The 269153-nt window shown below is 50.6% G+C and overlaps 26 protein-coding genes, 1 long non-coding RNA gene and 2 other non-coding genes across 41 annotated transcripts; 16 read left to right on the plus strand and 13 right to left on the minus strand.

Moving 5' to 3' along the window:
* Nucleotides 1-11730: 11730 nt before the first annotated feature.
* On the minus strand, nucleotides 11731-13836 carry DAND5 (DAN domain BMP antagonist family member 5). Its single transcript, XM_090289729.1, has 2 exons — nucleotides 13513-13836; nucleotides 11731-11976 (listed from the first exon to the last, which is right to left on the minus strand). Exons 1-2 carry the CDS (start codon nucleotides 13834-13836, stop codon nucleotides 11731-11733), a joined length of 570 nt encoding a protein of 189 aa, XP_090145855.1.
* Nucleotides 13837-27586: 13750 nt separating this feature from the next.
* Nucleotides 27587-29625, plus strand: GADD45GIP1 (GADD45G interacting protein 1). Its single transcript, XM_090289754.1, has 2 exons — nucleotides 27587-27963; nucleotides 29261-29625. The coding sequence occupies exons 1-2, from the start codon at nucleotides 27614-27616 to the stop codon at nucleotides 29577-29579; spliced, it is 669 nt and encodes a 222-aa protein (XP_090145880.1). The 5' UTR covers nucleotides 27587-27613; the 3' UTR covers nucleotides 29580-29625.
* A 467-nt stretch (nucleotides 29626-30092) lies between these two features.
* On the minus strand, nucleotides 30093-36134 carry RAD23A (RAD23 nucleotide excision repair protein A). Its single transcript, XM_090289753.1, has 9 exons — nucleotides 35947-36134; nucleotides 34014-34175; nucleotides 33664-33845; nucleotides 33468-33523; nucleotides 33207-33334; nucleotides 32876-32955; nucleotides 32645-32774; nucleotides 30914-31078; nucleotides 30093-30834 (listed from the first exon to the last, which is right to left on the minus strand). Exons 1-9 carry the CDS (start codon nucleotides 36016-36018, stop codon nucleotides 30721-30723), a joined length of 1089 nt encoding a protein of 362 aa, XP_090145879.1. The 5' UTR covers nucleotides 36019-36134; the 3' UTR covers nucleotides 30093-30720.
* A 1742-nt stretch (nucleotides 36135-37876) lies between these two features.
* On the minus strand, nucleotides 37877-41705 carry CALR (calreticulin). Its single transcript, XM_090289755.1, has 9 exons — nucleotides 41534-41705; nucleotides 41053-41154; nucleotides 40666-40869; nucleotides 39991-40085; nucleotides 39691-39900; nucleotides 39495-39608; nucleotides 39263-39406; nucleotides 38581-38673; nucleotides 37877-38491 (listed from the first exon to the last, which is right to left on the minus strand). Exons 1-9 carry the CDS (start codon nucleotides 41622-41624, stop codon nucleotides 38288-38290), a joined length of 1257 nt encoding a protein of 418 aa, XP_090145881.1. The 5' UTR covers nucleotides 41625-41705; the 3' UTR covers nucleotides 37877-38287.
* A 2648-nt stretch (nucleotides 41706-44353) lies between these two features.
* On the plus strand, nucleotides 44354-52561 carry FARSA (phenylalanyl-tRNA synthetase subunit alpha). Its single transcript, XM_090289756.1, has 13 exons — nucleotides 44354-44556; nucleotides 46697-46834; nucleotides 46929-47027; nucleotides 47114-47232; nucleotides 48505-48597; nucleotides 48684-48812; nucleotides 48888-49003; nucleotides 50574-50658; nucleotides 50749-50848; nucleotides 50942-51110; nucleotides 51191-51268; nucleotides 51412-51526; nucleotides 52164-52561. Exons 1-13 carry the CDS (start codon nucleotides 44410-44412, stop codon nucleotides 52300-52302), a joined length of 1527 nt encoding a protein of 508 aa, XP_090145882.1. The 5' UTR covers nucleotides 44354-44409; the 3' UTR covers nucleotides 52303-52561.
* A 2891-nt stretch (nucleotides 52562-55452) lies between these two features.
* On the plus strand, nucleotides 55453-66789 carry SYCE2 (synaptonemal complex central element protein 2). 2 transcript variants are annotated; one of them, XM_090289759.1, is made up of 6 exons: nucleotides 55453-55549; nucleotides 55961-56053; nucleotides 56144-56259; nucleotides 63217-63427; nucleotides 65220-65408; nucleotides 66501-66789. In XM_090289759.1, exons 1-6 carry the CDS (start codon nucleotides 55535-55537, stop codon nucleotides 66546-66548), a joined length of 672 nt encoding a protein of 223 aa, XP_090145885.1. In that variant the 5' UTR covers nucleotides 55453-55534; the 3' UTR covers nucleotides 66549-66789. The 2 variants fall into 2 exon arrangements, with proteins under 2 accessions (XP_090145885.1, XP_090145886.1); XM_090289760.1 differs by lacking the exon at nucleotides 55961-56053.
* On the minus strand, nucleotides 65878-72313 carry GCDH (glutaryl-CoA dehydrogenase). Of its 2 annotated transcripts, XM_090289757.1 has the most exons (11): nucleotides 72100-72312; nucleotides 71975-72010; nucleotides 71569-71712; nucleotides 71364-71426; nucleotides 70910-71080; nucleotides 70112-70241; nucleotides 69815-70031; nucleotides 69243-69346; nucleotides 68819-68944; nucleotides 68341-68501; nucleotides 65878-66416 (listed from the first exon to the last, which is right to left on the minus strand). In XM_090289757.1, exons 1-11 carry the CDS (start codon nucleotides 72188-72190, stop codon nucleotides 66343-66345), a joined length of 1317 nt encoding a protein of 438 aa, XP_090145883.1. In that variant the 5' UTR covers nucleotides 72191-72312; the 3' UTR covers nucleotides 65878-66342. The 2 variants fall into 2 exon arrangements, with proteins under 2 accessions (XP_090145883.1, XP_090145884.1); XM_090289758.1 differs by lacking the exon at nucleotides 71569-71712 and having other exon boundaries at nucleotides 72100-72313.
* A 4613-nt stretch (nucleotides 72314-76926) lies between these two features.
* KLF1 (KLF transcription factor 1) lies at nucleotides 76927-80904 on the plus strand. Its single transcript, XM_090289763.1, has 3 exons — nucleotides 76927-77108; nucleotides 77708-78524; nucleotides 80221-80904. The coding sequence occupies exons 1-3, from the start codon at nucleotides 77022-77024 to the stop codon at nucleotides 80394-80396; spliced, it is 1080 nt and encodes a 359-aa protein (XP_090145889.1). The 5' UTR covers nucleotides 76927-77021; the 3' UTR covers nucleotides 80397-80904.
* Nucleotides 80905-81540: 636 nt separating this feature from the next.
* On the plus strand, nucleotides 81541-84284 carry DNASE2 (deoxyribonuclease 2, lysosomal). Of its 2 annotated transcripts, none has more exons than XM_090289762.1 (7): nucleotides 81541-81923; nucleotides 82043-82141; nucleotides 82251-82428; nucleotides 82525-82603; nucleotides 82881-83036; nucleotides 83127-83324; nucleotides 83727-84284. In XM_090289762.1, the coding sequence occupies exons 2-7, from the start codon at nucleotides 82047-82049 to the stop codon at nucleotides 84122-84124; spliced, it is 1104 nt and encodes a 367-aa protein (XP_090145888.1). In that variant the 5' UTR covers nucleotides 81541-81923; nucleotides 82043-82046; the 3' UTR covers nucleotides 84125-84284. The 2 variants fall into 2 exon arrangements, with proteins under 2 accessions (XP_090145888.1, XP_090145887.1); XM_090289761.1 differs by having other exon boundaries at nucleotides 81541-81907.
* Nucleotides 84285-84512: 228 nt separating this feature from the next.
* MAST1 (microtubule associated serine/threonine kinase 1) lies at nucleotides 84513-110181 on the minus strand. Of its 2 annotated transcripts, none has more exons than XM_090289765.1 (26): nucleotides 110004-110181; nucleotides 108281-108369; nucleotides 107759-107834; nucleotides 105304-105382; nucleotides 102838-102998; nucleotides 102648-102723; nucleotides 102256-102465; nucleotides 98555-98656; nucleotides 98342-98474; nucleotides 98195-98262; nucleotides 94144-94229; nucleotides 93846-94054; nucleotides 91499-91637; nucleotides 91252-91384; nucleotides 90946-91111; nucleotides 90742-90843; nucleotides 90467-90589; nucleotides 89836-89945; nucleotides 88960-89138; nucleotides 88635-88882; nucleotides 88090-88296; nucleotides 87647-87876; nucleotides 87225-87347; nucleotides 86969-87105; nucleotides 85925-86112; nucleotides 84513-85830 (listed from the first exon to the last, which is right to left on the minus strand). In XM_090289765.1, exons 1-26 carry the CDS (start codon nucleotides 110084-110086, stop codon nucleotides 84596-84598), a joined length of 4692 nt encoding a protein of 1563 aa, XP_090145891.1. In that variant the 5' UTR covers nucleotides 110087-110181; the 3' UTR covers nucleotides 84513-84595. The 2 variants fall into 2 exon arrangements, with proteins under 2 accessions (XP_090145891.1, XP_090145890.1); XM_090289764.1 differs by having other exon boundaries at nucleotides 88635-88885.
* A 3452-nt stretch (nucleotides 110182-113633) lies between these two features.
* RTBDN (retbindin) lies at nucleotides 113634-120362 on the plus strand. The gene is made up of 6 exons (XM_090289766.1): nucleotides 113634-113687; nucleotides 117985-118159; nucleotides 118670-118736; nucleotides 118872-118982; nucleotides 119411-119507; nucleotides 119917-120362. Exons 2-6 carry the CDS (start codon nucleotides 117991-117993, stop codon nucleotides 120142-120144), a joined length of 672 nt encoding a protein of 223 aa, XP_090145892.1. The 5' UTR covers nucleotides 113634-113687; nucleotides 117985-117990; the 3' UTR covers nucleotides 120145-120362.
* A 2302-nt stretch (nucleotides 120363-122664) lies between these two features.
* On the minus strand, nucleotides 122665-126770 carry RNASEH2A (ribonuclease H2 subunit A). The gene is made up of 8 exons (XM_090289767.1): nucleotides 126644-126770; nucleotides 126395-126466; nucleotides 126138-126264; nucleotides 125958-126045; nucleotides 124284-124421; nucleotides 124090-124177; nucleotides 122980-123103; nucleotides 122665-122865 (listed from the first exon to the last, which is right to left on the minus strand). Exons 1-8 carry the CDS (start codon nucleotides 126768-126770, stop codon nucleotides 122730-122732), a joined length of 900 nt encoding a protein of 299 aa, XP_090145893.1. The 3' UTR covers nucleotides 122665-122729.
* On the minus strand, nucleotides 126402-129286 carry THSD8 (thrombospondin type 1 domain containing 8). Of its 4 annotated transcripts, none has more exons than XM_090289772.1 (3): nucleotides 128456-129283; nucleotides 127206-127411; nucleotides 126402-126466 (listed from the first exon to the last, which is right to left on the minus strand). In XM_090289772.1, the coding sequence occupies exons 1-2, from the start codon at nucleotides 128604-128606 to the stop codon at nucleotides 127212-127214; spliced, it is 351 nt and encodes a 116-aa protein (XP_090145898.1). In that variant the 5' UTR covers nucleotides 128607-129283; the 3' UTR covers nucleotides 126402-126466; nucleotides 127206-127211. The 4 variants fall into 4 exon arrangements, with proteins under 4 accessions (XP_090145898.1, XP_090145897.1, XP_090145899.1 ...); XM_090289771.1 differs by lacking the exon at nucleotides 126402-126466 and adding an exon at nucleotides 126737-126802 and having other exon boundaries at nucleotides 128456-129281; XM_090289773.1 differs by lacking the exon at nucleotides 126402-126466 and adding an exon at nucleotides 126741-126802 and having other exon boundaries at nucleotides 127166-127411; nucleotides 128456-129286.
* PRDX2 (peroxiredoxin 2) lies at nucleotides 128845-132772 on the plus strand. Of its 3 annotated transcripts, none has more exons than XM_090289769.1 (6): nucleotides 128845-128931; nucleotides 129421-129532; nucleotides 129615-129768; nucleotides 130357-130479; nucleotides 130646-130776; nucleotides 132468-132772. In XM_090289769.1, exons 2-6 carry the CDS (start codon nucleotides 129430-129432, stop codon nucleotides 132494-132496), a joined length of 540 nt encoding a protein of 179 aa, XP_090145895.1. In that variant the 5' UTR covers nucleotides 128845-128931; nucleotides 129421-129429; the 3' UTR covers nucleotides 132497-132772. The 3 variants fall into 3 exon arrangements, with proteins under 3 accessions (XP_090145895.1, XP_090145894.1, XP_090145896.1); XM_090289768.1 differs by lacking the exon at nucleotides 132468-132772 and adding an exon at nucleotides 131319-131928; XM_090289770.1 differs by lacking the exons at nucleotides 129615-129768; nucleotides 132468-132772 and adding an exon at nucleotides 131319-131928 and having other exon boundaries at nucleotides 129421-129569.
* A 1084-nt stretch (nucleotides 132773-133856) lies between these two features.
* Nucleotides 133857-135726, minus strand: JUNB (JunB proto-oncogene, AP-1 transcription factor subunit). The gene has a single exon (XM_090289777.1). The coding sequence runs from the start codon at nucleotides 135417-135419 to the stop codon at nucleotides 134376-134378; it is 1044 nt and encodes a 347-aa protein (XP_090145903.1). The 5' UTR covers nucleotides 135420-135726; the 3' UTR covers nucleotides 133857-134375.
* Nucleotides 135727-146069: 10343 nt separating this feature from the next.
* Nucleotides 146070-148640, minus strand: LOC149999982 (uncharacterized). Its single transcript, XR_016513601.1, has 2 exons — nucleotides 146606-148640; nucleotides 146070-146308 (listed from the first exon to the last, which is right to left on the minus strand). It is a non-coding gene; the product is annotated as an uncharacterized LOC149999982 (long non-coding RNA).
* On the plus strand, nucleotides 146729-157749 carry HOOK2 (hook microtubule tethering protein 2). The gene is given in 23 exon segments (XM_090289778.1): nucleotides 146729-146893; nucleotides 147422-147507; nucleotides 147577-147649; nucleotides 148534-148584; nucleotides 148681-148813; nucleotides 148897-148964; nucleotides 149297-149359; nucleotides 149645-149725; nucleotides 149834-149994; nucleotides 150082-150222; nucleotides 151211-151412; nucleotides 151745-151855; nucleotides 151954-152041; nucleotides 152400-152469; nucleotides 153170-153307; nucleotides 153402-153489; nucleotides 153582-153587; nucleotides 153687-153721; nucleotides 155911-156022; nucleotides 156025-156177; nucleotides 156368-156478; nucleotides 156547-156618; nucleotides 156699-157749. Coding segments are annotated over 23 exon segments (2238 nt in total). The 5' UTR covers nucleotides 146729-146848; the 3' UTR covers nucleotides 156849-157749.
* A 1347-nt stretch (nucleotides 157750-159096) lies between these two features.
* On the minus strand, nucleotides 159097-165854 carry BEST2 (bestrophin 2). The gene is made up of 9 exons (XM_090288853.1): nucleotides 165643-165854; nucleotides 165416-165510; nucleotides 164372-164605; nucleotides 164098-164252; nucleotides 163155-163232; nucleotides 162838-162990; nucleotides 162675-162755; nucleotides 160353-160507; nucleotides 159097-159900 (listed from the first exon to the last, which is right to left on the minus strand). Exons 1-9 carry the CDS (start codon nucleotides 165792-165794, stop codon nucleotides 159477-159479), a joined length of 1527 nt encoding a protein of 508 aa, XP_090144979.1. The 5' UTR covers nucleotides 165795-165854; the 3' UTR covers nucleotides 159097-159476.
* Nucleotides 165855-169490: 3636 nt separating this feature from the next.
* GET3 (guided entry of tail-anchored proteins factor 3, ATPase) lies at nucleotides 169491-175827 on the minus strand. The gene is made up of 7 exons (XM_090289781.1): nucleotides 175645-175827; nucleotides 174687-174834; nucleotides 171645-171793; nucleotides 171414-171564; nucleotides 170533-170640; nucleotides 170254-170451; nucleotides 169491-169833 (listed from the first exon to the last, which is right to left on the minus strand). Exons 1-7 carry the CDS (start codon nucleotides 175803-175805, stop codon nucleotides 169702-169704), a joined length of 1047 nt encoding a protein of 348 aa, XP_090145907.1. The 5' UTR covers nucleotides 175806-175827; the 3' UTR covers nucleotides 169491-169701.
* Nucleotides 175828-177187: 1360 nt separating this feature from the next.
* On the plus strand, nucleotides 177188-180481 carry TRIR (telomerase RNA component interacting RNase). 2 transcript variants are annotated; one of them, XM_090289783.1, is made up of 3 exons: nucleotides 177198-177598; nucleotides 179686-179763; nucleotides 180046-180481. In XM_090289783.1, the coding sequence occupies exons 1-3, from the start codon at nucleotides 177260-177262 to the stop codon at nucleotides 180151-180153; spliced, it is 525 nt and encodes a 174-aa protein (XP_090145909.1). In that variant the 5' UTR covers nucleotides 177198-177259; the 3' UTR covers nucleotides 180154-180481. The 2 variants fall into 2 exon arrangements, with proteins under 2 accessions (XP_090145910.1, XP_090145909.1); XM_090289784.1 differs by lacking the exon at nucleotides 180046-180481 and having other exon boundaries at nucleotides 177188-177575; nucleotides 179686-179762.
* Nucleotides 180482-185084: 4603 nt separating this feature from the next.
* On the plus strand, nucleotides 185085-203359 carry TNPO2 (transportin 2). Its single transcript, XM_090289787.1, has 25 exons — nucleotides 185085-185145; nucleotides 186442-186553; nucleotides 187240-187315; nucleotides 187399-187548; nucleotides 191107-191213; nucleotides 191306-191439; nucleotides 191520-191601; nucleotides 191676-191798; nucleotides 191905-192023; nucleotides 192875-192935; nucleotides 193033-193198; nucleotides 193399-193551; nucleotides 196959-197184; nucleotides 197385-197556; nucleotides 198019-198105; nucleotides 198184-198291; nucleotides 198378-198536; nucleotides 199044-199131; nucleotides 199317-199415; nucleotides 199983-200078; nucleotides 200398-200473; nucleotides 200751-200850; nucleotides 200929-201003; nucleotides 201119-201220; nucleotides 201324-203359. The coding sequence occupies exons 2-25, from the start codon at nucleotides 186455-186457 to the stop codon at nucleotides 201405-201407; spliced, it is 2742 nt and encodes a 913-aa protein (XP_090145913.1). The 5' UTR covers nucleotides 185085-185145; nucleotides 186442-186454; the 3' UTR covers nucleotides 201408-203359.
* On the plus strand, nucleotides 197240-197307 carry LOC149999988 (small nucleolar RNA SNORD41). The gene has a single exon (XR_016513846.1). It is a non-coding gene; the product is annotated as a small nucleolar RNA SNORD41 (small nucleolar RNA).
* Nucleotides 199173-199247, plus strand: LOC149999989 (small nucleolar RNA ZL2). The gene has a single exon (XR_016513866.1). It is a non-coding gene; the product is annotated as a small nucleolar RNA ZL2 (small nucleolar RNA).
* Nucleotides 203360-205391: 2032 nt separating the features above from the next.
* Nucleotides 205392-210797, plus strand: FBXW9 (F-box and WD repeat domain containing 9). 2 transcript variants are annotated; one of them, XM_090289786.1, is made up of 10 exons: nucleotides 205397-205895; nucleotides 207084-207223; nucleotides 207302-207430; nucleotides 208461-208573; nucleotides 208662-208753; nucleotides 209627-209775; nucleotides 209857-209970; nucleotides 210099-210188; nucleotides 210273-210338; nucleotides 210421-210797. In XM_090289786.1, the coding sequence occupies exons 1-10, from the start codon at nucleotides 205487-205489 to the stop codon at nucleotides 210493-210495; spliced, it is 1377 nt and encodes a 458-aa protein (XP_090145912.1). In that variant the 5' UTR covers nucleotides 205397-205486; the 3' UTR covers nucleotides 210496-210797. The 2 variants fall into 2 exon arrangements, with proteins under 2 accessions (XP_090145911.1, XP_090145912.1); XM_090289785.1 differs by having other exon boundaries at nucleotides 205392-205895; nucleotides 210273-210489.
* A 572-nt stretch (nucleotides 210798-211369) lies between these two features.
* GNG14 (G protein subunit gamma 14) lies at nucleotides 211370-212286 on the minus strand. The gene is made up of 3 exons (XM_090289789.1): nucleotides 211866-212286; nucleotides 211623-211715; nucleotides 211370-211542 (listed from the first exon to the last, which is right to left on the minus strand). Exons 1-3 carry the CDS (start codon nucleotides 211995-211997, stop codon nucleotides 211417-211419), a joined length of 351 nt encoding a protein of 116 aa, XP_090145915.1. The 5' UTR covers nucleotides 211998-212286; the 3' UTR covers nucleotides 211370-211416.
* Nucleotides 212287-214064: 1778 nt separating this feature from the next.
* Nucleotides 214065-218422, plus strand: DHPS (deoxyhypusine synthase). The gene is made up of 9 exons (XM_090289788.1): nucleotides 214065-214425; nucleotides 215366-215530; nucleotides 215767-215888; nucleotides 215966-216062; nucleotides 216153-216239; nucleotides 216770-216875; nucleotides 216952-217055; nucleotides 218004-218129; nucleotides 218213-218422. The coding sequence occupies exons 1-9, from the start codon at nucleotides 214219-214221 to the stop codon at nucleotides 218306-218308; spliced, it is 1110 nt and encodes a 369-aa protein (XP_090145914.1). The 5' UTR covers nucleotides 214065-214218; the 3' UTR covers nucleotides 218309-218422.
* On the minus strand, nucleotides 218310-222940 carry WDR83 (WD repeat domain 83). The gene is made up of 9 exons (XM_090289790.1): nucleotides 222786-222940; nucleotides 222582-222702; nucleotides 222395-222500; nucleotides 221932-221980; nucleotides 221724-221850; nucleotides 220062-220129; nucleotides 219858-219966; nucleotides 219660-219774; nucleotides 218310-218610 (listed from the first exon to the last, which is right to left on the minus strand). The coding sequence occupies exons 1-9, from the start codon at nucleotides 222886-222888 to the stop codon at nucleotides 218461-218463; spliced, it is 948 nt and encodes a 315-aa protein (XP_090145916.1). The 5' UTR covers nucleotides 222889-222940; the 3' UTR covers nucleotides 218310-218460.
* A 286-nt stretch (nucleotides 222941-223226) lies between these two features.
* Nucleotides 223227-224597, plus strand: WDR83OS (WD repeat domain 83 opposite strand). The gene is made up of 4 exons (XM_090289791.1): nucleotides 223227-223318; nucleotides 223434-223539; nucleotides 224024-224121; nucleotides 224214-224597. Exons 1-4 carry the CDS (start codon nucleotides 223269-223271, stop codon nucleotides 224278-224280), a joined length of 321 nt encoding a protein of 106 aa, XP_090145917.1. The 5' UTR covers nucleotides 223227-223268; the 3' UTR covers nucleotides 224281-224597.
* A 6387-nt stretch (nucleotides 224598-230984) lies between these two features.
* On the plus strand, nucleotides 230985-248127 carry MAN2B1 (mannosidase alpha class 2B member 1). Of its 2 annotated transcripts, none has more exons than XM_090289793.1 (24): nucleotides 230985-231168; nucleotides 231884-231986; nucleotides 232161-232334; nucleotides 232704-232897; nucleotides 233725-233857; nucleotides 234132-234277; nucleotides 237974-238090; nucleotides 240298-240383; nucleotides 240461-240581; nucleotides 240651-240729; nucleotides 240932-241041; nucleotides 241345-241452; nucleotides 241681-241797; nucleotides 242430-242675; nucleotides 243417-243514; nucleotides 243597-243714; nucleotides 245138-245256; nucleotides 245347-245448; nucleotides 245644-245731; nucleotides 245914-245994; nucleotides 246403-246630; nucleotides 247087-247242; nucleotides 247346-247448; nucleotides 247925-248127. In XM_090289793.1, exons 1-24 carry the CDS (start codon nucleotides 231037-231039, stop codon nucleotides 248032-248034), a joined length of 3069 nt encoding a protein of 1022 aa, XP_090145919.1. In that variant the 5' UTR covers nucleotides 230985-231036; the 3' UTR covers nucleotides 248035-248127. The 2 variants fall into 2 exon arrangements, with proteins under 2 accessions (XP_090145919.1, XP_090145920.1); XM_090289794.1 differs by having other exon boundaries at nucleotides 240301-240383.
* Nucleotides 248128-269153: the final 21026 nt, after the last annotated feature.

Here is a 269153-nt window from a genome sequence, read left to right on the forward strand (position 1 = left end):
CGGGGAGGGGCGGGCGGGCGGGGAGCAGCGGCCGGCGCGCACACACACGCACACACAAGCGCACACACATTCGTGGGGGCCGCACACCGTCACGGCCACCCCGACACGTGCTGGCTCGCGTTCCAACGCAGACACGCTGACATACAGCAGGTCTCGGACCCCACCACACATATCACGTACAAAACGCATTACCACATGTTCCACTCCACGTTCAGACAACAAAGCACATGCAGACACCTATGAACACATAGCATGGACACATGCCCAGGTACACAATCCACACACGCACTGGCACACACACACACCAAGATTAGGAAACCAACCCATGACCCACACACTGACATGCACACAGGCCCCCATCACATGATGATACTGGCACACACTCATTACAAGAAACCATGTTTAGACACCCAGATGTAGACAGATACACGCCAACATGGGCCTCACACACACACACACACACACTAAGACGTACACACACCAAGGCCTGTTGACATGTACAGATTCAAGCTGACACACTGATACAGGCATGATTACACAACCACACCTTGACATGCTCCAGCCACTCAACTCCTATACATGGACATACATAGCACAAACACAAAGCCACACCAAAATATCTTGGTAGTTGTGACAATACAGAGGACACACCCAGGCATACAGAATGACACCGATAAAAAGGAGATGCACTAATGCACCATCACACAAACACGCCATCAGAAACCTGGACATACATGCCAAACAACACCAGGAATGCATTGACCCTAATACAAAGAGAAGAGATACAAAGTGTCACTGACACAAAGTGACATTCACAACAACACACACACAATACATACCCGATGCCCAGATGTACCCTGGGCCTCCGGCATGCTGACCAATAGTCTTGATACCCAGTCAACTGGCAATGCCCCTCAAAGAATCACTCAGCCAGGCACACAGGTGCCACACACATGCGTCCAGACCCCTCCCACACACACAGCACACACACTCGTACTTGGCTTAGATCATGGACATACAGAGATCTAGCAGGGGCTACAAAGCCCAGTCCGCAAGGACAGAAAAAGGCATGGAGGCCTCAAGTACATGTACACACACACCCTGGTGAGGCTTCAGTCCCTCATGCAGGCCCCTACCCCCGATTTCCAGAGCAGAAAGGACCTGGAGGAGAGATAGTGCTGAGGGCCCTGGCGTGGGGGCATGAGGAGCCCTTGGGTGACCCCTGTGGTGGGTGGGAAGGTGGTGCCGAAGCCCCCAGGCAGCTCCTGCTGAGACAAAGCTCCCTCCTGCTGCCAGGTGCAACCAGCAACTTCTTGCCCTCCTGGGCCAAGAAGCTGTGGCAATACTCAGCTATGCATTGTCTGTCAGAGGGGTGTTGGTGCCCAGGTGTGTGTGGGTGTGTGTGTGCAGGGCTGGCTGTGTGGGGGCACAAGGGTGTGTGTGTGTGTAAAAGTGTCTCTCAAGGAAAGTGCTCCTGATCACATGAGTTCAGTGAGGCAGGGTGGCTGTAGTTGTGTCCTCAGGTGTCTGGGTGGGTCTAGTTGTCCCCTGGGGGAAAAGAGACGCTGGTCAGTGGAAATCCATGAGTCCCTTTGTGTGGACCAGTGTTGTATAGTGGTGATGTGGGTCTGGCTGTATGCCTGGGAGGTGTCTGTGAGTCAGAGAGGGTGAGCATCTGTCAGGCCCTGTGCCAAGCATTGGGGACATGGTGGAGACCAAGACAAAAGACTTGTCCCTGGGAGGCTGACATTCTAGTGGGAGTCAAGTGTATCCAGGGTCTGGGTTTGACAGCAAGTACTAGTGATGGGGGCACCATGGTGCCCTGATGTGTGCATCAGCTCTGAGGGTCTTTCTGTCAGAAAGTTTCAGTGTATGTGACAAACCTGTGTATGTGTGGCAGGATGTGGGTCTCTGTGTCCTGAAGTGTATGTGGCCAAGTGGGCAAGTAAGTGTGTGAGGATCCCAGTGTGTCTGTCTGCGTTTAGGGATTGTGTGGCAGAAAATGTCCACAGATCATTAGAGGTTTCTCCCTGTGGAGTGATCCTGTGGGTTGGGGCAGTGATGAAGAGCTGTGTGTGCATAAGTGCGTTTGTGTGTCAGGGAGGGGGCTCTGTGTCATGTCAGGGATGTCAGTCTGTGTCCAACAGGCTGTGTCGTGTATGTGACTAGGGCTGTGTGTGCACGCGTGTGTCAGGAAGGGGGGAGGTCCCTGTGTGCTTGTGGGTGTGTCTGGGTACTAGGTCTCCGTCATTCCGTGTTTGGGGGGCTCTTTCCCAGGATCCCACATTCTGACCCAACCTCCCCCTCTTCACCGCTCATGCAAGGCCTTGGCGGAGGGAATTGATACGTCCTTAAAAATTCAAGGGCTTCTCGTAAACAGAAACTTTTAACACCGTTTAAAGTTTCAGGGCTGCCGCCGCTGCAGCCTACAGCCGTAGCAGGAGGAGGGCAAGGGGGAGGGGGCACAGGGGAAAGGTTGGAGGAGAGCTGCAAGGGGAAAGGGCGGGGCTTCATGGGGGACAGGGGAGGGGTGCAGGGAGGAGACTGGAGACTGTGAGGGGCTGCGGAAAGGGGACAAGAAAGTGGTTTGGGGATTAAAGGGAGATGGGAACCTGGATGTCTCAGGAAAGGGGCCGTTGGGGGATGTGTTGGAGGATGGAGTGCAGGGGGAAGGGAGCAGGAAAAGGCAGGGGATGGGTGTAAAAGGGTCTGGGGCGCTTTGAGAAGGCCCAAGAGAGGCTGGAATGTCTTGGGGAAGGTGCTGGGGATATGTGAGCCCAGAAGAGTGTTGGAGAGCCAGGGGAGCTTAGATGGCTAAGGGAAGAGGCAGAGGATGGGTCTGGGATGGTGATGGGGTCTGTGTGAAGGGGACACGGGAGCAGTGTGGGCCTGGAGGGGGCTTGAGGGGGAACAATGGGAGAAGTCTGGGGAGTGGGAAGAATTAGTGGAGGGGTTTGGGGTGTTTGGAACTATAATGTAGCTGGGAGCTTGGGGAAACGTCAAACCAGACGGACCCTCCTTGGCCCTCCGCAAACAGCCATGGACAGGGTACATGGCTCCAAAGCCCCCCCATCTTGGACCCCTTCTCACCCCACCTGCTTGCCTGTCCTCCCAGCCCCATCCACCAGCCATGACAGACCCTGGGGCTGTGGTCTGCCCACTCTGTCACCCTCCCAGTCCTGCATCTGACCCCAGACCTAGGCTCTGCTTGAACCCACATCCCATTCTCACTCATATACACACTCACACCACACTTCCACACACACACACCCAGTCCTTCCTTCCTTTCTTCACATACACACACACACCACAATATTCAACCCTCTATTCATAGACACACAGGACACCCACCCTTTCATGCAGCACACACACACAACATCCACACATACACACTCACAGGACACCCATCTTTCCATTTGAACAGGCACACACACAACACCCATTCTTCCATTCAGACACACACCACAGCATTCATCCCTCCAGTTGTATGGACACACACACAGGACACCCATCCTTCCATTCACACACACAGATGTACACATACAACACCCATTCTTCCAATCGGATACATAGATACATACAATATCCATTCTTCCATTTAGACACACACACAAACACACAACATCAAATACACATAAGACACCCATTTTTTCTCATATACACACACACACATCCATATACATACACAGAACACCCATTCTTCATTCATTCACAACAACCATCCTTTCTTTCACACAGCTTCACACCACATTACTCTCTCTATATGCACACACATTCTTACTCACACACATCCATCCATATTCACACAAACAAAACACTTGCCCATGTTCAAAAGCACATATCTACACTCAGAAGTGCCTCCATACACTAAGAGCCCTGCCATACCCACAACACACCCTTTCACACACATCTGCTCTGCTCCTCCCTCCACAGCTGCTCTTGGGGAGAATTTTTACTGGGAGACAGAGGGGCTTCTCTGGAGGATACCCATGCCCCCCCTCCCAGAGCCCAGGTCTTGGGGCACATGTGGCCCTTGAGAAATCATGGGAGAGGGGGGCACTGCCAGGGGCTGGGCACAGCTGGGATACCACAGCTGGAATCCCCCACAGTCCTTCATGTAGGGATGTCCACCTGGCTGTGGCTGGCAGCAGATGTGTTCTTTCAATACAGGTGTGGGAGGGTGGAAGGGGGGGGGAGTGAGAACCAGGCCTATGGTACTACCGGGCTAGGATGCTGGGAAGGGGCAGCGACTAAAATATCTGGGCTATGGCAGCCATGTCTTGGGCCACTGAAGGTGAGGGTCAGGCAATGCTCGGCCCCGGGTCAGCTGGGCAGGCCTCTCAGGAGAGGTGGCAAACATCTGGCACACAACATAAGTGAAGAGCCAGGCTGTGGATACTGCTAGGGAAGGGGTGGTGATGGGGAGACAGGTGCTCTAGGGCCCTCCTGGTAAGACTGGGGATCCCTGCTCCCTAAGAAGACCTAGTGCCTCCCCTGACTAGACCATCAGGTATGGTCTGTGCCCTGGGTCTGGGGTCCTAGCCTTGCTCTCACTGCCCCAGCCCTGGGCTGGGAACCCACAGTGGGATCTGAGTCTGAGGAGATACAATCTCCACTCCCAAGGCACACATAGTCAGGCACCCCAGACCACATCACACACACACAAAATCACAAAGACACACAGGTGTACTCAGACACACATAGATTTTCCTCATCCTCTGGGGGGGTCATATAAAATGCCATAATCACACACGGACACAGGATCACCCAAAGATGCTGTCACACGCCCTTCCAGAATAGCACACAGGCATACACAGCTGTACAGACCTTCCCAGAGCCACCCACAGAGTGATACCAATAGCATGCTGGTCACACGCTAAGACTCTCACCATCAGATAGACCCCTATAGAGACTCAGATATACACTGACTCACAAGGACACACCCAGATACACCCAGACACAGTTATATGGACTCCCAGAATAAAACACTGAGACCAGTTACACAGATACACACAAGGCCACACACAGTCACATAGGGACACGAAATCTCATATAGGGCAGACCCACTGGGTCACACTCACAGATGCTTTCAAAATTATACATACGTGTGGCACATGTAAAGTCACACAAAGTTATACAGATGATACACATACACATGGACACGCAAATCACTCATGGTCACAGTCACACACAGTTAATCACATGACACCCAAAGACACATGTAAGCATCCCCAAATCACAAATGGGGACACACAGGCTAGATGGCAGCTACACACAGGGTCCCATAGGCACAGCCTAGCCAGGACGGAAGACAGGAGGGCAGCAAGGCTTCTGGTGGCTGGCACTCATCTTGAGGCAAAGGGAAGAAGTTGGGGAAATGTTTCATTTGCAGCAGGCAGGAGACCCACCCCACCCGCTCTGGAAACCTGGCCCTAGTTCCTGAATGGTGCCTCTGTACGCTGCCACTGCCCAGCCATTCCAGGGAGTGAATATTGGGGGGTGAGCCAGCTGCACCATGTCCCTGGCCAAGCCTCAGGGGCCACCCAGCCACATGCCAGGGCTCAGGATAGAGTCCCCCACCCCATCCCCACTACATCTGGAGGCCAATCCTCAAACCCAAGCTGCATAGAGAAGATGGAGGGGCAAGGCCATGTCCCTGCTATTGGATCTCCAGGTCTCTCTGTCTAAGGCATAAGTGCATCTTTAAGATGGGCAGCTGCCAATCCCGTGCCATAAGGCCTCTCACTCCTGCATGAAAGTAGGACAGCATGGCTGTACAGGACAACATGGCTGAGAATGAGATAGTGTGGTTGTGTGTGATAATGTAGCCGGACTCCCTGTACAGCCTGGGGGTGGTGCTGGGGCAGTTATAGACCCACGGCTCAGTCAGCACACATACTCACTGGTCACATAGTGTCATTGTCATGCTATTACACAGTCCTGCACACAGCCGCCCAGCCTTATTTTCAGTCACACTGTAACACACAACCACATTGTCATACATGCTATTACACACAGCCATGCTGTCACATCTTCAACCAGTAACATTGTCACATCCTCAGCCACGCTGTCACACAGAAAAATACTGTTATACCCTTAACGATTCTGGTCATACACACCTTCAGCCACACAGTCTCACGTCTTCACCATTAACCTAACATGCTGACTCTCACACTATATCAGTATCACACTGATCAGCAGAGGCACACGGACAGAGTGTGCTAGCCATGTTACCATACAGAGCTACTGTGCCACTCAGTCACAAGGAGAGGAAGCCAATCTGATCACTTTATCCCCATGGTGTGGCACACAGCTGTCCCTAGATCAATGTTTGAACCAAACCAGTCAATCCAATAACAGAACACATCCTCACTGTCATGGTGTCACAGAGCAGAGAGCCAGCAGGTAAGGGCACTACAGAACTGCACAAAGATACTCTGATGACACATGCTCAGGGCATCGCTGCTCCATGTGACAGGCACACATCTCACACTGCCACACAATGCCCATAATCCCTGGACAGAGCTACAAAGAAACAATGGGTGACAGCCACACCACCATTCCAAGTACATCCTGTCATACAACAGGCGCTATCCCCAGTGCCTGTCACAACATTGAGACAGCCCCTTAGCTGTCCCAACAGGCAGCCAGGCATGCTAACATGGCCCCCACGATAGTCACTAGGACACCCCTAGCCCCCAGTTATAGAGACAGGGACAGGTCCACACCATGCTGACACCCCCTCCCTGCTGCAGTTGGTACATGGAGGTGGGTGTTGGGGAAGCAGCTAATGGATGTGCAGCTGTCAGCAGTGGGTGCCAGCCCCCACCTCATAAATATTCATCAGATGGGGCTCTCCTGAACCTGTGGGGAGTTGGAGGTCCCAGGCAGCTGGGCACCCCCTTCTGTGCCAGGAGGCCCTCAAGTAGGGGGGCTCAGCCAGACACCAGCAGCCCTCGGAACCTACTCCCAGTCCCACACATAAGCATACCTGAGTTTGTAAAAACAGACCCCACACACACACAAACAACAGTTAAAAACTCACAGCTACACACATACACCAAGCATGCAAACACAAGCACACAGTCAAATGAACTCACAATCACAAACACATAATCACACCCAAACCACCAACACCAACAATCTCTCTCTTTGTCTCTCTGACACCCACCCCCTCAGCCATGCAAACATGGACACACAGTCACACGAACTCACAAGCACACAATTACACACACACTCCAGGCATGCAAACACAAACACGGGAGCATACAAACATCAGGGCACATGAACACAAACACATACACCATCATACCCAAACTACACAGGCATCTTTACACATAGACATGAAAATATACACAGGCATATTTCCAAACACAATTTATTGATCTGAGAGAGAGAGAAAAACATCTACTCCTTGTTCCACCCATTCATGCATTCATTGGTTGACTCCCGCATGTGCCCTGACCCTTACGTGGGATCGGACCCACAATGCTGGCATATTTGGACGATGCTTTAACCAACTGAGCAACCCGACCAGAGCTAGAACCAACTACTTCTCATAAAACACATGGATGCAAACACTGACCCACAAATTCAAACACCGTCCTACTGACTCTCAAATGTACTCACACACAAACACCCTAAAGAGCACTTTCACTCACCATCACACACACACACACAGTACAATCTCATTCTGTCCACCCTTGACGGTCTACAGAAGGGGAAACAGGCGATGAGTGGCTGAAGGCCACATGAAGGAGGACGCCCCTTCTGACTCAGGTCATAGGCTGCGGCCGGGCGCCCCCTGCCGGCCTGGTCCCTCCAAGAGCGCGCGGAAAGCGGCGCGCGGCGCGGGCACGCGCCTGACGTAACCATGGCATCCTCTTGGCACGCGCGGCCCGGGCGGGGAGGGCGGGACGGGAGCGTTGCCATGGCGTCGGAGGGCTGCGTGAATGGGGCATTGTTCGCCGCGGTGCCCGGGCTGCGCTGTCCCGGACCCACCCTGACCCACCCGGCCAGCAGAGACTCGGGGAGACAGAGATAGGGAGAGACAAGAGATGAGGAGAGACAGAGTTGTAGATGGTGAAAGAGAAACAGTTAAAATCCGAGAGGGAGAGACAGAGACGGGGATTGAGATGGAAAGTGAAGGGCTGGCGTGGGAGACAGGGCAGGATCAGCCAGCCAACAACCACGAAGCCTACTGTGCCTTGCGCTGTGCCTGGCAATGGGACTAGGCAGAGGACTAGAGCCCCAGACAAAGTCAGAGATAGGAGGAGACCAAGCCATGCAGAGATTTAGCAGGACGGAGGGTCAGAGATACCAGGAAGGGAATGGAACGAGTACACCAAGTGTCTCTGGTCCCACCTACCCCAATCCTTCCTCCACTGCCCTTTGGACAACATGCTTCCCCAAGTCTGACACTCTTGGAAGGCACACCTCTGTCCTACACATCTTCACATATCCACTGACAAAACATGGTCAACACAGGGTCCTAGTCTTGGGGACACTGCCCCAGACACTCCAAGACACCCTCATGGACCTAGTGACACCTACAGATACACCAACAGACACCCAGTGACACAGTCATGTTCAGTTAGACACACCCATATGAGAGGGACTTCTACCTTATACCAGAGTGACACAGTTATAGATACGGCCCCATAGATGCACTATCACATGAGGACCCTGTCAGACACGTGGTCCCAGTCACACATGGCCACACACCACGTGGGTTCATACTCCACAGAACACTGCCATATGTGGCCACCCCAGACACACGGTGCATCCTCACACCTGCACATTCATTGGCACCGTCCCATTACACACACGCTCTTTCCACCCTGCATTTGACCCAATGACTTGATGCCCTGGCCCAGATTGAGGTATCTGTGGGGATTCTGGGTCCAGTTCTACATGTTTGACAGACATCAGTCACCAGCCCAGATGGGAAGGGGAGGGGAGAGAGGTGAAGCACCGCCTCCCTCCTCCTCTAAGGGCTTGGTCAAACCAGGCCGGGGTAGTTCCCAACTCCACCATGTCTGGGTCAGCTGGGCCCAAATCTGGACCAAGGGTGTCCTCTGGTGGCCATATCTGCTTTCTGCACCCATCAGGTGGGGGAATAGCAGGCAGCTCAGTGGCCCAACCTGAATAGAAGGACAGAGAGGACAGGCACAGACTCAGCACCCAGACCCCCAGATATTGGAAGCCAGGGTCCGGAAGCCAGAACCCAAAGCCAGAATTCAGACCCTGGAATCCAGATCCCAGAATCCAGAATCCGAGTCTAGATTCCCAGATACCAAGATCTATAATCCAGATCTAAGAACTGGGGATCCAGGATCTAAAATCCATGTCCAAGTGCCCAGAATCTGGAATCCAAAAGTATAGATCCTTAGAATCAAGGACCCAGAATTCAGATCCAATAACTCAGAACCCAGGGCCTTCCTCAGAGCCAGCCACTTGCCTTCTCTGAGACCCCAGATTAGGACAGCAGGGGTTGGTGAGGGCAGGAACAGGCCAAAGGGGCAGGAGAGACTCAGCAGTGACCACACAGAGCCTCTCCTAGCTGCTGCCCTTGCATGTTTACACACATACATGCACATGCACACTTCAACAGAATCTTACATACAGACCCACGTGCCTAAATATATAACCTGTGACCATCAGATGCACAACACCACACACTCTCACAGGCACACACACAACACACACATCACACATGCACCCTGACACACACTATCACCCAAAAACACCTGGACCTACTCCTCTCCCAGCACATAGACACACACTCATCTGTACGCACATGATCTCAGAGCTGCCTCCACCCAGCCATCCCACCAAACTCGAACACATAGCCACCACACCCAGAGACACACAAAAACCCAGAATCCCAACCCTGCATCCAGACATGCTCACAGAATTGTGCAGGCTGGCATGCATGTACACACACACACACACTCCTCTAGGCAGGGAGAAGCCCCATGACTTGGCAGCCACACAGCCCCTGGGAAAAGGACCCCCGGGGCAGGGCTTACCACACACCCCCATGCCCACCCCAGCCCTCCCTATCCTGGCTGGCTGGCGGGCTTTAATACAGATGCCAAACTCATAATTGTAACTGAGGGTGACAGGGTCACCTTGAGCCCCAGATGCTCGTGTGGTGACAGATGGCGTTGGCAAACCTGATTAGCAGCCCCTGTGCCAGCGCCTGTGGCACCTGCATCCCTGCCCCTCCCCTGCTCCCTCAGCACTCATTACCCACCCATTAATGGGCCTGGGGAGTGGGAGTGGGGGTCGGTTGGCACTGCCCGGGGGGGGCAGGGACACACAGGGCCTCCTGGCACCAAGGTTCCCAGCTGGCTCCCCGGCTGGCAGGAGGTGGGCACAGCTGAAAGGGGGTGGAAACAGGCACCTCATATGCCTGCCAGAGAGAGGGGTGCCCATGGTGCCAAAGCTGAGCTACCCACTCGGACGCTGCCTGAGGTTTGACACAGAACCCTAAAGGGAGGAGGGAGAGCACACACTTGCCCCATGGGCCACTCATGACCTCCCACCATTCAATCCCTGGCCCTTGGAGCAGGGCCTTGGGAGCTGCCTGCCTGTCCTGTTCCCACCCCTCTGTGCTGGCCTGTAGGGTCAGAGGTCATGGGCTTCCACACCCCGCTGGCCCATCTGTTTCCTCATGGCCTCTCCTCCTGCTCCCCTCACCTGGGGCTTTCCTTCCTGAGGCAGGAAGAGGGCCGAGGGGGGCCTTGGCCACCCCCTACCCTGCGCTCCGGGGAGCATTTGGAGGCAACCCTGACAGCACCACATGTCCCTGTGTCTGTGCCAGACGGGCCCATCTGCTAGGGCCCTGGTTCCAGACGCCCAAAGCCAGGCAGCCCTGGTCCGCTGCAGACCCTGCTCCCAACTGAAGAGGGAGCACCCCCCACACCCTCACCTTGCCCACATTCCACAGGGCCACCCACTCCCAGGGAACTCCAATTAGAAGAACAAACACACACACACACACACAGTACACACAATTGGGCTCAGTCAACCTTTATGGCTCCTGTAGAATGCTACACTGGGCATGGGCTAGGTGGAGACTTGGGGGGCAGCTGGAGTACGTGGGTCCTGCATCTGACTTTAGGAACCCAGGTTTCCCCCAGCAGCTTTGTCTGCCTTCCTGTCTTGGTTTCTTGGAGTCCCTAGGACAGGGTCGTCACTGTGTCTAGTGGTCTACGTGGGGCCATCTGTTTTCCCTGCAGTTGGGAGTGTGTCTTTGACTCATTCTGTGAGAGGAGTTCCAACCTGGTGGTTCAAAAGGGGTGCCACACTGCCTTGGGTTCAAAGGCTGGCTTTGCCACGTATAGCTGTGTGACCCTGAGCTAGTGGCTTTGCCTCTTGGGGCCTCAAGTTTCCTTTCCTGTAAAATGGAGTGACACATCTATGTCATTGGGCAGCTCTGAGGATGATACATGTAAGTACATGTCAAACACTAAGAGTTGGGCCTGACCAATATTGGACGCTTAATAAGTGTGTACTATGTCTATGAGTGGTCCACCTCTAGGGCTGGACCTATGTCTGGTGTCTCTGGGAGCAGGGGGAGGACTCGGAAGGCCCATGTGGCTTTCCCTGTGTCCTTGATCTCTTTGACCCAGAGTACATAATCCAGGTCGGTGTCATTCTCAGCATGACTCCCCACATCTCTCCAAGGTGCGTGTATCTGTATGTCGGTCTGTGATGCTCAGCTCATGCCTTCGGTCTGCAGTGACATCTCTCAACCAGCACTGTGGATGTCTTCACCCGTCGACGAGAGAGTGGGCTGCCCACCCAACACCACAGGAACACGGGTGTCCAGCGCCTTCGAGCAGGCACACAGCTGTTGCAGAGGACAAGTGGGTCAGGGTCCATACCAGGGACGTAGAGTGAGGAGCAGTGGCCAAAGCAGAGGTGATTACGGATGTGCATGGTCATGCATCCTGGCTGGGAGAACACCTGGGGCCAGAGGCAGAGACAGGCTAAGGACAGTGGAGTCTGAGGCCAGAGTAATGAGGATAATTGCCCATTCGCTTCCACCCCCCCTTGAAAAGCATGGATTCCTGGGCTCAAATCCCAACTGCCATCTGCTGGCTGTGTGACTTGGAGTAAGTTACTCAACCTCTCTTGGCCTCGGTTTCCTCACCTGTGAAATTATCAAAGTTCGACAGAGCAGGGGGATGCTCTAGGCCTTTCAATAGAGAGGATTAATACAGAGAAGGGCTGAGAAACAGCAGGAAGGGGTGGCATTACAGGAGCCTGGGGGATTATACAGAAAGCCTTCAGCCTATTACCTGGCTGTGTGCTCAATAGATGTTATTTCCTCCTATGATACCCTCCAGCTAAGTGGACCTATCAACTTACCTTCTGATCCTGGTCCTTCTCTGTTAAAACTGCACACTCCCACCTCTGCCCCTCTCCCCCCGCCCCCCACCCTCCCCTTCACTCTGCCCCAGTCACCTAAGCCTCTTGCTCTGTACAAAGAAATCAGCAGTTAAGGCAGACCTTGGTACACCTGACTTCAAAGCATGGGCCATAAACAACACAGGACATGAATTCCTGTAGTCTTTATGGAGCACCAGCTGAATGCAGCTGTGAGTGCTGCCCATACCACTCTCATTCAAGCTGCCTAAAGTGCTTAGGAGGCATTCGACTATCAACTACCACTCATCATTCAACAGACATTGAGCTCCTGCTGTGTGCCTGCCTCTGCTCTAGGGCCTGGGGATGTGGATACAGAGGGAATAAGGCATAAAAATTCCCGCCCTGGTGCAATAGACATTCTACTGAGGAAGAAAGATGAAAAATGCAATTACAGAATCAATTTCACTTTTTAGGTGATAATGTGTACTACAGTGAGAAATAAAGCATAAAAGAGGGGCAATAGGGTGAGAGGTACTGCATTTTTAAACCACATTTGAGTAAAACCCTGAAGGAGGTGAAAGAAGGAGCCATAGAATGTCAGGGAGGGGCGGAGGCACTAGAGGCAAAGAAACAGCCAGTGGCATATCATGTTGGTGTGTTTGGGGGAAAGTAAGGAGGCAGGTGTGGCAGGAGGAAAGTGGGTAAAGAGGAGATGGGAGGAGGTGAAAGCAGGGAGGGGACAGGTAGATGGGCAGGGCCTTGTGGGCTGCAGAAAGAACGGAGGCTTTTCTCTGGGTGAGGTGGGAGCCATCGGCGGTTCTGAAAAAAGGAAGGACATGACCTGACAGGAGCTCACAGGTGCCCTCTGCCACTAAATGGAAAAATAGACTTGGGGGACAGAGTGCTGTTAGCAGAAGCTGGGAGATCAGAATGGGGGCAAATGCTTTAGCTGCGGTGGGAGAAACTTAATGCCCATTTTATAAGGGAGGAAACTGAGGGTCAGAGACCATTAGGTAAAGAATGCAGGGCTAGGTAAAGAATGCAAGGCTTGATTCCAAACCTGGCACCACAGCCTGTGCTCTCTGCTAACACCAAGACCCAGCCCTCTCCTTCCCCAGCCCACATCCTCACCTGAGTGAAGGGCACAGCCTTGCACATCTCCTGGGCCACTTCCTGTGGGTTCAGTGGGAGAGACATGGTGGCGGCCACCTGCTGCTCACGCTGCAGCCCACCTGTCCCCACATGCCCAGTTTTCTGCAGGTCCAAGAAGGCCTTCCAGCTGCTAAGGGCAGAGGATGGCACCGAGACCACAGTCTCTTGGCCCAGACTTTGGGTCTGATTGGAGGCAGCCCGGAGCTGTGGTGGGGGACCCTGGGGTCCAGGCCTCCCCAAGCCTATGTGTAGCCAGGCTCCACTGAGCACGCTCAGGAGAGTGGTCAGCTGGCTGAGGAGCATCTGTCTGTCTGGGACTGGGCTCAGGGTCTTGGGCAGTTGACCCTGCTGTCTGGTGAGTGCAGTCTGTGACCCCCAGACCCACTTTTAATGGCCTACCCCCAACCTGGGTAGCCTGGGAGAGGCCTCTGCAAACTCCAGAATAAACCCAGACCTGCTGGGTTCCCACCCCTCCCCACAACCTGGCAGGGGATCTGGAAGCTGGGGCTGCTAGTGTGTGGGCTGGGAGACCAGGAAAAGCAAGTCTAGAGACAGGGGCTTGGGAGATAATGCCAAAGCCCCCGAGGGCTCTGTACTAGGTTTGGGGGCCCCATTCATTCATTTAGCAAAATCAGGCTTTGCAGTTAAGCTAGTCAGGTTTCAATCCCACCATTGCAACTTCCTGGCTGTGCAACCTTGGTCCATTCCCTTAACCACTCTGGACCTCAGCTTCCTCTTTTGGAACATGGAGATAATAACAGTCCCTACCTGGTAGGGTTGTTCTGAGGACTCAAAGACATAATTTATGTAAGGAGTTTAAAGTAGAGGCTGGTATACAGTAGCACCATGAGTAAGCTATGATTAATGTTATTGCTGTTGGTTTTCCTTTAGCACTTGTTAGAGGGCAAGTATAATTCTGAGCCCTGAGGATACAAGTGGACAAAAACAGAAAATGAGTATTCTCTGTCTTACGCTGTAGTGCCAAAAACAGACAAGATAAATGAGATGATTTCAGAGTTTTAAATGTTAAGAAGATATTTTTAAAAAACCCACCAACACACCTCTGTGCCTTTGAGGTGTGTTGGTGGCGTGGTGGTGGTGGAGGGGTTTCAGCCCTCTGGGTGGTCAAGGAAGGCCTCCCTCCCTGAGGAGGTAACATTTTGGCAAAGCCCTGAGAGTGTCTCAGGCAAAGCAAACAACATCGTGGGGAGTGGGAGGTTGGAGGTCTTGAAGCACATAGAGATGGGAGTCCCAGGGTTTGGGGCCCCGAGAGCACCAGGGGGCCCCGGACGGGCTCTGGCACCTCTGTGGCTCACATCTCGCACCCAGGTGAGGCACTGCAGGCCGTGGAGCCGTGGGAAGCGGAAGGGCAGGTCCTTCCCGCGCCCCACAAGCTGCGCAGGCAATGGGGCGCGCTCGCCCTCTGGCGGCAGCTCTTGGGACTTCGCGCCCGGCTCCGGGATTTGCATCCCTGATGCCGCATCTGGAGGTGCAGGAGCGCCTCTCATTAGTTCCGCTACATCCGAGCTCCTGAGCGTCACCCCACCTGTCCTATCGCTGTTCTCTAGACCCAGCTAACGGCAGCTGGGGCCCCAAACTTTGGAGCATCCTTGACCCCTCACTTTCTCTGACCTCACCCGCTCCCCAATCTGGAGTGACAGCAAGTTCAGTCCGCTTCAAAATCTACCCAGAAAAAAAAAATCTACCCAGAATCCGCCCACTTCCCACTCCCACTTTGGTCCCCCACCTGGACACAGCCTGGCCCCTATTATCTCCCACCTGAACCACTGTAGTCCCTCCGCCCTGTTCCCCAGCTCCCACCCCAAAAATCTGTTCCCCTAACAGCAGCCAGAGGGTGCCCTGAGCCCCGGCACATCCATGTTCTGTTCAGAACCCTCCAGGGCTCCCAACTCACCAGGAGTAACAACCAAAGTCCTCACTGCAGCCCACCAGGGCTCGCAATGTCTGCACATCTTCCCACCTTCGTGTCTCCCATCTCTCTCTCTCCCCTTCAAACCTCACGGGCCCCCTTGCTGTTTCCCCAGCTCACCAGGAATAAACCCCATAATACTGCACGGCTGTGCAGGGCTGAACACACTTTTAGAGATTCAACATGGAAAGGTGCCCAAGAAAAATGAAGTTAAAATTTTTTCAGGACATGCCTTGGCTGGTGTGGCTCAGTGGACTGAGTGTTGGCCTGCGAACCTCAAAGGTTCCAGATAGATTCCCAGGCAGGGCACATGTTTGGGGTGCAGGCCAGGTCTCGGATTGGGGATACGTGAGAAGCAACCAATTGATGTTTCTCTCGCACATCAATGTTTCTCTCCCTCTCTTTCTCCCTCCTTTCCCCTCTCTCTAAAAATAAACAAATACATGAAATCTTTTTTAAAAAATTTCAGAACAAGGTGTCTATTATATCTTTACCTTTTGGGGGAGCGGATAAGAATTTACAGCCACAGTTTACTTGATTTGACTATTGAAAAAAGCAGCGGCATTTTCCTGTTGGAGAGGGACATGAAAATGGATGGGTGTGAGGGGGGAAGCTTCACTTTAGAGTTTAAAAATTGTTTTTTATCATGCAAAAAGAAACAAAATGGGGGGAGCACAAGTGAAAGGACTGTATACCTTTTTTCTGCCCCTTGCCCTTTAAGTGAACTATTTTGGGCATTCAAAAAAGTGTAGATAAAAATATAACAAAACGCACTGTACTCATTACCCCAACTAAGAAATAAAAAATCACAGATTTGAGAAAAACTCACTCTGTACTTGTCTCTAATCCCTGAATTTGCCAATTATAATCCCCATGACTGCATCCATTCACAAAAGATACATAAAATTGTTTTGTGTATTTTAAATTTAATATGCATCATATAATGTATAGATTATTTTAACTTTCACCTGTACTCCATGTTCTGTCTCTTTCACCGCTGCAGAGTATTCCACTGCACAAACATACTCTAAATTTATTTCTCCATTATCCAAATTTTAACTATCACATTCCTGCAAAGAACACTTTGAAACACGACTCTTTTCCACCTGGATTTTTACACTTACTCCGTATCAGTGGTTCCCATTCCTGGCTGCACATTAGAGTCACCTCTAAGTGGGGAATTGCTTCCCAGACCCTGCTCCAGATCAATGATGCTGGAATCTCTAGGGATGGGCCAAACGCACCAGTGTTTTATAAAAGTCCCCCAGGTCCTGACTAGTGTGGCTCAGTAGGTTTGGCACCTCACACAAGACAAAAGGTCACCAATTCAATTCTGGTCAGGGCACATGCCTAGGTCTTGGGTCGTGTCGCCAATCCCAGTCCCGTTCCCAGCATGAGCAAAAGGCAACCAATCAGGCCCTGGCTGGGTAGCTCAGTTGGTTGGAACATTGTCCCCAATGCACCAAGGTTGCAGGTTCAATCCCTGGTTGGGGCACATATAAGAATTAACCAATGAAGGCAGAAGTGAACAACTAACAGATGTCTCTCTCTCTCTCTCTCTCTCTGAAATCAATAAGTAAAATTTTTTTAAAAAGGCAACCAATCGGTTTCTCTCTTGTATCCATATTTCTTTCTCTCTCCCTTCCTTCCTTCCCCTCTAATAAAAAAAAAAAAATTAAAGTACCTTAGTGCTGCTTTTAACCCCTGGGCTATATTCTTACATACAACAGAAGGTCTCAAACTTGAGCCTGCATGTCACCTGGAGGGCTCCCACATAGGGCCCCACCCACAGAGATTCTGATTCTGTGATGGAGCCTGAGAACCTGCATTTCTAACAAGTTCCCAGGTGTTGTTGATGCTGCTGGCCTGGATGCCACACTTTTGAGAACCATGACATAGAGAGTGCCTTTATTATTTTTCAACATCTGCATAGTATTCCATCCCATGAATATTCAGTCATTTCTTTAATAAGTCCTCTATTCTTGGATATTTAGGTTATTTCCTATTTTTGGTTACAAGAAAAACAATTCCCTACAATAGAATATCATTCATCTATAAAAATCAATGAAGTACTACATTAATTTGCTAGGGCTGCCATAATAAAGTAACTGAGGGGCTTTAACAACAGACTAAAGACTGGGGAGGGGGCTTTTATAAACAGAAATTTATTGTTTCACGGCTCTGGAGGCGAGAAGTCCAAGATCAAAGTGTCAGCAAAGTTGGTTTCTTCTGAAGCCTCTATCCTTGGCTTATATGTGGCCACATATATATTTTTTTAATTTATTGATTTGAGAGAGAAAGAAACATCAATTTGTTGTTCCATTTACTTATGAATTCATCGGTCGCTTCTTGTATGTGCCCTGACTGGGCATTGAACCTACAACCTTGGTGCATCAAGATGATGCTCTAACAAACTGAGCTACCCAGCCAGTGCCTAGATGGCCATCTTTTCCCTGTGTCTTTACACATGGTGTTTCTTCTGTGTCCAAATTTCCTCTTTATTATAAGGATACTAGTCATACTGGATTGGGGCTTACTCTAATGACCTAATTTTAATTCAATTACTCCTTTAAAGACCCTATTTCAAAATATGGTCATATTCCGAGGTGAGCACTGAGGGTTAGCACTTTAGCACATAAATTTTGAGGAGACACAACTCAGTCCATAACAAGTACTGATACATTTAGTTACCATATGGATGAACCTCAAAAACATACTAAGTAAAATAATCTAGACATAAACAGGCACATATTGTATGACTCTATTTATATGAAATGTACAAAATAGGCAAATCCATAGAGATGGAAAGTAGATTAGTGGCTGTCAGGGACTAAAGGGAGTGGGGAGTTGATGTGACTGCTAACGTGTATGGAGTTTCCTTTTGGGGTGATGAAAATGTTCCACAATTAGATGGAAGTGGTGGTTGTACAACAGTGTGAATGTGCTAAATGCCACTAAATTTTTCACTTTAAAATGATTTTTATGTGTGTGAATTTTACTTCAGTTAAGGTCTGTCCATAGAAGCCCCTCTCCCATGATCATTAGGTAGTTGCTGTGTGTCCAGCCCTGGCCAGCAGCTGAAACTCATCCCAGGCTGATTTGACACCAGAGTGCCTTCTCTTAATCTCTAGGCTGGTGTTTCTCAGCATGGTTCCCAAATTTCCTGATCTGGGAGAAAACTACAACTCAGAAGTACCACACCTGACTGTCCACCAGCCCCATTTCAAGACTTTCTTCCTCTTTCACCTCCATTATAATTACTTGTGTATCTCACCCAAAGACTGTAAGCCGTTTGAGGTCAGGGACAATCTCTACCTCATCTCTTGCATCTTCCAAGATCCAAAAAGCACAGGAGGTGACCAGCCAGTTAAATCTGAATGAAAAAGAAGAAGCCTGCCTTGACTGGATATCTCAGTTGGTTAGAGCTTCGTCCAGATACACCAAGATTTCAGGTTCCACCCCTGGTAAGGGTAAATACAAGAAGCAACCAGTGAATGCATAAATAAGTGAAACAGCAAATTGATCTTTCTCCTTTCTCTTTATCAAAAATATCAATAATTAAAAAAAAAACACCCCATCATGTAAAGATCCTAGGAGAAAGTTCTAGGCATGGAAATAGCAAAGGTAATCAACGAGAAGCCCCCGCAGGTCAGGGACCTCATGGCAACATGGCCCCTTCTATTTCCTAACGGATCTTCCTGTTTCTACATGTAGACCCATTCAGTGTCTTTTCTGCTCAGCAACCAGAGGAGAATCATAAATCATATCCATCACTCCTCTGCTCAAAGCCCTCCCACGGTTCCCCATTGCCCTCTGGATAAAACTAGAACCCCTCTTCATGTCCTATCATGCCTGCATGGCTGGCCCCTGCCTGACACTCTTCACCTCTCCTCCTCCCTCAATTTGCTTCATTCACTGGACCTCAACCACAGACCTCAACCACATCTGTCCTTCAGCAAACCCTGGGGAAAGACTTAGATTTATTGAGCACTCCAGGAAAACTTTCCCATGGGCACATGGGGACACAGACAGGGAGGCTCACTGCAGCATCATTTCTGCAATCAAAACAAAAAAATTGAAAACAAAAGTCTATCAAATAATTTATTCACACCATGGACAATATCAAGCAGAGATTTTTTTGTCAAACTTCTTTTTTAACCACTGAGCACAGTAAGAAATATATTTTATTTACAGGTCTTGACAAAAGTGACCTTGACAATCCTTTGATGACAAGGTCTCTGACCCCTTCCCTTGAACCTACACAACCTTTGTGATTGGCCTGACCAATAGAATACAACAGAAATGATATCATGTGACTTCCAAGACTCAGTCATAAAAATGCCTGCACTTCAGCCTTGTTTACTGGGGACCCAGCTGCCATTTTGTAAGGAAACTCAAACTGGCCCATTTGAAGAGACCACTGTATAGATATTCCAGCTGATTAGCCCAGCTGAGGCTCCAGCCAGCATCAATCGTCGGCAGCCGTCCGTCTCGAGAGACGATGGTGTAGCTTCTTAAGAGTCTATCTGCACCGCCGAGAATGGCTGTGCAGTCCGACTCGGGAGTGACACGGTATCTGTCTCCTCCCGTGTTGAATCGACATCTTGTGATGACGCTGGAGTGTCCTCTCCAGTGAAGCTGAAGCTACAGAGCCTGGGCAGGGTGATATGGAGGGTCTGCTGTTGCCCATGCAGCAGACCCCCCCTCTCTTCGCAGCTGAAGGGTCCAAGGGAAAGACGGAGTCAATACAGCTTGGCTTCAGGTGCGCCGCAGGAGTTGCCGGTGTTGACTGCAACGTCAAACCGCCTTAGGGACTCCGGCTCCGGATTTTCTGTCGGGGTTTACTCCCTTAGCCTTTCCCCTGAAGAGGTATGCCGCAAGGCAGCGGAGGTTTTTTGGAGTCAGAGGTTTCCTTCTCTGATGTGCCCTGACTGGAAGATCGAACCAGTGACACTTAGCTCGCAGGCCGACGCTCAATCCACTGAGCCAAACCAGCCGGGGTGAACTTTTAATATATTAGCTCAATATGTCCAGGTTACTATTAGAGATGATAAGGCCGTATTTGAGTTTCTAAGCAAGGCTCAGAGTTCCATGAGTGGCCTCACAACCTAAGCCAAGCCCTTGACCCCTAATGGACATAAGACCCTCCTGTTCCTTTGTGGCCTGGCCGGGACTGCCCTAACGCTCTGTACTTACTTGCATCACTTGGAAACTCAATCAGAAGTTCCCTGTGCAAGCCTGTGCCCTCTCATTCATCAGGAACAGCTCGGGGGAAACAATACAGGTTGCTCCAAGCTGAAAAAAAAAAAACCCTTCTGTTTAAATGTAGTGAAACATTAGAGGTCAGGTCCCTGCTGTCCAGGGGAGGTTCGTTTCGCTGAGCCAGCATCAATCACAGACGTGAATGAAGATGTCTTCTGGTGTTTCTGGAGGACAGGTGTCAAGTCACTCAACTTTGAATCCTTCCCAGTTAGGACTGCAGACAGCATGGAGCAGAGATACAAGCTATCTCTGCTGTACCTTGCCTACATTCCTGACCCACACAAGCCATGAACATAAAAATGGTTGTTCAGGGAAGGTTTGTTAGCATATAATTGCAACTGGAATACTAGTATATACATAAAGGTATATATGACAGAAATAAGTTTTACCAAAGAGTACCTACCCTTACTACATGTGATACAATCTGATATTTTTATTCTATTTTTTCCCATTAAATAACCACTGTACACCTATGTTCATAGCAGTATTATTCACAATTGCCAAAAGGTGAAAGCAGCTCAAATGTCCATCAATGAATGAATGGATAAACATAATGTAGTAAATATATGATGTAATATTATTCATCCTTAAAAGGGAAGGACATTTTGCCCTGGCTGGTGTGGCTCAGTGGACTGAGTGCCAGCCTTCGGACCAAAGGTCACTGGTTTGATTCCCAGTCAGGGCACATGCCTGGGTTGTGGGCCAGGTCCCCAGCTGGGGGCGTGTGAGAGTCAACCAATGGATGCTTCTCTTGCACAGCAATGTTTCTCTCCCTCTCTTTCTCCCTCCCCAACTCTCTAAAAATAAATAAAATATATAAAATAAAAAATAAATAAAAATAAAAAGGAAGGACATTTTGACACATGCTACAATGTGGATGAACTTGGGTACATCATGTGAAGTGAAATAAGCCAGTCACAGATGAACAAATACTGTAAGATGCCACTTACATGAAGTCTGTAGAGGAGTCAAATTCACAGAGACAGGAAGTAGAATGGTAGGTGCCAGGGGCTGGGGAGAGGGGAGAACAGGGAGCTAGTGTTTTAACATGGACAGAGTTTCTGTTTTGTAAGATGACAAAGTTCTGGAGATGGATGGTGGTGGTGATTACACAATGATGTGAATGTGCTTAATGCCACTGAATAGTATGCTTCAAAATGGTTACCATAGTAACTTTTGTGCATATTTTTTCACAATTAAAAAAGTAATAATATTTAGCCAGTCAAGATGGAGTATAGGTGGACACACTTCACCTCCTCATGCAACCATAGAAAGAATTACAACCAGATTTCAAACTAGTAACACCCAGATCCATCAGAAAATTGAGCTATATGGAAGTCCAACAACCAAGAATTTTAAAAAGACACATTCATCCAGATGGGTAGGAGGGGAAGACTTGAAGAGATGGGTAGAGAGGTGGCATGGCACAGAAAGGCAGTGGTGGCAGCATCAGGTGGGAGGCGGAATAAACGGGAGGGATACCTTCGAAGCCAGTGATCCTAGCCCAAGGCCAAATCACACAAACCAGAGTTCCAGCACCAGGAAGATAGAGGCCCATTACCTCTGGCTGTAAAAACCAGTGGGAGACCAGGCCGATGTGGCCCAGTGGATTGAGCTCCAGTCTGCGAACCAAAACCAGTGGGGGTTGGGGTAGCAGAAGAAACTGCCGAATTTTTGCCACTTAAAGGGCCTGCACAGTCTTAGAACATATGCAGATACTGAGATTCACCACTGGGTCAGATGCAGCTGAAAGGGTGCCGGTCACACACAGGAAAGGGGTGAAGTAACTGGAAATGGGATGAGCACCAGGCAAACCACCAGAAGCCAGGTGGCGGCATTGTCTCCTCTCTGAGTCCTTCCCACACTGACACAAAGCGGTGAAGTGGGTTGCCCTGCCTTGACAATTACCTAAGGCTCCGCCCCACACAATTTACAGGTGCCTTTTCTACATAGGCCACACTACTAAGACAGAGAATAAAAGCAGCTCTACCTAATACACAGAAGTAAACACAGGGAGGCTGCTAAATTGAGGAGACAAAGAAATATGGCCCAAATGAAAGAACAGAACAAAATCCCGGAAAAAGAACTAAGCAAAACAGAGATAATCACCCTACCATCAGATGCAGAGTTCAAAACACTGGTTATCAGGATGCTCAGAGAACTCCTTGAGTATGGCAAAAAAAATAAAGGAAGAAATGGAGGTTACACTAAGTGAAATAAAGGAAACCACAGGAAACCAACAGAGAAGGGAAGGAAGCTGGGATTCAAACCAACAATTTTGGAACATAAGGAAGAGATAAATATTAAACCTGAACAAAAAGAAAAAACAAGAATTCAAAAAAACAAGGATAGGCTTAGGAACCCCTGGATAGATCCAAACATGCAACACCTGAATCATAGGGATGCCAGAAGGAGGAGAGGAAGAACAAGAAATTGAAAATTTACTTGAAGAAATAATGAAAGAAAACTTCCTTAACTTGGCAAAGGAAATAGACATATAAGTCCAGGAAGCACAGAGTGTTCCAAACAAGTTGGACCCAAAGAGGAACACATAAAGACACATCATAATTAAAATGCTAAAGGTTAAAGATAAAGAGAGAATCTTAAAAGCAGCAAGAGAAAAGCACAGAGTTACCTACAAAGGAGTTCCCAAAAGGCTACTAGCAGATTTCTCAAAAGAAACTTTACAGGCAAGAAATATTCCAAGTGATGAAAAGCAAGGACCTACGACCTAGATTGCTCTATCTGGCAAACCTGTCATTTAGAATGGAAAGGCAGATAAAGTGCTTCCCAGATAAGGTAAAGTTAAAGGAGTTCATCACCACCATGCCATTATTACAGGAAATGTTAAAGGAACTTACTTAAGAAAAAGATCAAAACCATGAACATTAAAAAGGCAACAAGTTTACACTTATCAACAACCAAATCTAAAAACTAAACAAACAAACAAAAATCCTAAACAAACAACTAGAACAGGAACAGAATCATAGATATTGAGATTATTTGAAAGGTTATCAGGTGGGAAGGGGAAGGGGGAGAAATGGGGAAATGGTGCAGGGATTAAGAAGCATAATTGGTAGGAACAAAACAGACAGGGGCAAGTTAAGAATAGTATAGGAAATGGAGAAGCCAAAGAATTTACATGCAAGACCCATGGACATGGACTAAGTGGAGGGCGGGGGTGGACTGCTAGAGGGAAGGGGGATACTGGGTGGAGGAGGGAAAAGGGGGGAAAAATTGGGACAACTATAATACCATAATCAATAAAATATACTTTAAAATAAATCATTTTAAATAAAATCTTTTTCTATGAATCATTCCCCCTTATTGTACACCTGGAAATAAATAAGTGCTCGTTGTAACTTACCTCATCGATTTCCTGAATCAATAATGGGCCCCAGGATTCATAATGTGAAAAATACAGCTATACAACACGTATAATAAATCTACAGGGATCCACATGGAAACATCTGGAAAGTATAAGATTAAGGGAGAAAAGTTGCAAACTAGTGCCTTCAGGATACCATTTATGTACACTGTTTAAAAATATATATTGTACATTGTTTCCACAGACTCCAGATAAGTAGTGAATGCATAAAGGCTGGTCCTGGAAGAATGAACTAATTTCAAAATAATTGTTAGTCTTTAGAAGGGTGGGGAAGGAAAGGGGCGGTATTTATAGATGGAGGTATTGTTACAGAAAGAGGGGAGTCCAAAAATCCCCAGAGTTTGCGGCTGGGGGATGGGGAGAAGGAAGCAGCCTCATGCCTGAGGCTGGTGGCTAGTGTCTTTCTTATGCAAAATGGCTTTAATGCATCCAAAGCCTCAGGTGGATGGGAGGGGACTTGGACCAGGGGATGGTATGGAGAAAGCACACAGATCCTGCGTGAGGTTCTGTGAATGGTCAGAACTGTTTGCAACGCCCACTGCGTCAGAGGACGCAGTCAGGGATATATAAACAGCTGTGGACATTTTAGCTCTCTCTCTCGCTCTCTTGCTCTCTCGCTCTCTCGCTCTCGCCCCCTCCATGCAGCTTGGCGAAGGGGCCTTCTCCATGCGGAATAAAGAAGTTAAGTTCTCCATGTGGCTTGGAGAAGGGGTCTCCAGGCTGCTTCTAAGAGGCTCTGACTCTCATGTGCTCTCTCCATGTGGCTTGGAGAAAGGGTCTCCAGGCTGCTTTAAGAGGCTCTCACCATGCGGTTTTGAGGAGAGGAGATCCACGCAGTTTGCAGGAAGAAGGCAGTTTACAAGGAGGCTGAGAATCCAGGCGGTTCTGCATTGAGAGCTGGAGGGCACCACAGCACAGAAAGGACCTCCCCAATCAGAACTGAGTGATTGGCAGCTGCTGGTAAAGCTGAACTGTGTTTGGAAAGTAGGGAAACGGTTTCTCTAACTTTTCTAAAACTAGCCTGGTTTGGTAGGGGGGAGGCAAGAATATGTGTTTCAGGGTGTTTTAAAGAACATAAGACTTAACAACAGAAATCCACAAATAACTAAATCTATGTAACTGTTAAATAAACAATTCTTTTTCTTTTCACTAAACTCTGGTATTGAGAGTTACAATTTTGGCGGCGGGCAATCGGGCCCCTAACTAAAGAGCCGGTGAGTTTGTTTTCAATTGGAGCAGCCCAGGGGTTCTGTAACAGTATCACGTCATTGGAGGCTTTCATGGTAGGGGAAAACTTCTACAAAAAGGAATTTTTTTTAAAAGATCTGAAGCAATAGAGCCAAATTGTTGATACAAGGTGGGGCAAAGTAGGTTTACAGTTGTGAGTACATGAAAGAGTTTATTCTTGTATTATTATTTATTAATTATAGTGTTATTTTCCATAAGCGCAACTGTAAACTTGCTTTTTACCCACCTGGTATCAACACTGTATTTCTTAAACCCGAGTGACAACTTATGACTGTACACTTCTGTTCTTGTGAAATAATTTATTAATACTGTAAATAATGTATAAAGCAACTCTCTAGGATACATAAAGAAACTAAAACAAGTTGAAGGGTGCTCAGACAGGACAGGGGAGGATGGGAGGCAAGTGGGAGTAAGACTTCACTGTAATCCCTTATGTTGCTTGTATTTTCAATTTGAAATACCCACAACCCACACATATAATTTATTACAGTTTAAAGAATAATTATAATTCAGGCATCACTGGAGCCCAGATCAAGAAATAAAATGGAGCCCTGACTCGTATGGCTCAGTGGGTTGGGAATCGTCCAGCAAAATGAAAGGTTCCAGTTGATCCCGGGTCAGGGCACATTCACATATTGATGTTTCTCTCCTTCTCTTTCTCCTTCCCTTCCCTTGACTAAAAATAAAGAAATAAAATATTTTTTAAAGAAATAATATGGAATAAAGTTCATATAGAGAAAAGCAAACAGAAGGGGTTGCCTAACTCAATGACCTGCTTCAAAGTGACCCCCCTCCATGTGACCACCACGTAGAAAGCCCCTCATCCACACCAAAGACTCAGAATGAAAAGGAATCCTTTGGTCCTGCCTCCTTTGTTGCAGATGATGCCTATGAGATTCATCCACATCGCTGTGAGCAGTTGTAATTTCTGCTCTTGAGTTCCTGTGTGGTATTCTGTCAGCTGAAACATCAAAATTTAGGTATCCCTTCTACTGCAGAAGAACACGGGTGAAAAGACACTGAATATCCAAAGGACAGAATCCAGTTTGGGATTAATATTTATGACATATACAGTACTGCTGTGACCTACAAATATTCTTGTCCAGGGTTCCCAGTTCACTGAGCGAACTGCAATTCCTCCTTCCTTTCTTTTCTGTATTTCTTTTTTTTTTTTCTTTCTCTCTCTTTTGATAATAAAAAATATCTAATATTTACCATTTTAGTCATACAGTTTAGTGACATTAAGCACACTCGTTCACGATGTTTTGCTACCATCACCACCATCCATCTCCAGAATTCTGTCATCTCCCCAAACTCTGTACCCATTAACCACAAACTCCCCATGCCCTTCCCCCAATCCCTGGCACCCACCATGAATTTGACTCCTCTAGGGACCTCCTATGAATGGAATCATAAAACATATGTCCTTCTGTGACTGGCTCATTTCATTCAGTATAATGTCTTCCAGGATCATCCATATTGTAGCATGAGTAAGAATTTCCTTCCTTTTTAAGCCTGAAATCCTTTTTTAAAAATAGTGTTTAGGCACGTTGACTGGGGGAGGGCCAGGGCACTGACGGGGCGGTCCCCTGCAGAAACCCAGAGGGGCCCACCCACAGGGACCCAAACACCCAAGGTGACAGCGGCACTAAAAAAAAAAAAAAAAAAAAAAAAAAAAAGTGTTTAATTTCTGCACCATGATCAGGCATTTTAAACATTTTAAAATATAAGATATTAAAACAATATCAATATCTTAAATAATACTTATTACATACGTTTAATGTTTTAAATAGATATATATTAAAATAAACGCCTAGGTAAGGTTTTAAATAAGTACTTAGAAGTTTTAATTATAATATTAAAAATCAAATTAAAAAACATAAATATTTAATTTTATGAACAATATTTAAATGTTTAAAATAAAATTTAAATTATGTAGACTGACTAAAGTAGAAATGTTCAAGTTTTAAATACTCAAGTGATTAAAATAAAATTTAAATATTATAATTTAATATTAAAATAAAATGCTGTTTTAAATATACAAAATTTAAATTTTAATATATTTTAATAACTGCTAAAGTAAAATTTTAACTTAGATTTGAAGATGTATAAAAAATTTTACACCCTTCTTCCCCCTGCCCTGAACTGAGGTAGCTGAGACACACAGCGCGCCACCCCGCCGCCTTGGGACCTCGCACGCAGGCAGCACAGTGGCCAGCTCGGCCGGCCCTCGAGGACCCCGCACAGTCAAAATGGCGGCGCCCGTGCGGCAGGTACATAGCCTCCTGGGGCTCGCGACAACCCTGGGCCCAGGCTTCCGTGGCTACCGGGCGCCGCCGCCTCCACGCCGCTCTCCAGGGCCCTGGTGGCCGGACCCGGATGACCCGCTGACTCCGCGCTGGCAGCTGGGGCCGCGCTACGCGGCCAAGCAGTTCGCGCGGCACGGCGCAGCCTCCGGGGTGGCCGCTGGTTCGCTGTGGCCGTCGCAGGAACAACTCCGCGAGCTGGAGGCAGAGGAGAGTGAATGGTACCCGAGCCTAGCGGCCATGCAGGAGTCAGTGCGGGTGCAGCAGCTGGCCGAAGAGCAGAAGCGTAAGGCCAGGTGCGTGCGTGCGTGCGGTCTGGCAGGCAGTGGGCTGCAGGTCGCGTTCTGCGCGGCCCGATGGCTGAATTGTACCCCAGCGGGTGCTTATCGCAGGGTTTGCATACTGTAGATTTATGCGCACGCTCACATAGCTGCAAAACAGACTTCATCATCAGCAAATCTTTACCGAGCGCCTACAGTGTGCAAGGCTTTGTCCCAGGTGCGGGGAACACGGTAAAACATTTCAGCTGGCGACAGAGAACCATCAGGAAGATAAAATTTGAGGAAGATTGCGGACGGAGAGCGGCTTTGATTTGGGTTCTTAAACTTTATGTTTAAGTAGACACCAGAATGACCAGACACAGCCATGGGAATATCTTAGGGAGAAGTGTTCTAGGTAGGGGGAACAGCTAGGTAGTGGCCCTGAGGTATGAACGTGCTTTAAGTAACAGCCAGGCCATCAGTGAGACTGGGCTTATAGAGCGGAAGTGGTATCAAGGGAAGAGGACGGACTCAGAAGCAGGACTAAAGGATTAGACTTGACCCGAAGTATGTAGGCAAGGCCAGAAGCATCAGGATGGTGCCACTTCCTGGAGGGAAGGGCCAGCCAAAGCAGACTAGTTGGGGAAGCAGTCCAGTTGTGTTTCTGGTGTTTAATTGTTCTTGTCCTTACAACAGCTCTGAGGAAGAGGGGATCACTCTCACTTTAGAGATAGGAAAACTGAGGCCTGGGAAGGTGGAGTCACCTCTTCAGTCCTCCAGGCAGTAAACTGAAGATGGGATGTGAACCCGTCTCCTGTCACTGCCCTACCCCACCTGGATAACCCCATCATGAGGCTAATTCTTCCAGCTTCACGTTTCTAACTCCTAAAATGGGGCTGTAACTGGCACCTACAAATTCATAGGATTGGATGGAAAGGTCTAATCCATTTGTTGTCTTCACTCCTGTGCTTAGAGCTGGGCCTGGCATACAGTAGGTGGTCAGTGATGTACAAGGGAGTGGCCTGGCATGGTGTGCGTAGATGGCTCAGTAGACAGCTCAGTGAAATATTAATTTGGGGGTCTGCTCTTTGGGGTTATTAGGACTCGGCCCTCTCATGCTGTAGGTCATACATTAGTTCATCTCTCCTTTTCTTCACTTATTCAGGACTTTTCCTGACAGTTAATGGCCAAGATAAGTCTTCCCAGTTTTTCATCTCCATGGAGGAGCTAGGAAGCAAGATGTGGGCAAAAGCTTGACAGTGGAATGTGGATAGATGGGTGCTGTTCTGGCTGGGTGTAACTGCCCTCACCATCTATCCTCCTTCCCCTGCAGGGAACAGCTTATTGCAGAGCGCATGGCCAAGATGCCACAGATGATTGAGAACTGGCGGCGGCAGCAGCAGGAGCGCAGGGAGAAGGAGAAGGCAGACAAGAAACGACGTGCCCAGCTGCAGGCGGAGGCCCAGGAGCGCCTGGGCTACCACGTGGACCCAAGGAGTGCCCGCTTTCAGGAGCTGCTGCAGGACCTGGAGAAGCAGCAGCGCAAGCGCCTCAAGCAGGAAAAGCAAAGACAGAAGAAGGAGGCGCGAGCTGCTGCAATGGCTGCCACTGCAGCCCAGGACCCAGCAGCCTCCGAGGAACCCAGCTCCTGAGCTTTTCTTTCTCAATAAAACCTGCTGCCCAACAGCTCCACCCCCAGAGAGCTCTTCATCCTCTTTCAATGTACTCTTCCCGAACACCTGGGGCCAGGGAATCCCTCACCCTTCCCTGGCACTGCTCACTGGGGGGCTCTAGGCCATGCTTCAGAGGAGAATGGGGATGCAATGGGGAAATAATGGAGGAACAGATGGCAGAGGAGAACACTTCTGTTTATCAACATTAATCTCTATTAATTATCAGGGGCAGGGGGAGTGAAGCCAAAAAACAGACTGGTGATGATGGTGGGGGGCAGGAAGAAGCAGCTCTTCCAAGACCAACCTGGGACCAGGGCCCACTGTGGGGGAATGAGACAGCTTCTGGGGAGGAAGATATATTGGGAGCCCCTATCGGCAAAAGCTGACAGACTTCTCTGCCTCTTTCTGGCATTCCCACAGAGCCTGTGCCCAACTAGCTCCCAAAGCCAAATGAGCTGGAGTGGGAAGCCCCAGCAGGCACAGACCACAGGATGGGCTTTTAAAACTTTATTCACTTCAAAACCTTTATCAGAGACATGGTTCTGTACTAGGCTGGGGGGTAGCCTCAACCTCCAGAGCAGCTGATGTTACCCCCTTTCCCAGACAGGAGAAGCCTGGCCGCAGCCTCCACAGTGAAAGGATGCAGGCTGGAGGCCAAGGCCAAACTGCAGAGGGGACTTTGGGCCTCTGCACTCACCCCAGAAGGGAAGATTTGGGCCAGTCCAACAGATCAAAAGTCTGGGGCTTCAGCTTCCCCTTACTCTCGAAGGGTGGGGAGGTCTTAGGGGCTCTTTGGGGATGGGGAAGCAAGCAGCCCTCTCCGTCTGGCTGCAGGGATCTGGGACAGAGGCCAAGAGGGGCCCATCTGTCGCTTCCAGTCCTGCCAGCTCTTTGGAGCAGGCTGGGCTAGGGCAGGGGATAGGGTACAGCTGTCTGGCCCAGGTCTTCTGAGGCCAAGATGGGAATGGGAGTCACTTCAGAAGGGTGGGAAGGTGGGGTGTTTTAAGGTTTTTGACTTTCCACTTCTTAAATAAACATCAATATATATATATTTTTTTCTTTTATAAAACTTTTGGATTTAGGATAGGGTTGGGGCAGTAGGCAGCCTGGCCTCCTGGTATCACTCGTCATCAAAGTTCTGACTCAGGAGGAAGTTGGCAGCCAAGTTCTCGTTTTTTTCACAGGCGAAGTAGGCCTGGATCACCAGGCTCTCTGGGAAGCCCAAGGCTTTCAACTGTGGGAAGATGGGCAGGTATGAGCAGGGGATGGGGCCTACCCACCAGTAGGATCACCCCCTTAGCCAGGCCTCTTACCCTCTCTATAGCTTCCTTCTCCTGCGGCGTCACCTGGATGTAGTTCATCTGTGGGGCCTCCTCACCTATGGCACCCCCCTCACCCTCAACATCAGAGATGTCCGCCAGCTCCCCAGAGGGCTCATTCAGCATCTGGATGAACTGCTCCTGGTGCCGGCTGATTTGCTGTGGGAGACAGAGGGCAAGGGATGGTGACCCACAGCCCTTGGCCAACCTCCCCATGTGCCTATTGCAGCCCTTGCCTTTTCATTCATTCAATAAACATGTAGAAAGTGCCTACTCTAGCCAAATAGCAACACAGTGGTGAACAGACCCCGTCCTGGTGAAACTGATGTTCCAGGATAGGGAGACAGGCTATATACAAGCAAATAAATGGACAATAATTTAAAATGTAAATACTGGGCTTGGTATACAGTAGAGCAGACACTGGGCTAGGAAAAATGTTAGGCCAGGAGGGAAGGTAGTTTCCTCCAGGTAGAGCAAACAGCAGTTGCAAAGGTCAGGGGATGGGGATGCACTTGGCAAATGCCAGAAACAAGATCCATGTGGCAAAACCAAGGAAATAAGAAACAAAATGAGATCAGAGGAAAGCAGGAACCAGACCTGCTTTCTTCTTGTGCCTTCTAGTGTGATGGAACACCACAATGGTGATGGGTAAATCTGGGTACCTTTCCGAACATTAATTCATCTGGATATTGCCTATCTGGGGGTTCTAATACAGCTCTTTATGTACATCTGACAATTTCCACATCAATGAAGTGCTTTTTCAGGACTCTGGCTCCTGGTGGAGAATGGACTGTTTAAGGGCTGTGCAAAAACAGAGGCCTGGCTACCAGGCAACCAAGTGGGAGATAAGGTATCAGCCATAGAAGGATGCAGGGTTGGACTGATTGAGATGTTCTGAAAGTAGAGCAGACATGACAGGTGATAAGACAACCCCAGCAGGCTGCAAGGCCTCAGGGCTCAAGCAACCCCAGGCTGGTCCTTGTGGGGACAGAGAGGGATGGGAGGAAGGTCTGTTCTGAAACCTTAAGACATCTGGAAAACACTTTCGTGGGGGCACCAAGTCAGCCACAGAAGGTCTGGGCTGGTTACATTGATTTGGGTCACCATAGACTGAATGCCCCAGGATGATTCATGGGAAGGACTGAGTGCAGATAAAGAACAGGTGTGCAGGCTGGGCTCTACGGCATCTGGAGGAGGTGAGCAGGAGCCTGCATAAGACAGAAGTGGGGGAAGCAGCAGATGACCAATTCTGAACCAGAGAGGCAGGCCCTCATGGAAGACCCAGAGCCAACTAGGGCACAGCAGTCCTGGGTGCTGCAATGCAACCCTATTGACATGACACATATGAAGCACCAGCTGTACGTGGAGCAGAGACAGTCAGAGCCACAAGACACTGAAGGCAGAGCACAGGACCCAGAAGCTGGAGGCAGACACACACACACTCCACCAGCTGCTGGGCTGTTCCAAGCTCCGCTATCTTCTTCCATGAGGGCAATGATGACGGCACCCACACCCTCACAAAGTGATTGGGAGGATTACATGAAACAGTGTAGGTCACCAATTCTATGGGAGTAGCAGGAAACTGTTGTTAGTCCAGCTTTCCAAGTACAGAGAATGCCTACGAAGGGCGCTGGTCCAGGCTCGCTCTTTCCAGCTGTGGTTCCCATAGGGAAGGGGAGGGGCGTGTTGGCTGCACTGGCTCCTGCAGGGCCCCCAGAGCCGCACCTGCAGAAGCTGCGGGTTCTCCTGGCCCAGCTGCTGAAGCAGGGCAGGCAGCAGCGCTGGGTTCTGCTGAATCACCTGCCGCATATTCTGGAACTGGGGCTGGTCCCGCAGGAACTCCAGGGGGTTCTCTCCCACTGGCAGGAGGAAGGCATGTGGTTAGACCCTAGGATGGGCTCCCAGAAGCATGTCTTGACAGCAGACACCCCACATGCACACCTCCCAACTCACTCACCTGCTTCTGTGGCCGGCTGCTCAGATACCTGGCTCTCCTGGACAGAACCGTGATCTGGCTCGGGACTCCCAGGAATTCCCTGTCAGGGGTCCTATTTAGTTCTAATGCACAGACCACCCGCTGCCTCCCTCCTGTGTGCTCAGCCCTGGCAGGAAACAGGTGAGGCCCACCCCTCCGCTCATGTCCAGCCTTCTACTGAAAGCCTTTTCTGGCTGGAACCACGACCCAAACACTTTTGGGGTCAGGTTTTGCCTCCCTGACCACCCATCAGGGCACTGAAGCCCATGCATTCCCTGGAAACCTCCCCTGAAGGCAGCACCCCCACCTCACCGTGAGTAGATACTCCACGGCTCGGTGGGGGTTGTTGTAGCTGGCTCTCAGGGCTGCCACAACCCGTTCCCGCTCATAGCCCATGGACATGATCTCCGTCAGCATCGTCTCATATTCAGAGCCAGTCACTGTGGAGGGAGCAGCAAGATCTGGGTCACCAGGGAGAGGGATAGGCAGCTCCCAGACCCTTCCAAACCCACACATGGCTCAGCTCACTGCTGGGACACCCAGTCACTTCTGCCCCAGGGACTGCTCACCCACCTAGCGTGGAGGCTGCATCTTCCTCTCTCCCGCTGCTACCTGAAGAAGGAACAGAGCTGCAAATTCAAGAGAGAGAAATCGGACCCTGGCTTCTGGCAGCTTGCCCCACCTCCTGGGTATACAGGACCACATATGTGGATGCTAGAATGTGCTGGGAGGACAGGGCCCAAACTGGGGCTGCTGCTCCCTGTCTTACCCTGACACAGACTCCGGGGATGTTGTGGGGACTGATTCCTCCGATGGGCTCTTGTCCTCTCTGACGGTAGGTGGGGGATGGGACATGCCTGACGCAGGGGCCGGTGGGGAGGATGTGGAGGACTCAGGGGCAGCAGTGGAAGAGGCCTCTGGGGCTACTGAGGTGCCTGGGCTGTTTTTGGCCTGTCACACCCAGAAAAAGGGAGCAGGCATCAGTATCCCTATCAAGCCCCAACATCCAGCCACCTCCTGGCCCCTCCCTATTCATGGCTAATCTCTCATGGGCACACAGGCTATTACGAGCTCCCAAGCTAATCCACGTAATCCTCACAACGAGCACACTTCACCTACCTTGGTCACCATGACAACCACAAAGTTCTTCTCATCTATGCGATAGTCCCTGATGGGAACATCATCGCTCAGTATCTTGCCAGCATAGATGAGTTTCTGTCCAGCCACAGGGAAGGCGTCACGACCCTTTTCAGCTTCTATTTTTTCCTTTAGAACCTTCACCTGGAGGGAGTAGTAGAAATAGTCATTGCAAACCCCAAGATTCTCTCTCCCCTTCTAGTTTAACGGGAAGAGGCTGAAGACCCTTGCGACAGAGAAGTTAAGCTTCAATAGTCAAGCATGGAGATTTGAATTCATTTGGTCACCCCAACATTCAACAGAGTATTTTGTGCCAGGTACTGAGGACATAGCAGAGAACAAAACACAAATCCTTGTTCTCATGGAGATGACACTCATGTGGGGAGAAGAAAAAACAAGTTATGTATTTCAGATGGTATAAGTATGATGAAAAATAAAACATAACCTAGGGGAGATAGAAGTGTTCCTCATTCCACACTGCAGACAATGGTCAGTTTTCACTGAGAGTACCTAAGGTAGTAAGGCTATCATAAATATACATGTACCACCGTTTTTAAAAAATTTTTTTACAGAGAAAGGGAGGAAGAGAGGGAGAGGAACATCAATGTGAGAGAGAAACATTGATCAGTCACCTCTCATAGGTGCCCAACCAGGGACTGAACCTGAAACCAAGGCATGTGCCCTGACCGGGAATCACACCGTTGACCTTCGGGTTTGGGGAACGGTGCCCAGCCAAGCCGCACTGGCCAGGGCTGGACCACATTTTTAGAGTCTCAAAGTAACTATATGAAATAGATGCCATTAGCTTCACTTCATATTTAAGAAAACGAAGGCACAGACAGGTTAAGTAACTTCCCCAAACAGTTGGGCAGTTCACAAAAATCTGTGTGTTTCCGCCCTGTTGGTGTGGCTCAGTAGATTGAGTGCTGGCCTGTGAACCCTAAGATCACCAGTTATATTCCTGGTTAGGACACTTGCCTGGGTTGCAGGCCAGGGCCACAGCTGGGGGCATTCAAGAGGCAATTGATTAATGTATGCAATGTTCCTCTCCCTTTCTCTTTCCCTTCCCCTCTCTCTAAAAAATAAAATGTTTTTTAAAAAAATCTACAAAAAGGAGATGTCAATATCTCCTTCATGGGGTAGTATGCAAAAAGTGACATACACATAATTACACTCCATGTTTGTTAGGTCCTAAATTCTCTTTTCAGCTAATAAAAAGCAGGATAATGCTTAAACCGTGGAATCTGAATAAGGCAGGACTGAATTCGAATCCTAGCTCTACCATTACTCGCTGACGTGACTGTGGCAAGGTTCTTTAACCCTAGGTTTCCACATCTGTAAAGTGAGTAGTCAAAGAGTCCCCAAATGACTAGCCTGCTTTGCATATTTAGTAAAGTAATAACAGTAAAGCCGCATTAACTAGCAAATAACAAACGGCCAACAAACATAGACAACTGAAATTCAGACCGTTTATTATCATTTATCACAGTCGTTGTCGTCGGCATCTCCTGGCCACTACTCCCAGATTCGGCCACCAACGTTCCCGAGGAGACGCCTGCGAAGCCGAGAACTCAGAGCCCACGTCCCAGAGAGCTCAGCCCAGCCGGACATCCGTGCCTGGCTCCCGTGCCCCGCGAAAACGCTGATATTAGAGCCAGGACCTGGCAGGCGCCCGGGGGGTGGGGCTGTCCGGAGACAGGCCCATGAACGCCGACCGAGCCGCCAAGGGTCTATGCCGCAGACGATTGTGGGGTGAGGGAGAGAATAGTCCAGAACAGTCAGGCAGGTTGGAAAGGGTGAGCCGGACTAGTGCCGCGCCATCCTCCCTGCCCCTCCCGCCGGGACCTTTGCCTCCCTGCCCCCACCCCACCCCCGGAACCCGTCATTCCGCCCCGGGCTCCATCCTGGCTCGCACCGTCTCGTCAGGCTCCATGCGGATCTTAAAGGTCTGCTGCTGCAGCGTTTTGAGCGTGATGGTGACGGCCATGGCAGGGCCCGAGCAATGAGGCGGCCCCGGAATCCTGACACAACATGCAATTCACGCCGCCGCCATCTTAGCGCCCAGCCGCGCCGCCGCTAGCCGACCGCTTCCGGGGCAGGCGCTGCGCGCGCCGAATATGAAAACACGTGATCTACAGGCGTGCTCTCCCCGCCCCCACAGGCTTCATGGGCACGCACAGGCATGCGCACACTAAACTCTGCTCCGCAGAAGGGGAGGGCGCTTCTCATTCAGGGCGCACACCCGTCACGTGGCTTTCTGCGAATGACGCCATGCCCTTAGCACTGACGTCATAAGGCCACAAAATGGCTCCTAAGTCCCTTCTTTTATCCATATGAGTTTGATATTGAACAAAAATTTTCGTGTACTTTTTATAGATACTTATATTTTTCCAGAGTCTTTATCTTTTTTACACATTGCAATTGAGTTTTATTCTGGTCAGGCCAACCTGACAGAAACCCCATCAGGCCCTGAAAATGAAACTTAGGACTGTTAAGGACACTTGAAAAGTCACCAACAATTATAGAAATAAATTCAAAAAAGATGCATTTGGCCACCTCTGTGCTGCTACTTCCCCAACCACTTTACTCATCCCACTATCCCCAGTCTGACCCCAGTAGTATTTAAGGAAGATGTTATTTTCCAAGTCCACCCTACATCAAATACAGAAGTCTCTCCATAAATTTGCCCTGGGTATATGGTGGGACTCAGCCACAGGACACAGAAGGGAAGCTTGGGGGAGGCTCATCCAAAGAACAAATACTTGAGGGATTGGCTGGCCAAAGCTGAAGGTTTTTAGGCAGACTGGATGGAAGTGAGTCTGGGCTTATCTCCCAGCTATCAGGTGAAGATGCCCCCATCCTGGACTGTCCTTTACCTTCCTATGAATCTACTCATTTCACAGATCCCATCCAAGCATTCACCCTAGCCTGGAACTAGGCAGTCACTCAACACCTTACTCATGTCCAGCTATGACCAATGTAACCAAGTCCTGCTGCTTCTCCCTTCACTATACGCTCTAAGCCTAGAAGTTTCCACCAGAACAGGCTGGACCCTTTTGAGGGCTTACCTTTCTTCTGCAACAAGGTCAGCTGCTTACCACTACTGGTCTTTAAAGGCAGTCTTGCAGACCCCAAACAGAGCCAGTCTAGGCCAGCCTCAGAAGCCCCCTCTCTTCTGCACCAATTCAATCCCTGTACCTTCTTGGGATCACCTCTTTCCCTTAAAAGTTTAAATCCCAACTTGGCCACTGAATACCTTCTCTGAACCTTGATTATAAGAGAAATAGATTTTACCGCTGTCCAATTACTCTATGTAGTGTTACTCCATAATAGACTGAGAGGTACATAGTTATATAAAAGATAGTATCAGAAAGTGCCCAAGGTGTAGGTTTAAATCCCTGCCACCTCTTCCTATATTCTGGACCTATCTCCTCATCAAACTGGACTGGTACTAGAACTGAAACTCATCAGTTCAGTGCAGGGACTCAGTGAGTTAATATTGGATTATCTGTAATGCTACTTAGTTCCTCGTCTCCCAGCGCTTTGTGGGGGTAAACAAAGGTCCCTGCAATCTTATGGGACATTCAGTTAGTGTTTTTAGTGGCTGAAAATTTAAGTCTTACTGGAGTCACCCCCTAAAAAAACAAAAACAAAAAACAAAAAAACCTTTGGTTTCCTGATGTCCATTTTCCCCCGGAAGGAGACAGAGGAAGAAGACACAAAACTTAATTTAATAGAAATTTTGTTGTAGTTCTTACATTCTCAGTGTGAGCTGAGCTGGAACCCACTGCCCCACCCAGAAGTGGCCCAGTCCTGCAGGCAGCGGAGAAAGGGAAGGGGTAGGGGTAGAGCTCAGGCCCTAGGAGCCCCATTCTTCCTCAGTGCTGGAGACGCCATCCTCTTTTCCTGCCCCACCTCTGGGCTCCAGGAAGGAGAACAGATGGAATCTTGGGCCTGGGGCTTCTCTTCCACACCCCTCATACCCCCAAGTTGGAGGGGGAATTAAGGGATCTGGGGAAAGGGGACAGAGGAAGGCAAAGATGCCAAGAAAGATGAGGGCCGAAGGATAATCAGACAAAACACCAATGAAAAAAAAAGGGGGGGGGGGGGGCAATACCAAAATCCACCCCAAACTGGAACCCGCCTGGAAAAAAAGGAAAGTTTCTCCAGTCTCATAGAGACATTATTTGGCGCAACTGGCTCTGTGGTGGGAGCGCTTAGGCCTCAGTCCAGCCCTGGAAGCAGTGGCATGGCCCCTACAGCTCATCCTTGGCCTGGCCAGGGGCAGCATCTTCCTCCTCCTCCTCCTCCTTATCGTCCTCTTCATCTTCATCTTCATCTTTATCTTCCTCATCATCGTCCTTGTCTGCCTCCTCCTCCTCCTTGCGCTTCTTGTCCTCCTCCTCCTCCTTCAGCCTCTGCTCCTCATCCTGCTTGTCCTTCATTTGCTTTTCTGCTGCCTGCACAGACCACACATTCAGGGCCTCGCCCCCACCTACCAGCCCTGCCTGCCCTCTCACCCCAGGCCAGGAGTGGACCCTAGTCCCACCTTTGTGACACCCCAAGTCTCGTTGCCGAACTGTTCAGCATATGCTTCATTGTTGGTGATGAGGAAGTTGTCAAAGATGGTGCCAGACTTGACCTGGGGGTAGAGATGTATGGACGGTCAGAGGGGACAACCCATGGCCCCAGCCTTGGGTTACATAACCATTACACAATACAACAGTCTAATATTATAATTAAAAAAACAGGCTGACTGGGTAAATATCAGCTCTGCCATTTCCCACCTATATGACCTTGGATTTGACTTCTCTGCACCTCAGTTTCTTCATCTGTATGAGGTCTCACCCCCTTGTGCAAATATTTTTCCAGTATCTACTATGTACAAATTCTAGACACAGAAGGTAAATCAGTGAACAAAATAGACAAAAATCGGTCCCTATGAAGCTAGTTTTCTAATGGGGCTATCTAACTACCTTCTAGGTCATTGGGGACATTAATGAGTTGGATTAGACAAATGTTCTTGATGGAGAGCCTAGCTCAAAGTGTATAGAACCTCAGAGGGGGTGCTGTGAGAACTCCATAAAGGTAGACCATGAAATTCTTCAGAAAAACCACTATTTTAGGCTCACAACTGCCTAGGATTGACTCCTACCCCTGTCCCTTTCCTCATGGGTGACCCTGAGCATTTAAGGTCCCCTAGGGATCCTCCTGTTTCCTTCACATCACACCTGCCAGAGGTCTAGGCCCAGCACGGCAAAGTTTTCGTAGGCATAGATATTGCTATCAGGAGAGTACTCGGGGTTGTCGATCTCTGGGTGGATCCAAGTGCCCTTGTAATCTGGGTTGTCAATCTGCCGGGGCTTCCACTCGCCCTACAGAAAGAGGAGGGAACTGGAAGTCAGTGGAAGTCAGCATGCTCCCCTCCTGTGCAGCCCACTCTGTTTGTGGCCCCAAGACCACCTTGTATTCTGGGTTCTGAATCACCGGCGGTTCCCACTCTCCATCCATCTCTTCATCCCAGTCCTCAGGCTTCTTAGCATCGGGGTCAGGGATGTGCTCAGGCTTGTCCCAGTCCTGAGAGTACACAAAGAGGTAAGATTTGGCTAAGCTGTCCACCAGCCCCTCTGTGGTGGGGAGACCCTGTCTGAACACCAACCTCAGGTTTGGAGTCTGTGGGGTCATCAATCTTGGCCCGCTCGTCCCAGTCTTCTGGCTTCGAAGCATCAGGATCTTTTATCTTCTTGGGTGGCAGGAAGTCCCAATCATCCTCCAGGGAGCCTGACTCCACCTGGCTATTGTCAATTTTCACCTCATAGGTGTTATCAGGCCGCACAATCAGTGTGTACAGGTGTGTAAATTCATCATCCTGAAGAAGACAGAAGGTAAATAGCCCCACCCACTAGAATGGCCTCTGAGCCTGCCCCAGACAGCCAATTGTCACCAACCCCAGGCACACCTTGCAACGGATGTCCTTGTTGATCAGCACGTTTTTGCCCTTGTAGTTGAAGATGACATGAACCTTCTTGGTGCCAGGGCCACAGATATCAGGGCCTAAGGTGAGAAGCAGGTTCAGTTAAGGGCCAGAGTCTGCCCACCACTGCCAGGCCACCACCCACCACTATTTACAAAGGGAAGACTTCATTCTTTTAAAAAAAAATTGAATGGGGGTGACACTGGTTAATAAAATTATGTAGATTTCAGGTGTACAATTCTATTAAAAATCACCTATATATTGTATTGTGCTCACCACCTCCAAAAAATTTGATTCTTAAAATCAGGACCATTAAGACTCAAGACAGGATTCAGACTTTGACTATCTATAAGGGGCAATGTGCGGAGAATTGGGGGGGGGAAAATGCATGCTCTAGAAGTCAGTATCCTCACTTATAAAATTGGAAAGTACTCACCTAAGATCACACAAATTAACGGCCTTAGACCAACAGTAACAATGCAACTACTGCTGCTGTGACTATCCCATCAGGTTCCCTTCAAAGGAAAGCCTGACAATGTGTTTCCCAGGCTCTTAAGACCACGTTTTTTTTATGGGCTATAAGGAACCCACAGATGGGTCTCAGTCTCCCTCTAACTAATCAGAGGTCAGCACCAGAGCTTGGGCGGGGGAGGTGCTCACCAAACATAATGTTGTATTCAGAGTCTCCGTGCATGTCAGTCTGGTCCAAACCTTCCGGAAATAGCTTCACATAGCCGCCCCCACAGTCGATGTTCTGCTCGTGTTTCACAGTAAACTGCACCACCAATGTCTGGTCCTTGTTGCTGAAAGGCTCAAATCTGGCAGACAGGGCGTAAAAGCGGGCATCCTGGCTCGTCTGCAGCCCTAGCAGAGGATAGTAGTGAGGTCACAGCTGGCCCCAATCCCCGGGAACCGTAAGATTCAAAGATATAAACAACCATTCTCCTTCCTCTGCTTGCCCTGCTCCTGGGGATGCCCAGCTGTCAGTGACTAGGGCTTCTTTCAGGAAGTCCTCCCGGATCTGAGCACTCAGCCTCAGGTTCCTACCTTTATCTTTCTCTAGGTCGCCATAGAACTTTCCGGCATTGAGGACGAATTTGCCAAAATCCGACTTGTGTTTGGATTCGACCCAGCGGTTGGTCCACCCATCTACGGGATCAGAGGAGCAGGTCAGCGCGATTGTGCTAATTCCTCCCCCACCCAGCACTTCCGCCGCAGCTCAAACGCATCTTCCAGGAGTCACAAACTGCTGTTAGCAAGGAAGGAAATCCCTGAGTGCCCCTACCCCACCTCCAGTTTGACACCTCCGGTGGCTTAAGAGATCCTCCGAAGAACCCTAACTCCCGCTGCGGGAGGCTGCTGCGCCCTCAGTACTCCCCAAGGATGCGGAAAGCAGGATCGCCTGCGGCTCTCGTCCCTGGGGCCCCCGTGTTGGCCCTCTGAGCAGTAATTACAGGCGACAACGGAGATCTGAGCTGGGGGGCCGGTCGCGCTGTCGGGGCACCCTCGAGGCGGGGCCAGGCGTTACCTCCGTCCAGAAACTGCTCCTTGAAATGGACGACGGGTTCGGCGGCAGCCAGGCCGAGAAGGCCGAGCAGCAGCGGCACGGGTAGCAGCATGGCGGGCCAAGGGGGCGGCGGCGCGCGGACCCTGCAAGTCACTTCTCTAACAGCGGCTCTGCAGTAGGGACGGATACGGCTGCTGGCCGTGAGTATTTATACACGACCGCCCCTCAAACCAACCTGGCCCTCCCTCTTGGCCCGCCCTCCATGCCTTTCATTGGTCAGTAACCACAGCTCTGACTTTCTATTGGGCTCTCATTAGTTCAGCATGTTAGGCTGCACCTCGGAACGCTGGGTTCCCAGATGGCCGATTTCTATTGGCCTCACCACTAGCCAATGAGGGTCGACCACGCGTTGTGGGAGACGCCCCCCAGAGGAGTAGGGGCCTGGAGCCCCTCAGGTCAGGTCATGTGACCAGATACCGGCCCAACCCCTACCTCGCCTGCGCGAGTAGCTTGGGATCTGGAAATTTTAAAGCACTCGCGCGAGCGCAGGTGTCACCTTGCAGGGCTAGGACCCTGCTCCAGGCTCCCTTCCTCCGATCGACTCTGCGGGGAGACGTAGGCAAGGTTTTCTACCCTGCATTTGGGGAACTTTCACTATGACGCGCTGTCTCTGTCTCTGTTCCTCTCTCCCACCCCTTCCCCCACAGGATGAGGCAGAGAGCACTTAGGGGCTTGGGCTCTGTGGCTTCACTTCACACTTCACCATGCTGTGAAAGTCATGCAGGCCAGCAGAGAGAGTGGTGGCTGTCTCCAACATGGGTCTCCTAGTGCCTGGTACCCTGGCAGACTGCTGCTGTGTGACCTGGGGCAAGTCACTTAGCTTTTCTAAAGTCACAGGAGCTTCTGAAAGGCTAGGAGGAGCGACCCTGGGTAGCTGCTGCCCGGAAGAAATGCTTTCGAAGCTTTTAAATATATCCTGGGACAGAGGGAAGGAAGCCCAGAAGGCTCGAAGATACGACTAAGGCTATAACTCCTAGGGCAGGGTTAGGGTAGTCCCCTAGTCGCAGCCTGCCTCCCCTTTTACCCGCCCGCCCCCCCATCCCTTCCACCCCTGCCAGTAAATGAAAGGGGTCGCTCTTTGTGGTCTCCCACAAACGGCCTGGCTTTTGCAATTAAACGGCTAAAGCTGAGAGGGCAGGGGGTTCTGTTGGGGAGGAAAGAAAGAGACAGATGGTAAAGAAGATAAGATCTAAGGAAGAGAAGCAAATCCCCTGAGTAGTCTTCTGAAGCCAGAACCTCGTAAGTAACAGTGTGGGGCAGTCTTCAGGAAGGAGGCAGGAGAGCTAGGGGGTTTCCCAAACTCTGAACAAAGAAGCCCTGGACCTAGGAACTTGGGAGTGGATTACGGAAGGAGAGGAGCTGGGGAATCCTGGCATAAGGGTGAGGAGAGGGTGCTTTCCCACTAGTGGTGGGTACTCAAGGGAAAAATGAGGGGTTTTGGAGAAATTGGGATTCTGCTCCCTCCCTCATGCAGTATCCAGTATGGCCCAAACTGCCGCCCCGCCTGCCTTAGGAGAAGCCCTAAGTCTGGGGTGATCACTCCAGGCCTGCCACTGACCCTCCCGTCTTCCCTCCCTTCCACCAGGTGTCATGGACATGGGTTTGGTGCTTCCTACCTGAGGGTAGACATTGTGCTTGTCTTGTTTACTTCATCATCCCCCAGTGACTCCTGCAGCACCTGACACAGAACAAGCTTAAAACCTATTTGATCTATGATAGAAGGAAGGAAATTAAATATTTTAAAAATGGTGAAAGTGCTTTGAAGGAAAGAAGGGACTCGGAGGAATGCATTCTGATTTTTTTAAATCAGGACTTCACTGTGGGGTCAGGATTGGGGGATATTAGTAATCCCATTTTCTAAGTTCAAATAACAATTGTGATGGCTAAATGAGTGAAGGCATACTGCTTAGAATAGTGCCTGACATACAATCCACACTCAATTTAGTATTAACATATACAGCATACATATGTGAGCACTGTTTCACAATTCTCACAATAACCTGGGCTCGTATTATCTCCATACAAGTGAGCAAACTAAAGCACAGAAAGAATAAGAGATTTGACTGACTTAAATGGTAGATCTGGGATTAGAATGTACTTGTGCTAATAGTGTCCACTGGCCACATGTAACTATTGACCATTTGAAATGTGGCTGGCACAAACGGAATTGTAATATAAGTGTAAAATACACATCAGTCCTGGCTGGTGTGGCTCAGTGGATTGAGTGCTGGCCTGCGAACCGAAAGGGCACAGGTTAGATTCACAGTTAGGCACCTGGGTTACCGGCCAAGTCCCCAGTAAGGGGGCGTGGGAGAGGCAACTGATGAATGTCTGGCACATCGATGTTTCTCTCCCTTTCTCCCACCCTTCCTCTCTCTAAAAATAAATAAAAATTTTAAAATAAATAAATAGAAGTAGTTGACATCAGCAGAATGATTAGCTCTATATAGCAAGAGAATCCCAGAAGGGTTAAGAGCTCTAAGGCCCAGAGAAAAGGAGGAAGTCCAAGGTCGCAGCCAGCTGCAGGTGGGGTTGGATGAAACTTAAAACAACGTTGTGATTCTGTTCTTAAAGTCAATTAGTTTGACCTGTCTAGTCAAGCATACGCCACAAGTCCAGCTAAGACGGAGGTAACCACTGACCGACTCTCTTCCAAGCTTTGAGGTTCAATTGACACACTCAAGATGGCGAGGCCCTGAGCCCTACTACAGGATCAGCCACATTTAAGATGGTAGCGCACGCTTCAGCCTCGTTCCGGTTCCGGTGATTCTGGAGCCTGTTCCGGTTCCGGTGGTTCTGGCTCCTGACCCTGACACGCTGAGCGCGGGGCGATAACCATGGCGGACGGTCCGGTGGCGGAAGTGTTGCTGAAGCGGTTGGAGGCGGCCGATGGCGGCCTGGACAGCGCAGAGCTGGCAGCCGAGCTGGGCGTAGAGCACCAGGCTGTGGTGGGCGCGGTGAAGAGTCTGCAGGCGCTGGGCGAGGTGAGCCGGGTCTGACATGCCAGGCCTCTTCGCTTTAGCACATGCAGTTCCCTTGCCAGGAACGCCTTGCCTCCAGGCCAGACTCCTTCAGGCTTGGTTAGGAGTAACTTTAAGTGTTCAGTCCGGGTCGCGCAGGCAGGGAGTCTGAAATGAGTGAGCGTCTGGGCACACCGACGTTCCTCATGCAGGAGACATCTATTGAGGGCATGCTCAACGTTGGGGCGGGGGATAACTATGGTGGACAAGGAAGACGCAGTGGCAAGCCCTTACGGAGACTGCAGTCTAATGGGGGAAATACTCAACGTGACTAGAATGGTAGAGGAAGCACAGAGAACATAGAGGTAATAGCTGACCCAGCCTTGGGGATAGGGAGAGAATCCCAGATGAAGTGGCAGCTAAGTCGGGTCTCAGCACTGAGGAGGAAGGCCATGGCACAGGGGGGCAGGTGGTGAGTGAGACCACACAGCCAGAATTTGCAAGGCCTTGCAGGTCCCTCACAGGGTAGTGAGGAGCCATGATAGGAGCTGGAGCTAGTCAGATGTGTGTGCTGCCTACATCACTCTTGGGAAGGACTGGCAGGGGCAAGATCCAAGATGAGGCCAGAGGCTCTCACATCTTCAAACTAGAGGTCATGGTGTCTGGCTGTAGGGAGGCAACTGGAATGGAGAGGTGATTTAGGAGAGGGAATGAAATGAGATTCATGGCAAGGAAAGGGGAGCATGAATGCAGCCCAGCCTTCTGACTTGGGTAAGTGAAAGGTGATGGAGCCACAAGAGGAGAATGCTGAAGGGTCTGTGGGCCACCCAGGAGGCTGGATTCATGAAGAGAGGATACAAAACATATCTGGGCTGTTCCTTCATCATACTTATGTTGTGTGCCCCACTCTGGTCTCAGCTTGATTTATCGTTTAATCCTTGCCATAACCATAGGTTGATAGTAGTGTTATTATCCCCATCTTGCAGATGTGACCACTCCTAACTACTGGTCAGTAGCTTGATCAGTGTCAGTCAAACCTGGATTTGAAATTAGGCGCTCAGGCTGAAGAGCCCGTTTGTTAGTTTGGAGAAGAGATTAAAGTTTTTTTTGTTTTTTGGGGGGAGGGGGTCCTATCTTTTTTTTTTTTTTTTTTTTTTAAGATTTTATTTACTCAGTTCAGAGAGAGGGAACGGGAGGGAGAAAGAAAGGGAGAGAAACATTGATTGGGTGCCGAGGGACCTGAGCCACAACACAGGCATGCGCTGCAACTGGGATCAAACCTGCCACCTTCTGCTTTGGAGGTTGGTGCTCAATCCACTGAGCCACCAGCCAGGGCTGGGATTGAAGTTTTGATGTGTGGGGTGATAGTGTCCTGACTGATGTGAAATTGGCATTTGTGTAGGTTGCAAAGGGTTAAATAGTGGAGATTTAATGTGGTTCAGTCTAACAACAATCTTAATAATAGTAATAGTTAGAATTTAAGCAGCATTTACCATACACTAAGCATCCTTATTCTCTCTACATATTAGTTCAGTTGCTCCTCAGAACAGCTCTTTAAGGTTGAACCTACCGCACACCCTGCTCTCATGGATAGGAAAACTTGTTCATGGAGGTTGAGCACTTTTCCTGAGGTCACAGAGCATGTGAGGAACAGAGCGGGAAATTAGAATGAAGTGGGACCTAGGACATGTGGGCCCCACCTAGCCTTGCCCCTGCCTGTGTGACGTGAACCCCATCCTCATTGTGGAGCCTCAAGTTCCTCTGTATAATGTGGACCTCTGGGACCTTTCTTTGACTCTTTAGGCACTGAGATGCAAACATATAAACATGGAGACAAGTCAGTTCATCTGAGACCTTAAAAGTCTTTCCCCAGTTAAAAAAAAAGAATCTTTCCTAGGTTCAAAAATGATAGAATTTCTCTTCTGACAGGAAAAACCCCTAATGCTTTATTTAACCCTGGAGGTATGGATCATATATATTGTAATCCCCACATTGCAGAAGGGAAACTGAGGCTCAGCAAGAGGAGATCACTTGGCTGGCAAGAGATGCAGTTGAGATGTGAAGTCAGCATTATGGGCTGTGCTTTGACCTTGACTCCAGTGCTGTGGCAAGGGGGTGCCCAGCCCTGGACCTCATCCCTGCCTCTGCCTTTTTTCCCCTACAGATCATCGAGGCTGAGCTAGGCTCCACCAAGCACTGGGAGCTTACTGCTGAGGGCGAGGAGATTGGCCGGGAGGGCAGCCATGAGGCCCGAGTGTTTCATAGTGTGCCCCCAGAGGGCCTGGCCCAGAGTGAGCTCATGGTAGGGCCCCAGGTGTGGGCAGGGGCAGAGCCTAGGAGGGTGATAGGGTGAAGGTGGCCCTTGGGCCCCCCTCACTACAGCCTTGCTCCCCCAGCGACTGCCCAGTGGCAAGGTGGGCTTCAGCAAGGCCATGTCCAACAAATGGATCCGTGTGGACAAGAGTGCTGCTGACGGGCCCCGGGTGTTCCGAGTGGTAAGTCTATGAGTGGGCAGGTAGACGTCTGGTCCTCACAGTGACTTAGGACCATCATCTTGTCATCCATTCCACCATCGGGGCAGGTGGACAGCGTGGAGGATGAGGTGCAGCGGCGGCTCCAGCTGGTCCAGAGCGGGCAGGCCGAAAAGCTGAGTGAAAAGGAAAAGAGTGAGCTCAAAAAGAGGAAGCTGCTGACTGAAATGTAAGTGCCTGCCACCCCTAGGCTCAGACCTATGTCACCTGTGTGGCCCTAGGTTAGGAGAAGGGAAGGGAGAGTTGTTCTGGCCACACTTGGCCATGGTTCTGTCAGCCTCTCTTCACACTATGGTTGTCAAGCACATAAGCCAGGCTCATGCCACCTCAGGGCCTTGGCACATGCTGTACCTTCTATCAAGAATGATCTTCCTGCTGATCTTGAAGGCCAGTTCCAGCATCCAACCGCTGTTCATATGTCACAGGGGCTACCTTTTCTCCCTGCAAGACCACAAGAGCTGCTCACTCCTGGTCTCTTTTTCTCTGTTTATGTCTTTCGCAGTCCTAAGCACTGTCTGAAATTGATTGAATGCTGGGACCTCGACAGCTGGGCTCTGTACTCTCACAGGGCTGAGTCCCCATTCAGCAGATAATGAATGGAGGTGGGCTGTCCAATCCACGTCCCAGCTCTGCGACTTACTAGCTCTGTGACGTTGGCGAAATCACCTAATTTTTCTAGGACTTAAGTATTTTTATCTGTAAAATGGCCCCTTTTTACAAGATTGTGAACAGAACTGGAATAGGATGACTTTATCTACCTTTTACCTATTATAATCATTCCCCGCTGTATGCTTTCTTTTTTAGATTTTATTTATTTATTTATTTTTTAGAGAGAGGAAGAGAAACATAAATTGGTTGCCTCTGCACACCCCCAACCAAGGACCTGGCTCACAACCCAGGCATGTGCTCTGACCAGAGATCAAACCTGCAACTTTTCAGTTTGTGGAACGATGCCTAACCCACTGAGCTACAGCATTCAGGGCCCAGCTGCATGCTTAGTGCCTTGAATGGGCTCTGGCACACAGTAGGTTCCCCATAAGTGTTTGTTGAATGAACAAGTGAATGAACTCAGGATGTAGGTGGGGGTCACATAATAGGATTTCAGGTGGTAGTAAATGTCTAGAAGGAAATAAAGCAGCCCTGGCCGGTGTGGCTCAGTTGGAGCGTCGTCCCATACACCGAAAGGTCACAGGTTTGATTCCCAGTCAGGGTACATACTTACGTTGCGGGTTCAGTCCCCAGTCAGTGCATGTATGGGAGGCAACCGACCAATGTTTTTTTCTCTCTCTTTTTTCCTCTCTCTCTAAAATCAAATAAAAATTAAAAAGAAAAAAGAAAGAGCAACTTGGTGGGTGGCATTGGGGTCAGTATCATATGGAAGATCAAGTGAAGCCTCTTAGAAGAGTTGAAAGTGATGTCCCCTTCCCTCCTCTGGCCTCAGGACCCTGAAGACCTACTGGGTGAGCAAAGGCAGTGCCTTCAGCACCCGTATCTCCAGACAGGAGGCAGATCTGAGCCCAGAGATGATCTCCAGGTAGGGGTGGCCACAGGGTCAAGGGTCAGTGGTAGGGGGGTGGGCACTCCCCATCAGGCCTATGTATCCTACATCCCCATCCACAGTGGCTCCTGGCGGAACCGGCCCTTCAAGCCCTACAATTTCTCAGCCCATGGCATCATCCCTGATAGCGGCCACCTGCACCCCCTGCTGAAAGTCCGCACCCAGTTCCGGCAGATCTTTCTGGAGATGGGGTGAGCATAGGGACAAGGGTGGGGCCGGGCCGGCCCTGGGTGCAGGCACGGCAGTCAGGCCACATCTCCTGCCAGGTTCACTGAAATGCCAACCGACAACTTCATTGAAAGCTCCTTCTGGAATTTTGATGCACTTTTCCAGCCCCAGCAGCACCCAGCACGAGACCAGCATGACACTTTCTTCTTGAGAGGTGGGTAAGCCCAATGTGCCATCAGAGGTGCTGGGCCTGGGTAGAGCCTTTTGGGATGTCATACCCTTTTACAGAAAAAAACTCCATCTTCCTCAGCATGGCCAGTAAGGCCTGTGTGAGCTGGTTATGTCAACCTCCGTGATTTCCTTCCACCTGCCCTGTGACTACCTCAGGGAATTTATCTGTGCTGTGCCTTGTGCTGAGAACTGCTGAGAACTTTTTATTCCTGCGTCTTCATGGTGGGCTCTGGCATCAAACGTTCATGTGTCACCTTAGAGAAGCCATCCTGACCTGCCTTTGTCCCCCTACATTCTAATTCCCTCACCCTTAATTTTCACCCTTGGTTCCCGTTCATTTCTTTTTTTAACAGTTCTTAGTACTGTCTGAAATTGAATGACTTTCCACAATAGTGGTTGTCTCTCCCACCAGGAAGAGGTCAGGTGAGATCATTAGATCCCCATTACCTGGCTGGGAGCAACAGTTTCATTGCCACTGTTACTGTCACAGCACCCCAAACTTACTAAGCACTCCCTATGCGGTAGTTGCCTTTCTAATCTTCCCGCCAACTATAGAAAGTAGTAATATTACCCCTTTTTACTAATGAGGAAACTAGGGTACTGAAAGGGAACTATACTTGCTCAGGATCATAAAGCTTATAAGTGGTGAGCTTTTCTGGTACACCAAAATTGTGTCTCTAGAAGAGGATCTTAAGAATTTACATATCCTGCCCTGGCTGGTGTGGCTCAGTGGATTGAGCGCCACCAGCAAACCAAAGGGTCACTGGTTCGATTCCCAATCAGGGCTCATGCCTGGGTTTTGGGCCAGGTCCCCAGCTGGGGGTGTGCGAGAGGCAACCAGTCTATATTTCTCTCACACATTGATGTTTCTCTCCCTCTCTTTCTCCCTTCCTTTCCTTCTCTCTAAAAATAAGTAAATAAAATACTTAAGAAAAAAATTTTATTAAAAAAAAGAATTTATACATCCCCACAACAAATGGTTGTTGAGCTCTTCCTGTGTATCAAGGTCTCTTCAACACCTGGGTCACAGCCATGAATGAGAAGTCCTTACCCTGGTGAGACCTGCATCCTGGTAGGGGAGACATGATAAATCCTGAATAAGCCGTAATTGCAGTAATGCAAGGTGGCAGTAAATGCAGTCAGGGAAACTGGCATGGGAGAGGAGCTGTCAATTTTTTAGAAGTTTTCCTTAAGCAAAGGAAGTTCCAGGCAGAGGGAATGGCCAGTGCAAAGACCCTGAGCCTGGAACGTGCCTGGTGTGCTCACAGATCAGCTGGGAGGTTCTGTGACTGGAGGAAGTGATGAGTTAGGAATGGGAGGGACATGAGCAGGGAGTTGACTGAGTGTCACAGAAAAGACTGGCTTTTTCTCCCGGTAAGATGGGAGCTATGGAAGGTTCTGGGCAGGCAGGCAAGTGACTGACTCAGGTGTTCCCACACGCCCTTTGCTACAATGACAGGTGAGGGTGGGAGCTGCACCTGTCACTGTCCTGTGTGCAGTGGCTGTTTAAGAAATCCTCCTTGACTGACCGGATGATGCTCTGTCCTTCCCAGATCCAGCTGAGGCCCTGCAGCTCCCAATGGACTACGTCCATCGGGTCAAGCGGACCCACTCCCAGGGTGGCTACGGCTCACAGGGGTGAGGCAGGACCAGGACTTCAGGGTGTTGTGGGGAAGGAAGTTGGGAACCTGAGAACATCAGCATGGACTTCCGGATTTCCTCCTGAAGGTACAAGTACAGTTGGAAGCTGGATGAGGCCCGCAAAAACCTGCTGCGCACACACACCACGGCAGCCAGTGCCCGTGCCCTCTACCGCCTGGCCCAGAAGGTGCGGCTGGGCCTGGGCAGTGCAGGGACAGGGAGGGGACTTCATACTTACTTTCTGACCCATGCCTTGGCCTGGCCTGCCTGTCACCCCCAGAAACCCTTTACGCCAGCCAAGTATTTCTCCATTGACCGCGTGTTCCGGAATGAGACCCTGGATGCCACACACCTGGCCGAGTTCCACCAGATCGAGGGGGTTGTGGCTGACTATGGCCTCACCCTGGGCCACCTCATGGGTGTCCTTCGGGAGTTTTTCACCAAGCTGGGTAAGCAGACAGGCTGTGGCAGGTGGTGGTGGTGAGGCCACAGGAGGATGTCTGGGTCAACAGCCTTGTCTTCCACACAGGTATTACCCATTTGCGCTTCAAGCCTGCCTATAACCCCTACACTGAGCCCAGCATGGAGGTGTTCAGCTACCACCCAGGTCAGGGTGGGACCTGGTACTGTGGTGGGGGTTGTCTCAGGCTGCCTCCTTCTTAGCCTGGATCCCCTCACTGCCAAGCCCACACCCTGCCTTCTGACTTCACTGTCAGGCCCAACATCACCCACATCCTTCTGCCCCCACAGGCTTGAAGAAGTGGGTGGAGGTCGGGAACTCTGGACTCTTCCGTCCTGAAATGCTGCTGCCCATGGGGCTTCCTGAGAATGTGTCAGTCATTGCCTGGGGTCTCTCCCTGGAGCGGTGAGTGCCCCAAGCCACTTAACGCGTGTTTGAGTGCTTTGCTTGGGAGACTTGCCAGGTGTGAGGACCTGCAGACCTTCGGCACCATCCATCCATTCACGGACAAACTTTAGGAGCACCTGTTGTGTGCTGTGTTCTCTACTATGAATAAGTAGTATACACCTTTGCCTCTTTTGGGGTCCTAGTAGAGTAAGAAGAAGGATAAGTAAATTCAATAAATAATGCCTGGAGCATGCCTGGGCTCAGTAACTGCTCTAGAGAAAGCACAGCAGGAAGGGCTAAGGAGAGGAGGTTGTCCAAGAAAGCCTCACAAAGGAGGTGGCATCTGAGTAAAGACAAGATTGGTGGTGGATGAGCTGGGAGGTTATCTGGGGAGGGGTGTTCCGGGCAGAGGGAATTGCCATTGCAAAGGCCCTGAGACTGGATTGTGCCTGCTGTATTTGGAAGCCTGTATGGTGGCAGGGGGGGTAGTGAGGAGATAAGAGAGGGAGGTGATAGGGCAGGTTGTGCAGGGCCTTAGGGGCCATGGGGAGGACTTGGACTTCTGCTCTGAGGAAGGTGGGAGCTCTCAGAGAGGCTCTGATCAGAGGAGAACAGGACCTGACCTAGTATTAAAGCTTTTTCTCTCTCCTTTAAGCCCAACGATGATCAAATACAGCATCAACAATATCCGTGAGCTGGTAGGTCACAAGGTGAACCTGCAAATGGTGTACGACAGCCCCCTATGCCGCCTGGATGCTGAACGAGGGTCCCTGCAGACACAGGGGGCCACATGACATGGGCTGCTCTGAACAGGCCACCTGCCCTGAGCCCCTGCTTCCCAGCCCCTTTGCATTCCTCGTACAGGACCCCCTTGTATTTATGAGGCCTCTGTGAGGCTCTCTCCCTGCTCCTGGTAATCTCCTCTTCCCCACGTGCCCCAGGATCAGGAGCAGGGAAGCAGGTAGTCCATTTGTTCTGATATCCACCTATGAGGGTGGGCCCTGGGGAGCCCTGCAGGTGGCTGTTGGCTAATAAAATTGGCAGTTGTCCTCATCTGGTGCCTTTCCTTAGGGGTGGTGGGGTTCTCTCTGGTCTTCTCAGCTCAGTGCTTCTTGATGGGAGAGAAACCTGGGTATTAGTGTGAGGGGTGTTGGATTGGGGGTCATGGATCTTTAAAGCCTCCTGGTCAGCTTCAGCCAGTAGCCCCCAGAAAAAAGATGAGCTCTCTAGCATTTACTCATCACCTACTGGTGCCAGGCCTCTTCTAGGCGAATGAAACAAGACTCCCTGTCCCTTGGGAGGGCAAGCAAACTAAGCTTTTTAAAGCTGCCCCCCCCCCCCCCCTTTAAAGACAGTTTTAGACCAGTTTTAGGTTCACAGTAAAATTGAGTGGGAGGTACAGAGATTTCCCACATAATCCCTGCCCCCACACCTGCACAGCTTCCCTCATCAACATCCCCACTAGAACGATGCTTTTGTTATAACTGATGAACCTGTATTAACACATCACATGAACAACTGTTCACTATGTTGTATCTTCTGTGGGTTTGGGCAACTGGATGATCATATGTGTCTGTCATGATATCACACAGTATTTTCACTATCTTGAAAGTCGCCTGTGCCCCACCTGTTCATCCCTCTAGCCTCCCAAAAACTGCTTAAAAAAAAAAAAATCTCTTAAGGATTTCAAATGAGCCCAGAATAGAGAAAGATACAGCTTTGTGAGCCCATTGTTCCCATTGTAGTATTTAGGATCTCACACTTCATCTTACATGGAAATAGTTTTAAAGCAAATCCCGACTGCCATGTCACTCACCCCACATCTTTGCGGGTGGTGCACTTTTGAAAACATGGACAGTTTTCCTGGGTAATCATGAGGCCAGTGGCACACCTAGCAAAGCTGACAAGTCAACTGAGGCCATGAGAATCACTGGTCCCAGGGCCCTGTGGGTACCAATCTCCTGAGAGCTCCTCAGTCAAATCTTTTTTCTATTTTGTATTGAGTAATTCAGTCATACAGAAAAATACTGATTCATACAATAAATGCATGCTTCCTAAGTGTCAGCACTGTTCATGAGCTGAAGCCTTGGCAGTGGGCAAAGTAGACTCAGGTCCCTGCCCTTGGGAGCTGACATGAGGGGAGGGTGCTCTGGAGACATGATAAATAAATCCAGAAGTTGAGGGAGAGGTAAAGGCCTTACTAAAAAATAGCTGAGGGTGAAGAACATGTATAATAAAAATCATAATTTAATCACAACCAAGAATCGCCCCACCGCACCCTTGCCTCATTCAAATCTGAACATTGTTTTGGATCTATATGACCAATGAATGTGAAGACCCTGTGGGCTTGTCCTAGTTCCTTTCATCCCGACCCTGCTGAGGTTATTGCTCCCTCCTGAAACTGGGTGTTTATCATTCTCATATGATTAAACACTTCTACAACTTGTACATATTACCTTCCAAGATATGGTTTCATTTTTGCATGTTTTTAAAAGTTATCATGCACCATAAAAATTGTGCATCTTGTGTGTTGTTTTTGTTTGGGTTCTGTGTGCTTTTGTTTGTATGCATGCTTAACAGTAAGCCTTTGAGATTTTTCTTGGTACATAATCCTCCAATTTTCAAATCTGATGATGGTGGAAAATGTATTTTGTTTAACTTTTGGCTTTACCACAAAATACTAATGTTTGCTACTGTTTATTAAACTCTTGGTATGTCCCAGAGGTGTTTTTCCCTGAAACCCTTAAAATAGCTGGATATTTTATTTATTTTTTAATTTTTGAAAAATTAATTTTAGAGAGGGGGGAGAGAGAGAAGTATCAATTTGTTGTTCCACTTATGTATTAATTGGTTGCTTCTTGTGTGTACCATGACCTGGAATCAAACCCACAACCCTGGGGTATTAGGATGACCCTCTGATCAACTTAGCTACCTGGCCAGGGCCTAATAGCTATGTGTTTTAGATTTTATTACCTTGGGAGTAGATGAAAATGGGTTTTGAGAATGAGTGGCAGTTTTATGGTTATTATTGTGGGTAAGAGATAGAACCCAGATTCAAATCCATGTTTTCCAGAATGTGGGTGTCAAGATGTGCCCCAGGTGTGTGACCTAGGACAGAGCCTCCCACAAGGGCTGAGCAATGTGAATGGATTCCCACTGCTTCCTCCACATGGACACTGACAGGTGTCCCAGAGAAAGCCCCACCTTTTCCCCAGTCAATTAGAACAAAAACCCAACCTTTTACCTTGCCCCCTAACCCCAAATCCTGCCCAACCACATCCTTCAGTAATCTTTCTGCCCAATAGGCCTTGTGGCTGCTCTTCAATTTCACTGAAGTTGCTTCCACCTCAGGGCTTTTGCACACACCTATTCAAATCTTTTGCCCATTTTTTTCAAAATTTGGGTTTGTTTTATTATTGAGTTGCAAGGCTTCTTTGTAGATGCTAGTACAAATTCTTAAATTTATATTTTGCAAATATTTTCTCCTAGTCTGTGGCTTCTTGTGTGCCAGCAATAACATTGTTACTATTAAGGCGTTATTGTTATTACTATTATCAGAGAACATGGTTCCAACTCTGTAAGGGGCAGACCCACCATGCTTTCAAGGAGCTTCTTTCTAGTTCTGAAGTGAACAGGTAGCTGATTCAAAGAGATAAACTGTATAAACTTTTTCCCTGGAGGCGGTATGTCAAAATCAGTGAACAAGGGTCAGAATTTTTTATTGAAAAGATTTCTTTGGATAGAGCAGATGAACTGAAACTAATGAACGCAGGGTCCATTAGATTTCAGCTACCCACGTTGGGCCCCGGAACACACACACACACACACCCCTCCCCCCACGCCCGCTCTGGACGTCCCGCTGCGGGAGCAGGCTCTAAGAAGGACCCAACCACCGTTAACAGTGGGCCCCTCCCTGCTGCGCGCGCACTTTCCCAGAGAGAAACCCGGCCAGGAGCGCGCCGCAGCAGGTCCGGCGGGGCCCGCGCCTGCGCAGAAGGCTTGGACGAGAAGGCGGGAAAAGACAAGATGGAGCGACAGGCAGTACGTGGCGCTTGTTTCCTTCGCGCGGGCGGAGGGCGGACAGTCAGGGAACGGCAGCGATCTCGGCCTTCCGCTGCGGACCCGAGCCCGGCCACTTGCCTTCTGCCATTGGGGTCACCTTCGTCTGGCTGGGCCTCGGTTTCCTGACTGACTGACTGGGCCCTGGCTGATGGACTGTGACTGACGCGCTGCCAGCGGGGCCAGAAAGACGGACTGCCAGGACTGGCGCGTGGCAGAAGCAGTTTAGAGAGAATTTCAGACACCTATGCGCCACACTCGTTTCTTTCCTTCTTTTCCTCCTCCCCCTTGTCCTTCCTCGAAGAACTTGACCCAACCAGTTAGGAGCCCAGACATCCCGGAGCCCCTGCCTTCACCCCGGCCCCTCCAGGTTTCCCCGCCTTTGTCCTCCAGGCACAACGTTCCCCCACCTCACACCCCCGACCTCATGGTGTGCACCCCAGCTCCGCCCGTCTCTTCTGCGGGTCCCCAGCATGTTGCAAACAGGTGCCCAGGGCCAAAGGAGTGGGAGGAGGGGCTGACCACTACTTAACACCCTCCCTCCTTCAGCCTCTCAACTGCTGACTGTGCTCTCAGGTGGACATACCCCACGCAAAGTGCAAGGACCAGGAGCCACAACAATTGGGGGACAACAAGGAGCCGCAGCAGGGCGAGGAGAGCCACGAAGAGGAAGCTGGCCAGGGGCCAGCTAGGTGAGGAAGCCCTTGACCCAATGGGTCCAAACAGTCCCCTTACCCCAAGACACAGTGTCTGCTCTTGGTGCATTTGTTCCATGTACTAGTTGAGAATCTCTCATGTGCTTGGCATGGACTGACACTCTAGAGGAGGAGACAGATTGTAAACCCAGCAATATATAGTAGTCAGTGGGTGCTAAGTGCTATGGGGGAAAAATAGGGAGAGAGTGACAGGTAGCCTATTTAGATCAGAAGAAGGTCAGGGAAGGCTTCATGGAGGAGGTGACAAGTGAACCATGCAGGTAGGGAGAACTATGTTTCAGGCAGAGAAATAAAACAACTGTGGCCCTGGCTGGTGTGGCTCTGTGGATTGAGTGCCTGCCTGCAAACCAAAGGGATACTGGTTCAATTCCCACTCAGGGCACATGCCTGGGTTGCGGGCCAGGTCCCCAGTTGGGGACGCATGAGAGGCAACCACACATTGGTGTTTCTCTCCCACTCTCCCTCCCTTCCCCTCTCTTTAAAAATAAATAAATATTTTTTTAAAAAAAGAAAAAACAGCTGCAAGGGCCTGAAAGGATGAGATAGAGGGAGATAGTAAGAGATACAGTCAGACAGGTAATGGAACTTTGGATGTTAATTACCCATGAAAAGTTTTGGAATAGAGGCATGGCGTGAAGTTACAAGTGGAGTGGAAACTAACTAATAAAGTTATGTTGGAACACATGTGGATGCCTCTGCAGAGTTGAGGTGTTCACCTGGTACTAAAGGGTACTACAGAGCTGAAAGATTTACTATCTAGACTTGCACAGAAGTTCACAGACCTCTGGACTAAAGTATTAAAAGGCTCTCTCTGGCTGCCATGTAGAGAAAGATTATTAGGGCAGGTATGGAAGCTCGGAAACCAGTAAGGAGGCAAATGGAATCATCTCGGTGTAAGATGACTCTTGACTTGGGCCATGGTGGATCTATGGAGGTGATGAAAAGAGGTCAGATTCTAGATGTATTAAGAAGCTAGAAAGCCCAGGCTGGGTAGCTCAGTTGGTTAGAGCATCATCCTGATATGCCAAGGTTGCAGGTTTGATACCCAGTCAAGGCACATGCCAGAACTAACCAATGAATGCATAAATAAGTGGAACAACAAGCCGATGTCTCTCCTCTCTCTTTCAAAAAAAAAAAAAAATTAATACTCAACCGGTGAGTTTATAAATAAGTGGAACAGTAAATCTCTCTCTCTTGCCCTGGTTGGTATGGCTCAGTGGATTGAGTCTTTGAACCAAACAGTCGCCGGTTCAATTCCCAGTCATGGCACATGCCTCGGTTGCAGGGCAGGTCCCTGGTTAGGGACGCATGAGAGGCAACCACACATTGATGTTTCTGTCCTTCTCTTCCCCGCTTTCTAAAATAAATAAAATTTTTTTAAAAAAGTTTTTAAAAATTTCTCTCTTCCTCTCTCTCTAAAGTCAATTTAAAAAATAAAATAAAAATCAATTAAAAAAGCTAGAAGTGAAAGAAAATGCTAGTGAATTAGATGTTGGAGTAAAAGAAAGAGTAACGTCAAGGATGACAAAAATATGGTTTTGTTTTGCACATTTATTAATTCATTTATTAATTCACCAAGTGTTTATTGAAGGTTAGCTTTGGCTAGACCAGACTGGAGATACAGCAGTGAACAAATCGGAATCCCTGCTCTCTTGGACCCGACTTTCTTTCACTTAGTAATATGTATGTCCTTAACATTCCTCCATGTCTTTTCATTTCTTTTAAAGAAATTTCTTAAAATTGATTTGAGCGAGAGAGAGAAACATCTATTGGTTGCTTCTTGATGTGCCCTGACTGAGGATCGAACCTGCAATCTTGGTGTATCAGGATGACATTCTTACCCATTGAGCTACCCTGCCAGGGCTCATTTCTTTTTAGCACTGAGTAGTATTCTATTGTGTAGATATACCACAGTTTATTTATCCGTTTACCTATTGATGGACATCTTGGTTGCTTCCAAGTTTTGACAGTTATGAATAAAGCTATAAACATTCATGTGGACCTAAGTTTTCAACTCTTTTGGGTAAATACCAAGAAGCATGATTGCTAGATCATATGGTAAGAGTATGTTTGTTTTGTAAAACACTGCCAAACTGTCTTCTAAAGTGGCATTTTATATTCCCAACATCAATGAATGAGAGTTCCTATTGCTCCATATTCTCACCAGCAGTTGTTGTCAGTGTTTTGGATTTTCACCATTGTAACTGGGTGTGTAGTGGTATCTCATTGTGTTGATTTGTAGTTTCTGGATGAAGTATGAAGCTGAACATCTTTTCATATTTTTTTGCCATCTGCTTATCTTTTTTAGTGGAGTGTCTGTTCAGTTCTCTTGCCCATTTCTTAATGGGGTTGGTTTCTAACTTGAGTTTTAATAGTTCTTTGTATATTTTATTTATTTTATCCTCACCTGAGTACATGCTTATTGATTTTAGAGAGAGGAGAAGGGAGGGAGAAAGAGAGGGAGAGAAACATTGATTGGTTGCCTTCTGAATGTGCCCTGACCAGGGGACTGAACCTGCAACCCAGCATGTTTCCCTGCCTGGAAATTGAATCTGCAAACTGAAACTGACAACACCCAACCAACTGAGCCACACTGGCCAGGGCTCTTCCCATATTTCATATACTAGTCCTTTATAAGATCTATGTTTTACAAAGATTTGCTCCCATTCTATGGCTTGTCTTTTCATTCTCTTAACAGTGTCCTTTGTAGGCAGGAATGATTAATTTTAATGAAATACAGTTAATCAATTTTTTTTGTGTGTGTTGTAACTAAGAAATCATCATCAAACCCAAGGTCACCTAGATTTTCTTCTGTTATCTTCTAGGAGTCTTACAGTTTTGTGTTTTACATTTAGATCTGTGATTCAATTTAAGGTTTGTGTCTAGCTTCAGTTTTTTGCATGAGGATGTCCAGTTGTTCCAGCACCATTTATTGGGAAAACTTTTCTTTATCCATTGAATTTTATTTGTTTCTTTGCAAAAATCAAGTTACTATATATGTGTTAGTCTATCTCTGAGTTCTCTATTCTGTTCCATTGATTTATAGTCTATTCGTTCACAAGTACCACACCAGCTGGATCATTGTAGCTTTACAGTAAATCTTGAAGTTGTGTAGCATCACTTCTCTGACTTTGTTCTTCAGTATTGTGTTGGTTGTACTGAGTCTGTTGGCAAGCTGACTTTCTAAAAGAAATGATAAAAAAAAAAAAAAAAGAATGTGATTTCAGCTGGTGGTAAGAGTTGTGAAGAAACAAAGCAGAGTAAAGAGTGACTGAAGTGATAGGGAGTCAAGAATAGTTAGAGAAGACCTATAAGGAGGTCACATGAGAAGGAGCCAGCCAGGAAACATCTGGGGGCCCAAACATGCTGGCACAGTATGAAGTCCCTGAGGTAGAAATGAGCTGGGTTGCTCCTAAAACAATGAGGAGGCCAGCGTGTCAGGCTGAATAACATTCAATATTGTGGATCTACCACCTTGTATTGGGTCTGCTGCATGGGCAACAGCAGACCCTCCATATTACCCTGCCCAGGCTCTGTAGCTTCAGTTTCACTGGAGAGGACACTCCAGCGTCATCGCAAGATGTCGATTCAACACGGGAGGAGACAGATACCGTGTCACTCCCGAGTCGGACTGCACAGCCATTCTCGGTGGTGCAGATAGACTCTTAAGAAGCTACACCATCGTCTCTCGAGACGGACGGCTGCCGACGACGACGACGACCACCTTGTATTTATTCATTCATCAGTTGATGGACTTTTGGGTGGTTTTCACTTTTTGGCTCTTGTGAGTAATGCTATTGTGAACGTCCGTGTCCACGTTTTGGTGTGGACGTGTTTTTTATTTCTCTTGGGTAGATATCTAGGAGGGGAACTTCCGGGGCAAAGAAGAGATATCTCAGGTTCCTGTTATAAAAAGACCCTGGCTGCTTTGTGGAGAATGAGTGGATGTGATGAGATCAGGTGGGAGGCTTCTGTGGGAGTGGCATCTAGCAAGGCCGAGGGAGAGAAGCTCTGGGGGCAGGGTCTTTTGTGAGGCGTGAGGAAGGGGATAAGCCCAGGATGTTTCCCAGCTGTATGCTCAGAAAACAGTGAGAAGGCTGGCAAGTCAGGTGTTGTGACTGGCAGAGGGATACCAGGATGGTGGTATTTTGAGGTATGCTGGAGCTGGTTCCTACCAGCTCACAAGATCCAGTTCTACACATCTCTTCCCAGCCTGGCATTTAGCAACTTCATATTGGTAGCTTGAAATTGGCTATAGTGGGAGTTTTTGTACCATGGAAATTGTCAAACACTACAAATCAGGGCTTTATTCTCCCCTCCACCCACCCAGAGAGCCAGTTGCTAAATGCTTACCAGCACACCACTGGCTCCCCAGTTTCTGGCTTGGGCTGTTTTCCAGTAGGTGGTGGTCTCACAGGCAGAGACAAAAACATGTTTTGCCCTTGTTGAGTTTGCGGTGACCAGGGAAATGCACATGAATGTGTCCAGATACAGTTGGACTTTCTGACCCACAACTCAGGAGGGCCGGGGCTGGAGATGGCGCCATGGGACTCACTGTTTCAGTGGCAGCTATGGGGTGCATGAGCTCATCACCCAGGGAAACAGTGAGAGGAGGCCAGGCTCAGGACAGGACCCTGAGGACCCCAGGACTAAAGCCAGCTTCCCCTTACCTCCCAGATTCCTGGTTGGAAAGCAGGCTACAGGGTGGGATGGCTTCCAGGTGTGTGCTGTCACATGGAGACCAGAAAAAAGGAAATGACTGGAGACATTTGTTTGATAACATCTTCCTGCAAATAACATGTTTAGACCTGATCTAAGTGGTGAAGAGACACAGATAATTGGAAATCATTGTGAGACTTCAAGGGGTTCCACAAAAGCTTTGGGCCGAAAAATAGATGGATTAGAACCAGTGCAAGAGTCATTTAATAGATCCCGCTGCAGAAACCCAGGAACAAGATTAAAATGTGAACACATTTCAGGAGACAAAAGCAGGGGGTGAGGAATGGGCTCAGCAGCTTCTATTTAGAACTTCCCTCTTCCTGGCTGTACTTCAGCAAAACCTCATTTTGCATAAGTGCCAGAGATTCTGTTGTGTTCCTCCCTGAATATTTGATTAGATCACCTCCCCTCCTGGGACTGCTGCCTGTGGTGGTCATAAGTGGCTGGCAGATTGTTTACTTGTATGTATCTGTTAAAGACTATGGAGGTACCGCCCCACCAGGGGGCCTCTGGCTCACATGCCTGCCAATCAAGCTTTAGTTGGAGCTAACAGATGGTCTCTTCTCTTTAGACCCATTTCATCTGCTGTTCCATTGCCCCCTACCAGACTGGGCCCTCCTCGAGAACTCTGTTGTAATCCTCCCAGGCGAATTAGGGACTCCTTAGAAGGACAGACCATAATAGATGAGCATGGAGATGTGTTCACAGCCCCTACTTCGATACCCCACCACCATACCTGCTGTGTTGGGCCCACTTCCATTCCCTGGCCTCTGTCCAAGGTTCGGCAACAGAAGCAGACCCAGGAAGGGGAAAGCCAGTGGAGAGGACACCGTGCATTTTGTTTATTAAAGTTAATTGGTGAATACAGGCCCAGGAAAGACTCTGATTCATTAGCATTCTGATTAATATGCAGCTGCTGAGTATTAAGAAAAATGAAATGGAAAGGAGTAAATCCCCAAAGGAGAGGTTGAAAAAAGTATTTTTGCAGACATCTGATGCAGACTTTTGTCCCACAATGAAATTTGAATGAGCCAAATTCAAGTGATTTTTCACCATTTGCACAGCGCCATGAAGAATGGTCCCAGACTCATCACTGGAGCGACTTTGAACCATTAGCAGTTCAAGCAGGTTGTGAGCAATTACATAAAAGAAGCACCTGATGTTATCCCTGATTTTATTTCAGGATTCTTACATTGCTGAGTCAACAAGTAATTGTGAGTACAAAGAGGCTTTCCAACAGGAATGTTATACCAGCCTCTGCTCAGTAGTTCATTCATTTAGGTATTCAGCAATCCCCGCCCCCCAGCCTGCACAGCACCCTGGAGAGAACCTTTCTGAACAAACTGGGTGTGTTGGGATCCATAAGTGAAGGTGCTGTGCGGGTGAACTAGCAGAAGCTCTGAATGTTGCCTAGTAAAACTGGCAGAAAGGGAAAGTCATTTCAGGCAAAGGCTGATGGATTTGGTGAAACTGTAGAAAGTTCCAAATTGCTGTAGTGGAGGGTGGAAAGAGAGGCCTAGGGCCTTGGAAGGCCTTGGGTTCTGTGCTGGGGAATTTAGACTTGATCCTGTGGCTTGGGGGAAGGCTTTTGTAGGCTGTGGGACATCAGGTTGTAGTTATATATTTTTTCTTTTTAAGATTTTATTTTTCCAATCAATGTTTTTCTCTCACATTGATGCTTCTTTCTCTCTCTCCTTTTTTCTAATATCAATAAATATATCCTTGGGTGAGGATTTTTTAAAAACTTTTAATAAAATTAACTCTTGACTGGCTGCCTCATCCGGTGGGAGCAGTCAAGCAGGTACACTAGACCCAAGGCAGACTACAGGCTGCGGACATCTCCCAAAAGGTTTAGAAAGGGATGCAGCAAGTTGTTGACAGGAAGATTAATCTAAGAAAGCATCTATACTATTTATAGAATTATTGATGCTCATTTAAAAGCAGCAAGTTTATGTCATAAAATTACTATGTACTTCAGTCAGGCGTATTCCCTTGTTCTGGAAACTTGGGTGGATTTTATGTGTGCCTTTGAGTCTGTTTTCTTAGTTATAAAATAGGGATGCTGTCTCTTTTGGGGCAGGTGTGTGCATGAAATAACCAAGTGTCACCCACAGGAGACACACAACACTGGTTCTCCTCCCACAATCAAGCTAATTCAGATCAGCCACACTGAGGAGAGTTTGGTGCTGATCTTATTTTCCTGTACTTTTTCAGAAGTCAGGTTTCTAGCCCCTCTATTGCTACCTCCAGTGCCAATCGCCAGCTGATGATGCTGGAAGGGAAGTCAGGACCCTACTTTTCCTCTCTGGAATCAAGCATCGAGATCCTGAAGAAGAGGGCCCAGGAGCTGATCGAAAATATTAATGAGAGCAGGCAGAAGGACCATGCACTCATGACCAACTTCAGGGACAGCCTCAAGATCAAGGTGACAGATTTCCCCATACACACTGCAAAGCCTCAGAGGTTGGGGTGGGGAAAGTCCTTCTGTTAAAGTTGAAAGGGGTAGGGAATGAACCACTGCTGAGCACCTGTTATGTCCCCAGTATGGGGCCAGACAATTTGCATACAGTACCTCATTTCACCTTTCCAACAATGCTGCAAAGAATAGGTCCATTTTATAGATGGGAAAGGTGAGGCTTAGAGATAATTTGCCCTGGCTGGGCAGCTCAGATGGTTAGAGCACCATCCCAGTAGGCCAAGGTTGCAGGTTCGAGCTCCAGTCAGGGCACATAAGAGCACCAATGACTACATAAATAAGTGGAACAAGAAATCAATGTTTCTCTCTCTCCCTAAAAACCAATTAAAAAATAATAATTTGCCTGAATGAGAGAGCCAGAATAAGGGACCAACATCCATCTCCACCCACAGTCCAGCCTCCTTATTACACACAAGGACTAAAGGCTATGGGAATAGGGGGTTTAAGCATGGTCTATGTTAACACAGCCATTTGTCCTCTAGAAGTCAATTGGTTTGTAGTGGGAGATTAGGGGTTCCTTGACATGACTGGGGCTTATGTCAAACAAAGCCTGATGTTATGTTCATGTCTGGTGTTAATGACTGTTCCTGATGCTCCCTCAGAATGCACAAAGGATCCCATGAATGGGACATCTCTTGATAGTAGGCTGACTTCTCCCACCTGTTTTCCCCCTCCCATCGCTATGAGTACACAAAGCATAGAAAATTGTATAAAGCCCTAGCTGGTGTGGCTTCATGGACTGTGCATTGGCCTGCAAACCAAAGGGTCACCAGTTCGATTCCCAATCAGGGCACATGCCTGGGTTGCAGACCCGGTCCTCAGTTGGGGAAGCGCAAGGGGCAACTATGCATTGGTGTTGCTCTCTCCCTCTTTCTCCCTCCCTTCCCAGCTCTCAGAAAATAAATAAGTAAAATCTTAAAAAATTTAAAAAAAAAAAAGAAAATTGACTAAAGTATAACACAGCATAAAAAAATATAAAAACAGCCATGGCTGCTATGGCTCAGTGGATTGAGCATTGGCCTGTGAACCAAGTGTCGCTGGTTCAATTCCCAGTCAGGGCACATGACTAGGTTGCACGTCAGGTCCCCAGTTGGGGGTGGGAGTGAGAGGCAACCACATCGTGATGTTTCTCTCCCTCTCTTTCTCCTTTTCCCTCTAAAAATAAATAAATAAACAAACAAATTAACTAATTAAAAAAAATTATATATATATATATATATATATATATAAACATTCCTATGATCCACCACCCAGAGGCTACTTTGTTGCATGTTTTCTTCTAGTCTCTGTTATGTACTTCCTGACCTGGTGGAGCATATAATGCATACATAATTTTTCAATTTCACTTTTAAATTTTTTTTAGGTTTTATTTATTTTTAGAAGGAGGGCAATGGAGGGACAGAGAGACAGAGGGAGAGAAACATTGATGTGTGAGAGAAACATGGATAGGTTGCCTCTCGCACGGCCCCCATCTGGGGACCCAGTCCACAACCCAGGCATGTGCCCTGACTGGGAATCAAACCAGTGACCTTTCTGTTCACAGGCTGGCGCTCAATCCACTGAGCCATACCATTCAGGGCATAAACATTTTTTTTAAATGTAGGCACTTTCACTCCCAGCCACTGGGGTTGTTTTTACCATTTTTATATGATAAACTGCAGAAATCTTAGGGAGCCACTTAAAACACATCTTGTGATGCCTCTAGTTTGATTTTTCAAGAACATGTCTTATTGTTTAAAAGGTTGCAGACCTGACGGAGAAACTAGAGGAGAGGATGTATCAGCTTTATAATCACCACAACAAGATCATTCAGGAAAAGCTCCAAGAATTCACCCAGAAAATGGCGAAGATCAGCCATTTGGAAACAGAGCTCAAACAAGTGTGCCACACTGTGGAGACCGTGTACAAAGACCTGTGTGTCCAGCCAGAGGTATGACTAAACCCACACAGGGGACATTGCCTGGGGAGAGTTGTAGCGGCTAAGATAAAAGTAAATGTCAACAGAAACCAAGGGTGTTAGTGCCCCACAGGGGCCACTATCACTGGAAAGCCCTGGGTGCTCCTGCCATCTTGCTTGTGGCTCCATGCTCCCCTGTAACATGGTGTATTGGAGCTGAGAATCCAGCCCATTGTTATTTCCCACTGCTATGTGACCAGCTCTGGGGTGACAGAAAGTACAAAGTCCCCTCTGCCAACAGCCCTGGGCAATGCCTAACCAGGTTTACTTTTTACAGCAGAGCCAAAGACGTAGACATGGGCTAGATCACTGGGGGGGCAGGGTGTGGGGAAGGAGTCCCTACCACATCTGAGCACCTCGCAGCCCCTATAGGTGTTCATTTTCCCTATGACTGAAAGGGCTACCCTGGTGGTTATAAATAAATGTGGCCCAACACTCAAGGTCAAACATGCAGACTCTTTTATTATTCACTCTCTCCTCATTCTGCCCCAACGTTCAGCATAAGGCACTTATCCCCGAGATGGGAGGGTCAGAGGGCACACAGGGAACTCAAGGGGTGGGCTCGGGGGCTTGGTCAGATACCAGGCCAGGTCTCACAGAAGTTGCTTCTGTGGTTCTCTCTTTCCTCTCCCTGCTCCACGCCAAGAGAAGCTTCTGTTCCAAGGTAAGTGGAGTCCGTTCCCATTCATGGTTAAAAGTAGATTGAGAAACTTGGTACAGAGTCCGATATTCTTTTTAAGGAGCACATATGAGTGACTTCAAAAGGGAAATTTTGAAAATTAAAAATCAGTATCTCACCTCCCACCATAAAAATTGGCTCCACCTGCCACCTCCCCTGAGTAAGCTCGGAGCAGTGCAGCTCCCTGGGAAGGGTTCAGGACCATCCAGGCTCCTGGGGAAAGTGTGATCACTTGCTGGCTGTGAAGGCCTGGATCCCTGTAATTGCCCTTCCAAGGATCAGAGCGTGAATGTCGTGAGTACCTGGACAAAATAAATACAAAGTCAGTTTGGAGTCTTAACAGCTCACAACTTCCCTTTAAAGTCAATCTTCATGTCTCTCCCCAGGCTACTACTTTGGAAGAAGAACAAACCCATAAAGATGGTGAATGCTGACAGCTTTCTGAGTCACCACTTAGTAACAGCCACCAAGAGAAGGCTCAGAAGCCACCATTCTGGCCACATTGAAAAAATTGTTTTTCACAGTTCTATGATGCATCTTGGCAAAAACAAACACGTGCCAGACCCAAAGACAGCAAGTCCAGCTACCATCATGGGTCCAGCTTTGGTGTCCCCAACATGTGACAAATTTACCTCACCCCAGCCCTGCACAGTTCATTAAATGTTTGATTTTCAACCCAGCCATGCTTCTTTCCCACAGGGGTAGAGTGCTCTGATGTGCTCTGGAAACACATCAGGCCCCTTCTCATCCACAGGAGGAATAGGAAAGCAAACATCAGTTAATGGCTTGCCCAGCTGAGCTACCCTGTCCTGAAGCTGCCACCTACACCCCATGCCTTTGAGTCAGGGTAACACTTGACATGCCTCAGCACTCACTTGCTCTTCCTCAGCTTCCAGGGGCAGGAAGCAGAGATTACCACCTCCCTTATGTGGAGCAAAATAATTGTTTGCTTTTATGTATTTATTTATTTATATTTTATTGATTATGCTATTACAGTTGTCCTGGTTTTCCCCCCTCTGCTCCCCTCCTCCCTCAGGCAATTCCCCCACCATTGTCCATGTCTGTGGGTCATGTGTATAAGTTCTTTGGCTACTCCATTTCCTATACTGTACTTTACATCCCCCTGGCTGTTCCGTAACTATGTATTTGTACTTCTTAATCTTCTCACCTCTTCACCCATTCCCCCACACCCCCTCCCATCTGGCCACCATCAACACATTCTCCATATCCATGATTCTGCCTATTCTTGTTTGCTTTATTTGGGTTTTGATTCAACTATTGACAGATATAGATTTTTGCCATTTTATTGTTCCTAGTTTTGATCTTCTTTTTCTTAAACAAGTCCCTTTAACATTTCATATAGTAATGGTTTGGTGATGATGAACTCCTTTAGTTTTTCTTATCTGGGAAGCTCTTTATCTGCCCTTCAATTCTAAATGATAGCTCTGCCAGGGAGAGCAATCTTGGCTGTAGGTCCCTGCTTTTCATGACTTTTAGTTGTAATTTTGATGTGGTTGTGCAATGTCTGCCTATGCAACCATCTTGACAGAAAGTTCTCAACTGTTTACTTTCTAAAGTGCACACCTGACCCCTTCCTCTCCTGCATGAAACCATCTGAAGGCCCCCTCCTCTTACCCTCAAGGTCCTTCTCACACCTGTAGGACCCTCCACCCCTCCCCTCTTGCAGTTTCTGGAATGTCCCATCCAGAAGAGCACACAAGCTATTTTACCGTCTTTGCCTAGGGAGCTCCTAGACCGCCAAGGACTCAGTCCTACTTTTTCCACATCTACTTTCCCATGAGGCAGTTGGTTCTGGGCCCCATTTGTGTCACAACCAGTTGCCAGCTGCACACACCAAAGTCTGTAAATGTTTTTTTCTTGTTTTCTCTTAACAACATGTAGTGGCCTGTGTGTACTCTTCTTTGCATTAGCAGCTCACTGGGCATCATGCCCCGCTCTGGGGCTGCCTGAGGAAGCCAGCAGTGAGCTTGGGAACACCCCTCCTCCAAGCATCATGAAGGAAAGGCCAGAAAGCACCTCACCTCCTAGGTCCCAGTGTGAGCCACTCCAGATGATACAGGGTGGGACCTGCCTCAGGTCATGCTGTCAGTGGTGACAGCTGGGAGTAGGATTCAGGTCTGCTGTCCCACCCTCCTCCCTGCCCCTCTTCTCCAGACAGTGAGACCACTATATGCATCCCCATTCCCTAAAGGATCCAGCCCTCACCTTCATAGGTGTTCACGGACTCCAGGTTCATGGCATGTCTGATCACGTGATACTCATCGGAAATACCATTTCCTCCCAGCACGTCTCGGGCCTGGCGGGCGATGTCCAGGGCCTTCCCACAGTTATTCCTCTTCAGCAAGGAGACCATTTCTGGGGTAGCCCTGATGCAGCACAGACATGGTTACAAAGAACTGACCCTGCTCCAAGCACCCCTACACCCTAGGCTAATGAGCCAGGGGGAGGATTTCCCATGTTACAGTCAAAGCAGCAGACACCAAGCTCCCAATGAAGGACAAACAGGGTGGGTCCCAACTCATCAAGGCCAAGAGAGAGAAAAGAGACTGGGACTCCAAGGGACACCAGGCAGGAAGGACCTTTCTCTTCAGGGCCAGCAACTACCATGCCCAGGAGAAGCACAAGCACAGGGTCCTTCTGCCACAGCTGTTCCCCTCTGCCTCCCCCTTCAAGTGGCCCCTACTTGTCTTGATCCTTCAGGCGGCCAAGCTGCAGGCAGGCATGAAGGCCCAGCGTGATCTCAGTAAGCATGTCCGCCAGCTTCTTCTGAATCAGCTGGTTCCTGGCCAGTGGGACACCAAACTGCATCCTAGCCAGGTATGGTCAGGGTAAGTTAAAGCCGGTGGGGGGAGGGGAAACAATCCGCAGTCCTGGCCCAGGGCCCCACTGACCCAGGAAGCCTTTCTAAGCTGCCTCAACCCCTGCAGAGCTTGCCCTGGTCCTATCATTGACTCAGCCCATCACTGCTCAGAAGGACTTCCTTGGCCATTTCACAGAGCAGGAAGCTTAGGTCTGGTGGGTGGGAGCTGGGGAGTCACTGGTGGGTTAAATAATGGAACCTGAGCCCCACCATGCCCCCAGGAGCTCTCAAAGCAGCCCCCACTCACCTGTCCAGAGTGTACTGCCGGGCTGTGTGAAAACAGAACTCAGCAGCTCCAAGCACTCCCCAGGCAATGCCATACCGGGCATTGTTTAGGCAGCCAAAGGGACCCTGTAGGATTGAGAGGAGGCCCTTAATCCCGATCAGAAGGAACTCAGAGGATCTGTGCAGAACCAGCTCCGAAGTAGGGGGATACCTCCTCAGACATCCAGACAAAGAGTCAGTGTAAAAGAGGGGATTCAGGAAGGCCATTTAAATCACACAGCCTTGGCACCAAAGCTCATGCAAGGCTCAGTGCCTGCTCACTCTTGGTTTGCATACAGTTCTACCCAGCCCAGGATCTGGATTGGCTGCTCAGACCTAAGGACTGACATAAGGAGATAGGAAGGTGTACATGCACCAAGGGATTAAGCTGGTTCAGGCTCATATGTATCCTGAGCAGAGATATGAGTAAGATAGTCACTGAAAGAGACAATGTACAGGGACCTTGTCCGTCTGGTCCCAGCTGGGACCAGTCTGCCCAAGAAAGGTGAATCAGCATATGACCCAACACCAGTTCCCAAGGTGGCTTCTGCTCACCGCCAGACCGGAGGCATTGGGCAGCACGTTCTCCTCCGGTACCTCCACACCATCCATGACAATCATGCCAGTGGCTGAGGCCCGCAGGGAGAACTTGCCCTCAATCTTGGGAGCCGAGAGGCCACGCATTCCCTTCTCCAGCAGGAAGCCCCGAATGCAGTTATCTTCACACCGAGCCCACACTACAAACAGGTCGGCTGCAGGCGAGTTGGTGATCCTAGGAGTGAGACAGGCAGTGAGTGTGTGCCCACTGCCCCTCTGACCTGCCCACCCACCTGAGGGAACCAGGCCTCTCACCAAGTCTTGGTCCCATTGAGAGTGTAGCTCCTGCTGGATGGGTTATGGCAGGCTCTCGTCTCCATACTGCCAGGGTCACTCCCATGGTTAGGCTCTGTGAGCCCGAAGCAGCCTAGGAGCTCCCCTTTGGCTGTAGGCATGAGACAGGGTCATGAGTCTACCTGTCCCTCATTTATACCCTCAACTGAAAAGTGTCACCCTCTCCACTGAGCCAGGCTAAGGCAGATCTGGCTCTTCCCTCATGGCATTTGTAGGTAGTGAAAGGACAGCACCCTCCAGCCCCCACCAACCGTAGTCACAATGCCATGACGGGGAAGGGGCCCCACAGGAGTCAGGAAGGAGTCATCTAAACTGTCTATAAGAGCAGTGAGAGCTAAACAAAAGGAGGTGTAGGGAAGAGTAGTCGTGGCAGTGGGTACTGGATGTACAAAGGCCCAGTGCTACATTCAGAGAATTCCAAGTAGCTGAGTCTGACTAGGTAGAGCAGTCAAGAGCGTGACCATAGATGAGGTTGGAAGGTCACCAGAGGCCAGGAAGTTAAGGCTTTAAACTTTGCGCTGGGATGGAGGAGACAGAAAGCAAATCAAGAGGGGAATAGGGAGGTGATGGTGGTGAGAAAGGGCCAGAGAGTCAAGAGAGACCTAGGAGGGATAAAGCCCAGGCTCTGACGGGGGGTCCAGGTGGCCATTGGTGCTATCCTTGAATTGAGGGCAGAAGGGAGGTTCAGGGGACAGCCCCATCCCTGAGTTCCAGACCACTGTGACTATCTTCCACCAGGCTCCACCGGTAGCTGCTCACCTAGCCGGGGCAGGTACTTCTGCTGCTGCTCCTTGCTGCCATATGCATAGATGGGGTGCATGACGAGGGAAGACTGGACACTCATTGCTGACCTGTAGCCACTGTCCACCCGCTCTAGCTCCCGGGCCAGGAGCCCATAAGCCACAGATGAGACTCCAGCACAGCCATACCCTGGTGGGGGGTGAAGGTGGAGAAGGGGAGATGCGGCAATGGGGATCAAAGCCTGCCAGAGGACCAGTGACCCCTGAGGCCCAAGAGACAGAGATACATAGGGGTACCTAAGGAGGGGACACCAAGCTGGCCCTAGCTAAAGGGTTTATTCATTTCATTCCTATAGTTGGACAGAGGAGTAACAGCCTCTCTTTACAGACTGGGAAACCCAGGCTCAGGGAAATGAAGGGGCTTTACAGCACAAAGCTGGGGCTGCAGAATGTGGAGATAAATTTGTCCCTACCTTTGATGGTGGGACCCAAAACACCAAGCTCCCCCATCTCTGAGATGATCTCCCGGTGAAAAACTGCAAAAGGGCAGATGCTCAAGTTTAGGCCCAGTCCTAGCCCACTGGAGCCCCCACCCCAGGCACAGAGGTCCAGAGGCCTGGTTAGAGCAGGCAGAGGTGGTGTGTATGCTGAAGGGTGCCCAGTAGGCAGCCTGGGCACCTTCGTTGCGATTGGCCAGCAGGATGCGGGGCATGAGGCGCTCCTGGCAGTAGGTGCGAAAAGTGTCCCTGATGAGGATCTCATCGGCTGTCAGCTGTTCCTCCAGCACCAGTGGATCCCTCCAGTCAAACTCTGGACGCAAGGCTGGGACACGGAGAAGGGGCTCAACTCAGCCCGCCCCACCCTCCTCTCCCAGAATCCTCCACCCACATCTGGCTCGAGGTTGAATATGGGTTGCAAACAGGACTGGCAAAGGGGCCCTTCCCCGGAAAACTCACTGCTGACTCGGCGCATCCGGCCCTGCCTCCCTGCCCCGGCAGCCCTCGGACTCTGGGACAGAGCCCACCCAGGGCCGACAGACAGTAGGACAAAGGTGTCAGACGCACGCGCGACGAGGGGTCCTTACATTTGGCCGGTCGGTTCTGTGTCTTCCCGCCCTTCTCTGCAAACACAGGACAAAAAAATCACCCCGGAAAAGTCCCCGAGTCTCCAGTTCCACCCTCCCCACCCTGCCCCCGACCCAGCACTGACCGGTGAGCGCCGCCGCCGAGCCCCAGGTGCGCAGGAAGAGCCGGAGGGACGCGCGACTCAGCAGCTGCAAGGAGACGCCTCTCAGGGCCATGTGGGCGGGCGAGCGCAGCAACCACGGCCGACCTGGAGGAGCGGGGACGTCAGAGCAGAGCGGCTCCTACCTGCGGCCCCGGCCCCTCGCCCCTCTCTCCAGTTCCTACTAGGTGCCTCCCGGCTTCCCTCACAGGCCACAGTGCAAATGACAAAGGCTGTTGACCTCGGGCGGGGGTGGGAGGGGCGGAGGCCAAATGGGGCTTTTCATTGGTTCCTCTTGGGCCCGGCTCCTTCACGAGTCTGTATTTTAAAAGGGCGATGGATGGCTTGTCGGAGGAAGCGGGAGGACCTAGGCGGAGAAATGTTAGCCCCTTAAAGGAGCAGAAAAGGGGGAATGGAGGAGGGAGCAGGAGAGGAAGGGTGGGAGGGAATCTGTATTCCTGCTCTGATTGGCCCTAGTAGGGGGCTCGGCCCACTCTTGGTTGGTCAGTTGCAGGAGGCATGTGCGAAGAGATTCTGGAGTTAAACGAGAAAACTGAGCAGGAGAAAAACAAGTCCAACCTGGAGGTCTCCTCTAATGGGGTGCTGTGTATGTGAGGAGGAGGAGGTGGGCTCTGGTGGGCCCTCTCAGCCCAACCTATTTGCTAATATGTCCCAAGAAGCATGTGTAGCTGCGTGTGACTGAATGTGAATTGGTGTGATTCCTGATGCTATGTGATTCTGTGTGTCATTGTACCTGAGTGACTATGTATCTTGTATGTGGGCGGGACTGACTATGCCTGTGACGTTTGGGACTGTTAACTGTGGCTGGTTGTGTAACTGTGACTGTTGTGTCTGTAATTGTGACTGAATGTTTTTGTAGTTTCTTGTCTGTGTAATTGTAAGCTTGTATAATGGTATTTTGTGTGATTATGTGTCTGTGTGGTACTGTGTGTATGACTGTTTTGGTGGTTTTCTCTCCAGGTGTGGCTGTTATCTTTGTGATAATATGACTAAATATATGTATTTATGTCTGTGATTGTGTGTATATGTGTCAGTGTCTTTTGCTCTGTGTGCAGTAGTGTATAATTATGTGCCTGACTGTGACATATGCCTGAGAGAGTGGCTTACTTAGCTAGGTCACTTTTAAGAGCATCTGTGGCACTGGGCAGTGTGGTTCACTCGGAGCATCATCCCATAGACCAGAAGGTCACGGGTTCAATTCGCCATCACGGCACATACCTAGGTTGTGGGTTCAATCCCCAGTTGGGGCACACATGAGAAAGCAATCAATCAGTGTTTCTCACATCATTCTCTCTTTCTCTCTCTCTCTCTCTCTCTCCCATCCTCTCCCTCTCCAAGCAATGAGAAAGTGTACTCAGATTAGTGTTAAAAAAAGAAAGAAAAGAAAAGAACATTTGTGTAGTTTGCATTTATCTGGGTGCATCACGCTTGACTGTATCTGAAAGACAAATGACCTACCCATTGCCGTTTGGGAAAATTAAGGCTCAGAAAGCAAAACAGATCTGGTCACAGTGGGCCAGCTACAGAGAAGGGGCCAGGACTGGGATCCAGGCATCTCAATTCCCAGGCCACACCATTGCTCACCTAGGAACACTTCTTTCTACATAGACACTCTGGGTAGTATAGTGTGTGTAGCATGCTTTGCCTCACACACTGTGACTGAGTGTGATGGGAGTACCTGTGGGATTGTGTCTGAAAGTGATCATAGGCCTCAAGTCCCCAGGTGCCTAGGGTCTGGGTGTCCCTGGACTCTCCCACTTTCTGGGTCCTTATTGTCCTTAATATCCAAATAAAATGGTTTACATCTTCTTCCTCACACAGCAGGCAATCCATCACCACCCTGAAATATTTGCGATTCTGCACAACTCTTATTCTTCTGGACACCTCCCTCTTCCTGGAGCCAGTGACCCCTCTCCTTCTACTCCTTCATTTCTTCCAAAGCTCCCTGCCCTGGAGCTGTTGTGGGTGCTGGAGTTCTCTATGCCCAGGGAGAAACCCAAATATAGGCTCAGGCCTTACTGTCCTTGAAAGTCCATTATTCCTACTGGCCACATCATCCCAGAGGCCTTATCTCCCAGCCAAATGCCTCTTTCTCTCTGGATCCTTGCACTCTTGCCTCATCTTTCAGAGCCAAACATGCCTGTTCAGTGCCTTGTCCTCAACCAAGGAGATCTTTCCCTAAAAGAGACTCTGCTTTCCTCTCCAGAAAACCACTTTAATTCCAGCCATTTAGTTTTATTGAAGTAAAATTCACATAACCTAAAATGAGCCATTTAAAATATACAATTCCCCTGGCTGGTGTGGCTCAGTGGATTGGGTGACAGCCTGTGGTCCATAGGGTCGTTTGTTTGATTCCCAGTCAAGGCACATGCCTGGGTTGCAGGCCAGGTTCCCAGTTGGGGGCATGCGAGAGGCAACCACACATTAATATTTCTCTCCCTTTCTTTCTCTCTCCCTTCTCCTCTAAAGATAAATATATAAAGTATTTTTAAAAAATAAAGTGTACAATTTAGTAGCATTTAGTACATTCACAGTGTTGTGCTATCACCACCTTTATCTAGTCCAGAATATTTCCATCACCCCAAAGGGAATCCTCGTACCCATTAGCAGTCACTTCCCATTCCCTCCTCCCCCTAACCCCTGGCAACTACTAATCTGTCTCTAGATTTTCCTATTCTGGATATTTCATGTAAATAGAATCATATAATATGTAACTTTTTGCTTTTTTGTGATTGGCTTTTTTCACTTGTTTTTGAAGTTCATCCACATTGTAACATGTATTATAACTTCATCCCTTTTATGGCTGAATAATATTTTCATTGTATGAATTGACCACATTTTGCTTATCCACTCATCTGATAATGGACATTTGGGTTGTTTCCACCTTTTGGCAATTGTGAATAATGCTGCTGTAAACATTGATGCACAAGTATTTGTCTGAGTCCCTGTTTTCAGTTCTTGAGTATATACCTAGGAGTGGAATTGCTGGGCCATATGGTCTAAGTTTAACTTTTTGAAGAATTGTCAAGCTGTTTTCTACAGTAGCTGCATCATTTTATATTCTGACCAGCAGTGTACTAGAGTTCCAATTTCTCCACATCCTTGCGAACAATTGTTATAGTCTTTTTTTTTTTCTTTTGTCATCATCTTAGTTGGTGTGAAGAAATGGCTTTTACATTAGTTTTTGGCTCCACCCCTCATGTAGTACATAATTTTGTGTTTTTTTTTTTAATGATGCATTTCTGGCACACCAGTTCTCATTTGTGTCTGTGATGTGTCTATGTCTGGGCAAGGTCGTGTGTCTATCCCTAGCAGGGTGTTTAATTTTCCATGTTCGTGTGATAGTCTGTCTGCATGTGGATGAGTGCGCCTCCTATGGTTGGCCATTGGTATCTATGCATTTGTGTAACAGGTGGCATGACTACAAATTGTTGTCAAATTTATATGGTATTGTGTGTGATTGTGTCTGTATCTGATGTTAGCTGTGTGTATAACTACTTCACTGTGTATCTGTGAATGGTTGTATACGGTTGGGTTTTATGCCTTTGTGACTGAGGCTGCATCTGTGTTTGACAAAACTGTATAACTATATCTTTATAATTTTGTAACAACATGTCTAGGAATCCTCATGTGTCTGTTTATACTTGTAGCTGGATCATGTCAGTATAATTGTATGATTGTGTGTGACTGGTAAAGTGTGTGATTGTGTCAGCACCTGTGTGATTATAAATTCTATGTCTAAAGGATTGTGTGACTATAACATTGTGTAATCAACAGTATATGGCTGTGTCTTCCTGCCTGCACAATTTATGTGATGCGCAGACACAATTATATGTGCAGGGACTGCATGATCAGTGTGGCTGAGGTGAACAGGAATTTGCGTCATTGTGTGTTCGTGAACTATATGTCTGTGATGTGTCCCTGGTGCCCCCACCCTGGACTCTCAGGACACCACAATGGAGGTCCCTGGTGCAGCACCTTGGATCCTGCCCCCACGTGGGGTGGAAATCAGGCAGCAACAATGTCCAGGGCAAGGGGTCTCCTGCAGATGCTTCCTGTAGTTCGATTCAATGGTTCTATTCCATTCAGGTGAGGGGCTAACTTCTCCCCAGACCCAGCTGCAGTGGCTACCAGCCTCAACCTCCACATAGATCCACTCTCTGTAGTGCCCCCTGAGGGGTCCGTGGTAGACAGTGGAGGCTGATTAGCAGGGGTCCCTCCTGCCATTGGGGTCAGACCCTGGGAGTTCATAACCCAGGCAATTTCAAACCAAGCTAAAATGAAGCTCCAGCTTCTAACCCTGCCACTCACCAGAGACAGAGCTTTAGCTGTTCTGGGCCCCCACCTGATAGCAGCCTCCAACATCTGGGGTGTCTGATAATGCTTGGCCTGGCAGGGAGCTTATGCCAAGTCCCGCCATCAGCATGGTTGTTTCTGTTTTTGGGGGGGGGAGAGGGAGGGCTACAGGGCCCCCGTTGAGGGAGAGGGGGATCTGGAAGCCCCTTCCCAGAGTCCCCATTCTGCCTGTCATCCCTGTTCCAGGTAGGTAACTTAGAGGAGTTCCCCAAATCTCTCTTTGGGAAGCCAGTGCCTCACTTTACCCAATGCCTGAACCCCCAAGCCACTGAGCCCCCAGCCCCTGAACAACTGACTGGTCTTTGGATACAGGGTCAGTCTTTAAACCTCTGTCCCAAACAGGCCAAGGCAAGGTTTGTTGCCCAGAAATGGTGACACCCCCCTCCCCGCCTTGCCTGACCCTTATCAGGGGCTGTAGCCAATCAGCTGGAGACAGAGAGGAGCCCTCCAAGGGGCCATCAGAGCCTCAGAGCCCACGAGGCTACAGAGCGAGAGGAGGCCTGAGGCCCTTGGGTGGGCACCAGCCAACCATGGCTGCAGCTGACACCACCTTGCCGTCCATCAGTACGCTGACTGCCCTAGGCCCCTTTCCAGACACACCAGAAGACATCCTCAAGGTGAGGCCAGGCAGGGTCTAGGTGGCTGGGGCTGCAGTAACAGAGCTTAGGGATCAGGTCTGGATCTAGCCCAGGAATCCAAAGACCTGGCCAGGCCTGGGGGTCCTCAGCCCAGGCCAGAGGTCTGAACTTGGTCTAATGGCCTATTTCTGTCTTGGAAAACTGAAGCTGGTAGCTGAACACTGTGGGGGGTCTAGGCTCAGTGAGACAACCCCACATATCAGGGGGAAAAAACAAAGGTTTCTAGGAGACACCCAAGAATTAATCTTTGGAAGTAATCTTGTTGGGGAATTGGGAAGGAGTATAAGATTCTGGGGGGACACTGAGGTAAGGATGCCCCCTACTCCCCCCGCCTTCCATTCTTGGTTTTGCCATCCCTTCCCCCATGCTTGAGTTTGGCTCCAGATAATGTAAGTCTTATCTCCTGTTGCCAGCCAGACCCTATCGACCTCTGTCCCTGAAGCTGGGGGGTGGGGTGGGGGGCAGTGTGAGGAACTGGGACAGACATCACAGACAAGCAAAAAGACCCCTTTCCGGAGCCTCTGGGCAGGGTCCCCTGGTGACCATTGAAGCCTCACGCTACCGGCTCTCTCCCGCAGTGGTGGCGCTTTGAGGAGGTTCAGGACTTGGGCCCGGGTCCCCCGGACTCCATCCGGCCTCTCCTCCACGTGAGGCCAAAGTTGGAGGACGCGCGTGGGGAGGAAAAAGACGACGATAGGGACGCGGCCACTGCCTGGGACCTGGATCTCTTCTTCACCAACCTGCCGGGCCCAGAGCCTGGCGGCGTGCTTCAGACCTGCGCTCTGGCGCCGGGCGAAGGTCCCGGGACGCAATTCCCACAGCAGCCCGAGACCCTGGGCGTGCATGCGGGAGGCCCGGGGCTGGTGGCTGGGCTCTTGGGTCCAGAGGAGCATCCGGTCTGGGCGCGCCCGGCCCCGCGAGCCCCAAACCCTGACTCCTTCGTGAGTCCAGCCCTGGTCTCTGCCTCTGAGCCCAAGGCGCTGCCGCTGCAGCCGGTGTACCCAGGGCCGGGTGTAAGCTCCTCCGGCAGCTACTTTCCGCGGACTGGGCTTTCAGTGCCTGCGGCGCCAGGCGCCCCCTATGGGCTGCTGTCCGGGTACCCAGCGCTGTACCCGGCCCAGCAGTACCAAGGTCACTTCCAGCTCTTCCGCGGGATCCCAGCGCCGGCATCCAGCTCCGCCGCGCCCCCCACCTTCCTGAATTGTCTGGGACCCGGAACGGCAGGTGCGGGACTCGGCGTAACCGTAGGAGGGACCACGGAGACCGCGCCATCCAAGCGCAGCCGGCGCTCGTGGGCACGCAAGAGACAGGCGGCGCACACGTGCACACACCCGGGCTGCGGCAAGAGCTACACCAAGAGCTCGCACCTGAAGGCGCATCTACGGACGCACACGGGTGAGGCAGAGGGGCTCTGGCTTGGGCTCAGAGGCGGAACCTCGGGAGCAGAGAGATCGGACCGCGAGCGCGAAACGAGAGCAAGGGGAGGGGCTAGAAGAGAAGGCCCGGCCCAGGGAGCCGGACCCTTAATGGTAGAGGGGTGGGGCTAAAGCAGAATGTCAGGGCAAGGGGCGGGACAGAGGCAGTTAGGAGAGGACCTGGAAACTCAGAGGCAGGGCTAGGGGACAGGTAGCAATATGGGAGGCGGGTAGGGGCAGAGAGAGGACCTGGAAAATCTGAGGAATGTTTTCAGGGAACGGACGGGTAAGACCTGGGCCCGGACTGAGTAGCAGAAAGCCTGGCAAGTGGCGTAGGGGGCGGGGCTAGAGGAGGGGCTGCTGGGAGGGGCCAAGCTAGGCAAGCTAGGGTCGCGGCCAAAAACACAGGATTCAGGTTTGCGGCGAGCAGGGAGCGGAGTTAGGGGCTCAGGGACCGGAGCCAGGAGTATATAGAGTAGGTTGTTTGCATGGAGGCGGAGCCAGGCTTTAGTGGCCGCACCTGGAGCTCAGGAGGGGCGATACGGGCCCAGAATCAGTTTCATGCGCTCACATGGCAGAGTCGGTTCCAGGAGGGTAAGGAAAAATAGCTTGAAAACAGAGAAGAGTGGGCACAGGAGAAGCCGGGTCTAAAGGAGCAGAAGACGGAGGCGGGGCCCTGGAATAGAGCTGGGAAGGAGGAAGAGTGAGGCCTATGATTTAGGGCAGCGATTTTCAAGCTTTTTCATCTCATCGCACACATAAACTAATTACTAAAATTCTAAGGCACACCAAAAAATATTATATATTTTTGCGGACCTGACAAAAATATGTGTAATTTGGATTGACTTACATGATAATAATAATAACAATAACCTACCGTTTTTGCTCCAAAGTGACTTCTACAAAAAATCAGGTGCCCATATTTGTATATAAGGGTTTCTGGTACCAAGAATTAACCAGTCAGACACAACCTTCTTATTCGACCAATAGGATGCAACTCCATTCAAGAGAGGCTATTCACACCGGACTGTTATTGTGTTAGCTGTTGTCATTTTTTTAAAATTTGACAATCTAAGGGAAAAGAAGTCAGTACTCCTGACTAAAAGTCAGGTATTGCATGTTTTAAGAATTCTTGTGGCACACGGGTTGAAAATGGCTGCTTTATGGATCCAAATGAGGGTGGGGCCAGGTGTAGCAGGGGGAGAGCATAATTATAGTAGACAGGCCCTGTAACACCAGCTGAATTTCGGGGCTGTAAGGGTCAAGGCGAGGGGCAGGGTTGGGCAGCAGCTGGAGGGTCTCCTGGAATAAGGAAGGAGCTGGATCATAGGGGACAGGGCCAAAGCACTAGAGTCAGACGGTTTTAGGACGCAGGGGCATGGTACCAGGGCACAGGAAGTGGGCCAGTGGTGTAGGGGATGTGACTTGGGCCCAGCAAATGAAAACACGCGTGGCGCCCAATGCAGGCAGAGAACCAGAAGGCTCAGGGTCGCAGAGGGCGGGACCCGGCTACACTCTCCGGAGAGTGAGTGCCTCCTTAAGTTTCGCACTTTAGGCTCCTCACTTGCCTCACCCTAGTACCATCCAGGCTGAGCAAAGGAATGCAGCCAGATACAGTGGTGGCCCGTGGGCGGGGCGGGGCGGACAATAGCACTCACAGTTTCCTCGCTTCCCAGGGGAGAAGCCATACGCTTGCACGTGGGACGGCTGCGGCTGGCGGTTTGCCCGCTCCGACGAATTGACCCGCCACTACCGGAAACATACCGGACAGCGCCCCTTCCGCTGCCAGCTCTGTCCTCGCGCTTTTTCGCGCTCAGATCACCTGGCCTTGCACATGAAGCGTCACCTTTGAGCCTCCGCCCCTGGCATTTGGACCTCCTCGGGGACTGGGGATGAAACAAGAAGGTCCACAGAGGGTGGTTTTCTCCTCGGATGGGCCCTCGCCCGGACAGTGGCCCCACAGATCTCCCGAAAGATCAAGGGCTGGACCATAGACAGACCCGAGGGAGCCTCTGACGGAAGCTCCCACATGTGCCCAGCCACAGGGAGCCACACAAAGACTTCCTAGGGTCATGCAGACCCAGAAAGACAGACCTCCGAATAAATGGGCTCAGATGGACACTCAGACACTTCGGACAAACAGACCCTTAGGAAGTTGGACCCTCAGATAAGCTCACAGGCTGCCCTGGACAGCGGGAGGGGTTATGTGGTGAGGCTTGTAAGAGACCCTGGGTCCAGAAGGGGGTCTTCACCCCACAACGTCTGAAGCTCCGCTTAGTGGTTGGCATCTGCTGTGAATGGTTATGGGTCCTGTAACAATAACAATGCCAGTCCTAGATAAAGCTTCGGCTGTGGCATGACTTTTGTGAATTTTGGGTGCTGAGAGATGGGAGAAAGCTGTAACCCCAGAGGTGATTTGGACAGGGGGTACACCCACACACTCATTTCCTAAACCTTGATGACGACGCCCCACCCCCCGGTACTGCAGGCCTTGCTGCCCATCCTCCCCTACCCCAAAATCAGACTACATCCTCCTTGCCTTCTACTTTGAATCCCAGGGACATTCACAGATATCGTCTCCCTCTATTTAAGAGCCCTCAGCCCGGCCCCAGAACCACAGCACCCTTGGCTCTGTCATGATCCAAAGTGACCCCTTGGCTAACTCAGGGGCAGCAGGAAAACATGCAGAATATGAAGGGAGCACAAACACCCGTTAAGAGAGCAAAAATCCCAAGAGCTGGACCTCGGGCTGGAAAGCCGGAAAGGAAAAATCCAAATATGCGTCTCACCCAGAAGCCAAGCGAGGAAAAAATCCGGCAGGAGAGTGGATTGGGATTAGCCAGAGTCAGAAGAGTCAGAGGCGGAGCCTAGCGGAGGGACCTGAGCAGTGATTGGGGAGGAGTCGGAGGCGGGACAAGAGAAACCAACTTGCCATAAAAAGGAGTGGTCTGGGCCAAGTCGGAGGGTGGAGCTTATCAAGGGTCGAATCCACTGGAAATAGGAAGTGACCGTAGGCTGGCTGGGTGGAGGCGGTACCTACGGGGAGCGACTGCCTAAAAGGAAACCCCCTCCCGGAGGACCTGGGATTGTCTTTTATTTATCTTTTTAAAAATGTTATTTGTTTACTTTTAGGGAGAGGGTAAGAGAGGGAGAAAGAGGGAGAGAAACAGCAATGTGCAAGAAATTCATGGATCTGTGGCCTCTCGCATACCCCTAATTGGGGACCTGGCCCGCAACCTAGGCCTGTGCCCTGATCGGGACTTGATTCAGCAACCCCTAGTTCGCAGGCCAGCGCTCGATCCACTGAGCCACACCAGCTAGGGCCGGGATTGTCTTTTCAAATCTCTGCTTCTTACTTCTGAGGTGAAGTTTTCTAACGGTGGGGTCCCGCCCCAGGTTCCCAGGGAGGTTTGGGGAAATGAAAGTTACCAAGGGCCGGGTCTGGCCCAACTCGTGATCCAGCGCCCTGAGGTCCCAACACAAATTTCTCTACTCCAGCCCCATGGCCACTCTGAGCCCGCTGCTCCTGGCCTCACTTCTATGGGTTCCTGCAGGGACCCTGACCTGCTACGGTGACTCCGGGCAGCCTGTAGACTGGTGAGTGCGCAGGTGCCGCATCCCCGGGAGCCAGACTGGCGATTGCTGCGCTCCTAGGGGAAGCTTTCACTTCCCCTTCCTCCATTTCTGTCCATTCCTGAACCTCCAGGTTCGTCGTCTACAAGCTGCCAGCCCGCTGGAGCCCGGGGGCTGGGGCTCAAACGGGGCTGCAGTACAAGTACCTGGATGAGGGCTCCGGGGGCTGGCGCAACGGCGCAGGGTCCATCGACAGCTTGGAGGGAGCCGTAGGCCGCACCTTGCAGCCACTTTACAGGAACACCAGCCAGGTGAATGGTCTAGGTGCCGGCAGAACCTGGGGTGGGACTCCAGAGAGGACCTGGCTCCCAGGAAGAACTTCATGTCACCCTATCCATCCTCCCCAGATCGCCTATCTACTTTACAATGACCAGCCGCCTAATGACTACCAGACTCAGAACTCTTCTAGCAGGGGGCACACGAAGGGTGAGTCCAGGATTGGAAGCTGAGGAAGCCGGTTTTCTTGTGCATTTTCCCAAGCTGACTCCTGACCTGCAGGGGCTGGAAGGGAGTTCCTCATCTTTTGTAAATGTTATCCTTCCTCTGGACTGTGACAATGGTGGGCTGCAGAAAGAGTTCAGCAGTTGTCCAGACACTGCCCATACCCCCTCCAGGCTCCTTGCAAACTGAAGATGTTCCTGGGTTGCACATGTGTTTGTTGGGGACGCCTTGAGCAGTTCCCTGATCCAGTCTCTTGGTTCAGGTGTGCTACTTCTAGATGAAGAAGGAGGCTTCTGGCTGGTCCACAGCGTTCCCGGGTTTCCTATACGTGCTGCATACAGATGGCCTCCCCAGGCCAAAAAATATGGGCAGACCCTGCTCTGTGTGTCTTTTCCCTTCGACCAATTCTCAAAGATTGGTGAGTAGGGACAAGGAGGCAGGGTGATTCCCTGAATCTCAGGCCAGAATGTGGAACAGTCTTTCATTTTCTCCTTCCCTTACCCTCTAGGCAGACAGCTGAACTACACCTACCCCCAGGTGTATGACTACAAGCTGGAAGGGGTCTTCCTCAAGAAATTACCTGACCTGAAGGAAGTGATCAGGGGCCACCATGTTCTCCATGGACCCTGGAACAGCAGAGTAACACTCACATCAAAGGCAGGGGCCACCTTCCAGAGCTTTGCCAAATTTGGAAAGTTTGGAGATGGTGAGCCCTGAGGTTGTGGGTTGAAGAACTTTTTCTCTGCAGAGGTGGTGTCAGGTGTGTCCATCACTGAGGGCATGTCAGGGATAGGAACTTGAACTCTTTGAGAGTCATAAACACATGAGAGGTAAACAGACAACCAACAGACCTGGTTTTAACTACTGGTTTCTGGTTGTGTGGTGTATGATTTAACTGGACTTTCTGTTTACCCACCTGAGAGAAATGGATGTACTAATATCTACTGTAAAGGGTTGTTGTGAATGAAGTGATGCATATAAAGCTTAGTAAAGGCTGTTAATGTTGGTATTCCTCAGGAAATTGAGCTCAGAGAGGGGTAGTACCCTAGGGATTCCCTAGCAGTGATCCTGACTCTAACCCTGTCTATGCTCTTTCTATCCTCTGCAGACCTGTACTCTGGCTGGTTGGCAGAAGCCCTTGACAGCAATCTGCAGGTCCAGTTCTGGCAACGCTCTAGCGGCATTCTGCCCTCCAACTGCTCTGGGGCCCAGCAAGTGTTTGACGTGACCCAGATAGCCTTCCCTGGGCCAACTGGGCCTACCTTCAATACCACAGAAGACCACTCCAAGTGGTGTGTAGCCCCAGAAGGGCCCTGGGCCTGTGTGGGTGATATGAATCGAAACTGTGGAGAGACACACCGAGGTGGGGGCACAGTGTGTACCCAGCTGCCTGCCCTCTGGAAGGCCTTCCAGCCTCTGGTGAAGGCCTGGGAGCCCTGTGGGGAGGAGAACAAGCAGTACCTATCTCCAGGAAGCCCCGCAGAGAATATAAGAGCTAAGGTTTAGAAGCCAATTTGGACTTCAGTTTAAATCCATTTAGTCCCTTCCTAATTGTGTGACCTTAATCATATGCCTTAACCTGTGACTCAGTCTACTTATCTGCAAAATAGGAACCACAAAACCTGACTCAGGATTTGTGAGGAATAAAAGGAAACTGGTAGATGGAGCTGTTAACTTTTTCTTCAGGAAGGCACTGGGACTCAGAACAGCATTGCAGCTTCCTGAGGGTCTGGGGGCAGCTGCCTTATAGGTGGGACCACAAGGAAAGGTCTATATAAGACTCATCTCTCCTCTCTATGGTAACTGGGACTGGAGATCCGCCCCTCAACAAGCAGAGAGGCAAGGAGGTTGAAACCTTGCCTTGCCAGCAGAGGAGGAGCAAGCCCTAGAAAGCTCAAGAAGCACAGACACACTTTATTTATATGTGTACATATGTATACAGGCGGCTGTACAGTGCAGGGCCAGTGGCCCTCTCGGCTATGGGCCAGGGGGTGTGGGGCAGGGCGCCCTTTTGGTCAGGCCTGCTGAGGGCACAGCTTTAGCAGGGTAACTGGAACTCAGCCCCACTTCAGGCTTGGTGGCCAGGATAAGGGGAGCAGATGAGGCTGGGGGCCCTGTGCTGTTTGATGCACTTTTCGTAGGAGCTAGAGAAGGGGTCTGGAGATCCGGGGAAAGCTTGGGAGAGGTGGGCTTGGACAGAGGCCCACTCAGCATGGGCCGCTCAACCACCTCTAGCACCCAGCGTTCCGGGTCTCGGGCTGCCTCTGGTGAGGGAGGCACTATGGGTATGGATCCCTGCAACCCTTTAGAGTCCAAGACTGAAGGCTGAGGCACCTTGGCCTTGGCCCCAGGCCGCTCAGGCTCTATGACAATGGGTACCGAGGGTGTGCCCACCTCACCCGAGCTGCTGCGCCGGCCTGTCTCGTGTTCTTGTACTGGGCTCAGTGTGGCCTTGGCTACGGTCCTGGCCGCTCCACCCATGCCATCCTCGGTCTGCACACTCTGGTGCCGTGTGCCGCTGGAGTCCCGCTCCAGGGTCCGGCCCCCTGGAGTCGTAGCACGAGGCTGGGTGCAGCCCTCCGCACCACCAGGGAACTCCTCTTTACTGGGGGGGGCACCCTCAGGAAGCAGTGGGTCCACGCCCAGGCTGAGGGGCGATTCCTGGCGGCCCAGACGGCGGACAGCGACCTGCCGGGTCACACCAGGCCCCTCGACAGGGAGCGTCTCACCATCAGACTCAGCCAGGCTATGCAAGGCCAGTTCACCATGGAAGTCCTTACGGAAATCAGGGTGGCCCACCTCAAGGCTGTGTTTGCGCAGCGCGCCCTTCTTGTCAGCGCCAAGTGAGGCTCCCAGCTTCTCTGCCGACTGCACACGTTTGAGGAGCGGGGAGCGCGGGGGCTCCGCACTCTTGGGACGCGGGCGCACCACCGGTGGCGATGAGTGCAGCTTGGCTGGGAAGCTCTGGGTCGTGTGCGAGCTGCCCACCGTGTGGCCAGGCAGCGGTGGCGGAGATGCCTGAGTGGGAGATGGCGTGTGTGCTAGTGGTGACAGAGGGATGTTGCCGGCCGACTTGCAGCGTGCAGAGCGGTACTGGCGGTGCAGCTTCGGTGACAGGCCGTGTAGCGTGCTGGGCCGGATGTGGTGCGACGCAGATGATGCCGGTGAGTTGGGCGTGCTCGAGGCTGGTGAGCTACTTTGGGATGAGGCACCTGCAGGTGGGCAAGAGAGGGTATTGCACCTGGCAGGAACCATTAGGGGACCTGTCCTCGCCTCCACCGAGTGCTTCACAGGCACAGAGCTTACCTAGGTAGGCGGAGTCGGGTGTGGAGCGGTAGCTGTGGGTGGGTGAGCGTGCTGGCAGTCCGTGAGTGGGTGAGCCTGGGAGGCTGTCGCTGGACGACAGCGAGCGGTTCAGCGATGACAACGAGCGACTTGTATGCAGCAAATTAGACTGCTTTGTGATCTTGCGGAAGAGGGAGCTGCGCTTCTTGCTGGGGGACAAGGAGAGCCATCTACCTGAGACAAGATTCCTGAACTCCCGGCCCCTCCCACTTCAGCCCCTGGGACCGCCCATTCCCTTAGCCCCGCCCTTTCCCTCTATAGCTACAACCCACCAATCAAAACCAAAAGAACTTCCCACATCTGTCCTCTTGGCTCCTCCCACCTCAGTCCCCACCCATTCCTTGCTGGCCACTCCCATTCTAAGCTAGAGACACCCATCAAAGCAGAACCAACCTTTTCTGGCCCCGCCCACCTCTCTAACCCCTCCCCCTCCATCTACAACCCACCTATCAGGGCAGGAGGGAACAATTTCACCTGATGTATTTCAGTCTGGCTCCTCTCACTTAAATCCCCACTCACAATTTGGCCAGGCCAAACCCACTGATCAAAACAGAACACTCTCCTGGCCCCACCTACCTCTCCTAGCTTCTCCTACCTCCTAAAGAAAATAGATTATTTCAATTTGCCCAGTCTTGCCTGGCTTGCTCATTACAGATAGAAATCCCTTCTCCTAGCGCTTCCCAGTGGTCTAAACACATCCAACAGGGCAAGACCACCTCCAGAACTGTGCCCTCTCTAATCCATATCTCCTGGCCCTGCCCTCCTGCCCCAAACACTCCCACATGTTTTTCTTCCAGCCCAGGAGGCTGGCACAGCTTCCTTTCTTGGTTCCTTCCACTTTCCCAGCTCCTCTTTCTTTGTCCTCCTGTTTTTGCTCTTTACTCGGTGGCCCCCACACTCCCTTCTCCTGTTCTCACCTGTGGCCCTCCAGTCTTAGCCCTTCCACTGTTCAAGAACTGGAGTATTGCTGCCACCACCTCACCCTCCGCATTTGGCCCCACTCACCTCTCCTGGCCCTCCTTAGCTGAGGGTCTCCGGTTCCTCCGAGCCATTTTGGCCTTGTAGCTGCTGCGCCTTGCAGGGCCAATGCGAATGGAGGTATTTTCAAAGGGTGTTGTGGTCACTGCCACCTTGTTGCCACTCTGGGGGAAGAAGGGAGGCAAATCTCTGTTGGAGGCTGCTCAGGAAGCTCCAGCTCCCAGGGCCTCCCTCCCCCCTCCCCTTCCTTCTCTCCCCAGTGTGCTCCCTCCCTTGCACTCACCTTAAGGATCAGCTCTACGACCTCGGGATGCACCATACCATGCACTGGCTCCCCGTTCACGTGAGTGATGAGGTCCCCAGCACAAAGCCCTGCCTCCTGGGCTGGGCCCCCCTCCTCCACGTGCTGGGGACAGGGCACCACACAGGGAAGGGTTAACAGGATCAGTAACAAGAAAGCTCCCTAAGCTTGTGTGCCACTGCATGCACTGTAACCTTCATGAAACAGTAATTATTCTTCCCAGTTTACAGTTAAAGGAACTGAAGCTCAGAGGGGGAAGGGACACTGCAGGTCACAGGAGTTTCATCTAGGCTGCCTGGATCCAGAGATTGAGCTGTCTCTCACCCATGGGGGTCAAGGAGGAGGGGCTTCTCTTCACCCACCCACCCCCAGCTTGGAACTCAGATCCACTCATGAGTGCTCACCCAGACAATGTGATGGACACTGTAGACATCCGAGTCACCCATGTAGACACGAATGGCTCGTAGTGTGAAGCCATACTTCTTGCCAGAGCGTTGGATGGTAATAGGGGAGCGGAGCCCGCTGACAGCCGGTGAGTAGTCCCGGCTGGGTGAGGAGTCTCTTGAGGATGGGTTGGAGGAGAGAGATCGTGGGGACATGGGGCTGGCCAGGGGTGAGCTTCCATGGGGGTCCACTGCAGACACAGAACCATGGTCAGAGGTCAGGGCCAGCAGTCACAGCTCAGCCTGTTATCTGCTCCTCCCTCCTTCCTAGTCCAAGTCCCAGGTCTCTCATTAGTCCACCCCAATGCCAATCACTGTGGACAGGAAAAATGCAGTGTCTTCATTGGCCTGTCTTGGCGCAAATGAGGACAGCTCCTCCCCTGTCAGGTAGGGCCCTGCATCACCTGCAGGAATCATGACAGACAAGGCAGTGGCCGAGGCTGACTTGATGACTTTGCCCCCGGTTCGAGAAGGCCGCTTCTCTGCCGCAGGATCCCCTGACAGCTGCTGATGCCGAGCCCGGCGCAGAACCAGGTCATTGGTGGCCCTTGGGCCTGATGGGTCCCCATCCTTCGAAGGTGGGCAGAGGTCGCCTGGGCATTGTCGGTCAGCTGCAACAGAACAGGTGAGTTAGGAGTCAGTCCAAAGTCACAGACTTCTTGCATGTGTTCACTCTGCCTGGAATGCTTTTCCCATCTTTCACCCCAGTTGGAATGTGAGTTTCCTGAGAGCAAGTAACATGCATCTGGCATAGCTCCTGATACAGTGCTCAAATACATCTGTTCACTGGCCAAGCATGGAATGCAGGATGTTCCTCATGTTGATGAGAGCCCAGATTGAAGTGTGTAGAACACATGAGATAGTGCATAAACAGTACAGTACCAGTCTCATTGAATGCTCAATATATGGCCACGGGGAACTAGGAAAGGAGGCATGAGAGGGCACTCACTGGCTTCGGGGTCGGCAGCGCTGGCAGTACCATCTCCTTGAGCTGCCTCTTTGGGGACCCGTGCATCCAGTGAGCCTGGAGGATCAGAGCTGGGCCGGGGAGGCCTGCGCAGTCGAGCCTCATCCTCATCCTCTTGGGGGGCGCTGAAGCGGCTGGGCTCCAGAAGCGCAGAGAAGCGGCGGCGTGCACCCAATGGCGGACTGGCTTCCCCCTCCAGGAAGCTGGCCTCTGAGGCTGAGAAGCGCTTGCTGCTGAAAGGGGGCGTGGTCAGAGGCGACACACCCGTTCATCCCCGCTCCCCAAATATAGCCCTGTCCCTGCTCACATCTCTGGGGAGCCCCCTCTCCAGCTCTTCTCGCGTAGGGTCAGGCTACCCAGGCCCTCCCGCTTGCCGGCCACCTTCTCCTCTAGACCCTTGGCACTCGGCTCCCGCTTGGTGCCCCCCGCTGCTGCCACAGGGGTCTTGGACTCATGCTGCGACAGCTGCTCCATACTGCTATAAACCTGAAAGGAAGGGTACATGGTGGTGGGAGGCAAGTCCGGCCCCCATGTTTCGCATTCACTCCAGAAAAAATCGGCTTCCGGCTACTGAACACGCTCCGCCCACCCAAGGCTGGGCCCCGCCCAACTCTGAATTGTCCTCTAACCACCTAAAATTCTTCAGCTCAGACCCTACCCCATACAATTAGGTCCTGCCCTATTCTAGACCTTGCCCATATCTTGAATTTGTCCTTTCCTGCCCCAACTTCCCAGGTTCCACCAATCACGTGTACCCCAAGCAGGGCCCTGCGCCCCACTACGTGCTACTCCTCAAAACCAGGCCTTCTGCACGCTTGCTCCGCACCGGCTGCTCATCCTCTCCACCCCAAGGTGTTGACCCCGCCTCATAGATTTAGCTCCGCCCCACTGTGGATCCTCATTACAACTGTCCAGATTCTTGTTGGATTCCACCCAATGCCACAGGCCCTCCCATACATCCGCAGGCCCTATCACTCCCAGAATCTTGCCTCTTCAGTACCTTCCCCAGCCTGAGACCTTGGGCCTGGGACCCTGATTCCCTTAGCCTCTTCAGCCTCATCCCACTCAGGTTCCCTTCCATTCCCCTCTGGGAGACAAAGATCCTCCCTGGCTCAGGCCCCGCCTCCCGACCGTGCCCCACCCTCCTGGGTCTGGCCCCACTCCTAGCCCAGCCTTGGCTCACTTTGCTGAAGCGCGGGGAGCAAGAGGAAAACTGGCGGATCTCCACAGGCTCCTCCTCCGTCGTGTCATCTTCATCATAAGAGTTCACGTGGTGATACCTATCTGAGCGGGCTGGGGATGGGGGATGGGCCGTGACCAAGGACAAGGGTCTACTCCTCAGATCACACCCTTACAGGAGCCAGGTCCTTGTTCAAGCCAGGGCTGCAGGCTCTGCCATGCCCGGGTCCCAATCTAGGATCTGACTCAGGCTCTGCCGCCAGGCTGGCTTCCTGCCCAACTCTCAGAAGCTCCACTTAGCCCCGCTTCTGGAGGCCACACCTCCAGACCCCACCTGTGGCACTCTCCACCTGGCTCCACCTTGAGCCAGTGCATACCCCTGCCTCAGTTCTGGGTCCTAGCACCCTAGCACCCTAACCCAAGCCCAACTCCAGAACTTACCGCTGTCCAGGCCTCACTGCTACCCCAACCTCCTTTCCTACCAACTTCTCAGACTGAGTCCCACCCCTATGCCAGGCCACCCTCCCTCCATCCCTCTCCTCCGTCTGGGGTCCTGTCTCCTAGCCAGCTGGGCTCCAGCCCAGGCCTTGCCCAAGGGCCCCTCTCACCAGAATCCACCCCTTTTCCCAGCTCACTGTCAAAGTAGCTGGTGTCATCCTCGGACTCCAGGTGGGGAATAAACTCTGCCTTCTGCCTCAGCAGCCCTGTCCAGTCCAGGTCTCGAAAGAAACTGTGTTGCTTTACCTCAAAGGCACCCCCTGGGGGGGAAGGGGTGGATAGGGACCAGGAAGGAATTTCAGCGACAGCTGATGGCCAGCTCAGGAGCCCAGCCACCCACCCCTCTCTTCCGTCCCAGGGCCACAGAACTTGGGACCCAGCCCTCACCTTCTCTATACAGCAGACCCCTTACCTGCCCCAAGTCGGACCAAGGGGTTGGTCTGCAGGAGGCTGGATATCAGAAGCTGGGCATCTGTGGGCAGGGCTTCGTCTCCTTCGGGCCACAGGATGTCATCTGCAGAGCAAGGTGAGAGTGGAGGTCACTTTTGGAGTCCAGAAGGCCCTGGGTCGACCCATGTCCCCATGCCCCCCAGCTGCCCACCGAGGAGGCACGCACCACTGATGACCTGTCCAAATAGCTCTTCAGGTGTATCTCCGAAGAAGGGCACACAGCCCACCAGGAACTCATAGAGTATGATGCCCATGGCCCACCAGTCCACCGGCTTGCCATAACCTTGGCGCAGGATGACCTCAGGCGCGATGTACTCTGGCGTCCCACACACCTGGGGGCAGGCAGTCAGTCTGCACCCTGGCCACAGGAAGGGCCTCAAGCGGGGAGCTGCACCCCCCCACACACACACCCTGGGCCCGCAGTCCTTCTGGATACCTCCCCCCATGGTGAGCCCCAAACCCACACACACACCTGTTTGTCCAAGAACTCCCGGGCATCCTTCTCGATGTGGCCTTCATACAGGTTAGTGGTGAGGCTCATGAGTCCCATTTTCGAGAGGCCAAAATCCGTGAGCTTGATGTGGCCCATGGAGGTGATTAGGAGGCTGCAAACACAAGCACAGGTCTCAGAGGCAAGGCCTGTCCACTTCCTTCCTGGCCCTTCCAGGTCAGTGTGTCCGAGGGGCGTGGAGGATGTGATAGGAAAGGTCAAGACTCACTTGTCAGGCTTGAGGTCCCGGTGCACAATGCCATAGTTGTGCAAGTACTCAAGCGCCAGCACCGTCTCAGCAAAGTACATACGGGCCATCTCCACAGGTAGCGCCCCGATGTTCTTCAGCAGAGTGGCACAGTCGCCCCCTGTGCGTGAAGGAGTAGGCTCATGTAAAGGAGGAGGCACCCCTGCCCCACAGTTGAACACTCAACATGCACTATAGCACCAAGCCCTCGCCTTACATTTCCCGTATTTTACAGCTAAGAAAAACTGAGGCACAGAGAGGGGCACCCCTCTCCCCAGGTCATACAGGGAGTACCCACTACATGGCTCCTCTCATCCTCTTAACCATCTTCCAAAGTCAGTTTGATCTGAAACTCAGAGGTTGGGTCATGCAGGGAGTTGGTGGGGGAGATGAGGTTTGGTGGGTACCAAAGACTGCCTGCTTATCAAATGACTGAAAATACTGCCCTTGATCTCCTGGAGCCTGAATCTTGAGAGTCTGGGGCCTTAAAATGTATATTTATGGCTCCCACCAGGTTTAGTGTGATCATTAGTCTCCCCCAATACGCATTCCTCCTTTATCTTATAAGAATCAGATTTGCTTCCAAATGCAGCAGCTAACCCAAGTTGCTCAGCCCTACAACTTGTCACTTTTTTTCACATAGCTAAACTAGCAGGATGTAAGCTGGGATCTGCTGGATGGCAAAGTCGTGCTATATCAAGGCCTAAGTATAATTTTGATTCATTCACACTGGATGGCTACTGTTGTTTTGCCTATTGTCAGTTTTTAATTTGACAATTTAAGGAAAAATAGGTCAGCATCCCTGACTAGTCAACTATTATTGCATGTTTTAAAAATTCTTGGCCTGGCTGGTGTTGCTCAGTGGATTGAGTGCCAGTCTATGAACCAAAGGGTCTCCAGTTTAATTCTTGGTCAGGGCACATGCCTGGGTTGCAGGCCAAGTCCCCAGTTGGGGATGCATGAGAGGCAACCATATGTTGATTTCTCTTCCTCCCTTCCCCTCTAAAAATAAATAAATAAAATCTTTAAAAAAAATTCTTGTGGCATACCAGTTGAAAACTGCTGCCTCAAAATCCAGGTGCCTTCTCACCTAAGAGACTTGGTGCTTGGGGTTCCCTCTTCTAGGTATAGTGCAAGCCTCAGAAAGGCCCCCTGCCCATCTACGTTCCTATGGTCTTCTTGAGCCTTAAGGTCCTCATTATTGTCCTCACTATATGAAACAACCTGATCACGTTTGTCTTATTTTGCTTGTTTATTGTCTGTCTACACAGAATATAACCTCCATGAGGGAGACATGTGTCTGTCCAGCCCCTACTGTGCAACCAGTGCCTAGCACAGCATGTAGCATAAGGGAGGCAATGGGGATATATCTGTTGAATGAATCGATGGTTGACTAACGCTTAGGGGTAGCATAGTTGTAGCCCCATGAGATCATGTGTAGAACCTAATAACCATAGTATGCTTGTGTTTGAGCAATTATATATTAATATTTGGATGAATATAAGCATGGATGGATGGATATATAGATGGAAAATATATACATTGGTGGTTGGCTGGCTGGACAGATGGATGGTAAATAGATAAACTGATGGATGAATTGTGGATGAATAGATAGAGATAGCTAGATGAGATGGCTGCTAGAACGGAGGTTTAGATGAATTAATAAAAATTAAATGAATGGATGGGTGGATAATGGATTAATAAATAGATACAGGTGTGGGTAGATGGATGAATGGTGAATAGGTAGGCGAATAAAAATGAATGAATGAATGAATGGCTAGATGTATAAAGAAATGGATAAATGAAAAATAGATGTGCAATGCAGAGTGAACTCTAATATAAACTATGGACTTCAGTTAATAATGTATCAATATTGGTTCATAAATTATAACAAATGTACTACACTAATGCAAGGTGTAAATGGTAGGGGAGACTGGGGGAAGAGAGTAGGTATGTGGGAACTCAATGTAATTTTCAATTAATTTTTCTGTAAACCTAAAACTGCTCTAAAAAATAAAGTCTATTAATTTTTAATAATAGATGTATAATGGATAAATAGATGGATGGAAAAACAGATGGATTAGCAAATGAATAAGATGGAAGAATGGATGGATGGATGGATAATTGGATGGATGTATCTATATTGGATGAAATGAAAACAGATAGATAAATCAATAGGTGGCTGGATAGAAATGAATAGATGAAATGGATGATCAATGACTGGATGGATAAATAGGTGGATGGTCGATATGGTGACTGGGGCTCAGGCAGGCCACCCTGATCAGCATGCATCCCTTCATCTTCTCTGCAGCCCTGCAGGCAGCCACACCTTCCACGTACTCCATGACCATGCAGAGGTGGCGCCGAGTCTCAAAGGAGCAGAACATGCTGACCACAAAGGGGTTCTCGGCGAAGGTAAGGATGTCGCGCTCTACAAAGGCCTGCTGGATCTGATTGCGCAGGATCAGGTTCTGCTTGTTGATCTTTTTCATTGCGAAGCGCTGCCTTGTGTCCCGGTGTCGCACCAGGTAGACAGCACTGCAGGGGGAGAGAGCAAGGACCGACCATCACCTCTGAGACACCCGACCTTTGCTACCCTCCCCCCGCCAGAGCCCTGGATGGCTCACCCGTAAGCACCATTGCTTATGAGCTTGATAGTCTCAAAGTCATTCTCTCCAGGTGGTTTCTTAGCTTTTGTGCTGCTGCTGCGGCCCTGCAGGGGAGAGATGGAGACCACCACCATCATCATGATAAGATTGGGACTCTTGCATTTTACTCATGGGGAAACTGAGGCACAGAGGGGTATGTCCTTCATCCAAGTGCCACAGCAAGGAAATAACAAAATCAGGACTTGAACCCAAGACTGTCTGACTCTGAAGCCATATTCCTAACTTCTTTACATTAGGAAAGAAGCCTACAACATAATCACCCTCATATATAAAGAACTCCCAGAAATCAGTAAAAAGCCTAACAAGAAAAAATATGAAAAGATGCTGAACCTCACATATAATGATAGAAGGGCAAATTAAAACTACCCAAGATACCTTTTTTAACTTAGCAGATTGGGAAAAAAAAATCCAAAAGGCTGACACACTCTTGAGTACAGCTGTGAGGAAACAGGTAATTCTATATCTTGCTCTTGGGCGTATAAACTGGTACAAGCCCCATGAAAAGTACTTTGGTGTATATCACAATTACAAATGCACTTTCCCTTTGATCCAGCAATTTCACCTCTGAACCAATTCTTCATATAGGCTCGCCTATGTGAAAATGATGTATGTACTATGCCCTGACTGGTGTGGCTCAGTGGGTTGGGTGTCATCCTGCAAATGGAAAGGTCATGGGTTTGATTCCTGATCAGGGCTCATGCCTGCTGTGCAGGCAAGGTTCCTGGTTGGGGGTTGGGGCCATGTGAGAGGCAACGGATCCATGTTTCTCTCATACATCGATGTTTGTCTCCCTCTCCTTCTCCCTCCCTGCCCCTCTCTCTAAATATAAATAAATAAAATCTTTAAAAAGAAAAAAATGACATATCTACTATCTTGCTCATTGAAAATATTATAAATAATCAACATGTGCATCTATAGGAAATTGGTTAAATAAACACATGAGGGGCATCTGTAAAAAGGAATATTGTCCTGGCTGGTACGGCTCAGTGGATTGAGCGTCGGTCTATGAACCAAGTGTCGCTGGTTCGGTTCCCAGTCAGGGCACATAACTAGGTTGTATGTCAGGTCCCCAGTTGGGGGCACGAGTGAGAGGCAACCACACAGTGATGTTTCTCTCCCTCTCTCTCCTTTCCCCTCTCTCTAAAAATAAATAAATAAACAAACAAATAAATTTTTTTTTAAAAGGAATATTGTGCCTGTTAAAAACAATGAGGAATCTATCAGTCTATTGATCCAGAAAGTTCTCCCAAGTATTTTATTAAGTGAAGGAAAAAAGCAAGTAATAATATGTACTGTATGCTTTTGTGTAAAAAAAAAGTGGCAAAACAGAACTATGTAATCATATCGGAGGATGCTCAGTAGCACATATACTAATAATATTTGGGGGGACATAGGGCAGTAAAAGACAAGGGTTGATGTAAGATTTCTCACTGTATAACTTCTTTAAAAATTATTTTTTTTTAGAGACAAAGACATTGTTTACATAAATACTACACAAAAAGATCTATGGGATTTTAAAAATATTGAACTGCTATGTTTCTTAGAATGTGGCCCATATCTTCCTTGGGGCAGTCACACAGGCAGCCTTGGGGCACTGTCTTGGCTGTGAATAGCCGGACACAGGCATCACTACAAGTTTAGTGGCTTCACACAGAAATTGGTGGAGCATGAGCCCACAGGGATTAAAATCTGTGGTTTGGACAGAAGCATTGCCAATTATATTTGCCGCATCAACTAAACTGTCTTCTGATTATACTGCATATGATTATGCTGAGAAAAACAAAGTTCCAGAACTGCAGAAATTTTCCTAGAAATTGGATGCTGTAGCCATCCACCTGAAATGAGGCCTGCCTGACCAAATGCTTTACAGGACCACCATGGCATGGCTTCTACCGCCCAATCTTCCCCTTCACAGCTCAGAAACAAATAAGTTAGACTGCAAAGGACTGGTTTGCTTTTTGGCATAAACCCTTTGAATTTTTATTGCTTCTGTAAAAATATTTTTTTTAACTTGAACAGCCTACTTAACATTTTGCAAGAAAAAAATAATAAGAATATTTTGGTTTGTTTGTGAAATGCACATGGCCTGTCAGAGCTCATTTCACAGTAAAAACTATTGTTCAAAGAAATGCTGCTGTTCTTCGTGCTTGGGATCTTGATTTCCCTGGAGGTTCTGGGTAAAGCTTGCATATAGGCTCATTAATGGCAGTCTGCACTGAGGTCCTTAGGGACTTACGGTGGCATTTTTGAGCATGGGGTGCAGAAGCCTTTCTGATTTGGATATGTCTGAGAAAGGAAGACAAAAGCCAAGGCCAGGTGAATGAAATGAGGGGCTTGAATTTGTAGTTACATGGGGATTTTTCCATCTTGCAATAAAATGTTAATAGAAATTATTTGCGGTATGCCTCTATTCACTGGGCAGTTTGATTCAAAGCGTTACTTGCCTCATCTTAGGTCTTTACTGAAATTTTCTGTGTAATTATTATGTATTTATTCCACCATGGGAACAGAACACCTATTTAGTGTTGCATTTTAGGTAGGTGCCTGTTTTATTAGTGCAGGTATGACACAGAATCTCCTTTACCTTTAAAAAATGTTATAACTTAGATTATGATTTATTTTGATTGTAGAATAAATACATGAATAAAAAAATCTTTTAAAAGAATGTAGCCTAAAAATATCTGACACAAAAATTGACAGAATTACAGGGAGAAATAGCTAAAAAAAGAGGATTTAACACATATCTTTCAGAAACAATGAGATCAACCAGGCAAAATAAATAAATAAAAGAATAGGGAGATGGAAGATTTGAATCACTCAATTAACAAGTTTGATTGAATGAAATTATGTAGAATCCTACAAACAATAATTAAAGATAAATACCTTTTTAGAGTTTTAGACTTTTGAGTGATGTCATTCCATTACCTATTCAAAAAATTAAACAAATGGCATGTATAGTGAGATTCTTTTAAATATATATATATATATATTTACATATATATAGGAAAGATGTATGTGTGTGATTTTTTCAAAAGAAGCCCCAACACCAGATTTGAGGCAAAACCTTCCGATTCCTTTATTTTGCTTCAAATTTTTGAATAACACTAGACAGTTCAGAGGAAGAACATGCATGGCAGATAGTTGCTACTAGACATGTGGAACATCTTCCAAAGTGTGGTTGGCCTGGGGGTGGGATTGTGGCAATGTTTACTATGCTGAGCTCTTAACACAGAGAGACACTCAACTCACTCAAAACCCCATGCATTGTTCCTCAATAAATTAAACATAGAATTACCATATCACCCAGCAATTCCACTGCTAGGTATATACCCAAAAGAACTAAAATAGTTGTTCAAACAAATACTTGTACACAAATATTCATAGCAGCACTATTCACACAATAGCCAAAAGATGGAAACAACCCAAGCATCCACCAATGGACAATGTATAAAGAAATATGATATATCCATGCAATGAATTATTATTCAGTCACGAAAAGAAACGAAGCACTGTTTCATGCCACACCATGAATGAACCTTGAAAACACTTTGCCAGACACAAAACACCACCGAGTCAGTGTATCCATGTATATGAAATGTTCAGAAAAAGCAAATCCATACAGACAGAAAGCAGGTCAGTGATTGCCAGGGGCCAGGGGAATGGGGAACTGGGGAATAACTTCCTAATGGGTAGTTTCCTTTTGGGTGATGAAAATGTTACATAACTAGAAAGAGGTGATGGCTGCACAACATTGTAAATGTACTAACCACATTGAATTGTTTATTTTAAAACAATTTAAATGGTACATTTTGTGGTATGTGTATTTTACTATGAAAAGAAAAAGGCCCATGGAGGAAGAGTCATTATTAACCCATTTGACAGATGGGGAAACTGAGGCTCAGAGCAGAGACTAAGAGATCTACCCAGCCTGAGGGCAGAGAGCCAGAAGGTAAGTGGCTGCCTATCCAGCCAGAACCAGAGTACTGACTGCTGGGCCACCTGGCCTTACCTCAGACAGGTCATCCTGCTCCGGTGTGTTGGAGCCACCACTGTCCTGTTCCTCCAGGTGTACCACATCTAGGAAGGGACTGAGAGTGAGTGGAGGCTAGAGTCCCAGTGGGTTCACCTCCAGCCCCCTGTGCTTACCAGCTCTCACCTGGAAAAGGGTCCCGGGTGAGGCCCAGCTGGTGGATGATGTAACGAGGAATGTCTGTCTTGACAAGATGACCCTCCTTGGCATGGCCCTCGGCTGCCTCTAGCAAGTGGTAGAACTCCTCGGGGTTGAATTCCTGAGGGAAGGAAGGGGTGGGCTTGCGGTGGGCTCTGAGGGGCCCCAGCCAGCTCCCCTGCCCCCTCCCAGCCCCCTCACCAGGCACTCCAGCAGCCTCGCAGGGCGAGAGATGATAATGAGCAGTTTCTTCACCAGCTGGGTGACAAAGGCCACCTCCAAGCTCTCGGAACGTTCATAGGCCTGGGAAGGAGGGCACAGTGTGGTGGGCGAGGGTGTTCACAGGTGCCCTGCCTCAGCCAGCTCTTCTCCCAACCCCACCAGCTACACACTGCTGCTATTGTGCCATTTTCTTTTATTTTATTTTATTTTATTTTTTTATCCTCACTCAAGGACATGCTTATTGATTTTTTAGAAAGAGGGAAAGGAAGGGAAGAGAGGGAGAGAAACATCAATGTGAGAGAGAAACATCGATCTGTTGTCTCTCACATGCACCCCAACTGAGGACCAAACCCTCAACCTAGGTATGTGCCCTGACCTGGAATCAAACTCCCAACCTTTTGGTTTATGGAACAATGCTCCAACCAACTGAGCCACCCCAGCCACGGCTGTTGTCTCATTTTTTAGGTGAGAAAACTGAGGACCAGGCCACACTGTAAAAATAATGATCACTATTATTATAGCAGACATTGTCCTAAAACCTGCACTCTTTCAATTCATGTTCAAAACACTTCTATAATCTGAGCTGAGTTAGAATCCCTCTGACTGACAGGCTCTCCCCTCAGACCCCTGAGTGGCTCCCTACTTCTTCTCCTTCAGGTTGCTGCTCAGTTGTCACCTATTCATAAAAGCCTAACTTAATCTTCCCACCCCAACTTAAAATTGCACCCCACCTCCTGGTAGCACACTCAATCACAATTACCCTAACCTACTTCTTTTTTCTATCACATGAATACCCTTCAAATATGTCATATATTAATTTATCTATCATGTCCATGAGGGTGAGGCAAAGAGGCCACTCACCTTGGGACCAAAAACCTCATGCTTCAAGATCACTGATATTTTAATGCACTGTTTGAAAAATCAAAATGAATGCAAAAGTCCATGACAAGGAAAAGAGCAAACTTTAAATAAGGACAAAATCCAATGAGTGCTGTGTGCAGGCATGTTGCAGCTTAAAGCAAAAGGAAAAGTGAGTGACAATCTACATGTACTTTAAAAATCATTAATGGTTTTAATAAAAATATTATTGCCCTGGCTGGGTGGCTCAGTTGATTGGAGCAGCATCCCATACACCAAAAGGCTGCGGTCAGAACACATACCTCGGTTTTGCATTCGATCCCCAGTCAGGGTGCTTACGGGAGGCAACTGATTGATGTTTCTCTCACATTGTTTCTCTCTATCCTCTCAGAATCAATGAACATGTCATCCTTGGGTAAGGAGGTATATAAAGTATTCCCTCACTTATCGCGGGTATTACAGTCTAGAACCCCCTCTCCCTGTGATAGGTGAAAATCCACGAAGTAGGAACCTTACATTTATTTTAGTATTTATATATATTTTAAGACTTTATAAACCCTTCCCACACACTTATAAACTGTTCCCAGTCCCTTATTAACCTTTTTTACTCCTTTATTAACCTTTTCCACACTTTTATAAACACTACTTGTTCTTAAACATATTCTACACTCTTAAACCAATGTAACTTTAACAACATATGTACATATACAGTACCACAAAATCCCACAACATAGTGAAAAATCCGTGATAAATAATAAAATATATTTTAAAAAATCCTGTGATACAGTGAGGCTGCGATAAGTGAACCGCGATATGGAGAGGGACTACTGTATATCCATCCCTGGCCGGTACGGCTCAGTTGATTGGAGCACCCTTCCATGAACCGAAGGGTCTTGGGTTCAAGCCCCAGTCAAGGAGCATATGAAAGAGGCAACCAATGGATGTTTCTCTCTTATATCAATGTTCCTCTCTCTCTCTCTCTTTCTAAAAGCAATGAAAAAATGTCCTGAGTGAGGATAAAAAATAAATAAATAAATAATATATAATTGTTGGTAAGTTTGTTTTTATTAACCAGAAAAGTGACCCTGGCTGGTGTGGCTTAGTGGACTGAGTGCCAGTCTGTGAACCAAAGGGTCATCATTTTGATTCCCAGTCAGGGCACATGCCTGGGTTTCAGGCCAGGGCCCCAGTGGGGGGTGCGCGAGAGACAATCACACACTGAGGTTTCACTCCCTCTCTTTCTCCCTCTCTTCCCTTCTCTCTAAAATAAATAAATAAAATCTTTTAAAAAATAAAAATAAAACCAGAAAAGTACAAGTATAACATTCTGGTTTAATTATATATAAAATATTTAATCTAAAATAATGTTACATTTTAATATACCTACTTTTCAACTTTTTCAGTAATTACTTTAATGTCTGGGGGGCGGGGATTACTCACTTGCCTCATCCTAGTTCCAGGCCTGATGTCTACTGTTTACCTTCTGTTTTGTCCTGCTAGAATGTCAGCTCCCCTAATGTAAGGACTTTAATTTCCAGCCGATTCTCCAACTCCTAGGCCAGCGCTGGCCCCAGAATAGGTGCTTAATAAATATTTCTGGCATTAAAAAATGAGTAAATTCCATTTTTTTAGTAGAAGATACAGAGAGGTTATGTGACTTGGCAAAGGCTGTACAAATAAATAAGTCACAAGCTGGATGTGAATCTAGACTGTCTGTAATCTGTACTCTCAACTCCTATGGACTTAGTGGGAGAATTCAAACTCAAACCAGATGTGATGCCAAAGTATGTAATCATCCCAACATATTGTCCTTCAGGGCAGAGGGTTGGGAGCCCAGAGCCCCATATTCTGGTCCTTCTGCTCTTATCCAACCTCATCTCCTCAAGATAGTACAGTAACATGGCTTCTGTGCTCCTGAAATTTTCCAGACAGCCTCCTCACCTCAGGCCTTTGCATGTGCTGCTCACTCTGCTCAACACACATTCCCCCAGCTTTTTTCATAGTGCCACCTCCTAATTCTTTTCCCAATTTCAATGCCATCTACTCCTGGAAGGCCTCCTGGACTTTACAAGGGAGGCCCTAACACTCATCCAGTTGTCCTGTTCTATTTATAGCCTTACGCATTGGCTGAAAGAATTGACTTCCTTGAATTGCTTGTTTTTATGCTCCTGTCCATCTTCTATAGTAGGATATCAACCCCAGAAGAGTAAGAATATTTTTCTGGTTTGTTCACTGCTGTGCTCCCAGTGCCCCAGCACACAATGCCCAGCACACACTAAATGTTCAATAAATGCTCTCCATTATCATTCAATGAGGACATTACTTTGTTTAGTTTCATGTATTCATCCATTCACCCATCCATTAAATCAACATTTATTGACCACCTACTGTGTGTGTTGGACACTGTGCTGGGCACTCAGGATACAACAATGTATGAATAGGCAACCTTACCACCCACCTGTGAGACTGACAAGAAATAAGATAAAAAACCACACATTATGACAGATGATGCTATGTGCTAAGGTAAAACCTAAGGAGACCATGGGTGATGAGCATGAGCAGAATTTGACATTTTAAATAGAGGGGTCTAAAAGGCCAAAGCGAGAAGGTGATAGTAGAGACCTGAAGGAGGTTAAATACCTGCCTCCCTCATCAGATCTAGAGCAGGCACTGCATCTTTTTCTTCCACCCCTGAATTCTCAGCTCCACACCAGCGCCTAGAATGTGGTAGGAGCCCCTGAGTGGATGTGGGGTGAAGGAAGGCATTGGCCTGATTATTGGGTGCAAAGTCTGAGATGGAGCCGGCCTGCCCGTGCACTCACATCCTGCAGCAGCTTCTCTAGGTTCTCCTGCAGTTCGTAGAAGTAGACCGTGGTGATGAGGCCATCGCGGGACTTGGTCAGGCAGTCCCTAGCCAGCTCGATGATCTGGTGGTGGATGAAGCTGAGCACCCCGTCTGCCAGCGGCAGCACGCTATCAGGTTCGTATGCGCTGGTGAAGTCTCGGAGTTTCTCCTCCATCTGCGCGGTAGCCTGCGAGAGGGATGGAGGCAGGGCGGGGATAATCGCGCGCCGGGTTTAGCCCAGAGACTGTGGCCAAAAGGAGCCTGTGCTGCGCGCGCCGGCCACCAGGGGACGCGCGGAGCTAAAGCAAGTTGGGAGGGCTGTGGCCACCCCACCTCCCCTCAGCTGTCCCCCTCCCCCGCCCGCCTCACCTTCGGGAACCTCTCCTTGTAGACATGGTTCATCATCACAATCTCGTTGTCATAGGAGGAGGGGGAGCGCCCGGGGCTGCGGGGAGAGAAGCCCATCCTGTCCAGTCTCCTGCCTATTCGCGGGGACTGGTATCTTGCAATGCACAAGCCACCGAACTACTAGCTTGAAGTTGGGGGATGCCGTCCCCACCTGAGACTCCGTGAGCGTGGCCGCACTGCGGGGGAGCGGCGGCCGCCATCCTCGTCCGTGATGCTCTCAGTGCTGCCAAAGTGTTTGGAGAGGAAGTGGAGCTCGTCCACAGTGGGCTGGTAAGGCAGCTGGTGCAGGCGCTCCTGGGAGGAGCAGGAAGACTAGGGGGGAGGGGAGGGCAGTACCAAGGTCAGAGCTACTGCGGTTCCCCGCCCCCGCCCCAGCTCGGGACCCAGGACTCAGATTCCCGTGGTTGATGAACCACTGGCAAGGCTGATGTTAGGATTTTATTATGATCCTGGGGTCCCAGGGCCCAGGTTGGGACTCTTAGCAGCAGAGGGACGGGGACAGACACGGATAAGAACAGACATAGCCCTGGTTGGTGTGGCTTGGTGAATTGAGTGCCCGCCTGTGACAGAGAGGATTGTTGGTTCGATTCCTGGTCACATGCCTGGGTTGCCTGCCATGTCCCAGGTTGGGGGTTGGGGACTTGGGAGAGGCAATTATCAATAGATGTTTCTCTCACACATTGGTGTTTCTCTTCCTCTCTTTCTCCTTCCTTCCCCCTCTCTCTAAAAATAAATAAATAAAACCTTTTTAAAAAAGCAACAACATAAGTCAAAACCTGACTGTGTGGCTCAGTGGGTTGGGCATCCCCTGCAAACTGAAAGGTCACTGATTCTGATTCCAGTCAGGGCACATGTCTGGGTTGCGAGTCAGGTTGATGTTTCTCTCCCTCTCTTTCTCCCTCCCTTCCCCTCTCTCTAAAAGTAAATACATAAAATCTTAAAAACAACAACAAAAACAAAAACCTGAGTCAAGTCATGTCCCTTCTCTGTTCAGAACCTTTCATGGCTCTCACCTTACTCAGGATGAACACCAAAGTCCTCTCCACAGCCTACAAGGTTCTGCATGAACATCTGGCCCTGTCTCTCTACCCTCCTCTCTGCCCACTCTCCCCCTCACTTGCTCTGCTCTAGCCACAAAACTGTGGCCTTCTGGATAGAACTTAAACAGAGCAGGCACACTCCTGCCTCAGGGACTTTGCACTGGCTGTTCCCTCTGCTTGGAGCATATCTTCTGTGGATTAATCCTCTCTCAAATTTTTGCTTACATGTTACCTCTTAAGGAGACCTCCTCTGAAGACACACCTATCACTTCCTATTATTGCCCTATTTTGTTTCCTCTTACTGTATTTATCTCCTGACTTATTACATATTTTGTTGTTGTTGTTGTTGTTATTGTTGTTGTTACTGTCTGCTGGGGGGCAGAGATTGGTTCTGCTTGGTCTCTGGTCAGGGTCTGGCATGCAGTCAGGGCAAACACAGGCCCACAGACATCAGTGAAGAGACACAAGGACATCCACTTGATGCTGTAGGCAGAATGCTCTTTTTAAACATCAGATCACTCACTCCCCTGCTTAAAACTCCCTACCCCATCAGTAGCTACCAAAATAACTTTTAAATGCACATAATCCATCACCTTCAAAAGCACAATTTTAAACAGTTCAGACTGAAATTTTAATACAATTTAATATAAAGCAAGAAAGATTTTCTATGGCTTCCCCCTACCTTTAGAATAAAATTCAACTCCCTGCCTCCACTCTGGCCAACAATCCCCAGCATAATTAAATCACTGCATGCCTCACCTCAACTCTTCCACTGCTGACCCAAAGTCCAGCCACACAAGGCTATTTTCAACTTTCCCAGTGTGGCCAAGTTCTCCGTTGCCTCTGGGAGCTTGCATAAGATGTTCCCCATTCCTTGAACACCCTTCCATCCTTTCTTCCACCTGCCAGACTCCTGATTATTTGTCTTGGCTTCAATGCCAACTCTTCCAGGAAGATTTACTTGGCTCTCCCCACAGCTAAGTCACTTGCCTCCTCTCTGCTATCACCACCCCCCATACTACTCCCATCATAGCTCCAATCCCCTTTGTTGTAAATGCCATTTTACTGGTCTGTCTTCCCCCATGAGGGCTTTGTAAATCCTGGGACCCTGCTCAGCTTATAGAGCCCACCCACCACATGACAGTCATGTGATAAATGTCTGCTGAACATCATAACAATGGATGGATGAGGAAACAAGAGGCACAGGTAGAAAAGGGGGCAGTTGGAGAAAGAGACTTTGAATATTGCAGTGGGTGAGCAAATGGGCTCTGGGCAAAGAGTACTGGCCCTGGGCAGCTGCAGACACTTGGCAAGTAGCTTAATGTCATTATCTGTAAAATAAGTCGGTGATGAAAAAGATCCCCAAGAAGATATGTCAAATGTGGAGAACAAGGCTAAGGGGAGGGGTTGAGACCTATAATTCACTAATAGATGGACAGGTGACACTCTTGAAAGACAAGAAAAACCCAGAGCACTCATTAATGCCAGCCCAGGTGCTGGTCTGGGTGTGGGCCCTGGGATTGGAGCTTGGGATTGGAGCATCCCCTGCCCACCCATTCACCCACCTATACACTCACCGAGACAGTGGAGCTTGGTGTGTTGGTGCCATAGCCAGATGAAGGGAGTGAAGCCAGAGACCAACGGCGTCCGTCCGCCCTGGAACCCAGCCAAGGTGCTCAGAGGACACCAGGTCCCACCATCCTCCCAACTTCTCAGGTTGTGAGAGAATCCACTGACCATGGGCCAGGGCAGGGGTTGGGGGAGTGTGCTCTGAGATTCCTGAAGGACTTCCAAGTCAAGTAGGTAAGGAGGAAGTCTTCCAGTCAGGTACCAGTCTCCTCAGCTCCTTTCCATGATCCTCCTCTCCTGCCATACTCAGATCACACTAGCCCTCAGCATGGAACCCCCAAAGAGGACCAGAAAAGTCCACTCAAGGAAGTCATCCCAGACGACCCTAAAAGTCAACCCCTAGAAGACCCCCCCAAGAAAGCCCTCAGAGGCAGACCCCTTGAGTCTTCTCAGACATGCACATACTGGTACATGATCTCCCATCAGTATACTCACGTTCACACAGTCACTTTCCTGGCCACACCCACTAGTGTTAATGTGACTAGTGTGGTCAAGTTCATGTACTCACAGTCACACACATGACCCATACACGGACCAAAATATCACACTTTCCCACACTAACCCATACTAACTCACAATGCGCTTGCAAAACAGACATCCAATCACATATAGACACAGACATTTACAAAGAGCCAGGACTCGCACTCTAAAACACACACAGCCAACACTCCCCCACATACACTCTAACTACACTTTCACATTCACATATACATTCAAGACACCCTCATGCACTCAGTCACACATTCAGACTCTCACACAGCCAAACATTCATTCACACTCCCACATAAATTACACAAATGATACACACTGGGGCATGCATCGTCGTCGTCGGCAGCCATCCGTCTCGAGAGACGATGGTGTAGCTTCTTAAGAGTCTATCTGCACTCTCCAGTGAAGCTGAAGCCACAGAGCCTCGATGAAGCTACAGAGCCTGGGCAGGGTGATATGGAGGGTCTGCTGTTGCCCATGCAGCAGACCCCCCCTCTCTTCGCAGCTGAAGGGTCCAAGGGAAAGACGGAGTCAATACAGCTTGGCTTCAGGTGCGCCGCAGGAGTTGCCGGTGTTGACTACAACGTCAAACCGCCTTAGGGACTCCGGCTCCGGATTTTCTGTCGGGGTTTACTCCCTTAGCCTTTCCCCTGAAGAGGTATGCCGCAAGGCAGCGGAGGTTTTTTGGAGTCAGAGTTTTCCTTCTCTGATGTGCCCTGACTGGAAGATCGAACCAGCGACACTTAGCTCGCAGGCCGACACTCAATCCACTGAGCCAAACCAGCCAGGGCATGCATACTCTCTCAATATTCACATACATTTACAACCCTACAGTTACACACTCACAGACATTCACGCTCACACACTTCACACTCACATGCTGATGCCTACATACCCCAATGGACACGTCTAGGCACAGGCTGCATCACATATTCACAATTTCACAAATTTACACTCCCACACATTAGCACAGATTGCACAATGGCATGGACACACTTCCATGCACTGGACTCCTCCCTCCAGGCACTGCCATTGCTCAGCCAGCTTCCCTCCCAGCCCACCCTCCATGCAGGTGACCACATCAGCCATTTTTCTGGTTCCCTATTGCTCTCAGCTGAATTCCACGGACAAGAGGGGCTTCCACTGCTCTCCCCAGGGAGCTGTCTTCTGTCCCCACAGTCCCCTGTGACTCCTACACCATAGCCTTCACCAGCCTTTGCAGTGATCCTGGTTCTCTGGCCTGACAACTCAAATCTGGGTACACAGGGGTGTCATTCGCCCCTAAGCTCAACTCCCAGAGCATGGCACGTGTTCTGACAACGTTTTTGAATAAGTTCAAAGAAAAAGAGACCTGCCCAAACAAGTTGGTGACTCCCAGAACTTTCTCCCCCAAACATTCAAGGAATATCTTTGCCTCAGCCAGTTTCACCAAAGGCCCCAGAAAATGAATTTAGAGACACTCCAGAAATACGAAGACACCCTCTCCCTAGAGGGCAATCAGATTTCTCCTCTTTGGCCCTCGAGAAATAACCCTAGGCGCCCTCCCCCACATCTGGGATCAAGAGACCCTCCATGGGCACCACGCAGTCTGCGCCTGCGCACTTCATCTCCACTCTCGTCCTGTTGCTGTGGAAACGAATGGGCAGGAGAGCTAGGCGAGAGAGACCCAAAGCTTTGAGGTTCTGGGAAGAAGCCCCGCCCCTTCCCCAGATCGAGATAGGCGGTTAACTCCGCCTTTTTATAGGTCCCGCCCCTGAGGCTGGCCTGTGGTTCCCGCGGGGACACCCCGGCACTCCGCGGACCCCCCAGGCCCTGGCTCAGGTCCAGTTAGAAGGGGAACAGATGGCAGCCCAGACGGTGGGTGGGGAGAGTCCGACCAGGGAGGGTTCTGGGGCTCTGTGGACAAGCACTCACCTTCGGGAAGAGGCAAACGAGAAGTGGGCGGGGGTGTTGGGAGAGAAGTTGCGGGGGCTATCCAGGGGGCTGCTGCCTGTGGCGGAAAGAGGGGAATCTTTAGGCCTGGACTAGGTGGCAATCCCACCAGATCTCCTGATCCCCAAAACGTGTTGTAAGCAGCAGACTTTCCCTCATTAGTCCCAAAGTGCGAGTGGGCCACGCCCCTCTTTGGTCCTGCTTTTCGAAGATGTTTAGGTCACCTAGTTAACCCAGTCACTTGAGAACAATTCTGCCTTCCTCTGACATACCCAACGCCCCTCAGGTATGACTCTTTCTTTCTGCCCCACTCCCTTACCAATCTAGCTCCGCCCACCAATAACCAACCCTCTGAGGACTGACCATACCCTTGCAGCGATGGCCACGCCCCTTGCCCAATCTGGGCTCTCCTCTATCCAGACTCGGCCCATTCCTCCTGCGGCAGGGGCACACCCCTCTCCTATGGCCACGCCTTCTCTGATCCACACCCACCCCCTGTCTCACCCAGGTGTCCAGGCAGTGGGGAGTGGGGTCGCGGCAGCGTGGGCGAAGTGCTGGTCAGGATGAGGCTTTTCCGGTTGCTGGTGCGGCAGCTGCGAGGAAGGGGAGGCAAAGGGGCAGGGCCGCAGCCCAGGCAGGGAGTTTGTGAGCCCAACCAGCCACCCTCCTTTTCTGAGAAGTGCCCCAGAAAACTACTATTCAGAGGAGGTAGTAAAGGAGGAGGCAGTGGAGGTCTTGGCAAGACTGTGTATGGGAGGGGATGCAGGTGTAATGTCTATGTGAGAGACTTTCGATATGAACCATGTGTGACCATGTGGGTCATAGTGTTAGTCACGGAGTGATAATCATGTTGTCTATGTGACACTATTGTAGGTACTGAGTGTCTGTGTGCCTAGGTCTGTGTGTGACATTTACTGTGTGTATCCACGTGTGGCACCCAGTGTGTGTGAGTTTAGCATTGGGCACATACTAGTGTGACATCATGTGTGACAGTCCTTGTATTTACCTTGTGACACAACCTATGTGTGCCTATGTAATACAATGTGTAATGCCACTGGTGCATGACTAGATGTGCCACTGTGTGCTGTAACATCTGCGTGATGTATGATTTCTGCTCAATGTGTGTCTATGTCTTTATGCGGCATTCTAAGACTGTGTGCCTGTGTGTGACATTCACGAGTGTCCACGAGTGGCATTTACTGTGTGTAGGTTTAACACCCTGTAACACCGAGCATGTCTGAACATGCCACCGTGTGTGACATACCCTGTATTAGTCTTGCATGTGATAACATGTGATATTGTGTGTCATTTGCTGCAAGATTCCCTGTGTCTGTTTGACATCTGTGACATAGCATGTGACATGCTTAGGTGATATTGTGTGTTATAACACTGGATGTATGGATGTCATTGCTGTATGAATGTCATTGCCACATATCTCTGGTGGCATAATTGTGTGTGTGTTACTATACAGGTAGCATCTTACTGGGTGTACACAAGTGTACATAATAGTGTACCTGTGGGTTTACTTGTTACTGTATAATGCTGGAGGTGCCCCTGTGTGTCTCGGAAGGAGTTTGACAGATGGCCACTGTATGACTGGGTATGCGTGGCGCCTCCTGGGTGTATCTGGGCCACTAGGGCTGTTTTGTGTGTATGTGTGTGTCATCATGTCCTACGTGAAGCTGTGTGTCATTATTTCCATATGAGGCTGTGATGGGGAGGAGAGTTTGTGCCATGATAGAAGTACCCCTCTCCTTTCTGCCCTTCAGGGTCCAAGAATCCGGGGATAGAGTCCCCAGCCCCTCAGTCCCCTCACCCTGCCCTCGCCGCAGTGACTGAGCATATTAGGCGCTCCCAGAACACGCGGAATGGGGTTGGGGGGAGGCCAGACTGCAGCTATTGTTCTAAAGGTGCCAAGTCCCCACCATTGCTTTCTTTCCTTACCCTCTCTGAGCTGCCAGAGCCCAGAGCGCCAGCAGACAAAGGCACTGCATCCTCCAACCCGAGCAGTCCTCCCCCCCGTGGCGATTCTTTTTCCAGGGTGCCCCCCCGCCTCGATTCTACACTGCCCCCCATTGAGCCCACCCCTGGCAGAAAGGCACAGAGCGGGCACCTCTGGCGTAGCTGGGCCGGGTGCAGCATGCGGGGCCCCGCCCTGCAGTAGCGGTTGGTGGGGAGGCTTGGGTGGGGTAAGGCCGAGTCAAGGTCTGAGGGATCGGGGGTCTACCTCTTGGTGCGGCGGAACATACTGCCGCCAGGGAAGGAGGGCATCGAGAAATTGGAAAGCGCAGTCCAGAGAGAGTCAGACATAACCCGGCGGCGGCGACATGGTGGCAGGTGCGGCAGCAGCGGCGGCGCGAGGAGCAAGAGCGCCGGATGGAGGCTGGAGCCGCAGCAGGCAGAGAAGGGCGGGGGAGGGGAGGGCCGTGCTGCTGCTGCCTGCCAGGAGGGGGCGCTGCTGGACACCAGCGCGCCAGGCCCCGCCCGCGAGCGCGCCTAGAGGCCCCAACCCTGGTCAGAAACGGGGCGTCCAGCCCGAAGCATCTCTCCCCAAGGCTCACCTGCTGCTTTTCCGGGGCAGGGGCAGATCCTTCTGGAAGGCAAAGAAGCAAAATAATAATAATAATAATAAAGTAAAAGATAGGTGAAAATAAATAAAATCTTTAAAAAATATATAAAAGGTCAGATGAGCCAGCAGCCACTACCTGCAAGTCTTCTCAGAAGGAAAAGTTCGATGGTACAGGCCCCTCATCAGTATCATCACCTGCGCCATGGGCCATGCGCTGAGGATTGGGAGGTGGGGTGTACCAGGCTGATTCCTCTCCTGACCCTCAGAGAAATACTGAGAGCCCCATAGAGAACCCCTAAGCTGATATCTCAATGTATGTATGTGCAAATGAAATAGGAGTCTATTTTTAAAAATATTTCTTGAGCACCTACTACATGCCAGGCAGTGTGCTAGGCACTGGGGACACAACAGTAAATTAGACAAATAAAAAATTCCTGCCCTTTTGTGACTAGCATTTAGAGGAGGGAAGCACACAAGATCAATGTAGATGTGAACAATATCATTTTAGACAGTAATAAATTGTCATGAACGAAATTAAGCAAAGTGATGTAATGAAAAATGGCTAGAAGGGGTCACAGTTGTCCGAGAGGGCTGCTTGGGGGACATGACTTTTAAGATGATGTAAATAAGAAGCAGCCATGGTAGGATGTGTGGGGAAAACAATCAAAGTAGAGGAAACTGCAAAGGCATGGAGGCAGGAATAAACTTGGCATGCTCACGCATGAAAGTATGAACGAATGAATGAATGGATACACGACTCCTCCACACTCCAAGGGTTCTATCCCACTGTCAGCCAGATCCACAGAGTTGGGGGTGGGGGTAGTTAGAGTGGCTCAAGACTGAGATTTGAATTGGGAATCAGGTGGTGGCAAGGTGGTCTTTTTTAATAATGACAGTGATAATAACTAGTAGCCACTAACTAACTTTATGTGTACACATCAGAAGATGGTCATGTTCTGCTTGTTAATTAAGCACACAACAAGTCACTAAAGGGACCAGAGATTACGCAGGTCTGAACCCTTTTCCGAGAGCAATGGGGAGATGGGGTGCCATCTCCCACCTTGTTCTGAGTCCACAGGCTGATGTGAATAAAGGGGATTGGGTAGAGCTTCAAGATTTGGGAGAGGGCCCTGGCTGGTGTGACTCAGTGGATGGAGCACTGGCCTGCAAACCAAGAGGTCACTGGTTTGATTTCCTGTCAGGGCACATGCCTGGGTTGTGGGTCAGTCCCCCAATTAGGGCCATGTGAGTGGCAGCCAACTGATGTTTCACTCCCTCTCTTTCTACTTCCCTTCCCCTCCCTCTAAAAATAAATAAATAAAAGTTAAAAAAAAAAAAATTTGGGCGAGGATTCCCTAAGCCTTTTTGTTGGGGACTCCAACCAGGAGAAAATTAATCCTCTTTGGGATCTCTGAAAGCAAAAAGCCATGGGTTCAAATCCTAGCTTTGCTTCTTATAACCTTTGCAAGTGACCTTGCAATAGTTGTGCCTCCTAGAGAATTCTGGGAGATGATATAGATGCCTAGCACGTCATCATAATGCCTAGTACAGAGTTAGAACTCAATATTAGGTCACAGGAATAGGAATTATTGTGCATGGACACATTGCATGACAGAAAATGAGCCAGAGGGACTGCCCACTCCCATGTACAGAGGACACACATAGGAATGGGGTCAAAGATCACTATCCACAACAATCCTGCCATCCTGAGCTACTGGGTGACCTGAAATCCACACCGGGTTTTTCCCCTGTCCTTGCAGGATCAGCTTGAATGAGCTGCATCTTGGATCACCCAGGCAGGCCCCACAACTGCAATGGCCCAAGTGAAATCAAGAACTGGATTTTCTGGCCACGGAGCCCAGGACTCCAGACAAGGGTACACTTGGCCTTCGAGGAAGAGCCTCTGGAGGACCTTAAAGCCCCTCTCGGAGAAGTCCTCAAACCTGGTTTCATAAGCTAGCGTCCCTAAACATGCTGAGGTCGAACAATGGGGTGAACTGGAGCGGTAGAGGATTTGGATCCTTGGCATCAGTGTAAAAAGACGCCACATCCATCCTCAGCTGCAGAGCGACTGTGCCAAGTGGATGCTAAGATAAAAGGACGGCTCTGCGGACAGGGCATTGGAACTCAGGATTCTGTCCATATATACGATCTCAGCTGTTCACAGGGAACACTCGGGCGCTCAGCGGTTGGGTTGTGGGACACAGTTCCTAAACGGTTGCACCAGTGTGAGGGTGTATCCAGGCAGCATACTGGTTAATCCTGCCAGACGGAAGAGGTAGGGGCAAGACTCCGCAGCCAGTACCTAGGACTAGAAGTAGCCTCCGAACGGACTGGAGAGTGAATGGGAGGAACCCAGGCTGGGGGTGGGGTCTTGCGAAAGACAGAAATCCCGCGTGGCGCTGAGCCAATGGAAATCGGCGCCGGCCTGGAGGGCGGGGACACACCCCATGCAAGCACCGCCCCTTCCCTTCTTTCTCCTGGAGACCCGAGGGCGCGTACCTGGTCTGGCTCCTTCAGCACCTGCTCTGACTTTGCCACAGCTCCCTCCCTCCCTTTTCTCAATCCTTTCTCCTAAATCAGCCCTGGAATAAGAAAGGAATCCAGGGAAGACCTGAGGAGCCCAAGGTGGGCTCTGTTTGAAAGCACAATAGCTTTCCAACACAGTCTGGCTCCAGCATCATCCAGCCGCCTGGAAAGTCCTTCCTGCCATCTGACCGTGATATTTCCTGCTGCAATGACTGATCAGCTAGCCTTGGTCTCCAACTTCAGTGATGGTGGATGAGAGGGGTCCAGAAAAGGACGAGGCCCTGGATGAGGGTTTGAATCTTCCCTTTCTTTTCTTAAGCTTCAGGCAAAAAATGTAAGGCTTTATGTAAACTACTCCAGATTATCTAGCACAGGGCTAAGCTCCAACAAGGCTCAGAAGGACCAGATACCAGGCAGACCTTGGGGTGAAGCTTTTATCAGTCTTCCCTCTGGGGTCAGTTTGAGAGCAACGTCAAACCTCTGTATTAACCCTTAGAAGCTCACACCAAAGACAGAAGAAAATCCTTCTCAGCTTCAGGATCCCCACCCGTCTTGGAAGTAGTTCTTGACATCTGGATTTGTCCCCGCCTTCCTACAATCCACAACAATCCTCACTGTCCCACTCCGTGCAGTGGACTTACGCCTCCTGCGCCTGCGCAGCCTGGAGACCAGCATCTTCTAAGGCTGCAACGAGCTAAAAATCGCTCCCGCCCACCCACAAGCTGCACTGGACTTGAGGATGGGGGGAGGTGTAGTGAAGGAAAATGGAAATAAGAGTGAGGAGGGAGGCTGTCTAGGTGCCCGTCCAATTAGGTCAGTAGAAAGAATCCTGGCTAGGGGCAAGTGCATGGAGGTCGCGGGGAAGGGTCCCCACACCTCCAAAAGGGGCTCCTGAGGTGGTAAGGGGCGAAGCTGCCGCACATACATGTTTACGGCTGTGGCGGCGCCGGCGGCCCCGAGGGGCTCGAGCCCATGGGCAATAACTTTGCTCTACAACCCCTTACCCCCAGCCTGGCAGAGTGCCAGGGCAATGACTTGAGTCCCAGCCCCCTTCCCCTCTGGTGGGCCAGGCGTTTCTCAGGCTATCTTCGAGGTGGAGCGAGACTGCACCCCCTCCTTCAGCTTCCTGGATCCCCAGGCGGCGCCTGAGGGGCGGGGTTCCCAGCGCGGCAGGACGCGCGGCCACCGAGTCCCCTGCGGGTAGCAACCCCAGGCCCGGTGAGGGGGCGCCGGGGCAGACCGTGGCGCGAGTTCTCCGGGCCTCAGCCGGGCTCCTCCCTAGGGCGCCGACCCCTTTTCCCTTTACCCCGGCCGGGCTACCACCTACCTGCAGCCTGCGGCGGCGGATCAGGCCGGAGTCGTCCATGGCAGCGGCGGCGGCTGCGGCCCGGGGAAGGGAGGAGGGAGGCGGCGGCGGCGGCGGCGGCGGCGGCGGCGGCGGGAGGAGGGAGGAGGGAGGAGGGAAGGAGTGAGAAGCCGCGGGGACCGCCGCGGCGACGGCGTCGGGGGGGTTGGGGGAGGTGAGGGGGCGGAGCGAAGTGGGGCGGGTCTGGCACCATCACTGCGCCTGGGCGCCCGAGCCGGCCTCGGCCCAAGTTCCCGGCGCTGGGAGGTGGGGAAGGTGGCGAGCAGGAAGGGAGGAGCCCCTAGATAACCAGAAAGTGCCAAGCTATCGAGAGACCCCTATAAGGAAACACCTCAGGCGAGAGACATGCTCATGGGGAGAGGCATTCTCACTGAGATGCATTCCGTATGCAACCCAACCCCCAGCAACCCTCTCAGGGAGACACATTCCCACCGGGACACAGTGTCCACGGGAAGCCCTCTCCAATCAAACCCTCCCTTCACCCTGAAAATGATTTCTAAGACAGATGGTCTCTGCGAGGTGACATCTGCTCTAATAATTCCCCTCCCCCAGAGAGAAACATTTCTGCATAGAAAAATCTCCATGGGTGACATTTCATGTGGGAAGCCTAGTGAGGATACCCCCAATGAAAGACGCCCTAAATGCTATATTATCTGTGGGATATTGTCCCCACCCACAAGACCCTCACATCCCAAGGAGAGACATTTTAAAGTGACATTTTCACCAAAGAGATTCATCCTCATGGGAGATGCCCCCTCAAAAAAATATTTACATCCATTACTGTCCCCTTTCCCAAGCACAGTCTTCAGGGAATCCTACAGCTCCTCTAGTGTTCCCCTCTCAGGATTAAGGAGCTAGATCAGGCCGGGCTGTATTTATAGGAGCGATTAGCAGGTCTTTGGGGAGAGGAAGAACTGAAACGTTTTTCAAACTACCCTACACGGTGTTCTCACAGTTGAAATCAAACCGACCACGCTTCCCAGAGTTAGAGTGCAAAGTATTGGAGAGCTCCCCACTCTAAGTCCAGTCATTGGGAGATAGGGTGGGGAGGGGACTTCCCAGAAGTCCCGGCCAGTAAGTGGCCCGAAAGCCATTGTCACTAGACGGAAGCGACCCCTGCCTGTCAACGAAGGCAACAGTGAGGTCTAGGCCTGGGTGTTCCCTGGGCGCTCCTCTCCTTATCTCTACGCATTTGCCTAAATTAACTGTTTCTCTCTGTCGGTATGTTTGTGTTGCCGGCTCCTTGAGTCAGTTCTTCATACTTCTGAGTCCAAGGACCAGATTCCCCTGGTGTCACCCCTTTCCACGCCTGCGGTCGCGGGAGCTCTCCGTGGTGCTGATCTCTCGAGTTCCTGTCCACGGTGCTGAAATATGCGCACAGAGCGGGATTGGGGGTGGGTGCTGAGGTCAGGGGAGGGGACTGGCTGGCGGGAGGCACAGACCACAGGCTGAACAGATATGACTTACGAGCACACTGGACTATCCCAAGATGGGCTGAGGGAAAGCTAAGTCCACTAGGTCTTGGTTGCTGACACCTCCAGGACATCAATGGGTCCCCACAGAGGAGCCCTGAGACAGTACCTCCAAAACGGTCCATTTACCCGATTTGTATTGAGCATCTACTGTGTGCAAATTAGTGTTTTGGGACCTAGGAGTACAGCATTAAAATAGACAAAAACTCTGCACTAGCTTGAGAAGAAAGGGATAGAGATTTGTAGTAGTAGTCAGCACTCACAAAAACACATATGCACAAAAACATATCTATGAACACAGGCACACACATGTACACATACACACAAACACAAAATCCCAACGCATGCTCAGCACAGATTCACATGTCTACACACTCTGCAAACACATACTTCACAAACACACTCTACAAATACACACACCCATACTCAGCAAACACAGATACATACATATACACATGAACTCACACTCTGTGAACACATATTTAGAAAATGCAAACATACATATATTCAACAAGTATGGACGCACACAAACAACACATACACTCAACAAAGCACACACATATAGTCCCAAAACCAAAGAAAGCTCAGTTACACACAAACTCTCATCCAATGTGCAGACACATTATCCTCCCCAAACAACACATGGATACACACACCCACTACAGGGCTGTTTTTCTTATCAGACTCTTCTACTAAAATGTCAGGTCTATAAGGATTGAGTTTTTGTTTTTTAAGATTTTATTTATTTATTTTTAGAGAGAGGGGGAGGGAGAAAGAGAGGGAGAGAAACGTCCATGTGTGGTTGCTTTTCACATGCCCCTAACCGGGGACATGGCCCGCAACCCAGGCATGTGCCCTGATTGGGAATCGAACCAGCAACCCTTTAGTTCGCAGACTGGCACTCAATCCACTGAGCCACACCAGCCAGGGTGGGGATTGAGATTTTCATGCCTTAGTTGCTACTGCATCCCCAGAATCTGATGCATAGCAGGTGCTCAATAAATGCTTATTGATTGAATGAAGAAAATGTTTTAAAGAGACACACATTTACAGAAACTACAAAGGGACACACATACATATTTCAGGTGCAGACATACCCTTTCTACACATGACAACACCCCCTTGTTCATTCACAGAAAATTATGGTCAACAACTTTTATCCACTCACTGATCCAACATTTTCAGCGTACCCATTCTAACATGCTTCTACACATCCCTCCCTTACATTTATTACCTGATTCCTACTAAGCTGGACATTCTTGGTTTTGGATATATATAGTCCTCCTTATCCAGATTTTGAACACATACACACAACCACACAGTCAAGAGACACATAATCTTCACACAACAAACACATCCAACACACAGTCACACAAACACACCTCATCCAACACACACACTCTTCCCACACATATACGTAGATCCAGAGTTTAAGTCACAACCTCAGCATAAAAGCAAACACAAAGATGTATGTATACACACTGGTCCCAGGTTCTCCAGCCTTTGGTCAGCTGGAACAGGGGGCGGGGTGATGGGAAACACCTCCCCTGCATCAAACCACGCCCCTTTCAGTCCCATGGTTTCCTGGACTTAACCTTGAAGTGTTTCGGCAGCTCCCTAGACCACAATCCGGCTAACAGGTGAGAAGTGGCCCCAAGGGGGCATAAAAGAGTAGGAAATCATTTTGTCTCCACAGACTCCCAGTTTCCTCTGCTCTGGGGTTTTTGGATCGCAGCGGCAGAACCCTACTCTTGCCACAGCCAAGCTTGGCTCCAAAGGCCCAGCCCTGGTTGGCAGCCCTTAAGCCGATTGTAGCCTGAGAGAAGGTGACCATGAGAGGGGCCAGCGGGGATGGGGATTGAGGAGGAAGGAGACTGGACAGAAAATATGGAGGAATTACTGGACAAGAGGGACATTGTAAGAGCTGGGGATGTCGCCTTAGCTTTGAGAACTAAGAAGGTCACCTGAGGGCTGAAAGGGTTGAAAGGTCATGCTGGATGTGAGGGAGGAGGGGTAGCATGGCCAAACTGGGGGAAACATGGGCCTGGAGAGATGGAGGGAACATCATTCTGTTGTGGGGTGCTCCTGGGTCAGAGACAAGCCTTGGTGGCACTCTGGGATTTTAAGATTTCTGGCCAATATCTCCTCATCAACTGCTCATTTTCTGTTCTGCCTGGCACCATATCCTGGGTTTACATCAAGAGTACCACCCTGAGTTCCTAGAAGATAATGGCCAAAAGTCATCCCATAACCCAGCTGACTCTTATCTCAGGTGGACATGGCCTACAAGGGCTATACTCGACCCAGGGGCCTGGTCTGGGCCCTGCAACTGACCCTGGCATGGATCCTGCTAGGGGCCTGTGGAGGGAGCCATTCACTCCCCATTAGGTTCCAGAGAAACCCTAGGCTGGAGGCTGATCTGGGCACAGCCCAGCTGCACCTAGCAGGTGAGCACTGCAGACCCTGCCTAACCCCAACACCCAAGAACTCACACTCCAACCTAGCAATGCTGGAATTTTCTTGTAGCAGGGGCTTAGGGTGATCTGGAAGGGCAGCCTGGGCTAGTGCTGAAGACTGGTGATTAGAAAGCACAGGCTCTGTAGTCAGGCTACCTGGGTTCAAATCCCAACTCTGCCACTTTGTAGCTGTGTGACCCTGGGCAAGTCACTTAGCCTCTATGGGCCTCATGTGGGAAAGAAGTAATAGACTTACCTCATAGGGGTGTTGTAAAGGGGTTTATACAAATATGTGAGAACTTATACCACTACCAGGGACATAAAAATAATTAGTGGATTAAGATAAATTATTATTACTTGAAGATGTATTGCCTCTCAAGCAAAGTATCTTTAAGTTTTATGTTTGGGAAAATTATATAAATGGGGTCAACCCTACCTGAGGATTCAAGACCCCAAGTGAAAGAATTTCCCTTCTCCATTATCCTGTTTGTTGTTCCTCAGAGATGGACACACCAGAGGCATTGGACACTGGAATCTTCTCAGAGGGTTGTGGGGAGCCCAGCCCTGAGTGAGTACAGCCCCACAACGCCCCCCGCCCCACCCCGCCCCGTGCTTCCTTGCGCTTTTGGCTCCGTTGCCCCAGCCAGGGGCCAGAGCCCCCTGGAATCTTGATCCATCCGGGCCTGTCTTTCCTGATGTCCAGGTGCGAATCCTTCCTGGGATACCTCCAAGTTATCCTCCGCAGTCGTGTCCGCTTCCGGCTATTGGGGATACACCAGACACAGTTGCTCTGCGCTGAGCTCTGCCATGCCTGGTAGGAGAGGCAGGACCTGAGGGGAGTGGCCTGTCTCCTGCTGGGCGGAAAGTGGGATCTGCAGCTTGCAGGTCCTAGTGTTTGAAGGGACGTGGTCTGCCTTGGACCCAGTTTTTAAATAAAGGGGCGGGGCCTCTTTCTTTAAACGAGAAGCTAAAAGGGTGGAGAGTGTTAAGGGGCCGGACTGGAGCAGTTGGTCTGTGGTGGGCAGGGATGCGGCCAGTGGTGACAGAGCCCTGGGTATGTGTGGAGAATACGGGGCGGGGTGAAACCTGGAGAGTGATGTTTGTAGGCACGTGGTCCTAAGAGGCGGTGCCTGGATAAGGGGGAGGAACATATACTGGATGGATCCCTGGAGAGCAGGAATCCCACTGGAACGCAGCTGTAGAGCCTTTACCCACCTTCTGTTCTCCACACTCCAACCCCAGGTTTGCCACCTGCAAAAGTGATATGACCTGTGGCCCGACTTGGCTCCCCCTCCTAGAAAAGAGGGACTGCAACCCTGACTGCAGTACCTATGGGCAGGTGAGCATGGGACAGAGAGCGTGGGGAAGAGGCTGAAACCTCCCTTTACTATGTGCTGTTTTAACCTGCCTAGGCCCCAGAGTGCGGCCTGGCACTCCCAAATCCCCACCCTTTTCCCTTCTACAGCCCAATCTCCATAGTGAAATACATGAGCGTGTATGCCTGTAGCCTTCCTAATGTTCACAGAGTTCGGTTTTGCCCTTCCCAAGGGACTGTCTCTGCTCTAGGCCCATCCACAGTCTGAAGACCCAGAGGCCCCAGCTCTTTGGGACCCCTAAGAACTAACTATTCATCCTTCCCAAGCCCCTACCCCAACTCTGCCCCTCCCCCAGACTCCCAGGTGGACAGAGGCTGGAATTGCCCGCCCTAAGATCTGCACTCCTCCCACTAACTCCACCTCTTCTCCCAGACCTTCATTGACGGGGTGGACCTTTGCCGCTCAGTTCTCAGCTACGCGCAGCCAGTGGCTGTTCCTGGCGCTGGTCACTGCCTCAACATTTTCATCTCGGTGCTTCCTCATCCCAGACAGGGACGGAGGGCCCGGGAAACCACCTTCCCGCGTTCCCGCCACCCCCGCACCTGGATCCTGGAGGCTACAGGCAGCGGGAGTGGCAGTGGAAGCGACAGTGGCCCCTAGGGGGCGCCTGCCCTTAGATGGGAGATGCATCCCTTTATCCCTACCCCCTGCTCGGCCCCTCTAGACAGTCAGAGCCCCACCTTTCTCCCTCTCAGTCTTCCAGTTTCTAGAGCCCTGTCCCTCCTGCCTGGAGCCTCAGACTCGCCCCCCTCTGGATTATTAGAAAAACAACCCAACTCTAGCTCATTTCCCCCATTCCCCCTGAATAAAGTCGCCAACTAGAGCAAATGATGTGGCAGCTTCTTGGGAAAACAGGTGGGAAAGACAGTTGCCAGTGGTAGGTGTCACTTGCAGTTCTCTGGTCCTAGAGTTAGCGACTTATTTATTAGTGTGTGTAAATGACGATGACCTGTACCCTGGAACACTTGTCTCGATAAGTTGGAATATTCACGAGTCAGAAATAAGGGGGGTGGGGGGTGGAGCGGGGTCAGAAGAAGGGCTGACCAGGGCAGGTGTGCTCCCACTGTATGCCACCAGGAAGAAGCTCCCTGACACAACAGAAGCCACCTTCCTTCCACCCCGTTCTCCCAAACCCCTAAGGCAAAGGACGGGACTCAAATTCAGGATATGGGTTGTAAGCACTACTCCTAACCTTTCTCCTCCTTATCCTCATCTGGAAAACAGGGGCAAGGTTTCTTTTAGCTCAACAGAGCAAGATTGATGGATGCCTCCTGCGTCTAGGCACTACTGATATAGATCAGGTTCATTCCCTGACTTCAGTGCTCACTCACATTGCTGATGGGTATGCCATTGGGTACAAGCCTTCAAGGAAGGGAATTTGAAAATATCACATCTCCAAATTACAAACACATAGATTCGCTAACCCAGCAACCCCACCTCTGGGAATTTATCCTACAAGCTGTACACGAGAAACAATGACCTATCACCATCATTCCCTATTACACAGGTTTAATAGCAAGCTGAGCAATAACTCAGCATTTATAAAGAGGCGTTAAACAAACTACAGAATAGTCACACCATGGAAGAGTCTTCAGGTGTAAAGCAAATAAGGTCTTTAGATACCCATTTGGAATTATCTCCAAGATATATGTGGTGCAAAGAGTAATGTGCACTATCTAGGGTATAGTTTGCTTCCATTTGTATATAAAAAGAAATTTCAGCCCTGGCTGGTGTGGCTCAGTGGACTGAGCGCTGGTCTGTGAACCAAAGGGTCACTGGTTCGATTCCCATTCAGGGCACATGCCTGGGTTGTGGGCAAGGTTCCCAGTTGGGGGCGCATAAGAAGCAACTGCACGTTGATGTTTCTCTCTTTCTTCCTCCCTTCCCCTTTCTAAAAATAAATTAAATTTTTTTTTAATTTCAAGAAACAATGTATCTGTACATATATGTTTGTAACATGGGTAATCTCTGGAATGCCATAGGAGACACCTGCTATGGTCTGAATGTTTATGTCCCCCCAAATTCCTATGTTGAAATCCTGACCTCCAAAGACAATGGTATTAGGAAGTGGAACATTTGATAAGTGACTAAGTCATGAATGTGGAGCCCTCAAGAATGGAATTAGTGGGGGGAGAGGGGTATAAGGGGACTAAATGGTAACGTAAAAAAAAAAGGGGGGGGACAACTGTAATAGAACAATAAAAATATGGGATTAGTGCCCTTATAAAAAGGACCCCACAGAGATCCCTCACCCCCTTCCCTATGTAAGGACACACTGAGAAGTCAGCAGTCTGAGACCCAAAAGAGAGCCCTCACCAGAACATGACCATGCTGATACCCTGACCTTGGACTTCCAGCCTCCAGAACTTTAATAAGTGTTGGGTTTTGTTTTGTTTTTAAGATTTTATTTATTTTTAGAGAGAGGGGAAAGGAGGGAGAAAGACAGGGAGAGAAACATGGATTGATTGCCTCACATGCCCCCAACTGGGTCCCTGACCCACAATCCAGGTTATGTGTCCTGACAGGAATTGGGACTCGAACAGGTGAGCTTTTGGTTCACAGACTGGTGCTCCAATCCACTGAGCCACACCAGACAGGGAAATGTTGGTTGTTAAGAAACCACTCAGACCTTGCTGGGTAGCTCAGTTGGTTGGAGCATTGTTCTGTATACCAAAAGGCTGAGGATTCGATTCCCAGTCAGGACACATACCAAGGTTGCAGGTTTGATCTCCACTCGGGGTGCATACAGGGAGCAACTGATTAATGTTTCTCATTTTTCATATTGATGCTTCTTTCTTTCTCTCTCTTCCCTTCCCTCCTTTCCGCTCTCTCTCAAATCAATAAACATATCCTTGGGTGATCATTAAAAAGAAACAAACTTAAGTTACCCAGTCTGTGGTGTATCATTATTGCAGCCCAAACAGACTGAGTAAGCCCACTAGGGAGCTGGGCAGGGTGCTTCTCAATGTGCTCCTTCTTAATTCTGTATCATACAAACATCTATTTAAAAATAAAATCAATCAGCCATTGCCCACTTGTTTAGGTTGCAAAACTCAGTAGCTGGGTCCAGCCACAGAGCACACCCCTACCCCCTTCCACCCCAAAGTATAATCCTCATGCTTGGCTTTCCTTAAGCAATTTTAATCACAAACTGAGGAGATGGTAAAGGGGGGACAGGCTGACTCCTAGAGAGTGGTGGCTGACACTAGGCCGCGCTCCTGGAAGTACCGGTGGGGAAGATGGCGGAGGTTTCGGGGGCTTTCCTTGAAATAGGATGTGATCCTCCCTGGTCCCTCCTGATCTGCTGTCGGCGAGTCCTCCCTGTAGGTGAGAGATGGTAATACTGACCACCTTTGCAGGTGGGGGGGACGGCCCGCCCAGGCAGGGCTGAGCCCTAGCCTCCCTCCCTCCTCACAGTACCTCTGGGACACCCACCACATAATGTCTTCTGCCTCCTTCTCCAGGATGCTCTGGGCTGTGCGCCAACTGAACCGGACAAACTGGGGAAAGCCAAACACAGGCTCCACGTGCTTCTTCAACCATGCTTTCGTCTTAGGATCTAGGGGACAGGTGGGGTGGGCAGTGGTGACAGCCCCTGAGCCCTGTCATAAAATCCCAGCTCCTCAGCCTGCCACCTCAGGCCCTACTACACCTCATCTCAGGCCTCCTCTTGAGTACGCAGGGCACCTCCCACTGAGACATCTTGCTGCCTCAGGATCTTTGTACAGGCAGTTGCCCTCCAACTCTTCACCTGGCCAACAGTCTGCTCAAGGTACAACTTAAAAAGACTGCCTTTGAAACATCTCCCTAACCCTCTAATGACAACACTCATTAAACCAGCATTTGCGGACCATAATGTTAATGCCCATCTTCCCCACATAACCATGAACTCTGTGGGGACTGGGAAATCCTTGTTTGTCTTGCTCACAGCTATATCTCCAGGGCCTGGCCCTGCATGGCATCCCAGGTACTCAGTAAGCACTGAATACTGGCCAGACTGTTTTTGGCCTGGACCTGGTTTCCTCACTTTGGCCTCACCTACATTCCAATCACAGACTGTGTCACCCCAACCATCTGCTAGTCTCTTCCTGGGTCTCAGAAGGACCAGGTGCTTCCTTGAATCCAACCACCAAATCTTTGAATCTGCCATTGTGTGTGTTTGGGAAAGTACAATTACTTCCACTTCAGACAAGGAAACTGAGCCTCATAATGGGGACAAAAATTATAGATTTAAGCTTGGTCCACTGGACACAGCTAGTGCCCCTCACTTTTCCCTTAACGAATGGATAGATGCCCATCATGGGTCTCAATCCCTCACTGGGGCTCCAGAGAAACAGCAGAAGGGGAAGGATGGAGAAGAGAGAGAGGAGCCTGCTAGCTGGAAACCAGCTTTGCCACACACTGGCCATGAGAAAGTAGCCCCCAGTCTGGGCCTCAGCCTCTTCCATTGTGGAGCAGAAAAAGCAGAACCACTCTCAGGCCTGCCTTGCCATAGCTTTCATTAGCATTACTATCTCAAGGCAGCTCCCAAAGCAGTCCGCTCACCATTGGGGTAACCTGAGCCATAATCGGTGTCCAGATCCTTTAATTTTTCCACGAACTTCCAGTTCTTCACAGCCTGGTCGCGAGCCACCTGTGGGCAAGACAGGCACCTGGGATCTCCCTACTTCGAGGCAGCCACTCCTGTCCCCTGTCCAGAGGGATTCTGGGAGCCAGTCATAGACAGCAAGGAGGCTGACCTTGGCACAGATGCTGGCGGCACTGACCACGGGGTAAAGGGCATCTGCTTTGGCCTTGACTGTCACCTCAATGTTGGGAAAGCGCTGCTGCAGCCGATCCTGGTATGTCTCTGGCAGTCCCACAGTGTCCACAAATACCTGCAGCAGTGACAGAAATGCATTCACTCAACAAACATTGGGACAAACAACTGTGCAAATGACCCAGCCTCATAGCCTTTGCACTTGCTGCTCTCACTGCTTGGAATACTCTTCCCTCAGCTTGTCCCAGGCTGTCTTTCTCAGAGGTCTCAGCTGAAGCATCATCTCCCAAAGGGGCTTTTCCTGATCAAGCTGCACCCACTATACATTCACTGAGCACCTACTGCATGCCATGGGCTACACTTAATACTGGGAACATGGCAGTGAACACACCAGGTAAAAATCCATGTTCTCATGGAGGGGACACCCTGGTAAGGACCACAGACAAGAAACAAGGTAAATAATAAAGGACAGGACAGAGTTGAAAGAGGCTGTCACTTTTTTAATTTTTATTGATTTTTTTTAAAGAGGGAGAGAGAAATATCGATTTGTTGTTCCACTTATTTATGCATTCATTTGTTGCCTCTTGTATGTGTCCTGATCGGAGATCGAACCCACACCTTGGCATATCAGGACAATGCTCTAATCAACTGAGCTACCTGGCCAGTGCCTGGAAGGTGTTGGCATTTTAAATGGAGATGAGAAGTTCATGGAAGGTCACCCTGAGGTGATGACACTGGAATAAAGGCCGGAAAGAGATGAGGAAATGAGGAAATAAATGAGCCATGTGGATGGAGACCTCGAAGTGTTTGAGGCAGAGGAAACAACCAGTGTGAAGACCCTGAGATGGGACTATGTACAGTATGCTGAATGGCAGTAGGGAGGCCCCACGGCTGGAGCAGAGAGGTCAGGGAGGAAAAAAGGAATGTGATCTCCATAGTTATTATTGTTCTCAGAGATCACCTTTATTATTTGCTTATCAGCTGAACATCCTCCTCCCTAACTTGGTCATGGACCTGAGGGTAGGACCCTTGCTTGTTAGTTCCAATACTGTATTGTCAGCTCCACATGCCAGTTTTGGACCTCAGCCACCCTCCTCAGCATGGCCTCCCTTGTTCCATTCCCTACCTCAAACGTACCTGTCCTTTCATTCTCTCAAAACAGCTGGTTCTTTGCCTCTGAATACTCGATGCCATGCCTACTTACATTTCTCTAGTAATTTAATCTCATTCTTCTCCCCTGACTGTGAATTTTCCTGATCTAATTCATTTCCACTGTGATCAGAAAATTAAATGTTTAGATTTACATTTTGAAAAAATGACTGTTGGCTGCTGCTATGTTGGGAGCAGATTGTAGGGGAGGGTGCTAAAGATGGGACAGGTATCCAGGATGGGAGGGTGCTTTGGACTAGGACAGGTGGACAGGTGTGGGATTTGTTCCAGAGACTGCGCCTTTTAGATGGGGGTGGGGTTGGGGGGGGTCCCACCATAGTCCTCAGTGGAGCACGTATTTAGGGTAGGAAAAGAAACAAAGTCAAAATCAGCCACTAATATCCCTGAAGTACTATAGCTATGCCTGATGCTGAATTGCCCACTGCACTCATATCCCCATTTTATCCTGAGGTGATCAAATGGAGCAACCCAGCCGTTAGCTCACCTGAGCAACTTTCACGCCCTGGTCCAACGCAAACTGCACCAGCCTAGTGGCTGTATCATGGGACAGAGCGTTCAGGTTGTATTTGACCCTGCAGTGGGGGACAAAGCCCAGTCAACCACTGATCGCTTCCAGCCCAGTCCGGCTGCCCCTCTACCATGACCCCTCCCGGGGATTCCTCACCGCCCAAGCATGCTGGTAGAGATGAGATTTGGAGACAGCACGTCCAGTGCCCAGCCCACAAAGTCCCCATCCTCCTCCATTTTCGCAAAAAGCCTGTCCCGCTCCTTCTCCGACAGGGTCTTTGAGTCTGAGAGAAAGGTTGGGAGAAAAGGGGAGTAACTGGTTCTCCCAATTCCTGCTCTCTCCCTCCAGTTTAGACCCGCCCCTACACATGCCCAGGAACCCCCTCCCCGGACATACATACACCAAAGGCTCACCTGCCACTTTCAGGGCCTCCAGATCTGCCAGGCGCGACAGGGGACAATAACAAATGGCATAGACCATGGGGCCTGGGAAAGTAGGAGTCCAACTAGTGAGCCCATGAAAGTCGCTATCCCTGTTTTTCCGGTGCCACCACCAATGCCATGGCTATCACCACTATCACCCCCTCAAACCGAATCCGGTGCAATCCCATTTTTGCATCCCCCTTATCACGTCCCTCCCCCAACCCAGCCCTTGGGGCGCACCCAGCACTGGGCCCCGGCCCGCTTCATCGACGCCCAGGACACACGGCTCCTTGCGACACACTGAGGGCACAGGCGAGTTCAGACGACAGCGGCCTGTATTGTTCCTCTCCAGCTCCCTGAGATCCATGCCTCCTCCACTGCCGCCACCAGCTGCAGAAACTAGGTGAGCAGGCGCAGGTCTTGGCGGGGTTTCTGCGGGCCCGACCAATCAGCGCGCAGGATACGCCCCCAACGCTGCCACCGTTGCCGTTGCCGTTTGCGCAGCCAATGCCTACGCCACTGCCGCGCGGCTTCCTGGGAAGCGTAGTTCCGGAGGTCGACCGCGGAGTTCAAGAGTTTGGCAAACCGAGTGGGAAGGGTCGCTTTCGAAGCTCAACCCGGAGTTTTCGTATCTCCTGACTCAGCTCTCTCCTCCCTTCACCACCCTCAAGCCCCAGATTTAGGGCCCCAGTTCTCCCTTCCCAGTGTCCACCTGCGCCCTCATTCATCCTTTCTTTGTTTCCGCCCACCCTGGGGACTTGCCAGCCTACTCCGGCCTGCTTCTTCTGCGCCGGTCTCTCACCCAGACTCAGGGCCTCCAGTCGCAGTCGATCGGCTTGCAGGATGAACAATCCCTTTGCCGGCAGGGCCTCACCTGCATCAGGTTCTCGCGGTCCATGAACACCGGGTCTGGCGCTGTGCCCAGCACCTCGCGGCTGCGCTCCTGCTTGCCCAGGTCGCAAAGACAGCGCCACTTTCCCCACGGGCCAAGGATTGAGTCCTCCAAGTCTAGGGATGGAGGGGCCAGGTCGGGGGCAGGGGGCGGGGCACCAACCCTCCAGGCCTTCTAACAACAGCAGCTCATGTTTGCAGCGATGTGCCTCTGTGCCAGGCACCCTGCCATAAATCATCTTATTTCGTCTTCCCCTAAGTCCCAGGTGGAGAAACTAAGACCTGGAAAGAGCAAGCCATCCTTCCAAGCTCACACTTCTGATGAGTGACCCAAAGGGACTGCAAACTGACACTTCCCACCAGTGCCATTTGGGACTGTGGTACAACACCCTCCTTGCCCACCCTCAGAAGCTGACTCCCGTCTTCTCAGACAAGATCATGAGCCTTTCCAGCGGGCATCGTGCCACCTGACCGCAATTAAATGACATAATTAGCATAATAAAGATACTTAAAGCCCCTGCACTATGCTAGCTCTTAGAACAAAAACAATGAATATGATCACCTTTAAAACAACTACAACTTGCTGAGGGCTTAACCACTCCCCTGTCCAGGGTACTTTTACTGATTTCTCCCTAGCCTCTGTGAGGCAGGCCCTAACTCACCAAGCTTCCACCACATCATACTGGCATCTTTCATTCTTTTGTCAGGCCTTTTGGCCGTGGCCTGTGCTGTTCCTTCTCCCTGGCAACACTCTTTCCCTTAAATCTTTGCGGTTTTTAAAAATTTTTTCTTGTCATGCCAGCTGCATTGGTTGGTTACCTATCTTGTTCAGCCAGGCCTTCTCAGACTTCAGAAGTTGACCTGCCGCCTTCTTTCTCTGTCCCTGCCCTTCCTACCACTTATCCATGTGTTTATGGATGTGCCTGCTTGGGTCCTGCTCACACCCCCTCTCCCTGTGTAAGCTGCTTAAAGGTACTCTCTGTTTCAATTTACAGATGAGAAAACTGAGCCTCAGAGAAAAGTGACCAGCCTAAGGGAGGCCTCCAGTGCGGAGCTGAGCGGAGATCTGAAGTATCCAGAAAAGGATCTGTTTGCAGCCACCTGGCAAAGTGGGGCAATGGGGCATCTTTCGGCACCGTCACACCCACGGTCTGTGGTTACCTTTTTCCTGAAGCTGCAGCCGTAACTGCTCCCACGTGTCCCCTTCGCCCTTATCGCCGAAGTAATGGTAGTCCGGGGAGATCTGGGCAGGGGTTGCCAGCAGCAGTAACATCAGAGGCGGCAGCAGTAGCGCAGCTGGGCTCCGAGCCATGCCAGACTCCAACCGCCCCTGCCACACTCTGGGGCCGAGCCCCGCGCGGGGTCTATGAAGCCCTCACTACCCTCGCGGGTGGGCGCAGTGAGCGCGGCCCGCGGCTGCGGGTCTCCCCCAGCCGCCCGCAGACGGGCAGATACGGCCGGTTCAGCTCCCCCTCCACTACGTGGCAATGGACCCGACCGCTCCTTTTGCCCCACCCCCGGCCCTGAGCGTGATGGTTCGGGCCGCGCTTAAAAGGCTTCGCTGTCTGTAAGCACTGTCTTTGAGAACGCGAGTCTGCTGGTCTCCTGGTCTGTGCGTCCCACCCTTCCCCACGCAGGTAGGGGGGACACCTGGAGCGCAGCGGGCTAGGAGGAAGTCCCTTTGGAGTCTTTCCGACTCTCTCCAGACCTCAGCGTGGCGGCCTTTGTTTTTCACCCGCCGTGGTGGCCGCCTTTGTCCGTGGGGTGGGGGAATCGAAGCCAGGGCCTTGGCATGCCTCGCGTCCCCTGCTAGCCGCAGTCCCTCCCCGGGTGGTGAGCCCGCGCCACCGCGTTCAGGCCGACACGCTAATGGGAAGCCTGGCGGCAGCGGCTGGACTACTCTGGCTGGCTGGAGGCGTGGGGGAAGCAGGGGGGCGGGTCTCCCGCGGTCAAAAGCTGCGCAGAGCCGGTACCGAGGAGGGTTCGGGGCAATGAGGCTGCAGCTTCAGCCTCTGACTCAGTCACCGGGCCCAGCACGCAGCGTCACCTTGGGAAGCGAGGACAAAGGGTCTTTCGCAGGCACACTGACCGGGCGGTGGGCGGGGGATGGGGTGGGGGTGTCTCAGCTTTCAGTCATGGCCTCCGGATACGCTCACATCGGAAAGCCCGCCCCGAACTTCCAGGCCACAGCCGTGGTGGACGGCGCCTTCAAGGAGGTGAAGCTTTCAGACTACAGAGGTGAGGGCGGCCTGGAGGGAGCCCAGAGGGTGCCCAGGTAGGGGCGTAGCCCTCACTCCTCTATTCCTACCCCCTCTCTCAGGGAAATATGTGGTCCTCTTTTTCTACCCGTTGGACTTCACTTTTGTGTGCCCCACGGAGATCATCGCTTTCAGCGAGCATGCCGAGGACTTCCGCAAGCTGGGCTGCGAGGTCCTTGGGGTCTCAGTAGACTCGCAGTTCACCCACCTGGCCTGGTATGAGTGGGGACCAACAGGGAGGGACGGTGCAGCCAAACCTACACCTTTACAGGGTCAGAGCTGTGTGTTCTAGTTGCTGTCTTTCACCTCTGCACCTCCCTTTCCCATCTTGAAAATAATGGAAATAATGACAGCCAAGTCTATGACGACGGTAACTAGCATTTGGAATTTAGTTAATTGGTGTGGAATTGCAAACGCTTTCTCTCACTTAGGGCAAAGCAGCTTCCCTCCCAAGAGCTATTTCAGGAAGGTGGCAACTCAGTTTAAGGGAGTGGAGGGCTGGGCCCTGGGACACGGCAAGAGAAGAAGGGGGGTGGGGACTGCCCCAAGATGCTGAAGACTGCCAGCACAGGTTAAGCCACTTTGTTGGAACAAAAGCATCAGCTTAGTCTTCCCAGCTGTAGAAACAACCCCTGCACCCACTTCAGGGTGGGGTGGGTGGGGCTCCCAGGGCCTTACTCTAAAGCCCCTTATCTCTCTTCTCCAGCACTCCCTCTTCAGCCCTTATCACACCCAGGCTCACAGGGTGAGGACCCTGCTGTGCCAGACATTCTGAAGTCCCTGCCCTGTCTCTCCCACCACCAGGATTAATACCCCTCGGAAGGAGGGAGGCTTGGGCCCTCTGAACATCCCCCTGCTGGCTGATGTAACCAGAAGCTTGTCCCTTGATTATGGTGTGCTGAAGGAAGATGAGGGTATTGCCTACAGGTACAGTGCAGTCCTCAGGGGACCCCCATCCTCAGAGTGAGGGGACCACTCTTGGGTGATGCCCTTCCTGCTCCAAGCCCTGTGACTGGCAGAGAGATGGTGCTCCCTCCCTTGGCCCTGCCAGTGGGATCTCCCAGATCTTCACTGTGAAACCTTATATCTTCAGGGGCCTCTTTATCATCGATAGCAAGGGTGTCCTTCGCCAGATCACTGTCAATGATTTGCCTGTGGGACGCTCTGTGGATGAGGCTCTGCGGCTGGTCCAGGCCTTTCAGTACACAGATGAGCATGGGGAAGGTGAGTAGACAGACATTTACATGTGTTCACGTGTTCTATCTGTCCCTTTGCAGACATTCATTGCCTGCTTTGTCACTTGTGTGACATGTATGTGAGGGCCCAAAGAAGATTCAGCTCAGAGCCTTATCTGCAGGAAGCTTCTAGTCTGGTGGCGGGGGTGACACCTCAATATTCGGGTAGGGAGCTGAGAGGTAATAAAAACCTGTAGAGGAGGTATTTGAGAAAACATGTGCCAAGGCAGATTTGAATAAAATTAGCTGGATCAGAATACCTTCTTGGATGGAGGGCATAGCCTAACCATAGTCTCTCAAAGTATAGTAGGGGTGAGGCTGAGGGAAGAAGATCAGGCTAAAGGGGCCAAAAATATGAAAATGTCACCCCAAAATTCTGCACCTGGGCTTGGGGGCTCTTGTCAACACGCAGTGTGGTCTTGGGCTCTAGGCTTCTCCTTCTGCAGCTCAGGATATTCTTCACCTCTCATGCTGCCCTACCTTGAATATGGGGCTATAGCCTCACATGTGCATCCTTGTGTCTTCCCACAGTCTGTCCCGCTGGCTGGAAGCCAGGCAGTGACACGATCAAGCCCAATGTGGATGACAGCAAAGAATACTTCTCCAAACACAACTAGGTTGACAGGCACCAAGCTTGGGCTCTTGGCCCCCACCTAGGTGCCATGTGCTGTCCCAGGAAAGGCCAGATCTATTTGCCCCTTCATATTTCACAGTTTGTGACCCTAAAGGGCTAGTCCCAGGCTTTCTCCTATTTCTAGCTGAGTGGTCAATGGTGACCTATCCTTGGAGCCGCCCAACCAGGCACAGGCCTAGAAATGACCAATAAAATATTAGGGACAGATGAGTCTGTTGGTGTGGTCTGTCCTGTTGTCTTCCCGCCCCTTGGCCCCTTTCCTCCAAGCCGCAGTCCCTGAGAAACTGACGCTGTAGTTACTCATCTTCACCACAAGATGGCAATCTTAGCTCACGTTCACGGCTTTCATTTTAGACCTGGGGTCAGTTTCCAGGGTGAGGGAGCTGTTTGCCCCTTGCCTGGAGCAAGTCTCTGAATCTGGCCTTGGAGGGCAGTCCCTAGTCCTTGTCATCAGCCAGGCTGGGTTCAAATATCATTTAAGAGATGTGTTCCTTCCTGTTTTTTTTTCATCAGGAAAGTGGGAATAAAGACAACCAACCCAGATAATCTTGCACATTAAAAGAGATACAAGTACGTGAAGCTTGGCCCAGTGGTTAGTTTCTAGGGCAGGTTCCTGGGCCTGAACGAAGAGTTCAGCCTTGTGGGAAAGAGGGTGGGGACCCAGTCATGAGCAGAGCCACATGCACAGTGGGCAAGCTCTACCAGACTAAAGGTTGGAAGGGCTGCCTGTCAGCCCCTAGGGTGGAAGGGTGAGAGTGAGGGTTAGGCTAGGAGGCAGGTGTCAGGAGCAAGGCAGTCTTTCTAGGAGTGTAGTTTGATGTATGTGCCCAGTAAAGTGGCATTTCCACTCTGAACTCCCATTTCTTTCCATAGAACTGGATGAACAAGCTCGTTTAATCTGTAGACCCATTATTAATATTGCTATCTAGCTTAATACCCATCAAAGTTACTAATCTCAGCTTTGAAATTTTATCTACACTTCTGTTCAAAGCCCTGTGCGGTCTTCCCTGAGCTCATCTCCACCCTCCTGGTTTATTACATTCCAGGCACACTGGCTTCTTACTGTTGTTCTTGAACAGGCTGATCTTGCCCTGGCGACAGGAACTGCATGGGTTCCCTCTGCCCAGAATGATGTTACCCAGTTTTTTTCTCAGGGCCAGTCTTCTTTAAATCTGGTCTCATTAAAGTTCCATGTTTCACCCTGGCTGGTGTGGCTCAGTGGATTGAGGGCTGGCCTGTGAACCAGAATCCCCAGTTGGGGCATGCAAGAGGCAACTACACATTGATGTTTCTCTCCCTCTATTTCCCTCCCTTCCCCTCTCTAAAAATAAATAAAAAATTTTAAAATGTCGGTGTTCCTAATCCCTTCTCCAAAGTAGCTCATCTCCCCTGACCCATCATTCCCACTTTGACCAGTGTCTTCCTAGCACTTACCACCATCTCCGAATCATGTCTCCTTGTTTATTACCTGCCTGCCTGCCTGCAGTGGTCCAGGCTGTGTTTCCAAGGCCGGCTGTTCAGTACTTTATAAATGAGTTAATGAAGTGTCTGTTCTGCCCGTCCCTCCCATGTTGCCTGGTTTCTCTGAGTGCTTCCAGCTCCCAAGGCCAGCCTGACCCCCCTGAGGGCAGGGGTAATGCGCCACCAGCTGCCTTCTTAACCATCCCAGCTGCAGGAGAAGGAGCCCTGTACAAGAGCGACGGAGGTGCCCTGTGGCTTGAGAAGCCACCCCGATCCGGGCCTGGCACCGGGAGGGGGAACTGGCAGGCGGACGCCGCCCTTCCTGGAGGGGGTGAGGGGGACCGCGGTGGCAAGGACGCGCAGGCAGTAGCAATCCCTCACCCAAGTCAGGTCAGACAAGCGTGGGCGCGGTGGGGCCAGGGCGCCAGCCAGAGGAAGGAGGCTCTGGGGTGACTCCCTTGGACCCAAGAGCGCGGCCCGCCCACCACGGACGCTCTGGACCCAAGCCTGGGGCTTTCCGGGCCCGGGCAGCCGCCCGCCTGGGAAAATCCCGGCCTCCTTCCGGGCGCCGCGGCCCTTGCCGGGCAGAGCGGGGGAGGGGATTCCCGGAATCTGCCCAGAGACGGTAGTCGCGTCACTCGGCAGCATCCACCCATATATGGGCAGCGCTTCCGGTGCGTCAGCAGGGAAAGCCCCGGCGCGAGCGCCCCGGCCCAGTCTGCGCACTGCGCATATAGCGCAGGCATCCTGCCCCAGGTGTTGGGAGGCAGTACTGCGTACCCGCCCTGGCCTTTCCTACTCCTGGCAACAGGGAACGCGAGGGTTTAGGCACCAGGGCTGAGACCGCGAGATGCTTGGGCAGAGCTGGCGAAGGGACACAAGTACAGAAGAAAGCCACAAACAGCAGTGGGGTGAGGGCATCCCAATACTCTCCTCCCTCCGTTGGCCCGGCTTGGAAAAAAAGACAACAGAAATTAATAAAGAAACTTTTTTTTTTTTACTTAAATAGCTTCAATAAAAAGTCAAAACAACAAACACACACACACAAACACATCTTAAAATAAACTCTTTACGAAGCAAGTGAGTGTTTCTTCTCCACAGTACGGTGCAGAGGAAGGGTAGGGGGCGGGGGTCTCCTCCCCAGTGTCCCCGCGGGCTTGAGTACCGGGCGACGGAACCAGCTCCGCCGCGATCGCCCCCTCCTCCCCTCCCTGTTAAATACAAATATATTATATTCAATATGAATCGAGTCCGTTTCCAGGGAAAAAAAATACTAAAAAAAAAAACGACAATAACAACCGTGGAAGAAGGTCTTGTAAACGTTGAGGTGGAAGGACTGGGGGCAGAGCCGGCAGGCAAGAGTCCAGTGTTGTTTTCGGCGCCCCCATACACCGGGGCCGGTGCCCACCACCTGCCCCCTCGCCCTATGGGAGGCGTGCGTCCAGCCGTCCAGGCTGGGCCGTAGGGGGAATGTCCGTACGGAGTAGGGGTACTCAGAAGGCATGTCCCTTGACCCCGAGCAGCAGCTGGCAGCCGTTGCTGACGTGGGTCATGACCTTCTGTTTGAGCTGGGCCACCTGCTCCCGGAGGAGACCGGCAGTGCTCGAGAGCCCCGCGTTCTCGGCCTTGAGCGTCTTCACCTTGTCCTCCAGGCGCGCGATGCGCTCCAGCTTCCGCTTCCGGCACTTGGTGGCCGCCAGCCGGTTCCGCAACCGCTTGCGCTCCACTTTGATGCGCTCCTGGTCTTCCATGTTGATGGGAGACACTGGCGGCGTGGCGTCGCGGCTACGCGCCTCAGGCACGGTCTGTGGTTCCTCCTTGAAAGTGGAGGCGCCGCGGCCCAGGCCCAGCTGCGCCGGGTGGCCGCCGGCGAAGGGCGGCGCGTGTGGGAGGTAGCTGATGGTGGCCGTCGGGTACGAGCTGCCGGTCCCGACAGCGGCCCCGGCGCCCCCGGAGGGCGCAGAGGCTGGGGAATAGCTGCTGAGGTTGGTGTAGACGGGAGGAGGCTCCGGGCCGGCATAGACACCCCCGGGCCCAGCTGGGGGTCCTCCGCTGGCGCCCAGGGACACATTGGGGGGCGTCACGTGGTTCATCTTGTGCAGGTCGTCCAGGGCTTTGACAAAGCCGTCAGCAAAGCCCTCCTGCTCCTCGGTGACACCGCCCCCTGCGCCCCCCGCACTTCCACTGCTGCCACCCCCGCGAGGGTAAAAGTACTGTCCCGGGGGCGTAGGCGTCGTCGTGATCACGCCGTTGCTGTTGGGGACGATCAGGCGTTCTAGCTCTGATGAGGCGAGCTTGAGCGACGCGCCTGTGTCCGAGCTCTGGCCGGAAAAGTAGCTGCCACCACCGCTGCCCTCTGGGCCGGGGCCGCGCGCCCCAGGTGCTTTCAGACTTCGGTAAGGGTCGGTCAGGTTAAGCGCCAGGCTGGGTTTCAGGAGTTTGTAGTCGTGTAGAGAGAGGCCGCCCGGGGCCCGGCCGTATCCCGCCGCTGTGTATGAATCGTCGTGGTAGAAGGGCTGTTCCATTTTAGTGCACATCCGGGCGGCCCAGGCGGTCTGGGGGTGGTCCCTGCGGGGCCGCCCCGGGCCTCGCTAATGCGAGCGGCGCGCTGTCCTCTGCGGTGGCTGGACTGGGTGTCTGGAAGCGCGGGCTCGGGAGCTGGCACTGATCGGGAGAGGCCAGGCGGCCGCCGTGCGCGGAAGTTCTGTGCGGCTTCGAAAGCCCCTCTGCCCTTCTCTGGCGCGCTTGCTTTCTTGGTGTCGCTTCCCCCAGCTTCCCGCTCCCTGCTGGCTCTGACGCTGGCCTGCCGTGCTCAAGGTCCCGGCTGCTAAGCCGGAGCCACACGCCTTTATACGGCGATTGTCAGCTGCGGAAGTGCGCTCCGATTGGCCGTCGCGGGAGCCGGGCCCCCGCGCCCCCCTCCTCGAGCGTGGGGAAGGGGAGGAGGCGGCTCGCGTCACTGTCAGGAAGCGCGTGTCCTTGTAAACAGCGGCCACGGGCTGGGTGGTTTGGCGAGGCTGCAGGGGGAGGGGTTCAAGGGACCCCGGGGCGCGCGAGGAAGGGGATGCTGGGATGGTCCGAGGCACAAGGGGAGCGACTCCAGGGAGGGTGATGATACCCCTGGAGTACGCGATGAGGGGCTCGAGGAACTGGTACAGAGCAAGTGTGTGTGTGTGCCCGGCAGTGGGGGGTGGGGAGGGGTCCCAAGTTGTACACAGAAGGCCTGAGGAATCCAGAGTATCCGAGAGTGGCTGGAGGGCTATGAATGCTCTGAGAGACCCCATAAAAGAGAGACGGAAGGATTAAGCAGGGTAAATGGGAGAGGTTAAAGGAGATAAGACGCCTGACTCAGGAACTGAGTGGGAGTCCCGCATACAGTAGGGTTGAGGGACTGATATTTTCATGGGAGGAACTGAACCCAGGAAAAGTTAAGTGGGGGTGAAAAGCGTATTAGGGTAAGGAGCTTGAAGTCCCATTATGCAAGAAATAAGTAGGGATCCTGGAATCCATGGGAGAGGCTGATGTTCCCCATAAAAGGGAAGAGGAATCTAGATATGCATAAAGTGAATGAGGGTCCTGGGGTACCCTGAGTCAGGGAAAATATGTGTGGTAGAAAGGGGACATTGCCACAGGTTGGGGTCATCTGTGAAGCCCTGGTGAAATAGAATTAGAAGCGTCGGGGCACACCTTCAGAGCTGAGATGACAATGACAGAGGGTCCAGAGTTAAGACATGAGGGAAAGAAGGGTCTTTGAGGATCCTGAGGAACTGGACTGCTGGATCTTCCATGACTGGCGCCCTCTCCCGTGGGTGACTTACAGGCGCCCGTATATTCTGTCCCTTTCCCAAAGCCCTCTCCCAGTAACCCTGGGCTTGAGCAGCACCACGTCGGCTCCCAGTGCCTGGACCCAGCCCCAAGGCCAGGGCGCGGTCGCCCAACCCCACTCCTTCCTTAGAAACAGGCCAGGGCCGAGCTTGGCGGCAGGAAGTGTGGCAACAGCCCTGGGGGAAGGAGCCCGGCCCTGTCTCCGTCACTTGGATCCTACGGGACCTTGCACTCCGCCCTGGGTTGGGCTGGATTCTGCCCCCAAGAAGAGGTCCTTGGCGCGGGACCCCCGCGGGAGCCGGGGTGCGCCGAATACGCCCAGCCTCAGAGGCTTCCAGTCACCGTCCCCCTACTCCAGCAATGGTACCGCCTGAGGTGCCTGCGGGCGATCTTGCGGGCTGGCAGTCCGGGGACGATTCCATTAGCCCAACAGAAGGGGACGCACAGGGGAGCGGGTCCTGGTCACCGTGGCAACCGGCCGGAATCCGCTCTTAGCTGGGGGAGGGGGTCCCTAGAGTCTCTCCCCGACGCCCATATAAGGGCACAGGAAGGGGTGGGGCCAGTCATGTTCCTGGGCCCCCAGCCAGCAGCCTGGAGCCCGGGTATCTGCCAGGTCCCAGGACACGCCCGGGCCCCCGACGGCTAGTCCTGACCAGTCCCAGCCTCTGGCCCCGGGGCCCCCACGGCCGCCTGGCCCAGCCCCGCCCAGTCGTTCTGGGGCTGTGTCCTGCCAGGCCCGGCCCGGCCCGGCTCGACCCAGCCCGGCAGGTCTCCGCCTGCCCACGGGCCTGGGTCGGACTTCGCCCCTGGCCCGACTAGGCGCGGAGGGGGCAGGTCGATGCCTCAAGGCGTCCCTGGCGCCTGGGCGGGCTGGCATGGTTGCCTCCTCCCTCAGGCGGAGTACTCATCTTTTCTGCCAGGAGATGTGGGGCGTCTCCCCACAAGCAACCCTAGGGGCTGAGATGCCCCCTCACTCTTGTGGGCAAGGGCCCCTACCCCTATTTTAGTCTGGGGGTACAGTCAACCATCCAGAATATCTTGGAGGGCTTCCCTCTCTCCCCAGGGTATCTCATCTGAGTTGCTCCCCTGCTCTCAAGTCAGAAGGGACCTGAAAATCCAAGGGGAGAATCTGAAGGAACCCAGAGCACCTTCCCCAGTAAGGATTGGGGTGGAGGTTTAGATGGTGAGACTTCTAGTTAGATTTAAGGTGGGACTTCCAAACAGTTAAGATGTGAGCCACTAGAACAAGAGATGAGAGAAGCTGAGTCTCTTTCAGAGAGAGAGGCCTCTACTGGAAAGATGGAAGTTTCTTTAAGGTAAAGAGATGCTGAGGAATGGGGCTAGCCAACCTTTGTAGGGCAGGCACACAACCTACAAAGGGTGGGGGAGAGAAGGAAAACGAAAGAGGTGAAAGAGAAACTGAGCTATGTGGGGGCAGGGGGAAGTCCAGCAGAGCAGTGGCGTTGAAGAGGAAGATCCCGTAAGAATCTGGGGGCATCCCTGTTTTTGGTCTTTGGAGGTACTTGTGACCCTTTGGTGCTCCCTTCCTTCCCCCCCCTCGCTTGAACTGCTCCCCTCCCTGCTTCAGGCTCAAGGGAGATTCCAGCGGGCCGCTGAGTCTGGCAGGCATGCTGCCAAGGCCTCTGTCTCCCGCCCATGCTAATAACTGCAGCTGACATCTGGCCAGGGCCCTGCGGGGGTGCAGTGGGCAGGACTGGGGGACTGGGCAGGTCTGGCCAGAGGGCAGCATCTCATGAAACCAACCTGCAGGTCCCATGGGCCAGAAGGCCACAGTGAGTCAGCCCTGGCCAGTGCTGAGGCTGGCCAGGCCAGGGGAGTCTTGGAGAGCTGTGAGGTGGCCTGGAGGGCGTCAAGATGAAGGACAAGGACCCAGCAAGGAAAAGTGGGTGTATGGGGTGGGGGTCAGGGCAGAGAGAGATGGCCGGAGAGACAAACTGGGGGCATGGTTAAAATAATGCAGACAGTCAGCAATAACACTTATGATAGGCAGACAGACTGAGAAATAATTATTATTATTTTAATAGCTAACACTTATATAGCTCTTGCCATGGGCCAGGCACTCTTCTAAATGGTTTAAGTCAAGAAACTAATTGCCTGCTTCCAACCACCCAGCAAAATGCATGCTATGTATCCCCATTTAACTGATGAGAAAACCGAGGCACAGGAAGGTAAAGAATGTGCCTGATGTCACACAGCTGTAAGTGCTGAAGTTGAGCTATATAACCTGAGCTGTTTAGCTCCAGAGCATTAGCTACTGTATTGTGGGTAATCACAGACAGAGAGGCTTTTATGCAGACCCAACTGTAATGCCAAGCTTTGCAGGCCCTTTCAGGTAGGGTCTTCTTTAATCCAGAGAGAAATGGAGTTGGGCACTTAGTGGAAGGATGGTGGGTGGGGAGACAGGAGTTGGGTACATAGTGGAGGGGTGCTGGTGAGCAGGGGTGGGGGGTGGGGGGACAGGCCAGCACGTTGGAGTGGGGTTGGGTGGCTCCATGCACTCTGAATGGATATTTGAGCAGGGGGTGGGGAACAGGCCAGCCAGGGAGGGCGGTGGCCCAGCCCAGCTGGTACAGCCGGTTCCAGGGCCCTGCAAGTCTCACTCTTGTGGCCTAGGCACCACCCCCTCACACCGCCCGCCCGACTGGCTCTACTGGCGCCAAGGCCCCTAGAAGAGGGTGAGAATAGCCCCCTCCCCCTCCTGGCCTGGGTGTCCAGATGCAGCTGGGGACTGCCCGGCTCTTGGACTCCAGAGCAGCATCTGGAGGAGGACTCTGTGCCCAGGCACACACACACACACCCCCATACCCAGGGGCCCAGGGCCTTGGGTGGGGACAGGATAAGGGGGAAGTTCACCTACCCCCACCCACGAGTCTCTCAGGGGCTTTCGACTTTGACATGAGGGACTTCTCTTTCTTATAGTCTAGTGACCCCCTCCCCCTTGGCCGCACTGACCAGTTGGGCCCTCACCAGGAAACTGGGATGGGGGCTGCAAGTGAGTCAGCCAGTGGGCAGGCCAGGGCGAGAACCCACAAGTTGTAGCACCCAACCTCCTGCGTCCCTGCCCCTGGGTGTGGACAGGCAGCTGGGCAGGAAGAGGCTGAGAATCACAGAGGTCCTCCCCCAGGAACCTCTTGCCTGCCAGCTACTCCCTACCCCACCTCTGTGGTTTGGGGGTCCCTCATCCCCTCTGCCAGAGAGGAAGCTTCTGGGTTTTCTTGGAAGCAGGAAGAAGAGGCTGTCTCTTCAGGCTGACTCAGCTGGGCATGAGGGGAGTTTCCCATGAAACTACTTCTGTCTCCCCCCTCACACACATACTATACACACTACTGGTGAGATCTTGGGGGGCCTGGGCCTGGATGAGATTCTAGGTGACCCCTTTATAGGGGATGTGCTGAGAAAACAGGTCTACATCCCACCAGGGACAGAGGCAGCTGAGCCAGGCCTTCCAGGAAGTGACAAATAGCAGGGAGGGAGGGAAGTCCAGGGAAATGTTTGGATAGAAGTGTGGGGATCTGTAGGGGGAGGGTACAGAGACAGACTGGGAAGTCCAGAGCTACACAGCACCTAAGCATGGTCCAGGAGCGTGTGTGTCTGGTTGGCTGTGGGTCTGTGTATGACTGTCCTGTCAGGGCATGTGAGAGTATGTGTGAGGCCTGTCTCCCCAGAGCATGTGTCTGTGTTGGCCCAACTGTGCAGGGCTGTGTAGGACCTGTCTGCTTTGAGGGGGGAATGGTGGGTATGTGTGTGTATGGTCTATGGAATCAGTTGCATGTGGCTGTCCTATATGCATGTGGAGTTCATATGGCTAACCTATCCCTGTCTGGTAGGTGTATATGTTTGTGTGTGTGAGGTCCATGGCTTGCCTGTGTGAGGTCTGTGGCTGGTGTGTGTGTTCAAGTGAGCTCTGGCTGGTGTGTGTGTGTCAGGGTGTCTCTGTGCCATTGTTTATGAATGTCTGATTGTGGCCTGTCTGTGACTAGTGTATGTGTGTGTTTACGAGTTCTGTGGCTGCTCTGTGTGTGTCTGAATTTTGGGACAGGTGTATATGTGTGTGCATGCTAGCCAACAGGTTCTGTCAGGTGTTTCTGTGTCAGTATGCTTATAAATGTCTGACTGTGGCCTGTCTGTGCCTCTCTGTGCTTTGGTGTGACTGTTTGGCTAGACCACGTGTGTGAATATGTCAGTTTTTCTTCTCACATTTGTTCTGTCAGCAGGTCTCATATGTGAATGTTACCAGTGAAGTAGTACGTGTCTGTTAAGTCCTGGTGCCCCTTGGAGACTTCTGTGCGTTGTGCAACTGTGGGAGGAAAACTCTGTCGTGGTATATATACGTCCTCTCCATTCATCTCGTCATAGGTTTTTCTCTTTTGCTTCTGAGTATCTTTTTGAGCTGGTGATCTTGCTAATATATGTGATGGGCATGCACATGTGTTGCTTTGTGTGTCAGGATCTGACAGTGTCTGTCTGAACACCTTTTGTACAACTTCTGAGGCACTGAAAGTGATTGTCCCTCTCTCTGAGTCTGTCAACATGATGCATTGCCCACCTATGTCTGATGCACAGTTGTCTGTGTGTCTGTCCTGTGTTTTTTCTGGCCTGTCACATTTGTGTGTGACTATGTCACTGGGTCAGCCAGGCTTTGTGTTCACCTGAATGTCTCTCTGTGCTTGTGTGTGAAATTACGTCCATCTTGCCTGTATGCCAGTCTGATTTATCCTTGTTACACACACCCTGCCTGCATGCTTCTGGCCTGTTGATGACTTTGTGTGTTTGACAGCATTTCAGTCTTGCTCCTAAGTCTGTCCTGCCACCGTCTCTCTGTGAAACAGCCCGCACTGGGTCATCTTGCCCGGTTATGTGTCTGACCCTGTCAGTGTGTCCCAGGTTGGCAGTCCCTCTGTGGCCAGGGTGACAGGGTTTTGTGCGTCTGGACTGGCTTTCTCAGGGTGACTGTGTATGTGTACACTCCTTGCCACCCCCCCCAAAATCTGGCCACCCTGGGCCATGTTTACTCTGCCCCTAGCCGACTTCTGCCCTGCCTCGGGAGGGACTGACCCTCCTGTCTGGTTTGTCCAGCCAGCAATCCACAGGATGTTCCCTAGACGCTGTCTCCGCCAACATCCCCTCCCTGGGGCCACCCTTAGGTCAGGACCCAGGAGTCCAGGGCAGCAGGGGGTGGGGCTGCAGCAGGGGGCCCTGTCAGGGCCCCAGAATGAGGGTGAGGGGTGGGGAGGTGACAAGCCCAACAGGTTCTGCCTCATTCCTGTCCCGCCTCTCACTTCCTGGGTGCCTGCCCAGGGCAGAGATGGACAGGATGAACCCCAAGGCCTCAGAGTGCCTGGGTGGGGCACGTCCAGCCTGGCAAGGACTTGCTCCTGCTAGACACTCTTGACACTCAGACCTGAGACACAGGAGGAATCTGGATCCTTTTTTCGGCCAAGACCCCTTCCTGCTCCTGTTCCCAGCTCTGGATGCAAAGAGTCTCATCCATTATTCACCTAATCTCTATCAGCACAATGAGCTGAACATAATTATCCCCCATTTTCAGATGGGATAACTGAGACCCAGACAGCAATGAGCAGAGGCAGGATCTGAACCCAGCTCTTGGGTATGCTACCTAAGACTCCCAGCCAGCTCACCAATCGCCTAACCTACTGTCTCTACAAATGGTACATTTGGGGTGGAGTATGAACAGGCCCCCAGAAGGCTTGGTTCAAGGGGGCACCCAGCCCTGCTTGCTCTGAGTCAAAAGGGGCCCCTGGATGAAATGAATAAGAAAACGGCTTTAACCGTTTCATCGCCAAGGCAGGCTCTGCCAAAACTTCCTGTGGGCTGTGGGGGGAGGGCTGGGGGCTGGGTTCCCGGAGGCCTGGGAGTGGGGACAGGCAATTCATGGGTGGGGGGAAACACTTCTGGTAACCTTGGCTAGGGCCAGGTAAAGGACGACATTGACCCCTTCTGGAGGGAGACCCCCTCCCCCAGAGCACGAGGTCCCCAGAACTTGGTTCTAAGCTGCCCCCCTTCTTCCCTTGTCTTGAGGGGTCTCAGAGTCCGCAGGCCCCCTCCTCAGGAGCCTGAGTCACACACGGGGAAAGCCGAGAGGGGTGAGTCACGGAGGCGGAAAAGGGGTAGCAAGGTCCGCTGCGGTCAGTGGACCACCGGGCTGGCCTGAGTCACACATGCCCCGGCTTCACTGACCCCGGCCCCCTTCTCTGGAGACCGGGAATTGGAGGCGCGTGATCTGCAGACAACGGAGCTAGAGGAAGAGCAAGAGAGGAGGGGCACGAGCCTGCCTCACGGGAAGCTCCAGTTCCCATGGTGACAGAGGGGGTCTCAGTTCGACTGGGGTTCCTCTTCTCGGCAGGGACGGCCCCCAGGTGCTGGGGAAGCCCCCGCGTGCTCCTTCGAAGGGCCACAAGTTTCAGGTCCGACAGGAAGGGGTTAACGGCGGGCCTCTCCTGGGTTTCACCCGCGCCCTAATGCCCATGCCCCGCGCCCCGCCGCCCCCGTCGCCCCCGTCGCCCCCGCCCCCTGTCCCCGTGTGCGCACACGCAGCTGCGAGCCTATCCCTGTTCCCCGCGCTCGCACGCATAACCGCGTCGGGCACCACGCACTCAGCGATCCGCGTCCTGTCCACGTCACCCACGACGCACGCGCCCCCGCAGCGCGGGGAGTGAACCCTCCCAGTAGAGAGCTGCAGGATGCATCGTGCCTGACGTCCTCTGTGCACATCACTGCCTCCACCGAGTGCTCTGTCCCGTGTAATACATACGCCCCCTCACAAGGTCACAACTCTCCAAAGACCCATAGTGTTACACGGATACAGGATACACCTGCTACATGTTGCCACAAACCTTCACTAGTTTAGCCAGTCCTGCAGCGAACTCGGATAGGGTCACATAGACACATACGGAGACCCAGATAGTGACAGTGACACAGGCACACCTGTCACCCACCATTTGTGGTGAGGACACAGACAGGGCCATCTTCATACACAGACTGCATACACAGGCACTCTGATAAAACCACATCATCACCATCAAGACAAAGTAAGACACAAAGTCTTTGACATCAAGACACATGACCATCATGCTGTCATAGTGTCACAGAGACAAACTCAAAGGCCACATACAAGAACATCCAAGGACACATGAGAGGGTCACACTATCACAGAAAGACATATGATGGATAGAAAGGACACAGTCACACAGAAACACAACCTAAAGCCACACTGAGGTACTGATTGTCACATAGTTCTCACACAAAGAAGGACACAGGTATCTAGACACAAACCAAATCTCACAGAGAGCATGTACCCCAGTCCTCTCCACCCCACACATCACCAAATCACACAGAGATAGCCTGTTGCACAAATTCCCAGGGCCACAAGACACAGGTGGGTGCAGACACACACACCTATATGTGCACAATCACAGACCCATCTCACACCTACATGAATGTGAGCATACTTCACATGGACTCAGACATAGACACAAGGAGGGGGACAAGATGGGACTCTCTGGAGGGATGTCAGTGTCTGGAGTGCACAGGGCCTGTCAGAATCCACCATGGTATGTGGCATGGTGTCCACCCTTTGACTGTGTGGTCAGACCTGCGGGAGGGGCACCACTCTGCAATTGCTTGAGCCTAGGGTCCCCATCCCAGCCCTCATGACTGAGTTTCTGCCCAGATGTGAAGGCCAAAAAGTGTGTGTGTGTGGGGGGGGGTCCAGCTGTGGCCACAGGGAGGGGTTGAGTCACCCACTTCCCAGCAGTACTTCCCAGGCTGGGCCCAGCTGTTCCTGGAAACAAACAGGAGGGGGTGGGGTCCTCAAACCAGCTGGGGGCTGCTGGACCAGACCTGCACACTCTGTCCCTACAAAATGGAGGCCTCCAGACCATCCCCAAAACTTTTGGGGCTTTCTCCACCAAAAATGAGGAGTTGCATCCTTCCCCCATATACAGAGTCCCTGCCCCAAAATGAGGTCTTTTGACCTCTTTCATTGAAGGTACCTGGTTCACTCAACAGTATGACTCCTTCATCCTATAATAACGATTACTGCTCTTCTTTGCCAACATTGGAGCTCCCTTTCAGCCCAAACATGAGATTCCTGCTGTCCCAAATCGAGGGTTGGTGCTCTTCTCCCAAAATTATGGGCACGTGGACCTTTCCTTAAATATGGGGATTTGGGTCACTTGATACCTAAAATGCCCATGGTTAAAACAATTCAGGTCCAGGCTCCAAATATTTGAACTCCTAGATTCCTCCTAAACATCAAAATCTCTGCGGTTTTGCGAGCATTGGAAACCCCATACCAAATATTTGGTGATTCCAGAAGATCAGATATTGGCCCTCTCACAAGTACTCCCAGCCCCCGTCTCCTTCCTTGTTCTGGAACAGGCCTAGCTCCTGGTACACCTTCCACTTCTACCCAGGACCAGGACTGCCCCATTTCCCTCTATTGGCAGCATCTTCTACGATGGGTGCGGGATGCTGGAGCCAGCGGCATTGGTTCCCACGCCCGCCGGAAGGCAGCCTAGTCCGGAAGCCAGCACGGCCTGCAGGCCGTTGTCCCCTTCCCCATTACTTCCCCTCCCACCCCGCTCCCAGGGGCCAGAGGCTGAAAACAATGTGTGAAGGGGATGTGGGAATGTAGACCCGAGGCCCCCGCGTGCATGCGTGCGGCTGCATATCTGAGTGGGTTGTAACCGCGTGTCTAGTGGTACAGTGACTGTGTTCGTGCGAAGCGGCGTGGGGCTGTAGCCATCCAGCCTAACCCGCTCCGGGGTAGGGTCGGCGAAGCTAGACTCTGGGTTGGAGAGATCAGCGCCCCGCCCCTCGGACCTAGACCAACCCCCAATGCACAGACTGCCCTTCCCTCCGGGTACAGCTAATAACATTTAATTACTGATCATTATGTCGCCCTTCCCTCGGGGGAGGGGCTGCCAAGGAATTTAGGAGTCGAAGGACGCGGGTCCAGGCTTTACGCCTCCTCCTAAATAAAGCTGTGTCCACCCAGGACACTGTATCTTTGCGTGTGTACCGGGAATCAAAACACCACTTGTCACCCAGAGTCCTGGGGAGATTTCAGCTGCCTATTTATCCTTTTTTTTTTTTTTTTTAAGATTATATTTTTATTTTTAGAGAGAGGGGAAGCGGGGGAGAAAGAGAAGGAGACAAACATCCATCGGTTGCCTCTCGCAGGTGCCCCAGACCGGGAATCCAACCCGCGACCTTTTGCTTTGCGGATCGACGCCCAACCAACTGAACCGCACCGGTCAGGGCAGTCGCCTATATATTTGAATCGTGAAGCGCAGGGACTGTATACTGTAGGCACTCAATAAGTGGTGACTGCGACTTTATTAACTGCTCTTGTTAGCACTTTTCTTTGAGCCCCTCCCGTAGACTGCGTTCCTGCGGTCTGAGCGCCCTCTGGTGGGCCCCGGGGACTAGGGCGGCCACGTCCAGATTCTGAGCCAGGAGGAATTTTGGTCGCCGCTCCAGGAGAAGGCGCAGGAAAGCTCAGTGGAGGACGGATCCAGGCTGGGCAAATGTCTGGCTGAATAATCCAGCCCTCGACCTAGGAAGGACCTCATCCTTGTTCCCTTATCTACCTGGGGGCAAGACTCCCAAGTCACCTCCACCAGGAAGACAGACCCCGTTAGGATCCCCCCTCCAAGTTCAAAGGAATGGCTTGACCCTCCGCTGCGCAAATAAAGCCTCAGATTATAAGATTAGACAGCAGAATTTCTTTCAACCTGTTTGGCAGAGTCAGGTAGTTCCGGCTCAGAAGATGAAGAATGATTCTGAGAGGACTCTGCTACCCGCAAAAAAAGAGCCCGGGGAAGCGGGAAGCGCAAGGCTGGCCCAGACTGACCCCTGGCGGCAGGGCGGGCGCCCGAACACTGCCCGGATCCAAGATGGCAGCACTGGAGGCGTGAGCGGGCGTCTGGAAGAGATCACGTGTCCAGGGCGGGGCCTGCGTCCAGGGGGCGGGGCGGGGCGGAGTGGCACACTAGGCCGAGCGGGAGGTCGAGGTTGCGGGCGCTTGCTGGTGGCGGATCTGGAGGCGGCTGCGGTGGCGGGACTCCACGGCCGGGGTCGAATCCGATCGGGAGCCATGAGCGTGGACAAGGCCGAGCTATGCGGGTCTCTGTTTACCTGGGTAGGTCGGGGGCGGGGCCAGGGACAGGTGTGCGCCAGTTCTCCCCCTGGAGCCCCGGCCTGGGCTCAGTTTACCTTTCCACCCGGGGGTTGGGAGGAGGAAGGGGGTCGTCGGCCTACTGGGCCATTGGACTTTGGCCTAAGCACCCGCCCCTGTCATGTAGAAGGTTTGCGTGGACATAACAGGTGAGGCCCCGCCCCTTCGAGGCTGGTCACGTGGGGCGATGGCACAGGTGAGCTGGCCTCGTGACGCATCGCCTGTGGGGACCAGATGATTTGGTTCCCCGCTGGCCTGGTCGCGGAATGTTTGTAGGACAAAGGTGAAGTGAGGCCACGCCCCCTCTGTTCCCAGGTGAGCAGAGGTCACCCCCCCAAGGATCTGACTTGCTGGAGCAACAGGTCAGCTTCTCTCCAACCGTTCACTTTCAACCATGTTAAGTTCCTGCTGACCGGCAAAGTCTGCAAAAGGGCAGTGGTTCAGTGATCTCAGACCCTGACGCTGCTTGTTGCACTTTCCTCTTCCCCACAGTTGAAGACGTTCCAGGTCCCATTCCCCTGTACCAGCCCCCAGAACCTGAGCAGTGGCCTGGCCATAGCCTATGTGCTGAACCAGATGTGAGTGGAGCTGAGTGGGAGGGTCCAAAAACAATCCCCCAGCAGCTCATCCCACCTTCTCACCCTCAGAGACCCTTCCTGGTTCAATGAGGCCTGGCTCCAGCGCATCTCAGAGGACCCAGGTCCCAACTGGAGAATGAAGGTGACAGGTGGACTCGACTGGGGACAGACTGGTGAAGAGATGATCAGGGAAGGGTCAGCTAGACATATTTCCTGGGTGATGGACAGAGAGACCTGGTTAGAGAGACAGATGTCTGGTGATCAGCCAACTTCTTATTCTTTCATTCATCTATTGAGCAGGTCTGAGCAAGCAGCAAGGAGTAACAAAAACCTGCATGCACAAATATAAATATTAACTTCCCATAGCAATAAGTTGTATAAAGACAATAAAGTACGCTATGAATGAGAACAGCTGAGGGTTGGTGGATGGGCTGATCTCCACATAAGATTTGAAGGAATGGTATTCCACGCTAGGAAACAGCAAATGCAAAGGCTCTGAGTTGGGGATAAGCTTGGTGTGATTGAGTCAGAACAGAAAGCAAAGGAATGGTATGTGAGGTCATCACGGGCCTGGCAAGCTGGGACAGGGAGGTGGATTCTATTTTAAGTGCTGTGCAAAGTCAAGAAAGAGTTTTAGCAGAGGAAAGGCACAACCTGGCTTGGGCTTAGAAAAAGCTTCCCCTGACTGCTTGCAGAGGAATGGAGAATGGAAGCTAAGACAGGAAGCTGGTGCAGTAATCCAGGGGAGAGATGTCTAGGGCCAAGTGGTGGTGGGCAGGTGGTGAGAAGTGACTGAATTCTGGAAACGTGAAAAAGATGAGCAGCTGGATACAAAGGGCCAGCAGCCAGACAGATCAGACCTAGGAGAGGTATCATTTAGACAGAGAATAGGGACAAACAGGATGAGATGATCAGGAATTGGCAGGGGAGGTGGAAATAAAAGAATGGGGTAGATAGATTCAGGATGAGGACTGCCTGGCCCCTTTTGGGGGTTCTGGGACCCTCAACACAATTCCTTGTTCTCAGGTTAGCAACCTGAAGATGATCTTACAGAGCCTAGTGGAGTACTCACAGGATGTGAGTAACTGTAAAGGGATTTAGGGGGTTGTATTGGGAGGAGCAGAAGTGTCTGTAAGCCCTTGACACCCACCCACCCCTCCCACCCCTTCTCAGGTCCTAGGACATCCCATTTTGGAACAGCACCTCCCAGATGTGAGCCTCATTGGCCAGTTCTCAGATCCTGGAGAGCTTGGCAAGCTTCTTCAGCTGGTGCTGGGCTGTGCCATCAGCTGTGAGAAAAAGCAGGGTATGGGGGTTACTGGGTCCTTAGGGGAAGACCTGAGGAAATCTTCCTCCCCAAGTCTCAGTCTCCTTAACCTTGATCCCCAGAGCACATCCAGAGAATTATGACACTGGAGGAATCAGTTCAGCATGTGGTGATGGAAGCCATCCAGGAGGTAGGTGGGGGTGCCCAGTGTGGCAAGGAAGTGCAGGGAAGAGGCGACTGGGCACGTGCTCTGCCCTGGTGAGGTCTTGGTTCTGCCTGGAACTCAGCTGGCCAGATTTCCCTCCCAGCTCTAAGTTACAGTCTACCTCTGTGACAATCAGAAGGCCAGGCTTCCCTGTGTGCTGGACGCATGGCAGGAGAGCAGCCTTCAGGTTGGGGTTATAGGGAAGAAATGGCTTTGGGGAAAGGGGGATGGATTGGTTCTCAGGCTGGATCATGGAGGCCTTGAAGGCTGCACTCAGACCACCCAGCTCATCTCAGTGCCACCCCATTTCCCTCTAGCTCATGACCAAAGACACTCCTGATACCTTGTCATCAGAGACATATGGGAACTTTGACAGCCAAGTAAGTGTACCAAACCTGTTACTGATTCTCAGGGCTCCCTAACAGCAGGAAGGGCTTATCTTTAATTCTGAAATTAAAGATCATCCCTCAGGGCCCTTGCTGGATACCCAGGGTTCCTGAATCACCTTTCTCCAGTACCCTGGGGTCCCACCTTCTCTTCCTAGATCCTGAGGGTTTCTTGAATCCCTCCTCTCTGCCCCTAGAGATTCCAGCCTCCTTCCCCCAGTCTCCTCCCCTGGATTCCTGAATTCCCTGCCCCTTCCCATCCCCCACCCCTCTCGTCAGTCCCGCAGGTACTACTTCCTGAGTGAGGAGGCTGATGAGGGGGATGAGCTGCAGCAGCGCTGTCTGGACCTGGAGCGGCAGGTGGGGCTGGGGTGGGGGTTCACTGGTGCTTCCAGGGCAAGGTTACCTGGAAATCCCCCCCCGCCCCCCCACCCTGCCACTCTAGTTCACTGTACCTCCTATCCAAAGCTGGTGCTCCTGTCAGAGGAGAAGCAGAGCCTGGCGCAGGAGAATGCAGTGCTGCGGCAGCGTGTGGGCCAGCCAGAGGGTGAGGTTGCCATGGGCCTCACTTCCAAGAAGCTGCTGCTGCTACAGTCCCAACTGGAACAGCTGCAGGAAGAGAACTACAGGTGTGGGCTGCTGGGGCTGGGGTCAGGCAGGCCAGGGAATTGGGGTGGGTGCGGACCCCTCATGTGCCCACCCTCACATACCCTCAGGCTGGAGAATGGCAGGGAGGATGATCATCTGCGATGCATGGAGCTGGAGCGGGAGGTCACCGAGCTGCAGCAGCGGAACCAGGCACTGACCAGCCTGGCCCAGGAGGCGCAGGCCTTAAAGGATGAGATGGATGAGCTGCGGTGAGTGGTAGGTCCCTGGGTCTCCACCACATATCCCATTGCCAGAGTGCCCCTCTGATGCCACAGTACCTCTGTAATCCTGAAATGCCCAGGAGATCCTCATAATGCCCTCTAGACTCCACAGTGCTATTCTGAGCCCCACTGAACTATCCTGGACTCTACTATGTCCTCTGGCCCCCTGGATCCATGGTGTCCCCCAGGACTTCCCCAGTGTCCCCTTGTTATCAGGTTGTTTCACACAGAATTCATAGTATCCCTGTAAAACCCCAGCAAGCCGAGGTCTCCCACAGTTCTCCCCAGACCCCACTGCACCATTCTGGGTGTTATCATGTCCCAGGATCCCATGATGTCCTCTAGGACCCAATTGTGCAATAACCTTGCTATCGATTGTAACCCCTACTGTGTCCTCCATGATATGATTGTACCTTCTTATGACTCCACAGAACCCTGGCAACCCCATTGCACTTGGTGGGTCCCCACAGCACTAACTCCCTCAACCTCACTGTGCCTTCTGTAACCTCAAAGAGCTCCCCTGTGACTCCATGACACCTCTATAATGTTAAAATTCAAGGATCCCATAGTGCTCTGGCTCCAAAGCTCCCCCATGATCCCATCGTTGCCCCTGCACCCACAGTGCCCATATTGACCCCACAGTCCTCACGACCCCAAAGTGAACTTGGGGGCTCCTCAATCCCTCTCGGCCCCCATCATTCTCCCTGTAATACAGCAACCATTCTCTGTTCCCATAATACCACCCCTGAGCATCCCTGATTATGACCCTGGCCAGCACTGACACTTAGGCTCCCTTTATGCTTTTAATGACCCCCAACACCACCAGATCCAGGCTGACCCTTAACCTTTAAGACCCACTATCTCAAACTCAAATGCCCCCAGGCTGACATGATCCCATCTGCCCTGAGGGCCTCGCATCCAAGCTGAACCCTGACTGCAGACCCGAGCCCTCTCTCCCCACTTGCCTCCCCCCCAGGCAGTCCTCCGAGCGTGCTGGGCAGCTGGAGGCCACACTGAGCAGCTGCCAGCGCCGCCTGGGGGAGCTCAGGGAGTTGCGGCGGCAGGTGCGGCAGCTGGAGGAGCGCAACGCTGGCCATGCAGAACGTACACGGCAGCTAGAAGAGGAGTTGCGCAGGGCTGGCTCTCTGCGCACCCAGCTGGAGGCACAACGGCGACAGGTGCGGCAGGGGCTGGGGGACCAGAGGGCCCGGGAGCCTGTGCCTGTACGTGGGCAGAGGTGGAGGGGCTCCCTTGGTTTGCTCCATTCACTTTGGGGACCCTCAGCATGGTGCTGAGCCCCTCAGAGATGAGTGCTCTCTCTTGTTTATATATATAAAGTCAGCCATTTAGATAGGCTAGATTCTCCCTAGGTTTTAGACCACGCCCCTTCCCTTAAGCTCGGCCCTCCAAGTTTTTTGAGGCCGGATACTCTGGCCCTGTCCCTTCAACTTGAACTCAGTCCCTGCCCCTCCTTCCCACTCAGTTGTCCTCACACCTCCCCTCTGTTCAGGTTCAGGAACTGCAGGGCCAGTGGCAGGAGGAGGCCATGAAAGCTGAGAAATGGCTATTTGAGTGTCGTAATCTGGAGGAAAAATATGAGTCGGTGACAAAGGAGAAAGAGGTGAGTGAGGCTGAGGTCCCACCACCCAAGCTCCCCTCCATGATGGGGTAGCCCACTGGAGTGGGCCTCAAGTGGTGTCTTGAACCCCATCCCTCCAGCGGCTGATGACCGAGCGGGACTCATTGCGGGAGGCCAATGAGGAGCTGCGCTGTTCCCAGCTGCAGCCTTGGGGACCCCCCCAGGCTGGTGAGTTTGGGGCCCATCCCAGGACCCTTGAGGTGTGTGTGACCTGGGGGTGCTGTTAGGGCAGGCAGAAAGGGCAGTGTCTCGGGCTTCTTTAGGCTAGGATCTGAGCTATGCCACGCTTGGAGAGACACTAGAGAAGAAAGGTGATAAGGGGCCAGCAGAAGGCAGCGGCTGTCCTCTAGAGCTCAGGGAAGGGCCAAGCATCCTGACTTCTTATTGGGTGGGCATGGGGGTGGGGACTTGTGTCAAGCCAGGCTTTTGGCTGCGCTTGAGCCCTCAAAGATTCTTGGGAAAAGGACCCCTAGAGATGGGAGCGGGGGCCTTGCAGCTATCTGAAAACTTTTCTCATATTCTCCAGACCCCTCATTGGATCCCACTTCACCAGCTGTGGAAAACTTAGCAGCAGAGATGCTACCCGCGGAGCTTAGGTATCCTGGGGTCACTCAGAACTTTGGCCCCACCCTGGCCTGCCAATGCCCACCCTCAGCCCAGCCCCCAGTGCAGGCATCTGTCAGAGCCCAGCCAGCTTGGCTCAGTTCCCAAATCCTAGGGTCCCAAGTCCTAGTGGGGCTCCTAGGCCCACCCACTCCTAATTCTGCTCTTACCTGTCCACGGCTGTAGCCCTGTTGGTGGCTTGCGTCTCCAGGATCCATCCTCGGTGTACAGATTAGGTCCAGTCCGTTTGGCTCCACTACACAGGCAAAAGTCCTACGCCCCAGCCCTGCCCAAATTGGGCTCTGACCCCCAGGGCACAGCCCTGTCCTCAGTGTATCTCCTTCTAGGTTCACTACCCTGTGCCATGCCCAGATGGGCTCTCCTACCCCAGCTCTTCCCATTCCTGAGTCTTGGCTTACGTCTTGCTTTTTCCCAACCCCTTCCCCAGTGTTCAAACCAGTTCCTGTATCCTCGCTCTTCCCTGGCCCCACCCCTAGGCCCAGCTCATAGCCCCGCCCACTTCGGTTACCCAGAGCTCCGCTCACTGTGCCTAGGCCCAGTTTCCAGGACTCTAGTCCTACCCCGGGGTTTGACTGAGCTCTTCCCTAGGGCTCTGTCCCTTTCCTAGTCCCCTGTGCCAGTCCTGCGGAGTGACTGGTCCCCAGCCCTGTTCAATGCCCTCCCGGTCCGCAGGGAGACGCTCCTGAGGCTTCAGCTGGAGAACAAGCGTCTGTGTCAGCAGGAGGCGGCCGACCGGGAGCGGCAGGAGGAGCTGCAGCGCCACCTGGAGGAGGCCAATCGAGCGCGACACGGGCTGGAGACACAGCACCGGTTAGGACACAGCGGAGGGGAGCTGGGTGCAGGTCTGGAGACAGGCCGAGGCCAAGGGCAGGAGCAGGCACTGAGCGGCCGTCCACCCTCGCAGGCTGAACCAGCAGCAGTTGTTAGAGCTGCGGGCCCAGGTGGAGGACCTACAGAAGGCACTGCAGGAGCAGGGGGGCAAGACTGACGACGTGAGTGCCCACCTCCTTCCTGCCTGACCCTGCCTCCTGACCCCCAATAACCTTCCTTTCTCTTCCCATTTGCTGCCTGATGCCCCATGCAGTCCATTGTAAGTACCGTGGACCCAGAGAGACACTCCTACCCTTACCCCTGGAAAGGGTTGGGACCTCTGGATACCCACTCACCCCCTGCCTCTTCTCTCCCCCAGTCCACCCTGCTGAAGAGGAAGTTAGAGGAACATCTGTGAGTCCCAGAGGGATGGCACTTCTGGTGGTGGGGGAGGCTGGGGCAAAGGTATGGGGGGTGGAGAGCCATTTGTGAGGAGAGCAAGTCAGAGGAAATACAGACTGAAGGTTTAGGTCTGGTGAGGTCTTAAAAGCCAAGGGATGCAGTAAAGACTGTTTTGGGGGAGCTGTGGGGGAGCCATGAAGAGAATTTCAGCAAGGTATTTTCGCCTTGCTGAAAGTGATATTTGCCTTTTACTTTTTACACTGTTAAAAAAGAAACTTTTAAATAGTGATTACCTTTATAGTTTATTTTTATTTTTTAAAGATTATTTATTTATTTTTAGAGAGAGGAGAATGGAGGGAAAAGGAGATGGAAAGAAACATCAATGCGTGTTTGCCTCTCATGTACCCCCAAATGGGGACCTGGCCTGTAACCCAGGCATGTGCCCTGACTGGGAATCCAACTGGCAACCCTTTGGTTTGCAGGCCAGTGCTCAGTCTGCTAAACCACACCAGCCAGGGCACATTTATAGTTTAAAAATTAAAATGTATACCTCCTGGAACCCATCGCCCCCCCCCCCAAAAAAAAAAACTGACTCAGTTTCTACCCTAGTTTACTCCATTCCTATTAGTTTATTATGGAAGTCCCTCCAGAGGTTTTTTTGTTTTTTCAGTTACAGCTTACATTTAATATTATTTTGTATTAGTTTCAGGTATACAGCACAGTGGTTAGACAATTATTTACTTTGTAAAGCTTTTTTATATAGTTTTTTAAAATTAGAGTTTTAAAACTAAGTACAACCTTGGCTGGTGTGGCTCAGTGGATTGAGTGCTGGCCCACGAAACAAAAGGCTGCTGGTACGATTCCCAGTCAGGGCACATGCTTGGGTTGAGGGCCAGCTCACCAGTTAGGGGTGTGAGAAAGGCCACTGCTGTTTCTCTCGCACATCATGTTTCTTTCCTTCTCTTTCTCCCTCCTTTCCCTGCCTCTAAAAATAAATAAATAAAAAATTTTAAAATTCACCAATTGAAACCAAATATAAATAAATACCAGTGTAGATTTTTATTTTCATTCCTTATTTACACAGAAGGTAGTATAATATGTGCTAGCCTGTACTTGCTTCTCCTACTTGAAATGAGGGAAATTTTTACAAATGAATAGCCATTATTTTTTATAAATATAGCAGTCTGTGGCAACTGGGGAAACTAGGCCTTACTGAAAATGATTTGGGTGGTGGTTCTCTCAGTTTTGGCCATGGATGGAATGTAGCTGAGGCTACCCAGAGCACAGAAGAAGTTATTTCCTTACAGAGGCTGGATATCTGGAAGCATTAGGGCTTAATTTCCCTGTAAAATTATGGTCCCGAAAGGCTAATATTTTTCGTGAGTATCATAATGTATATAACTCATTCTTTCTAGGTATTTGCAATTTCAAACAAAGCAACAAAGTGTACAACCTTGTGTATGCATTGTTTCAGTTGCATGCAAATATATCACAAAAGTGGAATTGGTGTCTCAGAGGGCACATTGCTTTGTAATTTTAGTAGATGTAGCTATTAGATATTATACAATGTTTTGTGTTCGATGCACGATAATAGTGTTACCTACAGGGAATGTTATGAAGTCTTTTGTGTTTTGCCACTGTGGCAAAGGGCACTAATCCTAGGTAAAACTTGTAGCTCGCATTTTCTTTTGTTATAAGAAGTTAGCATTCTAGCCCTGACTGGTGTGGCTCAGTGGATTGAGCACCAGCCTGCGAACCAAAGGGTAGCTAGTTCGATTCCCAGTCAGGGCACATGGCTAGGTTTCGGGCCAGGTCCCCAGTTGGGGGTATGTGAGAGGCAACCAATCAATGTATCTCCCTCTCTCTTTCTTCCTCCCTTATCCTCTCTAAAAACAAATAAATAAAATATTTAAAAAAATAAATTAGCATTCTAAAAAGATCCCTGGCTGCTGTGTGGAAAATGAAACTGAGGGGTTGAGAATAGAACAGGAGAAGTGGATTGATGAGGGGCTGGTCCAGGGCCCACCTGACTAGGGGGCTGGAGGGTTTTGGCTCTGGTGGTGGGGGAAGTGGAGGGGCCAGAGTACACAACCTCTGTACTTGTAAGGCAGGCAGAAAGGTCTCTGTAGCCGTGTAGCAGCACTTCTAGCCAGCTGGGAATGCCTTGTTAACCACCACTGCTGCTTGTCCCCTGTCACCAGGCAGAAGCTGCATGAGGCGGATCTGGAGCTGCAGCGAAAGCGCGAGTACATTGAGGAGCTTGAGCCTCCTGCTGACAACAACAGTGAGTGGGACTTGTCAGCAAGATGGTGGCAGGGAGACCTGAGCTTGGCACAGAGCTGAGAGGCCACCTTGTTCCTGCAGCAGCCCAGCGCATCGAGGAGCTTCAGGACAGCCTGCAGAAGAAGGATGCAGACTTGCGGGCCATGGAGGAGCGGTACCACCGCTATGTGGACAAGGCACGCACGGTGAGGATGCTGAGTGACCTTCTGCCCAGGGTTGCTATCTTATTGGGTTACACCTCCTACCAGTTTTCACACCTCCACACCTATCTCATGTCACAGACTTCTACACCACAGCCATGAGTTGTGACACTTAACACACCCCAATGTGTCAGACAGCCTGTGAGGCCAAGGCTTTGTCTTCCCCAATCCCTAGATCATACAGACCCTGGAACCAAAGCAGCGGCCACCCAGGGGGGTGCTTCCAGAACTCCATACCTTGAGGACACAGCTCCGGGAGCGGGAAGTCCGAATCCGGCACCTGGAGGTGGGTGCCCTCATCCCTTCTCACTGCCCCCAGCATATCCAGGCCCTTGACTGTCGCCTCCTTGGCAGATGGACTTTGAGAAGAATCGAAGTCAACGGGAGCAGGAAGAAAAGCTGCTCATCAGTGCCTGGTATAATATGGTGAGTGTACCACCACCAGTGCTGTACTGTTGGAGCCATCCCCTGGGCTCTTCTGATGCCAACCATACCCCTTCCTCCAGGGCATGGCCTTACAGCAGCGAGCAGGGGAAGAGCGGGCACCTGCCCATGCTCAGTCATTCCTGGCACAGCAGCGCCTGGCCACCAATGCTCGCCGTGGACCCTTGGGACGCCTAGCATCCCTGAACATGCGCTCCACTGACAAGCACTGATAGACCTCAGGATCCTGCCACCTGCCCAGCTAGTCAGGGCTTAATCCACCCTGGATTTCCCCAACTGCCTTGGGGCCCAGCATCATCCCTGGGTCAGCTGCTTGAGAGCCTTGAGATTATGACCTGTGCCTTTTCCTCTCCCAGATGAGATGAGTACAGGACATGGTGGGAGGCAGGTATGGGTCTGTTCTTTTTAACAATGTGATTCTTATCCTCAATATTCTCCCTGAGGTTAATGAGCAGCCAGGTAGAAAGAGCAATTTTATATTTGAGAAGAAAAACAATAAAGACTTTCAATCTGCTCTGGCTGGACTCTGGTAAGGGGGCAAAGAGGGGCCAGGGACTCAGACCACTGCTTTTAAGAAAGGCCTGGCTTATGATCTTATTCAAGTGTGAGTGACTGATAGTACCCAGTGAGAGGTGAAAATCATATTTGCATTTGTGTAATCGCACATGTGTGATGGGTTTTGAAGAAGCTTCAGACAAAAATCCTTATGAAGCTGTTATTTCCAATGAAGGGAGACAGGCAATAAAGGAAATAGATAGAAGTTTGGTGTGAGAAGTGCTGTAGAGAAAAATAAAGCAGACAGAAGTGTTGGGGATGTAGGAGGTGGATTTGGGAGGTGACGATTTTTTATTTTTGAATTTGGATTAAAATTTATTTGAGCCAGCTATGACTGCTGTGGCTCAGTGGATTGGGTGTCATCCCACAAACTGAAAGGTCACTGGTTTGATTCCCGGTCAGGATATGTACCTGGGTTGTGGGCCAAGCCCCCAGTTTGGGGCGTTCGAGAGGCATCCGATCCACTTTTCTCCCACACATGGATATTTCTTTCCCTCTCTTAACTCCCATCCCCTCTCTCTAATGATAAGTAAATAAAATATATATTTTTAAAAAGTATTTGAGCCCTGGCTGGTGTGGCTCAGTGGGTTGAGTGCCAGCCTCTGAACTGAAAGGTCATTGGTTTGATTCCCAGTGAGGGCACATGCCTGGGTTGCAGGCCAGGTACCCAGCTGGGGGCATGTGAGAGGCAACCGATCAATGTTTCCCTCACACATCACTGTTTCTCTCCTTCCTTTCCCTTCTCTCTAAAAAATTAATAAAATCTTTTAAAAAAAGTTTTTGAGCCAAATTGACAACATGTTGGAGAGCAAGATCTCAATGATCCTGGAGATGGCAATTTTTAATAAAAGGCCAGCAAAGAGAAGACCGTACTAAGGAAGTGACATAATTTAAATAGAGACCCGAAGAAGGGGAGGAAGGCGCCACATAGATATCTGGGGAAGAGCAATCCAGCCAGAGGGAATAGCATGTGCAAAGGCCCTGAGATGAGACCTTGCTTGGTGGGTTAGAGGGACATTGTGGAGTGAGTGAGGGGAAGGGAAGAGACAGGTCAGGGAGATTGTTTAGGGACTCCTGAGGTATGGAAGACTTCAGCTTTTATTCTAAGTGAAGTGAGAGTCATGGAGGGTTTTAAGCAAAGGAGGGATGTTACCTGATTCACGTGTTCATAGGCTCCCTTTGATTGCTGTGGCAGGGGTGGGGTGGGGTTTTAGGACCAGAGCTGGGAGACGAGGACAGAGGTTACTAGTCTATGTGGGTGGGTGCATGACAGTGGGGGCTCTAGCCATGGTGGGGGCCCTAGAGGAAGGGAGAATGGTTGGAATCTGGATACATTTGAAAACCAAGCCGATGGGATTTGCTGCTGGGTTGATGTGGAGAGGGGTGGGAGAGAGAGAGAGAGGAGTTGACACCAGGTTTTGGCCTCATTATTTGGAAGGACAAAGACAACAGAGGGAGGTTGGGAAGCCAATAGGGACCTGGTTCAGGGATATGTTATGTTCAAGATACCTGGGAGATCCCCACATAGAGAAGACAGTTTGAGCTATGGGTCTAGAAATGGGAAGGGTCCTGGCTGGACTTTTAAATACAGGAGTCATTGGCATATGATTGAATTAAGACCAGGAGCATTAAAAGGGTATCTGAGAATTCAGGGATTTGAGCTGGAGAGGTTACTCACAGAATCATAAATGAAGGTTGGCAGGAGGAAGCTGTGGTCCTTAGACTGTGACTGATATATTGATGAATGAGTAAAGTTGTGGGCACCATTGGGGCCATTCCAGAGAGCAGAGTTTGGGAAGAAGTGTCAGGGCCTCGTGAGATAACCTGGAAAATTTCTCAAATCTGACTTAGCATAATACCTGGCAGGAAAAGTCAGGCTAACAACATTTGAGTAGAAACCACTAACATTTTATTGAGCACTTATTATGTACCAAACACTTTAAAGCTGTCATTTTATTACCACCCTCACAACTCAAAAATGTAGGCACTCACATCTCCATTTTAAGGAAAGAATAAAGGCAGGACACACTGAAAGAGTCCTCTCAGGCAGTGGGGGTGGAAAGTGGAGCTGGTGGGAAGGGAGCTGATCAGTAGCTGGAAGAATCCCCAGCCGTTAGCCCAGTCCCTGGCCCACAGGAGATGCAGGATAGATGTGAAGGCAGGAGCACAGGTAGCGGGAACTGGTCAAAAACCAGCTGGTGAAATCCACACGCAGATCCAGACTATTGCTTGGGTGCGATGTGGGTCCTGGTTCCCTGTTCTTGTGGATCCTGGGCCCGAGGGTCTCAAGCCAGACTCTCCTCCTCCTCACCAATGGGGCTGGGCAGCCAGGGCGGAGCCGGCCCCCGAGGCACTGGCATGGGCACTGTGGTGAAGGGCTCAGCAGCAAGCCCTGGGGCTGGCGGCTCTGGCCCAGTGAGGGGCTCAGTTTCCGGCTCTCGAAGGCCGGAGTCCAGCATTAGGTCCCCGCAGCCGCACTCCGAGGCCGCGCCGTCCAGGGCGCCCGTGCAGGCGCAGCTGGCTGTGGTGGAAGCCTCGGACACGCAGCTGTTCTTGCGGCGCAGCAGGGACAGGCGTCGACCCAGCAGGCCTCCTGTGGCCATGCCCGGGCCCACCGGCAGGAGGCGGTGCAAGAAGTCCCCGTGCGCCTCTCCCAACGGCACGTCCAGGCCATCGGGCTGCTGGAATTGCATGTCCTCCTTGGCTAGCCTGTGGCACAGACAGCGGGTCAGCACTGCGACCTCGCCTCTCTCCTTGGTTGAAAGACTAGGACCTAAGCCCACTGCTTTTCCTGGCTCCACTCACCCGTTTGTCTCACCCCACAAAACTTTGACCCCTCACCCGAGAGCCTGGCCTTGTTCTGTGGCTCTGGCTCTGCTCAAACTTAGGCCTCAAAGCCTTACTTAGTTGTGGCATCGTATCACCCCTAGTCAACTGTCCAGTCCTCATACACCTTAGACCTTAGCTCTGACTCAAATTAGTGGCCTGGTCCCGGACCTTGACCCCAATCCATAGCCTCATAGACTTTAGCTCTTAGACCCAGATTTTCAGAGTTTAGCCCTTAGCCCTGTTGTGGTACCCCATAGCCCCCTCAATCAGAGACATCCCCTGCAGAGCTATAAGCCTCGCCCCAAGAGGCCCTGCCCACCCCACTGGCTCACGTGATGTCAAAGGTGGAACCCTGGAAGGAGGGCCGGTGCCTCTGGAAGGCAGTGGCCGCGGTGTAGGGGGCGCGAGCCTCCGCCAAGTCCCAGTACAGGTCCTTCTCCAGCATGGTCAGTTCGTCGTACATGTCATCGACAGCCAACATTGACACCTGCAGGCATGGACAGTGGGCTAAACAGGGGTGGGGGTAACAAATCGCGGGAACCGCGGGGTGGACCCCTCAGGACGGGTAGGAGTGTGATACTAAAGGGAGAAGGATGGTTACAGCTACCTCAAAACTGGAGACAACCAGAAGTTTGAAAAGACTGAGCTGCATGGAAGTCCAACAAAGATATAAAGAAGAAATACTCATTCAGACAGGTAGGAGGGGTGGAGCCAGGGCGGTGAGGACGTGGTGTGGTGGCAACAGCAGCTGTGGCAGTGGCAGGTGGGTTGAAAGTGCAGTCACACATTTTAAAAAGTAGGGAGGGACACCTGGGGAGTGCTCCCAACACCAGACCAGACCGCACAGCTCACGGTCCCAGCGCCAGGGAAAAAAAGTTTCATTGCTCCTGACTGTGAAAATCAGTGGGGGGTTGGGACAGAGGAAGAAACTTCCAGTCTCTCAGCAGAATCCGCTTGTTTAGAGGGCCCCCATGGTGCTAGAACGTCCGCATGCCCATCCACTCTGGGAACGACGGCCAGGGCAACAGCTAGAGAGGTGCCAGTCCCATACGGAAGTGGGAGAGGTGCCTGGAAAAGGGGCAAGTGCTGAGCAAGTGGCATTTTTCCCTCTCAGACCCCTCCCCCAACACAAGGCCACAACGTGGTGAAATGGGTTGCCCTGTACTGACGAATACCTAAGGCTTCCCCCCTTACAACATAACAGGTGAGACAGCTCTACCTGAGATGCAGAGGCAAACACACACAGGAGCCTGTCAAGATAAGACAGAGAAGTGTGGCCCAAAAGAGGGAACAGATCAAGGTTCCAGTGGGAAAACTAAGTAATGAGGAGAGAACCAACCTAAACAAACAAGGAGTTAGCCAACCTAACAGATGCAGAATTCAAAATTCTGGTGATAAAGATGCTCATAGGCATGACATATATGCTTAAGTACGGCAAACGCATAAGGGAAGAAGTGAAGGCTATATGAAATGAAGGAAAATCCACACAAAACCAATGATGAAGGGAAGAAAACCGGGGTTCAAATCAATGATTTGGAACGTACAGAAGAAAAAAACAGTCAACTAGTACAGAATGAGGAAACAAGAATTTAAAAAAATGAGGAGAGGCTTAGGAACCTCTGGGACAACTTTAAACGTGCCAACATCCGAATCATAGGGGTGTCAGAGGAGAAGAGGAAGAGCAAGAAATTGAAAGCTTAAGTTAAAAAATAATTAAAGAAAACTTCCCAAGTTTGGCAAAGGAAAGCACAGAGTCCCAAACAGGCTAGACCCAAGGAGGACCACACCAAGACACATCATAATTAAAATGCCAAAGGTTCAAGATAAAGAGAGAATCATAAAAGCAACAAGAGAAAAGCAGAAAGTTACCTACAAAGGGGTGCCTATAAGACTATCAGCTAATTTCTCAAAAGAAACTTTGCAGGCAAGAAGGGACTGACAAGAAGTATTCAAGGTGATGAAAAGCAAGGACCTACAACCAAGATTACTCTATCCAGAAAAGCTATCATTTAGGATGGAAGGGCAGATGAAGTGCTTCCCAGACAAGGTAAAGCTAAAAGAGTTCATCATCACCAAACTATTATTATATGAAATGTCAAAAGGACTTAAGAAAAAGAAGGTCAAAATTATGAACATTAAAATGACAACAAACTCACAACTATCAACAGCTGAATCTAAAAAATAAAAACAAAATCCAACTAAGCAAACCAGAATAGGAGCAGAATCATAGGTATGGGGATCATTTCGAGTGTTATCAGCTGGAAGGGGAAGGGGGAGAAATGGGGAAATGGTGCAGGGATTAAGAAGCATAATTGTTTGATACAAAATAGACAGGGGGAAATTAAGAATAATATAGGAAAGGGTGAAGCCAAAGAACTTGTATGCATGACCTATGGACATGAACTAAGGGGTGTGGGATTGCTGGAGGGAAGGGTGGTGCTGGGCAGAGGGGAGCAAAGGGAAAATAAATTTAAACTACTGTAACAACATAATCAATAAAATATACTTTAAAAATTTAAAAATAAATAAGAGAGAGAGAGAGAGAGAGAGAGAGAGAGAGAGAAGGATGGTCAGAGGCGAGTCCTGGGTGAGTCTTGCATGGTTGGGGCCAGGGCCACTTTGGAAGTCAGGGGATGGTTGAAACTGAATCTCACCTGGAAGTTGCGGTCTATGAGAAAGTTGGTCTCAAAATCATCGTCATCCTCTCCAAAGGGGTTGATAAGCTGCTCTGCTACCTTAGTGGGGAGGAGGGAGGTAAGCAGAGACCTGAGAACCTCTGCTTGCCCGACTCCTGGCCTGGTGGGGCAGGGGACGCACCTTAAGCCAGCCAGCATAGAAGAAGAACTGCAGCAGAGTGAAGACTGGCACAAACAGATCAAGATTGTGGTCTTTGTAACCCTGTGCAGGGTCTAGGAACTGGCGACCGATGAGGCAGGCCAGGAAGTAACTGTACACCGCAATGGTCACCACCTAGGGGAGGGCAGCTGCTGAGTCAGGGCTCTCCTGGACTCAGGGGTTGTGGAAAAACCAGGGCTAGGATAGGGACTCACACTGGTGGGGTCTTAGCTGGCTCTCAGTTTCCCCTTGAGACCAGTGAGTCTGACAATGGATCTAAATGGGCATGGTAGTGTTACCTGGGTGTAGACAAGAGGTACGCTTATCCAGTCATAGTGAAAGAGCATCGAACACTTGCCCCGAAACACAGTCAGCTCCTGGGGGTCGGATACAAGTTATGAAGAGACCTGACTTGTGAGCTCATGCATGGGGATTAAGTGTGGATACTTGAGACAGTTAACCCTGGCTGGTTTAGCTCAGTGGATTGAGCGTCGGCCTGCGAGCTAAGTGTCGCTGGTTCGATCTTCCAGTCAGGGTACATCAGAGAAGGAAAACTCTGACTCCAAAAAACCTCCGCTGCCTTGCGGCATACCTCTTCTGGGGAAAGGCTAAGGGAGTAAACCCCGACAGAAAATCCGGAGCCGGAGTCCCTAAGGCGGTTTGACGTTGTAGTCAACACCGGCAACTCCTGCGGCGCACCTGAACCCAAGCTGTATCGACTCCGTCTTTCCCTTGGACCCTTCAGCTGCGAAGAGAGGGGGGGTCTGCTGCATGGGCAACAGCAGACCCTCCATATCACCCTGCCCAGGCTCTGTAGCTTCAGCTCCACTGGAGAGGACACTCCAGCGTCATCGCAAGATGTCGATTCAACACGGGAGGAGACAGATGCCGTGTCACTCCCGAGTCGGACTGCACAGCCATTCTCGGCGGTGCAGATAGACACTTAAGAAGCTACACCATCGTCTCTCGAGACGGATGGCTGCCGACGACTTGAGACAGAGGTGACTGGTCACCTGATGGAAGGTGGTGGCTTTTGGGAACTCCAGGGAGATAATTTAGTGGTGACTGTATAGCTGGGGTGGGGGCCCCATAGAGATAGATGTACTCCTGGGGCTGCTAGGTAAGGGTGTTTGGAATCAGCCTCATAGGAAGCTCATGGCAGGCTGTCATCTGACACAATTCCAGAAACGTGGGGTACAATTTCTCCAGCATTTTGTGTTAATGACCAGGTGGTGAACTCACCTCAAGCAGTAGTTTAAGGGCACTGTTGTCGCGGATGCGGCCCTCGCGCCTGGCCTGTGCGGCCAGGTTAGAGAACCAGACGCAGGGTACCCAATACTTGTTGTAGGATGAGTTCAGGTTCTCGAACTTCTTGCGCTCTTCGCGGGTCATAAACCCTGGAGGTGTGGAGCTGGAGGTCATTCGTCCTCCTTGCAGTCCTTACTGGGGTCACTCGCCCTGCCCTCTGTCATGCCGCCGCCACCCCCCCCCGTCCACCCCCCCACCCCCGCCTCACCAGCCTCCACCACGTGGTCTATGGTGGGGAAGCGCTTGAAGACCGCGGTGCTGACTGAGCGCAGGATGAGCACTGCCGAGAGCCCTGCGTAGCGCATGAGCGTGCGCCGGTAGAGGCGGCCGCGCTCGTCGCGTCCGTGCACCGTGCCGGATACTATGCACATGAGGGCGTCGGGCAGCGGCATGCAGAGGTACTGGTTCCACCAGCGATGTACCACCAGGTTCACGTAGAAGCCTGCACAGAGACGGGGGTGGGGTGGGGGGTGGCTCAGTGGGGACACGAGGGTCAGGGGTTTGGGGGCCCAGGTCTTTGGAAGAGGATTGAAATAGGGTCTGCATCAGCAACACTGGGTGGGCTGGTCACCTCTGACCACGAGGGGCCTCTTGGACTGGGAACTTGGAGGTCTAGCCCTGAGGTCAGAGTTGATGCAGTAGTCTGGGTCACTCTGACTACTTGGAAGTCACCTGGAATCGGGGGCGGGGGGTGGGGGATTGGGATTTCAGTATAAGGCAGAGACAGGACCATTGGGCAGGTTTTCACAGAGGCCACAGGGAGCCCCTGTGCCAGAGATGTGTGAAGTGGTTGGGCACAGGATCTATGTCAAGGATTCTGGAGTAGGCTGATCACTCTATCCATGTGGGCAGAGAACAATGAATGGGAAGGTAGGCTGGGGGCCAGCACTAGCCAGAGAAATACTTCCTAGGCTGGACTTGAGAGGCTAGATTCATATGAGGTCCCTAGAGTAGGTCCAGTCCCTGGAGCCCAGGACATGGGGGGAGGGGCACTAGTAACTTATGCAGACACAGGTAGGAGAGTCCCTGAGGTGCCCAGGAATAAACAAATGGGTGACATGGAACTCTCTCAAAGGGGCATTGTAGACAAGTGATAACCAAGGGGCCACGCTTGGCATAGAGGATGCAGAAATGGGGGTCTATGGGGCTGTACTTGAGGGGGAGTCTCAGAGGGGCAGGCATGGGGGACCTCCCAAAGGCATGAATGGATTTCTCCGGATGTAGGAACGGGAACTCGGGAGCGCAAACACACCGAGCACGAAAGAGACCGGGATGAGACTGGCATACTGGTCGCAGTAAATGACGAGCTTCTCAAAGTAGCGCTTCTGCCCTTCGGTCAGCACGAAGCTGCAGGGAGGGGTGCATGTCACAGGCGAGCCCACTCCTCAACTGCCAATCTCTTCCCGCACCCCATCCCAGGCACACCCCGGCCTCTTCCCGGTCCACTCTGACCCGCACGCTCACCCCCGGCCGCCTCACCGATAGGCAGCACTCAGCGCCATGTAGAGCCCGAGAAAACAGAGCAGCTCCGGCCACAGAAGTTTGTAGATGCTGCCGCGCCACAGCAGTAGCAGCTGCGAGAAGCCGCCGAAGCGTGCGTTGGCCACGCGGGCTGTGTACGTGACAGTCATCGCGGTGCCTGGCTGGTCGCACCAGAGAAGGTGGGGCTGGACTCGACCCCCGCCTGTGACCCTGGAGGGAGGGGCTGGGGGCTGCGGGCGGTGGTAGGTAGGGTGACTCAGCTCAACGTTCCCTCCCTGCCCAGCCACCTTCTCAGTCCAGTCTCCTCCCAGCCTTGTTTAGTCCCATTCCTAGCTGCTAGTCCTCCCCAAGCCTCCTCCTGCAGGCTACCCCTTTTCTGGACTCTTCTTCTCCACATCTGGTGCCTACCTCCTCAGGCCCTCTCAGCAGCACCCGACCCCAAATCCTTTAGTTAACCGAGTTGTCTTCTATCCCATTCACGTTGCCTGGGCTCCATCTACAACCTCCCCTGCTCCCCAAGTCACCAGTGCCTCTGTTTCCAGATTTTCAGGGCTCTGACTGTCTACCCACACCATTCCTCTCTCTCACATCCCACCTCTGGCTCCCCCCACTCCCCTAGCTCCCAGTCTCTGACCTTCCTTCACCCAGCACTCCCTTTTAGAGCCATACAAAGCCCTGTCCGCAAGCCTTCAGGCCTCCAGGTCCCCTCCTGCAGTTCCCCTGCCTCAGGCTGGCTTCCTCTCCTGCACAGCTGCCCCAGCCTATGCACCCTCTCTACTTAATTATTCTTCCCCTTCTCCTGGGTTCACCTTGATCTTTCCTCTGTTCATTGTGCAGCCTTGCAAGCTCTCCACCCCATACTCTGAGGATTCTGATGGATTACTGCCTGATTCCTGTCCATAGGCCCAGCTGTCCTCAGGGTCCCCTATTCCCCTGGGCCTGGGCCCTTCTCACCTGATGACGCGTGCAGGACACACGGGGACAGGGACAAGATGGGCAGATGGCTTCAGAGTTGGGTGGGGCTGAAGCCAGACTCTGGGGCAGGAGGGAGATGAGGAATGGGCGTGGATGGTCCCTCCCTGGCCCTCCCCCCTGAGCTGCAGCCTCAGAACTTTGGAGAAGTCTGGACAGTTTGTTACCTGGAGCAGGGGGGAAAATCCACCCAGGCTGCCTTTGCTCCTCCCTGTCTTTCTCCCTGGCAGTCACTGGCAGGTTCAAGGGATCTTGGAACTAGAGCTGGGGGAGGTGGCAGGGACTGTGTCCTTTCCAGTCTTACACACACACACACACACACACACACACACACACACACACACTGCTCACTAGGGCTGGTTCACTCCACAGTCACCTGTAATCATACATTGTCACAAAGATTTACTTAGAAACACACACCATAGACCCAGGCACAAATTCAGTTTTCCTTAACACTGACACACAACCATGGTGATCCAGAGGGCAGTAGGTACTGTCACAAAGAAAGTCACAAAAGTCACCTAGCTCTACTCCCTCCAACATTCAGGTATAAGGCAGATGGAACCTAACCTGGCAGGCTCTCAGCTACCAGCCACCCAGGAACACATGGGCAGGCACCCAAGGGCCCAGCATTCCCTCCTGATTACACCATGTAACAAAAACACATTCGAGGTCACACAATCAGCTAAGTGCAGACCCCACCCAGAGCCCAGAAACCTTTCACACACACATCCCACAGAGGGTGGTAGCACTCATTTATTCCTGATCTTCCCTTCATAAAGATATACCCAGGGTCACACAACAGATGTGGGAATGCCTGCCCTCTACACAGCTGCACACACTCCTGGGGTCCCTGAGATCCATCAGTGTTGCAAGGATACACTCATACAACAGTGGCCCCTCCTCAACAGCCCCACAGACCTTGAGGGGCACATCCAGATGAGGTCACGTTCATAACCTCTCATGAGTCACCTGTTTTTGCACATTGATAAGTAAGACACCCCTCCCCTTACCCCCTCACCGTGGTGTGCAGGCACCCCCCCCAACACATACCTCAGATCTCAAACCAAACCCTCTCAGCATTGCCATTAACGCACAAGCTTGTGGATGCAAAAACTGATCCTCACATTTGGCATGGATGAAGGACAGATGTTAACTCCTTCACAGACATGGCTACAAAGGGGGCACCCCCAGCCACCCTACCCCATTCTTCAAATACGCAGACTGGCGTGAGAGTGGTGGAGGCTCAGGAGTCCACCCTGTGTGCTAGGAGTGCAGATGTCTTCATGGGGCCCCACTCAGAAGCCCTGCCAGCCAGGATGCTTCGTTCCAAGGCTGGCAGATGCCTGCCCCACCTGAGGTAATTAGGAATTGGCTACCTCCAAACCTGCTGCTCTGCTGTCCAGCTGCTGGACAGCTCATGAAAAGTGGATGAGGGGTGGTATTGCTAGCTACAGACGGAGGTGGGGTGGAGGGGAGGCAGGCTTCAAGTTGATGGGGCTCTTTTCCTGACCAGAGGCCCCCATTCTCTTGGATGTATTTTTATATACACTGCAGGCAGCCTGCTTGTTCCCTATCCCTGTGTTCATCTCCCTCCTCCAGTTCACAGTGTCCCCACACACTCCTGACTGCTGGGCCCTGCTGGGCGAGGGGCAGATTGCCCAAGCTAGTTCACATGCTTAAATATAACAACGAATAACACACACTCTTTGGCAGGTAAAATGCCTGGTGCTGTCACAAAGAGGTTACTCATTTCATCTCATTGCGTCCTTACAAGCAGCCTTATGAAATTGGTGTTTGTCACTCCCACTGCCTGGGACACTGAGGCTCAAATAACACAGCCCTTTCAGTGCACAGCTGGGATTTGAATTCAGGTGCTTCAGCTGGGAGCCTGGGGTCTTTGCTATGGGTTGCACCACGTTGTTTACAAGTGCCACCTATACGTGCCCACACCCGCTTGTGCACACCCAGAGCAATCGAGTCAAGAACATGTTTGGGCTCATGGCTGGGTTCCCCTTACACACACACCCTGACACACCCAGAACACCACTTTCTGACTCATACATGTCTTTAGACACCTCTTGTCCATTTTCCCCCTTGCCCTCCACCCGACAGCTCTGGCTTAGAACCTGCAAACGCAGGGGGTCTTCCCCGTCCTGAGTCTCTCAGGTGGGGATAAATATGACTGTCCAAATAGTGGCAAAGGAAGGAGTGAAGGGGAGAAGGGGGATCACTGGGTACCTTCCAGGCTGCTATGCTGACCTTTCAAGGATCAGGTGAATCTGTTCCATGGCTCTGTGAACAGCTCTATTTAGGTGTCCATTCTTGGGAAGACACTCAGTGAGACAGCTCTACACATAGGACAAGACTTCAGGGGTCCCTCTGGTCTTTGCCCTCTGCCATGCTGTCTCCTAATCTGTACCTGGGTGTAGCTGTGCTGGGAGGAGCTGATGTCACCCCACAGGGGCAGGAATTGGAGGGGTGGAGACTGTTAATCCCCAGTCTGGCCAGCCCAGCCTCTGCCCAGGGCGCCCACTAATTTCCAAACCAAACAGCAGGCAGTGCTGGGCCGCTGCCGGCCTAATCTGCTCCCCACCAGCCTGGGGCTCTCCAAGAGGCTTCCTGGTTCCCATGCTCTGAGCCTCCAAAGGGATATATGTCCTTGTCTTCCACTCTAAGCATTATGGCAGGGACACCCCTACTTATACAGCTAAAAATATCACCCCCTTAATGAAGACACCCACCTTCCACAATTGCTATAAAACACACATTTGTTAGGTCTGTTCCTGTTTAAATGTGACATCTTCGTATAATGTACCTGTGCAACTCTACATGGAGGCGCTGACTCCCAAACCCTTGTATCAATACTTACAGTGGTTTAAGATCATTTTATTGAGGTGCAAGAGGCGGGGAGAGGAGGGGGGCAGCTACAGCCTCCCAAGCCCCACCAGGGGGAACAGACTCCCTCCCTGTCTCCCACCTCTGAAGTGGCTCCCCCTGTACTATGGGGGGACTTTGTGCAAACTCTGCCCTGGTGGGCTGGAGGGTGCGTGGAAATGGTAGCAGCTAGGGCTGGCAGTGGTGCTACTGGGCGCTGGGCGGCTTGTAGGGCTCCAGGAGGAGGGCAGAGAAGGTGTTGACCTTGTCCGCCCCACGCACCTCATGGGGCAGCAAAGGCAGCTTCACAATGTGGAAGTCTTCGTACAGGTCCTCCATCTGTGGCCAGGGCAGGGGGCAGAGGGCAGAGGGCAGTGGTCAAGGGGCTGGATGCAGGGCACAGACAAGATATGGGCCAATTGAAGGGCTAGGCTAGGGGTCTCCCAGGGTCAGAGGCTTTACAGGACTACAGGTGGGAGCAGTGACAATGAGGTCAGAGATCCCTGGGCTGGACCTCTGGCTCCCCAGGGTCAGGGGTATCCAGGCTAGGCTAGCCACAGTCCTCCAGGGCCAGAACTAAGGGGAAAGGTCTGAAGTAGGGGTGAAGGGCAGGAGGCTGGGGCAGAGGTCAAAGGTTGGATGAAGCTAGAAGTCAGAGCACAAAGTAAATGGCTGGCAGTGCTGTGGTTAGGGCTGGGCCAGGTCCCCACTGCCAGGGTCAGAGGTGTGAGGGCTGGGTGGGCAGCTGGGCATGCACACCTGGTCCAGGTACTTGGCCTGGATCTTGTGGCGGGCCTCACACATTTTGCAGGGCTTCTCAGGGTCCGGGAAGACGAGCTGGTTGACAATGATGTTGTGTGTGTCAATCTTGCACTTGGCAAGCTCCTGGATCAGCCGCTCTGTCTCATACAGGGACAGGAACTCAGCGATGCACACGCAAATGAAAGTCGTCTGCTCCTGCAGAGAATGAAGACAGTGAGGTGCTGGCTCTGTCTCCATCCCTGGAGCCTCTCACTGTTCACCTGTCCCATGACTCACAGGGTCCTTGAACTGCTCGCTGACGGAGCGAATGACGGGCAGCGTCTCCTCCAGCTTGGAGGCCAGCTGGTCTGCGTTCATATCCCCTAGGCCCAGCATGTTGCACATCTGGGGGAAGGACATGGGAGGGCTAGAGGCTTACCTGGGGCTGTTATACTTCCTGGGTTGGGGGCTTGCTAAACACCTGGGGTGGATGGCTCCTAACATCTCCCAGTGGTTAAAGGTGTGGGCCCTTGAGCAGACCACAGGGGTCAAATCCCAGATCTGCCTCTTCTTGGGGACCACAGCTAGCTGGCTTGACCTACTGAAGGCTGTTTCCCCATGTACAAACCTTACCTCCAACAGCTGGTATGCTAGATGAGCTGATACACGTCACATGCTCAGAACAGTGCCTGGCACAGAGTAAGTGCTCTACAAATATGACTACCTGAAGCACAGGTCCCCACTGGAGGACCACACACACCACCTGGGAGGTAAGATGTGTGTATAAGTGTGGTTGTCAAGTTGTCATGCTAATAATAATAAATGGGAACACTCACATACTCTCCATTAGGTAAGGAAGGTGAAGCCCAAAGAAATGAAGTGACTTGTTTTTGTCAGAGCTGTGTCACACTAGGTTGCAAAGCATTTGAACCTGGGCCACCTGGCTTTCAAACATGTGCTTTCAAGCTATGTCTGGAACACCCAGTAGGTGGAGGCGGGGACACCAAGTCCCCTGCAGTGGAGGGACAGTCCTCCCATAATGAAGATCCACCCCACCCATTAGGAACTGTGGACCCAAAGGGGTTGTGTGTGGGAAAGGCCTTTATCACCGCATATCTGGGGGCCTGGGAACTGGCTCCCACTTAGGCGACACCTGGATGCCCTGGGGCCCTGCCTGCCTGCGAGATGAAGGGGCTGATCTGGTTCTTGATCTGCATGAGGCGGCCTAGGCCCCGCTCCACGATGGTGGGGAAGTTCAGCAGCCTCAGCGTGTGGCCCGTGGGCGCCGTGTCAAACACCACCACTGAGAAGTTCATGCCCTTCACCAGCCTGCAGGGAGATGAGGGTCAGGTCCACTGTGCTCCCTCTTCCATCCCAACCCCAGGCACCACTAGCCCACTGGACCTGACCTCATGACCTCCGCATAGCTCATGGCCTCGTCAATGCCTGGGAAGGCGCTCATGGCTTCCTGCATCATCTTCTTGCCCATGCTTAGCATGTTGTCTTCCTCAAAGAACTCGTCGGGCAGCTCTGCCACGCCAAGGCTGGGGTCAATCTCCTAGGGGTGGGGGTGGGGCAAGGGATGGAGACTCAGGTTGCTGCTTCTATTCCCAGGGCTTTCTCAGCCGGGTGGGCACCCTGGCCAGTAGAGCCCACAGAGAGCCCCAACCTCGGCCCTGTATCATATCCCATCACGGGAGAGGCTGGGGAGACCCCCAAGTTGTCATGCCCTTCCCTTAAGACACGAAGGTCTCCCAACTGCACAAAGGGTCAAACTATTTCAAAAACGTGGAAATTTGCAAATTGTGATCAGTGTCTCCAGAGGGAAGCCAAAGCCCTTTGTAGGGCTTTCACTGGCTATTTCCCTGACCTGGGTCCCTGAATGCTTCTAGATTATTCCTCTAACTTGAGTCATCCCTCACTGTCTCATCAAGCAATGCACTTGCAGCCCCCATTGCCCTGCCTTCCTTTCTCCTAACATCCAGCCTTTCTTCACATGACACTCATCACACACTCATCACAACCAGAATGTCAGCCCCATGAGGACGCCAGCAACTGTCTGGTACACAGGAGGTCCTCAACATGGATGTGGAGTCTAAAAGGTATGACCATCCCTGGGGGCTTTGGTCAGTCCTGGACTTGATGCCCCATTCTCTATCCTCCTATGGCATTTCTTCTTGGTAACTTCATGGGTCCTGTGATGAAGCTCCCTTCATTGACCTCAGACGTCCATTTCCCTCCATGGAGCTTGCCTACCAGTCACCCCACCCATCACACCAGCTACACCCTTGATGGGTTATTCCTAGTCACTGGGTCACCTCTGAGCTCGCACTCTGACCCAGGTCTCTTTGCCCCCTGCCTTAGTTATTTAAACCTCTTTGGGCCACCTTGTCCCGTCTCTCCTGACCCCAGTTCACTGTTGGTGTCCCTCTTGGCTGGCACCCTGATCCAGCCCAGGCTCCATAGGTTGCCCTACAAATAGTCTCCTTTTCCTCTATGGCTGGCAAACTCCCCATCCTGGTTATTCCAGGGTCTCTGGTGTGGCTGCACTGCGATGAACATCAGGGGAACTAGAGGGGTTGTTTGTGTGAAAGACCTTTGTGACCACACATCTGGGGGCCTGGGAATGGCTCCCACTCAGGGAACACCTGGATGCCCTGGGGCCCTGCCTGACAAGTAATTTCTATATTGCTCTCCATTCCTAATCACAAACTCCCATGGGCACTCAGCAGCCCAGCAATCCACACTTGGGAGTGTTTAAGTCACATCTCATGCCTCCTCAACCCCCTTCTGTCCCATTTGCTCCTTGCTCTCTGCTGGAACCTGTGCCTTACCTGGGCCTCAGAGAGAAAAAAAAGCCACTGTCTATCAATACCCTGATCTCCTCCCAGGAAGTGCCCCAGTCCCCCCAGCTCGCCTCTGCATCCCTGTCCCTGGAGGAGCCCAAGTCATGCGACTGTGCGCTGGATAAAGCTCACTCCCAACTGAGGACAGTCCTCTGCTGGCATTCTCACTCCCTCCTGCAACATCACCTGTTCCTCCCTGTTGATGCATTTGCATCAGCAAACAAATACGCTCTAGAGTCTCCTTTCTAAAAAAAGAAATCCTGCTTAAGCCCCCTTCTGTCTCCTTCCAGTGATGACCCCATTTCTCAGCCCCCATCATGGTGATTACTGTCTCTACCTTCTCAGCTCACGAACTCCAGGTAGGCTTTTGCCCCCACTCCCAGGGCAGTCTCTTTAAAAGTCATGTGCCTGCTTGGGCCGACAACCTCTTTCTGCCCAAGTTCCTTTGTCCTCCTGGAGTTCAGGAGCCCATACCCTTGGGCTCTCCCCTCCCTAGTGGCTCCTTCTTGGCCTCCTTCACTACTGGACCCTAAATGCTGATGTGCTCTCAGATTGTTTCTGGGCCTCTCTGTTCTTTAAAATTTCCTTCACACACACAGCTTTAAATACCATCTTTGGGGCAATGAGCCTCAAGTCAATGTCAGCTTCCTCTGGGCACCAGGCTCACATTTTAAGCCACTGTCCTGATGTCCGCACTTAGATGTCTAGAGGGCAACCTGGATTCACTATAGTCAAAATGGAATTCCTGACTTGTCCCTTCTAAACCTGCGCTTGTCCTAGTCTTCCCCAACCCAGCTGCTCAGGAGCCAACTAATAGAAGTACTTAATTCATTTCTTTTTTTCACTCATTACAACTAAGCAGTTGCATTGCTTTACTTCCAAGAGACATCCCAATCTAACCATTTCTCCCCCAACGTTCTTCCTCCATCATCTTGGCTGTCATTATCTCTTGACTGGTCACTGCTCCAGGCTCGTTGTTAGCCTCCTTACTTTCAGCCTCAACTTACAATCCAATCTCTGCATGGCAGCCACAGGGAACTTTTGAAAAAAATGAATATGACCCTGGATGGTGTGGCTCAGTGGACTGAATGCCGGCCTGTGAACCAAAGGGTCACTGGTCCAACTCCCAGTCAGGGCATATGCCTGGGTTTGCAGGCCAGGTCCCCAGTTGGGGACGCACAAGAGGCAACAACACACTGATGTTTTTTCCCTCTCTTGCCCTCTCTTAAAAAATAAGTAAAATCTTAAAAAAAAAGAAAAAAGAAAAAATGAATTTGGCTATGACATTGCTTGGCTCAAAATGAACAGCTTCCTATTAAACTTGGAATCAAAGCCAAATTGCTCCCAGCAGCCTATAAGGTCCGTGGCTCTGACGGACCTCTCTGATATCTCCCTCCCTTTGCTCACTAAATTCCAGTTACTCTGGCTTCCTTTCTGCTCCGCAAGCATTCCTCAGTTGTTTCCCTGTGGGTAAGACAAAGAAGGGCTGAGACTGGAGACAAAGGATGTTGACTGGGCAAGACACTGTAGTTGATGGTAGGTGTTCACAGGAAAGGCCTAAGTGGGCCTTTGCCAGAGTGGGGAGTTGAGCTTTACTCTACTCACCATGGCAAAGAGGTTGTCATAGCCTTTGACCTTGGTGGGCACCTTGGAGAACTTCTGGTCAAATGCATCGGAGATATTGTGGGCTGGGTCAGTGGAGATGATAAGAACACTCTCCCGTCCCTTGGATAGCTGGACTGCTAGGCTGCAGCTGGGCAAGGAAAAGATCAAAAGGCAGGGAGTAAGGGATCAGTCTCTGCTTTCTAGGTCTGCATGGGGAGATGTGAGGCCCAGAAGCAGGGACCTTGAGAATATGGGTAATTGTGGGATCAAGCCTCAACACCTGCAGAGGGACCGTCTCAGATCTCACCTACCACCCCTTTACCTGGCTAGAGTGGTGAGGTTCAGTCTGGCCTGATGCCTACTTCTTCTTTGCTGGCACAGAGTGGCATGGTCCAGCTGTCCAGCCAGCATAGTTAAGGAGACACCTTGCACCCTGTCGACCCTAAACTAAGGGGTCCTTTGAATCTCCTGCTAAACTCAGGATGGTTCCATCCACTTGCCCAGGATAATTTGCCCCAGGGATCCCGCCCCATCCTACCGTCCGAAAGGAATAGTCTGATCACGTGCCCTCTCCCACCCTCACCCCATCCCCACGTGGACAAAATATAGCAAGGTTCACCAGATTAGGATAGTTTGCCCCGGTGCCTCTCCCCCTACTCTGAGCTCACTCTAGCGTGGTCCAGCTGACTGGGACATCTACGTGCTCTCCCGGCCCCCAGTGCGCTGGGTTCAGTGTGGTTCGGTCCCCGAGCCCCAACATGGATGGTCAAACTCGGTGCCAGGCCTGCATTCAGGAGGTATCTTCCATTTGTTCCAGGTAACTTCAGAGGAGTACAACCCGGGAGTCCTCCGCCCAGCTCCCGTGTCCGGCTCGGGGTGGAGAGTCGGTCACTGGCATCCCCTTTCGCCCAGTGGTACATCCCACTGGTCTTCCCGGCCCCTGCCACAGTCTCTTTACCTGCAGGTGGTCTTGCCAACGCCACCCTTGCCCCCAACGAATATCCACTTGAGGCTACGCTGCTCGATGATGTTGCTAAGCGTGGGTTCTAGCGGCTCCACATCAGGCGCATCCTCGAACTCTTCTGTCTCAACCCCCCACCCGGCCACCCCTGCCGCCATCTTGGAACCGGCTCATGTGATCAAGCGGAGCGCACCACGCAAAGAACCTACAGGGAAATTCCCTATAATATCGCCCATAAGGGCCAGGATCCCGAGTTAATACCCTCATAGCCTGACTTTTAGGCACCAATAGAAACTATATGTACAACTTTCTCCTTTTCCAGGGTTTGTCTTGTTGCTTTCTTGACTATGTTTTCTCAAAGACACCCCCTGCCTAATTAACATACTGGTACATTCCAGAACACTCCCCTTTACTGATTGGACCCTAAGTCTTGCAGCACTCTTTTCATTGGCTACATATTTTTTTACTTTCACCAATCACTCACAAGTCCCGGTAGCCTCCAATCTCGCCTTAGCAACCAGCCAAACACCCGGTCCTGGTCCCTTCCGTGAAGTCGTAGCCCAGGTCCTCCCTGGCCTGACTTTATAGGCTCTACCTCATGTCGGCCATTTCCCCCCTATTCTCCAAACTGGGTCCTTACACTCAGGTCTGTCTCCTGTGAGCCGCCTGGCTCCTGATGCAAACCAATTGTAGACGAATTGATTAGTTGGCTGAAGACAGGTCCTGGGGCTGTGAGTGGGCTAGAGGGAGAACGATTCCCGTTGTAAGCAAGGTCCGCAGATCCTTGCCCACTGTTCCCTGAACCCCCATGCTGGTCAGACCAGGGCAGGGACCGCACCTGCAATTGGGCTCCTTGTCTTGGAAGGGACCCTATTCCCGAAAACCTTGCAGTTTGCTCCCCGTGGAAAGGGAGACTCCAGCAAATTCCCTGTTTGAATCTCTGCACTAGGCAGGATTACAAGCTGGGTCTCAGGGCCTTGGCCTTAATTCTAAACTGGGGACTCCAATTTAGAAATACCCCCGGCTTCATCTGAGTATTCTAGACCATGAAACAATGCCCTGATTCTCGGAAGGGGACCCCAGCTCCTCGGAGCTAGCTGTGTCCGCATTCCCAAATGAGAGCTCCATCTGAGACAGGTCCTCAACCCAGAACACTCTCATTTCTAGTGATCCAGGGATCCAGGCTAGATATGTTCACTAGATCTACTAGTTAGGGATCTATGTTCCAAAGTGTAAGTTTAGCACATAGCCCCCAAGGGGATGGGATCCTTCTTCTCAATGAGATTATCTCTGGTGCCAAGAAGGGGATTCTAGTCTCGGAAAGCTATGCGACCCCAGTCCCACGCGGGAACCTCACTTCTGAGAGCCAGCTACAGCCCAGATGATGGTCCACTTTCAGGAAAACCACGTTCCTGAAACGCCCGCCCAAGTCTGAATCTGCAGGCCCGCAGCGCCAGATTTTACCCCTTCTTCCCCCCGCCCCTCAGGTCCCGCCCCCACTGCGGACGCTTCGGGGGCCAGACGGCTCTTCCCGACATGCATTGCCGGCGACCTGACAAGCGCGGGGCCGAGCCGCCTTCCCGGAGTCCTTTGCGCGGCACCTGGTGACAAAATGGCTGCCCGAGGGAGACGGGCGGAACCTCCGGGCCGGGAGACGGCAGGCCCTGCGGCGGGCGGTGGCGGAGGGAGCCGATGGGTTGAGTCGGGCCCCGGGACATCGCCCGAGAGCGGGGACGAGGAAGTGTCGAGCCCGGTGTCGGGCGGCGTGAACTTGTTCGCTAACGACGGCAGCTTCCTTGAGCTGTTCAAGCGGAAGATGGAGGAGGAGCAGCGGCAGCGGCAGGAGGAGCCGCCCCCGGGCCCGCAGCGACCCGATCAGCCAGCTACCGCTGCCGCCGCGGGTCCTGGGGATCCGAAGAGGAAGGGCGGCCCGGGCCCCACGTTCAGCTTCGTAAGGAGCCGCGGGGGTGGGGGCGGGCGCCAGGGCCTTCCTTGGCAGGGGAATTGGGCCCAAGAGAGGGGATCGGGATCCAGGCATACCCTCCAGTCACGATGAGGGGGACATCCAGGTTAACCCCTGAAGATGCAGAACTTGGATTTCCGATGAGAGAGGTTTTGGGGCGAGCTTGGGGACCCCTGTGGCTTGTTCACGAGAACTGGGAGCCGGGGATGGGGAAACCAGGATACTAGGGATTTCTGTTTGAGGGGTACCGGAACTGTGGATACTGGGATTATCAACGACAATTAGGAAGGGGAGCAAATTCAAATCTGGAGTCTTAAGATACGTTTGTATTAGAGACTCAGACCTTTTACTGTGTACTTTAGGAAATTTGCTTGGCTTCCCTAAGTCTCATTTGTCCAGTGTCTATTGAGCACCTTACCTTGTGCTGGGCATTGTGCTAGGTGTTGGACAGGCCCTGGTGAACATCCGAGAGAAGATCGCTGCTTTCCTGGACCGTCGGGGATTGCCTACCTTCTTTTTTTTTTTTTTTGTATTTGGGAAAGTGGACATCTCTAATGATGTGATGAGAGTTCAGTGAGGCCATCCTGGAGAAGTGGTGGGCTTTCAGCGAGGTCCGCGCTTTGCTGAATGGGGATGATCTTCCCATTTAGAAAGTGTGGAGACATTTTTGGTTATCAGAACTGGGGGCGGGAGTACTGCTGACACTGAGTAGAGACCAGGACTGTTGCTCAACATTCTTAAATGTACAAGACAGCCCTCACACCCCCAACCCCAATTCCCCAGAAAAGAATAGTGCAGCTCCAAAAGTCATGAGTGCAAGATTGAGAAATTTTAGGATAAATAACTAGCATTTATATAGATTGTTCACTCTGAGCTTGCTTTTGTGTCTGGTGTTGAGATCAAGTTCCTGTAGTGTGAAGAAACAAAAGACATTTTAAAAAATATTTTACTTTTTAGAGAGAGGGGAAGGGAGGAAGAAAGAGAGGCAGAGAAACATCAATGTGTGGTTGTCTCTTGCATGCCCCTAACTGGGGACCTGGTCTGCAACCCAGGCATGTGCCCTGACTGGGAATTGAACTGGTGACTGGTTCGCAGGCTGGCACTCAGTCCACTGAGCCACACCAGCCAGGTTGAAAAAAGTTTTAACTTGAGACTAGCAGACCGGGAGTCAAGTTTCTTCGTCCACCAAAAATGGGTGTGAGATTAGTCCCATCAGGGCAGGTCACTTGATGCCTGGTTGAGGGTTGTAGGTTGGCTGGATGATGACTGCCAAGCCTGTTGCAGCCTGTGGGGTATGGGAAGCCATGAGTCAATGGGAGAAGATGGGGGACCAGGACAAAAGTCCTGAGTGAGACTTATGTTTGAGGAAGGGGAAGTGTCAGGAGCTGGGTTAATGTGAGAATTGTGTGGAAGCTGAGTGCCCCTTCTTGAGTGGCAGTAGCAGTAGTTATCACTTTTCATTTGTTCATTGAAGGGCTGTTGTGGGAGCACCCTCAAAGAGGCCAGGCCAGGTTAGGTGCAGGGGACACAGTGTTACTTGATGGTAAGGATGCTGCTTTGTGGCTAGGACTCACATGATCCTGATTTCAGCCCCATTGTTTGCTGCCAGCATGACTGAGGGTACAGGCCTCTCTTTCTCAAAGATGTTTCCTTCTGTATAAAGTGAGGATGGTTGTAACTGAAAGTGCAAGGAGATGATACATGCAAAGCACCTGGCACAAGGCTTGATGTACAGTAAATGCTTAATAAAAGCCTGCATGGTCACTACTAGGGCAGGGTGAAGCTTCAGCATGGAGAGTGAGGATGAGCCCGGCCCTACTAATGTGGGGGTTCTTCTCACTCCTTGGGAGGGCCACCTGGGGGCCCACAACTGCCTGGGCATAATGGGCCCAGGGCAGGCGCTAAGAGTCGCGTGTGCTCCTCTCTGATTGCTGCGCAGGTTGGCCGGCCGGCGGAGCTGGGCGCGGCGTCGGGACGGGCCACCGGGCCGGGCTAGGAAGGTGTAGTGGGCCTCAGCGCCGCCAAGGGCGGGCCCGACTCCTGTAACCGTTGCAGTCTTCTGTCCCTTCACCCAGGTGGGCAAGCGCAGAGGCGGGAACAAGCTAGCCCTCAAGACGGGAATAGTAGCCAAGAAGCAGAAGACGGAGGATGAGGTGAGCAGGCCAGGTGTTGGGGGCTACCCATGAGGCCTTTCCTTTTCAGCCTCAGCACCTGGGTAACCAGCCCTATCCCTCCCTGTGTAGCATCTGGGCCTTGGGTGGGAGAGGAGGGCTTTCAACAAGGTCCCCGGGTAACTTAACTCTGAATGTCTTTACTTCAAGCCCAGATCTTGGGGGTGGTGACACTGGGGGTGGGTCAGCTGTCTCAGGACAGTCCTGACCCCAGTTCCTGGCCTCCCTGGCATTCCCCTCCCAACCTGCTGTGTGCCCCCACAGGTATTAACAAGTAAAGGTGACGCGTGGGCCAAGTACATGGCAGAGGTGAAAAAGTACAAAGCCCACCAGTGCGGTGATGATGATAAAACTCGGCCCCTGGTGAAATGACCCCCTTCTTCCCCCGCCTGCCCTTGGCCTGGGACTCTCTGCGATGTACATAACTATTTAATGCGGCGGCAGTGGCGGCAGCCTTTCCCCCCAAGGACTTAAACACAGAAGGAAACCAAGATGCTTCCCGCAGCCGTGGACGATCCTCCAGGACTCTTTTTTACCTTGAGCACTTGCCTCCTGAGACTTCATAGAACAGTGGTTTACTGTCCCCTCTCTCCCCAACTTCTTGCTCTCTGGCTCTTTCTGTCTTCCTTTTCTCAACCTCCCTTTCCTCCTCTCTTTAGCCATCACTTCTGAGAAGTAAAGACCTTGACTTAGTGCCGGAGCTGTGTGATTGGTTTGTCTTCTTTGCTCCTTCCAACCTAAATGCTCCTTTGCTGTGCTCACCAAAGCCTGGATCTGGCCTGGTGAGGGGGGTGTGCCCCGTCAGCAGGCCTGGACTCTCCCCAGGAGCAATTTCCCCCCAACCCTGATTGTCTCCTCATGTTCAGGGGCTCTCACAATCCCATTTGGCTGGGCTAAAGCTGTCGTTCAGCAGACACTGAGCACCTACTATGTGCCTGGGCTGGGCCCTTGGGCCACAGAGGAGACCATCCAGGCTCCCTGTCCTTGTGGAAGGAAACAGACAAAAAGGGGAACCCATTTTGGGAGGTGCCTGTGAAATACAGGGTAGAGTATGGGGAAGGGTGTCTATTTTCACTGACATCTGATCAGGGACCTGAGGGAGGTGAGGAAATGAGTTCCAGAAAGAGGGACCAGCCAGTGTAAAGACAGGTGGGAGAGTGCCTGAGCCTTACGTGGAACGTCGGGGAGCCCCTATCACTGAAGCCAGGTGAGTGAGGAGGGTGGGTGGATTACACAGAGCCTAGTGTGTTAGGGTGAGAACTTTGAGCTTCAGTCTTAGTGAAAAGAAGCCTTTGGCGGTTTTGAGCTAAGGAGCATTAGTGTGTTTTATATTTTAATAGGATCTGCCTGGCTGAAGTGGGGCTGGGGTGGAACCTGTGAGACGGGAGGCTAGGCCATGAGCTGGGGTGCTGGGCTGTTTGCAGTGCAGGAGGTGAGGAGGGCTAGGATCTGGATTATAGTGTAGTTGCTCTGTCCTTCCATCTACTTGCAGTCTTTCCAGGGAGGCTGGCATTGACCCTGCCTGGTTGTGTATATGATCAAGAGGAGCACATGGGTTTGTTTGTCCCACCTGTAGACAACTGTTGACATGTTAGGGGACAGGGTGTCTTAAAGGAAGTCTGACTCCCCTAGTGTTCCTCTAATGGTTTGTGTACTTCTGTGCCCTCCTGGCCCCTGTGTTCATTCTGGTGGAGTTAGAATGTTTTAAGATGCCATTGCTTTCCATCCCCTTCTCAGCCCTAATAGACCTGGGGCTCCTGACATGGCCCCACCTCTTAGGCCTTCCCAGGCTCAAATGTTGAACAGCTCAGCATTTCAGCCTATCCCAGGGCCAGGTTCATGTCTCCCTTCAGGGGAGGACCAGGACTTGGAGGGTCATGGTGGACACTAGGACCTGTGGAGGCAAACGGAGGAAGGGCAGACAGCTGTGGTCCTGGGAGAGGGCTGAGGTGGCAGCTGCTTGGCTTCTGGTACCCAGAATCAAGCCTGTGGGGTTTGGGGTGCAACACCAGAACAGACAAAACTCCCTGTTCTAGTGGAGCTAACAGTATAGTTGGGGGGAAACAGACAAGAAAAAATAATAAAACATAGGACACATCAGATGGTTACACATCCTAGAGAAAAAAATGAAATATGAAATTGGGACTGAAAGTAGAAGAGATGGCAATTTTAAGTAGGTCAGGGATGGCTTGCCTTCCTGAGAAGGTAGCATTTGTCCCAAGTTCTGAAGGAGCTGGGACTGGCAGTGAAGTCTGGAAGTGTTCTAGGCGGAAGGAACAGTAGGTGCAAAGACCCCAAGCTGAAACCATGCCTGACTTGAAGAGGAGGCAGCAAGCAGGCTTTGGAGCAGGAGACATGCCCCTTCTCATTCCCTGTTAATACACAGTAAAGCTTGTCTGGTTTATTTTGCACATTGGCTCAAAGTGCTCTCCTTCCTACTTCGGGAATGCTAAGCTGGCCCATGTGTGACTTTAGCCTTAGGGAATATAGAGTTGGGGGAGGGGACATAGCCAATGAGCTACCTCTACCTCCTCCCTCAAAGCCATCAGCCGTGGTTGGATCTTTAAAAAGAAACAGGAGGGAGAAAGTAGGTCGCCCCGGCAGCAGCTCAGCCTCTATTCTGCTCAGCCTCTATTCTGAAGCGTCAAGAGGCAGGAGGAGCTGATGGAGTCCTGGCACCTCCCTTCATGGTCTCTCACCAGCTCTAACCTGGGGAAAGTCTGAAGGGGGAGGAAAATCAAATATCAGGTTTTGGTGAGTCACATAGCCCTGGCTTCAAACTATTCTGATGCCTGTTAGCTGTGTGATCTTGGGTAAGTCACTAAGCCTTTCTGTGGTTCAGATTCTTCATCTATAAAATATGCAGAACCATCTATAGAGTCAGGTTCTAAGTAAGGGCAATGTTCATATAGTCATTGTTAACTGACATTGCAAATAGCTGTCATTGCTTTTCTGGGTGAAGCAACTGGCTTGGGTTTGGTAGTCGTGTTTGAGAAATGCTGACCTTTTTTATGCTTTTGAGATAAATTATAAATTTATTAATAATAATTTATTAAAATCCACTTATATAGTGTTTCACAGGCCAAAAAAATGTAGAGCCCTCAACATTCAGGCAATGAACTATTCTCAGAAGTGTTTTGCGAGACCAAATTCTTTGCTCTTCCTTTAAAAAAAAAAAATTGTTAATAATCCTGAAAATGATGCATTTATTACATCATCTCTCAAGAACAATCCTGTTGAGATCCCAAAACCTGCAGAGAGTGAAGAAAACCTCCAGAATGTAAATTAAGTCTCATCACCTTTAAACGCGGGTGCCGTATGATGAGATGCTCAGACGGGGAGGCTATTGTAAAATGATAGGCGTTTGTCTCCTATCTCAGATTCATGGTTGGGTATCAGCTCCTTGAGTTTCATTTGCCCGTAGAATTTATAAATGAAGTTTGCCTTACTCATGGCTGTTCAGAGAATTACATTTGGAAACCTGACAGGCAGTAGGGGCTTAAGAAATGCGGGCGGGGGGCGTCCAAGTAAGTACTCAAAAACACTCGCTGGGGAGAGGAAGAAAGACTTAGTCCCGATACTGTGGACCATACCGGCAGCCACATTATTCCACCCCGATCCCTCCTTCCCGGAGGCTTGCGCAGAGTCGCTAGAAACTGCGTGTTAAAAGGGAGGTGAACCCTAACAAATTCTCTCCTGTATCTCTAACTCTTATATGGGGCAACCCCCAACCCTGAGCAGAAAACTGCCGGTCGTATGCTCTCCGGAAACCTCCAAACCTAATGCCAGTCCCTCAACCTTACTCTTCCTTCAGCTCTACGCCCACCTCCAGAGCTCTCTAGATAACAGGATTTTGAGTCCGTAGCCCGCGCGTGGTAGGAGGGAATTTGTAGTTAGGCAAGTTCCAGCGCTCGGGAGGACCACTGCGCAGGCGTAGCGCAGGCTGCGGCTTTGCGCACGTGCCTCTCGGTCTGGTATTTGTCCAGCCTGGCCCGCTGAGGTGAGACTCCAGGCTCCTCCTGAGGGTCGGATTGGAGCGAGGCGCCAGCACACCCTTCCCACGCCAGTGCTCGGCAAGAGAGGTCTTAGGTACCTGTTTTTCTTGAATGAACAGAGCCGGGACTGACTGCCAACGAGAACTGGGCTGAGAAACCTGTCTCCTTTCTCCAGGCTGAGGCAAACATGGACCTTGTGCCTCTCCCAAGGCCAAAAAGTTTCTCAGGGAAGGGCTGAATTGTTCTCTGGGACTAGAGCATTAGTTGATCCAGTAAATTCAGTAAATACTGGTTTAGGGAGGGCTGAATACAGTGAAAGGACGACCTTGGCCTCTTGGGGTAGATGCCATATTATAAAAGAACAGTTTTGGTGATGCTTAACCTTTCTGTAATCCAGCAAGCTGTACGTACTTTTACACTCATTTGACAAGGGGGGAAACTAAGGCTGTGAGTGGCAAGAGGGAAAATTGATCCTCCAGGGTCTCCAGCCCGTTCCTGCTCATAAGAGAGGAAGAGGGCCCAACTTTGCCCTCCTACGGCGCAAAGATCACAAAAACATTTTCTTTCATGACCTGTCCTTGCCTAAATTTCCTGGCCTGTCCCACTTCTTTCAGCTTCAAGTGGGGAAAGGGATTAGACTGTTTTGATCCAGCATTTATTTTAGTACATTTCATTAAAATTTGTATATCCTTGTGAGTTTTTTCATAACCTTGTAAAAGCTGTTAAACAGTACTGGAAAATTATTAAGTTACAATGTGACAAGAGGCTTCTGTAGAAAGCCAGCCCGTCTCAGGCACTCCCTTTGTCTGGCTTTTTTTTTTTTTTTTTGGTTTGGGTATAAAGTCCACCCCAGTCTGTCCCCTCCACTTCTTCCTTGAGAACCCAGTCTGCTCTTACCAAGTACCCTCAGGATGCGGGGAAGGAGGCACAGTTCAATGCTCAGAGGAGGGGGTGACAAGCTGTCTCTGGCTGAGAGCTTCCCATGTCTACAAAATCTCAAAAGTCTGCGCGCCACCAAACTCAGCTCCTAGCAAAGAGCTTGCGCATATGAGACGCTGAGAAAAACAAGACGCTGGGAGGACTGGCCGGCCAGAGAGGCCGAGAGCCGCCAACTCCTGGTCACGTGACCCGACCTCGGTGGGGCTTAGGTCTCCCGGGTGCCAGGTCACGTGTGAGGGCTGCTTCTTCCTATTGGCTCGGCTAAGCCAATTTGAACGGAGTACGGAAGCCGCCGCGGCTCATCTAGGGCTGCGTTTTTCTTTTCTTTTTCTTTTTTCTTTTTTCAATTCCCTTTCTTTGGCACGCTCCTTCCGCTCGAGTCTCACGAGAAGCCGCAGCACAAGGCGCCGCCGCTGCTCCCTCCGGCCCGGTAAGTGGGCCTCACCCAGAGCCAAACCGTCTCTGTCCCGGTTTGCATTGAACCCCGCCAAGGTCTATGCCTGTACGCGTGCGGCCGGGCCGCGCCTGACCCGGAAAGGCCGAGAACCTGATTGGGCCCAATTCTTGAGGCAGTGAGAACGGGCAGAGGATCGGGGGAAACTGAGCCGGGCTTAGGGGGTGGGGCCTCGGAGCCTGGCGAGATCCCGGTGCCGTGAGGATCCGACCAGTGGGGCGCCTGGGGTCGGGCTGGAGGGGATCTGATTGGGGGACATCGCGAGGATCGTGTGTGTGTGGGGTGTGTGTGTGTGTGTGTAGGCTGTTTTGGGGAGGCCGCACTGAAAAGTTGGGGGGCCTTGCTTGGCTCTGTTAGGGAGGCTTGTCAGACTTCGGCCTGGAGGGCTTTGCTGGATCTGGCTGCACGGCGTCTGTGGGATCCGTTGAGGGGAGTGCCGGGGGGCGGGAGAGTGTTCGGCCAGGCATAATTGGAGGAAGCCGCAGGGATCAGACGAAGGGTTTCTGGCTCGAGGTGGTGGTGGGGCTTGGCCAAACTTGATGGTGAAGCAGCGGAGGTCCCTCAGCAGGAGATGATGCTGACTGGGGCGAAGGGCGTGAATGGGGGAAGCCTTGGGCAGACCTGATTGGGGAAAGGGACGGGGGATTGTCAAAGGGGTTCCTGTCGCAGGATGGCTTGACTGGCTCTCCTTCGGAGAGGCAAAGCAGACCTGTTTTCTGGCCTGATTATGGGGAATCGCTAGGCCAGAATGGGGGCTGTCTGGCATCTGGCTGAGCTTGGAGGTCCGGATTGGGGGAGGCGGCAGGGATCAGATGTACCTGGGGAGGCTCGGGGACTAGACCGGGGCAGAGGAGGCGTTAGGGATGAGCTTGAGGGCTGGATTTCGGGAGAAGCTGGATTTTTGGAGACTGTGCCTGCACCCGGGAGACCACGGGGACCAGAGGGTTATCGATGTCTGGGGCAGGGCACCTGGATGAAGGGGTGTCTGGGCCTTCGCCTAGCGACTGTCAGAGAGGCGGAAGCCTTGGGGCCTGCAACCTGGAGCAGCGTCAAGGGCTGCCTTGGGAAGAAGGCCCCGCCACCACCTCCCATGCCCCTCTTCCACATCACCTGACCTGTACTCCCAAGCCCGCAGGAGCCTGTGACTCCGTGGCCGTGAATGGTGCAGCTTGCGGGACTCCTCACTTGGGTTGGCTGTATTGGCAGCCTCTGCCTGCCGGCTGCTGAGGGCCTGCATTCCACTTCCGCTGACCCTGGCCCCTACTCCCGCAGCTTGCCTTGCGTCATGGACTGGCAGCCAGATGAGCAGGGTCTGCAGCAGGTTCTACAGCTGCTCAAAGACTCACAGTCACCCAATACAGCCACTCAGCGTATAGTGCAGGATGTATCCTTCCTTCCTTCTGTACCTGGGTGAACTGGGCAGCCATCTGCATCCCCTAAAGGCCACAGAGGGTATGGCTCATCCCCTAACCCCCAGACTGCTGTGGCTAGGAGCTGGCCTTGACAGAGAGTTAAGGATTAGAATTTTTGGGTCCTATTCCCAGAAGAAATGTGACTGTGTGGGAGGGGGAATGACAGCTCTAGTTGGGACTCGGCTTTTGTTTAGATTCATGATTAAAATTTTTGTTTAAATTGGCTGTTTAAAGTATTATAAGTTAAACTTTTAAAATATTTAAAGCATTGGCAAGTTTCACTTGAAAATGTGGACCCCCCCCCCCCCCCACTTTTTTTTAATTGCATTAAAAAAAAAAAAAAAAGCCGGCAAAATGGGACTGCTAGTTTGCAGACCTGAGTAGCAACTGCCACCTTCAGATGGAGCTGAGTCAGCTAACTCTTCAGTTCTGGCCAGGTCTTCAAGAGTGGTGGGGAGCTCAGGCATGCTTCCCCACCTCCTGAATGAATTTGACATGCCTGAAGTGTTGCATTGTTCTGGGCATGGGGATTGAGAGGTGTGGTCCCAGGATCTGGCTGCCTGGTCCCAGAGGTCAGAGGTACTATTAGCTACATGGTAGAAAGGGGACCCCACTTGGGGTAGGCCCTTGTGTCCCAAGTGCCTTAACAACCCGGCAGAAACTCAAACAACTGAATCAGTTTCCTGACTTCAACAACTACCTGATCTTCGTCCTGACCAGACTCAAGTCGGAAGGTATGATGCCCTTCGTGCCCCTCCCTACAGGCTAGACTCTACTCTCTCCTGTGGTCCCCTAAGCCTCAGCCCTCTTCCCCCAGATGAGCCGACTCGATCTCTCAGTGGTCTCATCCTCAAGAACAACGTGAAGGCACACTACCAGAGCTTTCCACCACCTGTGGCTGATTTTATCAAACAAGAGTGTCTCAACAACATTGGTGACGCCTCCTCACTCATCCGAGCCACCATAGGTAAGCGGGGGAGTGGGCAGCAGGAGTCAGCCTGTGATGATGCCCTGAGCTCTCATGCTCAGCCAAGAAGCATCTCAGAATGTTAAGGGTTGATTCACTGTGGATGGTAAAACTGTTATTCTTGCCCTTTTGCAGATGAGGAGACTGAAGTACAGAAAGGTTAAGGGACTTGTCTTGTAAGTGGCTGAGCTCAGAAGTGACCAGTGCAGGTCCATGCTCTGAACCACTCCCGCCTGAAACATCTGTTCTTGCTTCTGAGGCAGTTAGTCAATGTCCAGAATTTTGTGTTTAGGTCCTGAGAGCGTAGCAGGTTAAAATCAGAGCTCCCTGCCCTTGTGGAACTTGGTGTCATTAATGAGTTAGCTTTGCTGTGGAGCATTCCTGATTCCTGGAAGGCTGCCTGAAGGAGTTAACACGAGGATGAGTAGAATTTTCCAGCAGTTTATCTTAAGCCTTTTCACTATTGATAAACACCAACCCTACTATTTGTTACTGTTTTCCTGGTTTTATTGAGGTTAGTTGGCATATAATGACTTACCTTTTTTTCTTTAAAATCTTTGTCAACTTTTAAAACTTCCTTTCTCAAGGATGTTGTATGTAACTTTTAAATGAAAGACAGATGTACTTGCCCTAAATGGAAGGTTGTCTTAAAATGCAATGAAGACAGAAGAATAATGTTAAATTTGAGATAGATGCTGCAGCCTACCACACGGCTGACCTGCTTCTGTTAAATGAGACCCTTAGCCCCAACAATACCCTTCTCTGATGCCAGCAGCAACATCTGGACTTACCAAGCTCATTCCTGGTGTCAGGTTCTGCTCTGAGTGCTTAAGTTAAGTCACTGAAGTTTCCCAATAGCCCTAGTAGGCCAGTGGTCTTTGTCCCCATCGAGGCACAGAGAGGTTAGGTAATGAGGCTAATGTCACACAGACATTATTCACAGTCTAGCTCAGGGAGCACGTTTCCTAGCAGACCTGTGAGCCAGGGTCATCCAGTATGTTGGCACTGCAGCTTCTTTCCCAAGGAAAGACTGCCACCTTCTGGCTTTAAATATTATTTTTGCTGACATCACCCACATTCAGCCCAACTACCAGACACCTGTACTGCCTTCACGCTTTAAATGTCTACTACAGGTTATACTTGGGTTTCTAGTAAGCAATACAAGCTCTTTTTTTTTTTTCTTTTTAAGATGCTTTATTGATTATGCTGTTACAGTTTTCCAAGTTTCTTTTCCCTTTGTTCCCCTCCACCCATTGAACCCCCTCTCTCCAGTAGTCCCTCCCCTTCATCCATGCCCATTGGTTGTGCATATAGTTCTTCTCAGCATCTTTCTACCTACTCCACTCCCTCCTACTATGCTTCTTAATTCCTCTACCATCTCCCTCCCTTTCCCCCCACCCCCTCTCCACTGACCTCACCCCAATATGTTCCCCATACCTATAATCCTTTTCCCACTCTTGTTGCCTACTTAGTTTGCCTTTGTTTTGGTTCCCTAGCTTCTGTTATTGGTTGTTGTGATACAGTTTTCATTTTAATGTTCATAGTTTTGATCCTCTTTCTCCTAAACAAGTCCCTTTAACATCTCATATAACAGTGGTTTGGATCTGATGAACTCCTTCAATTTTACTTTGTTCTGGAAGCACTTTCTCTGCCCTTCTATTCTGAATGAAAGCTTTGCTGGATAGAGTAATCATGGTTGTAGGTTTATGCTTTTCATTGCTTTGAATATTTCTTGCCAGTCTCTTCTTGCCTGCAGAGTCTCCTTTGAGAAATCAGCTGAGAGTCTTATTGGGACCCCTTTGTACATAATTCTCTTTTCTCTTGCTGCTTTTAAGATTCTCTCTTTGTCCTTAATTTTTGATATTTTGATTATAACATGTCTTGGTGTAGTTCTCCCTGGGTCCAGTCTTTTTTTGAAACTTCTGTGCTTCCTGTACCTGTAAGTCTATTTCCTTTCCCAAGTTAGGGAAGTTCTGCTTCATTATTCTTTCATATAATTTTTCAATTTCTAGATCATCTTCTTCACCTTCTGGCAACCCTATGATTTGGATGTTGGCCTGCTTATAGCTGTCCCATAGATTTCTGAGCCTCTCTTCATTTTCCTCACTTTTTGTTTCCTCTTTCTGCACTGGTTGGCTGTTCCTTCCCTATGTTCCAATTTGTTGATTTGATCCCTGGTTTTCTTGCCTTCACCACTAGTTTCCTTATGTGTTTTTGTTCATTTCAGCAGGACTAGCCTTCATTATTTCCCTGTCTTGTTTAAGATCTGTTGTTAGGTCTGTAAGCATTTTTATAACCAAAGCTCTGAACTGTGCCTCAGAAAGATTTCCTATCTGCTGCTTCGTTAGATTAGATATTTGCTGTCTGGTCAGCTGCATCACCAGGATCTCTATCATGATCTGTGCCATCCTGACCGTTTTGTGTTTACCTTTGCTTCCTGGGCGGGGCTGTCACACCTCCTATGCTATAGGGTGTGGAGCCCCGTGCACTATTCACAACTGGGCGACCCTTCTCACCACTGTGTGGCGTTTTCTGTGGGGGTGGGGGTCGAAGATGAATTCCTGCCGTTCACTCTCTGCTTAGAGACTGGGAGCCTCCTCCCCTGTCCCCACCCTCTCCGGGCCTCACAGTCCAAGGCAATGGAGGTCTGCCACCTTCCCTGGTGTAGCAATCGCAAACTAATGGGTCTGGTCTGTAGCTGGGGGTGCTCCCCAGACCCTTCTCACCTCCCCTTAAATATGGGTGTCTGTGCTTACCACTGTCCTGCCACCATCGCTGCAGCTGCTGCCACCAGCACAGCTTGACCTCTCTGCCCCGGCTTCGCCCCTCCTACCTGTCTGGACGAGCACCACTTCTTTATAACTTCACACATTGGACTTCCATTTATTTTCTGGAACTTCTGGTTATTTCTGGTTTCGTGGTAGTTGTATTCCTTCTTAGTTGTGGAGGAAGATGGAGTGTGTCTGTCTAGGCCTCCATCTTGGCCGGAAGTCTAGCAATACAAGCTCTTAAGAGGCCATGTGACCCTTCAGGTCCTTCCACTTGACCCCTCCCAGCCCTTACCTCCTCCCACTCAGCCCACTGGCTCCTTACCCACCTGTAAGCTCCCCAGGCCTGCCCCTGTCCCCAGGCCTTGGCACCTGCCATTCCCTCTGCCTGGGATGCTCTTTCCCCAGGGACCTGGATGGCTTCTTCACTTCCTTCAGGTCTTTGCTCACAGAACAAGATTTCACCTGGAGGAAACTCTGGACACTTGGTTTTAAGTTGCTACGCTCATCCTCAGCCCTTGCCAACCATCTTCTCTGCTTTATTTCCCCCTTTAGCTTTTGGCTTATAGCTTCCCAGGTCTTTTGTGGGTTAATGTTAACCTTGCAACAGACTTTGTGTTTAGTTCTGTGCTGTATCCTGAGGCCTGAAACAGACTTAGAGTAAGGCTCAGAGGATCTCAAAATGGGTGCGTAGCGCTCATGAGGAGAGCATCCTGAGTGTGGCAGCGAGCACTGGGGTGCAAGCCCACCTGCACCCAGCCTGAGGCAGCGTCCTTTCCTGGCCGCCCAGGCATTCTCATCACCACCATCGCTTCCAAGGGTGAGCTGCAGATGTGGCCTGAGCTTCTACCCCAGCTGTGCAACCTGCTCAACTCAGAGGATTACAACACGTGTGAGGTAGGTGGCAAGCTGTGGTAAGCTGTGGCCTGCTGGGGTGGGAGCTGGGACTGGACATGGACCCACACCCATGTATGCTCCTCTCCACTCAGGGAGCCTTTGGAGCCCTGCAGAAGATCTGTGAAGACTCATCCGAGCTCCTGGATAGCGATGCCCTCAACAGGCCCCTCAACATCATGATCCCCAAGTTCCTGCAGTTCTTCAAGCACTGCAGTCCCAAGATCCGGTGGGTGCAGCTCCCCAGGGGTATTCAGGGCACCTAGGGTGGGCAGGGCGGGGGTGACCCACATGCCCACTCCCTGCCAGGTCTCATGCCATCGCCTGCGTGAACCAGTTCATCATGGACCGTGCCCAGGCACTGATGGACAATATCGACACTTTCATTGAGGTAGGCTGTGGTTTAGGGGTGAGCAGGGTGGGGACAAGAGGTCCTTAGTGTGGCTGACCCTGATTTCCCTGCAGCACCTGTTTGCCCTGGCTGTGGACGATGATCCTGAGGTGCGGAAGAATGTGTGCCGTGCCCTGGTGATGCTGCTGGAAGTGCGAATCGACAGGCTCATCCCCCACATGCATAGCATTATCCAGGTGTGCACACCTAAGCCCATCTGGGCAGGTGCTGTGGGGCTGGGGGCACAGGGGAAGCCACCCCTAGCTAGGCAGAGCCTTCAGCTTTTCTTTCACTCCACCCCAGTACATGCTGCAGAGGACCCAGGACCATGATGAGAATGTGGCCCTTGAGGCTTGCGAGTTCTGGCTGACGCTGGCCGAGCAGCCCATCTGCAAGGATGTCCTGGCCTCCCACCTGGTCCAGTGAGTGCTTCTGTTATGCTCTGTTCCACCCCAGCCTCCACCTCTTTGATCTTAGTTTACTTTCTATGCTTGCATATATTTTACAAGTGATATGAATGTAGTTTTAATGACTTAAGAGGTAAGTTATAGGTGGGATAAATGAGAATTCAAGAGAAGCATCAGGCATAGTTGGATCCAGGTGCTCAAAGAATGAGAAAGGCAACTGTCTAGTCTCAGATTTACTTCCTCTGCATTGGCTTTATTCTCAGGCATAACCTTCCTTAATGGTTGTGCTATGGCCTTCTATAGCTTTACAGCTTAGGAACCCCTGAAAAAAGAATTCCCTCTTGCCCAGTATATCCAGCAAAAGTCCTAGGCCAACTTGGATCACTTACCTATCCCTAAGTCAGTGAAGACTCATATAAAAATTTCTAATCCCAAAGTACATGGTTGCCAGCTGAGGGAGCTGTCTGGCCCATCTGTTTACTCCCCTAATCTGGCCCCATCCCAGGGAAGTATCTCGTGACTGGGCAACGTGTCGCTGCCTTATGGCATGCTAAGGATCAGGCTCTGTTCCAAGCTTCTCAGTATATTCAGAGATCTTGATTTCCCAGAGTGGCCAGGGCCTGGGTCAAGAGCCTTCCTGTGGAGCCAGGAGTGTTATCAGCTCTGTCTCTGTCACAGTGTCTGTGGCTGCGACTAGGTTCGGGTAGCTTCCCCTAAGGGAATTTGATTGTTGTGGAGCCAACAGAATCATTGTGCACTATACAGTCCGCCCTTGACACTCATATCTGTACTTTTGCTTCCTTGTTGTCCAGGCATTGAGTCCCCAGGGAGCCCTGCCTCCCAGTGAATAGACTCTCTCCCAACAGGTTGATCCCCATCCTGGTGAATGGGATGAAGTACTCAGAAATCGACATTATCCTGCTCAAGGTCAGTCAGGCTGAATACCAGGCCTAGGCAGGTAGGTGAGGGTGGGGGCGTTGGGTCTGGGGCCCTGGTTGTGCTTAGTGGTCTGCCTGGCCCACAGGGCGACGTGGAGGAGGATGAGGCAGTACCTGACAGTGAGCAGGACATTAAGCCACGCTTTCACAAGTCACGCACGGTGACACTGCCCCATGAGGCTGAGAGGCCCGACGGCTCTGAGGATGCTGAGGACGATGATGACGATGACGCTTTGTCCGACTGGAATCTGAGTGTGTGGCTTGGGCAAGGGTGGCAGTGGGAGTGGGTTTGGGAGAGCAGCCCTGGGCTCCCTCTTGGGATGTGATGAGAAGCCTAATTGGATCAGATCATGAAGATCCTAATCATGATCTCTGGTCTAGGGGTATGGTTGATGAGGCCTTGCCTGATGGGGTTCTCTGAGCCGGCTCCCTAATTTCCTTTCCTGCTTCAGGGAAGTGCTCGGCAGCTGCACTGGACGTTTTGGCCAACGTCTTCCGGGAGGAATTACTGCCCCACCTCCTTCCCCTGCTCAAGGGCCTCCTCTTCCACCCTGAGTGGGTGGTCAAGGAATCAGGCATCCTGGTGCTGGGCGCCATCGCTGAGGGTGAGTATCCCGCTGTCCTGGCTGTGCCTGACCTCTGACCCTTGTGCTGGCATGAGACTGTGTCTGGCCCAGGTGGGGCTGCCTGTGGCGAGGGAGTGACACATCCCTGAGTTTCCTTCAAAGGCCCTTATATAAGGGAGACTCCCGGTCAAGATGGAGTCATAGGTAAACGTGCCTCAGCCCCTACAGACAGCTGTGGGATTTCAATCTTCCCCTCTGCCTGTGAGCCTAAAAGGAACCCCAAACCCTAAAATGCAAACCCTCTCCTTAATTCTCACAGACAGGCAATTCTGTGAGGTTGTAAGCATAATTATAGCTTTAACATTAGTAACAGTCACTTCTGCAGTGCTTGTTCCAAGGTGGGCAGCCTGGTCCTATGGGCTCAGCACTACCTGATAAGGTAGGATTCATAGGTGGGGAAACTGAGGTACAGAGGGATATACACCACCTCCCCATTTATCCAGGGTGCAGCTGGGCCTCAAACCTTCTCCCTGGCTGCAGAGTCAGCCTGCCAGAATCAGAAGTTTGCAGTGGTGGTGTTTCTTTAAACTTCACATGATGTGCCGTTACTGGCGTGGCTTTTGGGCACCCTTTGTCCTAATGGAGTGGACAGCTTGAATGACCAGAGAGGACTTTGCGAGTCTGTTGTGGGCATCACTTGTGACTGCCTCGACATATAGGCCTGTCCTAAAATGTTCAGGAGCCCTTTCCCTGGAGAGCTTTCAAAATTATATAAGGGAGACTCCCGGTCAAGATGGAGTCATAGGTAAACGTGCCTCAGCTCCGTGCACAACTAGAATAAAGAATACAGCTACATTACAAAACAATTATCACCCAGAATTGTCAGAAAATCGAGCTGTGTGGAAGTCTGACAACTGAGGTAAAGAAGCCACATTCATCCACATGGGTGGGAAGGGCTCAGATGCGTGGAGATGCACAGAGGCGCGGAGACAGGAATGGACAGTCCCACATCCACAGGCGGTGGATGAAAAAACGAGAGGGATAGTTTGGGAGCAAGGAATCCCAGCCCTAGTCCAGACCATGCAGCCTGGGGTCCCAGTTCTGGGAAGATAAGTCCCCATAACTTCTGGCTGTAAACACCAGTGGGCATTGGAGCAGTGGAAGGAACCGCAGGATTCTTAAGAGACTTCTCTTAAGGGCCCACAACAGACTTAAGACTCGTGCAGACCTACCCCCTCTGGGATTCAGAACTAGGGCAACAGCTGGGAGGGCACCAGTGGCATATGGGGAGAAAGTGAAATGCTAGTGGGAAGATAGCTTCCTCCTGGGCAAAACTCCAGAGGCCAGGCAGCAGCATTGTCCCCTCTGTGAGTCCTCCCCCACACAGCAACAGGGCAGTGACATGGGTTGCCCCGCCCTGGTGATTACCTAAGGCTTTGCCCCATACAACTTAACAAGCTCACTGTCAGGAAATCAAAGCTGGTCTACCTAATACACAGAAACAAACACAGGGAGGCTATCAAAATGAGGAAACAAATATCACCCAAATGAAAGAGCAGAACAAAACTCCAGAAAAAGAACTAAGTGAAATGGAGAAAAGCAACCTATCAGTTGCACAGTTCAAATCACTTGTTATCAGGATGCACCAGGAACCTGTTGGGTACTTCAACGCTGTAAAAAAGACCCAGGCAGAAATGAAGGTTGCATCAAGTTTAATAAAAATCTACAGGGAACCAACAGTGTAGAGGATGAAGCCAAGAAATCAAAATGATTTGGAACACAAGGAAGGCAAAAGCAATCAGAACAGCAGGAAGAAAACAATTCAAATAAACGAGGAGAAGCTTAGGAACCTCTGGGACAACTTTAAACATACCAACATCCAAACTGTAGGGGTGCCAGAAAGAGTAGAGGAAGAGGAAGAAATTGAAAACTTAGTTGAAAAAAATAATGAGGGAAAACTTCCCTAATCTGGTGAAGGAAATAGACATACAAGTCCAGGAAGCACAGAGAGTCCTAAACAAGATGGACCCAAAGAGGACCACACCAGGACACATCATAATTAAGATGTCAAAAGTTAAAGAGAATCTTAAAAGCAGCAAGAGAAAAGAGTGACCTACTAAGGAGTTCTCATAAGACTATCAGCTGATTTCCCAAAAAGAAACTTTGCAGGCAAGGAGGGATTGGCAAGAAGTATTCAAAGTGATGGAAAGCAAGGATGTACAACCAAAACTGTCATTTAGAATGGAAGGGCAGATAAAGCACTTCCCAGACAAGGTAAAACTAAGGGAGTTCATCACGAAGTCATTATGATATGAAATGCAAAAGGGAATTATATATAAAAAAAAAAGATCAAAACAATTACATTAAAATGGCAATAAGTTCACAACTATCAATTGGATCCAAATAAACTGAGTGAACAAGCAGAACAGGAACAGAATCATAGATATGGAGATCATTTGGAGGGTTATCAGTTGGGAGGGGGAAGGAAAAAAATGGGAGGAAAGATGCAGGGACTGAGAAGCACAAATTGGTAGGTACAAAATAGATGGGGATGTTTAGAACAGTGTAGGTAATGGAGAAGCCAAAGAATTTATAAGCATGACCCATGGTCATGAACTAAGGAGGGGATTGCTGGAAGGAATGAGGATAGCGGGTGGAGGTGGGCAAAAAGGAAAAAATTGCGACAACTAATAGCATAATCAGAATATATTTTAAAAATTACTTAAGGAGAGGTTTTCTCACAAAGTGTAACATAGCTTATGTTAATACTTGTACATGTCTTAATAGACTGCATTAGGTGTTCTACATATTCATGGGAAAAGACCTAGAGGGACACCCTAAACCTGTAAAAGCTGATGACTTAATAGGGGTTTTACTATTGTCTGTGTTCTCTAATTGAAGAATATAGTCATGATTCTTTTTTTTCAAATTTTTTTATTTACTGATAGAGAGAGAAGCATTGATTTATTGTCCCACCCATTTACGGATTCATTGGTTGATTCTTATATGTGTCCTGATCGGGGATCAACCCACAACCTTGGAGCATTGGGACAATGCTCTATCCAACTGACCTGCTTGGCTAGGGCTCATGGTTCTTTTTAAAAAAGATGAAAAATAGAAATTACAAATATCAAAGAAATATTTTTTAAAAAAAGGACTTTCCATCCATCGGGGTCACTGCTATCTAGAAAGTCCAAGTCACTGTGCAGTCCAGTCATCTGTGAATTGATGAGTGACTGTGTTATGGTGGAGCTGATGGCAGGGAAAGGTTTGCTTTGATGCTGCTTCCACTCCTGACTCTACCTTTCACTGGCTCTGTGACTGAGCCAGTTATTTAATCTCTGAGCCTCAGTTTCCCCATCTATCAGGTTTTGCTGATCCTTTCTAAAGGGTGGCTGTGGCTGGGCTCAGCTGGGCTCAGGTTTGCCCCTCTGCCATCCTTGCAGGCTGCATGCAGGGCATGGTGCCCTACCTTCCTGAGCTGATCCCGCACCTCATCCAGTGCCTGTCGGACAAGAAGGCCCTGGTTCGCTCCATTGCTTGCTGGACACTGAGCCGCTACGCCCACTGGGTGGTCAGCCAGCCCCCTGACATGCACCTCAAGCCTCTGATGACAGAATTGCTCAAGCGTATCCTGGATGGCAACAAGAGGGTACAGGAGGCAGCCTGCAGGTGACTTCTGACCCCTTGCCCCACAGTCCTTCCCCCTGTACCTCTGGCTGCGCTCTGGGAAGTGATGACACTCGTTACCCCTGACGTCGCTGATGTCTAACGTATTCGTACTGGCTGATCCTGAGCGCCCTCTCTTGTCTACCTGCCCATGGCCCAGCCCCTGCCTGTAGATACCCACTGAGCCCTTTCCCACCTTCCAGTGCCTTTGCCACCCTGGAGGAGGAGGCCTGCACGGAGCTGGTGCCTTACCTCAGCTATATCCTGGACACCCTTGTCTTTGCCTTTGGCAAGTATCAGCACAAGAACCTACTTATCCTCTATGATGCCATTGGCACCCTGGCTGACTCTGTGGGCCACCACCTCAACCAGCCGGTGAGACTCCACTGCAGCTCCTTCCTCCCGATCCCCTGTTCCCCTCTGGCATCCGGTGACCTGGCGGCGACCCTGTGTTGCACGCCAGAGACATGGCTGTGACCTCAACAGGCAGACAGACCTGGCCCCCACCCTCGCCCTGCTCCCAGTCTAGTAGGAGAGACAGACAGTTAGGAGATAGTGTGGTAAGTGCTGTGCTGGGGGAGCTCAGAGGCCTGTGGGAACTGGATGCTGACCCAGGCTTCTGAAGGGGCAGGGTTGGATAGGGTGGGGCTTGGGAGGGGTCAGAGGAACCTGGAGGTCTGGCTGAATGGTGAGGCCTTGCATGGCCCCATGAGTCACAACGAGTAGCCCAGGCTTCATTGCTCAGGCAGGGGACAGTTACAAGTCACAGAAAACCTTGCTAATTTTCATGCTGCCACCTCTGCCCAGAGAGTCCCAACTTCCTGCTCCCCCCTCCAGGAGTACATTCAGAAACTGATGCCTCCGCTCATCCAGAAGTGGAACGAACTCAAGGATGAAGACAAGGACCTCTTTCCTCTGCTGGAGGTGGGTGGGCTCTAGGCTTCCTTCCGCAGCCCTGCACCACCCCACCTAAGCTCACTTCTCCTTCCTTCCTCCCACCAGTGTCTGTCATCCGTGGCCACTGCCCTACAGAGTGGCTTCCTGCCCTACTGTGAGCCTGTCTACCAGCGTTGTGTCACCCTAGTGCAGAAGACACTGGCCCAGGCCATGGTGAGCACCCACCTGCCCACTTCTCTGCTGCTGCCCCTGCCCTGGCCTACTGTGCTTATCTTCCCGCCCTCCCCAACTGTGCTTAGATGTACACCCAGCACCCTGAGCAATATGAGGCACCTGACAAGGACTTCATGATTGTGGCGCTAGACCTGCTCAGCGGCCTGGCTGAGGGCCTGGGTGGCCATGTGGAGCAGCTGGTGGCCCGCAGCAACATCATGACACTGCTTTTCCAGTGCATGCAGGTGGGTGGGCATCCTTTCAGACCTCTTGCAGTGATGACACCCAACAGCCTGTATGGGCCACCCTGTGGAAGTGGGTCAGGGCCAGGAAGCGGGTGGAGGGAGGAGGGAGAATCTTTAAAAAAACAAACTTGTAATTGTTTTAAAAGGGGATTCAAATAAGACATGAGTAAAAGTTCATTTTTCAAGCCAACAATGTATAAACTTTAAAAGTAGAAAATAGGAAATGGGAAAGCACAGCCTTGTCAACATTACCCTCTAACCCATGTGTCAGGGTGGCCAGCAGTTACACATGCTTCCCCCATCTGTAGCAGTGTCCTGAATGAGGCACTTATTCACATGGCCTGAGTCCCAGTGTACATAGGGGCTTGTAGCCTCCGTGCTGGTAAGTGGAAGGGTCAGGCCATGCCCCAGGGACTGCTTCCCTAGCTTCCCTGAGCTAAGGGATTGAGGCCCCGGCATGTTGGGGGGAGGGGAGCCCTGCCATGCTTACCCTGCTCTGACCCCCAGGACTCGATGCCTGAGGTCCGGCAGAGCTCCTTTGCCCTCCTGGGAGACCTCACCAAAGCCTGCTTCATCCACGTCAAGCCCTGTATTGGTATGACACCCATCTCATCCATATCTCATGTCCCCAGTCCTGGCCTCAAGTGATGAAACAATGGCTAGGGAGGACTGTGACCGAACTGGGGTGTATTCGTACTGTCTGACGTGGCCTGCCCGGCCAGGTCTGGGAGCTCACCCTGGTGGGTCATCCTGCTCAGCACCCCTCTTTCTCCCCACCAGCTGAGTTCATGCCCATCCTGGGCACCAACTTGAACCCTGAGTTCATCTCTGTCTGCAACAATGCCACCTGGGCCATTGGTGAGATCTGCATGCAGATGGGTGAGTGTCCTGCAGGTGGGCAGGCCCCGCCCCATTGGCCTATTCGTGGCCTGAGGACAGGAGCCTGGCTCTCAGTGACAGGCTTCCTCAAGAGGGTGCTGTTGCTCCTTGAGAAAGGCTCCTAAGAGCCAGCGGCAAGAGGATGCCTCTGAGCATTTTCATCAGAGATGGGCCAAGTGGCTGAAAGGCCATCTGTGATTGGTTTCTGCAAAGAAGCAGGTCAGGAGGCCTGTTCTGATTGGACTGTTTGCCACTTTCCCACCCTGAATGCAGTTGGCTGAAAGGCCCCCACTGGGGTTGGTAGGGAGACTTGAGCAGCTTCCCTCTTCCTCCACAAGGAAGCTGGGCCATCTGGCTTCACCTTGGTGTTCAGCGGTGACTCCAGGGAAGCTTCTGCTGTTTGGAGGGTATGGGTCTGTCTCCAGTTGGCCATGGATCCTGGTTTGGAGACCAGCTGAAGAAGGGTTTCCGCTCCCTTACTGGATGAAGTTGGGCAGAGTCTAGATGTAACAGGGTGGGTAGCATGGGGTGGCATGGTTGTGTGTGGCTGACTCTCTGGTCCCCCAGGGGCAGAGATGCAACCCTATGTACAGATGGTCCTCAACAACCTGGTGGAGATCATTAACCGACCCAACACACCCAAGACGCTGCTGGAAAACACAGGTGGGCGCTTGGTCTGGGCTGCTGCTGCCCCCTTGCTCACCTCCCAGAGGTGGGTTTCTTAGCTGGGAGCGTGGTTAAGTGGCTTTGGGAATGAACCAGGGAAGGTATCTGGAAAGACCTAGAAGGGGTCTGGGAGGAGAGGCAAGAAGGATGCGAAGGCCCAGGGTGAGCCAAGCTCCAGGGCCTTAGTGGTTGGCAGGAGTTACTCCCTTCGGGCCTGTGGGGCAGGGCTGGTGCCTGGTGCCAGAGGCCCCGCCACGTACCGTCCCGGGGCCACTCGGGGTTACAGGTCGCCTGACGAGTCCCTCTGCCATTCCAGCCATCACCATCGGCCGCCTGGGCTACGTGTGCCCACAGGAGGTGGCACCCATGCTGCAGCAGTTCATCCGACCTTGGTGTGTGCTCACCTGTGTGGGGCCTACTGCATGGTGGGCTGAGCAGCAGAGTGGGTGGGACGGGCCCAACCCGTTCCCTTGCCTGTGCCCGCCCAGCCCTGCCCACCTGCAGAAGCACGTTCCAGCCCCATCATCCACTGACCCCACCCCTGCTTCCTCCATGCCCCTGTAGACACAAGGCCCACCCCACCCCAGCCCTACTGTCCACTGTTCCCTATGGATGTCCCTCCTGCCCCAGCCCTGGCGGCTGATTCCCTGCTGCTCACCTTTCCCACAGGTGCACGTCCCTCAGGAACATCAGGGACAATGAGGAGAAGGACTCAGCCTTCAGAGGCATCTGCATGATGATAGGCGTCAACCCTGGGGGCGTCGTGCAGGTTGGGGCCGCTGGGCTCTGAGGGAAGGCACTGGGGCTGGCTTGGGCAGCCCCTCACACGGGATTCATCACATTTCAGGACTTTATTTTCTTCTGCGATGCTGTAGCCTCCTGGGTGAGCCCGAAGGATGACCTTCGGGACATGTTTTATAAGGTGAGGGTCCCGCTTCACCCTGATGTGGTCCCAGGAGGCGGCAGTGGGGAGATCCTCTGGGGTTAGAGGCCAAGTTCATCTCCTTTGTTCTGGGCGCCTGTCCTCCCTCCCCCAGATTCTCCATGGCTTCAAAGATCAAGTTGGGGAGGAGAACTGGCAGCAGTTCTCAGAGCAGTTCCCACCGCTGCTCAAAGAGAGGTTGGCTGCCTTCTATGGGGTCTAGAGGAGCATTGCGACTGCCAGGTGAGGCTGCATGTATAGGGGGCTGGCACTGTCATCTGCTGAGGATGCACAGACCCTGACCCCTCCTCTCCCTGCAGGTCTCTGTCTGCGTTGTCGTCGGAGGGGTTGCTGGGGAGCACACTGCGTCCAGAAGTTGCCGGACCCTGGTCGAGGGGGGTTAGGGAGGAGTGAGTGGGACCCAAATCCAGATGCCTTCCCTGTCCATCTACCTGTCACACCTGGCCTGTGTAGCCAGCCAGCAGTGGACAAGTGGGTGGGGCCTCCATACACAAACGGGAGGGGGGTGGGACTTCGTGGCAGCAAGGGCCCCTTTCTCTTAGTGGGATAACCTCAGACTGCCCACGTGGGCCAGCCACGTGGGAGGGAAGAATCAACACAGCCGACTGAATCCGGCTTAGAATGAAGCAGGGGGAAAGCAGGTGGGGGAGGGGGTCCTTGTAGAGATGCGTACACTCATGTACACATGTGGCCATACGCATGTGCGGGTGCTGTTGCCAGCCAGGCTGGGCCAGCCGCCCCACCATTTCCCTGACTGCATGGAGACAGTAGAATTAGTGAACCCCTGAGTTAACCTGTAAGGCCTTCCGTGTAACCTGCATCTAGAGTTTTAAGAAGCTTCTGCTGTTTTATTGGAACTGGCGTTGATTGGGGAGGGCTGGGTGGGTTGGGGTCCTCCTCAGGGAGCCCAGGGCGGGGTAAGAAGATGGCCACCTTGGGGCTTCCCTGTCAGCACGCACATGCTTTGGACCTGCTCTGCACACTTCCTGCCAACTCTGGCAGCCTCAGCCAGCGTGTCCCCCTCCTTGTCCCATCCCAGCCAGAAGAGTAGGGACCATGGGAGTAGCCGGGGCTGGTCAGAGGTCCCCTTTTCTCCCTCTCTTGTGCTCCAGTGGCTTTTGAAGACACTGGCCTGGGGCGTTTTTTTGAGAGACAGCTGGGGGTGGCCAGAGCTGCTGACACCTACCCCCTGCCTCTCTCCATAAGCATGTCCATTTTACGGGCAGTCTGTTTCTCTGTGCTTCTGAGAGCCTTCCTCAAGTTCCAGGCCTAAATTTTTTAAATGAGGCAGGGGCATTTAATTGATGTTGATGTAATGAAGGCTTATGCTTTGCCAGCAAGAAGGAAAGCATGGGCTTGGAGGAGGGGTCATGTCCCCCCCACCTTGAGGCCATGAGGCTTCCTGTTCATCACTGCTCCCAGTGGCCATGAGACCCCACCAGACTGGGGCAGCAATTTTAGGGACCCTACTGGGATTGGTTGGGGATGTGGACACAGTGGGAGAAGCTCCCCTAGAACCAGAGGGAGTGTGGTTCCAAGTTGGCCTCGAAATGAAGCTGGGCCCTGAAGCTCCCTTAAAGTTTTCTTTTTTCCTCTCCTGCTTTTTACTTCTTGGGGAGCCCCTGTTGGGGTTTGGAGAGGTTTGATTGGATTCCTGTATCCTGGGACCTGCTCCATTCATCCCACTGGGTACCTGGACGACCCTACCCCCATCACAGCCCTGTCTTCTCAGACAGGGTCACGCCCTGCCTCTATTCCAAGGGGCACTTGGTGCACATTCCATAAACTCAGCTGGTTCCCCCTCCCCGTCTTGGAAACTCCAGCAGGTCTCTGGAAGCCATTTGTAAAAAAAGAAAAAAAGATTTTTAAATACCATTTAATTTTCTGGTAATTCCAGTTATTTGGAGCATCCTTTGCAGAGTCTTGGGGAGTGTGGATGGATTGGCTACCTGATGGGTTTGGCAACTCCTCCACCCAGTCTGGGTGGGGGGCTCCAACCACCTTCAGGGAAGTGGGAGCCTGGTTCATTTTCTTTTCTTTCTTCTTTTTTTAATTTTAAAGAAAACTATTTAATTTTTAATTTATTTTTGGTTGATTTTTGCACAACGAAGTTGTAGCTTCTCAACCTTCTCTTCTGCCCAGGGCTGCGGACCCTGACTGGCCTCGATCCACAGATCCACTTATTCCCATGTCCCTTTTTCCCTTTCATTTTCACCCTCCTGCGGGCTCCAGGGTCTGTCCATTCGTTACCATGCTGTGCTGGGGATTGGCGCCGAGGTGGCGTGAGATTCCACTTGTGTAGAACTTTGTCGAGTAAAGATCAGTTTCTTGTGAACTTTGGTCTCCAATTGGCCTCTGTGTCCTTGGTTTTGGCAGTAGATGTTGGGGGTGGGTGGGAAACTTTAAAATGGGGTACACAGGACTCAGGAAATAATTGGGGAGTGGGGAAGGAAATAAGCAATAACCAGGCACATTTTTTGGGACCCCAAGCCTCAGTTTTCTTTCCTATAAAATAGTTAAGGTGAATGTGAAAGATGAAGGTTAAATGTGGTAATGTACACATGGAGTGCATTCTTTTGGCCATAATTACAGCTCACTAAAGTCCTTGTGAGAAATGCTCACAATAAATCACCAGGACACAGGACTTAAGCAGTAAACGAGGCAATTGTTTATTCACTGATTTGCAAGTCCGGGAGTAGCCTAACAGGGCCCGCGCCAGGGCTTAAAGCAGGCCGCTTTTTATCCTAACGCAATTAACCCCTCTTTCCTCCCCCTCCCGTTCCTCTCCTTTTTTCTCTACTGAATACTCCGGAGTTACAATCTAACGCGATTGACTAAATCAGATAAGGGTAGCACTTAGCTCATGAATAAGTTTCATAAACTTGCTGACCGTGCATAATTCCCAGGTGATAAATACTCCATGATGGGTGCCCCTTACACTGCGTTATCTTTGACTGTCTCCAGTCTCATGTCTCCAGCCACAATTTCCCAGGTGATAAATATTTCTTAGCTCTGACAATCTGTGTCTCTAGCCCCTCCTGAAAGTTTTCTTAACCTAATCACATTCTCTTTTGCTGCTAATCATTTCTTACCGGTTTGAGTGTCACTTTTTATCAGTACCTCACACCCTGAGCTCAATAAAAGGGAGCCATTAGTGTTAGAGCTTAGGTTCAAGATCCCCACCTACCTTAGACTAAACTGAGTGGCAAGGGGCAAAGCCTTGCAGCACTTTCATCTTTGGCCTGACTGCTACAACTGGATCATTGGGCATCTTAGACATTTTTATAGAAAGCTCAGCCCCTAGCATCAGGCCTGTGGGAGATGAGTAAAATATTAGCAACAGTTACTGAGGCAAATGAGAAACTGCTCAGGATAAAATGTGGCAAACTGTATGGCCTGAAGATTACCTGCATCAACCTGGGAAAACATGCTGACACGTTCCAGTTAGTATAAATGTACATTTTGCTGACAGGGAATAGACCATAAACCATGATATGTCCCACAGAGAAATACAGCAGGAAGGGGAGAGAGAGAAATTGGGGAAGATGCTTGAACAAAGCCTTTTGGATACGGGACGGGAAGAGTTGGGGAAGGTACAAGCAATCTTTAGAGATCATTCTACGTGTTAACACTGACTGGCTCAAGAAGCTTTCAGTAAGAGGTGATCGTTTTATTAGTATGATTCACAGAGTACTCTTCCACTGAGGCCTCTGCAGCTAAGGTTGCTTGTTTCTGGCTCTGAAAGGGAAGGCAGGAGTTCAATCACTTACATTCCTCAGGCTGTGAATCCTGGAAAGGGGGTCATGTTTTGTTTTTGTTTTTCTGAAAACTATAAGAGAAAGTTTACTTAGGAGGTCACAGAGGTAGAAGTAAGCTGTAGAAGAAATGGGCTCAGAAAACAAGTTACACAGGCAAAAGAAGAAAGCAAGGGCCGAGTTTTTCAAACCAGTTTGCTGGTAGCCTGCGTTAGCAACACCAGAGACCATTAAGAAAATGCAAAAAACTTGTCCTAACCAGGTAGCTCGGTTGGAGAGTGGTCCCGTACACAGGAAGGTTGCGGGTTCCTGGTCAGGGCATATACCTAGGTTGCAAGTTCCATCCCTGTCCCCCCAAGTCAATCTGCATGGGGGAGGCAACAAGGAAGTTTCTCACATCAGTGTTTCTCTCCTTCCCCTCTCTCTAAAGTCAGTAAACATACCCTTGGGTGAGGATTAAAAAAATGAAAATTTCTAAAAAGGCAGGAACCAGGAATCTGTATTTACTAGCCCTACGCCTAAACAGCTCAAGAAGGAGACCCTCGGAGGGAGCCAGCGGTCAGTACCTAGCCAGTTTCCGTTCAGCCGCTTACTTCCGCCGGCACATAACGTCATCAGGGAGAGCCGGAAGTGCCCTCGCGCTGCCTAGGAGACAGGACGCGGGGCCCGAAGCAGACGAGACGGACGGCCGCGCCCACTCGGTCGCCATGGAGCTGCCCCCAGGGCCCCGCGACGATCCCAGTGCCTGGGAAGATGACTCGGACCTGGAGCCGGAGCCCGACCCGGACGCGCAGGCTGAGGCTTACGTGGCCCGCGTGCTCAGTCCGCCGAAACTCGGTCTGGCGCCCCTGCGCGCCCCTCCTCTGTCCGTACCCGCCGCGTCCCCTGGCACCCTGGAGCCTCGGGCCGCGTCCCAGGGCCCGGCCATAGGGGTCCCGGGCCTGCTGAACCTTCCCCCGGAGCTGTTGCTCGAGATCTGCGCCTACCTGGACGCTCGCCTCGTGCTCCACGTCCTGCCTCGTGTGTGCCTCGCGCTGCGCGACCTTGTGCGTGACCATGTCACCTGGAGACTACGCGCGCAGCGCCGCGTACGCGCACCTTATCCAGTGGTGGAAGGTGCGCACGCCGGGGACCAGGGTAGCTCGCCCAGGTCAGACTTAGGGTGGGGGAAGGGGTGTCTAGGGTGCTGTGAGCACAGCCCCTAGAGCAGACTTCCTGGCTGTCCTGACTAGGGTGGAGCCTGAGGTAATTACTGGTGGTAACAAAGTCCCTGAAATTTTAGTGGAGCATGTGGAGGTAGACATTTGTTGGAGGGAGGGAGGATCCTGAAGCTGTGGGGGTCTGGGGTCCCATGAACTGAGAATCCAGTGATCCTCAGGCTTGGGTTCTGGTGGTGATACAAAGGCCCTGACCCCTGCCTTGGGTTAACACAGGGCCTTGAAAGTCTCAAGCTGTTGGAATCTGCTTGGGGCTCAGAGTAAACCGAAGAATCCTCAGGTTCTGGGTCTAGATGCTGAGGCGGCAACTGGTGATGCCAAAGCCCCTCACCTCTAGAGTCCTGACCTAGGTGGGCATGAGGCAGTGACTCAGGTCCAGAGCCTACAACTCTTGAGCCTGAGATAGGGTTTAGAGGTTGTGATCCCTGATACCAGCAAATCACATATCCTCAAGCCCAGAGTCTAGCCTGGGGTCTTAGGCAGGGCCTTGTGTCCTTCCCCTTGCCCCTGCGGTCATTAGTCTCTGGGGGATAAGACATCTTGGTGATCTCGAAGTGATGGGTCTCTCCTGAATAGCTTGGGCTCCATCTATATCACTGAATCTCTACACCTAGGGCTTAGGTTCAGCATCTTGACAAGTCTCCCAGGTTTATCAATAGTAGTTTGAGAAACAGTTTCCTGGGTCTGGTGTAGATGGCTAGGGCAGAAAGTCCTAGCTCCTGTGCCCAGCCTGAGGGATTGAGGTCAGACCTTAGCCAGGGGTGAGGAAAAACCTTAATGTTCTGAGGCTGCTGTCCCCCAGACTTGGGTTGAGGGTGAGGGCCTGGGGAGGTGGTCTTGAAGCTCCAGTTCCCCAGTTTCTGGAAACTGGAATGAGGAGCAGTCCTAGACCTGCTTCAAAGGTAGATGGGGCAGTGGTCCCAAAGCTAGAGCCTGGGCCTCCTTGGGGTGGGGTGAGGGATCCAGATGTGAGTTTCTCCAAGTCCAGTGCTGGTTGGGCTCCCTGGGAACCGAAGGACGGCTTGGATAGCTGGTGCAGGTAGCAGGTTTCCCACCCACCAGAGACCGTGCTTGTGGTCCCCCACAGAGGATGACTTTGACTGGCCGGCGGCCTGCATTGAGCTGGAGCAGCACTTATCACGCTGGGCAGAGGATGGGCGCTGGGCTGAGTACTTCTGCCTGGCTGATGGGCACTTTGCCTCCATTGACTCAGTGCTGCTGCTCCAGGTGAGATGGGGTTTGGTGAGGGGCCAGGCAGGAGTGGGTCAGTGTGACCCCAACAATATTATCTCACTCCCCTCCCAGGGTGGGACACTCTGTCTGTCAGGCTCCCGAGATCGAAATGTCAACCTGTGGGACCTGCGGCAGCTTGGGGTGGAACCCAGCCGGGTTCTAGTCAAGGCCCTGGGCACCCAGAAGAACAGCACCCACAAGGTGAGGATGTAGAAAGCATGAGGCCTGGGTAGGGTGCTCATGACTAAGGGTGCAAGTATTGGCACCAGATCTCAAAGATTAAAATCTTACTCTGCTATCGTTAGTGTGATTTTTAGGTGAGGTATGACTTCTCTGGGCCTCAGTTTCTACTTCTGTCCAGTGGTCAGTTAGGATGAGGATGAATGAAACGAACAGGTATTAAGAGCTTCACTCAGATTTGGATACATAGCAGGTGCTCAACAGATGTCAGGATGCCTTGAGAGGCCCAGGACAAGGTGTTAGGAGGCTGCCCTGGGGGATGAGGTAGCTCTGAGCATGACTTTCATCTTGTGTGAAGTGGCCCTGGAGAGGCACCTCCACCAGTCAGTGAGGTGGTCTAGGCTGGTGGCCAAGAGCTTGGTCTTAGAGCCAGGCCATTAGGTTCAAATCCCCACTCTTCTACTTCCTGGCTGTGTAACCTTGGGTGAGAAACTCAACTTCTCTGTGCCCTCAGTTTCCTCATTTGTAGAACAGGATACCTTATAATATTCTCAGAGAGTTTGTGAGGAATAAGTCAATCTGTGCTTATTATCTCCTGAGATAGGGACTTTTTAAAAAATTGATTTTTAGAGAGAGAATAAAGTTGTGTGTGTGGGGGGGGGCGGGGGAGATGAGAAATGTTGATTTGTTGTTCTGCTTATTTATGCATTCGTTGGTTGATTCTGTTGTATGTGTCCTGACCAGGGATTGAACCCACAACCTTGATGTGTTGGGACAATGCTTCAACCAACTTAGCTCCGTTCTTAATCACATTGTCATGTGCCCTCAAACCATTGCTGGTTCTGAGTCTCCATGGGACTTGATTTAGGAGTATTGTTGGGTTGGGGGTAGGCATGTTCCAGAGGCTGCAGTCAGACAGACCTACAGACTTAAGCTCTAATCTGTATATGGTGCTGACTTGCTCGGGTTCTTGGGTTGGTTATCTCCCTCCTCTAAAGCTCAGTTTAGTAATCTGTGAAATGAGGCCTGTCATGTGGGTCTGGTCCTACAGGGTTGGGTGTGGTCACTGGCAGCGTTGGACCACCGAGTGTGCTCTGGTTCCTGGGACAGCACGGTGAAGCTCTGGGACATAGCAGCTGATGGGCAGCAGTTTGGCGAGATAAAGTGTGAGGGGTCCTGGGGAGGGGGGCTGGGAGGGCGGGACAGGGCCCTGCCTGGCCACATCCCAACCTCATGCTCCATGTATCCCTAGGGGCAAGGCAGCTGTGCTGTGCCTTTCCTACCAGCCTGACATCCTGGTGACTGGCACTTATGACAAGAAGGTGACAGTCTACGACCCCAGAGGTGGGCCAAGGGCCTGAATTGGAAAGAGCAGGGCTGCCTGCGCAGGTGGGATGGGGAGGTGGGCGGATCCCAGAGTCATGCTGGGGAAGAAGGCACTTGGGCTTCACAGCCTGGCTGGGGTGACAGTCACATAAGGAGATGGTAACCACCCAGAGTGGCCTGTGCTGTGCTGGGGGCAACAAAGGGACTTTTGGCAGGGGGTAGGGTGGGCGGAGGAAGCTGTACCTCCATCTAGATAGGTGAGGGACATAGAAGACATGCAGAGGAGGGGCCTCTGAGCCAGAATTCGAGGGTGGCAGACAGCCCCCGAGAAACCTGGCCCTCCTACTTCCTAGCTGTATGTACCCAGTCAAGCTTGAACCTCAGTTTCTCTATCTGTAAAATTTGGATAATAAATCCAGCTCCATAGGGTTAATTGGAGATGATAAGAACTTTGGTTGATTAAATGTTAGTTTATATAAAATGCCTAGAACAAACATTGCCTGGCACATAAGCCTTTTCTATTGTTTATTTATTTTTATTCTTATTTTGTTTAATTGAAGGGCCAGGCAGAGAAGAGAGGAGGTGGGGGGAGGCATTGGTTGGCATTTTATGTTGGGACTTGCCTGTCTGCTCTGTACTGAGAGCAGATGGGACAGGGGGAGGGAGATGGGACAGGAGTAGGGGTGGGGTGGGGTAGAGGCCTGGTGTCCTGGGAGGCCTGATTGAGTTGGGGCAGGAGAGGAGAGATAGGGTCACTTGTAAGTTGAGGGGTGGGGAGGGAAGCCAACAGAGGCTTTTGCCACAGACAACAGAGGCCCTGGATCCTAAGGTGGGCTGGGAGCCCTTTGAGGGGCTCTGATGGCTCCTTCTCCCGGCCCATTGCCCACAAAGTGGGCCCGGCACTGCTGAAGAGCCGGCGGCTGCACTCGAGTGCGGTGCTGGCGTTGCTGGCCGATGACAGGCACATCATCTCGGGCAGTGAAGACCACACACTAGTGGTGTTCGATCGCCGGGCCAACAGTGTCCTGCAGCGGCTGCAGGTGAGCCCTCCCCAGGGTCCTGAGGGACCAGGGCTGTGGCATGTCCCAGCCTGAGCTGCTCCACCCCTGTCCCTTCCACAGCTGGACTCCTACCTGCTCTGCATGTCCTACCAAGAGCCCCAGCTCTGGGCTGGTGACAACCAGGGTCTGCTGCACGTCTTCGCCAACCAGGATGGCTGCTTCCAGCTTGTCCGGGTCTGCCAGAGCCCTTGCCCGTGTCCCATCCTTCCTGGGCCTCCTGCCTACTCCTAGACCTTCAGTGGCGGGAGTGGCTGGCCTTAGGAGAGCCTGGCCTGAGTGTCACCTGTCCCTCCTTCTTGCAGTCCTTTGATGTGGGCCACAGGTCTCAGATCACAGGGATCAAACACTCGCTGGGGTCCTTGTACACCACATCCACTGATAAGACCATCCGGGTGAGGTCCCAGGACAGACCCCTCCTATCCCACCCCAGTGGCTGGGAGCACACCTCTTGACCTTTGCCTATTACCCCTCACTAGGTGCAAGTACCCACAGATCCACCAAGGACCATCTGCACCCGAAGCCATCACAATGTGTTGAATGGGGTAAGGCCCTACCCCACATGCCCTGCCCTGCATGCCCTACTGGCTGCCCAGAGGACCACTGAGTCTTCATGTCCCTGCCCAGATCTGTGCTGAGGGCAACCTGGTGGTGGCCGCCTCTGGGGGCCTGTCGTTGGAAGTCTGGAGGCTGCAGGCCTGAGCAGGCAGACGTGGGTGTGGATGTGGATCTGCCAGCCAGCAGGTTGGACCAAGGCCTCTGTTCTTGGGGGGCCCTCCCCTTTGCTGGTGCTGCCCCTGCTGTGTCCCACAGGCCTGGGGCACAAGGACTCCTGGCCACTGTCAGGTGGGGTCCCTGGTCTGGACCCCACGCCAGGGAAGGGGAAGTTGGTGTGCCAGTCCACCCAGGGGGCTGCTGCCCGCCCTCAGATCCTGTTTAAAGTTTGGATGCCTGCTTTCCCTCCGGAATGGAGGGGAAATAAACCTGAAATGCTGGTGCTGTGACCCGGAGTGGTGCCTACTTGGGGCTAGGGTGCTGGGCGTGTGCGTGTGTCTGGGGTATGCTGCATGGAAGCCTCAGTGAGGGCATCTGCTGTGTATGTCTGGGTGCACATCTGCCTACTTGAGTGCATTCCTAGGACCACATGTGTCTGTGTGTTCCTGGGGAGGCAGGCTGGCTGGCAGTGTGTATTACTGTGACCTGGTCCGTGACTGTCTGCACGCCTGTGTGTGCATGTGAGGAAGAGGGAGATTCTGGAGGATGTGGACACCTGTCTGTATGATGACACCTGTGTGTGTGTGTGACGTGTGATGTATATGGGTGTGATATGCATTGGCGTATACAGAGGGACTATCCTTATATGTGTTTGTGCAGAGGGAGAGGGGATCTGCTAAGGTGCCCACAGGTTTGGGGCAGGGAGGGGTGAGAGAGGTGTGTGCTCTTCCTTCCATCCAGAGTACAGGGTGTGTGTGTCCCTGTGGCAATGACCCTGGAGTGAGCCACGGAGGGAGGCTGGGCCAGGTACCCCTGCCAGCCCACAGCTCCCCTTTCCCCCCCATTGTAGCCCACTAAGTACTGAGGAGCATTTACTTCATATTTATTGAGGGGTCCTTGAGGCCAGTATCAGAGGATGGCACAAGGCTTCTTCTCCTTGAAGGGGTTGGTGGCAGCAGGGATGCCCACCAGGAATGGGTCGCTCTTGGCCTGCTCCATGCAGAACTGCAGCAGGTCAGAGGCTGCTTTGGACACCTGTAGGCCAGCCCAGTCAGCCAAACCCTGGCTGTCCCTCTGCCCCTCCCCCAGACGTTCCCATCTGCCCCCAGCCTCACCTTCATTCGGTCAATGCCAGCCTCCATCCTCAGCTGCTCCACGGCCCGGCGGGCCTGCCCGATGTCGCTGCCAATGGCTACCTTTCCAGACATCTGGGGGAGGGTGAGCAGGGCCATAGGCAGCAGGCTGAACTCCAGACCTGGAGTCCTAGGGCCACCTGAGGGTCCCTGCACCTCCTCTCATGTGCCCTGGGGACTGTGGGATGGGGGTGGATGCTCCCCCCACTTATCAGAACCACATACCTCGACTGAGGACTCTGGCAGACTCCTGGCGTCTCCTTCTGCAGCCTTCCTTTGCCTCCCTCCCCCACTGCCTGGCCTCTCCAACCCTCTCTTCCTCAACCCCTGCAGAGACTTTGAAGGCAGGACTCTCATGGAGTGAAATGTCACCAGTGACAGCAGCACCAGCTGCCTTAGCTAAGGGGTTCCCTGCCTCAGAAGGCCCAGTGGGTGCCCTGGAGGAGTGTGGGGCCCTGGCCTCTCACCGACTTGCTTGATCCCCTGTTAACAAGCCCCAACACCCTCCTTTGCCAGCCTCTGTCCCCCAGTGTGCAGTGTCCCCCAGGCTTGGGTGCAGCCCTGCCTCTCTTCTCTGTCTACATTCACCTCCTGGAGATCCACAGCATGGATGACTCAGTCCACGTGCTTATGCCGATCGCTTCCTTTGACCCATCCCAGCCCCTTCCCTGACTTCAGATCCACTTGAGGACCCTCTGGCCTTCTTGGTCCAACCTACCCATCTCTGGTGTCTCTCACCTAACTTGGCCAAAGTTGGACTCTAGATTGCCTTTCCCCCTGACCTTCTGCCTCCTTCACCATCATTCACCCAATTGCCCTGGCCCAAGTCTCAGACTCCTTTATTCCTCCTTTTTCCAGTATCCTCACATCTAATCCTTTCCTAAGAGCCAGCCAATCAACCTTCAAATTAGGTCCTCAATCTGGTCACTTCTCTCCACCCCACATGGGTCCCACCCCATCTTTGCTCACTTGGACCAGTGCAGTTGCCTCCACCCTGATCTTCCCTGCCCTCCAACAGCCACTGCCCCTATTTGCAAGGCAGTGGGAACTGTTAAAAATAAATCAGATTATGATGAGTGAAATAAGCCAGTCACAAAAGGACACATTTATGATTCCATTCACGTGAGGTCCCTAGAGGAGTCAAATTCATAGAGGCAAAAAGTAAAATGGTGGATGGCAGGGGCTGGGGGAGAGGGTTGGAGAGCTGGTGTTTGATAGGGACAGAGTTTGGGAAGATAACATTCTGGAGATGAATGGTGGTGATGGTTGCACAACAGTATGAATGTGCTTGATGCTACTGACCTATATGCTAAAAATGGTTAAGACAGTTACTCTTATGTGTAGTCTCTCACTTCCTTTTTAAAACTCTAGAGGTTTCTCAGCATCTTAGAATAAAACCCACCCCCTTACTACAGGGCCCTGCCTGGTCTGGTACCTTCTGCTTACTCTGAATGCGTTTATCAACCTCTCCTTCATTCCTCATGGATCACGCTGGTGCCCTTCTGTGTGTTTGTTTCATTCATTCATTCATTAATTATCTTTGCTGAGACCCCAGTATGTGTTCAGCATTGCTCAGTGTAAGGAGATCGGCAGTGAAACCAGACAAAATCTTGCCCTCAGGGAACTGCCGTTCTAGTTAGACAAACAACAGCAAACAAAATGTATGAAGTGCTATGAAAGACGACAAAAGGGTTGCGGGCCGGTCCCCGGTTGGGAGCGTGTGAGAGGCAACTGATTCAATCACATTGATGTTTCTGTCCTTCCCTTCCCGTTTCTAAAAGTACATAATAATAATAATACTAAATAAAAACAACTTTCTCCCCAAATTGTGGGCTCGTGGAGGGCACAGTCCTCATCTTGTTCACTGCTAAATCTGCACCCAGCACAGACAGCCCTATGTGTACAGTAGAGACTCCGTAAATGTAGAATGAGTGATTAATGGGGTCCCCTGAGATAACACCTTTGAGGGTCTCACAGTCTTGCTGGAAGGAAAGAGATGTCAGCCCCGGATCCCAGAGGAGATGCTTTACCCAGAGGAAGGTCAGGGAAGGCTTCCCAGAGATGACAGCTGAGGCTGCCGGGGGAAGAACAGAGGGTTATGCAGCATATGGAAGCTCCGGAGACTTGCTAGGCACGGAGAAGAATCAATATTCAATTTGATGAGAGATGTTTAGTGGCAGAAACTCTCTTGACAGTTCCTGATAACTCGAATTCTGTCCAAAGGCGACGTCTTAAAAGCCATTCTCTCCCGCTAGGAGACAGAAATCAATGGACAAGTGCCCTCTACGCGGTAGGTCTCCAGTAGGCGGCAATAAAAGTAGGGCTCTTGTGGTGCAGCGAACACGCGAAAAAGAATAATGGCTCCAAGGAGCTGCCGTATTTCGAAACTGGCCACGCCCTGGACTACGGACATCGAAGAGGGTCATGTGACTAGAACAACTTCCGGCCTATCTTCCGCAGTGTTTTCCGATTCCTGGTTCCTGCGCTTTCGTAGAGAAGTACCAGGGTTTACAGGATTTCGAGGACACTGGAGGCCTGGGTTGGGGCTGCTCTGATCTGACAGCACGGTCGCAGGAGCATGGAGGGACCTTCCGAAGGGGAGGCGCCCGCGGCGGCCCTGGCTGCTGTGTTAAAGCACAGCTCGGCGCTGCCGTCCGAGAGCGCTCAGGTTCGGGGCTACGACTTCAACCGTGGCGTGGACTACCACTCGTTGCTGCAAGCCTTCGGCACCACTGGTTTCCAGGCTACCAACTTCGGGCGCGCTGTGCACCAAGTCAACGCTATGGTGAGCCGAGGCGGGACTTCCTGGGTGCAGGGGGCGTGACCTCTAGTAGCACCAACGCGGTACAGTACTTGGAAGGGCAGGGCTTCCCTGGGAGGAGAGGCGTGTCCTTGGCTGGGTTGGTCCAATAGCCGGAGGGAGGTGGAGCTCACCCGCTCCGGGAGTTTCTGTGTTGGGGAGGGGAAGTTGCCCCTCCAGCAGCGACATTCTAGTATCAAGAAGGGGTGGGGATTGATTTTAGGTAGGGGGCAGGTTATGGGTTATGTGTGTATTGTGGAATGGGCGAAGCTGGGACTAGACCGTGCCACTGAGGGAGGAACTGGAAGAAGAGCCTAAGTTAGGGCCCGGGCCTTGGATTTGGTATTCCTAGTGGGAAGGGGACTGGATCCTGCAAAGGAGATGCTGTTTGGTTCCCAAGGGGGCAAAGCGTGAGCGTGTACCCTGAGAACTGAGCTGTAAGAGGGACGGAGGCTGCACCGGGGGGGCTCCCTTCACTGATTCCAGGTAGAAGTTGTACCCGTTTCCTGAGTGGGCAGGGTCTGGGGCGGAATCTGAGTCTGAAAGCCACTGGGGTACTTGGGCTCGAGTTTGGGTCCAGAGCAGCGGTTCTTAACCTGTGGGTCGCGACCCCTTTGGGGGTCGAACGACCCTTTCACAGGGATCGCCTGAGACCATCGGAAAACACATAATTACATATTGTTTTTGTGATTAATCATTATGCTTTAATTATGTTCAATTTGTAACAATGAGAATACGTCCTGCATATCAGGTATTTACATTATGATTCATAACAGTAGCAAAATTACAGTTATGAAGTAGCAACGAAAATAATTTTATGGTTGGGGGTCACCACAACATCAGGAATTGTATTAAAGGGTCGCAGCATTAGGAAGGTTGAGAACTACTGGTCCAGAGGTTAATTTGACCCCACCCTTACCCGTAGATAGAAAAGAAGCTGGAGCCTCTGCCGCAGGATGAAGACCAGCACACAGACCTGACCCAGAGCCATCGCCCACTCACTGGCTGCACCATTTTCCTGGGCTACACGTCCAACCTCATCAGTTCGGGCATCCGTGAGACCATCCGTTATCTCGTGCAGCACAACATGGTGGGGAGCTGATGGAGCTATGGCTTCAGCCTCTCTGGGTCTCAGGGCAATAAGATTATTGGTAACTTTAGTAAGATAGAGATACAGGTCAGTTTTAAGCAGAGGAACAGGAATGTGTTTTGTTTGCAGCAGAGCTTCCTTCAAGGTTACTAGATGTGGGTTGGGAGTTAGGAGTCCTGCTCACTGAGGGTAGGACCCTCCCCCTTCTGGGCCAACTTCACTTCCTGTGGCTGCAGGTGGATGTCTTGGTGACTACGGCTGGGGGTGTGGAGGAGGATCTCATCAAGTGCCTGGCACCCACGTACCTGGGCGAGTTCAGCCTCAGGGGGAAGGAGCTACGTGAGAACGGGATTAACAGGTTGGGGGGCTGAGTGGTGTTGGGTAGGGGAGCTGGGCTAAGAGTCCTGAGGCTTGATGCCTGTTTCCTGTCCCCAGGATTGGGAACCTGCTGGTGCCCAATGACAATTACTGCAAGTTTGAGGACTGGCTTATGCCCATTCTGGACCAGATGGTGCTGGAGCAGAACACAGAGGTGGGGCTCAATCATTCTGGGGGGGGGGGGGTGCCAGTATGGTGGCAATCAGGGAGAGCGCTGCTGGCTGAAGCTGATATCCCCTCCTAGGGTGTGAAATGGACACCTTCCAAGATGATCGCCCGGCTCGGCAAGGAGATCAACAACCCAGAATCAGTGTATTACTGGGCCCAGAAGGTGAGGGGTTGGGTGGGGGCAAAGATGCCCGTGTTAACTTGTTTCATCTTCACAGTCACCTGGGAGTCAGTGCTGTTCTCATCATCTGCACTCTTAAATAAGGAGTTTCAGACACAGGTTAGGCAGTTTATCTGAGGCACACAGCTTTTCAGTATACTCCTCATATCCTGGCTTTACTACTAGACCACCTGGGAGCAGTTACGGCAGTGTTTAACAAACCCCCTGGGGCCTGTTGTAGGGTCCCCTGCTCCTCAGACGCAGTGAGATCCAGCAATTGGAAAAATAACAGGAGCTACCATTCTTTATATGCCAGGCATGGTCCTAAGTGTTTTGTGTGGGTTTTCCTACATATGCTCTCACCTATGAGGGAGGTACTGTTGTTACTGTCACTTTACAATAAAGGAAACTGAAGCCCAGAAAAGTTAAACACCCTGTCTAAAGTCAGGCAGAGGAAATGCTGCCAGAATGAGGACCAGGCTACCCTCACCAGGCTCTGACTCCTGCCACTGTCCTATCCTGCCCTCCCTCAGAACCACATCCCTGTATTGAGCCCAGCGCTCACAGATGGTTCGCTGGGTGACATGATCTTTTTCCATTCCTACAAGAACCCGGGCCTGGTCCTGGACATCGTGGAGGGTGAGGTGCTGGGGCCAGAGGAGTGGGGGAAGAGGGCTGGCTGGGTCCAGGGCCTGACCACAGTGCTCTTCCCTAGACCTGAGGCTCATCAACACCCAGGCCATTTTTGCCAAACGCTCTGGCATGATCATCCTGGGCGGAGGTGTGATCAAGCACCACATCGCAAATGCCAACCTCATGGTGAGTGGGGATGTGGGGGTGGCACTTAGGCCTGCCATGCAGATATGTCTGTGTGCTAGGTCACAGCCATGTGCTAGACAGGCCTTCCTGGGAATGATGTTTTAGTCATGGGAGACAGACAGCAAGTTAGGTGGCAGTCATTGCTATGGAGAAAAATGAGGGATGACAAGATGGCAGTAAAAAGGGGCACTTCAAAAAAGGGAAGCTTTTCTGGGGAATGTGACCTATGAGTAGATGCTTCCTTTGAGCCATGTGGTTGTCTTGAGGAAGTGTTCCCAGCAGAGGGAACAGCCAGTGCAAAGGCTCTGAGGTGCCTGAAATAAGGAACAGCTAGAATGCCTATGAAGGGGAGAGTGGAAGGTAAGGTGAATAGGTGGCAGACAAACTTGCAGGGTCCTGAGGGCTCAGGCGCTCACCAGCGCCCTCTAGTGGCCTTAGGGGGAACGAATGGGGCCAGGACCAGGATGGATACCAAGATAGGGGAGAGGTGGTTGGGTTCAGAGATCTGAAGATAAGAGTTGGTGGGCAGATGTGGGAGGATTGTTTCTACTTAGGAGGTGAGTCTGGGGCAACACTGCCTGTTATTTCCCCAGTAACCGTCCAACCCCTCACTCTGCCCAGGTTTTGATGTAGGACCCCTCCCTTGCAGGGAGGGGCCCCCAAAAGGCCCTCCTTCATCTAGGACACATGGCTCAGCTTCTTTAGCTGCAGTGCTGTGTGCGTGTGTGTGTGTGTCCTGTGTCCACATGGCTCAGCTTCTTTAGCTGCAGTGCCGTGTGTGTGTGTGTGTGTGTGTGTGTGTCCTGTGACTGGCTGGCTGTGCGTGTGTGTGTTTCCTATGACTGGCTGTGTTGTGTGTGTTTTTCCTGTGGCTGGCTGACTGTGTGGGTGTGTGTGCGTGTGTTTTTCCTGTGACTGGCTGACTGCCTTCCCTGCCCTTTCCCACAGCGGAATGGGGCTGACTATGCTGTCTACATCAACACAGCCCAGGAATTTGATGGCTCCGACTCTGGTGCCCCGCCAGATGAAGCTGTCTCTTGGGGCAAGATCAGGGTGGATGCACAACCTGTCAAGGTGAGGGCCAGCTAACTGGCTGGGGTGCAGGGTCTCCCAAGCTGCAGCTTTAAGCCCCATGGTTACCTGGGTCCCCTCTGCAGGTTTGTGCTGATGCCTCCCTGGTCTTCCCCCTGCTCGTGGCTGAAACCTTTGCCCAGAAGATAGATGCCTTCATGTATGAGAAGAACAAAGACTGAATAGCTGTGGCCCCAGGGAGGGCCGTCCCCACTATTTATTAGTTTGCAGACCCAGCCCCTCCTCCATTCTTTGGTCCATAGCACTTCTAGAATAAATGGTCTCAGTGGTCCAGAGTCTGTGTGTGTCCTCGGTGGTGGTGGGTTCCCTGCCTTCAAGCTGTACCACCCTCAGCTTCATAGGCCTCTTCCCGCCAGTAATGGATGCTGCCCCCCATGGCGGTCAACAGGCAGGGCTCTGTTGGGTGGTAGGTCAGTGACTGCACCACACCAGGACCCACCTGCAAGGCCAGCGCCAGGACACCCTGTGGAACAAGGGGGAAGTTAGCAGCAAGCTCCCCATCCCCCATTTCTGGTGGCTTTCTAGTCACTATAAACCTAGTCAGCCCCAAAATAAGCCCCTCAGTGGCTCATCCTTCCAGGTGCTCAGGCCAAACCCTTGGGAGTCTTTTTTTACACCTCGCGTCCTGTTATTAGTAAATCCTTTTGGTTTTGCCTTTAGACTATGTCCAGAGGCCACCCATTCTTTCCATCTTCATGGCCCCACCTTGCTCTGAGCCTGTTATGTCTGGCTTTCAGCTTCCGTCTCTCCGCTGCCACAGGGGATCTACCCTGAACACTTGGCAATGTCAGTGCTTGCACTTCATTCATCAGCCTGCAGACACAGATCCACATATACAGTTTCTGAAGCAGGCTATGGTTCCTCTTTTGACCCCGAAATGTCCCTTCATGTGCCTTCCCTTCATTGTGACCTCCGGTCTACTGGACCCTCAAGAAGTAGGCAGAATGTTGGTGCTTTCTTAATTCCCTGGCCTCTCAAGTCCCCAGGGTCCCTTAGTTCCCTCCATCTTCTTAGTGAACTTACCTACCCTGGCCAACAAGCCCCAGCACCCATATCTCCTTCCATGAGGCTCTCCAGCCCTGACTCCACTAAGCCCAGCCAGTGTGCTCTCAGCCCAATGCCACCACCAGGCTGGGACACATCAGGACGGGGCTCAGGTTTCCAGAATAACTATAGCCTCATTTCCCCTAGGGTCAGAAGCCATCATTGGCTCCCCCTCCCTCAGGGTCAGTCACAGTGGGGCAGCCTGGCACCGGTGGCCCCCGTCTGACCTGGATCCTGCTGCTGCCACTGCCATTGTGAGGTGCTTCTATTTCCTGACCAATGTGTGCCACGCCTCCAAGCCTTAGCATACACCGTTTCCTTTGCCAGGAATACCCTTTTTGTCCTCTCACTCTTTCCAGCCCCTGGTTCTAACAGCACTCCCTTCTTCAGGTCTGGGAGTGACTAAGGTAAGGACAAAGTAGGGACAGGGCAGGTGCCCTGGTACAGTGTGGAGGTGGGGAGGCTCACCTCCACCAGGTCCCAGAAGAACACCTTCCCGTCCTCGGAGCAGCTGACTACATGTGTGTCACGTTCGCTTAGGCAGCAGTCCAGCTTGTACTCCTGGTTCTTATGGCCCGTGTACCTGGGGATGGATGGAATCAGCAGGCTTGGGACTTACCAAGGACAGAGGTGGGGGGAGGGGCCCCACAATCCCCAAGTACTCACTCCCCTAGCAGCTCCCCTGTGTCCTTGTCTAGAAGTCTCAGTGTGGAGTCCAAGCTGGACACCAGGGTGCACTGCCCATCCCGGCTGAAGCAGGTGCAAGTGATGGGACCTGGGAGGAGGAGAGGGGTGGGCAGGCAGGTGAGGCTGGGGCCCTCTTTGCTGCCCCTGCTTCCCCTGCCTGCCCTACAGTCTAGCCACACTCACTGCCCACGTAGTCTGAGAAGAGCTGCCCTGTCCTCAGGTCATAGCGCCTCAGCCGGCCATCCACAGAGCTGTAAGAAAGGGTGGATTCAGCTGAAGCCTCAGCTGGGGTCAGTGGGTACATGGCTGTAGTGTTGAATATGGTCAGGGACGCTGAGATTAAGTCCAGCCAGCAGGATTAACATGGCCAATTACGCACGGAGGACTGTGGCCCTTTCCATCCATTAGCAATGGTTCACAGCCCTCTGTTCCTTTTTATTGGCTTGCAGAAAAAGTTATTTTTTTTATAAAGTAAAACTAAATGGAAACTAAAAAGGCTTACATGGTAACAAACATTCTTCTCACTAAAAGGGATAAACATTAACCTATAGAGCTACAGAACTAAAGGGCTTACGTGATCCCACTAAGAGGGATAAACATTAACCTCTAGAGCTACAGAGCAAAGCGGTAAATCACAAAGGTCCAAGGGTCTTTTCCACATCCAATATAGTTGCTAGGGTAGAGGAGACACTAATCTTCAAGCTTCTTTGTTCCCAAGAATCGTGTGTGAGTAAGGGTCTAAGGGTCTGTACCCTTCAACGTTATTACAATGGGAAAGGAGGCTTAGGTCTTCAGCCCTCTTTGTTCCCTGGATTCCGTGACTCAGCCACCAGGAGCCGCGTGCAGCTGCTGGCGCCGGCAAGACTGTTTGCAAGTTCTTGCAAGCTGAGGTCACAGGACACCTGGGCAGGGGGGCCCGCTTGCAGGCCCCCGGGCAGAGGGCTTGTGACTTTTGCCTACACATGACTCTGGGTAACCTTGGTGTTCCCAAACCCTTCTACATGGCCAGGGCCCTAAAGGCACAGCTGAGCCTGCCCTTCCTATGCGTCCCTCACTGTCGTACTCCCTCTCAGGGCTGGCCACAGAAAACAGGATTTAAGTGAATTCATGAGTGGAATTCTAAGGCACTGGCTTTGAGATTCAGACCAATCAGGAACCACTCCATGTTTCTGATATGTAGTGAGCATCCTCTCTGGGCTAGATGTTATAGTGGGAAGGGTGGGCTTGGGACATAGCTTCAACCAAGCCAGGAGAAATTTCTGGAGCCTCACTTACTGAGGGTAATCTACGAAGGCTTCCCCAAGGAGGTGACATCTGAACTGGGACTTGAAGGACAAGAAGGAGCCAACCTTGTGGGGTCCAAGGGGAGATGTGTGGGAACAAGGCCAGTCAATAGGCTGGGCAGCCTAAACTTCCCCTGCGGTGGGAATGGCACTCCCTTGGGTTGTGGCAACACTTGAGCAGCCCTGCATGGGACCTTTTTTTTTTTTTTAACTGTCTTCTGCAGCTAGAATACCAACCCTATGAGGACAGGGATTCTTTATTATTTCCCTGACTTATCATTGCTATACTGCTCATTGGCTGAAAAGAGTGGCCTTTAGGAGGTACATAAATACACTTGGAATAAATAGTAGAAGGGCAGTCTAGGCAGAGGAAGAGTAATTGCAAAGCTCCTGGTGTGGGAGCATGCTTGGCATTATTTACTTGAAATAAGGGTGGGAATTAATGAAAATGAGAAGTCAGCAGCCTTGGGTGCCACAGTGAGAGCAGACTTCAATCTAAGCATAGAGACAGCTATGATCCCCAGTGGCACCTGGGGTGGGGCAATGTCCTGGCTCCACTCACCCTGCCAGAACCTCATGGTCTGACACCTTCACACTGGATACACCATCCCTGGCTTCGTCCAGCTTCTGCACTGGGTCAGGCCTCCGAGAGCGGCAGTCCCAGCAGCGGATAGTGGAATCAATAGAGCCTGTGAGGCCGAAGTGAAAGAGGTCAGGTTTGGGGAGCAGAGGCAGCACTGTGGGCTCCCCTACCTAGGCACCACACTCACCGGACAGGATGACCGTGGCCTCTTCATTAAACTGCACCGTGTTCACTTTCTGAGAAACAGGAACTGCCACTTAGACATTACTCCGGGTTCCCTTCCTCACTGCCTTACATCGGTCGGTACTAAGGTTTCTGAGCCTTGCTTGCTTGGGTGTAACCTTATTATTGTTCTCCGTGGACTGCTTCCTGTTTCCCACTTTCAGGTTCACAGTTTAGGCTTTTTGGAGATAATGTTGGGCATACCGAAGGCTGCACTTTAGAGAATTGGGGTAATGGCAGGGTTCCCAGTGCAGATACAAGTGAAGACAAAAGCTAGGGGTAGGAGAGGTTAAAGGTTTCGAGGGTACTGCAAAGACGGGGCTTGGTGAATGCGCTGTAACGTAGGTAGTACCTAAAATCATCTACGTGCTAAAGCAGTCCCTTCGGCCATCCATGCTCTAATGAGGGCTCTTCTTGCTTGTACTCACCCCTGCGTGGCCCCGGAATTTACGCACGACCTGCCCCGATGCCACATCCCACAGCACCACCGCCTTGTCACCCCCGCCGGAGCAGAGACTGCTATTGTCAAAGGAGCTAGAGGGCAGAGGAGGGAAGGTCAGCGTCGACCGGCGATCCCCGTCTGAATGTCCCGATCCCGGCCTGGCCCCGGCTCACCCGGCCGCGTCCAGCACCTCGTAGCCGTGGCCGCTGTATGTCCGCAGCAGCGTCCCCCGCAGCGGGTTCCACAGCTTCAGGGTCTTGTCGCTGCCGCAAGTCAGGCAGTAATTGCCATCCACTGGGGAACACCGGACGGGGGTTACTGGGTCGCTGACCTCAGGAGGCGCAAGGCAGACTCGGAATGAAGATGAGGGTGCTCACCATTAAAGCGCACGGCTCGCACTGCTCCCTGCCCGCAGTCCAGCGTCTTCAACCGTTTCTGCGGCAGCTCCGGGCCCCGCGGCTTTGGCTCTGGGAAAGACATTGCTCTGGAATCCCTTCTTCGCTGCCTTGTATCAGTCGGTACTAAGGTTTCCGAGCCTCACTCGCTCGGGTGTAACCCTATTATTGTCCTCCGTGGACTACTTCCTGTTTCCCACTTTCAGGATCACAGTTTAGGCTTTTCGGACATAACGTTGGGAATACTGAAGACTGACACTAGCTTCAAGCTTTATTCCCCAACTTTCTGCTTTCAATAAACATTATTGGATTCTTTTAATTATCTTTTGACTGGAGGAGTCCTGGCCCCCCGCTGCTTAGAACAGAAGCGCGAGGGCTGCGGGTGTCACTGCAAAAAATCACCCTCCGTTTCGACGCCGGAAGGGGCAAATCCCGTAGCGGAAGAGGCGCGATCTGTGACTCGTTATGTCCACGAACAATATGTCTGACCCACGGAGGCCGAATAAAGTGCTGAGGTGAGGACCCCAGCGTCATGGGAAAGGGGTTAGGGTTGTGGATCAGAACCCAGGGAAGAGCTTGTCCATCCTGGGGGCGGGACACTGGTGCCTCTGACCCTCGATCCTGCCGCAGGTACAAGCCTCCGCCGAGCGAGTGTAACCCGGCCTTGGACGACCCGACGCCGGACTACATGAACTTGCTCGGCATGATCTTCAGCATGTGCGGCCTCATGCTCAAGGTGGGCAGGGCTGCTTATCTCCGCGGACAACGAGGCCGGGGGCGGATTCGGAATAAAGCGAGGCCGGACTGAGGGGGCGGGGCTGGGGTGAGGTTGGACCAAGAAAGGCAGAACCGTGAGGGAAACCAGGGATCCGGGTCAGGGTGGGTATGTGGGAGGTTGGTGTGAGGGTGGCGCCAGACTCTAGAGCAACTTGGAAGGGAGAGTGGAAAAAGGGTGGGGTCCTTAGCATGATGGGGTATGTCAAAGACTAGGAGTCTTCTTAGGCCTGAGGGCACATGGTGAGGTTAGAGGCACAGGCCAAGGAATAGGGCCAGAGACTATACCTGGAGTAGGTTCTGGGTAGGTGGGACTGAGGGACTCCTGGGGGCCGAGGGACAAAGTTCAAGCTGCACCAGTTGGAACCAGTGGATTGGAACCCATGCCTGGGAATGCCCCTTGTCTTCCACTGACCTAACTCATCTATCCACCTACCTTTCCCCAGCTGAAGTGGTGTGCTTGGGTTGCTGTCTACTGCTCCTTCATCAGCTTTGCCAACTCCCGGAGCTCTGAGGACACTAAACAAATGATGAGTAGCTTCATGTGAGGCTGGGCCTAGAGAAGGAGGGACTCCTGATAAGGGGAGGGAGGACCCAAACCTACCTGTCCTGACTGACACCTCTCTCCGGTCTCAGGCTGTCCATTTCTGCCGTGGTGATGTCGTATCTGCAGAACCCTCAGCCCATGACACCCCCTTGGTGATGTCAGCCTAGAGGGGTCACATCCTGGGCCCCTCTATACACTTCCCTCCAGGGTTGATCAGCCTCCTACCCTCAGCTGCTGACTGTTCTGGGCTTTCCTGGGTGAGGTAGTCACAGGGTCCACAGCTGGATAGTAGGAACCTGGACCTTTCCCTGCAGTCCCACTTCTGCTGGGGCAGAGAAGGGAATATGCTGGGCCTACTCCTCCTGCCTTCCATACCCTGCCTGCTGCTGGAGGAGATGCTGTCCATGTTTCTAGGTGTATCCATTCATTTTCTTGTTGAAACCAGTTAATAAAATTTTGCATTCTGGCTGTTCTTTGAAGCTTCTCCTTCTGTGCATTGCGGGTGCTCTCCTAGAAGGGCTTCAGTTTCTTTACTTACTTAGGCCTGGGGTGAGGCCCCAGTCTGGAGCCTTTTGGTGGTTCACTTGCTTATTCACAAACCTCCTGCCTTAAGTGAGCTGCTGGGGATAAGACAGTGACCCCCACCTACTGACAATTCAGCAGGTGGCCTTGCTAGCCTGAGGAATCTGGGCCTTGATTTTTTATCAAAGGAATGAGATAATGCCAATGAACTGGATGGACTGATAGGGAATAAGAAAGGCATGAAGGATTGAGTCCTCCCCTGCTGTGGAGGAGAGACTTGACTGTTGCTGGATCCAAGAGCAGGACCTGGGCTGGAAGGGGGAGATTGCTTACTGTAAAACCCCCTTAGAAACTGTCTGATTATATTTGATGTTTATTCTGACACAAATCAACACTCCTTCCTTGCCTCCTGCTATGTGCTGGTTCCTTGAAAAGGTTGTCCTGACTTGGTCAAACATGTGAAGTAAATTCCCATACCTGGTAGCATTCATGTACTAGTATGTATGACTATTCACCCCTTTACTCTATGCAGTTCTTTGGCACCTGCCAAGAGTCATGGGGATTGATTTCAACTTGCAGCCACCCAGGACACACCTCTATGTCAGCTTCCCCAAATAAACTATTTAATTACCAGAGTGCAGTCTTTACCCACCCTCTGCTGCATATGGAGGTAGATTTTCTATCTTGGGGCTTTTCCCTGGGTATGCATGTACTAAAAATTGGCAAGCCAACCAGGAGACCAAAGAAATGGGCTTTGGGAAAGGGATCAGCCCGGCTTGTTGACCTCTATGTGGGGAGGGGTGGCCTGTATGTTAGATACATGTGGACTGAAACATGAATACAAGGATGCTCTGGAAATGCTGGCTGTTTTCATGTACATGTTTAAGGAACTGCACTGCAACAAGGCAGAAAAGTTTATGACTGCAACTGTAGGCCGGTCCCTCTTATGGTTTGGCTGGTCACAGATACCCACCTAGAAGCAAAAGACAGAGTTAGAACATTAGAGGAAGCACTGAAACTAGAAAAAGATATTAGAATATCTAGAACTGTGTTAGCTTTGGGACTGGCTGATAAAGGTAGTGGGGAGGAGGGAAGTAAGGCCCTTTGAAAAGATCCCACCATTTTTTTTTAGGAGTCATGAGGTCTGTTTGCATGTGTATGTTCATGTGTGTCTGTATGTGTGTTGTGTTTGTGTGGTATTTTCTATCTCTGAATGGTATTGCTGATTTGTAAAAGAGCTATGTTTAATTGGCTTAAAGGAATTTAATGTTTATATGAACTAAAGATTGGGTATTCTAAAATTTTTAAGATATACAGAAACTAACCCAAATAATTTTCAGAATCAAATGATCTGGGAAAATATTTGATATTAAAGCTAGTTTAGGTGTGTTGGTTTAATTAAAACAGACATGTCTTTAGAGTTATCAGAATTAAATTTGATGCCTTTATTTAATCTAGGGTTATAAATTTGTCAGCAAAAATATTAACAGAATATGGGCTGAATAAAAAAAATATGGGCTGATTTTGTCTAAAATCTCTTGGAAGTTTTGTGGGTAACCTAAATATTGTTAGGAACTAATAAATCAGCCCAGACTGGTGTGGCTCTGGATTGAGTGCCGGTTTGAGAACCAAAATGCCGCGGTTCAATTCCAGTCAGGGCACATGCCTGGGTTGTGGGCCAGGTCCCCAGTTGGGGGCGTGTGAGAGACAACCAATCAATGTTTCTCTCCCTCTCTTTCTCCCTGCCTTCCCTTCACTCTGAAAATAAATAAAATCTAAAAAAATAAAAACAAAAACCTAAACTAATGAATTAGGTTTTACTGGTGTGGCTCAGTTGGGAGCCATTCAGCAAAGGGAAGGGTTGCTGCTTTGGTTCCAGGTCAGAGCACATGCCTGGGTTGTGGGTTTGACAAATGGGAGGCAGCTGATCAATGTTTGCTCTCACATTTATATTTTCCTCTTGTTTTCCCTCTTTCCCCTCTCTCTAAAAATAAAAAAATAAAGTAAGAAAAAAAGGACCTAATAAATCAAATGGATTTAAGTAGAATAAAAGTTTTTTAGGTGAAACCTTTAGCAGTAATTGTAGAAGGTTTGTGAAAAAGAAATTTTTTGGAAAAAAATTTAATGTGTTGTCAAACTTAGTATAGATTTAATTAAGTGTTTAAACATCAAAAGTAAGATGATGAAAATTAGAATTTGGTTCTCTTTCTGTTAAATGGACAAAGTTTTCTTGGATGGTGGGTTTGCTTCTGGTGAGATATTGTAACAAGTTTTCTGCCTAGAAAGGCTCTGTTTTATCAAAATGTTTTTTTGAAATGCCCTAGCTGACTTCATAAAAAGTCAATGGCAAAAAAATTAAATTATAATGATTGTTGCACATGTCGATGAAAGTCCCTTCTGCTTCTGCAAAGATGATCCCTCAGTGCCATTAATTTGCCATCTTGATGTCCTTGTAACATGGCAGTTATCTGCTCCTCAGGGAAATTAAGATGGTCAAACAATAATTGTAAAATAGCGGTGGCTATGGGAAATCCAAGATGGCTGCTTGGTTCTTCCAGGCTCCCTGGCAAGCCCCATTTTTTTGCATCCCTTCATGTTTTATAGGGCATTTAAGCTGGACTTTATTCAGCTGCTGCTTAGTATAGGTTATTAATATGTTCTTGTTGTGTATATATTTTCTGGATGGGTTGAAGCCTTTCCTGCCACAAGGCTGATGCCCTCACAGTAACAAAGAATCTGTTAGAAAAGGTGTTTCCCACTTGGGGTATATACCTTCCACGTGCTCCCTCAAGCTATTTACATAGCCCCATGATATGCCATTGTCTCAGGACCTGTCACTATTGTCCTTCCTGCTCTCTGTGAAGGGGGCTTATTATGTTGATGACAATGCTAACACGTGAAGGTTTGCCTCTGCTGCAGAAAACCTTGCAGGCTTTACTGGACCATTTACAGCAGAGGGGATGGACAGTGGATATGCAGAAAATTCCAGGTCTGGGCACTGCAGTAAAGTCCTTAGAGTCGTATGGTCACGTAAGACCTACGTTGTCCCTGAGGCTGTCATAGACAAGTTACAAGCCTATCCAATACCAAAAAATGTGGAAGAGCCTTTTGTGAGAATTTGGGGGTACTGGTGAACATTTATACTTCACTTAGCACCTATACTTTGCCCATGATATTGCCTACTTAAGAAGGGCCATATATGGGACTGGGGAGTCAAACAACAAGCTGCCTTTGAGAAAGCAAAAATACTGGTCCAACAGATTCAAGCCCTTGGAGTCTCCCAGGCCATATCGCTGTTTGAATCAGATATTTCAATAACCCTAGAAGGCATGGGCAAAAACAGCAAAAGAAGTGCGTGCCCTTTGGATTTTGGTCCTAGTTGTGGAAGGGGGAAGAAATCAGATACACCTTGATAGAACAGTAGTGATTGGCAGTGTATACAGCGCTCCTGCAAGTAGAAAGTGGAGCCTCTTACCAAAGAGTAGCCAGTTACAGAAAGAACTTCCCTTCCCATCAAGGGAACAGATAGGATGAATAGACAGCATGATCCACCAATTTGATTCTGCCATGGCTCAGACTTGAATGCTGACTAAGTGGCATGCCTACCTCCAGCAGAGGAGTACTCAGTCAAATAGCACTTTGTTTCTAGAGATGCTGCAAATATTAGGCTGTGTTAAATATATATAGACCTTTCGCATGCTCCTGCTCTCATCCCTGGGTTGGTCCCTCTAACCTGCAAAGAAGAAATAGAGGAGATTCTGGCTGACACTTGGTATACTAATAGCTCTAGCTAGGGTAATTTGTCTACCTGGACTGCAGTTGCCATTCACTTGAACTATTCTGGATAGAAACAAGAACAAACCATGATAGTCAATGGGCTGAATTAAGAGATGTGCAGTTGGTGATCACACATGAACCTTGGCCATTGTACTGACATTTGGGCCGTTTTAAAGAGATTGACTTTATGGCTTGGACATCGGAAATGGAGGGGTGGATGATTATGAATAAATCTTTATGGGGACGAGAGAGGTGGAAAGATATTTGGGTTCGCTTACAAGAACCTGGGGAATACCATGGTGTCTTCCATGCCCCTGCCCATAAGGCATCTGCACCTCCAGGTAACCAGGAAGCAGATGCCTTGGCAAAAGTACATGCTTTAGAAACTGACCCATCAATTGACACTGCAGATAGGGTACACCGGAAGAGTAGGTGTGATAGTGCCCAAATAGGATAGTGCATCATTAAGGAGGCAGGGCTTCCCTTAAAATACAATGACTGGGTCAAAACAGTTATTGAATATAGGTTCCATCTCCCATATAACCCACAGGCAGCTGGGTTGGTAGAACAGAAAAATGGTGTCCTAAATAGATAAAATTACTAGCTGGAAAACCTACTTTGGCCAGGTGTATGAAGTTGCTTTCCCAATTGTTAATACACTGAGATGACCAACCTGTGGGGCCTATTGCTCCATATGCCAGGCTGGGAACTCAAATGAGGCAACCAATATTGTAAAGGTGGGAGGAACAAAAGACACAGTAATAGTCCTGATGCTTGCCATGGACCAGTGGGGCCATGATACTGAGAGCACCAGACTGTATTGTCCCTGGAGCACAGACCATTTACTAGAATCTGATGAGATGTTATACTGGTTCGGTTACTTCACGCCCCTGGTAGGGAAGGAACTGCTCAGCCTCCCATGGGACCTGTTATCCTAATACAGTCAGGATCCATGAAGACAGGCTGTTCATGGATGCATACGTACACCATTGAAAGGGGAGAGATAGAGGATATATATCTGATATATCCTTCCCCTTATTCACCTCTTTATAACAGAGAGCACCACTTTTTCCTGACCAACAAATATGGTTCACACAACTTGGCCAGGTTCAAAACACTGGGGCTACATTAATATCTAAAGATCAGATCGAAGTGTAATTCTCATAGATCTCCCAGTTCAGGTTCCTACTAAATATTTGTTTTTCTGACCTTAGACTTCCTGCTGTTCCTGAAGCATCCAGTTACAGGGAGGGGGGAGCTGGGTGTGTGTGTGTGTGTGTGTGTGTGTGTGTGTGTGTGAGACCTGTGCCATTATCCAAACTGAATGTTATGTTCTTATATCAGATGAATCAGCTAATATCTCTTTGTTAGCACACATGAAAACTCAAGTCAATGCCTTAAATTACCTAGCCCCAAGCCTAAGTGACTTACTGACCCACTGGGTTTGGGTCCTGGGGAGGGGGGAGAAGCATGATGGAAAAAGTTGTTACTAATACTTTTCATTTATTTCGTACATGTCTGTACTGTTGATGCAGACTGTGTCTCCAGTGAGGTCAGTTGGCAGCTAAGAGAGCTATCTCTTTGCTCCTGAAGCCCCTCACTGACCACTCCGGGCACCTCAGGGAAGAGGAAGTCATGCGAGACTGTAAGAGCTGGTCATGAGGGGTAGAGTGTGGAGGAGAGACTCTTCTATGATGTGACCTCTGCCGGACCTGAGATCTGGACCTAGGCCAGAATGGGGAGATTGCTTACTGCAAACCTTCCTTAGAGACTGATCATACTTGATGTTCAGTCTGACATAAATCAGTATCCCTCCCTTGCCTCCTGCTATGTGCTGGTTTAGGGAACAGGTGGTTGTCCTGAGCTGTTCAAGCACATTAAGTAATTGCCATACTTAGTAGCATTCATGTTCTAGTATCCATGATGTTCCCCCTTTTAAATTATATAATTATTTGGCACCTGCCAAGAGGCGCAGGGATCCATTTTCTCTTGCTGCCACCCAAGACATGCTTCCTATGTAAGTTTCCCTTAATAAGCTCCATTAATGACCAGACTAGAATGGCCTGCCTCTTTCTTTCTTTGGTCTTTCCCTCCCCTCTTATTATGGAGATAGGTTTTTAGTCTTGGGCTTTTTGCTGGTTCCGCGAGTGCAAACACGGATAATTCTTCCAACCAGCTGGATGTCTCCCATTTCCAGCGCTCCAAGGGCAGTTCCTTTACCCGAAGTTTCAATCCCCATTGGACAGGACCCTAGCCCTGAATGTTAATGGAGCTCCTTAGGATCGTGCACTCATTCCACCTTCTAGACCAACCCGGCACCAGTAGGAAAATCTGAGACTTCTGCGCTTACGAGGACAAAGTCCGCACGTAGGCGGCGAAACGATAAAGGCCCCTCTGACCAAACCAGGACCCCTAGGGGGTGCATAGCCAGCCGGTGCCTGCAGGAGCGCCCAGAACCAGGGCTCCCAAGACGTGGGGAGCTGCGTCCTAACCCCGCCCCCCCGAGCGCCCATTGGTCAGGATGGGCTCTGGGGGCGGGGCCTTTACTGGGCCTACCCTGGCCAGGAACCTACCGGAGACTATACTGGCCGCGGCTGGGGTGGTGGCAGAGCTATGGGAGCCGATGCGCGGACTTCTGGAGTTCGCTCTGACCGTGGCCGGGGCGCAGTGGGACCACTGATCCCATCTCTTTCTTTCCTTTTTTTGTTTTTAGCTGCGCCCAGAGCTCGGGCCGCGGGATACGAGGTGAGCGGGGCCCAGGAGCGGAAATGTCCTCGAGCCAGACGGAAGCCCCGAGTAGGGTCCAGAGGTGTGGGTGGGTCTGTTCCGTGGGTGCCTAGTGAATGGTTGCTGATTTGACACCGTGGTCAGAGTGCGTGCTTGGTGTCAGTGAGAGGTCTGGCTCTGTGCGTCTGAGAACGAGGCTGCTTGTACCTGCCTCCTTGCTTTTGTGGGTCGGCTTGCTTGGACTTTGCATGCACTGAACTGTGTGATTAGGCGTGTGTGTTGGGGGAGGGTTGTAGGGGCTGGGAGGTGGGGGATGGTGTTGGTTGGGAACGGAACTCTGGATCAGCTGGTCTGGAGTTCCAGCCTGGCTCTTCCACTTCCTGACTGTATGGGCCAGTCACTACACTTCTGTGACCTCAGTACTCTCATCTGAAAATTGGAGATAATATTGTCCCCATACCACAAGGTGGCTGCTTGGTATTTACAAATACTTAATAAACATTAGAGTGTGAATGAGAGCTGCCATGAGGAGTTGTGCCACTAGGGAGTTGTATCTGTGAGCACAGCTATGTGTGTTTCCTCCCTGGAAGGGCCTGGCCAGACCTCTCTGAGTCACTCACCTCTAGATCAAGACTTGCTTTGTGCCCCCCACCCCTACTCCCACCTCAGCCTGCCTCTTAACCTTAGGGTAAGGGACAGGGTGTGTGAGTGTGCATTTGGGGTCCCTGTGCAGACATGCCCCATGGTGCAGCCGGACATGCTCAATGTTCACCTGGTGGCCCACACACATGATGATGTGGGCTGGCTCAAGACAGTGGACCAGTACTTTTATGGCAGTGAGTAGAGGGTGGGGACTGATGCCTGGGACTCCCATGATCCCTCTGAGCCCTTCAAATCCTTTCTGGGTCCTGGATATTAGGGTGGGGGCAATGCCCAACTTGGGATCCTCTGTCTAGGAATTATTCCCCTTGGGTTGCTGATCCTTGATTGCCTGACCCCTGTGCCCACAGTTTACAATAGCATCCAACATGCGGGTGTTCAGTACATCCTAGACTCTGTCATCTCTTCCCTGCTGGCGGAGCCCACCCGTCGCTTCATCTATGTAGAGATGGCCTTCTTCTCCCGTTGGTGGCATCAGCAGACAAATGCAACACAGGATGTTGTGCGGGACCTGGTGCGCCAGGGTGAGCTGCCCCAAGGAAGTGAAAAGAGGAAGCCCAGCCTAGCTTCTGTTTCTGCTACCCTGGCTTCTGAGATTTTATCATGTTATGTGCAGACTGAATGTGCATGTGACTCTGCCTGCCTGGAATTTCCCTTTATTTGTAGAGCTCTTATGCATCCTATAAGGCCCCACCTCCAGTGGATCCATTGGGAAGCCTGATAGGCAGGGGGCCCTCTGTTCCATATCTGGGTACACTGGCCTGGGAAAGAACTCGGCCCCCGCTTCTTTCAGGCCTGGGCATGCAGGTAGATCTTCTCATGCCCTGCATTGCCAACTCTGGCCCCACTCCTGGCCTTGACAACCTACCTAGATTTTGCCCTTCCTGGCACAGGGCGCCTGGAATTTGCCAACGGTGGCTGGGTGATGAATGATGAGGCGGCCACCCACTACGGAGCCATTATAGACCAGATGACACTAGGACTGCGCTTCCTGGAGGACACTTTTGGCAATGATGGGCGCCCCCGTGTGGCCTGGCACATTGACCCCTTTGGCCATTCCCGGGAGCAGGCCTCACTGTTCGCGCAGGTGCTTTCCCCACTTCCCTTGCGCCTGCCCCTTCACTCATTTTGACGCTTCCCTTTGCCACTCAAGCCAGCCCTTCCCTGCAAGCTCACTCGGACCAGGCCCTGTCCCCTGTCTTTCTGACCTCTTGAGACCCTGCCCCCGGAGACATACTCCTTTTCTGCTTTGGCTTTGGCTGTCTCTGCCCTAGCCCACCACTCTGCAACTGATGACTCCTCCTATCCTGACCCTACCCCGTTGGCTAGAATCCTAGCTCCTTCCCTAAGCCAGGTAGCAGATGGAGGCCCGCCCTGCTATGCAATTGGCTTTTTTTAAAAAAAAAGATTTTATTTATTTTTAGAGAGAGGGGAAGCAAGGGAGAAAGAGAAACATCAATGTGTGGTTGCCTTTTGCACACCCCCAACTGAGAACCCGGCCCGGCCCGCAACCTAGGCGTGTGTCCTCACTGGGAATGGAACTGGCAGCCCTTTGGTTTGCAGGCCGGCCCTCAATCCACTGAGCTGCACCAACCAGGGTGTAACTGGCTTGACTAGTGCCCTTCCATTCTCAGCCTGAAAAAGAGGGAAGATCTTCTTGAGACAGGGTCCCTTTCTGGAAGGCGGAGGTGGGTTCTAGCATTGGACCTACTTCCTCTCAGCTTTCCCAGGGTGCATTCTGACCCTTTCCTAAGTTCCCAAATGCTCTGCAGGCCTTCTTGGTTTCAGATTTGCTTTTTCTCTGTGCTCTGACCCATTCCTCCCATTCTGAGGGAACTGGCGAGTGGTGGTGAGAGGGCTGGGCAGTTAGTTACACTGCCCTTGTTCCCACTTCTCACCCTGCCCCAATCCCAGATGGGTTTTGACGGCTTCTTCTTCGGGCGCCTGGATTATCAAGATAAGTGGGTGCGGAAGAAGAATCTGGAGATGGAGCAGGTGTGGCGGGCCAGTGCCAACCTGAAGCCCCCCACTGCTGACCTCTTCACCAGTAAGGGGGTAGATAGGTGGGGGCAGGGCCAGCCTCAAAGGCATGTGACCTGTGCAGTCACACAGGGCTCCATGCTCAGAAGAGCCCTGTGCTTGATTTTACACGCTGCTGTCATCATCTTGAAATTTTTGATAATTTATGACGAAGGGCCTAGCATTTGCACTTTGCACTGGGTCCCTGCAAATTCTGAAGTCTGACTTGGGTGGGGCATGGCAGCTTTGACCCAGGGCAGGTCCGGAGTGCTGGGCCACCCTGAACCTGGTGTGGCCCACAGGTGTGCTCCCCAACATGTACAACCCACCGGAGAATCTGTGCTGGGATGTCCTGTGTGCTGACAAACCCATTGTGGAGGACCCCCGCAGCCCTGAGTACAATGCCAAGGAACTGGTCGATTACTTCCTACAGTTAGCTGCAGCCCAGGTAACCTCAGTGTCCAGAATCTGGAAGACTGGTGTACATAAGGCATCAGGCCCTTCCCACAGCCCAGGGACTGATTTCCCTAACACTTCCTCATACCCTCAGAGGAAGGTAATATTCCACTCACTCTCACCATGCCCTCCTTCTGGATTTACACGTTCCTGATTAGAAGTGTGTGGACCCCTTCAGCACTGCATGCACTTACTGTGGTCATAAGATAGCATGGTGTGATGCTTCAGTGCTCTCATCTGTGTGGCAGGCCCAAGAGAATTACTTAATAACTTGTAGATATTTTAAAAAGTTAATTTTAGAGAGAGAGGAAGGGAGAGAGAGAGAGAAAGAAACATCAATTTGTTGATCCACTTATACATACATTCACCCTTTGAGTGCCATGCGTAATTGCTAAAATTCGTGTGAGAAATGCAGAGTTTATGAAAAATGTTTATAAAAACATTATTGCTCATAATAATTTGCTGAAAATTTCACAACATATAGTAAATACACTCTTCTTTTGTAAGCAGTGTTCTTTGATGCAATTTAGCAAAAAATTTATTGCATTAAAATTATTTTATTATAACAATTATTTTAGAAAAAATAAATTCTTTCCTTCAATATGGGCTTTTGAAGTATAATATATGGCATAATATAAAACCTATGATTATAATTTGAGAAAACACATAGCAACATGGATAACAAGCAAGAAGTATGCTAAATATTGCATAAATTTTTGAAAAAAAAAGAAAACCTCATAATGTATGTACAAAAAAAAACCAAATGGCATTCACACTAGAGACATATATCAATAGATATCAATAATGAAAAAGTTTATAAACAAAAATGAAATGCAAAACCAATACAATAATAGTAAAATGTTTATATATTAACATTTGTGGTTATTTCTTTTTTAATGTTTTATAGATTATGCTGTTACAGTTGTCCCAATTTCTTTTCCAATTGTTCCCCTCCACCCAGTGACCCCTCTCCCTCCAGTAGTCACCCCCTCTTAGTCCATGCCCATTGATTGTGCATATAGTTCTTCTCAACATCTTCCTGTCTACTCCACTCCCTCCTACTATGCTTCTTAATTCCTCTACCATCTCCCTCCCTTTCCCCCCTTCCCCCTCCCTGCTGACCTCCCCCCATAATGTTCCCCATACCTATAATTCTTTTCCCACTTTCGTTGCCTACTTAGTTTGCCTTTGTTTCGATTCCGTAGCTTCTGTTGTTGGTTGTTGTGATACAGTTTCTATTATAATGTTCATAATTTTGATCCTCTTTCTCCTGAACATGTCCCTTTAACATTTCATATAACAGTGGTTTGGATCTGATGAACTCCTTCAGTTTTACTTTGTCCTGGAAGCACTTTCTCTGCCCTTCTATTCTGAATGACAGCTTCGCTGGGTAGAGTAATTGTGGTTGTAGGTTTTTGCTTTTCATTACTTTGAATATTTCTTGCCAGTCCCTTCTTGCCTGTGGAGTTTCTTTTGAGAAATCAGCTGAGAGTCTTATTGGGACCCCTTTGTACATAATTCTCTTTTCTCTTGCTGCTTTTAAGATTCTCTTTATTTTTAATTTTTGACATTCTGATTCTAATGTGTCTTGGTGTGGTTCTCCCTGGGTCCAGTTTTTTTGGAACTCTCTGTGCTTCCTGGACCTGTAAGTCTATTTCCTCCCCCAAGTTAGGGAAGTTCTGCTTCCTTATTTTTTCACATAAATTTTCAATTTCTGGATCTTCTTCTTCACCTTCTGGCAACCCTATGATTTGGATGTTGGCCTGCTTATAGCTGTCCCATAGATTTCTGAGCCTCTCTTCATTTTCCTCACTTTTTGTTTCCTCTTTCTGCACTGGTCGACTGTTTGTTCCTTCCCTATGTTCCGATTTGTTGATTTGATCTCTGGTTTTTGTTCTCTCACCACTAGTTTTGTATGCGTTTTTGTTCATTTCAGCAGGACTAGCCTTCATTCCTTTCCTGTCTTATTTAAGATCTGCTCTTAGGTCTGTAAGCATTTTTATAACCAAAGCTCTGAACTGTGCCTCAGAAAGATTTCCTATCTGCTGCTTCGTTAGATTAGATATTTGCTGTCTGGTCATCTGCGTCACTGGGATCTCTTTCATGATCTGTGGCATCCCGACAGTTTTGTGTTTCCCTTCGCTTCCTGGGCGGGGCTGTCACACCTTCTATGCTATAGGGTGCAGAGCCCCGTGCACTCTTCACAACCGGGCGACCCTTCTCACCATGCTGTGACATTTTCTGTGGAGGTGGGGGTCCAAGATGAATTCCTGCTGTTCACTCTCCGCTGATAGATCTGGAGCCTCCTCCTCTGTCTCCACCCACTCCGGGCCTACAGTCCAAGGCGATGGGGGTCTGCCTTCCCTGGCGTTGGAATCGCAAGCTGATGGGTCTGGTCTGCAGCCGGGGGTGCTCTCCAGGAGCTTCTAGCCTCCCCTTAAATACGGGTATCTGTGCTTACCTCCATCGCCACTGCTGCTGCCGCCAGCACAGCTTGACCTTTCCATCCCGGCTTTGCCCCTCCTACCCATATGGACGGGCATCACTTCTTTATAACTTCAGACATTGGACTTCCATTTATTTTCTGGAACTTCTGGTTATTTTTGGTTTTGCGGTAGTTGTATTCCTTCTTAGTTATGGGGGAGACAGAGCATGTCAGTCCAGGCCTCCATCTTGGCCGGGAGTCTCCTGTCTATATATTAACATTTGTGGTTATTGATGCATCTTGGGTGCAGCCCTTTGCCACATCCCACACAGACAGTTCTCAACCTGATTTTTCTTTCTGGTGTTGAGCATTCCTTACACAATCTTAGCTTTCTTCCTGGAATCATCTTTACGCCATATACATGAGAGGGACCTGGTGGATTTTCTTCATTGCTGGATTTGTTAACACGCTCTCTAACCTCATGCCATTCTCTGGCAAGCTCTTCTATTATGGAGGTGTTGAAGTTCAATCAAGCCATTGGTTTGTTCCCACCTAAAAAATGTTCCTTATAAAGAATGTATGCATTCAGCAGCATTCTTGATAATACATTGAACACAACCTTCTTCCAATACTTTAGTGTTCTTCTTGCATCCAAGTACACATAAAGCACCATATCATGCACACTGCATAGAGTTTCAATGATTATTGCAAAGATAAATGAAATTAAAAGGACTGTTTAAAATGTAAGTAAAAATTATAACAATATGCCAGTATTTGAACATGCGTAAAAATTCGAAATTTGGATCAACATGAGAAAAAGTTATATCAATATATAACCTGAGGTACAAAAAAAGAGAAAAAAACGTAAAATATGAATTATTCCATTGTTATTTACATTTATAGCCATCAAAAAAAGAGTTGCTGGGAGCAATGCTGGCACTTTTGGGAAAATTTGTCAGCATTGCTTACAGCGACGTTGGCACTCAAAGGTTTCATTGATTGATATTTATATGTGTCTTGACTGAGGATAGAATCTGCAACCTTGGTGTGTTGGGATGATGCTCTAACCAACTGAGCTACCCGGCCAAGGCAACTTGTGGCTATTTTTATTCATGTTCTTATGTTCCCATGTGACATACTTACACACACCCCTCTCCCCATGCCAGTGTGTACCCACACTTGACCACATATATACCAAGACACAGCTATACGTAGGGGTGGCCAGGACACTCTAGCCTGAGGATACGCCCATTCTGCCTGCAGGGCCAGTTCTACCGCACCAACCACACCATGATGACCATGGGTTCAGACTTCCAGTACGAGAATGCCAACATATGGTTCAAGAACCTTGATAAGCTCATCCAGTTGGTCAATGCTCAGGTGAGTGGGCCCACCCTGTGTGCACATGCATGCTTGTATCCCTGGGCCTTTGGTCAGGTGAGCAGCTATGGGTGCTCTCTTAGTTTTTTCTTGCTCCTATAACTAATCACTACAAACTTAGTGGCTCAAAAAACAGAAATACATTATCTTGTAGTTCTAGGTCAGAAGTCTGATTTGGGTGTCACTGTGCTAAATTCAAGATTCAGCAGTGCTGTGTTCCTTCTGAGCTCTAGGGGAAACTTTCCTTGCCTGTTCACCTTGTTCATCTTCTAGAAGCCACCCACATTGCTTGCTTGGCTCATAGTCCCCTTCTTCTGTCTCCAAAGTCTGGTCCTGCTTTTGTTGTCATGTCTCTTTCTCTCACTCTTCTACTTTTAATGATTTTATTTTATTTGTTTTTTTAGGGAGAAGGGAAGGGAAGGGGAAAGAGAGGGAGAGAAGCATCAATGTGTGGTTGCCTCTTGCACACCCCCGACTGGGGGCCTGGCCCACAACCCAGGCATATGCCTTGACTGGGAATTGAACCGGTGACCGTTTGGTTCACAGGCCAGTGCTCAGTCCATTGAGTCACATCAGCCAGGCCTCCCTTTTCTACTTTTTAAAGACCCTTGTGATTACATTGGGCCATATGATTAGCAGCTTTAACTCCAGCTGCAAACCTAATTCCTAATTCCTGTTTGCCGTGTTGCAGGTTCTGAGTATTAGGACATGGACATGTTTGGGTGGCCATTAGTCTGGCTAACATGGATGTGTAGGTGTGGCCTTTGTAAGTGACCTGTGGCTGCGTGGACAGCTGGTTACTCTCCCATCAGCACAGAACCTTGTCCTCCCTCTTCCATTTAAGATGTCCCTTCCCATCACTTCCGCCCTCAGAGTTGTCTACCAGCACAAACTCCATGTCCTCACCTTCCAGTCACTGCCCACACTGCTGTTTCACCAAAATAGCTCTCAGTGACATCACCAAAGGCCTTCCAAAAGACATTTCTCAGTCCTTCCATGCCTCTGAGGAGCATTGGACAGACACCCTGATCACTTCCTCCTGCAAATGCCATGTTTCTGGGCTGCCAGGTTGTCACACTTTCTTAGTTTTCCTTCTGCCACTGATGGCTCCTTTGCCCATGCCATTCTATGGAAATTGGAATCCCTCAGTTCAAATCCTGGCTTTGTCAGTTACCAGCTCTCTGACCTTGAGAAATGTTGAGCATTCAGTGCCTCAGTATTCTTATCTAGAAAATGGTGGTTCTCACCTGATAGGGCTCTGGATGAGGTTTAATGAGTTCATTTACACAGATCTGTTAGAACAGTGCTAGGTTAAATAATAAGTATTATGGTTTTTGTTTATTATTATTATTTGGGGCTGAAAACATTCTGTTTTTCCTTTAAGGCATCAGCTACAATGTCTTCTCCTCCAGGAAGCTCCAAGCGGAGCTCTTGTTCTTCCTTTGTACTCACACCAGTTTTCACAAATACCTGTCACATCTAGGCTGATTGTAACCAACTGACTCTCTATTCAGTCTCTTCTTCACTTGGCTGTGAGTTCCATGAAGTGGGGCTGGCCTCTGGTTCTAGGTAGCATCAGCAATCCTGAGCATGTTGAAGAATCCAATGATTGCTGAGTGGATACAGTGTGTGTATGGGTCTCTGTGTGTAACTGTGTATAAGACTGTGCATGCAGAAGTGTAGATGTGTGTATGCACATGAAGGCATGTGGTCCCATGCAGTTCCCTTCATTCACTCAAGTGAGTGAATGAGCACCTACTGTGTGCCAGGCACTGGTACAAACATCCTTTCCTCATGGAAGAGGTCACCTTCTTGTTCCTCTACTTTCCTCAGTTGTGAGTCTTTATTCAATATAACAATTGTGTCATTTGGCAATAACCTGACAGTGCTGAGAAATGATTATTCCTGCCCTGTATGTCACACTTAGTTTTTCCACAGAAGTTTTTAATAGTAAAATAGAAATTATTTAAAAAGTTAATAAAATTTCAGATTTATTCTTGCATCACTGAAATTCTTTACATGCTGGTAATATTTAGGTTTGGCCAAAATACATTTTCACACTTGGTTATTGGTTTGCACTCAAAATGTGAATTAAGAGAATATGAACCCATTGGATGCATAATGTATTTATGTGTTACACACCTGTGGGCCTGACCCTCGGGAAGTTGCAGACTCCTGAGGGCTCATACATGCACACCTTCCCCCAGCAGCAGGCCAACGGGAGCCGTGTAAATGTTCTCTACTCCACTCCAGCCTGTTACCTCTGGGAGCTGAACAAGGCCAATCTCACCTGGTATTTGGAGGACCTGGGGAGCTTGGGAGGGTTGGCATGCCCTGTGGGTAGTGACCCTGTCCTCAATGCCTCTGCAGGTCAGTGAAACAGGATGACTTCTTCCCCTATGCCGATGGCCCCCACCAGTTCTGGACTGGCTTCTTTTCCAGCCGGCCGGCCCTCAAACGCTACGAACGCCTCAGCTATAACTTCCTGCAGGTAAGTGGGCGCTTGTCTGTAGGGGGTTCCCGACAGGCCCCATGCCTCAACATACTCCCTGCCCCCAAGGTGTGCAACCAGCTGGAAGCGCTGGCGGGTCCGGCGGCCAACGTGGGACCCTATGGCTCTGGAGACAGTGCAACCCTCAGTAGGTGTCTGGCCGGTGAGGGGATGGGGGCGGGGCTCAAGCTGGAAACCAGACCACCGCTACATCCTTGAGTCCCTTCTGAAAGTCCGTAAGAACCCTACCTGCCCTGCACATGACCTTTCACATCTCCTTGGGTTTGGGGCTCAGAGTCCTGTAGAGACTTCACCCCGCTCACCACTCTGTCTCCACCATCTGCCTGCAGATGAGGCAATGGCTGTGCTTCAGCACCACGATGCAGTCAGTGGGACCTCCAAGCAACACGTGGCAGACGACTACGCACGCCAGCTGGCAGCAGGCTGGGGACCTTGTGAGGTGTGTGTGGCGGGCCTGGGGTAAAAGAGCGGAAGCAGGAAGGGGCGCGGTCTAAAGCAGTGGGTGGGGCCTAGCGGTGCCTGTGGGGCGGGGCTTGTGGCTGGAGGGGCATAGACAGGAATGGGGAACGACCAAGCAGAAGGGCGGAGCCTGTAGGAGGTCAGGGGGTGGGGCCTGGGTTGAGAGGAGAAGAGACTGTAATGGGGCAAGGCCTGGAGAGGCTCGTAGGGAGAGCCTGGATGGGGGGAGGAGACTACGCGGTGGGCCTGCAGAGCAGACCCTTCCCTTTACGCTCCTCTCCAGGTTCTCCTGAGCAATGCGCTAGCGCGGCTCAGCGGCTCCAAGGAGGAGTTCGCTTTCTGCCGCAACCTCAATATCAGCCTGTGTCCGCTCAGCCAGACTGCTGAGAGAGTAAGCCACGCCAGGGACAGGGGTTGGGTGGGGTCGGGTGGGGGGCAGGTCCGAGGGTAGCTGAATTGTTTTGGTGGCTCGCTCTGGGCCACATCACAGGAGCGCAGTTAAGTTGGGGCTGGACGGAGACTACATCGGGGCTTGGATCACCCAGGGTAGTTTTTCATTGTGGGTGGGTTTGAAGAAAGCCTGCTGTAACTCATGCCAATTCTCATCCTCCCATCCCAGTTCCAGGTGACCATTTATAATCCGTTGGGGCGGAAAGTAAATTGGATGGTGCGGCTTCCAGTCAGCAAACACATTTTCCTCGTGAAAGATCCCAGTGGCACAGTTGTGCCCAGCGATGTGAGCCCAGTTGATGAATATTCCTCCCATGAATACCCTCCTCCCATGACTACCTCTCCTTATGGGCTTTTCTCCCTTCCCCTGTGGACACCTTCAGGGCTACCTGTCCCCTCCCTGAATACCTCCTGCCCAGTACTTCTTTTCCTCTTCTGAATTTACCCTACTCTGTCCCTTAATATAACCCTCCTGAGAACATTCCTTCCCCATGAAGTATCTTTCTCTTTTTAATATCTCCCCATGAAATATGTTTCTGTTTATGAATATTCTCCTCATTCTGGAAGGACTTTTCCCATGAGCCTCTTCTTTCCCTGAAAATTTTGTCTTTCTCTCATTCTCTTGCCTTAAAGATCTGTTCCTCCACTTATTCCCTCACTTCTTTCCCCTTCCACAGTCTCTCTATCCTCCCCGTGGGTTTTTTCCTACCTGATGAATCTTCTCCAATCTTCTCTTTTCTTTTCTGCATTCTTTAACTCAGAATTTCTGTTACCCCCATACCCCTCACCCAATACCTAAATTTCTTCTCCCATCCTGGGACTCTTTCCCTTCTTGGAGTAGTGACCCCTTCCTGTATGTGTGCCCCTATATGTATATGCACATCTTCTTGACTCAGTTTCCCTTTTCCCTTACCGGAGGTGATGACAATGCCCAGCTCAGACAGGCAGGAACTGCTTTTCTCAGCTTCGGTGCCTGCCCTTGGCTTCAGTATCTACTCAGTAACCCAGGTGCCGGGCCAGAGGCCAGAGGCTCACACCCACCAGCCCAGATCCCAGAAGCTCTTATCCCACATCAAGCCCTCATCCCACGTCAAGCTCCTGTCTCATGTCGAGGCTTCATCCCATGTCAAGGCCTCATCCAGTGTCTTGACCATCCAAAATGAGGTGAGACCCCATTCAGATCCCCTTCCCTACCCCGGTGACAAATTTGAGGTGTCATGGTGAACTGCACTGACTCTACATCAGGGGTATTGGGTTCATGGTCTAGCGTCACCCCCCCACCCCCATTGTATGTCCTTGAATGAGTCACCGTCTTCCTTTGAGTCTTAATATCCACTACTGGGGCTGTTGTGAGGGCCTAGTGTGATTGTGGGTGGCATTTGACAGATATGTCAAAGCCGACGGTGGTAGGGGTTTGCAAATTAAGTGAAAGTGTGTCAGAGATTTGAGGGAGGGAGCCATGTGGCCATTTGGAAGATATTTGGGGGAAGAGGAATCCAGGCAGGTAGGCAGGGAGCAGCAGACACAAAAACTCTAAAAGAGAAAAAATTATAAATTTCTATGGGTCTTTAAAAGTCTCATGGACTTTGGCATTGTGATTCCCGACAGTTGCAGAAGCATCTCTGGATCCCCAGAAAACCAGCTAAAGATTAGATTAGGGGGTCACAGTGCATTCTGGTGGCTATGGGGAGGGAACACACTGGGGAGACCAGGAAGGGGTCAGCAACACTAGTCTCGGAAGGCCTTGGAGGTGGTGAAAAGTGGTCAGACTGATGATAAGGTAGAAGGTGGAGCTGCTTGGAGGAGGGAAGGGTGACTCCATATTTTTCCTGAGTCCTAGGAAGGATAAGGCTGCCCTTGGCTGAAGGGATGGTCATTAACATCTGTTCCCTCTTTTATGCCCAGTACATCTGGGCTAGGTTTGACCCTGACACGGGGCTCTTGGTAGAGATGAAGAACCTGGATGAGGACCTCCTGTTGCCTGTTCACCAAGCCTTCTACTGGTAAGGGAGGACCATCAGGCTAGGAAGGAGGCGGGGACAGAGCTGGGGTTTCTTACCTGATGTTCACCTAACCCGGCCTCAGGTACAACGCCAGTACAGGCAACAGCCTAAGCACCCAGGTCTCAGGTGCCTACATCTTCAGACCCAACCAACAGGAACCACTGCTCGTGAGCCGTTGGGCTCAGACCCGCCTGGTGAAGGTCTGGGACTGGGAATGATGGGTGGACATTGTGGGCTGTGTTGAGCCTGGGAGGGTGGTGTGCAAATGTGTGGGGTCTGGGGTGAGGGTATGGGAAGGATTTATGTCTCCATCAGATCAGGGGGCTAAGATCTGAGAGGAAGACTTGAGGACCCTTTCATAGGGCTGATATTCATCAGCTTTGTATGCTGTGGCATACAAAGGCATTCACATCTGCTGTGGGTATCGGTATTATACTTCGTTTTAAAAACTGCATGAGGGTGTTCCCACTTGGTTTATGAATGGGGAGAGCCAGGTGGATCTACTTGAAGAGTTCATTAAGGATCTTTGCTAGGATGGGATTACATCTGGGGTGGATATTGGAGAGTTCACACTTGGATAGGGCTTGGGTGATTCTCAATTGGGGGGGGGGCTATCTGTGTGTGCATCTGGTTGGGAATAGGGCCTCATGCTTGTGGGGTTTCCTGGGGCTTCTTGTTGACATTTCCTCTTAGGATGGGAATGGGGCCAGGTAAAGGAAAGACTTACCTTTTTCTTTGTTTTTGTTAAAGATTTAATTTGTTTTTAGAGAGAAGGGAAGGGAGGGAGAAAGAGGTATAGAAACATTCATCAGTTGCCTCTCATAGGTGCCCCAATTGGGGACCAAACCCGTAACCCAGGCATGTGCCCTGATTGGAAGTTGAACTGGCAAACTTTTGGTTTGTGGGATGATGCCCAGCCCACTGAGCCACTCCAGTCAGGGTGTAAGAATCACTTTTGACATGACTCCCCTTGTGGTGAATCTCTGCATACAGAGGTTAGGATATAGTTTTACTGTTGTAGAGTTACCCAAATTAACTGTGCCTAAATCAAGATGTTCTCTCCATGGAACATGAAGTCTGGCTGGGCATCCAGGATAGGTGGGGTGGTTCCACAGTCATCTAGGTCCCTTCTATTTAATTGCTCTGCCTTCCTCAATATCCAGCTTCTACCTCATGACCCAAGATGGCTGCTCAAGCTCCAGCAATCACATTTGCATTTGAGCTAGTAGGAGAGGGAAAAGGGCAAGAAATGTTCATACAACTTTGATCACTTTCCAATGGGCAGACTATAGTTACACAGTTACTGATAGCCTCAGAGAAGACTGCACAATATAGTCTTTATTCTAGGTAACCACATTCTCAGCTAGAATCCTATTCTAAGGAGGGGAGATGGGTAGTGGTGGGCAGCAAGCACGTATGCCACACTCAAGAATTATGTGGCAATGACTCTGGCGGGATATGTGGGCATCACACTTAGGAAGGTGGGGGAGGTAGGCGGTGTTCTCATGCTATCAGTGGGGCTGACCCTGATGTAGGCCTTTGTGAGGTTCACAGCAGGGGTGGACATTTGTAGGGTTCACCTCTGCTCAGGTTCGGGCTCACACCTGCCCAATGTGCCTGCAGACGGCCTTGGTGCAGGAAGTGCACCAGAACTTCTCAGCCTGGTGTTCCCAGGTGGTTCGTCTGTACCCGGGACAGCGGCACCTGGAGCTAGAGTGGACGGTGGGACCAATACCTGTGGAGTGAGTGGCATAGGCTGGGACCAAGGGGAGGGGAACGGGGCAGAGTGGAGGTAGGTGAGGCTCACAACCTTGCTATTCCTTTGAGTATAGTGATGGCTGGGGGAAGGAAGTCATCAGTCGTTTTGATACTCCGCTGGAGACAAAAGGACTCTTCTTCACTGACAGCAATGGCCGGGAGATCCTGGAAAGGAGGTGGGGGTGACTGGGAGCACTGAGGGGTGGTCTGTGGTGTGTTGGGGCCCATGGGTCAGGGGGCATCTGCTGATTCTATGAGTATGGGAAGGAGAGGATGAAGCGGGAGTGAGGAGTGGGTGAACTGGAAAAGGTGAGCTGGGGAAGGGGAGCCAGAGCCTGGGTCTGAACAAACCCTACCTCTTCCCTCTGCAGGCGGAATTATAGACCCACCTGGGAGCTGAACCAGACTGAGCCAGTGGCAGGAAACTACTATCCAGTCAACAGCCGCATTTATATTACGGTATCCCTCCCTGCACCTCACCTCTTCCAGACACTCTTCTACAAAGTGTGTGTGTGGGGTCACCCCTCACTCTTAGCATCTCCCAACTGGGCTCGGCAGTGTCCACCATCCCTTGTGGGGTCTGCCTGGGGGCTGGGGCTGGCTGGCAGTGTGCTTCCTTCCTCTCACCCCTTGCCCTCCAGGATGGGAATGTGCAGCTGACAGTGCTGACGGACCGTTCCCAGGGGGGCAGCAGCCTCAGAGATGGCTCTGTAGAGCTCATGGTGAGTGGTCTGAGCCCCATCTAAGCTAGAGTGTAGTACCCACCACTTCCGCCCTGGCCTGCTGCTGGACCTTGAAGCCAATTTCTGTTCCAGTTCTCTGCTAGGTGCCCCCCTCCATTTGGGGTCCTACCTCACTGAGACCTTCATTCCTATGTAGAAGTTTACTCCACGTTTTTTATCCAGTCCCTACCCAGCCTTCCCCTCCAGGTGCTGACCTGCTCTATCCAGGCTTCCGTTAGGTCTACCTTCCATCGGCCTAGTCCTCTGCTAGATAGGATCCGCACTTCTGCTGGGGTGCCTCCTACCAGAACTTCATTTTCATCTGATTACTCCAGTCTTCAATTTCTCTTAAAGTGGCCCCAAAATAGGCTAGAGGGGTCGTCACCCTCTCCTGGCCTCTCTCCGCAGGTGCACCGAAGGCTGCTGAGAGACGATGAACGTGGAGTTGGGGAGGCGCTGCTGGAGAAGGGGTCGGGGGTGTGGGTGCGGGGGCGCCACCTCCTGCTGCTGGATAAGGCCCGGACCGCGGCTGTCCGGCACCGGTTGCAGGCTGAAAAGGAGCTCCTGGCCCCCCAGGTGGTGCTGGCCCCGGGTGGCGGCATCCCTTACCACCCGGAGGTAGCCCCGCGCAAACAGGTGAGGGGCTTGGGCCAGCAGGAGGAGGAGCGAGTGAAGCCTGAGGTGGTGTGGGACTCTCTAGGCTTCTCCAGGACTCCACTGGCTCGCCCCCCCAATCGTTCTGGGACGGCCATAGTCTAGCTAGCTTCCTTGTGCGGCTCAGTCCCACCTGCCAGGACTGGGCCCACCGCCTCTGCTTCCGCCCCTCCCCGCCTCCTACCGCCGCCCCTCCCCGCGCTTGGCCAGCCCCACCTCTCCATACTTCATTCCCACCCTCACTGGGGTCTCTGGCCACACCAGTCCGGACCCGCCCCCAACCTAGCACTGCCCCATCCTGTCATTGGCTCAGCCTTTGCTTTCCGGGCTGAGTCCGGTCCCTCCCAGGCTAAATCCCGCCTCGTGGCCATGATTAAGCCCTCCTCGCCTTCTGGAATCGCTCAGCCCAGCCCCGGCTCCCGCGCTCCCTTTCCGCAGTTCTCGGGACTCCGCCAGGAGCTGCCGCCCAATGTACACCTGCTTACATTGGCGCGTTGGGGCCATAAAATGCTGCTGCTGCGCTTGGAGCACCAGTTTGCCGTAGGGGAGGACATGAGCGGCAACTTGAGCTCTCCGGTTACCTTGGACTTGAGGGTGAGGAGGGCAGAGGTGGGAAGGACACAGGAGAGAAGCCATAGACGGGAGAGGGGAAACCCTACTTTGACACTACTCAACCCGGCGCGTCCATTGCCCGCAGGACCTGTTCTCTGCTTTCACCATCACCGACCTTAAGGAGACCACACTGGCCGCCAACCAGCTTCGGGCCCGTGCCTCCAGGCTCCAGTGGACACCGAACACGGGTGGGTGCTTGCCCCTGAGGCCGGAAGCTGGGGGGTGTGTAGTTGGTGTGGGAATGTTGGCCAGGACCCAAGTCCAGCTCCAGGGTCGGGCAGTGCTCAGATCCAGGTGAGGGGTTTAACGGTCTTAAGTAGGTTCAATAGCCTAGTAGTGGCGCTTGGGTGTATAAGGTTGGCGTACAGTCCCAAAAACAAGGTTTGAGTCTCTGTCAGTGTCTAGTTCAGAGGTGAGGTAGGTCTGTTTATCAGCCTTGGGGTTGGCTTGACAATCCTTGAGATGAGGCTTGAAGATGTAAGCGGTGGCCAGGCATTGGGAGGGATTTCGGAATCTGGGAGTGGTATCAAGGGCCTGTGAAGCAGCTGAGTCTGGTAGTGAGGCCCTGGGGACAGATTAGAGGGTGCATGACTGTGTCCAGGCCCAGAGGAGGGAGTGAGGCAGAGGAAATTGCACCCCTTACTCTTCCCCTGCACCTCCCCAGGCCCCACACTCAAGCCCTTTCGCTCCCGGCTCAACCCTGCCAGCATCACACTGCAGCCCATGGAAATCCGCACATTCCTGGCCTCGGTGCAATGGGAAGAGCACAGTTAGACCTGCTGGGGCAGGCTGCCCCTTTTCCATCCTGACCCCTTCTCCTCTTGCTGCTGCTGCCACCAGTGAAAGCCATTAAAATGCCACTACCAAGCCTTGTGTCAAGGTGTGACTGAGTGTGGGTATTTTTATTTTTTTGAGGGTGATAGAATTTATGACCCAGAAAGGTCTGCAAACTGGCTGACCCATGACCTGAGGCCTTGCTGAAAGGTCATTTGGCTGCCTGAATCCTCACACCAGACTATATTGTTCACACCTCCGTCTGACACTCCCGCTTCTGCCCTCCGTTCACTTAGGCTATTGTACAACTGTCTTGAGAAGCCACACACTGGGGCCTCCCAGACCTGCTCCTGAAGCAAAGAATCTGGGATGTCCTAGGGGAGGAAGTGAATTCAGAGGTAGGTCCCAAAGCGGGGCCAAGGACAGACAGGTGGATTGGGCTGCAGGCCTCCCAGGAGAGAAAGGTGTGCCCTCGTTTTGGTGTGCTCTGGGGTCAGTTTTGGAAGGAGACCTTCGGATGGAATACGAGGTTTAGAGTCAGATGGAAGTGACTTCTGTGTGCAGGTCCCTGGAGGGGTGTGGTTTAGTTGTGGTCAAGGGGGTGGTATTTGGGGAGGGTCGGGCTCAGCTGGGAAGGAGAGGTCTGAAGCAATGAGGAGATGGGGCAGAGCCAGGAATAGGGCGGTGTCAGGTTGGGCTCCACCTGCAGCCTATGGGAAACCTGCATTGGGTTGCATGGCCCGGCCCCCCAACCCCGTTGGGTGCCCCTCCAGAAAATATTTCTAAGTCCCTGGTCAGGGAGGGGACTAGGCTGGCTAGGAACCTCTGGGGAGTGCATCCTGGCCCTGGATGAAGTCACTAATGGGACCTGGATACCAGATGTGCCTCTTGAACATTTATCTAAGTCTTCCTCTAAAGACATGGATCGGAGAGATTCAAGGTGGGCACTCCATGTAGTTTCCATCCTGCATGGGGTCCAGTTGTTGTGTGCAGCGCCTGAAAACTTCTTAAAGTTTTCCTCCAGAATGGGGAGGCAGCAGAGCCTGCCAGGGTAGTCCTGAGCATTTGTGCCAGGGCTGTCTGCTGTCTCACACTGAGCACACCATGATTGCTTATAAGTATTCCTCTGGTGGCAGGGATCAGGATGGGCTGGGCTGTGTGCCCAGGGTTGCTATCTTGGGCCCAACTGTACATGTACCACTTCAAGACTTATCCAAGTCCTCTTCCAAAAGTGGGCACTGTCCTAGGCTGGCCAAGGAGATGGAGGTTGTCCTGGGTCCTCCCTTTGTCCTGCATGGGGCCTGGTGGCTGCATACGTCCCTGTAAACCTCTCTTTCCTTTGGTGATGGGGCTGGCACAGGCTAGCCAGAGAGACTCAGGGTGGGCACGGGTCCCCGTCTTGGGCCCACCTGGTGGTGTCTCCTGAAAATGTATGCATGTCCCCATCTGAAGGAGAGGCACTAGGGTGGTCTGGACAGGTAGACCCCTGGAGGGTGCCATATGCTCAGGTGCTGTCACTCTTGGGTCCTGGTTATTAGGGCATCTTCTGAAAAGTTTCTGTAACCTTTTGTGGAGACCAGGACTGAACTGCAATTGCTGGATATGCTCCCTATATGTCAGTTTCCCTTTGGAGAAGGCAACAGGCTCTAGCTACCCAGGGAGGAGTAGGAAGATTATTCTTAGCCCAGTCATGGTCACATGTAGGACTTATGTGGCACGTATGCCTCTGGAAAATATTTCCAGTTCCCTCTTTAGAGGGAGACAGTGGCCAGGCAGACTAGGGACCACTGTGGAGGGTCCTGCTGAAGTCCCATATGGGGCTGGGTCACCAGACGTACTTCTCAAAACTATTTTGTTATGACTATCCTAAATTGTTTATTAGGTAATAATTTTACAAACATTACTTATATTAGCAATAATGGTGGAGCTGGAGAGTATTACAACTTTCCAAGTTCCACAGGGAGAACCACCAATAGTCTGGTGGAACTTGTGTGGTGGGACTCGTGGCCCTTTCCAAGGCCACTGCTCTCAGCCTGCAGATGGCAGCCCTCACATCTGCCTGTGTGTGTGGACTGCTTTGGTGATCCTTTGGATGTTAGGATTCCTTCTGAACCTTATGGAATGGATCAGTGAGGATAACATCAAAGAATTTGTATGTGGAATCTTCACCAACCCAGGACCCTCAGACCCCCACAGTGACGTCCAGCTGGCTCCTTGGCAACAGGCTGAAGGCTCCAAGCAAATGTTAGCTGGTTCACATCATGACGGACAGGCTCGCTGCAGGTCACACCCTTAGGAACAGGGCGTTTGCAACCTCCACAGCATACCCCAATTCGATATATGAGGTCTGTCTGGAAAAAGTTCAGCCATTGTTAATATACGTAATGAGAACTATGTGACATCGATGTAACCTGGCAGCTAAGGAGAGTGGACTAGAATGTTCATGTATGAACAATGATGACTTCACCGCACTAGTCAGTAGGGGCAGTAGATGCTGCTGAGTGAGCATGTGTACTGTGTGGCCATCACATTCAAAATGACCATGTGAGTAGAGCAATGAATCTGCATCAAATTTTGCGTTAAGCTTGAACATTGCTCCATGGAAACTATTTGGGTGATTCAGAAGGCTGCAGCTATGGGCAACTGGTGATTGGCAGCTTCATCATGACAACATGCCTGCTAATGCATCATGTCTCATGAAGAGTTTTTTTTTAAAAATTAATTTTTAGAACTAATTTATTTATTATTTTTTCTATTATAGTTGTGCTGCTTTTTCCCCCATTGCTACCCCCACCCCACCCACCCCTTCTCCCACAGTTCATTCCCGTCCCATTACCCTGTTGTCCATGTCCATGGGTCATTTAAACTAGTTCCTTGTAGAGTTTTTTTGTGAAATATCAAATCACCCAGGTGACTCAGCCCCTCTACAGCCCAGATTTGGTGCCCTGTGACTTCTGACTTATCCCAAAACTAAAATTGCCTTTGAAAGGGAAGAGATTTCAGACTATCGATGAGATTCAGGGAAATATGACGGGGCATCTGATGGCAATTGGGAGAATTGTGTGAGGTCCCTAGGTGCCTACTTTGAAGGGGACTGAGGCATCATTGTCCTATGTACAATATTTCTTGTATCTTGTATCTTCTTTAATAAATGTATCTATTTTTCATATTACATGGCTGGATACCTTCTGCACCAACCTCATATGACATAATCTCGCTTGGCCTGGTATCCCAGCCTGCTATGATTTATCAGGCAGGTGGGGCAGGGGGCCTGTGCAGCACAGAGAGCTCTGGCGGTACTACCAGCAGCGCACCCTGAGGGGAACGCGCATTGTATTGGACTGCTTCCTCCATCGCTCCTAGCTGTGCTTATAAGCACCCATCTTGGCTTACCTGATGGCTGTAGCCAGACAGTTCCTGAGAATATTTTTAAGCTCACTGGGAGGGGGAGACTAACTTGGGATGGCCTGGGAGGCCAGTGGATGGTCCCCGAGTTTTGCCCAGCCCCAAGTGGGGCTGGGGCTTTCGGGGCACCTCCTGAAAAGCATCTAAGTGCCCTTCTGGAGGCGGAGATCAGCCCCAGCCATCAAGGTAGTGGTATGGACAGTGAGTGCCCCAGGCTCACCAGATCACCCTCCGCTGCTGTGGGTCAAGATACATCAAGTGAGACCCAGTAGAGGTAGCTTTTGGGGGGTGCAGGTTTGTCCAGGTTGTGCTGGTTGTTGGCTCCACTAAGTGGCTGCTTTTACTTTGTGCCCCTGCTGCTGGGTCGCCCCAGCACAGGATGGGGTCTGGCTGTTCAGCCTAAGCTGGGTTCCAGGAGTGCCAGCAATGTTGTCCCGACTGTAGCACATGCCGCCTCCGAACAGGCTCCTCTGAGATTGTTACTGCAGTTCAGTGGGGTGTGGTGCTGGGAATTGCATGGACAGGCTGACTGGCACATGGAGTCCCCTCTGCCCACGGGGAGTGACTGGGGCCTTTGCAGGTGGCTGGGGTATGGTGTCCTGGGCTCGGCTGTGTTCCCACCAGATGCCCAGTTGTCCAGAGTGCCTCCTGAGACATTTTCTAGATTCCCTCCTTGGAGACGGGATCACAGCCAGGGAGGCCTGGGAGTGCCCATCATGTGTCTGGAAGCCCACACGGCACTATCACTGGATGTGTGTCCTGAATATTTTCCCTTCCATAGAGGGGACAGGGAGGCCCAGGGAGGGCACCCCAAGCCGAACTACAGTGACTCTGGGGCCTGTTCTTGGACACTCACCACCAGCCTTTGTAAGCCTCCCTCCAGTGGCAAGGATCATCCTGGGCCAAATAAGGGATAAAGTGGTGGGTGCCCTGGATTTGGTTATGGTCCACGGTACTAGGTCTTCTCAGGAACCTAAAACATGTTTCCAGTTCTGCTTAGGGTCAGGGCGGGCACTGGCTCTGAGTGGTCAGGGAGGTTCCATTAAGATGCCCTGGAAGCTTCCTGAAAGTTTTTTAAGTGTTCTGTGGAAGGCTGAATCCTCAGGGGACGGCAAGGGAGGCTTGAGGAGGCTACTTCTGGAAGGCAACTAACTGAGACCCAGTCATCACCTGCAACCCCAGGAAATGTCTCCTAAGGGGAAGAAGGCCTTGGGGTCAGCTCTCCACCAGAAGAGCTCAAGTCACATGTGGGTCCTGGTTGCGGGATGCACCTGAAAATTTTTCTGTCTCTCAGTAGTAACAAGCCATCCAGACAGGGAAGCCCTTTGCCTGCGGTGGGAGGGTGTCCACGTCCTGTCCACAGCCCAGATTGGGCCAGTGGATAGAAGCACTCCAAAAACATTTACATGTCCCCCCACACCAGCTGTGCCCAGCCCTAGTTGGCCAGGGAGGCTGGAGAGAGCTATGCTGTCTTGGTCACGGTCTCATGTGGGGTCCAGTTGACATTCATCACTTGAAAATGTTTCTAAGTTCCTCTCAAGAAGGGGTCATCGGTGTGGGCTGGTGAGGGACATCTAAAGAGGGTGCTTGGGCCTGGCTATGTTTACATGTGGGGCCTGTTTGATGAATGTACTGCATCAAAAAAATTTAAAGTGTCCTTTGGGAGGTATCCTTCAGGGACTGGCCAGCCAGAAATAAAGGCCCAAAAAAGGCACCCAGCCTAGATGTGATCCTTTGTGGAGTCTGTTCTCTGGTTGCACCTTCTGGAAATTTTGCTAAGTTTCACTCTAGATGGTAGAGCCCTGGATCCTCCAGGGTGCTTTATCAGGCAGGTGGGGTGGGGTGGGGGCCCGTGGAGCACAGAGAGGGGATAGGAGATGCCTTCTAAGCCAGTCGTGGAGAACCAGCTTATCGGGTCAGTGATGTAAGGGACAAAGAAAATGATGACTCTCAAACCAGAGTAGGAAATAATTAGCAGCAAAGGACAAATTAATAAATTTTGTATTAGGGGGTCTCTGAGTCAGCATCAACAGTATTAGTATACCTGCAAGTCAGGAAGTGACATGATCTCAGTGCATATGCCTCTGAGGTCAAAGGGGAAAGATATTCATCACCAAACACTGGGAAATGAGAAAATGTAGCTAGACAGCTCAGCAAACAATTTAGGAAATTATTACCCTCAGTTAACTTAGTTAATATCATTAGACTGTAACTCTGGAGTATCCAAGCCTAGAAGAACGGAGGAGGGAGGGGAAGTTGGGGTGGTGGTGCTTCTTGCATTAGTATACAACCAGCTTGCTTTGTCTGTTCGGGTGTGCATCTTTGCTGTGCACCCAGCTCTGCAGACCTGTGAATAAACAAAGCATCAGCTACTGCTGAAGTCCTGTATCCCTGTGTTTTTATTGTGAGTGTTTCTCACAGTGATGATAAGGCACTCAGGTCTGACCACAGTGTTGCAATAAGTCATGGTTGTCATATATACCTCCTGAAAATGTTTCTAAGTCTCCTTCCTGGAAGGGAGGTGCTGCCCTGGGCCAGTAAAGAACACATTGTGAAGGCATCCTGGTTGTTGGAGGTGCCCCCAAATATTTTTAAGTCTTATTGTCAGGTCCTATGTTGGCCCTTGTCATCTGATTCAGCTCGGAAAGACATTTCCAAGGTCTAGGCAGCCTAGTGGGCTTACAGAGGGTACCAGAGCCAGGCCCCTGTTCACTGTGGGTTGTGGTCACAGAGAGTACCCAAAAGTTTTCTGAGTTCCCCTTTGGAAGCTGGAACTGAATAGGAAGGTTCAAGGAGGGGGACCCCAAACTAGCCATGCTACCATGTGGGGCCAACTTCTAGTATGTTCCAAATTTTTAAAGTCCCCCCACCCCCTTGGCCAGTGCCTAGCCTGAGCCTCCTAGGAAAACCTTGGGAGAGCTCCCAGGACCTGGCCATTGTCCTCTATGAGGCCCAGTCATCCAATATGCTTCCTGAAGAATTAAAAAAAATCTCCTTTATGTTTAAACATAGGCCATGTCTAGCCAAGGAGGCCTGGAGGTGCTCTGGGCATGGCAGAGGTTCCACGAAAGTTTCATTCATTGGGAACATCTCTCAGAATGTTTTCTAAGTACTCTCCGGAGGGCACCCAGAGCTGGAGAGTGGCCCTTTGTGGGTTCTGTATTAGTTTGCTAGGGCCATGTAACAAAGTACAGCTGACCCTTGAACAACATGGGTTTGAACTGTGCAGGTCAGGTCCACTTATACACAGACGTTTTTCTTTTTCATTTTTTTTTAATTTTAAAACTTTTTTAAAAAATATGCTTTATTGATTATGCTGTTACAGTTGTGCCAATTTCTTTTCCCTTTGTTCCTCTCCACCCAGTGACCCCCCTCCCTCTAGTTGGCCCCCCCCTTAGTCCATGCTCATTGGTTGTGCATATAGTTCTTCTCAACATCTTCCTGTCTACTCCACTCCCTCCTACTATGCTTCCTAATTCCTGCATCATCTCCCTCCCTTTTTCCCCTTCCCCCTCCCCACTGACTTCCCCCCAATACGTTCCCCATACCTATAATTCTTTTCCCCCTCTCGTTGCCTACTTAGTTTGCCTTTGTTTTGATTTCCTAGTTTCTGCTGTTAGTTGTTGTGATACAGTTTTCATTTTTTTTAATGTATTTTATTGACTACAGTGTTACATTTGTTCCAATTTCCCATCCCTCTGCTCCGCTCCACCCAGTGGCCCCCCTCCTTCCCCTTGTCCCCCCCTTTTAGTCCATGTCCATTGGTTGTACATATAGTTCTTCTCAACCTCTCTCTGTCTATTCCATTCCCTCCTACGATGTTTCTTAATTCCTATACCATCTCCCTCCCTCTTTCCCTTCCCCTTTCCTGCTGACCTCCCCCCCAATATGCTCCCAATATCTATAGTTCTCCTTCCACTCTCATTGCCTATTTAGTTTGCCTTTGCTTCAATTCCCTAGCTTCTGTTGTTGTTTCTTGTGATGCAGTTTTCATTTTAGTGTTCATAGTTTTGATCCTCCTTCTTCTAAACAAGTCCCTTTAACATTTCATATAACAGTGGTTTGGATCTAATGAACTCCTTCGGTTTTACTTTGTCCTGGAAACACTTTCTCTGCCCTCTATCCTAAATGACAGCTTTGCTGGATAGAGTGATCGTGGCTGTAGGTTTTTGCTTTTCATTCCTTTGAATATTTCTTGCCAGTCCCTTCTTGCCCTGTAAAGTTTCCTTTGAGAAATCCGCTGATAGTCTAATTGGGAACCCTTTGTACATAATTCTTCTTTTCTCTCTTGCTGCTTTTAAGATTCTCTCTTTATCTTTAATTTTTGACATTTTGATTATAATGTGTCTTGGTGTGGTCCTCCCTGGGTCCAGCCTATCCGGAACATTCTGTGCTTCCTGGACCTGTAAGTTCATTTTCTTTCCCAAGTTAGGGAAGTTCTGCTTCATTATTTTTTCACATAATTTTTCAATTTCTAGTTCTTCTTCACCCTCTGGCATTCCTATTCTTCAAATGTTCGTTCGCTTATAGCTGTCCCATAGGTTTCTGAGCCTCTCCTCATATTCCTTCCTTTTTGTTTCCTCTTTCTGCACTGGTTGACTGTTTGTTCCCTCCCTATGTTAAGATTTGTTGATTTGATCCCTGGCTTTCCCTTCCTCACCACTTGTCTTGTATGTATTTTTGTTCATTTCAGCAGGACTAGCCTTCATTCCTTCCCTGTCTTGATTAAGTCCCACTGTTAGCTCTGTAAGCTGCCTTATGACTATAGCTCTGAACTGAGCCTCAGAAAGATTCGCTATTTGTTCATCGGTCAAGGCCTTTATTTGTTTTTGCATTAGCTGTGTGATTGGTATTTCAATCATTAATTCTGCCTTTCTGACCATTTTGTTTATCTTTCCTTCTTGGATGGGGTGCCGTCACACCTTCTACGCTATATTAGGCAGAGCCCAGTGTGCTCGTCACAACCTGGCGACCCTTCTCACTACACTGTGGTGCTTTGCATGGGGGCGGGGTTCCAAGATGAATTCCTGCTGTTACTCTCTGCTGAGGAACCGGGAACCTCCCCCGTCCCCACAGTCCGAGACAATGGGGTCTGCCTTCCCCAGTGTTGGAATTGTGAGCCGACGGGTCTGGTCTGCAGCCAGGGCCGGCTCCCAGGAGCTTCTCTCCTCCCCCCAAATATGGGTGTCTGCTTACCGGGTCCCACTGTTCGCTGCTGCGGCTGCCGCCTCCAGCACAGTTCGCTCTTTCAGCTGTGGTCTCGCCATTCCTACCCGTCTGGACGAGCACCACTTGTTCTTGACTTTATACGTCTACAGGCTTGTAGATGTATCACCCTGGTCTATTTTTTTTATCCTCACCTGAGGAATTTTTTTTTTTTTCATTGCTTTCAGAGAGAGAGGGAGGGAGAGAGAGAAATGTCGATGTGAGAGAGAAACATTGATTGGTTGCCTCCCTCGTGTACCCTGGCTGGGAATCAAATTGACAACCCTTCAGTTATGAGATAATGCTCCAACCAACTGAACTATACCAGCCAGGGATTTTTAAAAAACTTTTTTTATTGACTTTATTGGGGTGACATAGGTTGGTTAATAAAATTATATAGGTTTCAGGTGTACAGTTCTATAATACATCATCTGTATAGTGTAGTATGTGTTCACCATCCTGAACACAGTCTTTACATTCATCTTGATACAGGCTTCTCCTTGAGCATGAATCTGTCCAAATTCCCCCTTTATATAAAGACACCAGTCATAATGGATTAAAATTGACCCCAATGACCTCATCTTAACTAATTACATCTGCAGTGATCCTATTTCCAAATAAGATGACATTCTCAGTCACTGGCAGAGGCAGATTTAACGGCGGGCACACTGGGCGCGTGCCCTGGGCCCCAACTTCTGTAGGGCCCCGCAATACCCCAACTTTACACTTTTTTCTAGTGACATCAAGTTTGGTTTCATATATGCAATTTTAATTACATACAAGTTTACAATTGGCGATAAAACCTGATAGTATGTTTATATTAGCTTATTTTTATTATTTCATTACTGCACTGCATACTATACACATACTATGCTGCATAGGCCCTGCACAGCTGTGCTACTGCTCATTGGAGCAATAGAATTGTATTTGCTTCTTTGTACATATACAAAAATATGCATGGATGTAAATTAGCTTGTGGATATGTACTTGTTTCATTTACAGTTTTAAAAATAGTTTTCTGTGGATATAAATATTCAGGTAAGTTGAAATTACATTAAAATAAAATTAATTCCTATTGTTGAAATTACATTGTGTGTAGAAGAAAAAAATGTGTTAATAATTTAATAGAAATGTATGAAGGTGACATTGATTCAAGTAATTTTAAAGATGAGTTGGAACAGTTTTTAATCTTTTTAGATTAAGAAGACAAGCGATCAATTAATAATATATACAGAAAAGCATTAGATATGAAAGCAACTTTTCGAAGTGTGGAAATTATTTTGAAAATTTTGTTAACCATGTCAATTTCAAACGCATCGGGGAAATGCTCATTTTCTTTTCTAAAAAGAGTAAAAAATTATCTTAAGAAATTCAATGTCAGGAAAGACTAAATAAAATGGCTATTTTATATAGAGAGAGCAATTTACTTAAAATTATTGATTGTGATAAGATAGTTAATAAGTTTGCAAAATGAAAAGCAAGAAAAAATTTAAATATTTTCACATTTGTAATTTTAATTTCAAGTAAAATTCTATGATTTTTTAATTCAAATTCCTGATTGTTACTCCTATTATATGTATACTATCATTAATTATAATTATACTTTTACATATGTTCAACTATTAGTTCAAAACTTTATGATTATTATTATGCTATTAATTATACTGTACATATATTACATTCAAATTTTATTGGAAATAAACCTTAATAGTACATACTATTTTTTATTTATTTAAAAATATGGTTAACATGTATTTTTATTTTCCCTGTCTTTCTTTTTTTTAAGGGGCCCAATATTTTCTAATGCGCCCGGGGTCTCAACTGACCTTAATCTACCTTTGGTCACTGGGGGTTCAAACTTTAACATGTGAATTTTAGGGTGACACAATTCAACCCATAACATGTTCCAAGCATTAGAAGCATCCCTTCACTTTAATTTTAGGTTTAAAGTTTTCTTAGTCCTCTACCAGAAGTTGAGACTGGCTTGGGCCAGATAGGGAGGCTTGCAAAGAGCCCTCTGAACACCTGATGTCTTGGGAGTCCCACTTTTAGGCTATGACTTCCCCAAGTGTTTTTGAGTTCCTCTCCAAAGGCGAGGAGCAGTCTAGGCTTAGTGGAAAGCCCAGGAAGATCACCCTAGGACCAGAAGTGGTCCTAACTGGTGCTTGGCTGTAGAAGGAACCCCCCAGACTGTTTCTAGCTCCCCCTGTGGTATTTGTGTGTGTGTGTGTGTGTGTGTGTGTGTGTGTGTGTGTGTGTCTGTTTCTCCAACTACCAGGCTCTACACAAGACTGGCTGAGCTCACAGTGTCCTCCCTGACACTTCCTGCTTGCTGAATGTGGCTGCAGATTTTTCCAGGTCTTCTCTATCTCCATGTCTATTCATATGCCAGTACTACACTGTTTTGATTACTGAAGCTTTGAGTAAGTTTTGAAATCAGAAAGTGTAAGAGCTCCAACTTTGTTTTTCTTTTTATAGATTGTTTTGGCTATTTGGGGTACCGAGAGATCCCATATGAATTTTAGAATTGATTTTTTTCTATTTCTGCAAAAAACATTGTTGGGATTGCATTAAATCTGTACATCAATTTGGGTAGTATTGACGACACTTAACATTAAGCCTCCCAAACCATGAACACAGGATCTTTCCATTTATTAGAACCATCTTCAAGTTTCTTCAGCAACATTTGTAGTTTTCAGTGTACAAGTCTTTTGCCTCCTTGGTTAAGGTTATTCCTAAGTATGTTACTCTTCTTGATGCTATTGTAAATGGAGTTGTTTTCTTTTGTATTGTTTTTCTATTATTGGAGTTGTTTTCTTATCATTTGAATTAATTGTTCATTGTTAGTGTATAAAAAATACAACTGATTCTTGCATGTTGATTTTGTATCCTGCAAATTCACTGAATTCATTAGTTCTAACATTTTTTTGGTGCAATCTTTACAATTTTCTACATATAAGATTGTCTGTGAACAGAAAAAATTTTAAGTTTTCTTTTCTCTTTTGATTGCCTTTGATTTTTTTTTCTTGCGTAATTGCTCTGGCTGGGACTTCCAGTACTATAGTGAGTACAAGTGGTGAAAGAGGCATCCTTGTCTTGTTCCTGATCTTAGAGAAAAAGCTTTTACTCTTTCATAATTGAGTATGATGTTCATTGTGGTCTTTCCATATATAGCCTTTATTAAGTTGATGTAGTTTCCTTCTGTTCCTGGTTTATTATTATTTTTTTAATCATGAAAGAGTATTGAATTTTGTTTCCTGCATTTTCTGCATCAATTAAGATGACCATGTGCTAATGGGGTATATTACACTGACAGAAGGAAAAGCTTTCAGTTCTTCACTATGTTTTATTTATTGACGCCTCATGCAGATTTCACTCTCTCCCTCCTGAAGTGCTGAAAATGGTGGTGGTTCATAAAGAAGAAGATGAAAGGGTTTATTTATTTATTTATTTTTTCCAAGAAACCAATAGTCTTGAAATCATAATATGTTTCATTCGTATAGCATTCTAGTTATTTCTGAACATGTTCAAGATCCTGACATTAGAGAGAAATAAGATGTAATGTGATCATAGTAACAATCTGTAAGTCATTTCCATGTGTTCATGATGCTGTTTAATTTATGAGAAAATAAGTGTAGACAGAGAGTGCGTTTGTGATGATCACTCAGAGATGAGACATTTGGAGATGAGAGAATCATACATAACCTTCTTATAAATGGGGTCTAGGTGTCCAGTGCTGTCAGTCCCACAAATCATGTATTTGGGGTGTTTTAGGACTTGGTGGCCTTTGAGGATGTGGCTGTCATCTTTACCATGGAGGAGTGGGCCTTACTGTATCCTGCACAGAAGAAACTGAGATGTGATGCGGGAAACCTTCAGGAGCCTGGCCTCCATAGTCTGACCTTGTTAATGAGAGGACAGTGTTTCTTACCCATCAGAGTTCTTCTGAAATTTGGAATGTGGGGAGGGCAGATGCTGGTAAATAAACTGAGCATGGTCACAGCTCATCCTAGAACTAGAAGCTAATAATTTTAAAACAATTCTAAAGCTTTGGCATCTTTTCCTGGGTCTGACTTTGAGGAAAAGAATGGGGAGATCTTGACATTGAAAATCAATACAAAAAACCAGGGGAGGAAATGAAAGTGAGCCACATAGTAGAGAGAAATGAAATGTCTCATGTTACAAAATTTTAAAAAGAAGCAAACAAACAGAAAAAGACCACCTCTATTTCAAATGTATTATCTCTTAGAAAATTTTTACCAAAAATACTTTCTTAAATGTAACATATACATTCAGTGTTTGCAAGAACAGTTCACTTGGAAACAATATTAACAAACCCTATATATGACTCTCACAGTTTGATAATAGTAATGGTGAAGTCTTCTTGGAGAGCATTCAGTATATTTAATTTCAGACAATTCAGACAAGACAGAACACCTCCCTTTTCCTATAAATCACAGTAAATATAATGAATATATGAGAGGGACTCCAAAAACCCCAGAATTGTCTCCTGGAGGGTAGGCTTCTTATAGTATAGGCCTCCCCTGCTATGTGAGTTCTAGGAACCCATCTGTATCGGTGTACTAGCTGGTGTTGTTGTGAGAGGTTGTGTTTGGCTTCAGTGGATTTTTTTTGAAGACACTTTCAATGCGTTTACACATTTCACGATGGGTGATTTATGAGCACACCTGCCCACACTGAGCTGAGTGTTCAGCAGTTTTTGACCAAAAAAACAGCATGACCCCCATGCCCCACCCTCCCTATTCACTCGATCTCACCCCTCAGCTACTTTTTTGTTTTCCCGGATGAAAAAAGTCCTCAAAGAGAAATGTTTTTCCTGTGTGGAAGAGGTGAAGAAACAACAAAACAAAACAAAACGAGACAAAACAAATGGCAGAAGCACTAAAAGGCATCAAAATTGAAGAGCTCAAAAACTGTTTGAGCAATGGAAAAATGTCTTGATAGGTGTAGTGCATCAAATGGAGAGTACTTTGAAGGCGACTGAAGTGTAAACATGTAAGAATAAATATACAAATTTTTATAAATAAATTCTGAGATTTTTGGGTCCCTGTTTGTAAAATAATTAATAATGAAATCATTAATACCATGCTTCTCATTTTTTACAGGGGGCCAATAGTAGAGAAAGTCTCTGCAAGTAAAGAGGTTAGTCAATGTGGAGAAAACTTCAGCCTTATTTCAATTCTCAAGCTGAAGAAGAAACCTAGTAGAGTGAATACAGTGATGTGGAAAAGCATCACTCAGTTCTTAACAGGCATATGAGATGCCATGCTAGACACAAAGCATATTAGTTTAAAAAATATGGAGAGAAGCCCTAAAAATGTAAAGAATGCGATAAAACCTTATCTACAGTGATTTGAAAAACATGAAAAAAAAATCACAATGGAGAGAAAATCTATACATGTTGGGAATACAGGGAAGTCTTCAGTTGTTCAAGTTCACTTCAATTACATGAAAGAATCCACATTGGACAGAAGCCCTATGAATATAAGGAATTTGGAAAAACCTTCATTTATCACACAAACTTTCAAAGACACCTGACAATGCACACTGTAGAGAAACCATACAAATGTGCAGAATTTGGGAAAGCCTTTAGTTATCCTAGTTCCTTTCGAAAGCATGAAAGGACCCACTGGATGAAACCTCTTGAATGTAAACAGTGTGGGAAAGACTTGAACTGGCCCACACCATTACATACATATGAAAACACCCAGGAAGCCCTGGCTGGGTATCTCAGTTGGTTAGAGCATCATTCCAATAGACCAGGGTTGTGGCACATTCAACATTCAAGAAGCAAACAATGAATGCATAGATAAGTGGAACAACAAATCAGTGTTTCCTTCTCCCTCTCTCTCTCTCCCCCTCTTCCTCTCTCTCTCTCTCTGAAATCAATTTAAAAAAATCCTATGGAAGAGAAATAAAAATGTAAGTAACATGAGAAAGCTTGATAGAAATTAATTCATGTATAATGTGCCATAAGACTTTCAACATGTAAGAGTTCTTATTAAAGTTGTAAATATATTATGTTTATTGGATTTTTTTAAAAAAGTGCATCATTGGAGCATAAATTTTCTACTAATTATTTTCAGAAATTAATGTTCAGGTGAGATAATTTGAATAGAGCTATGCAGGTGTAGAGGCAGTCATTCCAAGGAACCAGTGAGGTGAGCTGTATAGGGAGGGTATTCTTTTGGGTAATATCCTAATTAAGTGTAAAAGGAGACATGAGAAATTTTTGATGCTTTTTACTGCAGGAGTGGCTGGAGGTCTTTTGTTTCAATGATCCATACAGTGCCACAGCCCCTTTTGCCATTTACAAGTGTCATTTCCATATGCTCTGATGTCCAGTACATGTGGAAGGGTGGGAAACAAAAGTACTAGCTATGGGTTATAATAAAGAGAAAAGGAATTCAATCCTTTCCATTTTTTAGTGTTCAACTTACATATTGGAGGTGTTTCATTCAAATGGGCACCACAAGAATATTCTGGTGGGGCAATGGCATGTTTTCCATCTTTTGATGGGAGCATTACTATATATTTGGGAAAACTCACAAGCAATAAAAAAATTTCACTCTCACACACAGTCCTGAGCCACTTAACAACAAGGATATATTCTGAGATATGTGTTGGGTTATTTCTTCATTGTTCAAACACGAGTGCACTTACAGAAACCTATGTGGCACACTGTACTACACACCTAGGTTATATGGTATACCACTGTCATATACGGGGTCCACTGTTGACCAAAATGTCATTTTGTGGTGCATGACTATAAATATATATTTATTAGAAAACAACACAATTGCTTACATGTGCTAAGACACTGATTTTTAAACCCTTTTCACCTCATGGCACACATAAACTAATTACTAAAATTCAGCAACACACCAAAAAATATTTTTGCTGATCTGAACAAAAAAGGTATAATGTTGATTCATTCACACAGGATGGCATTTGTTGTGTTGACTGTTGTAATTTTTTAAATTTGACAATCTAAGGGAAAAGAGGTAAGTGCCCCTGACTATATAGTCAGGTATTTCATGCTTTAAAAATTCTTGCGGCACACCAGTGTGCCTGCCATGGCACACTGGTTGAAAATCACTGTGCTAGGATAATGTTAAGCTCTTACAAACCTTGATTTTTGTGTGTTCAATACTTCTTTCACCACTGTGGGATTGTTCTCGGGAAGAATTAAAGGACTGACTAAGGACCCAGGCCACAGACCACAACAGGCTTTTTCTTAATTGAAAGAATACCCCTTAGGGTTGTGCTTTTATCTCATTCACATAACTAGGAGTGAACTGACAGGGCTCCCAGAATCTGCCTTTGAGTTTAAATTAGATTCCGTGCAGAGATCTTTGGATGTCTGCACTGTGGTTCTGAAACATAAAGGTGTATACCAGGTGGCATCTGTGTGGGGCCAGCCTCATTTATGTGCATCACTTCCTTTCATTGCCACCCATAGATCATTTTCAGCTCATCGTTTCTCAACTCAAGCGTACTTGTGTCTGCTTAGTTTGAAACACCTTCAGAAATCTACACATCTCCCACTCTGGAAAATTTTTCTGATTGTGGGCTGTGAGCTGAGAACATGATAGAAGCATTGGCAGAACCTATGTCAGGGGCATGTTCCCCTTGGCTACAGTAATCCCAGCTGTTGCATACTTATCACATGTACTTGCTTACAACACTTAAATATTGGCTGACTGAATGGAGAAACAAATGGCTCCAGAATTTCTGTTTCATTTTGAAGTTCAAAAATTGTAGGGCTTATGCAACATATCTATGGATATACTAAAAACCACTGAATTGTACTTCTTAATGAAATGCATTGTATGGTATGTGTATTCCATCCCAATAAAGCTACTCAAATAAATAAATGTACTTGGAGTTTTGAATCAATGTGTTAGGTTGTTAAAGTTCTCAGGTACATCACATATTTCCAAAACCTTTATTGTTTTTTCTTATATTGGTAATAACTGGAATTCAGTTGTCTTAGGAATATCATAGTTGTTTACATTTCAAAATCTTTATGCACACACTCAAAAACTATCTAAAATAAATTTTCTTGTATGGTAAAATATACACCTGAGAGTTACACTGAACATGTCTAACAATTCATGGCTGGTGTCCAGGCAAATCCTTCTCGGTTCCAGCTTCTCAGGAGCCACAGCCTTGGGAGGCCATCGGACTCTAGCTCAAGTACCCCACGTGTGGAGGTGAAGAAGGGATGTGAAGCCTCAGTGCTACCAACAAAAATAACAGGTGTAGAGTTCAAAACACTGGTGATAAAGATGCTCACAGACTTGACAGATATGCTTAAGTACGGCAAGCGCATAAGGGAGGAAGCAAAGGCTATGGTAAATGAAATGAAGGAAAATCCACACAAAACCAATGGTGAAGGGAAGGAAACCGAGGTTCAAATCAATGATTTGGAACATAAGGAAGAAATAAACAGTCAACCAGTACAGAATGAGGAAACAAGAACTGAATAAAATGAGGAGAGGCTTAGGAACACCTGGGACAACTTTAAGTGGGCCAACATCCAAATCACAGGGGTACCAGAAGGAGAAGAGGAAGAGCAAGAAATTGAAAGCTTGAGTGGAAAAATAATGAAGGAAAATTTCCCAAATTTGGTGAAGGAAATAGACATACAAGTCCAGGAAGCACAGAGAGTCCCAAAGAAGCTAGACCCAAGGAGGACCACACCAAGACACATCATAATTAAAATGCCAAAAGTTAAAGAATCTTTTTTTTTCTTCCCACCTCCCCCCTTGTTACTGTTAGTCTACTCCTTGTTTACATACCTCTTGTTCAATTTTGCTCATTTGTTTGTGTTGTTCATTAGTTTAAAGAGAGAATCAAAAGCAGCAAGAGAAAAGCAGAGTTATGTACAAAGGGGTGCCTATAAGATTATCAGCTGATTTCTCAAAGGAAACTTTGCAGGCAAGAAGGGACTGGCAAGAAGTATTCAATGTGATGAAAAGCAAGGACCTACTACCAAGATTACTCTATCCAGCAAAGCTATCACTTAGAATGGAAGGGCAGATAAAGTGCTTCCTGGACAAGGCAAAGCTAAAGGAGTTCACCATCACCAAGCCATTATTATATGAAATGTCAAAGGGACTTATTAAGAAAAAGAAAGTCAAAATTATGAACATTAATGTGACAACAAACACAACTATCAACAACTGAATCTAAAAAATAGAAACAAAATCCAACTAAGCAAACCAGAATAGGAGCAGAATCATAGGTATGGGGATCATTTGGAGGGTTATCAGCTGGAACGGGAAGGGGGAGAAATGGGGAAATGGTGCAGGGATTAAGAAGCATAATTGGTTGCTACAAAACAGACAGGGGAAAGTTAAGAATAATATAGGAAAGTGTGAAGCCAAAGAACTTATATGCACGACCCATGGACATGAACTAAGGGGTGTGGGATTGCTGGAGGGAAGGGAGTACTGGGTGGAGGGGAGCAAAGGGAAAGAAAAATTGGGACTACTGTACAACATAAACAATAAAATATACTAAAAAAATAAAAATAAAAATGGAGCTAGACTCCATTTTGATGGAGGTCTTTTTTTTTTTTAATTTTATTTTTAGAGAGAGGGGAAAGGAGAAAGAGGGAGAGAAACATCATTGTGTGGTTGCCTCTCACTGGCGCCCCCAACTGGGGGCCTGACCTGCAACCTAGTAATGTGCCCTGACTAGGAATCGAACTAGTGACACTTGGCTCGCAGGCTGATGCTCGATCCACTGAGCCACATCACCCAGGGTGATGGAGGTCATTTTTAAATATATTTGTAAACAAGGAACACAGTTTCATGGGTGGCCTCCCAGTCTATGCCAATCCCTGACCGGGGAAGTACCTTTGACTCTCTGGCCCCAAGGCTGCCCTGGCCGGGGGTGCCTCTCTTGCTGGAAACAGTCTGGAACTCCCTGCGTTTACCTGTGTTCCGCTTTCAGCGCGAGCTGCAAGAGGTACCTCTGTCTCTCAAACAAGCCACGCTCACCTGCTAAAGTGTTTCTGCCGGCCCTCTGACCTCTTCTGGTTGTCACTCAGGAAATTGGTGGGCGGGTCCTTGTGAACTGTCCAATCAGGGGCGCAGCGGCAGGGCGAGGTTCCACAAATCGCGTGATCGCACGTGGCGGCGCTGGTTAAATCAGTCCTCTTCAGTTAACGGTCCCGGTTCGTCCCGCGGTGACGGTCCCGGGCCGGAGGAGTCGTAGGGACGACGCCGGGGTCCCCAGAAGCTGGGAAATGGTGAGTGTGCGGGGCTGGGAGGCTGATTGGATGCGGCTGCAGCTTGACCTGGCCTTCCCGCGGTCAGTCCCGATCTGCCCACCGGAGTTCCCCGGGTGCCGGTAGAACCTCTGTCCCCTCCGGCATGAAGCGTCCTGTTCGTCCCAGCACGGGCGACTCTGGCCCCCGAGCCTCTCTCGGCAGCTCTGTGTCCCCAGCCCTGCATCTCCCAAATGGTGCGGTGACCACGGAGAAGATCATTAGGGGATAGTCGTGACTCAGTCTGCAGGGTTTGTGCGTGGGAGCTGTGGCCTCTGTGGTCCCCAGCCCTTCATTCTCCACGGGGGATCATTTTCTTCTGAGTCTTTAAACTGTTTTGGGAAGCAAGGTCTCAAATCTACGACCCTGTCCCCCCCCACCCAGCCTACTTCTTCGAAGGAGAAATAAATTTCTGAATTTCCAGATCCCTCCCGCGTTGTATTAATTTTTTTTTTCTTTTTAGAGAGGGGGATGGGAAGGAGAAAGTAAAAGAATCACACTGTTGTGAGAGAGAATTATCAACTGACTATCTCCCCAATGCGCCCCAATTGGGGAGGCAATTGGGGAGGAACCCACAACCCAGGCGTGTGCCCTGATCGAAATTGAAGCGGGGATCTTTCGCTTTGCGGGAAGACAGCCCAACCAATTGAGCCTGCGCACCAGCAGGGCCCTCCCGCGTTCTTAAACGCCAACTTTCTCTCTCCGGTTCACAGCATCGTTATCAACTATTTGCTTATCATTTATCCACAGAGCCATAGGTGGCTCTTTTTAAATATTTATTTATTTATTTATGTCTGTGGATGTTTTACATGACAAAAAGCTGAGAACAACCGCTTTGAGAAAAACTTGAAATCAGTTGCTTGAAATCCTTGCACATCTCCCCGCAGGACCTTCCCTGGGCACAGGCATCCTATACGAAGTGCTTTGGGTGGAAGTTCCTCTCTGGACAGTTTCCTGGGTGTTTTGTCCTGTGAGAAGGGCGCCTTCTGGGTTTGTCACCTGTAAAGACTTATGGACTTATGCCTTTTTCAATAGGGGTAAAATATATTTAATGTCCTAGTAGGACATGCATTTATGTACAGTAGAATTCAACTTTGAATATGGTATTTCTAGGTGTGCATTTTTTTTGGTTTTTATCTTATTTGGTGACTTCTGAGCTTCCTGGGTTTGTGATTTGGTGTCTGTCATTAATTTTGGGAAACTGAGTCATCATTGCTTCACTTATTTACTGTGTTTTAAAATCTTTATTCTCCTTCATGTGTTCTCATTATGTGAATTTGCACCTTTGTAATTGTCCCAAAGTTATTGGGTTTCTGCTTTGTATTTTTTGTTCTTTTTATTTCTGTGCATTTCCTTTTGGAAGGTTATACTCACATTTCCCAAGCTCATTGGTTCCTTCCTCACATGTTTACCCTGTAAGGATGAGCTGCTACTGCCTTGCCCCAAAGAATTCTTCATTTGTGTGCAGTTGCTTTAATGTTTTTCTTTCTTTTTTTAGGTTTTATTTATATTTCTAGAGCGAGGGGAAGGGAGGGAGAAAGAGAAGGAGAAAACATCCATGTGTGAGGGAAACATTGGTTGCCTTTCACACGCCCCCCAACCACGGTTCTGGCCCCTGACCCTGGCATGTGCCCTGACCAGGGAATCAACTGGCGACTTTTCACTTTGCCGCATGACACCCAACCCACTGAATCACACCAGTCGGGGCTTAATATTTTTCCTTTTTGCTTGCGTTTCCCATTTTATTTCTTAGGGTTTCCATCTCTGCTTACATTACCCAGCTGTTCTCACATGTCCACTACTTCCACTAGAGTGCTTAGCACATTAATCATGGTTGCTCTACATTTCTTGCCCAGTAATTCCACCATATCTGCTACACCTAAATTACATCCTTTTGCTTGTTCTCTCTTCACAGTGTGTTTTCATTTTTAGCATGCCTTTTAATTTTTTTTGTTGAATGCCAGATGTGATGTGCTGTGAAAAAGGAACTGAGGTAAATAGGCCTTTTAGTGCAAGGTTTTATGATTATCTGACTAGGGGTTAGGCTGTGTTTACCATTTGCTGTAACAGAAACTAAAATACCGCAGGGGTCCTTGATTTTTGTCTCCACATCATCTTTAGGGTTCTGCAGTTCTCCCAGTGTACTCCACTGCTGTTAAACAGGAGTGCTGTCGCTGCAGTGCGACGCTGTGGGTGGAGAGCAAGCGTT

This window comes from Furipterus horrens, unplaced genomic scaffold, assembly GCF_987537825.1.
Source record: "Furipterus horrens unplaced genomic scaffold, mFurHor1.1.pri manual_scaffold_10, whole genome shotgun sequence".
NCBI lineage: Eukaryota > Metazoa > Chordata > Mammalia > Chiroptera > Furipteridae > Furipterus > Furipterus horrens.

What these genes read in the sequence shown, in the direction of transcription:
- MAN2B1 (XM_090289793.1), top strand. Translation starts at nt 231,037, where the DNA reads ATGGGAGCCGATGCGCGGACTTCTGGAGTTCGCTCTGACCGTGGCCGG. An exon ending in AACAAGGCCAATCTCACCTG is followed by an intron (nt 240,384 to 240,460) that starts GTATTTGGAGGA and finishes ATGCCTCTGCAG; the next exon opens with GTCAGTGAAACAGGATGACT. An exon ending in CAGGCTGGGGACCTTGTGAG is followed by an intron (nt 241,042 to 241,344) that starts GTGTGTGTGGCG and finishes GCTCCTCTCCAG; the next exon opens with GTTCTCCTGAGCAATGCGCT.
- DAND5 (XM_090289729.1), bottom strand. Translation starts at nt 13,836, where the DNA reads ATGCTCCTCAGCCAGCTGACCACTCTCCTGAGCGTGCTCAGTGGAGCC. An exon ending in AGGCTGTGCCCTTCACTCAG is followed by an intron (nt 11,977 to 13,512) that starts GTGAGGATGTGG and finishes CTCTGGCCCCAG; the next exon opens with GTGTTCTCCCAGCCAGGATG.
- GNG14 (XM_090289789.1), bottom strand. Translation starts at nt 211,997, where the DNA reads ATGAGAGTCCTGCCTTCAAAGTCTCTGCAGGGGTTGAGGAAGAGAGGG. An exon ending in TGCCAGAGTCCTCAGTCGAG is followed by an intron (nt 211,716 to 211,865) that starts GTATGTGGTTCT and finishes ACCCTCCCCCAG; the next exon opens with ATGTCTGGAAAGGTAGCCAT. An exon ending in CTGGCATTGACCGAATGAAG is followed by an intron (nt 211,543 to 211,622) that starts GTGAGGCTGGGG and finishes GCTGGCCTACAG; the next exon opens with GTGTCCAAAGCAGCCTCTGA.
- RNASEH2A (XM_090289767.1), bottom strand. Translation starts at nt 126,770, where the DNA reads ATGGATCTCAGGGAGCTGGAGAGGAACAATACAGGCCGCTGTCGTCTG. An exon ending in AGGGCGTGAAAGTTGCTCAG is followed by an intron (nt 124,422 to 125,957) that starts GTGAGCTAACGG and finishes TCACTGCTGCAG; the next exon opens with GTATTTGTGGACACTGTGGG. An exon ending in CCGCCAGCATCTGTGCCAAG is followed by an intron (nt 124,178 to 124,283) that starts GTCAGCCTCCTT and finishes TCTTGCCCACAG; the next exon opens with GTGGCTCGCGACCAGGCTGT.
- RTBDN (XM_090289766.1), top strand. Translation starts at nt 117,991, where the DNA reads ATGGCCTACAAGGGCTATACTCGACCCAGGGGCCTGGTCTGGGCCCTG. An exon ending in TGTGGGGAGCCCAGCCCTGA is followed by an intron (nt 118,737 to 118,871) that starts GTGAGTACAGCC and finishes CCTGATGTCCAG; the next exon opens with GTGCGAATCCTTCCTGGGAT. An exon ending in GCTGAGCTCTGCCATGCCTG is followed by an intron (nt 118,983 to 119,410) that starts GTAGGAGAGGCA and finishes CTCCAACCCCAG; the next exon opens with GTTTGCCACCTGCAAAAGTG.
- KLF1 (XM_090289763.1), top strand. Translation starts at nt 77,022, where the DNA reads ATGGCTGCAGCTGACACCACCTTGCCGTCCATCAGTACGCTGACTGCC. An exon ending in CACCAGAAGACATCCTCAAG is followed by an intron (nt 77,109 to 77,707) that starts GTGAGGCCAGGC and finishes TCTCTCCCGCAG; the next exon opens with TGGTGGCGCTTTGAGGAGGT. An exon ending in GCATCTACGGACGCACACGG is followed by an intron (nt 78,525 to 80,220) that starts GTGAGGCAGAGG and finishes CTCGCTTCCCAG; the next exon opens with GGGAGAAGCCATACGCTTGC.
- WDR83OS (XM_090289791.1), top strand. Translation starts at nt 223,269, where the DNA reads ATGTCCACGAACAATATGTCTGACCCACGGAGGCCGAATAAAGTGCTG. An exon ending in TGTGCGGCCTCATGCTCAAG is followed by an intron (nt 223,540 to 224,023) that starts GTGGGCAGGGCT and finishes ACCTTTCCCCAG; the next exon opens with CTGAAGTGGTGTGCTTGGGT. An exon ending in CAAATGATGAGTAGCTTCAT is followed by an intron (nt 224,122 to 224,213) that starts GTGAGGCTGGGC and finishes CTCCGGTCTCAG; the next exon opens with GCTGTCCATTTCTGCCGTGG.
- FBXW9 (XM_090289785.1), top strand. Translation starts at nt 205,487, where the DNA reads ATGGAGCTGCCCCCAGGGCCCCGCGACGATCCCAGTGCCTGGGAAGAT. An exon ending in ACTCAGTGCTGCTGCTCCAG is followed by an intron (nt 207,224 to 207,301) that starts GTGAGATGGGGT and finishes CTCCCCTCCCAG; the next exon opens with GGTGGGACACTCTGTCTGTC. An exon ending in CCACTGATAAGACCATCCGG is followed by an intron (nt 210,189 to 210,272) that starts GTGAGGTCCCAG and finishes ACCCCTCACTAG; the next exon opens with GTGCAAGTACCCACAGATCC.
- BEST2 (XM_090288853.1), bottom strand. Translation starts at nt 165,794, where the DNA reads ATGACTGTCACGTACACAGCCCGCGTGGCCAACGCACGCTTCGGCGGC. An exon ending in CCCGGTCTCTTTCGTGCTCG is followed by an intron (nt 164,606 to 165,415) that starts GTGTGTTTGCGC and finishes GTCTCTGTGCAG; the next exon opens with GCTTCTACGTGAACCTGGTG. An exon ending in TCTATGCTGGCTGGCTTAAG is followed by an intron (nt 162,756 to 162,837) that starts GTGCGTCCCCTG and finishes CTCCCCACTAAG; the next exon opens with GTAGCAGAGCAGCTTATCAA.
- DNASE2 (XM_090289762.1), top strand. Translation starts at nt 82,047, where the DNA reads ATGGCCACTCTGAGCCCGCTGCTCCTGGCCTCACTTCTATGGGTTCCT. An exon ending in CGACCAATTCTCAAAGATTG is followed by an intron (nt 83,037 to 83,126) that starts GTGAGTAGGGAC and finishes CTTACCCTCTAG; the next exon opens with GCAGACAGCTGAACTACACC. An exon ending in ATTTGGAAAGTTTGGAGATG is followed by an intron (nt 83,325 to 83,726) that starts GTGAGCCCTGAG and finishes TATCCTCTGCAG; the next exon opens with ACCTGTACTCTGGCTGGTTG.
- GADD45GIP1 (XM_090289754.1), top strand. Translation starts at nt 27,614, where the DNA reads ATGGCGGCGCCCGTGCGGCAGGTACATAGCCTCCTGGGGCTCGCGACA. An exon ending in GAGCAGAAGCGTAAGGCCAG is followed by an intron (nt 27,964 to 29,260) that starts GTGCGTGCGTGC and finishes CTTCCCCTGCAG; the next exon opens with GGAACAGCTTATTGCAGAGC.
- GET3 (XM_090289781.1), bottom strand. Translation starts at nt 175,805, where the DNA reads ATGGCGGCAGGGGTGGCCGGGTGGGGGGTTGAGACAGAAGAGTTCGAG. An exon ending in AGCTATGCGGAGGTCATGAG is followed by an intron (nt 171,565 to 171,644) that starts GTCAGGTCCAGT and finishes ATCTCCCTGCAG; the next exon opens with GCTGGTGAAGGGCATGAACT. An exon ending in AGGCCAAGTACCTGGACCAG is followed by an intron (nt 169,834 to 170,253) that starts GTGTGCATGCCC and finishes CCCTGGCCACAG; the next exon opens with ATGGAGGACCTGTACGAAGA.
- JUNB (XM_090289777.1), bottom strand. Translation starts at nt 135,419, where the DNA reads ATGTGCACTAAAATGGAACAGCCCTTCTACCACGACGATTCATACACA.
- THSD8 (XM_090289772.1), bottom strand. Translation starts at nt 128,606, where the DNA reads ATGGCTCGGAGCCCAGCTGCGCTACTGCTGCCGCCTCTGATGTTACTG. An exon ending in GCTGCAGCTTCAGGAAAAAG is followed by an intron (nt 127,412 to 128,455) that starts GTAACCACAGAC and finishes CTCCATCCCTAG; the next exon opens with ACTTGGAGGACTCAATCCTT.
- TRIR (XM_090289783.1), top strand. Translation starts at nt 177,260, where the DNA reads ATGGCTGCCCGAGGGAGACGGGCGGAACCTCCGGGCCGGGAGACGGCA. An exon ending in CGGGCCCCACGTTCAGCTTC is followed by an intron (nt 177,599 to 179,685) that starts GTAAGGAGCCGC and finishes CCCTTCACCCAG; the next exon opens with GTGGGCAAGCGCAGAGGCGG. An exon ending in AGCAGAAGACGGAGGATGAG is followed by an intron (nt 179,764 to 180,045) that starts GTGAGCAGGCCA and finishes GTGCCCCCACAG; the next exon opens with GTATTAACAAGTAAAGGTGA.
- MAST1 (XM_090289764.1), bottom strand. Translation starts at nt 110,086, where the DNA reads ATGTCTGACTCTCTCTGGACTGCGCTTTCCAATTTCTCGATGCCCTCC. An exon ending in ATGTTCCGCCGCACCAAGAG is followed by an intron (nt 108,370 to 110,003) that starts GTAGACCCCCGA and finishes CCTTCCTCGCAG; the next exon opens with CTGCCGCACCAGCAACCGGA. An exon ending in GCTAAGGAGGGCCAGGAGAG is followed by an intron (nt 86,113 to 86,968) that starts GTGAGTGGGGCC and finishes CTTGTCCCCCAG; the next exon opens with CAAGAAGCGCAGCTCCCTCT.
- RAD23A (XM_090289753.1), bottom strand. Translation starts at nt 36,018, where the DNA reads ATGGCCGTCACCATCACGCTCAAAACGCTGCAGCAGCAGACCTTTAAG. An exon ending in TGGTTGTCATGGTGACCAAG is followed by an intron (nt 33,846 to 34,013) that starts GTAGGTGAAGTG and finishes TGGGTGTGACAG; the next exon opens with GCCAAAAACAGCCCAGGCAC. An exon ending in AGATGCAGCCTCCACGCTAG is followed by an intron (nt 33,335 to 33,467) that starts GTGGGTGAGCAG and finishes CTCCCTCCACAG; the next exon opens with TGACTGGCTCTGAATATGAG.
- DHPS (XM_090289788.1), top strand. Translation starts at nt 214,219, where the DNA reads ATGGAGGGACCTTCCGAAGGGGAGGCGCCCGCGGCGGCCCTGGCTGCT. An exon ending in GGTCCTGGACATCGTGGAGG is followed by an intron (nt 216,876 to 216,951) that starts GTGAGGTGCTGG and finishes GCTCTTCCCTAG; the next exon opens with ACCTGAGGCTCATCAACACC. An exon ending in TGGATGCACAACCTGTCAAG is followed by an intron (nt 218,130 to 218,212) that starts GTGAGGGCCAGC and finishes TCCCCTCTGCAG; the next exon opens with GTTTGTGCTGATGCCTCCCT.
- PRDX2 (XM_090289768.1), top strand. Translation starts at nt 129,430, where the DNA reads ATGGCCTCCGGATACGCTCACATCGGAAAGCCCGCCCCGAACTTCCAG. An exon ending in GAAGCTTTCAGACTACAGAG is followed by an intron (nt 129,533 to 129,614) that starts GTGAGGGCGGCC and finishes CCCCTCTCTCAG; the next exon opens with GGAAATATGTGGTCCTCTTT. An exon ending in GATGAGGGTATTGCCTACAG is followed by an intron (nt 130,480 to 130,645) that starts GTACAGTGCAGT and finishes TTATATCTTCAG; the next exon opens with GGGCCTCTTTATCATCGATA.
- WDR83 (XM_090289790.1), bottom strand. Translation starts at nt 222,888, where the DNA reads ATGTCTTTCCCAGAGCCAAAGCCGCGGGGCCCGGAGCTGCCGCAGAAA. An exon ending in CTTCTCAGACTACGTGGGCA is followed by an intron (nt 219,967 to 220,061) that starts GTGAGTGTGGCT and finishes TCCTCCTCCCAG; the next exon opens with GTCCCATCACTTGCACCTGC. An exon ending in TCTTCTGGGACCTGGTGGAG is followed by an intron (nt 218,611 to 219,659) that starts GTGAGCCTCCCC and finishes CTTGTTCCACAG; the next exon opens with GGTGTCCTGGCGCTGGCCTT.
- TNPO2 (XM_090289787.1), top strand. Translation starts at nt 186,455, where the DNA reads ATGGACTGGCAGCCAGATGAGCAGGGTCTGCAGCAGGTTCTACAGCTG. An exon ending in ACTCATCCGAGCCACCATAG is followed by an intron (nt 187,549 to 191,106) that starts GTAAGCGGGGGA and finishes CTGGCCGCCCAG; the next exon opens with GCATTCTCATCACCACCATC. An exon ending in CACTGCAGTCCCAAGATCCG is followed by an intron (nt 191,440 to 191,519) that starts GTGGGTGCAGCT and finishes ACTCCCTGCCAG; the next exon opens with GTCTCATGCCATCGCCTGCG.
- FARSA (XM_090289756.1), top strand. Translation starts at nt 44,410, where the DNA reads ATGGCGGACGGTCCGGTGGCGGAAGTGTTGCTGAAGCGGTTGGAGGCG. An exon ending in GGTGGCTACGGCTCACAGGG is followed by an intron (nt 50,659 to 50,748) that starts GTGAGGCAGGAC and finishes TTCCTCCTGAAG; the next exon opens with GTACAAGTACAGTTGGAAGC. An exon ending in GGAGTTTTTCACCAAGCTGG is followed by an intron (nt 51,111 to 51,190) that starts GTAAGCAGACAG and finishes TCTTCCACACAG; the next exon opens with GTATTACCCATTTGCGCTTC.
- CALR (XM_090289755.1), bottom strand. Translation starts at nt 41,624, where the DNA reads ATGCTGCTACCCGTGCCGCTGCTGCTCGGCCTTCTCGGCCTGGCTGCC. An exon ending in TGAATACAACATTATGTTTG is followed by an intron (nt 40,086 to 40,665) that starts GTGAGCACCTCC and finishes TTCTCACCTTAG; the next exon opens with GCCCTGATATCTGTGGCCCT. An exon ending in AGACTTGGGGTGTCACAAAG is followed by an intron (nt 38,492 to 38,580) that starts GTGGGACTAGGG and finishes TGGTCTGTGCAG; the next exon opens with GCAGCAGAAAAGCAAATGAA.
- SYCE2 (XM_090289759.1), top strand. An exon ending in GGGACAGCCTCAAGATCAAG is followed by an intron (nt 63,428 to 65,219) that starts GTGACAGATTTC and finishes ATTGTTTAAAAG; the next exon opens with GTTGCAGACCTGACGGAGAA. An exon ending in ACCTGTGTGTCCAGCCAGAG is followed by an intron (nt 65,409 to 66,500) that starts GTATGACTAAAC and finishes GTCTCTCCCCAG; the next exon opens with GCTACTACTTTGGAAGAAGA.
- GCDH (XM_090289757.1), bottom strand. Translation starts at nt 72,190, where the DNA reads ATGGCCCTGAGAGGCGTCTCCTTGCAGCTGCTGAGTCGCGCGTCCCTC. An exon ending in CTCGGCGGCGGCGCTCACCG is followed by an intron (nt 72,011 to 72,099) that starts GTCAGTGCTGGG and finishes CTGTGTTTGCAG; the next exon opens with AGAAGGGCGGGAAGACACAG. An exon ending in ACAGAACCGACCGGCCAAAT is followed by an intron (nt 71,713 to 71,974) that starts GTAAGGACCCCT and finishes TCCGTGTCCCAG; the next exon opens with CCTTGCGTCCAGAGTTTGAC.